Below are 243,793 nucleotides of genomic sequence, written 5' to 3' on the forward strand. Positions count from 1 at the left end.
TGGTGGCGTCTTGGTGTTACTGAATTCTTAAGACAAACATTCATCTAGTCTGGCGATGTATCTAGCCACATGTTATTACTTAAGGTAAAATCACTAAGAGAAGGTGCACTATTCCTCGTAAAACCAGTGTTGGTTAGCCATTCCAAAGAGATATTATTTGGTCGCGAATACTACGTGATTTTGAATATTTAGTCAAGGTTTTCTTGTACGGACAGTATCCTCATGATAGTCTGTCCTGACAAACGCCTGTACAGAAGGATCTTAGACGCTCTAAGATAGTGTCTACTAGTAGTCATTCACGTTTTCGCCATCCATATAGGTAGACATATGCAGACAAATTGTTTCCGAACAGAATTTACATTTTAATGCGATGTATTTTTTTTTATTTGATTGTTATGAAAACTTCTTTATTGATTTTTCGGCATATACAGGGTGTCCCAGAAGTCGCGCACCATATATTTATATTTATATTTATATTTTTTTGTTTCAGATTTTATTCGATATGGGCGAAAAATTAACAATGCAAGAATGAGTTAAATTGATTTTTATGTTTTGAAGAGATGGGGCTACATACCGCTCGGTAGCTAAAGAATTCAACCGCACTCATCCCGAGCGAGAAAAACCATTGAGCCATATCACTATTGTTATTTTGATTAATAAAATTGATATTCATATATATATATATATATATATATATATATATATATATATATATGGCGTTTTTTTTTTAGAGTTGTCGAACTTTAAATTTACAACTATATTTTCTTATCGTAAAGTTAGCAACTATCGGCTATTTCGAGTTCAGCTTGGTTTGGCAATGCATCATATAGTTTTTATCAGGACGGGACCACATGCCAAAAAACGCACGACAATATCAATTTTCTGAGATAAACAGATAAACCGATCACGAAATTGACCTGTTAACTGTAATTGTTTTAAGTCGAAAGAAATAATTCTGTTTCTTTGCTTCATCTATTTTATTCATAATTCTTTCTTCAGTCTGTTTTCTTTTTTTTTTTTTAATTCTACATATGTTTTCGTTATTTCCGATTTTATTTCCATATTTTTTTCTTTTTCTTCTACTTTACTTAAAACGTTCTATTATTAATCCTATCATGGTTTTTTTTATGCATCTATGCAAATGCTATTTTTGCGAAAGGTGATTTTATGCGAAAATCTTTAGATGGGCTTAATTAGGTGAGAAAAGGGGAAATAAAAGTAAAAATTCAGTTGAATAGAGTTTAATAAAGAATACATTTTGGTATCCGTTTGAGAGATATCTAATCAATTTACAGAATAATTATAAAGCGCCTTTCTCTCGGTTCCAAAGCCACCAGAGTCTAGTATATTGTTGAGATGACTCGTTATCTGTTGGTTGAGATGTATGGTCATGTGTCCTGTTGTGGTTTACCTGGTCCAATTACTCAGACTCTACTTTCTTGCTCCTTAGAAAGGGATTACTTTATTGCTTAGTTTATTGCTATCTAGAAATGCCGATTAGGCTGTCCGCATTTTGTAGGCCTTAGTGCTCTTCAACTTTCCCGACCTTGTCACATCTTCCAGGTGTGAAGGGAGATAAATACACTGAAAAGCGACTTTGAGGAGGGTTAGTATCAGATGGGAATCCCAGGCGCTGTACATGGTATGAGGACAAGACCTCCTTGCAAAATAATGTAACGTCATAATTCGTTGCTTTCGAACAGGATTGACATGATTCCAGCCTAGCATTAATCTTGTGCCAATAATTTAATACGACCATTTCTTCCATCTCTCGTTTTTACCTGTGTATCTTCATAATAATCTTCCATAATCAATGTGAACACAAAGTTGCTTTTCTTCTTGTTTTGTATATTTACATAAGCTATGAAGTATAACAAAAAAAATTCATATAACGCGTGCTTAAATATTAAATTAACTATTCTGTACTTTATACAACATAATCACATTGTCACACCGGTTCCCGTCAGATCCTCGAAAACAATCAACGTTGAGTTTGGTCAGTACTAAAATGTGTTATCATTTGAAAATTTCCCGGTGCTGTATGTGCTCTCCGTTTATCTCGGAATTGTTTCCAGTCAGTCTTGGACCTCTCTTTGTCACTGGACTCAAGCAGTACCGATTCAGGAGAGGTGTGGTTAAAGATTGTGCAACTCTTGCCTCACAATTATACGCGCAGTTACCCTTACAGGGGTGCCCATTGTCTTTTAAGACTGAACGGAGGCATCGCATTATGTGCTTTTATTTAACTATTTTTGTGATTAAGTCTGTCACACTGTGTAACATTGCAATAACAATGAGTATGTTCAATGATGTTGACGTGCAAAAGTTAACGAAAGAAATGAAAGATTCATGGAATCACCTGAGGACACGTGTGTTTCGACAAGGCGTCCTCGTGCGTTATCATCGGCATGCAATTATAATAAAATCTTTCTGCATACATATCTGGCTGATCTTCGTTCTTTCAACCGTCGCCTCCCCCTGTTGGTCTGTATCGCCGGATCATCCAGTAATTTTGATCTTCTGTTAACGGGAAATGAACAAACTTCCTTTCAATAGACAAAGGGTGCTTTCAAAAGCGGGGAGAAACAAGATACATGCATCAAATATGTTACCAAGATCGCTGATGAAATGGTTGACTTACTCTATCGCTCCAGTAAGTGTATCGCTGCTGGTGCAATCCTCTATCTATATAAGAGCCAGATGCGCCCTACAATAAAGTACTGTTGCCACATCTGAGTAGTAGCTTCTCGGCACTTCCTATCCTGTCTTGATATAGTTCAAAACCGGCCTCAAAACCTAATAGGCGATGCCCTTTTCGCTTCCCTGCAACCTCTTTTCCACAGAAGAGACGCCACGAGCCTGTCTCTGCTCTATAGCTATTTTCATGTCAAGTGCTCGACAGAACTCTAATCTATGGTCTCTCCTTGCCAAACATTCACAAAAACTCGGCTAGCTACAACCATTATATATGATCTTCCCCATTCTCTATCTTTTCCTAAATGTAAACGCAGATCCCATGAACAAAGTTTCTTTCCCAGAACTGGCGCCTTTGAAACACTGTTCCGCTGGTCTGGTTCCCAGTTGAATGCAATAGGGCGGTTTTCACGTCTAATGTAAACAAGTTCCTGTTAAACCGTCCTCATAAATAATCAAATTTTACCCAATTTACACCATAAGTGATTACTACACCACCACTTTACATTCATTAACCCTTAGTATAAAAGGTGTTTTCCGTTACTATTAGTGACATACTATCAAATTATAACGTTACACACGTTTAATAACGTAGGCCCAACACGTTGTAGCAGAGTGCATCGCAAGGAATATAGGACACGTAATGTCTCGACTCTTTTTAGCAACGGCATTTTTTTCGTCGGTCTGTGCGCACGTTCTATTTAAAGTCCTTTTCTTCCGCACACGGTTCTGTATTTTCATATCCGTTCTGTTACAAACTATCCTACTTTAAAATTAACTTACTGTTTTGAGACTAAATATATTTGAAATATTGGCGATTAAAACCAATTTTTTTTACAGAAATTTTTTTTTTTAAGAAGTTTTTTTTTCTAGAAAGAAATCCATTTCATGTAATTGTCAGTAAAATAACATTATAAGCTGAAATTTTTATTTTTTACAAATGCTGCTTTCAAATTTACTGCAGAGGTAATGATTTTGCTTAATCTGCACAGAAAAGTGAAACTTTTTTTTTTTAATAAGAACTGTTTTCAAAATTATGTTTTATTGAAATTTTTATGTATAATATTTTCGTTTGCTTTTCTGATTTCATTACTGGTCTCATGTGTCCGTTAATGGGGATACTTGTTATCTCCTACATCTCATATAAACGATCACTGTCGTCCCTTTCATAACACTCACTATTCTTAACATATGCAAACCAGCAACTCGATTTACTGAAACTAGTTAGGGAATTACTCTTTCGTGTGCAACACATCAACCATCAACGTGCAAATAAGAGTATTTGTTTAGCGCCGTGAATAAAGTTGGTTTAAAACATTTAACAAAAAGCTGATCACTTCTGGGAATTGTAAAGCAATTTGAAATCGAGATGGAGACATATATCCTCTTTGATGCCTCGTATGTCTTAATGTATCGAGGAACGAGTTCAGATTGTTTTTATAAGACTAGATCGTTTTCACATACATTGTGAGTGTGTCCGCTTGCTACTTTGGGGTTATTAAACCCAAGAACATGAAATTCGGTTTTTTATGTAAGTAAGGTTATATAATGTATCACTCAATAATTCCCGGACTTGATACATTGTTGGCACAATTGATAAAATACCCAAATGATATTTTTCTAAATTACTGATCTTTATATGTCATCGCTGAAAATTTGAGCTCAACGGATTTTTTGTTTACAAATTACAATTATTTAAGTGAAGGTAGTTTTGTAAACTTTTTAAATATGTGATTGTCTGCATTTACTACTTTTTACGCTAATTTACCTAATATTGGGAATTGTTGTAATTAACGTAGTACCTTAAATAATAGAGTATACTAAGATTATATGCATCTATCTATCTACTTATAAAAGACGTTAGTAAAAAGATTAAACCGTCAAGTTACTTTTGTGTTAAGATTTTAAACCATAGCTAAATTCTAAAAAGATTCGACAGATTCTGTAAATTTGGGAACATTGTAGAATTTTAATAAGTAAATGATTTAAGTCATTTATGCTCTTTTTTTACGCAGTTTGCACATTAGCAATAAAATTTTTATTGTTTTGAACTATTTTATGGCGCGACTTAATTACATCTATTAAACTGTGTAAGTGTATCGCAGTGTTTCGAACCTTAGTGGAACAGAATCTGGATATCTAATACATTAAGAGATTCTCAGAGGTTCTCATCGATAGCTTTTGTTTTGTATTATCCATATTTGATTTGAACAGACAACGTTGTTCAGATGAATCGTATAAAACTCGGGAATCTTTAAGTCAACTTCGAAAAACGAGATTCAATGGATGAAGATGTTAATTACAAATCAGTTTTATTAGAAAGTCTTCTGTGAGTTAAAACTTTAATAGTCACTGTGGATGATACTAAGAATTTTTAATTATTTAAATCTCCAACCTGTTATGTCTGATAGAATGAACACAATCTATCTATTAGAATAAAAAGGGTTGAGTACAAAATTCATTATAGATTTCGAAAATCGACATAGAGAATCCAGCGGTATATTATAGTCGATTCTTGTATTATGTAGTAGAGCCATCTATTCAATGTAGCCGCTTTCAGCTTATATCGCCGTCAAGATACAGGTTCGTAACTGGAAGCATGCCTTTTCCACAAGCGTCGGCAGGAGTTCGGCGAATACTCGGCGCATGGCTGCGATCAGGCTGGCTTTGGTGTTGTGGGAAGTTATGTTGATGATGTTCTCGACGTATGACTAAACGAAGTAGTCCAGTGGGTTTCAGGTTAGGGGAGGAGGTAGGCCAGTGAAAGAAAGGTACAAAGTTATAGCACTTCTTCTGAAGCCAAGCCTGGGTCTCTTTATACTTGTGGGCCGGCGCCGAGTCCTGCTGCCACACCCAGGGTCTGCCAGCAGCCACCTGATCGTATCAGGGGATTATGACACTCTTCAGCACGACCACGTACATTTTGTATTGACTTTCAAGCCGACTTCGAAGATATGAAGTGACATGATGTGGCCCTCATTGAAACCACACCAAAGACCATAACCGTCGTTGGAAACTTTGTAATATCACTCTGGACATGCCATCAACCGTTTGGATTTGCATTTTAAGGGTGCTTGCAATGGTCCTGTTGTCATAACTTGGATCGGTAGAGAGCATGAGTTGTTCAGCATCGTGTCTCCGATCTCACTCGGTGAACATTTGTTCACTTTCAGACATGTTAGAATGCTTCTATTGCTTTTGAAATTTGTACACAACTGGCCAACTAGTAGATGATAGAATGCTAAGGCGAAAGCGTAAGTTTTTACGAGAGTAAAAAGCTTTATATAGCATCAACAGAAAGAAAAGAAAGTTGTATTTCTATAACTTGGAACACTTCTGTTCATTAATATTTCATGAGGTTCTTCAAGCTATCCCAAGGAATTTGTAAGTGCCCCTATCTATCAGGGCCTTACATAACGATTTTTTCGAGTGTATTCTAAACTCAATTCCTTCTATGTCACATGGTTAAATCAACCAATCAGATGTTGTTAGGTGCGAAAGGTTCTTATCTATTATGCCTAATATCTTAAAACATTCTTCAGAAAGGACTCCGTGTACATAGCTATCGGGAATTTAGATCATGAATTTTTCTTACGTAATTATGAGCTAAAACTTATGATATTTGAACATACGAATAGAAACATCAGAATCGGCGAACACATTTTGTGTCAGTATTTTTAATAAATTGTCAATATATATATATATATATATATATATATATATATATATATATATATATATATACTAGCAGGGAAAGCCGACGTTGTTCGGGATCGGATTAGGATCAACAAATGTTCCACCGTCCCATATTTTATTATCGACGAAATCGACCATTTATTAATTAAATCGATTGATTGTCTGTTCTAGTTAGGAGCCGCTGTGTACTGGAAGGACGCTTCACGTACATCCCCGCAGTAACTTAGTCTACAGTACGTTATAGTTTACATTGTACTGCAAAAAAAAATACTGTTGATTTTATAAAATTATCTCTAAAGAATGTCTTCACTTAAAATTTAAAATGCAAAAGTTAAATGGCATGATTCAGTTGTGCTCTAAACAGAAACATTCATTTCGAACGCACACCTGTCTTATCAATAAACGAATTGTTGATTTTATGAAATTATTTTTACATTCTTACTTGAATTAAAGTTAAACGTACAAAAGTCAAGTATCATGGTTTAATTGTGTATTCCCAAAGTGTCCTTATTTTATAAAATAATCTACAGTGAGGTGATAAAACGTCTTAACTGCACTTGTGATGTTAGGTTGTATAAAGGTGTTAACTGTAGTCAAAATCGGATTGCCTTCTTCAATCGGACTGTTTCGATTATCGATTTTCGATACTTATCATACACATTCCAATACAAAACCTACGTAAGAACACTTCCAGACACATCAAGTACCTTTCGTGTGAAAATTTAAAAAATTAGCCCTACTGTTTTCGAATCTATAGGAAACTCACATGCATATACAAAGTGACAAAGTTCCTTTTGTATGATAGTTGATATATATGCATCTATATATATATATAAATATTTATATATATATACAGATATATATCTACTATTGCATAAAAGGAACTTTGTGTGTGTATATACATATATATATATATATAAAGGTTTTTATTGGTACATAATTGTATAACACTTTTTAAGAACACCGAAACATAAACCATTAAAAACAAACTTTCGAAAAGACCAAAATGCACTTTTAAAGTATATTTCTCCTAGGCATAAATTAGATAAACATGATAAATAAGGGGTGAGGAAGAAAAAGAACCCTATCACGATGTCTTTCAGCCAACGCTTTTCAAGATTAACGTTGGCAACGTGGTCAATAGACGATAAATTAATAGCGAGGGTAAAAAAAATGAGTTTTGAACAACTTTTTAATGGTTTGTGTTTAAACCATAAAAAAGACCTAAACCCTCAGCAATTAATTATGGCACTACGTTCGGTGTTCTTTAAAAGTGATATATATATATATATATATATATATATATATATATATATATATATATATATATATATATATATATATAACTACTTCATTTACTCACATAAAATTAATATACGAAAGTATAGATTTATGCGTAAACTTTAAGTATTTACTTCAAAAGTGCTCAATACGTAGGTAGAACTAGTTAGTAATTTATAAAATAGATATGGCGATTAAGCTACACTGAATATTCTGCGTTTCATCCACTATAGGATTCGTCAGGCTTATGCGCGAATTCTGTGGTTGTTTCTTGTTTCCTATCATAGGAAGAGGCGCGGTGGATACTAGAAAGCTGATTGGCTAACTAAAATCCTAAACATATATAAAAACAAGAAACAACCACAGAATTCGCGCATAAGCCTGACGAATCCTATAGTGGATGAAACGCAGAATATTCAGTGTAGCTTAATCGCCATATATATTTTATAAATTACTATATATATATATATATATATATATATATATATATATATATATCGTTTCATCAGATACAGACACACATTTTTATGTTTATTTAAAAATACAGTTTTATTAGAAATATACGCGTACAATTATTTTGGCCTAATTAATATATAATATTTCTCAATTATCATCATAGCAGTTGGTCATGAGTTTTGACCAACTCCTCAGCGCAAAAAGATGCATAAACCAAAGTGTGTATGAGTCTCAACAACCTATGGACAGTCGTTCAACATCAGCAATCCGATACATTTACAATCTTTGTGTTACTTTCATATATATTTAAATAGTAAATTGGAAAACTTTTATTTCAACAATTAACAAATATATATAAACATGTATGTGTATACCATTGCATATGTTTAAACATGTATATATGTTTTTTTCCATGTTCGTCTTATCTACTTATCTGTCTATGGATTCGTTATCATCTAAATATTTCTAAACACGATGATCGTTTCAATAGTAAAGCCTCCTATTTTTTAACTCAAAATGTTGAAAGCTACGAACACGGGAATGATATTATAAACGCAAGTGACATCTTATGCTCCAGTTATTATCCTTCTACATAAGCACCACCATTCTCAATGCACGTTTGCCATGAATTCAATGACGCATCTCTGCTTTTGACACACGTCAAAATCTTACACTGTCAATATCTGCAACTGTGAGATGAAACTGTAAGGTCATATATACATAAGTTCAGGCATCATAACAAAGTAATTTGCAATCCTCTTTGATCCATTCGGTTTGAAAAAATAGGAAGCATTACTTGTGGAATGAATGCCTTTCGTATCTGCGTTTTTCTCTATCTTTCATCCTGATTTCTATTTCAGTTTCCATTTCTTCTAGGTTTTTCATTCAACTTGAAGAGTTCGCAATATATAAATTTATGTCGCAAAATACTGAGCACACAAATTACATTAGGGACCTTTTTTAAAGAAAAAAAAATTACATTATTTTTTCGAAGAAAATTTTCTCATGAAATGCATTATAGTGTCTACACCTTTTTCAACATGGTTACATCATTTTAGTTTATTTTAATTCATAATAGTTTTATTTTTGCATCTATTTTTTTTTTGTTACATATTACACTATTAAATATTTTAGAACCTAACAACAGTTATGAAATTGGGAGGGGGCGGGATGAGTGCTTTTACAGTTTTCAATTTTATTTACCTTTTAATTTACATTTTTTTACTACGGGGTCATCACTTAATAAGACTAAAAGTCACTCGAGAGTAAGGGTTAATTAGATAATTAAACGATTTCGTGTGGGAAATGCGCTGCAGTGTCCAACCAATGTTTCAAAATGGCGAGATCGTTTTTCTTTATTTTTAATTGTTTTACTTTTTTTTTAATTTCCACACATTACATAAGAATATGGTTTGAAACAAAAACGAATAATAAAAACGTTATAAAATTTTTAAAAAAATTTTCGATTCAAAAACATTTCTTAATTTATGCAGAAAATCTAACAACGTTAACGATTTATTTCCGCTGTTTTGCGTAATTGTTAATCAAGAATCGCAGTCGGAGTTTCACCAAATGAAGCAGGAGAAAAATCCGTATTTAACATTTGGCTGCGATTTTCCAATGGTCGTCTCAGATCCTTCCATTCAATCATCTGAGAATGCATCACTCGTGGAGAGAACGTGTGTCACTTATTAAGTTTATATCAAATGAGTAATGAATTCGTTGGGATTCCCTTTCCTGTTTCAAACCGGTGAGAAATCTTCCCCGTTGTCAATCGAACACGGAAACATTTCAATTGAAAGCAAAATTGTTTAAATGTTTAATTGAATTCATTAACTTTTTATTCCTTTATTCATTCGTTTTGCCAAAGTTTCGTGAACACCGCGAGATAATCATTCAAAATTCAATTGGTAGTCTTCGTCGTGTGCGTTTATTTTAAAAGGTGAGATGCCAAACTTGAAAGGATTGAAACCGATCGACACGCATCCACCGACACGCACATGCAAACACGGAATAACACGACGATCATACATACACAGTTACAAGCGTAAATTCTCACTTAAAGTCGCTTGTTGACACATCAAAATAGACATATATACACAGATAGAAAGATACATACACAGAAGAAGCAACAAGACGTGTACAAATGAAACCCCTATATCTAAAAAGCATAAATGTCTAATATTTTTACATAGAGTCATCATGAGAGAAAAGAGCAGGAATTCGCCGTAATATTATTAGATACTGCCTCTTTATTTATTCCTCTATCAATGCTGGTGTTCTGTTTTTCACTCATAGACGTGTCCCTTTCCTTTCAAAGATTCTTATGAATAGCTGTGTTCTCGATGGGAAATCGAATCTAAAACTTATTGGCCTGTTTTCCCCATAAATCTTTCTTGTACTTCATATATTAGATTCATTGCCTTTTCTGCTTCTCGTAAAATCGGTTCCATATAGCGCTCTAAACATTTCTTCGCACCTGGGGCTATTCTCTATCGCTAGAAATCTACTATCAGGAAAATCTACTATCAGATCACGTATACTGTTATTTGGATTGGTAAATCTCTGTCCTATTTGATGGTTCTTGATTAGGTGCAAAACTTAAATTTATTACAAATTCAAACTTACTCATGGCCTACAGGAAACACATCAACCTGTACTGGGATTCAGAAGATCGATATCCAGTATTTTTAAAATATCGAGCAGACTGGAAAAGTTTTCCAAAGTGATGAGAAACATTTTTCCTTAAAGCAATGATTTAACATGTAAAAATAAGGGCCATTTCTTGCTGCAACTTTAGGGAGGGGGTCTGATATGTAAATGTTACTTAGAGGTTTTATTTTAGTAATTTTTATGCAACATGAGTCGTTTTATCAGCTGCTAAGTAAATCATCTCTGATGATGGTCTGAAAAGAAGTCATATATATTCATAATCCTATTTGTTATCCGAAAAAAACTCGTGGGAACCAAGCCTCTGTTCAGCCACACTAGATTTAATGGATTGTGCACAGGACCCTCTCGCTATAGGCAAGATAACTTTATTACGTTTATAGGGTTGAATTTAAAAATTTAACGTAAAATTGAATGTGTGACCTATTAAAACTACTTGTCTTGAAGAAATGATGCTGAGATCAGTCATTCATAGGAAAGATGACGTGATAATCACTGAAACCGAAGTAATGAGACATATAAAGTGTTGAAAACATTTCGATGCTTTCGATCAGTGTCAAGAGACTATGGATAGCCCCTGTAAGGATAGCTGAGCAAATAATTGTGAGGCAAGAGTTGCGCAATATCCAACAACACCTCACCTGAATCAGCACTGCGTCAGTCCAGTGGCAATAAGAAGTGCTAGATGACTGGAAACACTGATGAGATGAGCGGAAAGCACATACAGCACTTGGAATTTCCAAATATATATATATATATATATATATATATATATATATATATATATATATATCAGTCTCAACATTGCTTAACCGGTGATCTAACGGAAACCGGTGTTTCAACGTGATTATGCCGTATATACATTTAAATTAGATATTTAATGCACAACAAATCGTTTCTACAGAAAAAGTTTCTTGTATTAAAGAAGTAAAGAGGCCGTTGACAACGGAATTTTCTGTTTTCTAAAGATGTTCAAGTTCAAAATAGCGTGATAATTCAATTCAATCCAATAATAGCAACAGCGGGAAAACATAGGAATACAAAGCAGATAAATAAAATTGGAAGCTAATGCACCAAATGCACCAATAGTTGATTAGCAATATATCAATGCAATAGGTTCTGACATTGGTGAAGTTAGAAAAGAATTAATAGCCTGCAAAAGGCGGCAATAGCCCTAATAATATATTCACTAAAGCCGAAGAAATATATCATCTATGCACACTTGTCTCTAAGGCAGCTGCAAAGATAAATGAATTGAACTCCAATCCTAATGGATTTTTCCATAGTAGTAGTTTTGTTGTTGTTGTTGTTGTTGTTGTTGTTGCATTGCCATTTTAGTATTTTCTTTATTATTACATTTTTACCCCAAACAAGGCATAGTGCTACTATAGGGGGATACTATCAGGGACGTAAGTTGCAAGGACACTACGCAGGGAGTTGAGCAGCTAAATGTCTGTTCACATTACATTTGAACAGTACAGTTGGGAAAGCAGGAACCTGGAAGGGAGTTCGGAAGTCTAGCAGTTCTGTCGAAGAAACTATTAGAGTAAATGGCTTCTTACATCTAGGGATCTCCATTGTGTAGGGGTGGCTGATTGTCGGGTTTAATGGGAGTATTATGTTGAAGGGATACAAGGGCTTGTAGTTCATCGGAGCATCCACCATTAAAATACTTGCAAAACAGGCAGAGGTTGAAGCTTAAATGACAGTTCAGGACCTATCAGATTGGCGACTCTCTTTTGAACCCTGTCCAGGAGTGAGAGATTAATAGCAGATGCACTGGCCCAAGTAACTTTCAAGCACGGTAGAGAGAGCCCAGCTTCTTCGCAGCAATTCATGTTCCCTGTGAACGTCAAGTGGAGGGGTTTGAACTAAGTACTTTCAGATAATGTATCTTTAGCCATAGTAGTTGAGAAGGTATCTTGTAATTATTAAAGGAAACGAGCTTAGTCTTCGTAGCATTCAACGTTACCATTCATTTTTATCATATTCCACTACAGACTGGGGGTCTTGTCTAGAGTTTTGCCATTGTCTTGGATGTACATGCATTCGTTTCCCCTCGTGCCTGTTATAGAGCGTGGTGTCGTCAAGCAAATATACCCATCTCAGAGACTATTTTATCAGGGAGGTCATTTATGAATATTAGGAATAATAAAGGTCTAGTGGTCGATCCTTGAGGTACATCAACATTTATATTGTTTAGATGCGCGGCCATCAAGGACAACTTGGATTCTTCTCTTATTTAAGAAATATTTAATTATCTTAAGTATTTGTCCAGTAATACCATAGGAATTGATTCTCATGAGAAGAACATCGTGACATACCCTTTCAAAAGCCATTAGATAGATCTAAGGCTACTTTTCTCCCCTTCCCTGCCTTATCCAGTGATTTCACAGATTACAGTTAGAATATCAGCAGTAGAACGGGCTTGCCTAAATCCATATTGATAGTCGGACAGAAGTTTAGCAAATGTAAGGTGGTGGACTACTGCTTGATTAATTATGAACTCAAATATTTTGGCGAAAAAAAAAGGAGGAGGCTAATGGGGCGATAATTTCCTGGGTCAGTACTTTCATCAGAATTCTTGTAAACTGGTATCATAGAAGCAATTTCCCAGCAGTCAAGAAAGCAGGATTCGTTAAGGCATTTTTTGAAGTGTGTGGAGAAAATTGGAGCAACCCGAGCGGAGCATATTTTTAATAGTACAGCCGGGATGGGATCAGGTCCACATGCCTTTGAGGTGTCTAGTGTTTTTATGATATCATATACTTGAAAATGTGTGATTTTCGGATCATCTAGTGTGGTTTCTGTCCGCGAAGTAAAATCAAGGAGGGGTGATTTGCTGGGTCTAAAGTAGAGTTTGAGGCAAACTGACGGGCAAGCATGTAAGCTTTCTCGGTTGCCGTGCAAACAACCTCACGACTGTTGGATGATCGGGAAATTGTTGATTGCCTATTATTTATTACACTGTTGTAGTATCCTTATGTCAGATATCCCTGAGATAACATTAATTTGCTTGTGTGAAGAAACTTGGGAATATTTACTATGAATACTAAGTAGTTTGATAAGAGGAAAAAATAGAAAACAAAGAATGTAAGTATCGCGCTTTCTTGTATTATTTTTTATTCTTTTTTAATATTATAAAGTATTACTATTATGCTTAATATTAAATATCATGTACTTTGTTTAATTGTTTGAATGCTTCTGTATAAACGATATTTATTATTTGTTGGAAAAAAATCATATAACTGAGAGTAGCTAACCTGAAGTGAGGTTGCTAAAAAAATACAATCTTCTTCGCGACCTTCTTCTCAGGTCTTGTAACCACAGTAACATAAAATAAAAGAATGAAGTTACTCTTCATAAAGGAGGAAGGGTTTTATAACAATTACCTTACTCTATTAGTATAAATAACCACAAAGCTATTGTTCTTGGCTGTTGGAAGAGCATCTTCGCCTCCGGCAGTTACACCCAGGTAAGTTAAGTATTATTCACTACATATTCTAACAGCAATGACAAATCCTAACTTTAACTTTAACTGATTAACTCGATAGAAATTTTATTCTGATAAATTAAGGATTAAAGCAAAAAAAATGATTATAATATTTACTTAAATGTCGGCTTCTAGTTTCACTACTATCTTGCTAATCTACCAATGTTTTTAAATAAATGGTTGGGTTCTTTAAATACAATTTTTTAAGGATTCTAAGCGCAATAACAACAGCAGCTACCCTTAAATTGCACTTCTTTCCCACTGTGTAAGCGTATTATGTCAGGGCTACACGATTAACATGGCTCTAGCAAAAATCCAGGAAGTGTATGCATCAAAATTTGGTGTCTCCTGGTCATCTCGACCTCTGCATATAGTAAGAAAAATATCCCAAGCGCAGAATCATACGTTAATAGGATTGGAGTGGCAAGGTTGCTTCTACACAATTGTTTGCGTGTGTTCTGAACAAAAACTTTTCGCATGGAACTTATGAGTCTAACTGTTTTCGATGTTGTAATCCTGCTCTTTAACGAATAGCTGTAACTTACGAGAAGTGCAGATCAGACAATCTTGAGGCATGATAATTGTGAGATATTGCCTGATGCAGACAATAGTAGCACAATGCTGATGGTCAATTTTAGAGAGACCCATACATTCTGCTCATCTAAACAAATACAGCCTAGGCAAACACTGAACGTAAGTTTGAAACCAACAGAACTAGGGCATGCTATACCGTCGATTCTGTTCTAAATTGAGTGCAGATTCCAGAGTTTGACAGAAAGATTCCTGATTTCGACTGAAAGATTCCTGATTTCGACTGAAAGATTCCAGAGTTTGACAAGATACACATAAAAAAGGTGAGAGATTACACCCACCGAAACGTTGTGATAGCACTCAAGATGATAACAGTAGTCCGAAATATTCAAATAATACGAATAATTTAGTAAAGTCCTCCACAGAACGAGTATTTAGCTAGTTCGCGTCATTTCCCTTTTCGTCTGATTCTAACTTCAAGATTTACTTCCTTTTAGAGAAATTACAATTCTAAAAATGAACTTATCAAAAAAAAACCTGGACTCGATTCTCAGCGACACTCTTCGCTCTAACCAGGTTCCATCGGTTCTCGAGAACTCAACGGCTCGACTCTCCCAAACATCTTAACTCCCGGCCTTATATTATCTCAATTATGCAAATTAATGCGCAATCGAACCTGCTGATTCGTCGCCTTCTCGTGTTCCATCGCTCGGGTTTCGAGTTCGCACATGCAGTCCACCTCCGTGATTGCAGTCACACTCAATTTTCACTACACGACCCCCTGATCTCATGATCATAAACTGGGCAGGGAAGTAGTATCCGTCTTTGCTAGACACAGCTAGCGCTCGCCACTCCGCTAGACATAGCTAGCCTTCACTACTCCGTTAGACACAGCTAGCGCTCGACACTCCGCTAGACACAGCTAGCGCTCAACACCCCGCTAGACACAGCTAGCTCTAATTACTTCGCTAGACACAGCTAGCGCTCAACACTCCACTAGACACAGCTAGCCCTCACTACTCCGCTAGAGACAGCTAGCGCTCACTAATCTCCGACAAAGAGATACTATTTAGCAAAAGTGGGGCTACATGGCTAAACACAGAAATTAATTTTTAAATTTCTCATTTAAAAACGACTTTACATACAAGTCGACTAAATCGCATTGTAATTCTTTTTAACAGCGACTACTTTTCTTCAAAAACAAAATCGACTTCAATTGTATTCTCACCAAAATAACTATCGTTCAAAAACGACACCTTTTTGTCCTTTTCAGCACGACACGATTTCATGTTAAATTCCGTATTTAAAAATAACTTTTAAATACATACAAGTCGTCCGAAACACATTTTAAGTTCTTTTAACAGCGATGACTTTTTCAAACAATAAAATCCGACTCGAATTGTACTCGAGTAAAATATGTATCGTTTAAAAACGATAATTTTTTCTTTTCAACACAACAGGATTTCCCTCTAAATTCCTCGTTGAAAAACGACGACTTTAATGCACGCAGATAGTCCGAATCGAATCTTTAAGTTCTGTTAACAGCGACGAATTTTTTTAACAAATATAAGCGAATTTCATTCCAAATTCCACGTTTAAAAACGACGACTTTAATACAAGCAAGTAGACCGAACTGCATTGCAACACGTTCATTTGACGACGATAGTTAAAGAAATACAACGAATCCCACTGGGATTAACAAACAAAAAGACAAAAAAGTCCGACTCACTTCATATCTTCAACCTTCGCACTTTGACACGACACATTCAATTCTCTCTTCGACAACGCTTTTCAATTTTTAACGCGACTTTTAAATTTTCTCAGGTTCGACGCGAATCATTTAAAATTTCCCATTTCATTTCGGCCGCATTGGTTCCATATTTAACGCCGAAATAGCTTCTAATCGAAAAAAAAACCTAGAATCGATTCTCAGCGACACTTATCGCTCTAACCAGGCTCCATCCGGTTCTCGAGAACTCAACGGCTCGACTCTCCCAAACATCTTAACTCCTGGCCTTATATTATCTCATTTATGCAAATTAATGCGCGATCGAACCTGCTGATTCGTCGCTTACTCGTCTCCCATCGCTCGGGTTTGGAGTTCGCACATGCAGCCCACCTCCGTGACTGCAGTCACACTCAATTTTCACTACAATGAATTAGTTTGTATGAATAGTGCAGATTCTTATAGATTGTATATCGTTCCGCTTTTTAAATAATTATTTGGTAGATTCCCATGATCTTCGTTTTTTCCGTTGAATGATTACTTTTACTCCATCCGGGAACTTCTCACAGTTTTACAAGAATGCACATTATTTCATGAAGCGGATCATCTTTTCTACTAAGTAAAGTTTAATTTATTTATTGCGAACTATTATCCTCATCTTTTCTTAGTTGCTGTTTCACGACGTTTCGGCCAACTATTCCTCTGACCTTCGTCAGGTGGTAACTGCGACGGAATAGGAACTCCGAATCTCCTAACTGCATTCTCATCAATTACTGCCATCATTGTTGTTGTCGTCTCACCAGCAAGAAAAGATGAAGACAATAATCCGCAATAAATAAATTAATAAACAATACTCATCTCCATAATGAATTCCAACTAAATAATATATATATAATTAAAGTTTGTTTGATTCAAATCAAGATGAAAGCTGTGTTTGATAAGAGAATTTGGATACAAACATTTCAACCGTCAAGAAGGAAGGTAAATGGAATCTCTAGTGGGGCAATTGGATCCATGTAATCAGAGCTTTTCGGATTCTGGTCTAGATTCAATATAGATTTGCATATAGACGGTTAGAGTCAACCCATACCATTCAATAATATATAGATAGGGGTGAGTATAAGGGGTTCCTTTTGAAAAAGAGATAAGATCTTTGTCTATCCCAACCACCTATGATGTTCTAAAATTACCCCAGAAGGGAGCGAATGAGATCTGAATTAGATCCTAGGGTACCAGCAGATGATCTTGCTGGTTAAAACCGGTTTTATTGCTGATGCAAAATACATGAAGGAATAAACAATGTCGGAACATGGTTTTGTGAAGAGGATTGTTACGTGTTATCGAATAATGTTTTCTCTTTGAAGTGACTTTAAGGTCAAGGCCGTGAATTAGCCGGTATGAGAAAACGGATAATGGAAGATTTTGGTTTCTGTCAAAGGAATCACTTAATTAATAGATACAGGTGATGAGTCCAATTAGTTCATGAAGGGGAATCAGAGTATGGCGTAAATGAACAGGGATTGGTTAAATAAGAACCCCAAATTGGCCAAACCTTACCCAACCCTACCTTTAAAAGGCGCCGCAGAGCGATTTTGGAGGCAGTCGAGCAGTCGTAATTGCCAGTCACCAGTCAAAATTCAACAGTTAGGTCTGTTTACCACCCCGCAACTCCCCCCCATTCACTGACTGTCCGATAAAGAAAGAAGAGAAATCGGTTGTTGAAAAAAACGTCCCGTTTGAGTTACTATTTAAGTAGACTGCTGGTGAAAGAAAATATATTGCATATATTTTTATTTTTATTTCCTCCTGTTTATCATTGTACGAAACATTTTTTGTAGTCTGAATTATTTTACCAATTAATCCATACAAACGAACCCCAGCTTGCGTCTGGAGTCGGTTATTCGTAGCTTACGGAACTTGTGATTAACTTGCAGGTGAATGATACCAAATTGAAGTAATCTCTTTCAGCGAACAGCAAGCAAGTAGAGAGAATATTCAACCTAACGCCCTGCATCCGGCCCGCAGCGCATATCCTCCCTAGAGACTTCGAGTTAGATAAGTTGGATTTCTTTAATTTTTCTTTATTTTTTTTTCTTGTCCTTCACCTTCGAGCCCCTATTGGCAAGAACTACAGAAATCTCACACTAACCCCGTCATAATAAAAGCGGCCGAGATCGCGCTATTAGACTTCCGTAGGTGCTCGAATCAGAACCACCTAGAACTGCACCTATGTACTAGTGAACGCTACGATTTTTCTTGTGTTATATGTTTAACTGGAGGAGGCCAGGTCTTCGCCGCGTTATATTCGAAATATTGAAGACTTTTACCATTCCGGTTATCTCAAACAGTAAGTCCATATTTACTGATTTGTATTTGTGATGATTTGGGAAAATAAATTTCATAGATTTGAAATATTTCCAAATTACACCTATCGTTGGTTAGCTATTAACCATGAAGTGATATTTTTAGCTTATACATTAAGTAGCTACACGCTTTGTCTGGTGCAACTTCCACAAACAATACTATATGCATATCGGGTACCTGAATACATACAGCGCCTAGTATTTCCAAATGGTCACGCATCTGGTACTGGCCAGGTTCAACGTGGCTTAACTTCGATGATATAACAAAAACTGGTGTGCCAACATGATTATGACGTATATTGAATTATCAATGTGTTCAATTAGATGTAAGTATTGCGAAACAGTCGGTTAATTCAGTTAAAGAGGCACAAAGCTAGTAGACAGTTGATTATGTTAAACGCCCTTTGCCCCAGAACACATTAAGACGAAGTAAAAAAAAAAAAAAAAAAACAAGCCCCTAGAAATTTATGAGCAATTCATAAACACTCAAAATAGTTTTTTAATAAATGAAATAATATTTTACAGCCTCTACGACATTCGTAGTCATTATTCAATGCAGTACTGGGTGAGGCTGAGCGAGTTGCAACTGTATTCACTACAATGCCGAAGAGAACGATTTATTATCATCTACATATGGAAAATCTTGGAAGAAAGCGTCCCAAACGCAACAATAGTAGAGATAACCAATCAGCGACGAGAAAGGCTCTGCTATATAAAAAACACACCTGGGGCTACACAGAGGATCAAGTCTCTCATCCACCACAGCTTCACCTACAGTGGTACAACATTCAACTCTATTGCAGCTGCAATAAATTAAAAAAACTATAAGGAGAGTGTCCACCGAAACTTTCGAAAGCAGCTGGACATCTGGCTTAAAAACATACTTGACCAGCCACCAACACCAGGTTAGCCTAGTCCCAACCTCAATCGTCTAGTGGAGTGAACCTCTTTATGAAGTGCACAACCTGGGTGCAGTGGAGCTCCAGCTCAGCTGTGTCAATAACCGACGGAATAACACAAACTACAAACTACAACTAGTACAGAAACTAAGGTGAACAAGATCCAAGATGGGTGCGATACTATCGGCGTTCCCCGCCCCCAAGTGTAAAGAAATAGAATGTGAAAAAGAAATATGATAGAAAAAATACAACAATGAAAAAGAAGTTGTTTACAAAAGCACATAAGGTGTGACACATGACTGAAACAAATGATCGGATATAGAGGTCGATGAATTTTGCGACAGTTTTACGACAGTTAGGGATAATTGCAAAAGTTGACGACAGTTAGATTTGAGGAGTTTTGAGTTGGACACAGTCGATGGCAAGTCGTGGTCAGTCTTACACAGTCGGACATAAGTTGTTGCTCGGAGCAAACCAAAATGAGCTGACAGCAACTAATGAATACGGCCTCGGTAGAAGAGGTAAATGTAGTCCCTAGCATTCAGAGGATCGATGGTTTCACACACACACACACACACACACACACACACACACACAAACAGTGTGTGTGTGTGCGTGTGTGTGTGTGTGTGTGTGTGTGTGTGTGTGTGTGTGTGTGTGTGTGTGTGTGTGTGTGTGTGTGTGTGTGTGAGTTGTTTTTTGTTTTTTATTTTTTGTTTTTAGCTTGCATATCCACCTCGGTAGTCGTCAATATAAAAGCGGATGGCCACACAAATAGAAGAGAAATTGGAAGAAGACAATGTCACACAACGTTGGGGGTCACTGATCGTCGGGCGGGGAAGGGCAGGCATTTAGTTATGTTACATGGCTAAAAGTTGTTTTATCTTACTTCAAACCACATGATAACACTATATGATGTTCGCAACTTTCTCCCTGTCCGATACAATGTCTCACAACAGATCTGAAAACACTTCTTTCTGTATATAATCTTCCGTTATGTTGATGACAATTTTTTTTACATGGAGGTCACCACTTATCAAGGCCCAGTTGCAGTATTCATTAGTATTGGAGATTTGATAAAGTGTCATTACTTAAGGGGGCGGTTCATCAGGAACTTTTTTATGTTTGACTTGAAGACATCCATGTTGAAGTCAGGAGGGAAACAGGCAAGCAGTAGAGAGTTCCACAGGCATGCAGTTCTAAGAAATAACTTCATGGTATCTACGTTTTGATTTAGGCACAGATAAAGAGTGAAGAAAATCTTGGGGTCAGATTTAGATGTTAAGTTAGAGTATCCTTTAATTATGAACTCATCTAGGGAAGTGGTCGGCCATATTCCAGTTTCGCTTAGAAAGAATATGCCCGGTTTCGTCTCCTGTAATTGGGTTTCAACCTCTGGGAGGTTGGAACGTAAACCCCTGATGTTGGAGAAGGGGACATGGTAGTAAGGGTCTAGACATAGAAACATAAAAATTTCCGACATATTAGACTACTGTTCACGAAGTACTACCGACCTGGAAAGCAGCTTTTTCTTCACCCTTTGTCAGAAAAATCACTCATTTGAATGAGGACTGAGGGATAAAAAGGAGAAGCGAGAGTTACTGGAGCTGCTGATAACACATCCACTGCATTATCTACTCTCCATTTAAAAAAAAATAGGTACGACGGACTTAGTAATATCTACTTAGTATAAGTCCGGTGCTCAATTACCAATTTAGGACGCTGTTTGAAGATAGTCTCCCCTCCCATATTAATGCGTGGATGTTTTTGGCGTTATCTATGTCGAGTTTGAATCTTCGAGCTTCACCTTATAATTAAAATCCAATAATGAACTTTTATCAATTTGTGAAGTCGGGTTATTTTGTATTAATTTACATTTGAAGAACTCATTTAAAAACTGTTTGGGTTACGTATTAAGTTTACACTGGTTAAAAATAATGCTTACTGCAGAGAACAAACCGCGTTTGGAGTTTAGATAATAGTTCAAGGTTTTAATTTGGAAGGTTCTCGTTTTCAGGGGTGATTTTTTTCTTTTCGTTTTAAATGTAAGAAAATGTAAGACAAATGCTCGTCTGAGCTTTGATCTATTCCCCCTTGCAAAACTCACAAAAATTACTCATTTAGCTACAACCACTAACAACAATTTTACTCACTCTCAATCTACACCTAAATCTAAACACAAATTCCATGAACAAAGCTTCTTTCATAGAACTGCCCGCCTGTGGAACTCTATTCAACTAATATGCTTCCAAGATGACTTCAATATGATCTTCTGAAATTCCAATATAAACAAGTTTCTGTTCAACCGCCCCTTAAATAATGAAATTCTACCCATTTCCACCACTAAACATTAAAACGGTATTGTCTTAGTAACCACCATACATTCATTAACGCTTATATTTTTGTGATAAGTTGTGAAGAAATACACTTGTAAAAATACAACACGTGCAAAAAATGTGGGTTTTAATCGATATACAAATAATCATCAGATAATCATAAAAATAGACAGTCAACATAGGTGCTGTGTTACTTAACTTTTGAAAAGTGCCACTGTTTAAGAGATAGATTATTGTAGTTATCAGAAAACAAAAGGTTAAAAAAGACTATTCTTTTTTAGTTTTCTTTTGTTTTTGTCTTGTAAAAAATAGAAAGAACAAATGTAAACTGTATCATAAAAATAAAAAGAAACAAATACAAACTATATTATAAAATAAAAAGAAACAACTGCAAACTGTATTACAAAAATAAAAAGAAACACATGCAAACTCTATTATAAAAATAAAAAGAAACAAGTGAAAACTATATTATACAAATAAAAAATGCAGACTGTATTATACAAATAAAAAGTAACAAATCTAAACTGTATTACAAAAATAAAACGAAACAAATTTAAACTATATTATACAAATAAAAAGAAACAAATGTAAACTGTATTATAAAAATAAAAGCATATGCAAACTGTATTATAATAAAAAGAAACAAATGCAAACCGTATTATAAAAATAAAAAGATACAAATGTTAATTGTATTACAAAAATAAAAAAATACAAATATAAACTGTATTATAAAAATAAAAAGAAATAAATGCAAACTCTATTATAAAAATAAAAAGAAATAAATGCAAACTAGATTATAAAATAAAAAGAAACAAATACAAACTGAATTATAAAAATAAAAACAAACAAATACAAACTGCATTATAAAAATAAAAAGAAACCAATTTAAACTGCATTAGAAAAATTAAAAGAAACAAATACAAACTATATTATAAAAATAAAAAGAAACAAATACAAACAGTATTATAAAAATAAAAAACAGAAATGTAAACTGTATTATAAAAAAAGAAACAAATGTGCAATGTATTATAAAACAAAAAACAAACAAATACAAACTGAATTATAAAAATAAAAACAAACGAATACAAATTGAATTATGAAAATAAGAACAAATACAAACTGTATTATAAAAATAAAAAGAAACAAATACAAACAGTATTATACAAAAAAAATAAAAACTGTATTATAAAAATAAAACATTCAAATGTAAACTGTATTATAAAAATAAAAAGAAACAAATGCCAACTCAATTAAAAAATAAAATATAACAAATCTAAACTGTATTATGAAATAAAATAAACAAATATGAATTGACAATTATGAAATAAAATTAACCACATACAAACCAAAATGAAATAAAATTAACCAAATACAAACTGTATTATAAAAATAAAAAGAAACAAATGCAAGCACTATTATAAAATAAAAACGAATGCAAACTGTATTGTAAAAATAAAAAGAAACAAATGTAAACTGTATTATAAAAATAAAAACAAACGCAAACTCTATTATAAATTTAAAAAAATAAAAACTCTATTATAAAAATAAAAACAAGTGCAAACTGTATTATAAAAATACAAACAAATGCAAACTCTATTATAAAAATAAAAATAAATGCAAACTGTATTATAAAAATAAAAACATATGCAAAATGTATTATAAAAATAAAAAGAAACAAATGTGAACTGTATTATAAAATAAAAGCAAATACAAACTGCATTATAAAAATACAAACAAATGCAAACTGTATTATAAAATAAAAACAAATTCAAACTGTATTTTAAAAATTAAAAGATACAAATGCAAACTATATTATAAAAATAAAAAGAAACAACTGCAAACTGTATTTTAAAAATGAAAAGACACAAATGCAAACTGTATTATAAAAATAAAAAGAAACAAATTCAAACTGTATTATAAAAATAAAAACAAATTCAAACTTATAAAAATAAAAAGGAATGTAAAATGTGTTATAAAAATTAACACAAATCCAAACTGTATTATAAAAATAAAAGGAAAAAAATGCAAACTGTATTATAAAAATAAAAACGAATGCAAACTTTATTATAAAAATAAAAAGAAACAACTGTAAACTGTATTATAAAAATAAAAAGATACAAATGCAAACCATATTATACAAATAAAAAGAAACAAATGCAAACTGTATTATAAAAATAAAAAGAAACAACTGTAAACTGTATTATAAAAATAAAAACAAATGCAAACTGTATTATAAAATAAAAAGAAACAACTGCAAACTGTAATTATAAAAATAAAAAGAAACAAATGCAAACTGTATTATTAAAAAAAAAACCAAATGCAAACTATAATTATAAATTTGTCACATTTTTCATTGATTCATCGCCACTGGACCTTGAAGATAATAAATGTCTAGCGCGTTATCGACATCCAGTTTTTACTCGGTTCCAACAATCTTCGAAAAATAAATCTCTTTTTTAATGGACAATACTTTTCCAGTTGCATCCAATGTTAGTTGCATAACATTGTGCACCATTGAAATGTGAAAGAAAATCCTAATCCTTATTTCTCTATGTTACACGCGCCACTAAATGTTATAATCATACACATTCAAATCCGCTTTTCCAACAGACTTTAAAAAAAGTGTCTTCTTGTGGAATAATAAGATTGTTGATTACAACAGAAGAATTTATAAATTTTTCAGTAAGTAAATATCTGTTAGAGAAAATTGGTTGTTTGGTTGGTTGATTGGTTGGCTGTTTTATGGCATATCAATCCTTTTCAGGTTATTCAATGCCGAATCGAATGCATTTGAAGAAAAATTTAATGGAATTTTTTTTCTCAAGTCGGTTTATATTTAACCCATAGTTGGGACCCTAGCGGGTACTACCACTATAGTAGACCTGGGTAAAATGGCAATTAAAGGCTGGCTCCACACTCTCCAAAGCCCGCAAGCTGTGGCCTCACCATCGGATATAGTTTAAGGTCATATCCAGGACCTTTAGAGAAATTAATAACATATTTAATATATGACTCTCAGCGAATAATAATAATAATAATAATAATAATAATAATAATAATGATAATAATAATAATGATGATGATGATGATGATGATGATGATGATGATGATGATGATGATAATAATAATAATAATATTAATAATAATAATAATAATAATAATAATAACAACAACAACAACAACAATAATAATAATAATAATAATAATAATAATAATAATAATATGCATGTATATATGTAATGTGTAAATTTGCATGTTAATTCATGTATGCTTCTAGAGAAGTATTTTCAAAGTTCTGGGATGAGTACAACGCTTAAAACGATGTTGTTTTTAATTTATTATATTTCATTCTGATGGTTCGAGCAGCCATCTGGTCTTTATTAAAAAAAAAATGTAGTGAAAATAGAAAAATAAATCAAAATGAGAAACGTTAAGAATATTGAAAATTTTATCTTTTGACTGCGTTCATTCCTTCGAAATTGTTCACTTGAATTCTAGTAACCGTTGTTTTTAATTGTTAAAACCTGTATGTTCGGCTCCATCGGCATCAACATCAACAGAAACTGATTTCATTTCAATATATATATATATATATATATATATATATATATATATACACACACACACACATATATATATATATATGACTACATCATTTACTCACATAAATTTATACTTTCCTATATTAATTTATGTGTAAAATTTAAGTATTTACTTCAACAGTGCTCAATACGTAGGTGGAGCTAGTTAGTAAGTTATAAAATATATATGGCGATTAAGCTACACTGAATATTCCGCGTTTCATCCACTCTGAAGAATCCTAGAGTGGATGAAACGCGGAATATTCAGTGTAGCTTAATCGCCATATATATTTTATAACATTATATATATATATATATATATATATATATATATATATATATATATATATATATATATATATATATATGAAGGGTTAGGATTAAGTTTACAAAGTAAATCCAAACTGTCAAAGACAAAATATAATAAATATTAAAGACTTAATATTTATATAGTAAAACCAGATGTAAAATCTCAATAAAAGACAAATAGGAAACAGAGTTTGTAAGAAGTACAAGGATTTAATAAAATGTTTTGAAAAAGACTTTAAAAGGACTTTAAAACACATTTAGTTTTAGGAAAGGAAACACAAATAAAGTGCGCTGTCCTTAATCCGCGGCGTTTCGAAAGAAATACTTTTCTTCTCATCAGAAAACAACAAACCACTGAAAATATAGTTTTAAACTAAAACTATATAGATCGACCAAAATTCTGTTTTGTAGAATTCTATTCTAGCTGAAAATAATATTTAAAACTTATTTTGGCAGACCAACCAACAATGTCTGAACGCATATAGAATATGATACATTCACGCAATATGTGCAGATGCAAATTCTTTTTAAAATTGCAACAAAATAGAGGGACCATCCGACAGATAGACGGACATAACATCTTATTATAATGCGTGGACACTTCTGAAACAACCAAACAACATTGTGATATTTTTCATGGAAATGAAATCTGCCCGTTCAGTCTTGAAGGCAGAAGTAGATCAGATGACATCTGAAGAAAGATCAAATCTAGACAGCCTATAGATACATGCTTAGAATGGAAGATTTCGACATTGTGGTAACGTTGAGTATGGGGTGAAAGTTTTTGGCATAATAGAAGTAGAACAGTCTAGGTGGCCTGTTAAGGTCATAGAGAAATGTCAAGAAAACAGTGGGGGGAAGTGATAAGAATGGCTTTAATAGAACGAAGAGATAAATAAATACCAGGATAAAGATAGGTTTGTTTGGAAGCCAATTTGTAAAAACCATCCAACGAATGCCAGCATGTAAAACGGAAGTTAAGCAGATGACGATGATGATGGTGATTATTGTGATGATTAGGTGGCCGTGATTATGATGACGATGATGATAATGATGAAGATGATGTAGTAAACCTTATAATTAATATTGTGATCTTGACGAACCGGTAATAATTAAAGCAACACGGTGATATATTTAAAAGAGTACAGAAATAGTACGAGCGAAGGCCGTTCCAAAAGTAATGCCTCCTATTTTTATTCCATCTGAATGTCTTGAATTGTAAGCCATATTTAATTTCAGACCCGTTTCTGATGGATAGCTATTTGGTACAAGACCTTGAGATGAAGAATTTTCAACTGTCCTATACAGGCCCTGGACCTTATAATTTTGCAGACAAAGAGCGAAAGCTCCTTCTTATGTCGACACGAAAAAATTATGTGCTGGAATCCTCAAAGATTCAATATTTTCATAGAGCAATTCTGGTTTTTGATTGGTTGCTAGCAGAACGTAACTTAATTTGATTCGTCAGTTCCTATCGGCAGCATTTATAAGTAGAATCTAACAACTTTCAGGGATCATAGCCTCCTTGTATATCAAAAATATTGCAACATAATGGATTAGAGAGGATTGCAAATTACATTGTTATGATGACTGAACTTATGCATTCATAACGTAGAGATGCGTCATTGAATTCCTTCATGCAGAAAACAATTTAACCAATCAACATTCACCAGTGCTTATTGAACGTTAACAAAGTCGATACAATTGATGTCAGTACATTTAAGAGATGAGTTCGTCGATTTCAGAGTAGTGACAGAGATGTGAGCAACAAAGAGCGCTCCGGAATTTTACGGTCGAGGCATCAAAAGAAGCTGGCAAAAGTGCATTGAGAATGATGGTGATTATATAAAAAAATAAATTATGACGCTCGTTTTAACTATACTACTCCTGTCTTCGTTGCTCTTCAAAGTTTAAAAAAAATGGGAGGCTATACATTTGGAACGACCCTCGTATGTTACAGAAAGTATGCTTCCGATACTATCGCTATGACTGCCACCAATAACTGACACGACACTTACTCGTCATAGTCTCTGGGATAATCCATATACATCCGAAATATGGTCGATCAATATTATACCATAATACTAACCGATTCATTTACTACCTCCTGCTTATAAACACTGGGTTACAGGTATAAACATTTGGTATTCAATTGGAGGTAAATGATTGATTCATTGATTGGTAAATGCCGATGAGGAAGCATTGATGAATTCGTTGGTTCGATATCAAGGAAATATAATCGACTTTCTAGAGATTCTTTTACCATTGGTTCAGAGTGAATTCCAATAAAATTGTGATGAAGAGGCTATCATCTGTCACTGCCAGGATGACGCACAAGTGTTTAGTCAAGAAGCTCGTAGTTGGCGATACGGATTCAGTTGTGTTTATCGAAGGTGTGTTGACATAATGCTATCGCAAACATTACATCTGAATAATTTGATAAGAAAAAAACAAAAAATAACTCTTTTTTATTCATGTTGATAGCTGAATAGATGTTACAAAATGCATGCAGCGAGGAGAGCGAACGAAACTTTAGGTCCTTATGTCAGGTTAGGGCGAAACAGAAATAGAACAATGATTAATTGAAATATCTGTCCGAAAACGGATACTGAAAATATTAGACTGTTAAATTACATACCTTTCCCACACATCCATAAACATATTTTTTACTACCTGGTCACCGTTTTTAAAGGCTCGATGGCCTCTCAAGGATAAGGGCTAATGAGTGTCAGTTGACCAGTAAGACAACACCGTGATTATCGCATAATGATTGAATTCGGATCGTGTTTGCTTATTTACGGCTCAATAGGAAGTTGTTTACTTTTGAATTGAAACGGTTATATAATAATCAGCTAATAAGCAGACCGTAGTATTATGTTCTACGGAAAATAATTCAATTATGACGCTCGTTTTAATTGTGCTACTCCCGTCTTGCTTGCTCTTCAACGTTTTAGTTTTTTAGTTAGAAAATAGGAGGCTACACGGTTAGAACGAGCCTCGTATGTTATAGAAAGTCTGCTTCCGATACTATCGCTATGGCTGCCACCAATGACTGACACGCCACTTAATCGTAACTATTCATATTATATATTGAATATATTTATTCATAATAATGGAAATTGTTATCAGTTGTTGCAGTTAGACGAGTTTCCACTACGAATGCTCTGAGGGAGTAGATATAGAAGCTCAGTTGAGCACCTACCATGAAAATAATGACACAGCAGAAATGGGCTCGCTACGTCTCTTTTGTGAGAAAGAGGAAGTAGGGTAAAGAAAAGGGCTTCGTCCATTAGAGTCGGGAGAGAGAAAGTACTCTGAGCAGCGCCTCCCCGGATCTGGCAACAGTACTACATCTAAAGATGTATTTAGCTCTTATACAGGTGCATGATTGCGTCAGGAATGAGATACCTTCTTATACAATCATTTTACCAGCAACATTGGCAACAGATCTGATGTGAATCTTCCATTTCAGGTTAGGAGTAAATGCCAAACCAAAAAGCTTGTCACAATTTAATGCTTCTTTCAAACTAGAGCCAGCCATTTTCCCCCATTGTACCATGCGCTCAAGGTCAAAAAAGGAAAAATCAAAAAGATATTGGTCCTTGCCGGGCCTTGAAGTGCTGACGTGGTTGTGTCGTCTGCATAAATGTCTAAAATTGATGTTAGAATATGCTTTTGGTGATCGTTGATGATGAGTTTTTAACGTCTGTCTATCGACGAATACGTTAATAAATCTATCAGAGTGAAAAGATTTGATGATTAAGGGGGCCTGTCCAGCTAATCTGTAGCTGGAAATTTAATAACGTTAACGTTTTTGCAAAATGCCTACGATATAGCAAGAGATATTACTCTAGACATGAAGCCCTGTTCAATTGATTCACTGATCCTGTACGATATTATAGTCAGTACATCAGTTGTAGATCTCGTAAAATGAAACCATATTGCTGGTTACCGAGTAGGCTGTTTTTTTCTTGGGTGTTTGACAACTTCTTCATTTATCACTGATTTGAGTAACTTACTCATGACGTATAGCGGACTGGTTGGTCTGTCCTGGGATGCAGATGAGTCTCCAGTATATATATATATATATATATATATATATATATATATATATATATATATATATATATATATATATTATTCCAGCGTTCAAAAGTTGTCTTAGTCAGTCTTTCAGATATAATATACAATGGAGAGGGACGTCTGGGGTTTTCTTTGGGATCAAAGAGAAGGAAAACAAAACAAATACTTGCCAGTGAACTGGAAGCCATATGGGAGATTGAATAAATAACTTAGGGGCTCTATTAACAACAGAATCCTAAGAGAAATTGGAATAAAAGGGAAGGTTAAAAACTCGCAACATCAACGAACGCACATTCTAATTTATAGACATGGGCCTTGATTTGCACCACATAAAAACTGTCGTGAAGGTTCAAGGAAGATGAAAAGACTAAGAAAAGAGAAAATACAAACAAGAACTTAACAGAGATGTGTAAAAACACTAGAATCTTGGGGAGGCAGATTGTAATTCCAATTTTAGCGATAACTATAAAGTGTGCTGAAACTGTGGAAGATATGTTGTCACTCAGACTCCACTTAATTTCAGTGAGTTATCGCTGACACCGACTCATGCAGAAAATTTGTATGGACTACTAGAAAACAGCCTGAAAATCCTAGAAAAAGATTATGAGAAATTATAATCAAAGGGAAGATTGAGAGCATACAGTTCACGTCATTGATGAAAACTAAAAATCCCCTAATACGAAAACTAACCTACATAGTAAACACTAATCAGCCATAAGTAATCTGAAACAAAAATAGAAGACCGAATATAGAAAAAAAAACATCATGAAACCAAGGTAACTGAAACTATTAAAAATCTCGTACCCTCTGTCACGCTCATGTTTGAAATAACATTTGCATGGTCTGTAAGGCAGATTGAATCTACGCATCTGATCTTATATACGTCCAATCATGTTTATAAACGTCTTGGATACTTGGTCGACCTTCCATGTCTTTGAAATAGTATTTTCAGCGATAATCACACAAATTGAATAGACGTGTCTTACTAATATCCTCTATTATTTATTCGATTGATTGGCTTAAAGCAGTCGCGTTTGTAAAATATTTACTACCTTTTGTTTACTGATTGATGTAGCGTTTTACAATGTCTCATCACGTCCCTCCTAATTTTTTTTCCTTTTACTCTTTACTTTTCTTTATTTCTTTACGCAGAGAGCATGACAAGGTCTGGTGCCTTAGCCCATTTACCATTTTTATTAACTCTTTATTTCTCTCCTACTTACTCTGGGGTCCTAACCTGACGCCGGGCGCCGACATTTCCCATCTTTAAACAATGATATTTGATAATAAATCGTCTGAACTTTTCTTTTGATAAAAATCCAAGAGAAAGAAAAATATTTTTGAAATGTTTTTACTACGTTATTATTCTATCATATTCTAGGACATATATATATATATATATATATATATATATATATATATATATATATATATATATATATAAGAGGTTAATGAATGTTGGGGCAATGCACCAGTTCACAACTCCATCCTTGTCACAGACATTTTGACCAAGATGGGCATCAAGACAGTTCCTCATCCTCCCTATAGTCCATGTGACTTTTGGTTATTCCTTAAGCTCAAGGAACCCCTTAGAGGCTAACATTATGAGACAATTGATAAGATTAAGGAGGCCGTAACGAGGGTCATTGACATGCTCACACACAAGAGGACTTTTATGGAGATTTCCACAAGTCGTTGGAACGGTATAACAAGTGCATTGCAACCAGAGGAGATTACAGAGACTATAGTTTCATGTATGTATTATCAATAAAAGTGCCCATACAAAAACGTCTGGAAACTTATTGAAAGCACCTCGTACATTGTATCCTACCTAGTTATTGATATGATCGTTTATATATTTGACTAGCAGGGAGAACTGACGTTGTCCGGGATTGAATAAGGATCAAGGAATGTTCCACCCTCCTATACTTTTATTGTCATCGAAATCGGTGAAATCGTCCATTTTTTTTTTTTTTTTCATCAAATGGACTGATTGCCTGCTATCGTATACCGGGAAGAAGATTCACAAGCCTCCCCGCATTGACTTAGTTCAAAATACATTGTCAGTGTACTTTTACCAGCCTCTCTTGATGTCTAAATTGTAAATATCCAGAGCTTTTTTTGTTACTCTGAAATCAACGAACCTATCCCATAACTGTGCTGACATCAAGTAAATCAGCTTCGTAATCGTTTTACAGGCGCCGTGAATGTTGATCGGTTCACGTTTGTCTGCGTAGAGAAATTCAATGACACACGTTCATGACAGAGGTTGCTTTCTTAGAGTCCAACATCGTCAATATCTGCAACAGAGAGACGAAACTTTCAAGTAATGAATGCATAAGTTCAGCTGTCATAACAAAATTATTTGCAATCGCCTTTGATCCATTCGGGCGGAATAAAAATAGAAGGCAACACTTTTGGAACGTTCCTTCGTAAAAACAAAACAATAGAATCGACTGGGTTCGAAATCAGCACACTCAGGTTACCAGTCTGCGTTGGTATTCACTTTGCCGCTATAACTTCCTTTGTCGTTATTAATCATAGGTGTAAAGTGTTGACTTGCGTTCAAGAAAACAGTAGATAAAAAGTGGTAGAGGTGTTATATGATAAAGAAGTCGAAAGGAAGAATCGAAAAGAGAAAAGGTGAAAAACGGATAATTTCTCGCAACTTGTACAATGCGTCCACTCATCAGCATAAGAGGCTCCGTCAGTCGGTTTTCGGTCTGTTACGGCGAAATGGTCCTGTTTTCCCATCATTTGTTTACTCCTCTAAATTATCGATCGGTTTTATTAAATCGATGGGTGTGATCGGTAAGTTGTCTCTGAAATAGATTTTATGTGGGTTGGTCGATGATTCCGTGTCTGGCAGACATATCGATAAGAAAATATATCGATCAACAACGTTTCAATAAATCCGCTCACGTTTTGCTTATTTCGAAAACTGATATCTTTTCACCCTTTTGTAGAAAAATTCCACCAAAAAATGCCCCCGCAAAAAAAAAAAAAAAAAAGAAAACGCCACACAATAAAATGACAGACGGTTTTATTTCTACTCAACGAGACTAAATCTATTTTCTCGTGCTACCGGATCAGGCTGCGTGTAGATACTAGCTTTCTGATTTATAATGAACGAAACATTGTTGTAGTTTTTCTTTCACTTTGCAACACTCAATCATGTTTTGCAACGCCAAAAACAAAAGCAAAACTTTCTTCTACAAAACAACCAAATCAAACACCATGAAACAGTTTTTTTTTATTTGAAGATAATTTGAAGCATAAAAACTTTTATTAAAATGACTGGATTCAGCATTCGAAAACGGTTGATATGCCATCAAATAAACAACAAAAATAAATATATTCATTTCATTTTTTTTCTCGAAATTGCAAACAAGATATAAAGCCACTTGATGTAAAATGCTTAAAATAATACTTCAATTTCAGAAACCAGCAACCAGCTTTTTAACGAGGAAAAGTGGGTTCGCAAGGCAAGTAAATTAAGAAAGTGAACAGATCAAATTCTAAAATAGTCTGTTTGTCATATTTCACTCTTCATTTTTTTCTCTTTTCAGTTTCCCTCTCACACACTCCCTATCCACACCCTCACACACACACACAAACACACACGCACACGCAGACACACACGCGCACACACATGAACACAGTTCAACATGACGCGAAAGCTTTTTACAGACACACCCTTATTCTGTAATCTCTGCATAACCATTTTTCATTTTATCTATATTTAAATTATTTTTCTATCTTTCTCTTTCCTTATCCTTTTATTATCTTTCCCGTTGCCTTCCACTTCCTCTACTCCCATTTTCTTATATATTTACTTCCTGTCTCATTATTGTTTTTTTTTAAGTACTTTATAATCATTATTATTATTATTATTATTATTATTATTGGTGGTACTGCTGCTGTTGTTGTTGTTGTTGTTGTTGTTGTTGTTGTTGTTGTTACTGTTCCTATTATTATCATCATTTATTTTTATTTTGTACTTTATTTTATTTTCTTTAATATTTTTATGCTCTTACTATTTTTTAATTCTTAAACTCCGTTGATAGTTATTATATCCCACTTTAATCAACAATATTCTTTTATCCCATCATCTTATAATATCATCTTATCATTAATTATTACTTCATTTTACCTCTACTTCTATTAGTTTACTTTATTTGTAATGATATTCCTATAGTATTGTGGCATGCCCTCTAATCCGTGCTAATAACTTCCATTCTATTCTAGCTTAACTACAATTCCACCATCATCTCAATATTCTATCGGCAATCTTCCCACCTTCTATTTTATAACATCTAGAAAGAATTTCCTAATATTTCATTTCAAAATTGCATAGAAGCCGCATTCCTTATTTGATTTGATATTTATCATCTTTCTCCTTTTCCGACGACAAGCATTAGGCTTCGAAATTCTTAGATATAAAAAGCGTTAATAACCCTTAACTTTCTTGATATATCTCTCTTACTTAATTGATAATTAAATCTATATGCACCAGTATATACTTTTGTATTATCGATGGTTTCCTTTATATATATATATATGAAAGTGAACGTGTCTGTGTGTCTGTGTGTGTGTCTGTGTACATTTTCCTTCGTAATAACTCTGTTAATTTTCAGTTTACAGACTCGACATTTGATATACAGGGTACTGAGATTTTGGAAAATCGATGTGATTGGTTTTCGGCCAGATATTTGGCTGTTAAGGGGTCAAAGTTCAACGATTTGACCTTTGAGAACTCTACCAAACTCCTCTGACAATTTTGGGTCTAAAAACTTGAAATTTTATATATAGGTTCCTTGGACATGGATCTAACTTAATAACTTGATTTGAGCCCAAAACAATAAATTTTAAGGGGTCATAATAGGGGTCAAAGTTTAAAAAAATTGACCGTTTTTTTTCTCTCAGCATACACCTCCAAACACCGGGCAACGCCGGGCACCCATGCTACCTTGAATTATGTAGCATTAATAGTGCTGTTGAATTCTGTATATTATAAACACTTCAATCTTTTGATGTCATATCTCACTCTTTTACATTCTCTCTTCTTACTTTCTCTCACTCATTCTATCTCGCTATATATTGGAGTTAAGTAGTAGTATTAATATTGTTGTGGAATTCCATAGTGCTTATAATGGAATACTTAAATCTAATCTTTTGACACACACACACACACACACACACACACACATATATATATATATATATATATATATATATATATATATATATATATATATATATATTCTTTAAAGGTACCACGTTTATAGTAATACCCAAAAGCTATTCCCTCATTGTTCGAAAGTTTTTCTTTTACTGGGAAAACTTTGAGTACAATTATTCCAGCTCCCGGTGTTGGCATATAAGAATATAACTTTTCATCAAATTATAATTTGCACACCATTGGGCTTCATCGGCGCATAGAAAAAATATTTGAAAAGTTTCATAGCCCATGAATAGGGCCGTTTCAGTTAATATAGCAGATATTCATTTTTTATCGACAAGATATATATATATAAAGTTTCAAGCGGACTTTATCTGAAATTTTTTATTAAACACACTAGTCTTGCAATGCAATAATCACTCGAATTCTGTAGTACTTTGTAGCTAATCTGTTTCCATCTATTGAACGTAGTTTTTTTTACATTTTCACCCTAAACAAGGCACATTGCCACTTTGTTGTAGGGGGCTACTATCAGGGACATAAGCATCAGGAGTAATGTGTAGGGAGTCGGTTCACGTTACACTTGAACTTCTGCATGTCATTACAGTTGGGGAAGCAGGGATCCGGAAGGGAATTCCAAAGTCTAGCTGTTCTGGGGAAGAAACTACTTGAGTATAAGGCTCTTTTACATCTAGGGATCTCTACTGTGTGGGGAGATTTAGCTGCTTGTCGGGTTTGTCAGGGGGTATTTACGTCGAGGGAGTACAAGTGCTTACAGTTCGTCAGAGCATTCACCGTTAAATTACTTGTAGAACAGGCAGAGATATGCAACATTTCGTCGATGGGACAGAGGCTGAAGTTTAGATCACAGTTCAGGGCCTATCAGACTCTCTTTTGAACCTTGTCTAGAAGCGAGAGACTAGTGGCAGATACACCAACCCAAATATGACAACAATACTCTCCATACATGTGCGAATGGTGGCCTTATAGACGTATAGGATACTTTCGGGCGTTAGTAGCTTTCTAGCACAGTAGAGAGAACCTACCTTATTCGCAGCGGTCCTGGCAATACTCTCAATGTAATTGTTCCAACTCATGTTTCCTGTGAACGTTAGACCGAGGAGTTTAAAAGATGTACTTTCAGATAAAGCGTCATTGGCTATTGTTATTGGTGGTTGGGAGGGTTTCTTGTAATTATTGAAGGAAACAAGTTTGATCTTGGCAGTATTGAATGTTTCCTTTTTATATATTTTTTATTTCCAGTTGTTTCGGCTTTAGTTGTTAGCTTCCCAGCAAGTGTCATTATAATTCAGTTTATTATTATAACTTTAGTATTTATTAAGCACCCTCGTCTAATTTTAAACTTATAAGTCTAACGTTAACTTCTTTATGCTAAAGTCAGTTTAATTTCTCATTTAACATCAAAACTACTTCTATTTCTTCTAGTTAGGTTATGATTATTTTGTTTCCTATAAGTTAAGTTGAAGATTTACTAATTTATTTAGTTATTTCGACATTTTAAATCTTAGTAAGATCATTAAGAATTCGCTTTACACACTTACATTTCACCCTCAGTATATTGTAATTTTTCATTTCTAAATTTATTTCCATCAGGTTTAAGGCTCGATAACAAGTTTATTTCAGTGAAGACAATTTTGTATAGCATCTAACCATTTTTTTCTTAGATTTACTCTTTAGAATTCACTATGTGGTATGCTTCAAGTTAGAACAGATTACACCTTTCTGATTTACTCGGTTTATACTTTCTAGCCTCATCTACTATTGACCATCTTAATTCAAACTCTTTTTTACATATACTGTTTATCAAATTATTAACGAGTTTACATTTTTTAAATATTTAAGGAACGCGTGAATAAAAATCCATGAAACTTTAAGAAAGTGCTTTCAATGCTATTCAGCTACTCCAGTAAGAAAATAAAAGTATTTAAAGCAGTATTAGCGAAACTATAGCAGAAGATAGGAATATCTGTTGATTTCAGTGTGTCAAGTTATTAACGAGGTTCAGAGAAAAAAACACAATATACCCATAACTTGTTTATTGAAATAATTTTCAAACATTAAATAAACTAGAAAAAATACTTAGAACACAATAACTACATAGCAATTTCTACGTTGACATAATTAGTAGGGGGTATGCGATTCTTTTTTATGAATGACTTGTAAAAGACGTTGGTCCACTGAATTAATCAAATTTGTGATTTCGTCAATAATTATTCCTCGCGATACCTCTTGGAGAGCATCCCACAACTCATCTTTGCTCTTAAATTGGCGTCCACTTGCATAGAAACGTCGTTTCATGATACTCCAAAGGTTCTCAGTTGGGTTCAAATCTGGTGAATTCGCAGGCCATTCCATTTACCGTAGCCTAGTGAATGTCAGTTGTTGCAAATACTCTTTGCTTTTCTTCGCTGCATGCGGGGGAGCATTATCTTGCATAAAAATAATGGCTCTTCTGAACGTCAACCTTTGCTTTTTAATCCATGGTTCAAAGTGCTCCTTCAGAAAAACTATGTAAGCATTTGAGGTCATTTTTACGCCTTCTGGGACTCTCCATGGGACAACTAAATTACTTCCGATAATCCCAGCCCAAATCATTCTCCCACCACAACCTTGTTGGCGCCTGAAACGCTGATGACAATGTCGTCCATCTAGGACCCATTCCTTGCTCCAACCATCTGGGCCATCAAGAGTGACATGCAGTTAATCCGTAAACGAAACTTTGGAAAAATCCGTTTTCAAGTTGTCCTCTGCCCATTTCAATCAGTTTTGTATGTGATGTTGCTTTAATGCAGGCTTTGTCACAGGCTTAACAGACTTTGCCCCTTCTTCAGAAGACGACATCGAGTACTTTTTGAGGCATTCTTCAATCCGGCTTGGTCAAAGACTTCTCGACTTGTCTGGCCAGGGTTCTTAACAACTTCACGTTAAATTTGAAGTAGAGAACGGCGTGAAACAACTCTAGATTTACCTTTATCAGCTCTCTTATGTACCTTTGTAGGGTCCTTGACAAAGTTCTTCACAGTTTGATGGTACCTTCCTATCATTTTCGATATTTCAAGGGTAGTTTTACTTTTTCTAGCTGTTTTGTAATAGTACTCTTTTCAGAACTACTCAAACCACCTTTACGACCCATTTTATTGACAAAGCAAACTGCTTTGCTAATAATTTGACACACCTCAAATACTGTGGATTCAGCAATTACGATTGCAAGTTGTTTACATTCACGCGGAAAAGTATGAAAATTTCACAATACGCGCAGCTCAGCATTGCCAACGTTTCCAAAGCTTTTGATACGAAACTACCGGTAAATTTCTGAAACTGGAAAAAAATGTTATCTCGTCAATAATTTGACACGCAGTGTAGTTATGTAACCCAATCACCCAATGCCGTTGTTCCTCTTCTTATATCTAATACTCATTTTTGTTCTATCTTCATTTCTTTCATTATACACATCCCTATTTTTTTCATTTTCAGGTCCAATTTTAAAGTAGTTTAATGTTTTAAAAGAAACACCCATCTTCCGTAGGTATTTTTTTTTTACTATTATTCACCTTAACTTCGCATTTGTACACAATTTCATAAATTAAACAATTGCCCTCCAATGGACATTTGTTATGTATTCTACAGTTACATTTTCTCTCTAGATTGATTTGACCGTATTCAATCCTATTATTATTCACTATTTTTCTTATTTTACTATTATTAGTCATTAGCAAAATATAAATTCTGGTTTGATACAATATGTACCAATCTGCAACCAATCTGGAACCTAATAATATCATCTTATTCTATTCAAGGATCAATATTCTATTTGAATACCAAAATCTTATATCCTTTGTTTGTATAAATCCTTATTTTCTTTCTCTATGTCGCTTAAACGGATTTAATCTTTAAAATATATTTTCTATGTATGTGCTGAATAGCAAAATTATATCAAATAAGATTTAATATTTTGCTAATGACTTTTGCTCTGGGGAGATGAGCCTAAATTATATTTATTTTCTGGACGAAATTTAAATATAAAAGCTATAAATTTTAATTTGGTCTATCTAGTATATTGAGCAATTTTATTTGGCTGGTATTGTCTTATTTAAAAATATTGCCTCACAAAAGTATTTTGTAAGATTTGAAACCACAAGATGCATTTATGTTTGATCTAATTGATCTCATTATTCGGATAGCTATATATATAAATTCCTATTTCTGTCCGTTTGTTTGTTTGATTGTTCAGAATTTGATAAATATATACAAAATATCCATTCCGTAAATATTTCATTTATTTCTATATATAGTATGGTTCTTTCAAAATATACGATTAATAGGTCACGGCATTTGCATAATATAATAAATTATGTAGGTTATATCTCATAGAATTAGTGAATCTCTAGACAGAGGCTCCCTTTCTAGGGCAATTGCTACCTTTTATATGGTATGGCATAAAGGTCTACTTCATAAGATATCCAGCTATGGTATAGCTGGAAATGTTTTCTCAATTATTAAACCATTTCTGTCGGATAGATTCATAAGAGTAGTAGTTGATGAACAGAAATCAGAAGCTCACAGTATTAATGCTGAAGTCCTTCAGGGGTCGATTCTGGGCCCCCACTCTCTTCCTGATCTACATTAATGATCTTCCAAATAAAATCCTAAAATCATTCGTTGACATTTATGCTGACGACACTACCATCTATGGCAACACATCAAAGGCCGTAAATTACAAAGTTCTCTCTGACTCTTTCTTCTCTGATCTTGAGTGCGTGTTACAAAGGGGAAAGCGGTTGCTGGTTACTTTTAATGCATCTAAAACTAAGCTCCTATCTTTACATCATCACTGCTCTGATCCTCATCTGGTATCAATTGAAATGAATGGCTCTCATCTTAGGGAGGTTGCATGTTTTGATAAGCTTCTTGGCTTGACCTTTACTCCTGATCTTAAATGGAACACGTACATCAAATATGTGGCCAAGGCCACTGGAAAAATGGTAGGATCCTTATACACTCCAGTAAATATCTCACTCCTGATGCAATTCTTTACCTATATAAAAGTCAGGTACGGCCAATAATGGAGTACTGTTGCCACATCTGGGCAGGAGCTGCTAGAAGCAGCTTATCCTGCCTTGACAGAGTTCAAAATATACTTCGTAGCTTAGTATGGGATACGCTTTTCTCTTCCCTACTACCTCTTCTCAGAAGAGATGTTGCGAGCCTGTCTCTGCTTTATCGTTATTTTCATGGCAAGTGGTCGTCGGAGCTTCAATCTATGGTCCCCCCTCGTCAAACTTTCACGAAAAACACTCGTCTAGCCGAAACCACTATCAATGATTTCCCGCCCTCTTTATCTGTGCTTAAACCTAAACGTAGATTCCATGAACAAATAAATAAAACACCGACGAATAAATGAAAAGATCTCATTTGTTTATTTTTATTATTCTTGAAACGACTATACAGAATCTTTGAACGTTCCGGGAATTGACCACCACTCCCCACCCACAAAACAAGAAACAAATCAAAAACTTCTTTTATTTACGAAAAAAAGAGGCAGTTAAAAAAATAAAAACAAAAAACAAGCCAATAAAAGGAATTTCATTTTGTTCTTAAACTTTTCAAACGCATTAATGTTTATTAGGTATCTTCAACGCGCGCCACAGTTTTTCACCTCCCCTCCCTGTGTGTAACACGATGTAAATGTAATTTAATTTACTGGTATCATCATAAGTTTTTACCATTTAAAAGAAGAAGCTTCAAATAAACTGCTAATATTTTTTAAACTTTTACAGCATATAAAAATAATGAAAATGCGAGACAAAGATCGTGTTTACATTATCGACGATTTAAAATAACGTTCCTATCTAGTAATAGCAAAAATTAAATAATAGTCATATTTTCCTGAATTTTTCGATATTTATTCATTATTAAATAAACTTACATAATAAAAGTACGTTTGTTAAATATATTAGAGGAAATATATTTTAGGTGTTCTAACTCCCTATATTTCATGTTACGAAAATTAAAAAAAAATGTAGGTCAATAAAAATTTCAACATTTTTTTAAAGCTGAAAAGATCAAATAATTTTATCAAATTAATCAAATATTTTTGTATGCTGTAAAAGTTTTTAAAATATTAGCAGTTTATTTCTCACAGAAGAAATGTTGCGAGTTTGTCACTGCTTCATCGTTATTTTCATGGCAAGTGCTCGGCTGAGCTCCAATCTATGGTTTCTCCGCCCCCTCCAAACTTTCACAAGAAACAGCTGTCTAGCAGAAAACACTATCAATAATTTTCCCCACTTTGTATCTGTGCCTAAACCTAAACGTAGATTCCATGAACAAAGCTTCTTTATTAGAACTGCACGCCTATGGAATTGTCTTCCGTTTTCCTGCTTTCCAGCTGATTAAAATAAGCCTAACGTAAACAAGTTTTTGATTAGCCGTTTCATATAAGTTAACAAATTCACCAAATTTCCATTACTAACGATTACTATATTGTCCAATTTCTACTGTACACTCTTTAACTCTTATCCTTGAGTGGCTTCAAGGCCTTGATAAGTCATGATGCCTATGTAAAAAAAATTTTTATAGTTATTTTTATATATATATATATATATATATAAAATCTTGTTATTTTTTTCATTTAGCTTAAAGTTATAAATAAAATTGGACATAAAATCAATATTATTATGTTAAAAAAATAAAATAAATCATTTTTCTTGATTTTTTCGGTAATATAATTATTTGAATTCAACATAAAAACAGAATTCTAAAAAATTATTCTTTTTAAAAAGCTTTAAATGATATAAAATTCAAATATTACACGATATGAAGTTTAAACAGATTTTTTGTTATATATATAACAGGTTTCCAATGATGAAAAATATATTCATATAATAGAATATAAAACTCTTGAGATAATAAAAATTACAAAAGCAAAATCGACTAAAAAAATTCGTTTGAATTTGATTATTTAAAATGACAGAGGTGATAATCAAAATTTGCGCTTCCCCACCCACCCCAAAAAAATACGGAGGTCTGTAGCGACATCATCTTTAGATACATGTATCAACAGAACAGGTCAAAATTAATTTTATAGTCTCTGTAGTTCGTTATTAAAAATCTATTTGTTTTATAAAAGGTAAGTCTTATATTGTTTTTTATTATACTGTACATTTTATTTATTCATAAATTTCTGCATAAATGATCTTCCATAGAAATTGACCCAACCTATAGTAAACACACGAAATGATCACGTTCTACACAACACTTTGGACATGCCTAATGTTTATAAACGTTATTATTTCTACAGTGGATAAATAAGCTTTTCCCTTTATTCACGTTTCATGTTGTAGTCTGCCTACATGGCTACTTTTTATTTTTAATCGCTCCGGCATTCGCTGCTATTTTTATTGAAACAAAAGTTGTTTTCATTTATTTATTATTTATTTTATTTCAATTTTGGCGGGGATGAGGTTCAGCGCACGAACAACAAAAAGTGTTCAATATCCGGAGAATAGCTTCTTCTCCTTGTATCCATTCTGCCTAAATATTTGGTTGAGAGGGTATCATGTATTTCTTTGTGGGGGGGGGGCGATTACATTTACATGATTTATCAGTTCTTTTATTTTTGAAATTGTTATCGACGTTGCCCACGGTGAAAATGATTAATATCCTTAGTGTAGCAGGTTTGTGCCAAACGGAACTTCATGCGAACCGGGCATCGTCGGGTAACCAGTGTTCTGGAATCCGGAATCGGGTCTCGAAAAAATCGAAACTTCCAGAGGTATTAGAATCGGAAAAATTAATACGTATTTTCCGATGCCAAAAACGATTTTTAATTGTCTTTTTTCATTTAATTTTGTTAAAAGCAAATTCTTCCATGCTCGTAGGAATGATAAAATAATAAATATTTATTGAATTATCTGCACCTTTAACATGTGTTTTTACGATTATTGAGGAAATATAACTACTGCATGGTTAAATATTTAGGGATTTATAAAGAAACTCTTTTCCTGATCTACATTAATGATCTTTTCCAAATCACATCCTTACATCATTTGTAGACATTTATGCTGACGACACTACCATTTATGGTAGCACATCTAAGACAATAAACGACCAAGTTCTCTCCAATTCTCTCTCCTCTGATCTTGAGCATGTGGTACAATGGGGAAAGGAGTGGCTGGTTACTTTTAATGCATCTAAAACGAAGCTTCTCTCTTTACATCATCAACATTCTGATCCCCATCTGGCATCAATTGAAATGAATGGCTCTCGTCTTCAGGAGGCCTCAAGTTTTGACAAGCTTCTGGGCTTGACCATTACTCCTGATCTTAAATGGAACACGTACATCAAATCTGTTGCCAAGGCCGCTGGAAAAATGGTGGGATCTTTCTATCGATCCGGTGGATATCTCACTGCTGATGCAATTCTCTATCTATATAAGAGCCAGGTACGTCCAAGGATGGAATACTGTTGCCACATCTGGGCAGGAGCTGCTGGAAAGGACTTGTCCTGCCTTGATAGAGTTCAAAATAGACTTCGTAGCCTCGTAGGAGATGTCCTTTTCTCTTCCTTGCAACCTCTATCTCACAGAAGAGATGTTGCGAGTTTGTCTCTGATGTATCGTTATTTTCATGGAAAGTGTTCGACTGAGCTTCAATCTATGGTCCCCCCTCGCCAAACTTTCACAAGAAACACTCGTCTAGCTGTAAACACTATCAATAATTCCCCCCACTCTTTATCTGTGCCTAAACCTAATCGTAGATTCCATGAACAAAGCTTTTTTATTAGAACTGCACGCCTATGGAATTGTCTTCCGTTTTCCTGCTTTCCGGCTGACTACAATATGGTTGTGTTCAAGTCTAAAGTAAATAAGTTCTTGATGAGCCGTTCCATATAAGTTATCAAATTTAACAAATTTTCATTACTAATGATTATTATATTGTCCAATTTCTACTGTACACTCTTTAACCCTTATCCTTAAGTGGCCTCTTGGCCTTGATAATGCGTTGATACCTAGGAAAAAAAAAAGAAAAAGTCCAATGTGAACAAGTTCTAATTGAATCGTCTCCCTAAGTAATCCAAGTTACAAAATGCCCACTGTTTACTATGCTAAAATCACAATGACTAATGTATACCTATTAACCCTTATCTTCGAGTGGCCTCTGGGCCTTGATAAGTGGTGACACCCATGTAAAAAAAAAGTGAAATTGGAATCGGTATTTATATCAGAATCGGGAAAAATACTGAAATTGTCTCATATGAATACAGTGTATGTGTGTTTTATATTATTTAACAAAACATGTCAACACACATTTTAACTGATATTTTTGCTTCTCTCAGATTTTTATCAAAGTGCAATGCTAGAAAATTTATTGCAGAATATCATTGTTCAAAGATGGAAAATGATTTGGCGCCAGGCGTCCTTTAAGGCCTCGGGGGAAAAGTAGGAGAGAAAGAAACATGTAATAAAAAAGAAAAAGCGGTTAGACACCAGGCACCATCACAAAGTCGTCTTTATGACGGAAGGAAGAAGGAAAAAGGGAAAAGAAAAAGAGAGAAATAAAAAGAGAGAATGTGACGTGATATTGTATAGCGTCAAATCAATCAGCGAATACACAGGAGGAGAAATATTACAAATACAACGCTTTAGGCAACGTTCCTCAATCATATTCTTAATGTGCTTCCACTTGATGTCCGCGTTTTTCGATACAAATGATATTTCAAACAAAATCGTGACAGGTCGACATACAAAAGACATTGTATTCATGATTGGACGCGTGTAAGATCAGATTCGTACATTCAATTTACGAAAATACTATTTCATACGAAAGCGCGACAGATCAACAAAAATACTACATTTCAAACGGAATGTGAGAGACTAGCAAAAATTTTATTTCATCGAATGCGTGACAGACCAACAAAAATACCTTTTAGAATAAAACGTGACAAACCAACGAAAGTACTATTTGAAACGAACGCATGGCAGACCAACGAAAATATTATTAAAAAGGGAAACTGGCAGACCAACGAAATATTATTTTAAACAACAGCGTGCGGACCAACGAAAATACCATTTCAAATGAAAAATGGCAGACCAACAAAAATACTATTTAACACGAAAGCATGATAGAGTAACAAACATATTATTTAGAATGAAAGCGTTACAGACCAACAATAATACTGTTTCAAGCGCAAGGTAACAGACCAACGAAACATAATTTCAAACGAAAGTTTGAAAGAGCAACAAAAATACTATTTCACACAAAAGTAAGGCAGACCAAGAAAAATATACTTTAAAACGAAAGCGTGATATCCCAACGTTGGTCTGTCACGTTTACGTTTGGAATAGTAAAAATACTATTCCAAACGTGAAATCTACAGAACTTTGTTTAATGTGATAATATAAAATTCAGAGGTGTGACTAGAAGTACACAGGATTCCTAGTGAATTACTGGACAACGCCGTATAGTCCTATTAATAAAATTAAGTTGGTTAGCTGCAATTGAATGTCGAAAACAACTTTTATACGCAGAAATCCGAATTTACTATTGGGATCATATTTTCACGAACCTTTTTCTTAGGAGTGTTTAGAAATTGTTTTTTTAAACACTAATCTATCTAAAACGCTTATCTTCATTATTATTATATAGAGATAAATCTTTATCCATATGACACTAATCCATTTTAAACTATAAGTAGATAAGCACAACTGAACAAGCAATTCGCTCACGAAACTCAAACAAACATCTTAGCTGTCTTCGAGATTTCAGTAATTAATGTTGGAAACGGCCAAAGGCTCCAAATTTAGAGATACCACAAATAAAACTGACGTCATTATTATTTCAATCAGAAAAAAAAACGGAAAAAAAGAAGTGAAATCAAGTTTCTTCATTCGAACTGCGAGACTTTGGAATTTCCTCCCGAGTCCCTGCTTCCTTGACTACTGAAATGTAGAAGTTTAAGTGCAATGTGAACAGACATCTTACTGCTTAACTCCCTATATAGTATCCCTGCAAATGTTGTCCCAAATAGTAGTCCTTTCCATACAAGTGGCATTGTACCTTGTTTGGGGTGAAAAAGCAGGTAAAAAAAAAACGGCCTTGAAACCTGGTAGGTGATGCCTTTTTCTTTTTCCTGCAGAAGAGTTGTAAGCTTGTCTCTGATCTATCGTTATTTTCATGGTAAGTACTCGTCTGCATTCCAATCTAAAAGAAAGGGAAAGCCCCCTTTCTTTTAACGACCAACTGACACCACAATAAAATGACATGTTTACGGAAGAAAGAACAATAAGCAAAGGGTTATGTTCACTACGTTCCCTGGATCTGTCATTTTGTGATTTTTTTATCATTGGGGGTCTTTAAAACAAAAAGTTTATGCAAATAATCCTCACAATCTAGACCAACTAAAGAAGAGCATTACCAACGTTATCAAGAGAATCACCAGAGTAGATCTACAGGCAGTATCTGCAAACATTGTTAAACGTGCCCAGAAATGCATAGATGTCAACGGGGAGCACTTCCAGCATCTTTTATAACATCATAGGTAATTTAAACACTAACAGATTTTTTTCTCTTCTACTACATTTTCTTGGCTATTTTTAAGTGGGCCATTCTTGTGTGTGTGTATGTGTGTGTGTGTGTGTCTATAAATATATATATATATATATATATATATATATATATATATATATATATATACTAGCAGAAGAACCCGTCGTTGACTGGGTTCAAAAACAGCCTACAGAAAAAAAGACTGTGGTTGATGAAAGTATGATAGGTTATGAAAAGGAGGTGGTTGTAAAGAGATAGGTTTTGATGCTCAAAAATTTTACCCTAAGCAAAATATGATGAAAGTAAAGATAATTTTCGCGAAAATATATTTTTTATACCAACTTTGTTTCCATTCCTAGCCAAGAGTGACCAACAAAATTATGTTTCTTTACAAAGAGAAAATGTTATATATATTATAATATAAATATACAAGAAATAAATGTTACCTTAGTCAATAAAAGTTACTTTTATGGTAGAAATGTTCATTGGTTTTTATTTTTAAGTAGTTTGTAAAAAATATTTTTTTAAATTCACGAACCGGTTTTTAAAAAAATCAAAATGGCAGCGACGTTGAAATGGAGAGCCCCGTTTTAAATTTGAAGGAGGAGTACCTGAGCATTCTGTGTTAACAATTTAAGAGAGTTCCGTCAACGTAAGGAATATTTATAAACATATTTGAATGTTTTCCGCTATTTTGTGCTTGAGGAATATTTGATTATGGCATGTGTAGTTTATATAAAAATTCATTTAAGTGGTTATCGTCTCAAATCTCGTTTTAATTTTGGTTTGCTGAAAATATTTCAAATAAAGAGCATTAAAAACTATTTCAAAACAAAAAAAAACATGAACTGAACTTTTATTGACTATGGTAACATTTATTCCTTGTATATTTATTTTTTGTGTAGTCGTTTGTTGGCTTTTCTTTAAGAGTATTTAGCAGAAAAGCCAACAAACCACTACCCAAAACATTTTTCAAAACTATTTTTGTTTCTTTGTTTTTCGATATTTCGTCGATATCAAAGAAACAAAAATAGTTTTGAAAAATAATGAAGCTTTACTTGCTTTAGTAAAATAATCCGAAACCGCAAAATGGGATATTAAAACACGTAATTACTTTAGTTATTTAAAGCAAAGAATCGATATCAATATGAATAAGAAGAAAATGGCGCCCTTTTCAAGCAGAACAGCTTCGTTTCAGTTTTACAGTATTGAACGGTGTAGTATTGCGCCGTCGGATTCAGGGTTGTACTATTGTAATGTAAAGAACACGCAGAAAGGGTTGTAATCAATTGAATTCCTTCTAGTACACTGACATAAAAAAGCTTAAACAGATATATAAATAAAAATAAAAAGGTTATGTAAATATTTTTAAAAAGACACGTAATCACTTGAGCAGGATTTTCCTTCTTTTGACACGATAACAAGTAACGTTCTTATTTTTTATTATTTATCTATTTTCGAAAGAGTGGCACGTGCAATTGGAGAAGGAAAAAAACAGAGTTATGCAAAATTTGTGTCGAGAATTGTCTAAAGTTCCGACTTTTTTTTTTTTGCTTTCACTTTAATAAGAACGTGAATTTATTAGGTGAATTTATTCGACACAATATGATTCAACTCACAAAAATAAATAAAAGTAACGTGAATTAAGATTAAAGTTAAGGTGTTATTGTGGGCCCTAACCCTTTTAAAAACCCTTGTTAAACTTTGTGACATATTTACATTCTATGGAGGTCAGGCGCGAACGAACACCCAATAATTTTTGTATACCATATTTCTTTAAACTGAAACATAATTATCAAAGTATACTTACGCAAATAGGTATGAAAAGTCTTTGTTAAATTTGTGCTATATTTCCATGTAGTACAGCGCGAACGCAGACCCCACAATTTTAATATACCATCCCTATTTAAGTTGAAACATACTTATCAAAGTATTCTTATGTACATCTATATCAAAAACCCTTGTAAACGTTTTTTTTTTTCATTTATTATTTCCATACTTTGGGGACCAGGCGCGAACGCACACCCCACAAATTTTATGAACAACCGTTCTGCCAGATAAAACATACCCATTTCTGTGTCTCGCTACATCTTCTATCAGTATATGTAATCAGTTTTTTTTTTAAATAGTCAACCATATAGGAGCCTATTCGTGACCGGACAAACACACACCACACACACACACACAGACGTTCAGCTTTATATTGTAGATATAATGTAATATAATTTTTTTTCAAATTCCAAATATAAAATTTCCCCAGTTGGTCATTTATTACTTTTTAAAACATAGCCATTACAATATGTTTTCGGCTTGCGACTTACAAGTCTGAAAAATTATATTATTGCTGCATATTTACTCATCAGATGTTTACCTTAAAAAACACCACTATAGACAACTTAATTGGTTCATGCAACCGACATGCCCTGCCGTTCCTTCTTGTTTCCATATAAAATAATAATAATAATAATAATAATAATAATAATAATATATTATAAAAACATATTATAACCTGACATCTCCAAAACAAATCTACAGTGTAATCAACATTAGTTAGTATTGTAACAGAGCGCGTATATGCGCATGTGAAAATATCAGCAGCAGACACAGGATAGCTGGCTAGAAAAATATTAGCAACAAAATCCCTTAAGGCACTTATGCAAATAAGCAAGTGTGCGCGAGTTTTCCTCACAAAAAAAAGGAAAGAAAAATACACCTCGGATCGAGGGGAGAAGCAAAGTGCGGTCCAAGGAAGACAGGCGTGTAAACACGAGGGCGGGAAAGTTCTGGTTGGCTCCAGCGTCAGATGGCGGGGAGACAGATAATTTTTTAAAAAACACATATGTGTGTGCGAAAGGACTTGAGAAATATAATGAAGTGCTTTGTGTTGAATAAATGCATTTCATTTACATTTTAAAAAATGTTTTGTTTATTTCTATTTATGTTTTATTTGTTTGTTCCTTTGCGACGGTCCCAGACAGCGTGGGGTTCCGAGAGGCATTATCAGTATCAGAGAAAAGGCTGCATAAAGCCTGTGAGAATAAAAAGATTTAGAAGAAATAGTACCACCCAGACCTTCACTGGAATATTAAAAAGTATTATTGTTATTTAAAGAGTACAAAATTATATATTATTGTTATTTTACAGAGTACAAAATAGACTTCGTGGTTTAGTGGGGGATGCCCTTTTCTCTACCCTGCAACCCCTCTCTCACAGAAGAGACGTTGCGAGCCTATCCTTGTTTTATCGTTATTTTCATGGCAGGTGCTCGTCTGAACTCCAATCCCTGCTCCCCCCTCGCCAAACGTTCACGAAAATCACCCGTCTAGCTGAATCCACTGTGAAAAATTTCCCCCACTCTATATCTGTGCCTAAATCAAAACGCGGATTTCATGAGCAAAGCTTCTTTCTTAGAACTGCACGCCTGTGGAACTCTGTTCCGTCTGCCTGCTTCCCTCCGGACTACAACTTGGATGTCTTCAAGTTTAATGTTAACAAATTCCTAATGAACCGCCCCCCTAATTAAACACTTCATAAAATCTCCTCACTAACGTGATGTACTTGCAATAACCCTTATCCCTGAGTGGCTTCCGGGCCTTGATAAGTGGTGATCACTGTGTAAAAAAAAAAAAAAAAAAAAAAAATTTAAGACTAAACCACAATTATCAGCAAGGAATCGTCGGTAACCTCTCACAATAGAACACGAAATAAGTTAATGAATTGGAATCGAAAATGGTGGTAACATGGGTAAACCTCCTGTTAGTTAGATTCCAGTGAAAACCGCCCGTTTTAATTTAGCCATAAATCGTTTGCAACATGTCAAAATACCAAGTAATATTAACTTTGTTTTAGCACATATCTCATTCTTATCGTTTTTCCTCGCTTCACTTCCAACAGAAACTTAAGAGCCAGAAATACTATAATCCTGAGTACTTACAGGGCTCGATATTTCACTTGTTTCACCGAAATAGATGCTTTGAGATTCTGGTTTGAAAGGTAGTTCCAATAAAATTGTGTGATCATTTCCGCCTGTGGTTTTTCTAAAGAATTTAAGCAGGCTGCTGCACGTGTCCGTCTCTGCAACACGATTTCCTCCAACTCAACCTCCCCGCTCACTTCACAGTTTCTTTTATACATCTGGTATAGTCTCGGCGAGAGTCTGCGTTACTCACGTGTGATCATCAAGTACAAAAGCAACTGCGAGTCGTCATTATTTTCTTGTCACGCGACCTAACGGCAAATTCTACCCTGTGTGACGAAGGCCATCAACTCCCCATATTCCCTCCTATAACAGACAACACGCTATGCAACATACAAATATCTGTGCGTGAGCTCGCCAAGCTAATAAAGAACCTTGACTCCAGTAAAGCAACTGGTCCCGACAGTATTCCAATTATAGTGTTAAAAAAATTACAACCCGAACTTGCCCCCATACTTTCCAAACTGTTTAAGCGTTGCCTTAAGGAGAAGTGCTTTCCAACACCCTGGAAAACTTCATCAGTATGCCCTGTATTTAAGAATTCAGGTGATAAGTCATCCCCCTCTCAGTACAGACCAATAAGCCTCTTGCGTGTCATGAGTAAGTTGCTGGAATCCACAATAAATAGTCAACCACCTCAGCAGAAATAACCTTCTTGGCGACACGCAATATGGTTTCCGCTCTGCTTGATCTACAGCAGATATGCTAACGGTTATATCTCATAGGATTAGCGAATCTCTCGACAAAAGCTTCATTTCTAGGGCAATTGCTCTCGACATATGAAAGGCCTTCGATAAGGTTTGGCATAAAGGCCTACTACACAAGATTTCCAGCTACGGTATAGCTGGAAATGTTTTCTCTATCATTAAGTTATTTCTCTCAGATAGGCTCATAAGAGTAGTTGTTGATGGGCAGAAATCAAAGGCCCACAGTATTAATGCTGGAGTCACTCCGGGGTCCATACTGGGCCCAACTCTCTTCCTAATCTACATCAATGATCTCCCAAAACACGTACTAAAATATTTCGTTGACATCTGTGCTGATGACACGACTATCTACGGCAACAAATCAAAGGCCGTAAATGATGATGTTCTCTCTGATTCTCTCTCCTCTGATCTTGAGCGCGTGGTACAGTGGGGAAAGAGGTGGCTGGTTACCTTTAATGCATCTAAGACCAAGCTCCTATCTCTACATCATAAACGCTCTGATCCCCATCTGGCATCAATTGAAATGGATGGCTCTCGTCTAAGGGAGGCCTCAGGATTTGATAAGCTCCTGGGTTTGACCTTTACTCCTGATCTTAAACGGAACACATACATCAAGTCTGTGGCCAAGGTCGCTGGGAAAATGGTGGGATCCTTCTACCGCTCCAGAAGATATCTCACTAATGATGCAATTCTCTATCTATATAAGGGCTAAATACGTCCAAAGATGGAGTACTGCTGCCACATCTGGGCGGGGGCTGCAAAAAACAGCCTATCCTGCTTTGACGGAGTACAAAATAGACTCCGTGGCTTGGTGGGGAATGCCCTTTTCTCTACCCTGCAACCTCTTTTCCACCGAAGAGACGTAGCGAGCCTGTCATTGTTCTATCGTTATTTCCATGGTAGGTGCTCGTCTGAGCTCCATTCTCTGGTCCCCCCCTCACCAATCTTTCTCACAAAACACCCGACTAGCTGAAACCACCGTCAATAATTTTCCCCACTCCCTATATGTGCCTAAATCAAAACGTAGATACCATGAACAAAGCTTCTTTCTTAGAACTGCACGCCTGTGGAACTGTTCCGCTTGCCTGTTTCCCTCCCGACTTCAGCCTGAATATCTTCAAGTCCAACACAAACAAATTCCTGATGAACCGCCCCCCTAAGTAATGGCACCTTACCAATTCTCCAATACTATCGCTACACTATCCCTTTGATTACTGTACACACAATAACCCTTATCCCTGAGTGGCCATTGGGCCTTGATAAGTGGTGAACTCCATGTAAAAAAAAAACTCTACACAAACATACGCTATTCAGGTAAGTTACGATTTTCCCTACAGAGAAAAAGTGGCCTTTAAAACTGCCCTCAACTACTTCAAAAGTATTATAGAAAACACGACAAAATCCTATAGCCAACACATTAAAAATAGTCTTGTTTTTCTAATGGATTATCGCTTATCAAGGCCCAAAGAGACAGCATCGTGATGATCGCTAATGATGAAACTTGTGTAGGGTTTTATTATTTAAGAGGTCGAATCAGCAAGAACTTAATTACATTAAATTTGAAAATAGCCATGTTATAGTCAGCTGGAAAGAAACTCCATGGTATTATTTTTAACACTTCCTGAATGACTGAGAAAGACTTGGTCCCCATGTGTTTTGTAGAATGTACGTGGTTCTGAGTAGACATAAAACTTCTTTTTCAACCATCATTAACGAACCAACCATCATTAATGTATCATCTGTGATCTCTTCTGCACTTTGTGAGGCCAAGCTATTTTTTTTTTTTATTATTACATTTTCACCCCAAACAAGGCACATTACCACTTTGGTGTAGGGGGCTACTATCAGGGGAAACATCTACTGGGGAACTATGTAGGGATTAGGGCAGCGAGATGTTGGTTCACGTTGCACTTGAACTTATTCATGTCAGTACAGTTGGGGTAGCAGTGACCTGGAATGGAATTCCAAAGTCTAGCAGTTCTGGGGAAGAAACTACTGGAGTAGAAATATATTTTACATCTAGGGATCTCTACAGTGTGGGGGTGGGATTTTGCAGCTTGTCGGGTCCGTCGAGGGTGTTCACGTCGTGGGGGCACAAGTGCTTGCAGTTCATCAGAGCATTCAACATTATAATACTTGTAGAACAGGCAGAGGAATGCAACGTTTCGACGATGGGACAGAGGCTGAAGCTTAAATGCCAGTTTAGGGCCTATCAGATTTACGACTCTCTTTTGAACCCTGTCAAGGAGCGAGAGACTAGTAGCCGATGCACTAGCCCAAATATGACAGCAATACTCCATACATGGGCGAATAGTGGCCTTATAGAGGTACAGGATACTTTCGGGTGTTAGAAGTTTTCTAGCACGGTAGAGAGAGCCCACCTTCCTCGCAGCAGCCCTGGCAATGCTCTCGATGTAATTGTTCCAACTCATGTTTCCTGTGAACGTTAGACCAAGGAGCTTGAGAGACGTACTCTCAGATAAAGAGTCGTTGGCCATTGCTATAGGTGGTAGAGAAGGTTTCTTGTAATTATTGAATGAAACCAGTTTTTTCTTGGCGGCATTGAACGTGACCATCCATTTTTGTCCCCATTCCACTACTGATTGGAGGTCATCCTCTAGTGTATCTGCCATTATTTTAGATATATGTTCATTTGTTTTCCTGTCGTGCCTGCTATAGAGTGTGGTGTCATCAGCATATATACCCATCTCAGAGGCAATTTTGTCGGGGAGGTCATTTATGAATATCAGGAACAGCAGAGGTCAAAGGATAGATCCCTGGGGCACTCCCGCATTTATATCATATTGTTTAGATGTACGACCGTCGAGGACAACCTGGATTTTTCTCTTATCTAAGAAGGATTTAATTATGTTAAGTATTCTACCAGTGATACCGTATGATCTAATCTTCCTGGGGAGACCCTCATACCATACCCTGTCAAAAGCCTTAGATATATCTAGAGCTACCGCTCTGCCCTTTCCCGCTTTGTCCAGTGAATGGTATATGCGTTCAGTGATTACAGTGAGGATGTCTGCCGTGGAACGGGCTTGTCTAAATCCATATTGCTGGTCGGTCAGAAGTTTAGCATCTGTAAGGTGCTGGACTAGAGCATGGTTAATTAAGGTCTCAAATATTTTGGCAAAAAGTGGGAGGATGCTAATAGGGCGATAATTTAATGAGTCAGTTCTTTCGCCAGAATTCTTGAATACTGGTACCACAGAAGCAGTTTTCCAACAGCCCGGAAAGCAAGATTCATTAAGGCATTTGTTGTAGAGTTTGGAGAGAACTGGAGCTACTTCGGCTGAGCACTTTTTTAATAGTGCAGCTGGGATGAGATCGGCTCCACATGCTTTTGAAGTGTCAAGGTTTGTTTATGATAGCATGCACCTGAGCAGGGGTGATTATTAGATCGTCTAGCGTGGCGTCTGTCCGCATAGGAAATTGAGGTAGGGGGTGGTTTAGAGGGTCCTGTGTAGAGTTTGAGGCAAACCGACTGGCAAGCATGTTAGCCTTCTCGATTGCTGAGCAAAGAACCTCGCGATTGTTGGTTAGTGGGGGAATTGTTGATTGCCCATTATTTACTACACTGTTGTAGATTTTCCAGAAGTCACGAGTTCCTAGTTTTTGTGCTTCGATGAGTTTTTTAGTGGTTTCCGTAAATTCCCTCTTAACTGTCGCTATTTCTTTCTGAACGTTACTTCTAGCTTCTATGTACTTCTATCTGTTTGAACTATACTTATGTCGGTTAAACCTGCGGAATGCATGCTGCCTTTGGGCAATGGCAGTTGCGCAAGTCGAAGTAAACCATTGGGGAGAGTGGGGCTTGCTATAGAATTTCCGCATGGGAACATGCGCTTCGATTGCAGTTTTGAACCATTCAGTGGTCTTGGTTGCACACTGTTCAGCAGGAAGAGAAAAAATATTTCCCCATGGGGCGTCTCTGATAAGATCTCTGATGGCTTCCCAGTCAGCCTTTTTATAATATCTCGTTGTTTTGAGCACTGGCTCTTCAATTTTGGGTCTAGAGTTTAGGGCGATTTCAACCATTATCACCGCATGATCAGCGTTCCCAAGTGGGCTGTCGGCTTTCGTTACACAATCATCAGGAACTGTGGTCAAAAACAGATCTAATAGTGATGCGTGTTGTTCTTCCTGATCAGGGAAACGGGTTGGAAAAGTAACAATTTGCGATAGGGAGTGAGATATAGAGAAGCTATGAGTTGCGCTGCCTGCTGCATCTGTGTAAGTAGAGAATCCAAGCCAGTTTTTGTGATGGACATTAAAGTCACCAAATACATGTACTTGGGCGCTAGTGTCGAAGGAGAGTGCTGTGTCTATACTGTCAGATACTTTGTTTATTATGGTGCAGTCTATTAACAAACTACTTTGCATCAAATTTCACCTATTGCTCCTATATCATCTAAGCGACATTCATATAACCGTTTAAAGTAACTAGTCCCGACAACATTCCAGTGATTGTATTTCTAATTTTTTTTTAGATTAAAACTGATTATTTGAATTATCCGGATTTTTTGTAGTACTTTTCTCAACTTGAGTGTTATGTGAACAATGTTTCGGTCGATGTAACCTCCGACCTTCCCCAGATGTAACTGTCGAACTCGGAAATCTTTCTGTCGAACTTGGGAAACTTTCAGTCGTCTTAGGAAATGCGCAAGCACTCGTGACGTAGTGGATAAGGTACTTGGTTAAATTCAGTTACAATCTTATAGAAGCTGAAACTTCAATTTTCATTGTGGACGAAATTAAAAACACAATTGCGAATTATTTATGGCTTCTACACAATCATGGCTAACGAAAGGAAAGCTTGCTAATCCATGGATTATATAAAGAGTATGGTTCGAAATTTCGTGCAGATTTCAGAGTTTGACAGAAATATACACCTAAAGAAGATGGTTACATCGATCAAAACCTTGTGAAAATAAAACTTAAGATGAGAACTGTAGTCCTAAGAATCTAAATAATTCAAACATCTCAATGATGTTTCTTATAAATCTGCAACAGGAAGGAAGTAACTCCTCTGCTCACAAAGCTATCCAATCGTTGCCTAAAGAAATAATGCATCTCAGTTTTCTCTAATAAAATTGTTTTTATCTGTGATAAATTTATTTAGTGACCAACAATAGGAATTTCGTCCTACAGGATAAACGGCTGGCGTGCTGACATTAATGTTGTACAATATCTGTGAATCTATTTATGAGAGGTTCGTTTCAAGAACGATAGCTTTTGACATATCAAATGCTTTGGATAGGGTTTCTTCAGATTTCTACCCATCGAATATATGGAAATTTCTTCTCAACCATCGAACCTAAACTACACAGTGAGTCTATAAACGTAGTTTTTGATGTGGCAGGAGTCTGAAACACATGATATAAATGTCAACGTCTCCCAAGGATTCATTCTGGGCCCAATTTTGTTTCTGATTTTCATCAACGATCTTCTTAATCAGATTCTGAGATCATCAGTTGCTATCTCTGCAGAAGGTCCAAACATCTATGGCAGCACTTCGAAGAGCATCGTTGTTAAAGATTTTGCTGATTCTCTCCCGTCAAATCTGGGGCATGTGGTGCAATAGGGAAAAGTGGTTTCTTACCTTTTCTCGTTGTACCACTAAGGATTCGATCTTGGTTTTGCCCCAGTTGAATTGAATGACTCCCTCTTCCAGGAAGCTTGTTGCTTTAGATAAGCCCTTATGATAAACTTTTACTCTAAACTTGAAATGGAAGATTCACATAAAAGGTCGTTGAATAAAATCGTCGTTCCAGCAAATATCTGATTCTTAATGCAATCGTTTATCTGTGTTAGAATCAGATAGAAGTGATATATTTGATATAGTTAAATTTTCAAATGAGACGTTCTGCGCATATTATGCTATCTAAAACGTTTTACAACAAAACAAACTCAAATTTGCGGAATAATTGATCTCTGATATCTATTGTTATAATTTCATGAAAGTCGAGGGTATCTGAATTTTCACGGAAGGCCACAAACACCTTTATACCGTCTTTAAATGAAACTATATTAAACTAAATATAGACCATATAACGAATCTAACATCTAACAGCAAAATACATAAAGACTGTTTAATTAGTTTAAGGGTAAATTATGTACATATAAAACTTTAAATATATACATATACCTAATTTTATAAAGATAGATAACTATTTCTCTATACGACACTAATCTACCGTGTTAAGAGAGTTTAGAATTTTTTCTTATAAACACTAGTTTATAAAAACGCTTACCTTCATTCTTATGCATAGAAAAATCTTTATCCATACGACACTAATCCACCAAATGTCATAAGTAGATTAGGTTTAGTTGAACAGGTAATTTCTGTATGAAACTTAAAAACGCCTTCTTAACCGTCTTTGAAATTTCAGTAATAAATATTGGAAATGACTAAAGACTCCAAATTCCAGGCGAACCACAAATGAAATGACGTTATTAATTTTATTTCAACCAGGAAAACAAAAACAAAATTAATCATGTATAATGTACAGCAATTTACTTATGTTCCATTTTACTTCAGTCGAAGTTCTCAGAAATTACTGGAGCTGACAACTGATATTTATATGAAATACATAGATATTCGAATAGTCCATAAAAGTTCTGTTTTTTCTCTCAAACACTTAGTAAAGAAGTTTATATAATATAACCTTCCTCTTCCGAATTGAAATATGTTATAGTATATCCTTCTTTTAGTCTCTTGGTTTTACTGGATTCTATGGCAAGATTTATCTAGTCTGGTGGAGTATCCAGCTTCGTGCTGTTACCTGAGATAACATCACTTGGAGTAGGTGTACCATTCTTCATAAAAGCCAGCGAATACTATGTGATTTGGAACATTTGATCAGGGTTTACTTGTAGGGAAAATATTCTCATGCCAAGTTATTCTGACAAACCTCTGTAGAGAAAACCCTTAGAAACTCGAGGATAATGTTTACTAGTAGACATTTAAGTTTCTCTCCCATGTGCTCATATTATGTTACTCTAGATGTTGACATAATTAAAACATTTACCTTGCTTTAATGGCTTTAAATATCCTTATATGTCTTTACAATGCTAAAGGAAAGTAGTAGTAGTAGTAGTAGTAGTAGTAGTAGTAGCAGTAGTAGTAGTAGTAGTAGGTGAAAATCATCCGGGTAATGTCGAGTTGTAACATTTTCAATTAGAAAATTAATTATGTATACATACGTGTGGGGGGGGTATACGAGGTCACTTTTTTACTTCTGTTATAGTTACCTCATTTCGTCGTACCTTTTATGTATAGTGCTTTTTTTTATAGAAATAAGATTCTTTTTATGAAGAAAGTTGGCACAGGGAGCCGTTCACTGTGTTTTCTTGAAGGTTTTTATTTAGAGACTTGTCAGGTTGTATATGATATATTTGAATATTTTTCCTCGTACATTATAATAAAATAGATTAAACATAAATTCATAATGCTGAATACATGTTTTGCTTGTTGTTGTTGTTGTTTTTGTTGTTGTTATGAAAATCATATTCACGGAAATTAACTATGCTACTGTAACCGAACGGTCGTTTTAAAAATAATGGGAAATAGAACTGAGAATTAGACCCCTGTCGTTCAAGATTTTCTTAAAAGTATGGACTGTATTTGTATTCGGTCGTGATGGCTTTCATTCTTTTATTCATTACAATGAATTTTGAACTTTGTTACGAAAACTGCAAAATGCGAAGAAAGGAATTTTACTCAAAATCTAATCATTATTTATAATTTATAAGTTACAAAAAATTCTATTTTGTATGAAAATAAACGCCTATTTTGTGTTATAATTGTCTAAAAGTATCTGAATCCAGTAAATGGTTTAGGAAAATTTTCTTAAAAAAACAACAATACAGAACCACGTATGCGAAAATTTGTAAGGAACTTTTTATCAGAAAATACAAAATAATAAAAACGCAAGCATTCGGAAAATTTACATTTTTGTTTGAAATGAATATTTGTTTATCTAACCGATAAATGAATAACATATAAATAGGCATGTTTTCGTATGCGTAATATAACGTCCGAAATTCTTATTTCTGAAAAAAAAAACGCAGGTATTCGGAAGCGTTAGAATTTTTGTATGAAACTAATATTTGTTTATATAACGAGTTGAAGAATAAAGATGTGTATATATATGTGTGTGTGTGTGTGTGTGTGTGTGTGTGTGTGTGTGTGTGTGTGTGTGTGTGTGTGTGTGTGTGTGTGTGTGCATTCGTATATTTGAGTTAACGTCTAAAATTCTTATGTCTTTATGAATACGGTAGTTTTTTTAAATCTCGGAACAGTGCGTGAATCCCGCGTGACCTAACGCACCGTTCCGAGATTTAAAAAAACTACCGTAAAAACAACAAACGGACTTTTACTTTCTGATCCTCTGTCCCAACAACACCATGGCAAAAAAAAAGAAAGACATACTGATGATGAGGCTTTGCCTCGAAATATATTTATGAATTTCAACATAATTTTCAAACAAAACAAATGTCTGTTTATTTTGTAATGATGCGTTGTTTTTTGGTTTCAAACGTATATAATACATATTTATTTTATTCAAACTCAACCAGCGCCTCTAAGGAACATAAAAAATCTTAACATATATATATATATATATATATATATATATATATATATATATATATATATATATATATATATATATGGATGAGGGGTTGTTTTTCGAATCCTCTCATCGCTTGTTGAATTATAGCAAGCCCGCTTATATGGCTTCATAAGTAACTTCATTAACATTTAATTTCCTAGTGGCTGAAGAGAAGAGCACTAGCCTGTAAAGCAAAGATTGATTTGTTGACTGTGTTCAAGTCCTGTGACCTGCAGTAATTATAATTTCCTGCGCTGGTGATTGCATATGCCTAAAACACTAGTGTCTGTGGGTATAAAAAATTATTAATATTCATTGAAAAATACTACTATATTACACATATGAGAATATATTTTTGGCAATTAAGTTACACAAAGTCATATCTAAAAGGGAATCGTCAGATTAAGTTAATCAAGCATCAAGTATTAATCCCGGTCGCCATAGTATAGCTAAGTTAACATGCATGTATTTTCATACTTTACTACTAGGTTTTATTCACGTATTGGTCACTGTTGATGTAAATACTAAAAATCTATATACAATATATTATATTACTTCATGAAATTATATGTGCATCCATGAAAGAATATATACGTGTTCGTGTGTTACAGAAGAGCATAACAAAATCGGTACCGTCGGTTTCAAATCCAAATAAAGGGGACTGATAGTTTGTTGCCTATGTCCGACTCTGTGTAATATTTTGTTGTATTTCGTCGTGTTTATACATATAATATTTATAACTCGTTACATTTTCTTACAGAACACAACCGTAATCGCCACGTGTCATTCAATCGCGTAACACATCTCGTTAATAAGCTGTTTACTGTTTCTCTGTTGTTCATTAATTGTTTCTAGGGTTATAGCTGTTTCTTAGTCAGTTCGCTTCATAAAAGGGAATTGTATCTTGTTACCTAATTGCTTCTATGTTTTCTGTTAGAGCACATCAACAATCGGAGATATATAAAAGTGTCCTTACATGAAAAAGACGTCTACGATATTTTTTTACATAGGCATCACCACTTATTAAGGTCAAGAGGCCACTCGAGGATAAGGGTTAAAGAGTGTACAGTAGAAATTGGACAATATAGTAATCGTATAGTAAATTTGTTAACTTATATGGAACGGCTCATCAAAAACTTGTTTACGTTAGACTTGAAGACAATCATATTGTAGTATGCTGGAAATCAGAAAAACGGAAGACAATTCCATAGGCGTGCAGTTCTAAGAAAGAATCATGGAATCTACGTTTAGGTTTAGGCACAGATAAAGAGTGGGGGGAACTAGTGATAGTGTTTTCTGCTAGATAGGTGTTTCTTGTGAAAGTTTCGCAAGGGGGACCATGGAATGGAGCTCAGCCGAGCACCTGCCATGAAAATAACGATAAAGCAGAGACAAACTCGCAACATCTATTCTGTGAGAAAGAGTTTGCAAGGAAGAGAAAAGGACATCCCCCACAAGGCTACGAAGTCTATTTTTCACTCTATCAAGGCAGGATAAGTCCTTTTTAGCAGCTTCTACTCAGATGTGGCAACAGTACTCCATCCTTCGACGTACCTGGCTCTTATATAGATAAAGAATTGCATCAGCAGTAAGATATCTACTGGATCGATCCCACCATTTTTCCAGCGGCCTTGGCAACGGATTTAATGCATGTGTTACATTTAAGATCATGAGTAAAGGTCAAGCCCAGAAGCTTGTCAAAACATGAGGCCTCCACAAGAGGAGAGCCATTCATTTCAATTCATGCCAGATGGGGATCAGAGCGTTGATGATGTAAAGATAAAAGCTTGGTTTTAGTTTTTAGATTTGAACCGAATGTAGTGTTCAGTGCAATAAAATCGAACGTATGTTATATTTTGTTCGTGTGTTTGTTCTCTGCTCCTCGACTCTGAGACACCTTTATCAACACAAATAATAGATGCAAGTCACTATGTTTTTTTCTTCGCGACGAATGAGTTTTTATTTAGTCATTGATGTTACCATATCGAACCTGCGTCGCCAATTCACTAAATTAAGGACGAGCTCTTTATCTCAATCTCCATGTGGTTTTTCTCGCTGCCTTCATGAGAAATCTGTTCATCCATCTTCTCTGAGACCCAGAGACCGGCTTTCCGATTCACTGTCTCTGCCACCCAATAAATAATAATCAAACGATTATGTAACCTTGCAATACAACAACATCGCCCATGTCAACGTATACCCTGCACTAATCAAATCATCTCACTATTTTGTGGTGATCATTTTACTACACGATCAATTTCGGTCTTATCGCAGTCATTCCTAGCTATTAACATTAGTAGCCTATGTCTCGCTTCTATCAACTTTCTCTTGATGACTTATCGTCTTATTGGTTATCCGACCCTTCTTCTCCACATATGCTGACAACACCCTGTCATACCAATCACACCCATATACATCCAGTGCCACGTTCCCTTGAAGATCAAATAATGTATATTACTAAAATGAACACAATAGGTTACCTCGTATGGCGTTGATCTTCAAGTATTTACTTTCTAGGCTTAAATATGCATTAAAGAAACCGCAGTTCATTCTGGAATATACCAATATTCATTGCTATGGATTTTACAAGTGTTTCGCTATCCTTATTCAACCATATACTATACTTTTTACACTCATTTCAAATTTAATTTTAAATTTATGGGCCAATCAGTAAAATAATTAATTACCCATATCTATTTTGCTTTAATATTTTCTCCGATGAGATGAACCATTTATTGAAAATGCATGGATTAAGGAAAAAAAACTTTTAAAATTATATGTACTCCTTGTCAAACAAAAATGTTTGTTTTGTTGTAATTCCACATAATTTAATTCAGAATTTCCATATATATTATTGTTCTAATTCGTTTATGGAATTTTCTTTATCTGGTTAGGATTATCTTATAAATATTAATACTAATTTATTACAGTATCATACAATCTGCAATTCTGCGGCACCTCAGTACTTCATTTAACATTTATATATATATATATATATATATATATATATATATATATATATATATATATATATATAGTAATTTATAAAATATATATGGCGATTAAGCTACACTGAATATTCTGCGTTTCATCCAACTATAGGATTCGTCAGGCTTATATATTCGTCAGGCTTATATATATATAATAAACTATACCTCATTTGATTCGCCTTTTATTCTTCTATAATTTTATCTGTTCATATTTGACTTTTAATTGAAATATTCTAGTGTTAACGTAAATTTTAAAAAAATAACTTCAAATTGAGGAGGCAAAGAGAAAGTCCGCAAAATGGAAAATTGTTATTTAAATGTATTTTAGGACATTAATGCAACACAAATACAACAGGAACACAATGCACTAGTTCATATTTAGTAGCATAGCCCGTCTGCAATTTGACAGCCTGTAATCTTTTGGGAATTCCCTGAATTAAATAGCAGTAATACTCTGGGGAAAGAGCATCCCACTTTTCTTTAATTTTTGTCCCAAGTTCTACCACATTTGAAATTTTATCATTGCATAACTGTTGCTTGATGCAATGCCATACGTTTTCGATAGGATCGAGGTCTGGAGATTTTGCAGGCCAATCCAAACACGGAAAATCATGCTCTTCCAGGAACCTCTTGACATTGCTTGCTGTGTGAATGGGAGCATTATCCTGCATGAAGATGGGATTATCATTCAAATTCCGACCAAAATCGAGTAGAAAATGGTCAGTCAACATAATGTACTTGGTCGAATTAATTCGACCTTGCAAGCGAACTATAGGTCTTGGACCATTGGTACTAATAATACCCACACCAAAACTGAACCTCCACCACCTTGCAGCGTTGAAACTGAGCACCTAGGATTAAATTCTTCGCCTTTCCTCCGACGGACGTACTGACTACCATCACTGACTAGCCAATTGAACTTGCTTTCGGCGCTAAAAAGCACCTTTGACCAATATGAAGAGTCATGACCTTCATTGCATCTGGCGAAGTCCAGACGGCGCTTTCTGTTCTTTACAGAAATCATTGGCTTGCGTCTTGCAACATATCCTCGCAAATTAAATTCCTTAAGCTGTTCTTTAGAGTAGAAAGAGAGCACTTTTTAACAAGATTGCACTGTTGTTGGATTTGGGGTTACGTTTCAAATCTGTTTCTTAGACTGCGGATTTTGATAGCATTGTCTTGCCTGTTAGAAGTAATTTTAGTACGACCAAATTTAGGAGCATCACGAACACTGTCGGTGTTTTGGTGCTTTTGCACAGTCTTTCGTACCATTTTGTCGTCACATTTCAATCTGCGGCCGATTTCTTGATTGGATAAACCAGAAAGGTGGGGATTAATGAGCTCCTGATGATCTTTAAGAGAAAGTCGTGGCATATGGACTAAACAGGAGATAATTTAAGCTGGTTTTAAGCGAATTTGTTGCTGCGGACTTTCTTTTTGCCTCCTCAATTTGAAGTCATTTTTTAAATTGACGTGAACACTAGAATATTTCAATTAAAAGTCAAATATGAACAGGTAAAATTATAGAGGAATAAAAGACGAATCAAACGAGGTATAGGTTGTTTAAACAGTTACATTAAATTTAGCTTAAATTTGCAGTTTGTGAAAAAAATTACAAGTGCGGACTTTCTTTTTGCCGGCACTACATATATGTGTGTGTGTGTGTGTGTGTGTGTGTGTGTGTGTGTGTGTGTGTGTGTGTGTGTGTGTGTGCTAACATGCCGGTCGTAAAATACACTTAAATACGAAATTTTAACTCATGCAGAATTCGTATTTATTTTTATAGAGCCACTTCTCTATAGAATATTATATTGTATGCAATATACAGCAACGTAATCCGGTTGTAAAGTACGCTTAAATATGATATTTTCAATCATGCAAATTTCGTATTTATCAATTATCTATTGGTTATTATTTTGTATCTAATATATAGTAATGATTTCAAAAGTTTTTAAAAAAATAATGACTTTCGTGCAATCATCTAATAGAATCAAAAGTCTAAATATTCACGATTTAGCTATGGAAAGATGGATAAAAAGACAGTCATAAATCAACCACGTAAATTCATGACTGTTTAGTTGCGCACGCGTACAAGTAACGGGTTGTCGACTTACTCCTGAAAATATAATTTTTCTTCAGTTTTGTCCCCTTAACGGCTATTTTTACTGGCTTAAAACCAAATCGAATTTGTTCTACAGGTCTCAATTCCCGATGTATCAAGTTTCAAGTCGAAAAATTGAGGGGAGCTTTGTAAATTTATACATATTAAAATGGAAGATCACGAACATAGGTTGTTTCTTATTAGATGCCTGTATGCAGAAATAAAAACAAACAGTCTGAAACGTTTGTGTCCTCGCATTTTAAATATATATAATTTTCTCATGTTGACTGTACAATAATCTCTCTCTTACTCTCTTTCTTTCTCTACCCCTCCTTCGACATATATATATATATATATATATATATATATATATATATATATATATTTATATATATATATATATATATGCATTATCATTCTGACTTTTATGATGAAATTCTCAAATAAAACGTTTACTTACTAAAAATGTCCTTTTTATTAATTTTATAACCCATTCATTAAATATGCCAATGATTCCGCAAAGAATCCATTGGGAATCGACTTTTAAACATGTATGATTATAAAATCCAATGGAGCGTACAACAAAGAAAATTATAGTTAGGCATAATTTCGCAGTGCAGTGGTGCACACTGTTATACAAATAACATTGGATGCGAGTGAAAATGTGTTGTCCAATAAGATTTATTTTGTGTAGATTGTTGCAACCGGATGGAAAACGGATGTCGATAACGTGCTAGACATTTATTATCTTCAACGTTCACTGGAGATGAATCAATGAAAAATGTGCAAACTTTATGATATATATACTTTTATTTTACAAAACCATTATTCTTTTCTTAACCTCTTTTACTGGTTATAACTTTATTTTATTTATGCAATACTAGCGGGAGCACTTGGTGTTGCCCGGTCGTAAAAAAGGTGTGACAACTGTGATGGGGGGGCTAAAAAGCAGTTGTGGCAGCAGTGGGGGGTCAAAGAAATTGTGACAACCCGGCTGGGGGCCGCGTTGCCTTGTTGTAGAAAAAGAATTTCTGACAGCGATGAGGGCTGGCGTTGCCCGGTCGTAAAATCCGCTTAAATATGTTAAATTGTGACAAGTGGGGGGAGCGGGTTGTCAGGTCGTAAAATAAACTTAAATATGATATTTTAATTTATTCAGTAAAACAAATTGTGACTGCGCGAAGGGATTTTTTTGTTTCTTTTTAATAAAAATTTAATCATCAGTTGATTTAATCCGCTTATAAAAAATATCGAAATAAGGAACTTTTTTTTTTGTTTTAATATAATTGGACGCCAGTAAAATAATTCCCATTAAATGTACAAATTATCAAACAACCTTCTTTAAATGCAGAAAAAACCCACGGGTAGGCATACACGAACCTTAAAACTAACGGTTATGAGATAACCTTCAAATCCATTCGTTCACTGCGCTGATTACGACATCACGTCCAAAATTCTTCTATTAAAGCTAATTCAGAGAACAATGGTTGATGTATGCGCAAATGTTGAAATCGTTTAGAAAAATACGATTTTAAGTGACTCTTCCTTGAAATAAAACGTAATTTCTACACGAAATAATTGTTCATTTTTTTCTAATTTCTGGATATTATTTGTCCGAGAGATCGCTCATTCTAATGAATTGGTGCGTGTACGAAGGGTATAAGAATATTTTAAGCGGACATACAAACGTACACACACATCTTTATAATAAAGTACGTCTGAGCATGGTCAGTATAATGTTGTCCGGGAATCAACACGTTTACACACAGAATCTACAAAACGCGTTGTAGTCTCAGTTGCAAAGTACACAAACAATAAAAAAGAACTTCAACTCCCTTTTTTGTACAACAACATTTATTTGCTTTATTTGTTACGGTCTCATGTCCCGAACGTGATCCCCGCCTCCAACGAGATATCGAACGTTATTGGAGTAGGTTAACAGAACAAAATCTATCAGGTTGACGATTCTTTTTTTAACCCTGTCAATGAGGGAAAGATGCACCAGCCCAAATATGGTAACAATACTCCGTACATGAGTGGATGGTGACTTTGTAGAGGTACAATATACTCGCAGGTGTAAGTAACCCTTTAGCACAATAGAGAGAGTCCACCTTCTTTTCAGCAGCCTTGGCAATGTCCTCAGTGTATTTGTTCCGATTCATGTTCCCTGTAGAACGTTAAGTCTGGAAGTTTGAACGAATAGTTTTCAGGTAGAGTATCATTAGCCAAAGCTATCGGTGGTTAAGAAGGTGTCTCGTAATTAATCAAGGAATGAAGCTTAGTCTTGGCGGAATCGAATATTACCATTCATGTATGTCCCCATTCCACTACAGACTGGAGGTCTTCATCTGATGTTTCAGCCATTTTCTTAGGAATGTGTTCATTCGTGTCCATCATGTTTGTTATAAAGCGTTGTATCATCATCAAATATACCCATCTTGGTGATAATTTTACCAGGGAGGTAATTTATAAATAAGTGGAATAATAAAGCTCATACGCACATTCACATTTATATCATATTGTTTTGACGTACAACTATCAAGGACAACCTGGATGTTTTTTTTATTTAAAAAAGATTTGATTATGTTAAATATTCGTCTAGTAATACCGTATGATTTAGTTTTCATGAAAAGACCATCATGCCATACTCTATTGAATACCTTAGATATATCTAGGGCTACTGCCCTAGTCACCCCTGTCTTATCCAGAGCAATATATATATATATATATATATATATATATATATATATATATATATATATGTATATATATATGTATATATATATATGTATATATATATGTATATATATATATATACGTTCAGAGATTACAGTTAAGATATCTGTAGTAGAACGGGCTTGCCTAAATCAGTACGTGGTGAATTAGTGTTTGATTAATTAAGAGCTCAAAGATTTGTGCAAAGAGAGGGATGAGACTAATAGAGTTTGGAGAGAGAGAGAACTGAGGCAACCTCAGCAGAGAATTTTTTATAGTATAGCCAGAGTGAGATCAGGTTCACATACTTTTGAAGTATCTTGACTTTTTGTAATATCACGAACTTAAGAAAGGGTGATGTTTAGATCATCGAATGTGGTTTCTGTCTGCAAAGGAAAATTTGAGATGGAGTGGTTTGCTGGGTCCAAAGTAGAATTGGAGGCAAATCGTTGGGCAAGCTGGTAGCCTCCTCGGTTTCCGTGCAAACAACCCTATTCTTGCTATATAGTGAGGAAATTGTTGATTTATTACACTGTTATAAATTTCCAGTTGATAATTTCTGCATTTCAATGCATTTTCTGATGTTTGGGGCATGTTTCGCTCTCACGATTATTTCTAGCTTCTATAAATATTTGTCTAATTGTACTGGACTTATGTCGGATGAATCTGCGGTATGCATGCTGCCTTTGAGCAATGACAACTGCGAAAGAAGGAGTGAATCATTGGGGTAAAGTTACGTTTGCTATAAAGTTTCGATATTAGAATCTGCGCTTCGATTGCCGCTTTGAACCATTCATTGGTTTCATTTGCGCACTGTTTCGCAGGAAGAGAAAATATATTTCCCCATGGAGCATCTCTGATGTGATCTTTGATGTGGCTAGAAATAAGTCTAGAAGTGAGGCTTTCTGATCCTGATGATCTAGGAGGTGGGCCGGGAACGTTACTGTCCGGTTCAGGGAATGGGATATAGAAAAGCTGTGTGATGCTACCAACTGCTTTAGTATAACTAGAGAAACGAAGCCAATTATTATATTGGACATTAAAGTCACCAAATAGGAGGGAGAGTGCTGCATCTATGTGATCAGAGATGTAATTGATTAGAGTACAGATGGGATGGCGGCAGATTGGATTTCTTAGTCAGGAGGAGGATGTTGCGAATATAGACTCCGAGTCCGTGCATATGTCTGTCCGGATCCTTACGGAAAAGTAAGAGATAACCAGACATGTTAAAGTGGTAAGAGGGGATGGAGGAGTCTAGGTTAGTTTCACTTAGCGCTCAGATATCCAGGGAGTTTGCTAGGAGAAATGCTTCTACATCGTTTGAATTAGTTCTAAGCCCACGGATATTTGTAAATGCGAGCCTCAAGGGAGGAGGCGAATTGGTGTTTGAGTGTGCGTCCGGTTTGTTAGTCCGACATTTGTTAAGATTAACACTAGTTGATATAATCGCTATATGACATGGGGTGATGCATTATGTAATAATACACCACTCGCTTCTAAAAGAAGATAACGTAATTACAGTAATTTCAATAGGATGTTATTAGGAATATTATTATTATATTATATTATTATATAATATTATTACAATAGAATTATGATATCATAAAAGGCTCATTATTATATTTCTGAAGTTTTTAGATGAGGATTGATAACCTGTATTATTTCGATTATTTGGACGATTATTCTCATTTTCAGTCTCCCAAAATTCACGCTAGAATCGTCCGCAACGACCTGTAGCGCAGTGTATAAAGTAATTGATAAACTCAGTTGTAAGCTGCACTCTTCTCGTAGTTGAAGATTCAATCCTTAGTATGGGTGACATTGAAAAATACAATTGCGAATTATTTACCTGGTCATAACCGAAGCATGCTACCATAGTAGATTAAATAAAGGGTCGCGCTCGAAATTCCGATTAGATTCCTGAGTACGACTAGATACACATGAAGAAAGTCGACCGAAACGTAGTGCGAATAACAATCAATATAAGAACAGTGGTCCGAACAATCCAAATAATCCGAACGTCAATTGGAAGTTGAGAATAAAATCAACGTATTTATTTTCATAAACTGTTGTTTAGGTGTTGTCGGGTGATTTATTTTATTGTAGGTTAGAAGCAGGATTCAACACCAGTTAGCCATCTTGGATCTAATTGATTGATGTATATCTAGGAACGCTGTAGAACGTTCAAACAATTCACCCCTTTATTAATTAAACAATGACCATCATTGGCGTGTTTGCGAGTTACTGGGGATCTTAACTCATTATTTCTTTCTCCAGAACTACAAAGAATGAGCGTTTCAGATGGCCACCTGTTGATTAGCTTGGTATACCTGTAACTGGATTAATTAGCCAATTGTTATAAATCCTCATCTGTAACAAATCGCGTGATTTTGTTCGAGCAGTTTTAGATACATTATTCTTTATGGTCTTTCCGTTACGTGTTATAAGTAAAAACAATTGCCTAATGTTGATAAATGGCTATCAACTTAGAGTTGAAACTAACGGTAGAATCGTGTCCTCTCACAGAGATACATGCATGGTTAAGTACTTGGTTAATGCTTGACTAGTCAAGGATTTCAAACCAGGTTATCTCTTGTAAATTAATTCTTTACTTAATTTTATTACTTAGTCTTAAAATGACGTTCTGTCAGAGTCTCGGAGCAATACTTTTTCTCTGCATGTCGTCTAGAAATTCTGTTCTGTTCCTTGAACACGTGATGCCATGTCCATGTAATATCATTCGACACCTGCATTTCTAGTGCGTTCTGTCTATAGAACTATCCTTTGAACCCACGCTTCAATCACGCTTGCTGCATTGGGTTATCCTGACATGTACTTATGTAACCCTAACACGAAATCCATACTAATTAACATAATCACTAATTACTGGCGTATGGTCACAATACATAACAAGAGCTTGAAATGGAACTTCTCCACATAACATAAAACATGAAAAGAACTGACAGAAACTGTTGAGTTTTTACAAAACGGAAAATCCATATCAAAAATTATTATCTAGCAGCAAAATGTCACACCTTAAAGGTAAAGATCCTCATGTGACGGAAAAATCTTATGTTTAAATAAGTTCGTTCCTCAAGCACTGGTTTTTGAAATTCCGGCCTTTGTTTCATATTTTCCCCCTAGTCTTCCCTGCAGCCTATTTCTCACAGAAGAGACGTTGTGGGCCTGTCTCTTCTCTATCGTTATTTTCATGATAAGTGCTCGTCTGAGCTTCTATCTAAAGTCCTACTTACAAAACTTTCACAAAAATCCCTCGTCTAGCTATAACTACTATCATCAACAATTTCCTTCACTCTCTATCTGTGCCTTAATTTAAACATAAATTTTTCCACGAACAAAACTTATTTCTTAGAACTGCCCACCTGTGGAACACCGTCCGCTGATCTGCTTTCCAGCTAACTACAATATTGTCGTCTTCAAATCCAATGTAAACAAGTTATTGTTGAACCGCCCCCCTAAATAATCTATTCATACTCAATTTCTACCACTAACTATCACTACGCTGTTATCTTGGTGATCACCTTACATTCATTAACCATTGTTCTTATCAGCATTCAGGCCTTCATAAGCGGAGACTTCTTTGTAAAAAAGTACCGAAATTAAATGTAATTTAAACAAAGAACTTGTTGTTCCACACCCCACTTGGTTTACCACCATATATTATACCCTAAGTGCAGTAATACTTTACATATTGTTTGGGGTAAAAAAAAAAAACTGCAAAAAAATATGTATGTTATTGAATATGATCGTCTTCAAGTCCAATGTAAACAAGTTCTTGTTCAGCGGTCCTACTAATTAATTCATTTCTACCCTATTTCCACTACTAACTATTGCTACTATTGCTACTAACTATTGCTACGCTGTTGTCCCGGTGACCACTCTACATTCATTAACCCTTATTCTCGAGCGCCGTTCGGGTCTTAATAAGCGGCGATTCCTTTGTAAAAAAAAACTCCCTAAATTTAAATGTAATGTAAACAAATTGCTACTTCACTCCCCACTTTGTTTACCACCATATATCAGTTCCTAGCTGCAGCAATACCTTTCATCTTCTTTGAGATGAAGAACGGTAATATATATATATATATATATATATATATATATATATCACAGAATGATATGTTTTAATCTAAAAATCTATGTTCAAATCTAGATTTAAAGTATACTAGAATCTGAAGAAACATTTCAAATGAACATTGCGATATAGAAATTGTTAATGTTAGTTGATAACCCTGAAAACAACATTTTATACACTTTCTACCAGAACTTTTTTCTTTTAATATATTTCTTTTAAAGTCATTTATAGTTAATTAAACAGGGATTGTTAGCAATCATGTGACACCAATCACAGTGTCATGGTTTTGTACGTCGACAGAAATTCTGGAATTACCGTTAAATATACAAACCAAACTAAATTAAATGCTATATTCTTGTAGCAAAATCGCAACTCTTCATTATAGAGATTCTCAGATGTTGAAAAAATATCTACCCAAATGCCTGTTTTTCTGAAATCGTTTGCCTTATGTGCTCATTGTTTCCTGGATTGTGCCAATATGCAAACATTTTAATGCAATGGGAAGAAACGTATTTCTGCAGAACTTCCACTTAGAATTCGAACCATAAATCAGGCCCATAATATAATATAATATAATAACTTACATCTAAATGGAAATATGCCTTGCTGGGATTAATAGAAGGTAAAAGAAATTTATTTTATTGAATGGTAAGGTTTGACTCTAACAATCTATATGCAAATCTATATTGAATCTGGACCAGAATCCGATGAATTAAATACTCAATCCTTAAGGGGAAACTCTGATTACATGGATCCAGTTGCCCCACTAGAGATTCCATTTACCATTCCTTGTTTGGCGGTCGAAATTTTCGTGTCCAAATTCTCTTATCAAACACAGCTTTCATCTTGATTTGAATTAAGCAAACTTTAATCAGTAGAAATGATGATTCGCTTCTGGAAATAAAGTGCATTCTTGTTAAACTATGAGAAATCCCCGGATGGAGTAAAAGTAATCATTCAACGGAAACAAACGAAGATCTTGGGAATCTCCCAAATAATTATTTGAAAAGCGGAAAGATATACAATCAATAAGAATCTACACTATTCGTACAAACTAACTCACTTTTAGAATTATTACTCCTCTAAAAGAAACCGAATTGTGTAGCCAGAATTTAAGGCAAATGGGATTATTCGAACTAGCTGCATATCTGTCATGCGAAGGACATTGTTAGATTACTAAAAAAAAGTAAGTTCCATCTATTCAATATATGCGTTTTGCTATGAAAATTAAATTGCAAACTTAAGCGCGACAGAACAAGGAAAATGCAAAATTCTGACCGCCAATATTTTTCCTCTTTTAAAATAAATTGTACCAAAATCGAATAAGTGTTTTCAACGAAATAGATGTTCTGAAATTAAAGCTGTCTTTAAAACTGCCAGCAACCACTGCAAAAGAGTAATACAAAACGCGAGACAATCATATTCTTAGTGTAGCAAGTCTAAATGTAGCTGAACATAAGCTTGGTTTTTACGGGTTCTTGCGTATAACACACACGATCCTGAACAAATGCATGCCTCTATCCCAACCATTATCAACAGACCTGAGGTAATTTCGTCAGCATCCGACAAAAATAAACTATTTGTTAAGAACTTTGCTTTGAACTTTGCGAATTTTCTGTTATGACTGAAAATACGTTGAGCGACATTAATATATCTGACCGTGGTGTTGCCAAACTTAGCAAGTCATTGATTTCAATAAACTGACGCTGACGCTGACAACATTCCAATGATAGTGCTCAAAACATTTCACCGGAACAAGCTCACATTCTTATAAAGCTTGAGGAGAAATGCCTTCCAACACTTTGGAAAACGTCGTCAGTCTGCCCTGTATTTAAAAATACTGGATATCGGTAATCTTTCCTTTAGGACAAACCGACTGGTCTCCTGTGCGTCACGAGTAAGTTGCTTCAATGTAATAAAAAGAGACGTTGTCAACCACTCCAGTAAAAAGAACTACTTATAGGGACATGCAATATTGTTTCGTTATGTGCTAACTGTAATATAACACAAGCTCTGCGAATCTTTTAACAACAATGGCCCTTACTTACTTTACAAGACTTCCAACTGCAGAACATATCCTCCACACCATGAGATACTTTCGATATGATAGGTTTATAAATAGCCAGAAGTCTGAAGATCATAGTATACACACTTGCGTCCCTCACAGTTCCATCGTAGACCCAACTCGATAAATTCTAGTCTCTCTCTTCTGCGTCAATTCTATCCAAAAAGAAAACCTTAAAGAACCTTCAGCGAATGAGTCGCTGTATTATTTTTAGCAATGGAAGAAAAGAAAAAAACCGTAAAAAAGAGATGACTATAAAAGAAGTGAGAATAATAGAAGTTCGTATTTTATTTCCTATTAATCAAATGTATATTGGAATCCAAAAAAGTAAAATACAATAAATAAGCCTCTTCAAGGCATCAGTCATTTTTTTAACTCTTTCAGTGAAGGTTCGATTAGTGCACTTTCTCCTCGGTCATTCCATTCTTCTTGATAGTTCACAGCTATTTTATGTTGCATCAGTCAAGACTGGTGTCTTTTTAATATATATATATATATACATACATATATATATATATATATATATACTTTTTATTTGTTTTACATAAGCGTTTATATGTCGCTACACATTCATGAGCATGAAAATGAATGTGTAGCGACATATAATTTTACCAGCAATGCTTCAAGCAAACTACCTTTCTCTATTATACATAATTATAATTTATTCATATATATATATAATTAAACAATCATTATTTCGTATATCAACAGACACTACTGCTTCATGCTTACGCAATCATCAGTGTAAGGGTAATAATCTACCGGTCATGTGATACGAACCCAGCCACGAAGTGACGTTTTGCTCTAGGAATGTTAACATAGAAATGTTAAAATAAACAAGAATGTTAGAACATAAACAATGGAGATGATTTCAGTGATGGCATCAGGTGATCTTAATTTTATGTGAGTTAATGACATAATGATATAGATTTTGAGACACTGGCAGTTTAGTTTATAGTTTTAGAATAATGCCGAAGATTACAACGTCTTACAGCTCCAATGGAAAGTCAAGAATGTAGTTATATTTAATATACTATCTATTGTTGTTTGGTTTCCTTCGGGGTGAGATGAACTTGAATAATGAGAAGAGACGAGGACACAACTGAGAGATATATGTACTTTGCTTGTGTGCTACACAGACTAAATGATCATAAACAGCTTTATATGTGAAACACCTGCAGATACATACAATAATAGAACATTTTAACCACTAGACGTCAAACACTGTATATATTACAATGTTAAAGAAACATCAGTTATATAGACGCTGTTTATATACCGCCCAACCATATAATATTGGTTTGAAAAATAGCTTACACCCATACAAATACGACCTCCTACCGAAGGTTCCCCGCCATTTCAGAAATGCAGTCGAGGTATAGAAACCGAATCTAATTATCGTAGTACTGGATTTGATTGCGAAGATATTCTTGAATTATGAGCCATGCAGAAAAATTACATAACTGAACCATTAGATGAGGATTGATATTTTGTATTATTTCGATTATTTGGTCTACTGTCCTCATCTTGATTGTTATTTTCATTGTAGAACTTTGGAATTTGTACGGAATTTTGAATGAACCCCTTTATTTAATTATTTAATTATTTTAATTCGTTACTTGAATTAGTTTAATTCTTGTTCTAACATCCATTTAAGTAATTAGCATATATTTTGAGAATTGAACCATTACTTTCAGAAGACTGTAGCTTACAATAGAATTTTACAACGTACTTATTTCTCTCTCAAAATAACATAAGACTTACCAAATCATGGCTGATGGAATGAAAGCATGCTACTCCCGTAGATTAAATAAAGGATTCAGTTAAAAAGACTATGCAGACTCACGAATTTGACAGGAAGATTCCCGAGTTTGACAAAATACAGTTGAAAAAGTCGGAGGTTACATCGATCAAAATCTTGTGAAACTAACTCGCAAGACGAAAGCAGTAGTCCGAACAATCCAATTAATACGACTTTAATGGACTATTTTTTAATCTATAACTATTATTATTGTTAACGTTTGCTTTAATCTCTGTTCATAAAATCAATGGATTATAAATTAATACATGAGAATATTAAAAAGCTATTCTTCGGGAAATAATTTGTATTAATTCTCTGATTATAAAATAACTACTCGAATTTTTTTTTTTTTTTACTCAGAAGGAAAGTGACGTGAAATAAAATACATTTCCAATAGCATACCGAAAGAAAGAAACGAAAGACTGGGCTAGTTTGAATCTAGTATCGATTTGTCATATGTATTTATACTTTAAGCTTACTTCGAAAATTCCACAGGATAACTATGTATTAGATTGGCAGAAGCGTGCATGGCAAAATTAGGACTTAGGACACGTAATTTCTTTCCCTTGTCCAACCAAAAGATGGAGTACCGCTGTTTCTGCAGAATTTTGAAATGTTCAACCTAAAACGATTTCCCTCAAACGAAATCTTAGTTGTAATTAGAAAGGAGTCGCCCTTCTCCTTGCCAAAACTTTGCTAATGATGAGGAAGGCGTAGCCAATTACTTGCTCCTACTTCTCTTCATTAAACCAGTATTGTGGCAATCTTACTCCCACCTCTTAAGGAGACAAGTAATTATCGAACTGAAAGACAATGAACCGGCATGATAGAAATGTTATATGCTCCTTTAATGAAATAAGGTGAATATATTGTTCCATTCCCTCAGTCAAGGATCATATCGTTTTCACTTTTCATCTTTCGAATATTTGCAACATGTTCATGCACGAACAGTGAAATGTCGACAATTTCATCACAAAAGAATATACTTTGTGATTTTAACTATGAATGAATGTTCTTTAACTTTTCACAGGAACCTTCCCTTGGAAAGTCTATACGAGCATTTGATTTGTCCAGATTTGACATCTTCTATAATATAAATCTCACCTGTCTGTTTTATGTATGTATGTATGTATGTATGTATGTATGTCTGCCTAAAATTACGCATTTTCACAAGATCGGTATCGTTTTGAAGCGCGACGCTTCGGGCGACAAATATCGAAAAATTGGCTAAAGACATTAATTCCTTCACCCTAAACAGGGCGCTTTTCTACAGGGAGGGGTCGCTTAAAAGAATATAATTTATAAAAAACATGTTAACTTATTTTATACAGCGTTCAATTCCCACACCAAAGATGAGTTCAGATAATGAGAGTATTAATGACCATGAAAGCTCTGCCAGTAATGACGCTGACAACTCGCACAAAACCATTAGGCAGACTACATATCAACCTCTTGACCTGAAAGGGATGTGCGTTTCGTTTTATCGTGTTTCCCCTTTCTCACTCTGTTCTATCGTTATTTTCATGGCAAGTGCTCGACTGAGCTTCATTGTATGCCCCTCTTCAAAACAGTCACAACAAACATTTGTCTCTCTACAACCACTGTAAACAATTTATCCCCACTTTCTATTTGTGCCTAAATATAAACGCAGATTCTATTAACAAAGCTTTTTTTCTTATAACTGCCAGCCTGTGCACCTCGGAGCTGCCTTCTAGCTGACTACAACAGGATTTTCTTCTAGTCTAATGTCGCAAGTTCTTGTTAAGCCGTCCTCTTAATCAAATTCTACCCAATTTTTATTATAAACGCTCACTAGACTGTTTTTCACTAACCATCTTACACGCATAAGGATCTTAATAAGTGGTGACACCTCTGTAAAACACACACCAGGAGAGCTAGTTGCCGTACCAGAACATAAAAGCCGTCCTATAAACGTCCTCACAGTGCGGGCAAACCAAGTCATCCTCCTAGCAAACGATCATAGCATAAGTATTACTATAACAAAGAGTGTTCACATTAATTCAATAAGTAACCAGCCTGATGCTTATTTAATCGATATTTTTTAACACTCCCAAAACCACCATCGATTTCCATCGGGACATCCCGAGTCAAAGAAAGAGAGAATGAATAAATCCAGTAGATCAAAAGATTTTCGAAGAAAACTATCTTGGCATCGACAATTTCACTTATGAATTCTAATTAAAAATTATCCCGAATCTTCATCATTTTGCAGTTTCTTTTAGTTTCAATATGTTCCTTATTTCTTTTTTTCATGCCAAAAAGTTGAACATATTTTTACACATTCCTTCAAAATGTTGGGTCGAATATTTATAAAAAAAAAAATAACGAACATGATTCTATTAAAGAAAACGTTTTATACGAAGATCGTTCCAAAAGTGGAGCCTCCTTTTTAACTCCAAAAGTTGAAGATCTACAAAAACGGGAGTGGTACGATTAAAACGAGCGACCTTTGTGCTCCAGAATTTATTTTTCTCCATAGTAATGGCTATTCTCAATACATTTTTGCAAGCGATTAAAGCGGCTGGTGTACGTTTTGTCATACGAGGGTTGTTCCAAAACTAAAGCCGTCCATGTTTTTTAACTTAAAAAGTTGAAGAGCTACGAAGACGAGAATATTACAATTAAAATCAGCGAATTTTGTGCTCTAGAATTTATTTTTCTACATAGTCACTACATTCCCAATACATTTTTTCAGAAATGCAATGTGCCATTTCTGCTTCTGGCGCATGTCCAATATCTGCAACAGAGAGGTAAAATTTTAGGTCATGAATGTATAAGTTCAATCATTGTAACAATGCAATTTGCAATCCCTCTGATCCATTCGGGTGGATTAAACAAAAATAGGAGGCACAACTTTTGGAACGACTCTCGTATATTTCTCAAGCGAATATCAATTTTCTTAATTAAAAGTAGCCTAACGGTTATCTAAATAAGGCGCACAATTGGTTTAAACGCTCCTATCTATAAGCATCTTACATCACGTTTTCGGAACATTTGAACAGCAACTGAAACTCAACATCAAATATTTCTTATATCACATGACTAAAAAAACCAATCAGCTATCAATTTAGACAGGAATTATCTGTTAAGCACACCAAAAACCTAAAAAAATAAAAGCCGCTCGCACCTATGAAATCATGCTAATGCATAACTGTAGTGATGTAGCTCTGACTATATGACTTCCAGCCACCTGAAGATATAAAAAAAAACAGTTTCGCGGAGCAAGCAGAAGAGTGTGTATTCCATTTACATGGACTTGTTGGTACCACTATTTTAAACATGTCTTATTTTTGTTCCACTATTTAATAAAGTTATCGACATTTTCTCTGTCCTATCATTTTTGTGCGATACAGCCGATCGGCGGCATGATTCGAATTTATTACAAGCTAATAACAGATTGGCGTCAGAAAGATTAGATTTTTTTACGGCCCAACAAAAAAGAATCTAAAGTGTCATTCATGACTTAAAACGAGAAAAAAATAATGGAGGGTTTCAAAGGCTGTTTTTGATGGAATTCCTTAAACAACAGTAGAAATTGCACCAGGTCTAAGCAGAAAAGTTGCAGAAACAACGCGTTCCAGATTTGAGAAGTCATCAAGAAAATATCGAACGACAGTAAAAAAAATTCAGTGAGATCAGTAAAATATTGAACGAACAAAATAAGGTTTGAGTAACTGCTACAGCAATTGTGCAAAATGGAAATAATTCAGAAAACTCTAATACGTTTTCAGGATAGTCAATAATAAATTCAATCGGTAATTTTATTTACAAACCCGAAGAAGAATTTATATTTGAAGCATGCTTTCGCAGATACTGAGAAATTTTCGCAAACGAATGTAAAAACTGGGTCGGTCAGAAGGAAATAAGATTGCTATTAGGAAACTTCGAACCAGAACACAAAAAATATGCGACCTTTATCCTGTCAGGACTCTTCAGTGAAGTGGCGTTCCAATAAACTATACAAATATTGACGAAAATATTTAGGGGACTAAGCTCCTATTTAATAATTGTTACCGATGCTTAGACTTGGCGAAAAAAGATTCAGGGAATTACACAACGTATGCAAGTTCAGTAAATAGACTCTGAAAAGTTCCGGTTAAACGAGATAGCGTCCGACATATTTAAATGACTAATATTCAAACAAGGCTTAACCTAAGCATCATAAAATGAAATGAAGACCCGGTTACTAACAAAGATGGAGCTGAATAAAAATATTACAAAAGAATGCAAAAGAATCCTAAACTTGAGAATGGATAACTTTTGTGGTGACGTACACCCCCTTATAACCGCTAAGATGGACTTGTCCATTAGGCATATAATCAGCAAGTCTAGACCACTCAATGAGAGCTATCCGGATGTCGTACCGAGACGACTTCCCACGGACTTACTAACCTTTTCTGTACCACTAACCCTTGCTTGATATAAATGTTCTTCTTATTCTCACCAAGTCGTCGTGTTCATACTTTCATCTTTTCCGACTCCATTAACACGGCGACAAGGATGTAAAAAAAAAATTTTTAAGAACTCACGTGCAAAGACTTAAACTCTACAGCCGTACGAAATAGTCAATTGCAAACTCTCTAAGTTACAACACAAAACAACAAAAGTTCAACAATGGTGGAAAATTGCAGCATAAAAAACGCCTACGCTTAAATTTATCTACTCAAAGAAATTGTAAGTAGAATTTCTTTTTTTTTTTTTTCATGCTTGCTAAAAAGGAAAGAAACATATGGACTTTATATTGAAGATTTTTCTTCTGTTACTGAAATTTCGGGAAATGAATTCTTGTTTTATGACAAAGTGGTTATTGTGTACCGACTCGTTGTTTATTTGAATTATACCGAGAGAAGAAAAGGAGAAGAGACAGTGTGATAAAAAGGCAAATATTCTTTTTACGTGCTGGGAAGCCATTTTTATGACTTAAAAAAAAGTTTTCTTTCTTCTTCCTCCCCTTTTTTTTTTTGCAACGGCACGCACGCACACTGAAAGGAAATAATACCTTCTATTTTTTTCCTTTATTTTTACCTGTCAATTTTTTAAAGCACTTTTAAAATAAAGAGTTTTTTTCGGTTGGTTAAACTTTTGCTCGCCAGCGGAGTGAGAAAAAATACTGCTCGCGCAATATCTATTACAGGAAACAGAAACCCGGAACAATTTTTTTTAAACCGTAACTTTGCTGAACACAAATTGACTTGTATATTTTACATTGTGTGTGTGTTATAGCGTATATTTTACATCGTGTATGTAATATTGTATATTTTATATTGCATATTTTATATTGTATTGTATATTTTATGTTGTATATTGCATAATATATTTTGTATGTTGTATATTGTACTGTTTTTTCTCTACGGCAAAACAAATCTGTCTCCATTTCCGAACTATTGGAATATCTGAGACAAAAGGGACACGTGTCAACCAGTAAATAAGTGTATGCAAAATTAATCTATAATTTTTGCATTTCTGCTACAGCTACTGAAGAGTATACTATTCCATAAATTATAAAAGTTTTTCCTTGCTGTGACTTCTGGTTAAGTTACAAATTATAGAATTTTCTTTTGCGAGAAAATAAAAAGAGACACAATGGAAGATGTGAAAGAGACGATAACCCGTCTAATTGAATTTCAAATGGACCAGCAAAGAAGAGCTGACGATAGACTACAGCAGAAGAAAGAATGATCCAAATGCAAAAGAGAGCTGTTGACAGACTCATTGCATTACAAACAGAACAGAAAGAGAGAACTGAAGCACTACTCCAGGTTTTAATGAATAGGAATCAAGCTACAGAGAGCGATACAGCGTTTACTCGGTACTAAGTACAATAAATAATTTCACCTACTGTCATTAAGAAAATCAAACATTTGAAATGTATTTCAGACGGTATGAAGATCTGTACAATATCGATATTGGAAATTGGGCAGACCAAAAAATGTTCGTTTGCTACTCAGCAAATTAGGGGCTACGGAACACGACAAATTCGTCGACTATATCTTGCCACAAAAGACTAGCGATCTGACGTTTACGGAAACCGTTAAACGACTAACGGAACAATATAGTTCGAAAACGTCGCTGTTCCATAGAGGTGGAAATGCTTGAACCTTACAAAAAAAACGATGTGGAGTACTTGACTTTCGCCTCGATTGTTAACAAACGCCGTGACAATTTTAAATTGTCAGAATTGAGTGCCGATGATTTCAAGTGCCTCATATTCGTCCAGGGCTTAACTTTGGCTAGAGACTCTGAGATCCGTCGAAGAGTTTTGTCAAAACTGGAAAGTGAACCAGGCTTAACTGTACAAAAGCTGGCGGAAGATTGCTAAAGGATCATTAGTATCAAGAAGGACTCAAAGAACATCGAAGAATCTGGTATTGCACACATAAAGAACATACAGAGAAGAACTAAGGGGTACTCTCCAAAAAGCAAAACGGAAACTGGACGCTATCTTCCACTTAAGCACGAAAGACAAGTTACCCAAAGCCTTCAACCACTTGTTTTCGCTGCGGAAACTTGCATTGGTCAAAGGATTTCCCTTTTCGCACCAAAGAATGCTTTAATTGCAAAAAACTAGGACACAAAAGCTCACACTGCAAACGGCAGAGGAAAAGTAAAATTCGGGTTTAACAGACGAGAATGAATAAGACGAAAATAACAGCTGAAAATACGTCTTAGTTCGAATTTTAAACAAGGAAGTTAAATCACAGATAGACTCAGGATCGGACTTATCGATAATAAATTTACAGACGTGGAGAAATGTAAATAGGCTGACTATGCATAAAACTGGCAAGTCATCAAAAACGGTAACTGGAGAAAAAATAAATTTCGAAGGAGAACTAACTACAAATGTCAATTTTAATGGTACAACGAAAAAATCTGAAATTATTTGTGCTCAAAAACACAGAAAATTTGTTTGGTACCGATTGGTTTCAGGAATTTAATCTGTGGAATGTACCGATCAGCATTTTTTGCCAAAAAAGTAGAATCGTTTTCTACAGAAAAACAAGAACTTAAAGCGGATCTAAAAAGGCTTTTTCCTGAATTTTTTTCAGCGGGCCTCGGTAAATGTAGGAAAGCAACAGCCAAATTTGAACTGAAACCCAATGCAGAACCAGTTTTTAGGAAAAAAGGGACGTACCATTCGCTTCGCTAGAGAAAATCAATGAGGAACTTGACAGACTAGTCAAGACCGGCATCTTATCAAAAGTGGAATTCAGCCAATAGCCAGCTCCTACCGTGTACGTCAAAAAGAAATCGAAGGAAATCCGCGTTTGCGCTGATTTTTCGACTGGGCTAGACGCTGTCTTGAAAGACTACCATTACCCATTACCTAGTCCCGAGGAAATCTTCGCAAAAGTGAACGGAGGTAAGATCTTCTCTAAGGTCTATCTCAGTGAGGATTATCTTCAGATTCCGGTTGAGGAAAATAGCTCAAAGCAAATTTGTGAGATTAGCATTTGGAATCAAGATCGCTCCGGCGATTTTCAAGAAATAATGGATACTATACTAGAAGGACTCGATTTCGCAACTGCATACTTGGACGATATAATTATCATCAGCAAATCCAAGGAACATACAAAAGGTATTTTCACGGATACAGGATTTCGGTTTCAAAGTTAAGGAAGGAAAGTGCGAATTATTCCTAGAAGAAATTAAATACCTAGGATACGCAATTGGCAAAGAAGGAAGGAGATCAGATCCTGACAGGACAACTGCAATAAAGAACATGCCAACTCCCGGGAACGTCACCGAACTACAAAGCTTTCTAGGACTGGCCAACTATTACCAGTTATTTATTCCCAACATGCATAATCTTCGGGCCCTACTTAACAACCTTTTGAAGAAAGACCGTACTTGTGAATGGATATCTGAATGCCAGGAGGTATTCAACAAAATAAAAACTTACGTCCGACCTATCTCTTACACATTACAATCCAGAATTAGATATCATAGTTGCCAGCGACGCAAGCTTTCATGGTATAGGCGCTTGCATACTACACAGAATGTCGGATGGAAGCAAGAAACCAGTGGCACATGCATCACGCACGTTATTACCTTCGAAAAAACATTACTCGCAGATCGAGAAGGAACCCTTCGCAATAATATTCGCAGTAAGAAAGTACTATCGTTATTTGCATGTAAGATTTTTCAATTTGCAAACTGGCCATAAACCGCTCCTTACTATCCTGGATCGAAGAAAGGACTACCTGTGTATACAGCAAACAGATTGCTGAGATGAATTACGATCTTACTTAACTATAATTTTAAGTTAGAATACCTCCCCTCACAAAAACTTGGTCATGCTGACGGATTGTCAGTGCTAATCCCAAGTCAAAGCGAACCACTAGAAAACACTGTGATCGTTTCTTTAAAAAACGACAGTGAGATCAAGAATCCGATGCTTAACGTGATTAAAGAACTACCAGTTACCCCACAGGAAATAAAATGCGAATCTCAAGAAGACGAATTCATTTGCTCCACAAAACAGAAGATCATGGAAAAACATCGACAGATAGCGGACATGTTCTCCTTGTGTGACAATGTACTAGTATATAGTGAAAGGGTGGTTATACCTAAGACTTTACAGAAACGAATACTAAGATATTTTCCCACAGATCATCCAGGAAATAATAGGATCAAGAGCCTTATGCGGAGTTATGTATACTGGTCAAATATGGATTTAGACATTTCAAATTTAGTGGATTCTTGCAAGGGTTGGTCTCTAGCAGCTAAAGCACCACCAATCACCTACAAACAATGGCCAAAGACAGACCAGCCTTGGTCGAGAATACATGTGGATTTAACAGGACCAGTGGAGGATATCTACTACTTGATTGTAGTAGATAGCTATTCAAAATGGACAGAAGTACTCAGGTGTAAGAGACCCACCAGAGGGTCACTATCTCTTTCCTCCATGAATTTTAAGGAATTCTGCGACAGTTTTCTAATAAAACACATCACTATAGATCAAATGGACAGGCAGAACGTTTCGTAGACACTTTGAAAAGAACATTACAGAAAGCTTCGGGAACACCTTCAGATAATGCCTTACAACAGTTCTTACAGGTTTACAGGATCACACTGAACCCGAATACCCCTGAAGCAGCATCTCCTGCAGAGACCATGCTTGCACGAAAAATACGACCAGTATGAAAAAACTACTGCCAAAACAAGCAAATTCAAGTAGGACCACTACCGTTCCCATAAAAATGTATAACCCAGGAGAAAAAGTTTTCTTTAGAGTATACGGAAACAATACATCCTTTTGGGAAGAGGGAACAACCGACAAAAGAATTGGAAACACAACCTACATCGTTCTAGGCTCTACTACCACTCACAAGAGACACCTAAATAAAATTAGACGTCGTCGTGACGATGGCAGAGACACACCTTAAGTCGAGGAAGAAGCTAGCGATACATTATATATGTTCGATATCGAGCCTCCCCAAGCAAACTTAAAACAGCGCCGATCGACAAGGAAGAGAAAGATTACTGAACCTTTTATCATCGATCCAAAAAGGAAGAAATATTAACGCCTTTTTCTGAACAAAAAAGCGTGGGAGGAGGGTGTTGTGGTGACGTACACCCCCTTATAACCACTAAGATGGAATTGTCCATTAGACATATAACCAGCAAGTCTAGACCGCTGACTGAGAGCTATCCGGATGTCGAATCGAGACGACTCCCCACGGACTTACAAACCTTTTCTGTACCACTAACGCTTGCTTGATATAAATGTTCTTATTCTCACCAAGTCGTTGTGTTCCTACTTTCACCTTTTCCGACTCCACTACAATAACGAAAAACACAAGAACGTGATATAGCAAATATTCATGCGATGAAAACAAGGCATAAGCTAACAAAGCATATGTTAAAATTGTTAAGTGTTGAGACATTATGTTGAACAAATATGGCGGTCGTAAATCAAACTGGCGAAGAACCAATGCAGTCACGATCTCGAGTATTGAGTCTTATTAGTAACAAAGATGGCGGCGAAGAATCAATGCAGTCACGATTCAGTCGTTTCAAGACATAGGTTGACAGCAACTGAAATGAATCCAAAATTCGATATTTTTATAATAGATTTTAAGGCTTCTGATTGGGTGTATTGTTCTAACCGTAAATTATAAGTAAGATCGTCCGAATCATTGGGATCATACCCTTAACAGTAATCAAAAAATATTTTAACAAAAATAAATCAAGAGAATTACATTTATATCAAGATTCTATTTCAAAACAAAAAAATGATATGCTTTTCAATTCGAAGAACATAATTTATTCCATATTCTATAAGTTTTGTGTCGTCCTCTCTTCGGTTTGAATTCTTTGGCATTTTTCTGTTAAATTTTGGAGTGTAATGTTTTGATAAAAAATTTCTGTAATACAATAGATGGTATTACGACAAATTCAGATTAGCTAAAAAAAAAGAAATTAAACGAAAAGTTGCCAGTTTTTCGACTCAAACGACCAGTGCCCTGTTCGTGTATAGAAATCATCAATAAGGAGCTAGGACTGCTAAAAAAGCAAGGCACGATTTTTAAAAAAACACACTACGTACGGCCTTTGGACAGAATCTACAGTGCATGTAAAGAAAAATGTAATAAAATCAGAATTTGCGCTGATTATTCTACCGATCTTAATGATTGTTTGGACATAATAAATGATCTCCTCGCAACAGCGGAAGAGTTTGCTTCACAAAATTAAATGGTGGACGAATATTTTCTAAATTTTGTCTAAGGCATATTTGCAAATCCCAGTAGAAGGAACGTGTTCTGAATTATTAACTACTGTTACACAATATGGAATAAAGGTAACACCTCTTATCTTCAAATAAACAATGGATACAATATTAACGGACCTGGGTTTCGCAACAGCTTATGAAGATAATATTCTAATAACAGGCGAAAATCGCGAAGAGCAAGCAAAACATGTACTAGACGTGTTCAAAAGATGAACAAATATTTTAAACTTGAGTACGGGAAAGTGGTGATTTTTCTACAAAACATCAAATATCTTAAACAGATAATTGATGAAAACCGTAAGACACCGGATCCAAAACAGACATGCCGCACCGACTAACGTCACATTATTATAATCATTTTGAGGTTTCGCAAATTACTACAATATTTATATGCCGAATATTCATATTTTAATAGCCCCGTTGAACCGTTTACTAAAAAATGTGAAGTGGACAACTATTAAAAGGCATTCGTTAAACTAAAAACAGTGTTAATATCAAACTTTGTTTTGACTCATTACAACCCTAATAAGAAAATACCCTTGCAAGTAATTTTGCTTTGAGAGCAGTTTTGTTACACAAAAAAAAATGACGGTAAACTAAACCGATCAAACATGTTGCAAAAACGCTACCTCTGCCGCAAAAACATATTCACAAATAGAGAAGGAAGGATTATCCAAAATATTTGTGAATAAAAACATTAGACCATCCACTATTATCAGCAATGTTTGGTTGAGAAAAACGAGTACCAACGCACACTGCGAATTGTTTACAGAGATAAGTAACGATGTTGAAATGGAATTTTTACCGTCAAAACATCGCCCATTCAAACGGTTAATCGGAATTAATACCAAAAACGATTAAACCGCTAGAAAAGACAACCATTGCTTCCTTAAGGTCCAAGATAAGCGTAAAATATGTTCTCTATAATACAGTAAAAGAAATGCCAGTTACTCTTTAGGAGGTAAAATTTAAAACAAAATTTGATGAGTTCATAAATGAAAGACAAAACAGTTAAGGTATCAGAAAAAATAAAGCGACAATAAAATATCATATGAATGTACGGAATCCAAATGATCGTATTCGTAGTTCTAACAAAGAAATTTATGGAGATTTTACACCGGACATTCGTTAATTTGTAGAATGGAAGCACATGTGGAATTTCGTATAATGGAGAAGGGCGGATAAGGATACTGAAAATATGGCGAAAACATACAAAAGTTGTCCGTCTGTAACAAACGCACCACAAAAAAAAATATTTTGGGGGCTAAGACAGATAAACCGTTGTCCCGTCTATACATTGACTAAGTCGAACCAATAAAAGAAACATACTTTTTTAATAGACAGTTTTACTAAATGACCAGACAAGTATACAAATGAAAGACAAGTAAAAGCACAATAAACCGGACACTATCGTATCTGAGAATGACGCGCAATTTTTACGAAAAGAATTCGAAAAGATTTGTAAAATACTTCCGATGAATCACGTAAAGTTTGCACTTTTTCACCAAAGACCGAACGGACTGGTTGAGAAATTTATCGACGTATTCTAAAATGCGATCACAAAAGCAAATGGAGCTGAAGCAGAAAATGAAAAATTACAAAAATTATCTGTTTATCGAATAACATTGAATTTTAACGCGAACATGTTCCCTAGAAATTTAATGTTTGCTAGGAAAGTGCGTTCAGTTACTGATATATTGATTCCTTCAAAAACGGAATGTAAGGAAAAAATCATGTCTTAAATAAAATCAATAGTCCATGCGAAAACATTATTTCTTACATTATTTAGGTAAAGCAATATTGATAAAGTATACAGAAGTATACAAATGAAATTGTAAAAAGAAAGGATGGGAATGTATATTATAAAACATGCAAAATGGAAAATACGAAGACATAGTAATAAAATAAGATTTAAATATATATATATATATATATATATATATATATATATATATATATATATATATACACCCCAGACACAAATGAATGACGAGAAAAACATGTTTGTCATTTATATGTTTGAGGTACCCATGCCAACGAAAACATACCTCGACGGTAACTATAGAAATAGATATCAAAAGATATTATGTCCAACGAAGATAAAGGGTATGTCGTGACGTAGCACGTACTATATGACTTTCGATCACCTGGAGAAAAAAATGTTAGCGGAACCCGCAGCAGAGTGTGTATTCCATTAACTTGTAGCTATCACATACTATTGTAAATGCGCCCTGTTTTTGCTCCACAACTTATAAAAGTACGTATCTACATTATTCTGCCTGATCATTTTCGTGCGTGATATATCAATAACTTTAAAAGTTTATAACTTACAAGTGATATTTCTTGGGTTTTGTTTTTAGATAAGGATTGATAATTTATATTATTTAGATTGTTTGAACTACTGTTCTGATATTGGGTGTTAATTTCACAATGTTCCGGCCGATATAACCTCCAGCCTTCTTCAGGTGTATCTTAACAATGTCTCTTATTAACGAAAAAGGGCGGCAATATTATTTCCACCACTCATCAATAAATATTTTGTGTCTTCTTGCCGCTAAAAATTAATTGTCAGTTTTTTGGGGGTGAGGGGGTCCAAATCAATAAAATGAACGTCATCTTTTGAAATGTATTATTTAAAGTTGTATAATCTGATTTTAGAATAATTCATTTTACAATGAATAACGTCGAAATTGTTTATCCAAACAACAATAAGTTGATGATTAATCACTACATCAAAGGAGCTCATTTTCTGAAGTATATGATGGAACGATAATATTGTTTGCCCTAGAAAAGACATGATTCCATTTCCGTTGGATGAAAACCGATTTTTTATTTTTGTTGCAGACTATCTACTAGTTGGCTAGTTGTTTACAAATCCCAATAGCGATATTAATCTGAAAGTGAGACAATTTCAACGAGCAAGATCGGTGATGCACCGCTATACAACTCGTGCTCTCTGCTGTTATGACAACAGGACTATTTCCAACGTCCTCAAAATACAAATCCGGGCAGTTCAACGCTTGAGGGCACAGTTCAACGAAGTTTCCGACCACGGTTATGGTTTCTGGTATAGTTTCAAGTGAAGTCCATATCACGCCACCTCACATCTTCAAAGTCAGCTTGAAAGTCGACACGAAAATGTACCTGGATGTGCTGAAGAGTGTGGTGATCTACTTGTGCAATCAGGTGGCCGCCGACAGACTCTGGGTGTGGCAGCAAGAGTCGGCGCCGGCCCACAAGTCCAAAGAGACCCAGACTTGGCTTCAGAAGGAGTGCTACAACTTTGTACCCTTCTCTCACTGGACCCTCTCCCCCCCTCCCCCCTGACCTGAACCCGCTGGACTACTTTGTTTAGTCATACGTCGAGAACATCCCTAACATGACTTTCCACAACAGCAAAGTCAGCCTGATCACTGCCATCCGCCGAATATTCGCCTAACTTCCGCCGGCGCTTGTGGAAAAGGCATACTCCCAGTTCCGGGCCCGTATCGAGTCTGTCATTGAGACTCAAGGCGGCTACGTTTAATAGATATCACATCTACTACATAATTAAGTTACCTGAATTGATTTTAAAAATAAAGCCGTAGTATTGTTTGCTTTAGGGTAATACTTTTAGCGTTCCAACCTTTATGTGATAACTTACGTGTGAACATGAAGAATTCTCAACTATTTCCTTAGTGCACTCTTTCCAATATAGTTGCCCCTTCCGCTTTATGTATTTCTCTATTCATCCACTACTCCCCACAAGGAAACAATTCATAACCATCATAAAGTGACAGAAAAACAAAAAGGTCAAAAAGAAGCTTTTTATCGTTTAGGACTTTAGCTTTTGTATTAAAATAGTATTATCCATTTGTATTACAAAAATAAAGAAAATCAAATCTTTTCAAAATAAAATATTATAAAGTTAATTTATATTATGTCTTAAATAGTTATTTATAAATTATCAGATAGTTCAATTATTTGCCCCCCGACTATTTCATCTTTATCCACTAGGTGGTAAATTTGCCCCCGGTTCAGAATCTCTGCCTTGGTATATTATTGTATGATAAAGGTAATATAAAAATCCATTACGATAGAAGCTCAATCGATTTACTTATGCAGCTGTCTTGAACATAAGTTAAGATATACGATTTACTTCTGAGACTTTGAGATATTTTTTTTTACAATGGAGTCACCATTTATCAAGATCTGAAGGTCACTTGAGGATCAGGGTTAATGAGTGTACGGATGTAAATTGGAAAATATTGTAATCGTTAGTAGTGGAAATTTAGGAAATTAGATCACTTAAGAACGTGATTACGTTGGACTTGAAGACGACCGTATTGTAGTCAGCTGGAAATCAAGGAAACGGAAGAGAGTTCCACAGGCGTGAAGTTCTGAGAAAGAAGCTTTGTTCATGAAATCTATCTTTAGATTTAGTTACAGATAAAGAGTGGGGGAAATTATTGATTTCAGTTAGATGAGTGTTTTCCTGAAAGTTTAGCAAGGGGAAAACCATTGATTGGCGGTCAGATGAGCACTCGCCGTGAAAATTAGGATAGAACAGAGACAGGTTTGCAACGTCTCTTCTGTCGGAAAAAGATTGCAGGGAAAAGAAGTCTATTTTGAACTCTGTCAATGCAAGATAAGTGCTTCTAGCAGTTCCTGACCAGATATGGCAACAGTACTCCATGCTCGAACGTACTGTCATGTTCGAACGTACGTCATGTTTGGCTGTTTCTGAAGTTTAGCAGAACTGCGACTGATATGTCCATTGTCAAATGGATTGAAAACGTGGAACTTGTGTGTGCACTTTGCGTCATGAAGCGTGCTGAGCGCATGCTGCTATTGAGATTGCGAGCTAATGTTTTGGCCATATGCAGGCAACAGTTAGGAACAGAGTACAAGTAGCAAAAACTGGTGCATGAGTGGTAAAGAAATTACAGACTGGAAGCGAATGAGACTGTGTTTGGCTACTTCAAACTAATGATGCTCAACACAATTATTTAGCTGAGCTCGACGCGGCACTCAAGGATTTAATTTTGCTCTTGAATGGGTTGCTACAGTGTTATACTTGGTCACTAATTCGGCGTTCGTGCACAAGTGGGTTTCCGACACATTAACTGGAAAGGTACGTGTGAACATGAGTGCAGTTGGCATGATGATAGTCGACGGTTTGAAAACTTGCAGTCGCTGGCGAAATGTTATGGATTTATCATATAAGTAAAACTCGTGAAGTCCTATCAGAACCGCGCATATGGCCTCATCAGAGTGCTAGATAAGTTGATGGATCTGCTCAAAGAAGGAAAAGAACCGTGCTTGTTGGTTGTGCAATAGTAGGCAGACGGCTGGGCGATGATCAGGTAGCTGACATCCATCATCAAAATGGACATCTGAGTGTGGAGCGGACCTTATATTTCGCCATGTCGGTTGACCCGCAAGTATCCAAAGGAATTGCTAATCAGTTGTGAAAGCCTGTTAAACCTGTCGATTGATAGATTCGGCACCTGTTCAGTTGGAAAAAAAAACTCAGCGTGAAGAAACACTGGAGCAGGTTGGCGATGGACATAATCCACCATAATAGTGAGAATTTTCTATCATCGATTGTTATTCCTCTGGATTTGCAATATGGCAACCACTGCTCCGACAAGATGCGACCACTATTATCCGTCAGTTGGAGAATTTTTTCCTTAAGCAATGCCCGCTGACTGAGAACGGCTTTGAATTCACTAGTAAACACTTTGGTTAATCTGCAAAGAATTGGAATATGCATATCCGGTTTCTCTGTGACTACTCGCCAAGTGGAAATAGAATTGTAAAATGATACCGTATGACCGTTAAGATGATCGCGGCCAAAAAGAATTGTATAATATTGGAGGCGGTCTACTGGCACAACATCACCCTGAATGATGAGGTTTCAACTTTCACTGCGCCGGCAGTTCTTTCTAGAATACGATTTATTATGCACAAGCAATGCTACCCGGCGTTGCTAAGGCCTATGAAAATAGACAGAAGTTAAATAATGTGTATGACATCTTTAGACTGAAACTTATTATTATTATTATTATTATTATTATTATTATTATTATTATTATTATTATTATTATCTCTCCCTCCCGCTCTCCTTCTCTCTCTTTCTCTGGTTGTCACTTTATTATTTCTCTTTTTTCTGTCCACATTTTTCAGTCCTTTTCTGTAACTTTTTCTTTATCCCGCAACCAACCATTTCTTTCTTTTTTTTTTAATGTGTCGAAAAAAGTAATAATGTAATTCATTTATTATTTAAATATTCTTTTCTAAATTTTTGATATTGTACATCCGGGGTAGCGCCGATCCAGAAAATATAAACTTTATGGTCTTTGGTTAATAGTTTGAGCCTTTTAGCAGGACATACACACATGCAAGCATACAAAATACAGACAACTACGTTGTATATAACTGCCCTATGTAGAGCACGATACCATGGGGCTGCTTCCTAACTGACTCATAGCCATTTTCAAGTCTAATGTGAACAAGTTGGCGTTGGGCCGCCATCCTAAATAAGCAAACACTACCGAGTGCTACCATTACCGATTATTAAGGTGTTGTTTCAACTGACACGTATTAACCTTTATACGCAAGTGACCTTCACGCTTTGATAAGCGATGACCCATCTAGTAAAAAATGGATTAAATGCCTTCAATATATTTATCTCTCACACTGTTTATAAGTGATTAATAAGCAAAAACTGATAAAAAAAGCTTGTCCTATATCTGAATACCCTTTATGTAAAATTTCAAATGTTCTGACAAAAAATTTTGACACCAATTTTGACCCCTTAACATTTATTGTTTTAGGCTGAAATCGAATAAAAAGTTTGATCCATGTCCAAGTAATCTACTCATCTAAAATTTCCAGTGTTTAAACCCAAAATTGGCGGATGAATTTGGTAGAGTTTTGAAAAATGAAATCGTTGAACTTTAACCACTTGAAAGCAAAATTACTGGCTGAATAACCAATTAAACAGATTTTCCAAATTTCAATACCCCTTATGTCAAATACCGAGTCTGTAGACTGAAAATTGGCAGAGTAGTTTGGTAGGGAAATATACACACACAAACAGACACAGATAATTTAACTTTTGCATAGATCAACTGGTTTGTTTTCAATTTTGTCTCCTTAGCAGCAAGTTTGGCCGATTAAAAACCAAATCGAAAGTGGATTGCAGTTGCAAATATTCTGTATATCAAATTTCAACTCTGTAGACCAAATATTCAGAGAGGAGTTTGGTAGAGACTTTTCGCGCACAACGACAAGATCACTATATATATATATATATATATATATATATATATATATATATATATATATATATTCGTGTGCTATAACGTTTTTATCTCAAATTCTGCAAAATCATGCAGAATCTATAAACTACGTCAGTCTACTATTGAAATTAAAATAATGTTTGAACAAGAAACCATAAAAAAGTAATAATTAATTAATTAACGAGTGTTTTTCAAAAGAATGTGCGAATTAGTTAACCTTCATATAATGGCTCGCATATCCATAAGTGAGTATATTAAGAAGTTCGTTTTAATAATTTCTAAATAAATTAGACTTTCAATATTAATGTCAGAGGGAGAAATTTATAGGTATATGGATAGATGCACAGTAATCTATATAGTAATAATACGTAGTAATAAATACTGATATTTGCATCTAGAAATAAAATGAGATTTAAGGCTCTTAAAATTTGTACTAGAATTGTCCGCAAGCGTCTGTAGTGCAGTGGTTGTGTTATATATAGCTTTTCTTATTAATAGTGAGAGTCTTATTAGAAGCACAGTCTTAGAGTCTTATTGAGTGCTTGTCGTTGAGAGAGAGATGTTGTTGAGAGATTGTTCGTTTTATAAAGATATTCATATATATTAAAATTCATACTTAAAAGTGTAGATATGAGATGTAGAGTTAACATTGTAGATATGAGATGTGTATGTCAAGACATTTTATAACACAGATATATAGACAGATAACAATTTTCACTTTACCTTTCGGTAGAATCACAACACAAAGACGACGTTTATACAAACATATGATGGGTTTATTTCTTCTCACGACCGGCCGTGGTTTTCTCATCAAGAATTCAAAGCTTCACATATTAAGTTTCAAAGTGACCGTCTCGCTTCTAGACGTTTGAATTCCAAACTGCAGACTATCGTCTGTCGTTCTCAAACTCCCTCTGACTCTCCCCCAGTTTCTCCCAAGTTTCTAACTATCTCTAGAACTTTCTATTTTCCATGACGTCATACACATGTTAAAACATGTGTCTTCTTTCACGTGTTCTGGACATGCGTGTCCAAAACTTTTCCTTTTTTTACAAAAGGAATTTTAACCTATATTCTCAGTAACCTATATTTCCAATATGTTAAAAACATGTTTATTAAATTATCTTGTAGCTGCATTCTTTCAATTGAATTTTCATAACAAAATTGACAGTGCACATTCTTTTCTTGAAACTATTTTATCTCTAAGCTAAACAATCGTTTGTTTTGCATTCCATTTTCTAATTCTCACACATAATCTATTTCTAAACCTAAATTACGAGGTTCGAATTTCGTCTATGCTATTTCATTTTCATTTTAATTAAATCTCTCTATTTTTATACTTACATGAAAAGGGGACAGCCCTTATCATGTAACAGTTGGAGTACTTTGAATAAAATAATTGTGAAGTGATATTTTCATGAGGATTGAAGGGTACAATTCTTGGCGTGGGCGATCGAAAAATACAATTGCAAATTGTTAAGAACCTTATTCAGTAATGTCTGACGAGACAAGTGCATGCTACCTTCATGAAGTATATAAAGAATTATGTACGAAATTGCGTGAAGATTCCCAAGTTCTACGGAAATATTCCCGAGTTTGACAAAATACACTTAAAGAAGGTCGTAGGTTACATCGACTGAAACATTTTGAAAATCACACTCAAGATGAAAACATTAGTCCGAATAATACGAATAACTATTCTCCATCTAAAAAAAAATTTAGAAAGTTGTTTGATTTGTGTTTTAAGGCAGATCTTTTGTGTTTTTTCTAAACTCTAAAATATAACAAATTTAATGAAGAATTCTCTAATTTATTTGTATTACAGCATGTCAACACTTTTTTTTACAAAGGAGCCATCACTTATCAAGGCCCGGATGCTACTCGAGGATAAGGGTTAATGAGTCTACAGTGGTCAAGGGGAACGTGTCAGTCATCGTTAGTAGTAGAACTTTGGTAAATTGGATTACTTAAGGGGATGGCTCATCAAGAATTTGTTCACGTTGGACTTGAAGACAACTATATTGTAGTCAGTTGGAAAACAGGCAAACTGAACACAATTCCACAGGCGTGCAGTTCTAAGAAAGAAGCTTTGTTCATGGAATCTGCGTTTAGGTTTAGGCACAGATACAGAGTGGGGGAAATTATTGATAATGATTCCAGCTAGACGAGGGTTTTTTGTGAAAGTCAGGCCAGGGGGAACCATAGATTGGAGCTCAGACGAGCACTTGCCATGAAAACAGCGATAAAGCAGAGACAGGCTCGCGACGTCTCTTCTGTGGGAAAGGGGATGCAGGGATGAGAAAAAGGCATCCCTCACTAGGTTACAAAGTCTATTCTGAACTCTGTCAAGACAGGATAAGCTGCTTCTAGCAGCTCTTGGAGGTTATTTAATTTCGAAACATCATATCTATTGGAAATGATTCAGTGTGTGAGTTATTTTCCATTTTATAGTTGTTGGAGGTTATTTAATTCCGATGACATACCTATTAGAAATTATTATTTAGAATTTGTTGAAACGATTTTGATACCTATATTTTAGCACAGGCGGATGTGCAGGTTCATATGTAATACACTACTAGATTCTAAAAGATTCAAACACAGCATAGCTGATTCCTTAGTCCGAGACGATATTTTACTGCATTGATAGCTTTATTATTATAATACCTGCATATACGACAAAATTACGCTGACAAACGGTTCACGTTAGATTACCAAAATTACGTATCGTTGAACCTGGTCGGTACTTAATAGATGATCATTTGGGTATACCAGGTGCTGTATGTGCTCTCTGCTGATCTCGGCAATGTTTCCAATCGCCCTGGACTTTTTCTTGTCACTGGAATCAGGCACTGCCAACTCAAGAGAAGTGTGGTTGGGATTTGCGCAATCCTTGCTTTCCAATTACACGCACAGGCACTTTTACATGGGGTTTTCATTGTCTCTCGAGACATAACAGAGGCCATTTGTTATAAGACTATTACTCTTACAACAATATACTAACTAAACAATATCTAGTAAGTGGGGCGAAATCCTAATTATTCTCAGATTAGTCAGCCTTGGTGAATAAGCTCACCTTATCAAAACTTTAAGCAATTAAAGTGGCAGCCGAGTGGATCAATTATTCTTATTATCATCGAACTGCGAAAGTAATTAACACAGTTCTCAGCTTCAATTGGAAATATCTACATTGGATGACGATTATTGATATTATAATTTTCCTGTTAAGCAAAGTAAATGACGATTGTTTTAGCCCTAGAAATTAGCAATCATTTTCTTTGACTTCTCTAAACATGCGCTGCCGGAAGTGAAAAAGTAGCCATGTTGATAATGATCAAAATAAACAACCTGTTCAGTTTATTTTTTATATATGTGTTTGTTTATTTTATATATATTTCTATATCATTCATATTTCTCAGGAAGATATGAAAGTGATGTCGACACTTATATTGCCCTACCACAACAAATGCAATAATGGCGGTACATAAATACAAAATCTAACAACAATTATTTTTTTTCTTTCTTTTCAGAATCACGCATCGCGTAGACGACAATGAATAGAGTTTCGCATGAAACGTATTACCGGAGAAGATTCGATGTTGTGTGTATAATTTTGAGAACCTACTACTGAATAGCGGCATACCAAACCGATGTCTGTTGTGTAGAGAGGTTTCCATAACGCGGACGAGACATATAATGGGGACGAGATGTCGTTTATATAACGAGTTACACGGTGACGACGATGACATAATATGAGTTACACAGTTCATATTTATAATATAATATAAATGAAGTGATGTGTAATAGACAGTTCTTTTAAACACAGATGGGAGATACATTATTGATGGGTACAGACAGTGAACACTTAGGTAGGGGATTATTATTAAGTTAAGACAAAGACACATTACCTTGCGGTAAAAATGACGACGAAGACAAAAGCTTACAAATAACATGAACACATTTATTCAAGCCGGTGATGAGAATGATCAGGTATTCGATGCCGCGTTAGGTTATTACGTTTTGTTCTCCCCTCTCTGCTTCGCTTCCGAAAGCTTAGCCTTACTCTCCTCCGATGACTCCTTTCTCCAACTACACTCTGAACTCTTCTCATTGAAACTAACTTCGAACCCTAACTTAACTGAATATATTAAATCTACCTTTCTTTGTGACGTTAGAACATGCTCAAACATGTGAGTGTTTTTCACGTGGATTTTGCATATTACATTCCTTAATTTACATTGTTCGATTCTACCTATCTGGCCTTACTGGTTTTTTAGTTATTTCTAATATCATAGAAAATTCTTCACCTTCCTAGAATTGCCTCTAAATAGCAATATGTATTCTTTTTAACTTTTGATCACTGAGTTCGATTCTAGCATTCTCTTTTAGTAAATATTATTTTCGTGTGTCTAATTATCGGGAGCTGTCTCCTTCCATATACAACACTACTGTAACATTACTCAACATGTTGTAGCTTCAGTCGCAAGTATACAGAATAAAACTTCAATTCATTTTTGTTGTTGTTGTTGTTGTTTTTTGTTGTACAAGGACATTAATTTCCTTATTCTCCCGCTATGCGTGACTCGTTACGGCTGTGACGTCTTCCACGTGATAGTCTTCTTGAACGTGCTCTCGAACGTCATCCACGTCTTTAACGTGATCTCGTCTTTTATAGTCTTCTTTTTTCTTACCGTTACGTCATTTCGCTCACGACTTCGGTATTTGCATATAGACGTCGACGCTATGTTACACTACATTTAAGTAAGTAATAGAGAAGGAATTAGCACTAGTTTGGAACATTTAAATAAGAAACTGCATTCAGAAATAATGGTAAGTAATAAAGTTACACGAGAATTGTACAAGAACGACATCCATATTAACGAATATCCAGTAAATGAGGCGGAACCCCAATTAATCTCGAATAAATGTATCGCCAATAGGCGTTGGTGAATAAGCTCATCTTATCAAAACTTTAAGCAATTACAGTAGCAACTGATTAGAATGATTATTCTTATTATCATTGAACTGCGAAAGCAATTAACACAGTTGTCAGCTTCAACTGGAAATATCTACATTGGATAATGATCATCGATATTATAATTATAGCAACAAGTCTTTCTCAGTTAGACAAAGTAAATGACGATTGTTTCAATCATAGAAATTAGCTTATTTCAATTGACGTCTCGGGGAATGCGCGAATGAAAGTGGAAGAGAGTTCTTGTTATTTTATTCATAATAAGTTGTGTTCAGTCTTTTAATTAGTTTTTGTTTTTTACGCACCAATCATATTTCTCACATAGGCATTAAAGATGTGTTGAGTCCATAATTAACCAACCTCTAGTCGCTCACCTTACAGCTTCTAAACTTCTGACTGACCAACAATATGGATTTAGACAAGCCCGTTCTACAGTAGATATCCTGACTGTAATCTCTGGACGTATGTACCATGCACTGCACAAAGCAGGTGAGTGTAGAGCGGTAGCACTAGACTTTTAACGGAGTATGGCACGATTGTCTTCTCAGGAAAATCAGGTCATATGGTATCACTGGACGAATACTTAACATAATTAAATCTTTCTTAAATAAGAGAATAATCCAGGTTGTCCTCGACAGTCGTACATCCAAACAATATGATATAAATGCGGGTGTACCTTAGGGGTCTATCTTTGGATCTTTGTTATTCCTAACATTCATAAATGACCTCCCTGATAATATTGTTTCTGAGATGGGTATACTTGCTGATGACACTAAGCTCTATAACAGGCACGAGATGAAAACAAATGAACACATATCTAAGAAAATGGCAAAGACACTAGAGGGTGATCTCCAATCTATAGTGGAATGGGGACAAAAATGGATGGTCACATTCAATGTTGCCGAGACTAAGCTTGTTTCCTACAATAATTACAAGAAATCTTCTATGCCACAAATAGCTACCACTAAATGCATATTATCTGAACGTATTTCTTTCAAATTCCTTGACTTAATGTTCACAGGGAACATGAGCTGGAACAGATACATTGATAGGATTGCCAAGACTGCTGCGAAGAAGGTGGGTTCTCTCTTCACCGTGTTAAAAAGCTACTTACGCCTGAAAGTATCCTTTATCTCTACAAGGCCATCATGTATGGAGTACTATTGTCATATTTTGGTTGGTGGATTTGCTACTAGTCTCTCGCTCCTGGACAGCGTTCAAAAGAGAGTCACCAACCTGATAGGTGCTAAACTGTCATCAAAGCTTCAACCTCTGTCCCATCGAAGAAATGTTGCATCCCTCTGCCTGTTCTACAAGTATTTTAATGGTGAATGTTCCGACGAACTACAAGCCGTTGTACCTCTTCGACAAATACATCAAGCAGCAAAATCCCACCCCCACACAATAGAGATCCCTAGATGTAAGAAAGCTTTCTACTCTAACAGTTTCTTCTGCAAGAATTTGGAACTCTCTTCTGGGTTCCTGCTTTCCCAACTGAACTGACATGCAGAAGTTCAAGTGTAATGTGAACAGACATCTTGCTGCTAAACTCCCTGCATAATATCCCTTCAACTTATGCCCCCGATAGTTGTCCGCTACATCAGAGTGACCACTATGTCTTGTTTGAGGTGAAAATGGAATAATATATATATATATATATAGATATAGATATATATATGTATATATATGTATGTATATATATATGTATATATATGTATATATATATATATATATAGTCTACCAAACCAAATACAATGACTAAAGTAACAATAGCTGAATACTAAATCTAATATTAACTATATTTTACTTGAAATTATTAACTGATCAAATTAGAATAGTGAAGAAAATTTTGATAATAAACTGCATTAAAATAATAGTAAAAATATTAACTTCAAAGCTTTATTGTATGGAATATTTAATAGAATGTGATGTGCATAATTTTATTATATATCAGATAATATCTATATAAAGTTATATATATATATATATATATATATATATATATATATATATATATATATATATATATAGGGTGTTTCAAAAGTATTATCCACGTTACAAGTTCTCATATCTGCTTAACTATGAATGATAGTAAGATCAAAGTGGTGCGATTTTAAGGCTAAACGCAAGTTTTTGGAAAGGCTATTGATTTTTTCAGTTATTTTCAAATCCAGTAATGAATTTCACTCAACCAGAAAAGTCGTTTTGTGTGCTTGAATTTGCAAAGACTGAATCATGGACACTGGGCATTTCGCAAAAAGTTTTTGTGGGGATTTGTGAAAGGACTTATTTATGGGTTTCCTCTTCTTAGAGACGTGGATGAGCTGATGGCCCGAATAACAGAAGCTGTTGCAACCATTGACAACACAATGCTGGGACGCGTTTGGCAAGAATTGGACTACCGGTTAGATGTGTGTCCTGTGACTAATGGTGTTCACATTGAACATCTGTGAACATGCCATGAAAAACTTTAGATTACAAGCTTTCTGAATGCCGCGTTTTTATATTCTGAAAGACGCGTTTTTATATTCTTTATATTTCTTGAGATATCCAATGTTAAAATGTGCACTAGACTTTTGAAATACTCTGTATATATGCACATTATTTATTTAACAACTACACATCACACGTTTCAGACAGGTACTATGGTTTTATTGTAGTTGATAACCGTATTAAAGACATTTAAAAATAAAATTTAATGTGTGTACTCCTATTAAATATCAGATAATATATATTTATATATATGTGTGTGCGCGTGTGTCTGTATATATATATATATATATATATATATATATGTGTGTGTGTGTGTGTGTGTGTGTGTGTGTGTGTGTGTGTGTGTGTGTGTGTATAATGAAAAGGAAGAACTAAATTTATTTATCTATCAAATTTCTTTTTACCCAACTTGATAAATAAAATACAAATACGATGGTAATATTGTATTGCTTTATTATTTCCTCAAATAAATCTACTTGAAAAATTTTAAATAAAGTGGGAAATTAATAAAAAAAAATAATAAATTATTTTGTGCCTTTTACATTTTGCATAACTTTGGAATATTATGACTCAATTTTCATCATGTATGTGTATGTGTGTGTGCATGTATGTGTGTAGGTAAATGCATGTGCATGTATGTGTGCATGTGCATATGTATATGTGTGTATGTGTAGGTGGATGTGTATGCATGTATGTATTTGCTTATGTGTGTATGTGTGTATATGTGTGTATGTGCGTAGGTGTATTATGTATGTATGTATGCATGTATGTATGTATGTATGTATGTAGTCAGGTCATGTCATATGCTACTGGTACCATGTAACTACCTGCCTCGTGGTCGGGTCACCAGCCCAGCGACTAAACTGGTCCTCCCACCAGACGTGTTTGGTGAGGAGGGTGGCTAGTCTCCCTGAAGGATTAAAAACAGGACCTTCTAAAGGGCAAAGGGCAAATGAACCCTTTTTCGGGGTCAACGGCCAAATAGCACCGTGTGTGTTTGTGTGTATGTATATGTGTGTTGGGGTGGAGAGGGCTCCCATAAGCCGTGATGGAGGCAATCTTTCTAGGAGAAGCAAATCTCTGATTTAAAAAAACACAAAGCGGGAGACCAGTACTCGGATTAAGCTAGTCTGCAGTTTAACTTGTTGCTGGATATCTTGCTCTTGCTTGTTGCTGGATCTCAACATTTTGAACCGAGAGAGACTTAGCTGTCGTACAAAGCTAAGACTCTGTAACATCATCTGTGTATAGATACTCCCTCAGGCATTTGTCTATAAAAATGGTCCTGTGGCGATGGAAGTCATGGACTTTAAGTGTCTGAGGGAGTGGCACTCGCCTGACAAGACGTTGCAATCATCATTATGTATGTATTTATGTATATATGTATGTGTGTGTAGTTGTATGGGTGTACATGATTAAATTCATTACTCGATTATTATCATGAATTTTTTATTATACATTTTCTGGTACATAGATGTCTTTTTTGTAATTTTTTATAGCATATACTCTGTGTTTTTTAATCTCGATACACTATAGTTCTAGTTTGGCTATTTTATTCTACGACATACTTACCCTTTTTGTGTTATTTAATACTGAAATACAAAACACTATAGGAAACGATACAGTAAGTGGGTGCGATTTTCTATTTTATGGCATATCAATTCTTTTGAGCGTTATTTAATTCCAAAACAACACCTATTGGGAATTATTAATTATTTACGATTATTTAAAACTAGACTGATATAATATATATTATTCTGGTGCAGATTCATGGCTTGTCTAGTAACCGATTTCCAAAGAAATCGAACTCGGGACGGTATTTTAATGCTATGTCGCCACATTACGTTGGTAACATCATTAGTATAACACCATTATAATATCTACAACAGCAAACACAATAACATTTCTAGGTATGACGCAACCTTAATTTATTATTTGTCTTGTTGAATAAGTTTACCATATCAAAATCTTAAGCAGTTAGAATATTAATTGCTTGGAAGAGGGGTCCTTATTATCTTCCGAAGGCAATTAGCACAATTTTCTGAAAAGTAACACTGACGATGGAAATATCTACAGTAGATGACGATTATCGACATTACAATTATAGTAGCAAATCATTTTTCTCTTATATAAGCAAAACAAATTACGACTTACATCCATAGAATATAGCAAACCTTGATGTTTATGAGCATGTGCGGACAGAAGTTGAAGAGCGACCATCTTGATTTTGCTTTTAATATACTGCGTGTTAACCTTTTTGTTCAATTTATAATTGTGTTTCATTTATATTTCTCACGAAAGCATAAAAATGATGTTGATGCTAGTATTGTGCTACAAAATAAATGCGATGGTGAAAATACAATTATATGAATACTAATTTCGATATTAACTATATTTTTACTAATAGGGAACGAATTAATTAATATCCTCCACTCAATAATAAATATATATATATATATCAAGTTGTTGCATAAGTTCCCGCCGTTTCATAAAAAATTGTTTTAAAACATGATATTTGACAAAGAGTTATATGTTATTAGAAAGCACGTATTCTGTTCTACAAGATAATGATCATCGTTTTTCTCGTTTTTCCGAACCATCAAATAGATTGTCAAGTAGATAAAAAAAATCACATTTCCTACACCTCTATCTTTTAGCCGTTAATTGAGGTCAAAAATCGGGTGAAGTGAACAATAATATTTGTGTCGTATATGGAGAAAACGCTATAGCTGAGTGAACTGTTCGAGATTGGTTTCCCAGATTCAAACACAATAAATCGGAAGACCAATCAAGATAGACGAAGAACAACTCATGGTTCTTTTGAAGGAAGACGGCCATCAGACATGCAGAGAATTGGGTAAAAAGATGAATTGTGTGAGTTTGCGACAATTTCACGTCATCTTCAGTCGATGGGATTCACACAAAAACTTAGAGCTTGAGTCCCACACGAATTTACTTTTGTGGTTAAAATTCTTTGATTTTCTCATAAAAAAAACGGAGGGTACTTACGCAACAACCTGATATATTTCAATAAAAGCAGTCACATTCTTAGATGTCTTTAAAAGTGGTATAAATAATTAATGTATTTAATAAAATGTGATTTACTAATGAGAAAAACACTTCTGTAAGCATGTTACTGAGCACACACACACACACACTCTCTCTCTCTCTCTCTCTCTCTCTCTCTCACACACACACACTTATGTAAATAACCTAAAATATGTTTTATTAATTATCCCTGATGAAGGGTCCTGAAGTACTCAGGTTAAAAGTGACTATGATTGCTACAGAAGAAATCCTTACCATAATAAAAAAGAAGAAAATTAGAAAAGAAAATTACCCAAAATAAATAATGCTGCTTAAACATATATACATACACACACATACACACACATACACACACACACACATGCACACGACAAAGTACCGTAGGTTTGCAACAACAGATGTCACATACAAATTTATTATGTCTAGGCTATCAACCCTATCTTATGTAACTTTAGAACACCATTTTATATACAGTTAGTCGTTACAATAAAGTCTTACATTTCCCAATAGCACCAACATCATCACAATCGCAAACATCTTTAGAGGAAGTAGTTCGTATTTTTCCCTCTAAACAACAAGTCCTCCTACCGCCCCCAGTAATCACTGAGAGGATTTCTACACTTTCGGCATATATAGGGTTCCACTCTTACCAACTAGGTCATATACTTATAGACATAACATAATCTTTCCATTTCCCAATTCAAAAATAATAAATTCTCCCTTCTTACATTCCGCCAAATCTCATTGGCTAAGAGCTAACAATTCGTTCATTCCATAATTTAAATTTTATTACAAAAGTGAACGCCCCAGAAATTTTAAATATGGCGTCACTCCCTACAAGAGGCAATCTTTTTAAATAAAATAAACCAAATACAAACATAATAACCAACTGCAACACATGGAGACATGTTAATAAGCCAAGCATTCTTTGATTTTTACATTAAATATACCGTAGATGTTATCCCACCGTGGTAAATCTTTTGTGTTTACATAAATCATACATTTTGTTAATAAATACTCTTTTTCGACACATCGGCACGTGTTTATAAGTTATTATTTCTTCTTTTTTTCTGCTACCCTGCTAAATCGTTAGTGTTTACATAAATCGTACATGTTAATAAATACTGTTTTTCGACACATCAGCACATGCCGATGAGCCATTATTTCTTCTTTTTTAAGCTATTTTGCCGAAACCTTACACAGTGAATTATATTGCTTGCCTCTAACATTTAATCATAACCAGAAATTGACAGTTTATATACTTTAAAATTCCAATTACGTGTGATTTTAAAGCCTATAAACTGTTTATTCCTGACTATTTGTAAAGTGTATGCGTATGTGTGCATGTGTGTGCGCGTGTGTGTTTGTGTGTGTGCGCGCGCCCGTGTGTGTTCGGATGTGTGTGCCTGTATGCGTGTGTGGGTATTTTTTTATATTAGATCAACCGCCACAATTTATCTTTAAAATGGCGATTTCGTGGGTTTTCGACTATGCTGAATACAAATATCTCATTTTAACTGCAACTTTTCCGAAGAAAATTAAATATATATAAATAGATATTCGGTAAACTTACAATATATTTACATTTTAAAAAAATTTAATATTTCTCGCCCGTTACTTTGTTTACATATACATGTGTTCCTGCGTGCTTTTGTTCCCGTCAGCATGTGTTACCAAAGAAAAACACAACTTTTGCTTTACAAAACATTTATTAGATGTTAATAAACATTACAAACTACAAATTCTTTTTACATAATTAAATATCTATCTAATCTAAATTTTCAGTATTTTTTTTTAACTTTCTGTCTTACTATTCTTTTCCCGTTACTTTCCGTTTAAATTATATGGGGTGTTCATTGTACGGGTTGGCCGATACTAATGGATGCTTCTTCGTTATTGTAGTGATATCATACAGCCGAAAGGTTGATTATATTTAAAAACACAATTATGCCTATTTTTGGTCTATTTAAGTCTTGACCCAATACAAGACTGTGCTTCCTCGTAATTGTAAAAATTTGATTTTCATTTAGAAACACCATTATAACAAGTTACAGCTTTTGTCAATTTATGCATTCCATGATTCAACAAGACAAATGCTTTCATGGCCATTTCTGTTCTGTCACGTGACATTAGCCGTAAATAAATAGCTGAATAATGGCCTATCATCATGTGCTGATGTGTCGAAAAACAGTATTTATTAAATTTATTATTAAATGAGAAATAGCTTAAATATCTATTTCCTACGAAAACTATTCCCTGTAATTATTAACTTGTACATTAGCGTTTTGTGTGCATTTTGAATATTTTCGGTACTACGGCAAAAGCAATATCCACTGGCATTGAGAACATGAACATAAGAATCATACATTTTGCCTGGTTTCTGTTTGTTTTTATCTACAGCAGCGCACGGGTAGTGTATATATATATATATATATATATATATATATATATATATATATATATATATATGTATAAAGATAGATACAATATGATCTGTCGCATAGGTGGGGTCTTTTTAGAGCTGAGACGGGGTACATCTTGATGAGGGGGAGAAGAGACATTTATACAGTTCTGTAAATTCTTATAACATATACTTTTAGAGATGAGGATTTATCACAAAAGGGAACAGTCATTACTTATGATAGAGAGGGGGACACATTTTTTAAGATGGAGAGACACATTACTTAAGGATGGGGTTTATACACAAAGTTCATTATAAAGATGTGGGAGACAACGTTCGTATGAATAATTCACATTACTTTTGGTTGTTGAAGAATGAAAAACACAAAGACGCAAAATATGATGTTTCTTTTATTACATTCGGCCGGTTGCAATGTTCTAACACTTCGCTCCTAAAGAGGGATCCGTCCGACTTCACTATCGACCCTGTTTCGATCCGACTCTGACGGTGTCTGTCTGTCCGACCTCTTGACTGTCTCTGTCTCTCCAGCTAGCAACTATATTGAGAATTCGTTTCCTGCCATGACGTTATACGAATAGCCAAAAACGTGCTCGATCCCATAGTCTGAACATGCGTGATATTCACATGTCTGCAGACAAGAATACTTACTAACCTATTTTTTTATCTAAATTATTTTCAATATGTTTTTAATTTTTTATTGTTCGCTTTCCATAAGACCTTATTTTAATTCCGTTTTCATAAAAAGAATTGAATAATTAAATTCCTTTCCAAACATCATATCTAAACTATTTTATGTGAAAACTAAACAATGGGTAAATTCCATTTCTGACCCTATTCCTGAACCTTGCTTACGAGGTTCGAATCTCGTCTATCCTATTTCATTTTTCTTATTTAATGTCTTTCTTATTTACAAGAAAAGGTGACCTTTTCTTGCAACATCCGTCTTCTTCTCATTTTCAAAAACATGTACGCATTTTTAAATTCTAGTACATTTTTCTCTATATCTTCACAACTACTACTCGGCTAAAAAAGAGCGGGCCCCTCCAAAAAATACTCCTTTAGTCAGCCCTTTCCAACTGACTTCACAATCTTATTTATGTATTTATTTATTTTTTTATTAGATCAAACTCCCTCCGATCTTCTTGGCATTTACTTTTTGGGTGTAGGGTATTCCTCCCCTGATCCACGTCAGCTGCTTCATCCAGCCACCCTTATACCGGAAACTGAGGTCTTACTTTACTTCTCTCGAAATCGACGACTTCTTTCGTCCAAAAGTGTCCTGATCGTATCTTTCGCCTGGTTATCCTACTAATTATGGCTTTTTTTCATTTTGTAACTATCTTATCTTTTTCGAGACATACCCAAAGCTCATTTACTTACATCTTTGTGGTTGGCTTCCAATTAATAAGATATACCTTTTCATCACACTGATTCACTTGGATTTCCTTGCTTGGACTCTTGTAACCTGATGAAGATTTAGAAAATATCACCCTTAACTAATTAACACACGTCCCTTCCGCCACAATTCCTATTTGCGCGGTAAATTCTAACTATCGCCCGATTTCCGTGATTTTTCTTTTTTTCTCATCAGAGCTTCCAAGATCCAGCAGAGATATCCCGCATTATCTAAAAAAATATTAGGCTATATCTTCCTACGTACTTATGGTATATTTTACTTTTCTTTCACCTCATTATGCTATATGTGATTTGCCTGTGGTACTGACTCTCATAGTCCTTTTGGTACCCTAAGGATTCTTGTATCTTTCACCGCCTGCCTTTAATTTATTGAGCCAAGACTTACTACCGTGTTTGGAGTCGTCACTTGCGACCAGCTTATAAGCACCCAATTTTCACAGGATCCATTATTTTTTCGAACGGAGCATTTCTGATACTTACCCGACAAGCTACACATCTTGCGAAAAAAATGTTTATGGACTTTTAAAAAAAATACAAAAAGCAAATATTAAAAAAGAAAATCTCTCTTTCGGTTTATCATATCTGAAAAAAAAAACTCTCAAAAATACCCGTTTACGTAATTTTCTATTTTGTCCCTCTCTAAAATTCTAACTTATTTCTAGGCCAACCATCTGTCTCAAATTAAAAAAAAGACATGTTTCTTTAACCCGATGAGCTACGGTATGCTTGCTCTATGTTAGCTAATAGATGGCCTTGCATGTGGCACGGTGGTCTAGGGGGCATGGTACTCACCTCGTATGTAAGTTACTCGGGTTTCGAATCCCGAGTTTGGATATGTTCTACTAATCAGCCCAAATGAAGACAAAACTCGCGTCTTGAACTTCCTGTTTGTGTCTTTCATGGCTTGTGTAAGCTGCGACGTTGTTTGATTGGGAAAATAATTATTGCTGTGGGGTACAAATCACCTCTATTTTAGAACTAAGTGGAATCAACCAATCCTACGAATACCACTGGTTTTATAAAAGCAATATATTATATTGTACAACATCGCATGTATATATATATATATATGTACGTGTACACGCCATATATTACATAATAAATATATATATATACATACTAGATTTTTTAGCCAAATTAAACAGGCAAACCCTCTAGAATGTTGACTTATATTTAGTGCTTATATGTACACTTGATGGTTGAATATGGTTACATGTGTGCTTATTTTTGCATTAAATCTCTACCTTAACAAATTATATTTAGTTTGTTACACATCATAACACATGTCCATACCAAATATTCCAATATATCTAATGATAATTCTCATCCTCTTCTCTCATGATGTCACTATGAAGAGATATTTGATAAACATTTTATGCTCGTTAGATATAGAATTTTTATGTGTATACGTGCATGTCATGTTGCTTCTGTGTATTTGTGTAGCTTTCTATCTGTGTGTATATGCCTATTTTGGTGTGTCAACAAGCGACTTTAGGTGAGAATTTAAGCTTGTGGCTGTGTATGTATGATCGTCGTATTATTCCGTGTTTGCAGATGCGTGTCGGTGGATGCGTGTCGATCAGTTTCAATCCTTTCAAGTTTGGCATCTCATCTTTTAAAGAAACACAAAACGAAGACAACCAATTGAATTTTGAATGATTATCTCGCGGTGTTCACGAATCATTGACAAAAAGAATTAACAAAGGAATAAAAAGTTAATAAATTCAATTAAACATTTAAACAATTTTGCTTTCCATTGAAATGTTTCCGTGTTCGATTGACAACGGGGAAGATTTCTCACCGGTTTGAAACAGGAAAGGGAATCCCAACGAATTCATTACTCATTTGATATAAACTTAATAAGTGACACACGTTCTCTCCACGGGTGATGCATTCTCAGATGATTGAATGGAAGGATCCGAGACGACCATCGGAAAATCACAGCCAAATGTTAAATACGGAATTGTTTATTTGATGAAAGGCCGATTCTTTATTCACAATTATCCAAAACAATGGAAATAAATCGTTTACGTTGTTGGATTTTTCCGCATAAATTCAGAAATATTTTGAGTTGATAAAACATTATTTAATTGTATGACTTTTTTATTATTATTTATTCGTTTAGATTTTCAAATATTTTTTTTTGCGTAATGTGTGATTTTTTTTTCAAATAAAAAAATTAAAATAAAGAAAATCGATGTCGCAATTATTTTACAAAATGTTGTGGACAATGCAATTTCCCACGCCAAACTGCCATAAAAAAAATAATGTTAAATATATTATCCTTCGTTAAAAATGTCTCTAAAATGATTTGCGTCTGAAATATGTGTACTCAGAATGTTGCGACATAAATTTATATAAGGAGTCTTCACGATTAATAAAAAAAGAAGCCTAAAAGTAATGCATTGTGATTAATAGAAATGGAAACTGCGATAGAAATTAAGATAGAAAATTGCTAAGATGGAGAAAAATGCAGAGACATGCGGGTGTTCCATAAGTAATGGCTCCTATTTTTATTTCGCCAAAATGCATCAGAGAGGATTGTAAATTGCATTGCTATGACGACTGGACTTATGCATTCATTGTCCAGAATTTTGTGACATAAATTGCAAACATTTTTATGCATATTTTTTTTAATTACATTTTTACCCAAACACGTCACATCGCCACTTTGATGTAAGGGGCTACTATCAGGAACATAAGCTACAGGTGTACTATGTAGGGAGTTGGGCAGCAAGATGTCGCTTCACGTTACACTTGAACTTCTGCATGTCAGTGCAGTTGGGGAAGCAGGGTCCCGCAAGGGAATTCCAATATCTAGCGGTTCTGGGGAATAAACTACTGGAGTAGAATGCTCTCTTAAATCTAGGGATCTCTACTGTGAAAGGGTGGGATTTAGCTGCTTGTCAGGTCTGTCGGAGGTATTTACGTCGAGGAGGTACAAGTGCTTGCAGTTTGTCAGAGCATTCACCGTTAACATACTTGTAGAACAGGCAGAGGAATGCAACATTTCGTCCATGGGACAGAGGCTGAAGCTTAGATGACAGTTCAGAACCTATTAGGTTGGGGACTCTCTTTTGAACATTGTCTAGGAGCGATAGACTAGTAGCAAATGCACCAGCCCAAATATGACAACAATACTCCATACATGGGCGAATGGTGGCCTTATAGAGGTACAGGATACTTTCGGGCGTTAGTAGCTTTCTAGCACGGTAGAGATAACCTGCCTTCTTCGCAGCGATCCTGCCAATACTCTAAATGTAATTGTTCCAACTCATGTTTCCTGTGAACGTTAGGCCGAGGAGTTTAAAAGAAGTACTTTCAGATAGTCTTTGGTCATTGCTATTGGTGATAGAGAAGGTTTCTTGTAATTATTGAAGGAAACAATTTAGTCTTGCCAACATTGAATGTGACCATCCATTTTTGTCCCCATTCCATTACAGAACAGAGGTCATCCTCTAGTGTTCCTGCCATTGCCTTAGATATGTGTTCATTTGTTTTCCTGTCGTGTCTGTTATAGAGCGTACTGTCATCAGCATATATACCCATCTCACAAACAATTTTGTCAGGGAGGTCATTTATGAATATTAAGAATAATAGAGATCCAAGGAGGCACTCCCGCATTTATATCATATTGTTTAGATGTACGACCGTCGAGGACAACCTAGATTTTTCTCTCATCTAAGAAGAATTTAATTATGTTAAGTATTTTTCAAGTGATACCGTATGATCTGATTTTCCTGAGAAGATCTTCATGCTACACCCTGTCAAAAGCCTTAGATATATCTAGAGCTACCGCTCTACCCTCCCCTGCTTTGTCCAGTGAATGGTATATATGTTCAGAGATTACAGTTAGGATGTCTACTGTGGAACGGGCCTGCTTAAGTCCATATTGTTGGTCAGTCAGAAGTTTAGCATCTCTAAGGTGATAGAGTAGAGATTGGTTAATTATGGACTCAAATATTTTGGCAAAACGTGGGAGGAGGCTAATAGGGTGATAATTTACTGGGTCAGTTCTTTCGCCAGACTTCTTGAAAACTGGTACCACATAAGCAGTTTTTAAGCAGGCAGAAAAGCAAGATTCATTAAGGCATTTGTTGTCAAGTTTGGAGAGAATTGGAGCTACTTCGGCGGAGCATTTTTTTAATAGCACAGCCGGGATGAGATCAGGTCCACATGCTTTTGAAGTGTAAGAGATTTATTATAATAGCATGCACCTGAAATGATTTTCGTCTAGTTTAGCGTCTGTCCGCAAAGGAAAGTCATGGAGGGGGTGGTTGGAAGGGTCCAGTGTGGAGTTGGAGGCAAACCGACTGGCAAACATGTTAGCCTTCTCAGTTGCTGAGCAAACAACCTCATGAGTGGGGGGAATAGTTGATTGCCCATTATTTACTACACTGCTGTAGATTTTCCAGAAGTTACGGGTTCCTAATTTCAGTGCTTCCGTGCGTTTTTTGGTGGTTTCAGTAAATTCTCTATAAGCTGTCTCTATTTCTTTCTTACAGTTACTTCTGGATTCTATATACTTCTGTCTGTTTGAACTGGACTTATGTCAGTTAAATCTGCGGTATGCATTCTGCCTTTGCGCAATGGCAGCTGTACAAGTAGAAGAGGAGAGTGGGGCTCGCTATAAAATTTCCGCGCAGGAATATGTGCTTCAATTGCCGTTTTAAACCATTCAGTGGTCTCATTGGCGCACTATTTAGCAGGAAGTGAAAAGATACTTCGCCATGGGGCGTCTCTGATGATATCCCTGTCAGCCTTTTTTATAATATCTCGTTGTTTTGAGCAATGTCTGTTCGGTTTGGACTCTAGAGTTTAGGGCGGTTTCAATCATTATCACTGCATGATCCGCGTTCCGGGGTGGGCTGTGGATATTTGTAACACAATCATCGGGAATTGTGGTCAGAAACAGATCTAGAAGTGAAACTTGCTGGTCTGGGAAACGGGTTCAAAACGTTACCATTTTTGATAGGGAATGAAATATAGAGAAGCTATGTGTTGTGCTACCAGCTGCGTCTGTGTAAATAGAAAATCCAAGCCAGTTGCTGTGATGGACATTGAAGTCACCAAATACATGCACTTGTGCGCTAGTGTCGAGGGATAGTGTTGTATCTATGCTGTCAGGGATTTTGTTTATTAGGGTCCAGTCCTGGGTCGAGAGGGAAAGCGGTAGAGAAAATAAAAGTAACTAATGTTATGTTGCATGTTAAGTCTAAAACATATAAAGACTTGATCGTCCGATTCTAGTTTTGTTTCTCTAGTAAAGGGGAGGGTGTTATGAATATAGCTTCCAAGCCCATGCATATGTCTGGCAGAATCATTACGGCAGAGTAGGAGATATCCGGGCCTGTTAAAGTAGTTAGGGGGATAGAGGAGTGTAGGTTAGTTTCACTTAGTGCTAAGATATCCGGGGTGTTTGTTAGGCTTCAATAGCATTTAAATTAGTTCTAAGCCCACGGATGTTCGTAAATGCAAGCCTCAAGGGAGGAGGCAAATTGGTTTTCTTTGAGTTTTCGCCTGGTTTAAGCGTAATTTTTTATTGTACTGTAATTTTTTAAGAGTTTCAGTTTAGGTAAGGGGGGCTGAACAAGTGGTTATGCAGAATACCAGACATGCAATACAAGTAGACCATCAGTTGACCTTCCATCTACTAGGATTGTGGCCTCAGGAAAGCTCACCGGGGATGAGTGAAGGGTTCTTTTCCATGCGCGACATGGCAGTACAAACATCTCGATATTATTCAACTGTTGAAGCAGCCGCTCTAAGCGCTACCAAAGAGTTAGGGTCCCTGTACTACCAGTCGGGAACAGCAGCCAGGAACTGTCAACCCGGTACCTTCAACCCATCAGACGATGGTCAACCCCATGTACTTGAACTGGCATTACGGCATTCACGCACTTCCAAGTGCCCAGTTTAAAGGGATGGGATGTGTTTGGAGTGGGGAAAACCGCTTTCTTTGCCCTAGTCAGGAAACAAGATCGATTACTGAGAGTTTATGTCGAAGTTTTATGATTCCACCTCTACGCCTGGCAAATAGATAAAGAAGAAGTATGGAAACCGGGCAATAGACAGTGCCTATCTACTCCTTAAGCAGTTTAGGTTTGCAGACCGGCAATTTTTTTGAGTCACCAGCTCTAGGAAGGTTGTCATCCAAGACTGAAGAGGCCTCCCTCCCCTCAGGTTTAGTTTCAGAGTTTTCTTTCTCCTAGACGGATGACCTGGGAAGATCTACGGGTCCATCAACACCGAGAGTGTTTGCCCCGCGCCTGGGTCTTAATCCAGGTATTTCTGGATTAGGGCCTCGCGAGGATAGTTAATGTTACTGGGTTAGTTTGTAAAGGTTATATATCTGCTGAAAAATAATACGACTCAAAGTGATTAAGGGACATTGCTATTGGAGTGAGCAAGAGTTCATGCAGGAGAAGCAGCTACATTTATGGCTTAGGAATAGGATTACGCGTTACAGAATGCTTTATATTAAGAAAACTAAAAATTGTGTTGCCCAAGCTCTGGATATTTCAGATGACAGGAGGGTTAAGATGTATCTTCAATGTAGATACAAGTAACGACATTTATGATATGAAGTACAATACCGTACAGGTGTAATTGGAAGTAAATTATAAGCTATGGCGTATTCAGTATGTATAATAAAGTAAATAGATATATGGGCAGATTTCCAGTAGATGCGAATATATAGAAGATAGGTATTAAGTATGTTTCCTCTTCTAATGAAAATATCTTCAGCTTTCGTTTAAAAATCGGGGAGTTGTATTTTGCATTACACAGTATTAGTTCAGTTTTTGTATTTAACATTGCAAAGCGACAGCTATTGCTATATAAGGTAGATAGCCGTAAATCTAAGTACAGACTGTAGCTAGTAAGTATCTACCTGGATAAGGATAAGCTAATGCATGCCATAGAAGTAGAAATGTATAGATGCTTAGTGATAATGACTTCCAATCAGTCAGCATGCGAAGGTTAAGGGCTGAAAGCTAAGGATTCTCCAAGGCGTGAGTAATGTACGAGTGTTAGTGACAGCTTGGAGAGTAGAACTGATTGTTGGTTTTCAGGAGAGGATTAAGCTGACAGAATACAGTAGAATTAAGTGTTCAAATTTAGAGTGTAAAGTAAAGTTTAGTTAAAGAGAAAGAAAACATTTTTTAACATGCAAATCAGACAGAGGCAGTCGTCTTGGAGGAAAAGTGTACATTGAATATACATAGCAAGCCAGCAGGGTTGTTTGTACCGTAATGAGAGAAACTTAGTACATGGCGTGTCATATTTCATAGTTAAAGACAGTCAATTAGGTAAGGCTCTAAACATTGTGTATCTATTCAGAAATAGTCCTAGTGGTGTAGCTAAGGACACTGAATTTCAGTTACAGAAATAATTGAAAATAAGACAGACTATATTCAGTGGTTTGGTATAGCTAGCAAAAACGCCACATTTTCAATACAAACGAGCTAGTAATTGTAGATATTAAGTATATTGCTTAAATAAAGTCCTATCTTCTTCTAATGTATGGGGGGGGGAATCCCGGCTTGTGGTAGATTCTGAAATTCATTTTGCCAGGCGTTTTCATCGCTAGTTTACTTGGAGTATAGCAGGGGTGCAGCTGTTTTACTCTTACGAGGGGGGTGGGGGGTAACGAACTTAAGACTAGATGAAGTTTGCAAAAACAAGAAAAATAAGAAATAATAAATAAATATAAATACATAAAACAAAGAGAAAAACAAGAGAAAAACAAAATTTAGCGAGGTAGCATGTATACTTTTCAGGAATTAAGATGAATTTTAAAAATTAGTACTTATCGTTCGTTTTAGTCACTGTTTCTGCGTCCGTTTTGCTTGGCCGAATGAGAATTTGACCTTCAAGATTTAACGGTGAATGCGAAGAAAAAATGTTTCATTATAAAAAGAAAGGAAAACTGCCATTTTTATTTCCTAACCGTTGGGTAGGGATGTCGATGTTATCATAAAAGAAAATAAGACGCAGAAGCACGAAATGATGTAGTATGATAATAACAAATACAAGGTCAGATAAGTAAATAATACGTATAGATAAATAGATGCGTACAGTTCTGAATATATAGAACGATATATAGATATAAACAATAGATAAAGGCACCTATATATCTAATATATAAATGGCTATATGTCTGTCTATGTGTCTCCATATTTTCAAACTCTATCTCTTCCGAAACTAAAAGTCGCAGATCGGCGCTAGGGGCCTGAAATGATTGGATTTTTTATGAGCCGTCATTTTATGGTCTTTAGCCGGTTAAAATAGTTTTTAAGCTGTTAAATGGGGGTTAAATTTTAAAATATTGTTGTACATTTTGTACATTAATTTTAGTTTATTTTTAATTAGGTCCTATGCATGTCACGTTGGTATAGTGATAACGTCACCAGCTTAGAATGCTGCAGTTTTCCTTTCGGTTTTGATTCTAACTGATGGCACCCAAATACCTTTTTTTATTATTTTTTGAAACCACGACTCGATAATAAGAAATACGAAATCTGGGAAGCTAAAATATAATATTTAAGCGTATTATATGACAGGACAAAGCCGGCGCCCCCCCGGCTCTCTCTCTCTCTCTCTCTCTCTCTCTCTCTATATATATATATATATATATATATATATATATATATGTTGAATATGAAAACTAGTGGCTATACGTATGCAAATATGCTTCAGTGACCACCTTGCTAGGGAAAAATCACATCATCAGGCCAAGAATATCTCACGCTCAGGGAGATATGCTTGGCCTGATGATGTGATTTTCCCTAGCAGAGTGGTCACTGAAACATATTTGCATATGTGTAGCCACTGGTTTTCATATTCAACATATTCATATTTCTCTGTCTAAACATTGATCACTCTTTGGTAGACATATTGTGTTTTTTTTTTGTTTTTGTTTAAATAACTAAACAATACTACCAATAATATATATATATATATATATATATATATATATATATAGTGCGAAGTTTTGTTGAAAATTCAAAGACTCGCGTTTTCTTTTTTATAACCTTCTTTTATTTCCTGGATTTTTCCATTACAGCTGTTTAATTAATGAGTAGAAATTTTACGATTTGTTTCCGTAAAAATATCCTGTCCGCACCAACTTCTTCAGATGTTTATCCAATAGATTTTTACAACAAATGGTATATTTTTAACATGCTGGACATCGTATTCGGGTAAAAAGATTTACACAGCCATGCTTCCTCACTTCCTCCATCTTTTTAAACGAAAACGGTATACATTGAAAGTAACGACATTTCAAAAACAAACTTTTAAAAAAAAATTATATATATATATATATATATATATATATATATATATATGCTAGCAGGTCGCACGGCATTGCCCGATCGTAAAATACGCTTAAATATGATATTTTGATTAATGCAGATTTTGTATTAATTATGATATTATAGTGGCTCCAATAAATGCAAATGATTTAAAAGGTTAAAACAATATGACTCATGCACCACCACCGAGAATCGAAACTAAAACGTTTAGCTTACGATTTATGTTTTCTTTGACATTAATGCTTGAGCTACGAAGGCAAGTTTGCTGCAAGGCTAAAAATTAAACCATGTACCAATAGCTATTCCGTTTTGCATGCATATTCGTAATGTCGTCGTTCGACCTACACCTGGCAAATTCCATTTTTTTTTAATTTTCACATTTTTGCACCGATTTTCCCCGGCTAAAACCCAAATATAAAACTTCGTATGGGTCCAAACACCCTATATACTAAGTTTCATGTCTGTAGGCCAAAAACTTACAGAAGAGTTTGGTGCGCAACATTTTTTAAATTAATATATTATTTTAAACTATATGTTATCTATATATTGTAAATATATATATAAAAAGACGCTTGTGTTTACTATAACCTTTTTACGCAAATATTTCGCAAGTATAAATCATGTAGAATATCTGCATGAATATAATTACACGTAATAGTTTACTAAAGATAATGATCCCATACGAAAACCGAAAAAACTAATATGGAATTAATTAAAAATGAATGTTTAAAAGAATATACAAATTAGCTAGAGTTTTTGCAAATGAATGGAATTCCACGACCCACATATAATACAATTGTATTTTATCTTTAAATAACTAGAAGAAAGAGTTTTAATATGAATATCAATACATCAATACACAAAAAAATTATATATATATATATATATATGAGGAGGCCGCCCGCCGTTGCCCTGTCGCAAAATATGCATAAATATTATATTTCAGTTCATACAGAGTTTTTACCTATTATTATAGAACCAATTCTCTATTAATTATTATCACATATATATTATGATTTCAAAAGTTAGAAAACAAATGTGACTTGGGTATCATCTGGTAAAACTGAAACCAGAACGCTTATCCCTCCAGCATCGTTATCGTCTGAGCTACGGACAGGAGATGTGAAAGGTTTAAATTAGCGACTTTGAGTAAGAAAAATAGCAGGTGTAACGTTTTATTCGACTTACCCTGCCATGGTCAACTGTTTTGTTTTCAATTTTTGAAAAATTAGCAGCAATGCTAAAAAACATCGAAAATGTGTTATAGGTCCAAATACCCTAACCCTATATATATCAAGTTTCAACTTTGTAGACCAAATATTCAGAGAGGAGTTTGGTAGAGACTTTTCACACACAAAGAAAAGTTCATTTATATATATATATATGTGTGTGTGTGTGTGTATATATATGTATATATATATATATATATAATTATTTCCGAGTTCTAGAACGTCTTCATCTTAAATTCTACGCAATTATGCAGAATGTAGAAACTATTCATAAAAAGAATTCAGCATAATAGTGAAAGAGAACTAATCATCTAATAGAAAAACCATAAAAAATATTAAGTAATTATTAACTCTCGTTTTTCAAAGGAATATGCAAATTAGTTAAGCTTCAGGAAATAGTTCGCATATCCATGACTGAGTATATTAAGAAGTCTGTTTTAATAATTTCTAAATAGAAAGTAGGCTTTGAATATCTATGTCAGAGCGAGACAAAAACTCAACTTTATATGTATACTAGATGTATTATTATAAAATCAATCCTGAATTGATTATTATGCCATGAAAAAGTCACTTCTGATTAATGTTTGGTTTTAAAATATTCAAACGAAGAAATGATTTGCGGCGATTTTAAATATTACATCTTCTTATATCGAAAATTGAAGTCATTAATCAGAAAAAAATAAAATAAATTAGGGAGGTACACCAGGTCTTGAATAGAGGATAATTTGACCCGTTGTCGTATGCTCTACCACTGAGCTATATATCCAGATGACAACAAATCTGTTTCTTAAAAAAAAAAAAAATATTTGCTCGTATTTTATTATTTCCCTTTGCCGGTGTAATGTAAAATATTCCCTTGTAAAAATTCTTTTTATCCATAAGAGAGAAAGACTATTTTAAGATCGGATTTTTTCGATCTTCGATGCTTATCGGATGAATTTCTGTACATACAAATTAGCTTTGTATGAAATTTGCCATGGATAGGAACCGATAAAGAAGGAAATCACACACACAAAGTGATTTTTATATTATATTATATTATATATATATATATATACCTTTATTAAACATTTCAGAATCACAGCAATATACACTTACTTCACATCTATATTGTTTAAATTACTATGTGAATTAAGTGTATATTCCTGTGATTTTGAAATATCTAATAAAGTTACATATGCTCTGAAAATGTAAGTCCATTTTCATTGAGCTTAAAAAACAGTTGCAATTTTTAGATAACCTTATTGAATATATACATTATATACGTTGTCTCTGTAACTCAATCTTTAATTCACAAATTCTAATGGAATTGAAGGTGCCTATAAATTTCGAGAAAATTCTTAACTTTTTTTAAAAAATTTCAACGGTTTCTATAGTAAATAACACATTTCATGCAATTATTTTGAGTTAGGTTTAGAAGAGACGAGAGCAATGGTTTCACACAAAATGGTGGTATCAATCCAGAGAAACCTCGAATTGTAAAAGCTTGCAGAAGACGTCGAGTTCCTTACCGCGTGGAAAGTCATGTGCAGGAATTAGAGATTCAGTATGTTTTTGGAGTGATTTCGGTTTCTGTTTGATTGGTATTAGAGCGTGGTTCCATCTGATTGGTCAATGATGACTCATAATTATAAATAGAATCTTCCAACATTTTGTAACAATACCCTCCTAGTTACATCAAAATATTGCAATAGACGAAACTACAAGCATAGATCGAAATTCACATCTGAGAATTTTAGGTATAAATAAATCCGCACTAATAATTGTCAACCTCAGTACATTTTGATTAAGATTAATAATATTCTCGGGAATAATTAAAGAATATCAGCATACCATAAACAAATTATAACAACGTTATAATAAAAATAAGTTAAACATATACTTGTTAGTATAAAGTATTGAATAGAAATAATTCCAATTTGCAAATCATATGGTATAACTGGACGAATACTAAATATAATTAGATCTTTCATATACAACAGGACCATCAAGGTTGTCATTGATGGACGTTCATCCAAGCAGCATAACATTAATGCAGAAGTGCCTCTTGGGTTGATCCTTGAGCTACTATTATTCCTGACATCTATCAATGACCTCCTCGATAATATTGAGTCCGAGATGGGTATATTTGCTGATGAGTCAGCACTATAACATGCATGAGAAAAGAACGGGTGTACACAAATCCAAGACAATGGCTGAATGATTAGAAAATGACCTCCACACCGTAGTTGAATGGGAATTTAAATGGATGGTAACATTTAATGATAGTAGAACTAAACTGCTCACTTTTAACAATTACAAGAAACCTCTTCAACCATTGATATCCATGACAAATAGCACTCTACCTGAGAATTTTTCTTGAAACTCGTCGACTTAACATTCACAGGAAATATAAACTGGAATAAATACATTGAGGACATTGCTGCAAGGAAGATGGGCTTTCTCTATCGTGCTAGAAAACTGCTCATATTTAAGAGTATCTTGTACCTCTATAAGGCCACCATTCACCAATTATTGTTGCTTGGCTGGTGCATCTACTCTCTCTCTCTCTTTCTTTCTCTCTCTCTCTCTCTCTCTCTCTCTATCTATCTATCTATCTATCTATATCTATCTCTATCTCTTGTTGTGGTCCAAAAAGTGTCTCCAATTGAATAGGTCCAACTTTGTCAACTAACTCCAACACCTGTTTCATCGCCGCAATGTTGCATCCCTGTGCCTATTTTACTAGTATTTTAATGGAATGTGCTCTGATGAACTCTTTGCATTTGTGCTTCCTCGGCGTACATATCCCCAACAAACCTGCTTAGCAATAAAATCACACCCTTTCACTGTTGACGCCCCTGAATCTTAAAAAGTTTTCTACTCAAATAGCTTCTACCCTGGAACAGTTAGACTTTGGAATTCTCTTCATGCTGCCTGCTGTCCAAACTGTACTGATATGCAGAAGTTCAAATGTAACGAAAACCAACATCTTGTTAATCTTTTTTAGGCATGGTCCCAATTAGTAGCCCTTTATGTCCAAGTGGCAATATGCCTTGTTCGGGGTGGAGGTGAGTAAAATTAAATAGCATCATAAACGTTACTTAGTTGAATAGTATTATTTTAAAAGAAACTAAATAAAAAATTAAAAAATTTAATTATATTATCTAAATAGATTGCATTTACATGTGTGTATGTGTGTTCATGTGTATAGTTGTGTATATATATATAAATTTATATATGTACATATATATATGTGCATGCGCGTGCATGCATGTGTGTATGTAGCATATGTACATGTATATGTATGTATAGTTGGATATGTGTATATGCATACGCAAGTACATGTATATGAGAGTGTGCCTACGCGTATATATATATATATATATATATATATATATATATATATATACGCATTTATAAGCATGTATTCATGTTCGTATGCATGTGTATGTGCGCGCGTCTGTATGAAAAAATACTGTGAGTTGCTTTCCTTATATTTACTTAAATTTTATTTTTTATCAAGAATTTTTTTTTCTTTCTTATTTTGTGGGGGGGGGATTAAAATAGAAACATCAATCCGAGATTTACATTTTGCTTAAAAAAAGCATGTCGCAAAGACTTAATGTAAATGCTTTCTAGAATCTTCAGATAATATAGAGAGTACGACTTGGGGAGAATGGAGAATAATTCGACACTGAAATTAGAGGCGCCACAAAAAAAACGTTATTTATTCGATATTCAGCAATATTAGAACCGTGTGTATAATTCAGAACATCTGATGTCAAATAATCTGCATAGTGAATTTTTTAGGGCATTTTTTAGTCAGGTGTTTAATCTTTGCGACGTTCTCCCCATGTAGTTATCTACTAGAGATGGTTCAATGTTTTATTTCAAATGAAATTTTATTTTTTTATAAAACTAAAAAAAGTATCTATTGAGGTGCTTCGCCTTGCTGATACTAATCTTTATTTATCACTATTAATCTATGACTGTGCACTATATGCATAATACTTCGTTCACTTCATTTTATCATAACAAAGCTTTATATAAAATTCCAGCCATACCAGTCCAGTAATTTCCAAGAAAAAGTGGAACTAAAATACTAACCCCTATTAACTCCTATTAATCCCTAACTGTGCAGCAAATGGATGCTATAATACTTAGTTCGCTGCACCTTATAATAAAGATCCATACAAAATTTCAGCCATATCGGCCAGCTGTTTCCAGGAATAAGTGAAACAAACAGACAAACAGACAGACAGACTAAAGAAAATATAATATAGTTAATTGATGAAAGCAAATAAATCAATTTTAAATCGATATTTCAATAAATGGGAAATAGAAGAGATTATAAGGAGATCGAAGTTTAATTGTGATCAACATTTATTAAAACTGAACAAAATAAATTCACTGATAAAAACTTATCAGAATCGGTTGATCATTTCGTTCTCAGATTTTAAATTGATCCCTTCCGTACTGTATATTCTGGCAGGAATGGTAATTTACCGAATAAAAAACATTTTCGGATGTTCTTTGGTAAGAATTCAAGGGAGTAAATTGCTTTTTTCTCTGCGAAATCGGCTTTGTTGTTCATTTCTTCAGATTGATTGATTTCCGGGATCCATGTCGTAATGCCACGTTCTTCAAGGGTACCTAAGAATTAAAAAAAAGAAAGTGAATCTTATTGAAATTTAAGAACTGATTTTTAAAAAATATCTTCATTACTGAAGAGTGAATCTAACCCAACTTTAGGGATATTACCCCAATGGACCCATTAATTTACATAGAATTTGTATGTGTAATCTGTACAGTTTTTTGTGGGGGGGAGATTATGCAGAATAAGAACCGTGCTATCGTCGGAATTTTCCGAGCAGTTTATGTAAAACTGAAATGCGTGTGTATGAGAGAAAGAGAGAGAGAAAGAGAGAGAGAAATATTTGAAGAGAGACTGATAACATGCAAAAAACAGACCGATTTTCAGCTACCGTGTCCGACCCTTTCCGGGATAACGATATCTCGTATCTTTTCTCACCCTTAACCAGTGGCTGATGGAGTGAACCGCTCTTCTGGGCTGGTCACATAATTTCCGACTTCCGCTTTTAGGCAACGCCCTCTTTAAGGGCCCCCTTCCCCCTATCCTAATTCGCTATCTAACACAAAGATAGAACAATAGAACAAATCACACAGCAATAAAAAACTGTGATGGATTCAATTTATTTACTTGCATTGACACTACCAAATATTAGTAAGATTTGTATCTACTTAGAATAAGTAATATCCAAATGAGCATCCATTACCTATCAGGCTCAACGTTGCTTAACTTCGTGAATTATTCCGTATATATGATATTATACGATATTATAAAATACCACCACGTTCAATATACAATACATGCTATAAATATTCGGTGATAATATGTGTTGTATTAAATGATTTCTACAGCCTGCGCCTCCATCTCTAGTTAAATGGACTGTTCCTGTGAAAGTTTTTAAAAAAACTAAGCAAAAATTAATCTTTTGTTTTGTGTACTTCGAATTAATGTTGAATAAAACTTTTCTGAAGTTTAATCGAGCTTCGATCTTTCATTAGTATATGATTTAAATAAACGAATATATAACTATGAATATAAAGTAATAAACACCAATAAAAGAAAATATAAAACTCGAAAGAAACAACAGGTTTTGCGTTTCAAAAGTTAAACATTCCAAGTGTTGATCCAGAACATGATCCAAGGTTGCGTTGGGATCTTTCGACAGTTTATGGTAAACTGTCGGGAAAGCAGTCAGCAAAAGCCGATAAGGTTAGCCAATTAGGTATGAGCTATCAGCAGATGATACTTTTTTTAATATTATTTTTGAATGAAAAATGTTTTCGTCCACAGTCATTTTCATGGAATAAGCTTTCTTCGTTACAAATAAAATCAATAAAATACTTATTAAATTTTTTCTTGCAAAAAAATTCTTAATTATTTTACATGAAAAAAGAGTTGATTTGTTGTCTACAAAAAATATTTTATTAGAAAACTAAATTGATATTTGTAGTGGAACCAGATGAGAGGATAAATGAGGTTTAAAAGCAATAATCACTGCATTTTAATTTTAAGTATTATTATTTTATTGTAAAAACAGTGCAAATATGATATGATACATTTTCTTTCTGAATGAAGTGTATAGTTTGTAGATGTTTCAATGTAAAACTTGATCCTATTGTTAATTGCCTCAGCTAGTACAATTACGACCCGTTGACCTTGGAGAAGACAACAGTGGTGAGATGCCCAAGGCATAGATAGAATAGCCTGAGCTTAAAAACCTATTTTTGCAATGAGAGTGTTTTCTTTTTTAATGAGTTGGGAAAACGGAAGTTATTCGCGCCACAAAAGTATTAGTAGCCGTTATAAGAACACATATAATGTGCAAGTAACTAAGGACGACAACTCGCCATCGTAAAACAGTCAATAAATAAAAAGTAAGCTTAATATACATGAAATAACTTGCAAAAGCGCATTAAAATTTTGTTTTCTACCGACCTGTATAGTTTTAAAGTTTTGAAACTGTAAGTTTTGTTATTTCCAATTTTTTTGTGTTCATAAATTTCATTCCAGACACTAGATATATTAAGAGCTCATCCAGTACATTGTATGCGTTTAAGAAAAACGATGTAATGTCCTTTTGGTAGTCAATATAGGGTGGGTTAAAAAAAATAATGTCGTTTTTATCAGATATATATATATATATATATATATATATATATATATATATATATATATACACGTCAAAGAACGACATTATTTTTGCACCAACCTAATAACAATTTTAAATAAATTACAATAATTAAATGGTTATTAGTGAACGTCGAATGGCTTTTACTAGTACGTAGCCTTGAATAAATATGAAGTTATTAAAACGCACAATATAATTTACTTATGGGTCAGCAATTTTCCCGGACGAGTATGTCATCGTAAAAGTGACTACTACGATTTTCCTTGTATCCTTCTCTGCTCAGTTGGACATAATGTTAAAGGTTCATAAGGTTTCTCTATAACACACAGATTGACACAAACTTCTACTTAATTCTGGCCTTTTCAAACAGGTATAACCTCTTGATCTGTGTCAACCGATCAATAACTCTTGGATCTTTCACACTCTTTCATTATATATTAAAATAAAAAAGGGGTCGTAAGAAGAAGTGTTATACCTGGGATTGTATTGTCTAAGAAAAGAGCTAACATTCCTCCGACAAAAGATGGGTTGCTAAGAACCATTTTCAAAGCAGAGGTTATTTGTTGTTTTCCTGTGGAAAAAAAAACAAAAATAAAATGTTTCTAATTAGAACAACGCATGTAAATTCAATGGAATGAGACATATATTTAACAAATATGTTTTGATAAAGTCAATATTTTATGGATAACGCAAAAAAATTGGTTTTTGGACAGAAAAAAACAATAACACGCAGCAAATATGAATTTAATAACATTTCTATTGAAGTAGCGTACATTGTACTTTTATTATAGAACAGACCCAAATGAGATAAATTAATAAATACTAGTAACTACTCAGAAAGTATTATTGTGCTACATAGTTCAATACAAATAAAAAAAGCATTACAAAAGACATACTTTAGTTTACTCCTTCAGTTCACCACCTCTTGTGGAACAATGTTCTTTTTTGCCCTGTTTCTTTCGAATCTTCTCTCTTTTGCACAATGTTTCACTGATTTGATTTTTCTGTGGAGAACCGTTGCACATCGTAATTATTACGATTTGTATCCTCACGCCATTACAACAATGATCATATAATATTATAATGATATTTGAAAACAAGTCTACATTAAATGAAGATTGCTTTCATATTCTTGTCGAGTGTTACTAGATTGGCATTTTTAAAGCCAAATTACGCTAATTTGGCCTTTTTAAGCAGTTTGGCCTTCAAAAATTGAATGTCGTCTATGAATTAACTGAGGAAAGAACAAATAGAATATTATACAGGGTGTCCACAAAGTCTGGCTACATTATGTAGCCAGACTTTGTGGAAGCATCCTGTAGATTATGTAGCCAGACTTTGTTGGCACCCTGTATATATATATATATATATATATATATATATATATATATATATATATATATATATATACAGGGTGCCAACAAAGTCTGGCTACATAATCTACAGGATGCTTCCACAAAGTCTGGCTACATAATGTAGCCAGACTTTGTGGACACCCTGTATAAACATATTTAATAACTGAAAAGAAAACAAACAAATTCCATGTCATTTCATATTCAAGTTGGATAATCAAGACGCGATTACACCTGTTGTTTTCTTTTAGACGCATCTCAATCGATCTTTTATTGTCCGTATGTCTGTCACGCTTATGTTTTAAATTGCATTCGTTAAATAAAATCATCTTATTTTAGAAGTGTCACAATGACTAGCGACACTGTTTGCCAATCAGTACTTTAGAACTAATTTAAATAGCATTTTAGTTTGTCCGTCACGTTTATGTTTCAAATAAGATAACGGTCGCTAAATCCTATTTTACGCATCATATTTTACAATTGGTGTTTAATACATAATGCTCCTAGTACCATTTCTCATAGCAGTAGGGCAACAAAACTTGGCACAACTATTATTCTTTCTTTAGATAGGAATCACCCAGACTTACACATTTCTCCCATTGTTTAATACAGGTCTGCATACAGCTTTTGTAGAACACCGCCAGATCGGTCATATAACCACGACGTGATTTCAGAAATCAAGAGTGTATCATTTAAGAAATGCTTTCCTTTCAAAAACAACTTCGTAGCTGGGAAGAAGTGAATGACAGAGAATGCAAGGCCAGGAGAATAGATGATGGATGATGGAGAGGATTTCATAGCAACACGTTCATGCTTATTATCTGGCGACGTGCAGTTTGTGGATCGAAGTGTTATCTTGCAGAAGGAGGATACTGTTGCTGATTTTGCCCCGTCTTTTGGTTTTGATAGTTTATCTTAATTTCCTCAAAAGTGAACCACAAATTTCGTTTCTTTGTGACGGTTTGAAATGGAGAGTAGATAATACAGTGGATGTGTTATCGGCAGCTCCAGTAACTCTCGCTTCTCCTATTTTGTCATTCAGTCCTCATTCAATGAGTGATTTTTCTGACAAAGGGTGAAGAAAAAGCTGCTTAAAGGTCGGTACTACTTGGTGACCAGTAGTCTGAGATGTCGGAAATTCTTCTGTCTCTGTCTGTCCTTGTGGCCATGTCACTAGTAAGGGTGCTGGAGGTAAACGTTTTGTCTGGGCTGACGTTATCCGCCTGATAGTCAGGGACCCGAACCTTGGATTAACCACTAAGGAGGCTGTCCTATCAGCAGGCGCAAAGTACTGGGACTGCTGTATTGCCATTTGGTGAGTGGATCTAGACCATGCAGTAGTCTCTGGTGGGGCCTCTCGATGCCATACTAGTGGGTAATTGTTACGGCTTTACCTTTTCGTGTGCTACAAATAAAAAAATTTTCCTGTCTTTTTCTCTCTTACTTTCCCTCTCTGTACTGCTCTAACCAAGTATGCCGACCTATTCCACAAATCCCAAAACCTCAACATGAAATATCTCCAGAATAAAAACTCGATTAAACCTAGAACCCCATCTTCCAGCGTAGACCCCTACTACCAGGTCTCCTTCTCCAATATCAGGGGTCTACGTTCCAACCTTCCAGAGGTTGAAACCCAATTACAGGAGACGAAACCGGACATATTATTTCTAAGTGAAACTGGAATAGGGCCGACCACTTTCCTAGATGAGTTCATAATTAATGGATACTCCAATTTAACAGCTAAATCTGACACCCAAGATCGCCATGGGCATGGAATATGTGCCTACATTAAGGATGGCTTCCCGTGTGGCATGGATATCTCTAGAGAAGATCCTAATTTACCCTATATGTGCTTCAGGGTTGCAGTTGCTAACACCACTGCATTTATATTTGCCCTCTATCGGCCCCACAACAGCGGAGTTACTATCTTTAAGAGCATATCTGAGAAAATAGACCACATACTGTCTTCACATCCCTCGGCTAACATCCACATCTGTAGTGACTTCAACGTCCATAACGTGGAATGGCTGACCCATTCAAATAAGACAGATGATGAGGGGAGGTTTTGTCATGATTTTGCCATTGCTTATGACCTCACTCAGATAGTTCGCGAACCCACCCGTGTGCCCGATACACCCAATCAATATGCAAGCCTCTTAGACCTTTTTCTCTCAACTTCCCCTGAGCTATGTTCATGTACCGTTCATTCTCCTCTAGGATCCTCCGACCACTCCGTCGTATCAGTTAAGATGAAAACGAAATGTAAGAAGCCCCTAGACGTACCCCTCCACCGTACTGTATACGGATACTCTATGGCTGACTGGGATAGCTTCCGTACATTCATATCTGATTTACCTCTGCACTCCATGTTTAAAAAGGAAGTGTCCTCTATAGTATCAGATCTGACCGAATGGTTAATTGTAGGCATTGACCAATTCATACCATCTAAAAAATTCCAACAAAAACCTAAAAGCCAGCCATGGTTCTCCCCAGAATGTGCTGCTGCTATCGCGCACAGAAATCACTTTTTCCATAGCTACCAACGTAATAGATGCACTGAGACTAAAGCTGCTTTCAGGACTGCCAGCAACCACTGTAAAAGAGTAATAAAAAATGCAAGAGAGCTATATGCCCAGTCTGTTAAATCCAAGGTAGCTGATCAGCGGTTTGGTTCCCACCAGTTTTGGCAAATAACAAACAGGATCCTGAACAGAAGTGTGCGTTCTATCCCAACCATTATCAATGGACCAGAGGTCATCTCGTCAGCGTCAGACAAGGCCAAACTATTTGCAAAGAACTTTGCAGCTAATTCTACCCTATGCGACGAAGGCCATCAACTCCCCATATTTCCTCCTATAACACAGACCAAGCTAGGTAACCTACAAATATCTGTGCATGAGGTCGCCAAGCTAATAAAAAACCAAGATTCCAGTAAAGCAACTGGCCCTGATGGCATCCCAATTATAGTGTTAAAAAAGCTTCAACCAGAACTTGCTCCCATACTTACGAAACTATTTAAGCGCTGCCTTAAGGAGAAGTGCTTTCCGACCCCCTGGAAGACCTCATCAGTTTGCCCTGTATTTAAGAATTCAGGTGATAAGTCATCTCCCTCTCAGTACAGACCAATAAGTCTCCTCTGTGTTATGAGTAAGTTGCTGGAATCAATATTAAATAGAGAAATAGTCAACCACCTCAGCAGGAATAACCTTCTTAGTGACACACAATATGGTTTCCGCTCTGCAAGATATACCGCTGATCTACATCAATGACCTCCCTAAACACATACTTAAATCATTTGTTGACATCTATGCTGATGACACGACCATCTACAGCAACACATCAAAGGCTGTAAATGACAAAGTTCTCTCTGATTCTCTCTCCTCTGATCTCGAGCGCGTGGTTCAGTGGGGGAAGATGTGGCTAGTTACCTTTAATGCATCCAAAACCAAACTCCTATCCTTACATCATCAACGCTCTGATCCCCAGCTGGCATCAATTGTGATGGATGGCTCTCGTCTGGGTGAGGCCCCGTGTTTTGACAAGCTTCTGGGTTTGACCTTTACTCCTGATCTGAAATAGAACACGTACATCAAGTCTGTTGCCAAGGTCGCTGGAAAGATGGTGGGATCCTTCTACCGCTCCAGAAGATATCTCACTACTGATGCAATTCTCTATCTATATAAAAGCCAAGTACGTCCAAGGATGGAATACTGTTGCCATATCTGGGCAGAAGCTGCCAAAAACAGCCTATCATACCTTGACAGAGTACAAAATAGACTTCGTGGCTTAGTGGGGGATGCCCTTTTCTCTACCCTGCAACCCCTCTCTCACAGAAGAGACGTTGCGAGCCTATCCTTGTTTTATCGTTATTTTCATGGCAGGTGCTCGTCTGAACTCCAATCCCTGGTCCCCCCTCGCCAATCTTTCACGAAAAACACCCGTCTAGCTGAATCCACTGTGAAAAATTTCCCCCACTCTATATTTGTGCCTAAATCAAAACGCGGATTCCATGAACAAAGCTTCTTTCTTAGAACTGCACGCCTGTGGAACTCTGTTCCGTCTGCCTGCTTCCCTCCGGACTACAACTTGGATGTCTTCAAGTCTAATGTTAACAAATTCCTAATGAACCGCCCCCTTAAGTAAACACTCCATCAAATCTCCACACTAACGTAATGTACTTGCAATAACCCTTATCCCTGAGTGGCTTCCGGGCCTTGATAAGTGGTGATCACTGTGTAAAAAAATAAATAAATAAATAAATATTAAAGAAGAAATACACTAATTCGATCGTCCATTGATACATGGACACGTTCGAACCAGGTAGTATGGCTAAAGTTTCGAATTTTTATAAGTTTTCAGTCGATTGTCACACTTGTTAACACTTGTTAACTTTAGCTAAGTTTTCAATGGTTACTTAATGGACGATCAAAGGAAGATATAGTGTACTTCAAAATAATAAATGGATCATCTTACATACGTAATTAAGACATCTAGTCATGCATCCTATATAAAAACTCATTACACTCTATATACCTATATATGTGTGTGTGTGTGTGTGTGTGTGTGTGTGTGTGTGTGTGTGTGTGTGTGTGTGTGAATTTAAAAAGGAAAACCAAAATACACTGCGTGTCAAATTATTAACGAGATAATATTTTTTTTTACTAGTTTCCGAAACTTACCTGTAGTTTCGTATCAAAAGCTTCGGAAACGTTGGCAATGCTGAGCTTCGCGTACAGTGAAATTTTCGTACTGTTCCGCGCAATGTAAACAACTTGTCATCGTAATTGCTTGAATCCATGGTAGTTGGGGTGTGTCAAATTATTAACAAGGCAGTTTGTTTCGTCAATAAAATAAGTCGTAAAGGTGGACTGTGTAGTTCTGAAAATAGTACTATTACAGAACAGCTATCAAAAGGTAAAACTACCATCGAAATATCGAAAATGGTAGGAAGGTACCATCACACTGTGAATAACTTTGTCAAGGACCCTACAAAGTTACGTAAGAGGCCTGATAAAGATAAATCTAGAGTTGTTTCATGCCGTTCTCTACTCCAAATTAAACGTGAAGTCGTTAAGAACCCTGGGCAGACAAGTCGAGAAGTCTTTGGCCAAGCCGAATTGAAGAATGCCTCAAAAAGCGCTCGATGTCGTCTTCTGAAATAAGTGGCAAAGTCTGTTAAGCCTGTGACAAAGCCTCCATTAAAGCAACATCACATGCAAAACCGATATAAATGGGCAGAGGACAACATGAAAACAGATTTTTCCAAAGTTTTGCTCTCGGATGAAGTGCGTGTCACTCTTGATGGCCCAGATGTCTGGAACATGGGTCCTAGATAGACGACATCGTCATCAGCGTTTAAGGCGCCAACAAAGTGGTGGTAGAATAATGATTTAGGCTGGGTTATTGGGAGTACTTAAGTTGGCCCATGGAGAGTCCTATAAGGCGTAAAAATGATGTCAAATGCTTACATAGCTTTTCTGAAGGAACACTTTGAACCAAAAGTTGACGTTCAGAATAACCATTATTTTTATGCAGGATAATGCTCCCTCACATGCAGCGAAGAAAAGCAAAGAGTATTTGCAACAACTGAGGTTCACTAGGCTACGGTAGATGGAGTGGCCTGCGAATACACCATATTTTAACCCAATTGAGAACCTTTGGAGTATCATGAAGCGACGCCTTTATGCAAGTGGACGCCAATTTAAGAGCAAAGATGAGTTGTGGGATGCTCTCCAAGAAGTATCGCGAGGAATAACTGTTGACGAAATCACAAATTTGACTAATTCTGTGGACCAACGTCTTTTACAAATCATTCATAAAAAGGATCGCATATTCCCTACTAATTATGTCAACGTAGAAATTGCTATGTAGTTATTGTGGTCTAAGTATTTTCCCTAGTTTATTTAATGTTTGAAAATTATTTCAATAAAAATTTATGGGTATATTGTGTTTTTCTCAACCTCGTTAATAACTTGAAACACTGAAATCAACAGATAATCCTATCTTCTGCCATAGTTTCGCTAATACTGCTTTAAATACTTTTATTTTCGGACTGGAGTAGCTGAATATTATTGTAAGCACTTTCTCAAAGTTTCATAGATTTTTATTCATTCATTCCTTAAACATTTAAAAAATGTAAATTCGTTAATAATTTGATAAGCAGTGTAATTTAGATATTCATCAACGTTTCGTCGATATTGCAAGACTTTTTCAAGACGATTGATTTAATAAAAATAGCATACAATTAAAAAAAATTGTAGTAGTTGGTGCGTCTTTGATATGATTAGATTTGTTTCTTTCAAACAAAACATAGTTGTTCGCATTGAAAAAATGTGTAATCAGATATATGTAGGTGAAACTCAACACGAATTAGAGAAAAGGCTTGATGAACATGAAAGTGATTTAAAAAAATAACTATTCCCTAAACATGCATTACAACATGATCATTCATTTAACTTTTTTAAAAATCGAGACATTATATTCATTTTAAATAAATCTCATCGATAACTTCTGGAATTAGTCCTCATTATCAACCCTAACACAAATGAACAACGTGGTGGCTTCTACTATTTATCAACTTCGGTAAGCTAACTTCCTGAGACTGCTATTTTGCCGACTACGGCATGGTCATTTTTTAATTTTGTGCAAATAAATTCCTGGTGAGTTGTCCTCTTAAATAATAAAACCATACCCAAGTTCCACCTTTACTGATCATGTTGCCTCACCATTTACCTAACATTTATTGATCCTTATCTCAGAGTTGTTTCCGGTCCTTTATATATATTAATTGAACAGAACTTGACTTGAAATTCAAGTTAGCTATTTTATATCGCATTGCATAGGCGGACTCCCACTACCGTACTAGAAAATTACTTACACCAGAGACTATCCTATATCTTTACAAAGCCACCATTCGCCCAAGCATGGAGTAGTATTGTCACATCTGGTCTGGTGTATTTATCACTAGGGCTATGACAACAGAATATTCTCATCATTGTTTTGATTCTCGAGTATATATCCGGCACAGTTAGACAAAGTTAAACAACCGAGAACCGCATCACGCTATATAAAAGCATACAAGATACCAACAGACACAATCTGTCGTTGAAAATTACAAACTTACATTTCGACATATTTTTATAACTAGCGGCGTGTGTTTTTCTATTTTCACCAGTGTTTAAGTCAAAGAAATAACATTTTTTGAATAGACTTAAATACATTTAACGATTCAGCCATCAGAGTGAAATATAACACCTGAGATTATTACTTATTTCGAGGATTACAAAACCATTTAAATGGTCTTAGATTAATATTTACATTACGAGAAGTGTTTAACACGAGTTAGATTCTAACGAAGAATTTTACAAGCGCGGTATTAATAATTGTCAGCATCAGACAAAGCAAAACTCTTTGCCAAGAACTTTGCAGCTAATTCTACCCTTTGCGACCAAGGCCGCCAACCCCCAATATTTCCTCCTGTATCAGAAAACACGCTATGTGATATACAAATATCTGTACGTGATATTGCCAAGCTAATGAAAAAACCTTGATTCCAGTAAAGCAACTGGCCCTGACGGTATTCCAATTATAGTACTCAAAAAACTTCAACCAGAACTAGCGCCCATACTTACGAAACTGTTTAAACGTTGTCTTAAGGAGAATTGCTTCCCAACACCCTGGTAAACCTCATCAGTATGCCCGGTATTTAAGAATTCAGGTGATCGTTCATCCCCCTCTCAGTACAGGCCAATAAGTCTCCTGTGCGTCATGACTAAGTTGCTGAAATCTGTGTTAAATAGAGAAGTAATCAACCATCTCAGCAAAAATAACCTTCTTAGTGACACACAATATGGTTTCCGTTCTGCAAGATCTACAGCGGATGTGCTTACAGTTATATCTCATAAGATTAATAACTGAAATTAAATTGACAGAGGCAATCTTTCTAGGAAAATTGCTCTTGATATATCGAAGGCCTTTGATAGGGTATCGCATAAAGGTTTACTTCACAAGATCTCCAGCTATGGTATAGGTGGAAATGTATTCTCAATTATTAAATCATTTCTCTCTGATAGGTTCATAAGAGTAGTAGTTGATGGGCAAAAATCAGAAGCTCACAGTATTAATGCTGGAGTTCCTCAGGGGTCCGTTCTGGGCCCAACTCTTTTCCTGATCTACATTAATGATCTTCCAAATCACATCCTTACATCATTCGTAGACATTTTTGCTGATGACACTACCATCTGTGGTAGCACATCTAAGACAGTAAACGACAAAGTTCTCTCCGATTCTCTCTCCTCTGATCTTGATCACGTTATACAATGGAGAAAGGAGTAGCTGGTTACTTTTAATGCATCTCTAAAACCAAGCTCCTATCTTTACATCATCAACATTCTAATCCCCATCTGGCATCAATTAACATGAATGGCTCTCGTCTTGGTGAGGCCTCAAGTTTTGACAAGCGTCTGGCTTGACCTTTACATCCATCAAATCTTGCCAAGGCTGCTGGAAAAATGGTTGGTTCCTTCTATCGATCCAGTAGATATTTCACTACTGATTCAATTCTCTATCTATATAAGAGCCAGGTACGTCCAAAGATGGAATACTGTTGCCACATTTGGGCAGCAGCTGCTAGAAAGGACTTGTCCTGCCTTGATAAAGTTCAGAATAGACTTCGTGGTCTCGTGGGGGGTGTCCTATTCTCTTCCCTGCAACCTCTATCTCACAGAAGATATGTAGCGAGTTTGTCTCTGCTTTATCGTTATTTTCATGGAAAGTGTTCGACTGAGCTTCAATCTATGGTCCCCCCTCGCTAAATTTTCACAAGAAACACTCGTCTAGCTGAAAACACTATCAATAATTCCACCCACTCTTTATCTGTGCCGAAACCTAAACGTAGATTCCATGAACAAAGCTTCTTTCTTAGAACTGCGCGCCTGTGGAATTGTCTTCTGTTTTATTGCTTTGCAGCTGTCTATAATATGGTTATCTTCAAGTCCAACGTAAACAAGTTTCTGATGGGCCGTTCCATTTAAGTTAACAAATTTACCGAACTTACATTACTATCGATTACTATATTATCCTTTTGACTACTGTACACTCTTTAACCCTTATCCTTGAGTGGCCTCTTGGCCTTGATAAGTCGTGACGTCTATGTAAAAAAAATAAAAATAAACTCGTGGACAAATGGAATCAAGTTATAGCGAGCAATGTTCGTTATTGTTATGAATAAAAATTTTCAAAGACACAGAAAGATGAAATTCTAAATCGGTAAAATCTTTCGCACCGACTTAACATACACTATGCACAATTCTTCAAACAAATTACAACATTCTCTTAAAAAATAATTACGTAAAATTACATACCGACGTCAAGGGCATTTGGGTTCCTCTGGACAAAATAAGGTATCATGAGGCCGATAAGTAGAGACATACCAATGATAGCCAAGTTCCTTGTCGAATTGAGATCGATGTATTGCAGATTCGATAAAACAATGCCAATGAAGATTCCAAAAGAAAGAAGCTGAACGCCACCCAACACTGGATATGGCAAAGTAATAAATAACGCCCCAATTTTTCCAATTATTCCAAAAAACATGAAGATCAAGCCAAGAATTTGAAAGACACGTCGACTTGCAACCTGCAGCATGGAAAATATAAGAAATCGATGTTTTAATCTGACTAACAATATATCAGGTGTTTATGTGTTTCTCGCCTGTACGTAACTTTGATAAATGCAGATTGAATATTTTTTTTATTTGCTATTAATCGAATTATATTATAATAAAAGTAAACGTTAAAGATCGTGGTATAGCAGAATCCGAGAAAACTGCTAGTTTTATACTTTTTTTAATTATTAATAAATGCCTACTCATTGTAATTTGGAAAATAAATTTTGTCGCCATTTTCTTTTGATTTCGCTTAATCATATAATGGTGATACATTTCAAGTGTGTTTTTCTCAAGTTAAATGTGTAATACTAACTGGATTTTAACTCGAAATGATTCGTGTATTATTAATATTTAACAAACACAAACCACGTGAAGCCATTTTTAATACCTATATATGGTTTCTTCTCTCATTCTGCTCTGTCGGCGATTTTAACGTTTATTAGAAATAAATATAAGGTTAAAACTAAAACGAATGTTTAAAAATCACTTTTGAAAATATTTAATCCTTAACACTAACCATGACTAATATAGATTGTTTTTCTTTAGGTTTTACTATTGGCAATATGTTTGTAGTCAGGTGACGTTGGGTTGGTACAACTAGATTCTCATATGGTTGTAAGTCATACCAATGAGGGGATGTTTTATTTAAGTTCTCAGATCTTTTTTCAAATTAGTGTTACTCATTTTTCAAGTATTACTTTGTTAATATGTTTGAAGCGTACATGCTTGTACCCACTTCAAAGAGTAATTTTAATGCACACACACACATACAGGAGAGAACTTGAATGCCTACTGGAGAGAACTTGAATGCTAAAAACTATCCTCACGTGTCTAAGGTCTCTCTGTATAGGGGTTTGCCAGAAAATTCTGGCATGAGGATACTTTTCCCTAGAAGTAAACCCTGACCAAATATTTAAAATCACATAGTATTACATTAACTTTTTCGATGAATGTTGCACCGTCTCAAAGTGATCTTACCTCAAGTAATAACACTAAGCTGGATACCCCACCAGACTAGATAAATTCTAGTCCTGGAATCTAGTAAGACCAAGAGACCAAAACGAAAGATATACTACAACATATGAAAATGGTTAAATGGGAAGAGGGAAATAATGTTCTTAATTTCTTTACAAACTCAGTGTTTGAGAAATAAAAAAAACTTTAATTGAACATTCAAATAACTACAGAGTTAAAGCGTTAGCCTCAGGTAATGGGCCCTTTGATTTCTGAGAACTTCGACTGAATTTAAATTTTTAAAAAAGAAAACACACACATCTTTGTTGTTTTGTGTATAGTGGAATACTGAAGAGGGTTGTATTAAAATAACTAAACTCGTATACAATGAACTTGATGTATGTTAGTACAGACCGAAACAATTGCTTGCTCTTATCTTCTTCTATCTACCTTCTATATAAATAAAATGAAGTCATTTTTCCCCTCTGAGTTTGACCTTAATAGTATTAAAACTCAAGACATTTCATGCAAATGTAATGTGCACAGACTGCAGCATATTATCTGAGGTGTGCTATAGGCCTATTACCTTTACACTTCCTCGATAACCGTACATTCCTATATTTTTTCTGGTGAGAGTTCACTGCCACAACCTGTAAGAATCAATGGAAATGGTAAAATCTTATCTCTCTATTACATTCATACTCCCCCCGCGACCAATTAACACCGTTGCGGATACGTCCACAGGTGAATTTACGAGAAAACACCGGTTTGAGTTCTTAGTTGCTTAAAAAAATGGAATGGCATTTTATCGCCGAGTGAAACGCAACTTTCGATTTCATCTATCCTATGGGTTACTTATACAATTTCTTTTATTTCTTCTTTTTTACTTTTTTTACATTTTCACCCTTTTGGGTGGGGGCTGCGAGTCGAAGAGTTACTTAAACGAAACGAACTAACCTTGGATTCCAGGTTTTACAACAAACTATAACAGTCAGCGGCTAGCGTTCTTCAAATGTTCAAACGATTACTCGATTTATATATTTTATTTACTGTATTTTCCTTCTATTATGTTTTCAGTGATTTTATACGTGATACTGGGGGGGAGAGCTGACTTCTTATTTTCGGATTAGTTACTCATTCATTATTTATTTCTATACATTGAATTTCTGGTAGTTTCATAAGCCCAATTACTATTACGCTATCGATATGGAAACAGACGACATTTCATTTGGTAAAAAGCAACAACAAAGAAAACAAAACACATAACAAACCGTTATACTTACACCTAACAATTATACGGTTAAAAAATACTTTTTTGCATAAAACAAACAAACAATAAAAAAAAATAAGACTAAAATCTATTAAACATATTTTCATTATACACGGTCAGTTTTCTGCTTTTATTTATTTCTTCCCCCCCATTTGTATTTTTTCCTATTTGTTTTGTTTCTTTGATTTTATTGCAGAAACAAACCAACAATAAAAATAAAAATAAAATAAAATAAATATAATTGCATTTTACACGGTAAGTTTTCTGGGAGTTTTTCTCCCCATTTGTATTCATTCCAGTTCGTTTTGTTTGTTTGTTTGTTTGTTTGTTTGTTTTGTTTTTTCCTGTACTCTGCGGCTGGCGCCGATGACTGCCGGCTTAGCCCGATTAATGCTTGGCGGGAATTCACGAGCATTCGGGTCAAATTATGCAGGACTATCTTCATTTTTTTCTTTTTTTCTCACTTTTTCTTGGGCCCTAAACACCTAAAAAATAATTGCTTAACACCCTTTCTTACATTTTCCCCAGTTTTGCCATTAATTCTTTCAATTTTACGCACATAAAATTTATTAGCTAAACCAGGGGCGGGCATCTATAAATATAAAAGCGAAAATGTGTGTGTGTGTGTGTGTGTGTGTGTGTGTGTGTGTGTGTGTGTGTGTGTGTGTGTGTGCGTGTGTGTGTGTGTGCGTGTGTGTGTGTGTGTGTGAGCGTGTGTGTGTGTGTGTGTGTGTGTGTGTGTGTGTGTGTGTGTGTGTGTGTGTGTGTGTGTGTGTGTGTTCGCTTCTTCTTGTGCATGTCCACGAATTATTTGACTTGCAGCGCAAAAATAGGTTAGATTCATAAACCTTCATATAACACCCTTGTCAGTTCCTCTCCCTCGTGGCGCAGATGGTTAGGTGAATGGCTTTTCCCCCTATTGTTTCCACCTTCGCGACAAGGCTTCGGGGTTTAATCCGACCTATTTTTAACACACACACCTCCAAACACCCGGGGAACGCCGGGTACCCCCGCTAGCAATCAATTATTGGAATTTTTTACAAACATGCTGAGTTTTATTCCATATATATATATATATATATATATATATATATATATATATATATATATATTGGTATATTTGGGCAGTATTTTTTCATTCAAACAAACATTATTAAATACAATGGAGACACTTTGCTTTATGATTCTTTTTTAATTTTTCGATTCCCCCTATGATCTTTTTATATCAAAAGCAAAAAATATCATTTTCATTGTGGAAAATGATTATAAAATATGAAAACGTTGTATTTTTTCTTTTAATAAGAAATTGAAAACTAAACGACGCTCATTTTTAGTATTTTAAATTATTCTTTGAAACTGAAACTCTTCATGGCGCAGCACTTTTCATTACCACTGTGGAAGAAAGATAAACCTTTGGGGTGCTTACAGTCCTCGGTTATAAAGATGGAGGATGTAAATAGCTATGAATGTTTTTTTTTCTGTAGACAATCCGAACTTTGTCGACAGAATTTGGGAAATGGATCAAATTTCCAAGATATGCAAATTTAATGTTTGGACTTTGATGTGTCAGTTTTCGAATAAAGAACTTAGAGGATAGCGAAAATTATAGGGTAGTGAGTGAAGAAATAGTGCTCGCATTAGATAGATCTGCCAATGGTTAATAATAAGGTTAAACTGTATTGTGATATGAAAAGGGAAAAATGCAATAATTGTTGTATAATTTTGATATCTGATTAAGTCGAGGGCGTGGATAATGCCTCTGGCCCGTTGGGTCAGGTATCAACCGTAATTCTCGAATAATGTCGTTAAAAGTGACTGAGCACTAAAGAGACAAAATAAGCCGAAATGGTCTTGAATAATCTCGTCAAACAGGAGCTGAACCGTTAAGAAAAATGGGATCGGGAACTAAACAAAAAATAATAAAAATGCAACACGTGCTTGCGGGAGAAACGAAAGTGGGCATCAAAGAAAATGGATATGTAAAGAGAAATGGCTGACTACGGCCGGCGTGAGAGAAGAGAAAGAAAGACGACGTAGAAAGAAATGGACGTGTGAAGTCGCAGGCGAGAATTTTTTTTTTTTTACACAGTGGTCACCACTTATCAAGGCCCAGAAGCCACTCAGGGATAAGGGTTATTGCAAGTACATTACTTTAGTGTGGAGATTTGATGAAGTCTTTACTTAAGGGGGCGGTTCATTAGGAATTTGTTAACGTTGGACTTGAAGACATCCAAGTTGTAGTCAGGTGGGAAGCGGGCAGACGGAACAGAGTTCCACAGGCGTGCAGTTCTAAGAAAGAAGCTTTGTTCATGGAATCCACGTTTTGATTTAGGCACAGATACAGAGTGGGGGAAATTTTTCACCGTGGATTCAGCTAGACGCGTGTTTTTCGTGAAAGATTGGCGGGGAGGGATCAGAGATTGGAGGTCAGGCGAGCACCTGCCATGGAAATAACGATAAAACAAGGATAGCATCGCAACGTCTCTTCTGTGGGAGAGAGGTTGCAGGGTAGAGAAAAGGGCATCCCCCACTAAGCCACGAAGTATTTTGTACTATGTCAAGGCAGGATAGGTTGTTTTTAGCAGCTCCTGGCCAGATATGGAAGCAGTATTCCATCCTTGGACGTACTTGGCTTTTATATAGATAGAGAATTGCATCAGTAGTGAGATATCTTCTGGAGCGGTAGAAGGATCCCACCATCTTTCCAGCGACCTTGGCAACAGACGATGTACGTGTTCCATTTCAGATCAGGAGTAAAGGTCAAACCCAGAAGCTTGTCAAAACACGGGGCTTCTCCCAGACGAGAGCCATCCATCCCAATTGGTGCCAGATGGGGATCAGAGCGTTGGTGATGTAAGGATAGGAGTCTGGTTTTAGATGCATTAAAGGTAACCAGCCACGTCTTCCCCCACTAAACCACGCGCTCGAGATCAGAGGAGAGAGAATCAGAGAGAACTTTGTCGTTTACAGCCTTTGATGTGTTGCCGTAGATGGTCGTGTCATCAGCATAGATGTCAACGAATGATTTAAGTATGCGTTTAGGGAGGTCATTGATGTAGAGCAGGAAGAGAGTCGGGCCAAGGATTGACCCTTGAGGGACTCCAGCATTAATACTGCAGGCCTCCGATTTTTGTCCATCGACCACTACTCTTATGAGCCTATCGGAGAGAAATGATTTAATGATTGAGAAAACATTTCCAGTTATACCGTAGCTGGAAATCTTGTGAAGTAGACCCTTATGCCATACCTCGTCGAAGGCCTTTGATATGTCAATAGCAATTGCCCTAGAAAGGAAGCCTTTGTCAAGAGATTCACTAATCCTGTGAGATATAACCGTCAGCACATCTTCGGTAGATCTTGCAGAGCGGAAACCATATTGTGTGTCACTAAGAAGGTTGTTTCTGCTGAGGTGGTTTACTATTTCTCTATTTAATATGGATTCCAGCAACTTACTCATAACACACAGGAGACTTATTGGTCTGTACTGAGAGGGAGATGACTTATCACCTGAATTCTTAAATACAGGGCAAACTGATGAGGTCTTCCAGGGAGTCAGAAAGCACTTCTCCTGAAGGCAGCGCTTAAACAGTTTCGTAAGTATGGGGGCAAGTTCTGATTGAAGCTTTTTTAACACTATAATTGGGATGCCGTCAGGGCCAGTTGCTTTACTGGAATCAAGGTTCTTGATTAGCTTGGCGACCTCATGCACGGATATTTGTATGTTACCAAGCGTGTTCTGTGTTATAGAAGGAAATATGGGGAGTTGATGGCCTTCGTCGCATAGGGTAGAATTAGCTGCAAAGTTCTTTGCAAATAGTTTGGCCTTGTCTGATGCTGACGAGATGACCTCTGGTCCACTGATAATGGTTGGGATACAACGCACACAAATAGCTGGTTAATGTCAGCGTGGGGATGGGGAGAGAAAAGCAGTCGGCGTCAAAGAAAATGGACGTGTAAATAGCACAGACGAGAATTGGTTGGCTGTTCCCGGCATGCAGTGGGAAGAAGGAGAAATGCGAGGGACGTTTTTTTAAGTGGTGCCGTAAATAACGGCGATAAAAACGTTTTGTGAAAAAAGAAAAAAATGCCGACCTGAAGTTTTACTTATTTATTTATTTTTGTCTTCGTTTGTTTATATTTTTTATGGCATTTTAACATTTTCGAGTTATTGTATGCCAAAGTAAGAAAGGGAAAGACTTTTATGCTTCAAGTTCTTTTTATTTTAAAATATTTATTCATAGTGTTTGGGTTAATTGTTTTGTTTTATAGCATATGAACTTTTGTCTGATTTTTTAATGCTGAATTGCTGAATTCAGTAATATTTTTTTAAAATTTATGCTTCAAGTTCTCAGTATATATATATATATATATATATATATATATATATATATATATATATATATATATATATATGAGAAAGAAGTGAGCCATAATGGAATGTTAAAAAATAATACATAAATCGATTTTTAAAAAAACTCAAGACGTGTAATACAACCCAAGAAAAAAGTGAACACTATTCGGAATGTTATAAAATAAATAAGTCGATTAAGAAAAAAAATCACGAAAAGCAAAAAGAACGAAACCCAAAGCGCTTTTCGTACAGACGGAGTTTTTCAAGGATATACGTCTGCAAAGACGAATAGATTTTTTTTTTAAATTCCGAATAGTGTTCAATATTTTCTTGGGTTGTATTACACTTCGTGATTTTTTTTAATCGACTTATGTATTATTTTTTAACATTCGATTATGGTTCACTTCTTTCTCATTATTTTAAAATTTTGCTATTCGAATAAAGTTATGTCCTATACACACACACACACACACACACACATACATACATACATATATATATATATATATATATATATATATATATATATATTCAGAATGTTTTGTTTTGGTGTTTGGTAGAAAAATTGTTATTTTTGTTTTTGGCATTCCAGAACATGATTGCGTTTTGCAAAATGAAAAAAAAAAGAACATCAACTTTTAGTGTATTTAACTCAGGAAGCCAACATTTTCAGATGTCCTTACCTGGTATTTACAGTTGAGAAGAAGGCCGTAGATTACATCGACAGAAACAATGTGAGAATAGCATCTAAGGTGAGGACAATAGTCTAAATATCCAAATATTATAGAAGTGTTATATTACATAATCAAGTAAACACACCGGTAACCCTTAGATCATCGAAATTAAACAACCGTAACTTGGTCAGTAGTAGATTGATCACTAGAAAATACCAAGTTTAGTATACTTTAATTTGAAAATGAGTTTTTTTAATTTGAAATTAAGTTTTTTAAAGTAGAAGTTGGGTATATGATGACGGAAAAAAATTAACACTATGCAAGTGTGTTGATTAATTTTACAGGTTTTAAGAAACTATGTATTTGTAAAAAGCAAAGTAAGTCAACTAAAGAAAATGAAAAGCTCGTGTTTTAATTATTATGACGACAGATGTTAAGAGAGAAGAAAAATAACTACTATTAAACAGCTGACAACATCACGAGATTAAAAGCAAGAGAGATGCGCACTGCCACTAGTACATGAACTAGGAGAGAGACGTCACAACTGAATGTTACTAATATTTCGCGTCAAAAGACGCACCTTTTAATTGGTTACAAAAGATTGATTGCGAGAAAAAAAATTGGTACTTGGGCATTTTACGGACTGTGCTGAAATAATAACCATTTTAACATAGGGAGTGAACGTTTTAACTAGCTTCTACTTTCAACTAACAATTTAATAACCAAAAATACCATAAAAATTGAATTTAATTGGAAAATTCGATCAAAAATACTAGCACGCTCCTTACATTGCACAAGCATCGAATAATCAGCAATAACGGTACCTATTTTTATATATTCTTCGAGACTTGTTAACTTTAATAAATCTTGAGACTATTTTATCCCACTATTTTACTCATATCTAGGAGGGTTAAAGATGGGTTCATACCTTTCTCAGTAATATTAAAAAGAGTGATTTTATAGGTACTTCTATTTCTAAAGAAACGGCATTAGATATTCCAGAACAGACATCCATACATGTATTGACCAATGACCATACCCAACGTTGTTTAACTTCAGTTGTCCAACGGTAACCGGTGTTTCACTGCGATGTAATCATTAAGTTAATTCAAATATGAATAATGCACGTTACATTTACTTGTCTAAAAAAATCTTTACTTACTTTGGACATACCAATGACACCAATATTTCCGCCGTAGGTCGTCGTTGCATGGCCAGTCCCCATGAATCCACCAAGGATGGAACAAAATCCCTCGGTGAAAATTCCTCTGTTAACCGCCTGAATGGGTGGAGAAGGAGCACGACAGATTTTGGCGCACGCATAATAATCACCGATTGAATCGAGGATGGAAATAATCGTAGCGAGGAAATAGTTGGCAAAAACACCAATGCTAAATGTCGGCAGACCGAACTGAACTGAAAAGTGAAAGTTAAGTAAATGTTTAAAAATTAGGTATACGTTGAAAAAAATATGAAAAGCTTAGAATCTGTATCTTTTTTTTTATTATTCAATAACACTAATTAACATTTTTACTGTCTACAAAAAGTAGTTGAATTCAAATATAAAGTCAGTTTTGCACAATCAGGTCATGGTTTCTCGCTTTTATAAAAGTTATATCTTTCATGTTTTGTATAATAACCGATTCACTTAAGAGGGCTGTGTCATATGTTTTGAAAAAGGTTTTCACTGTTTCCAACAGAATCGTTTATATTTTTGGTCCCCCGACAAAAGGAAGGTGGACCTGTAAATTCACCCTTGTCCGTTCGTCCGTTCATCTGTCCGCACTTTTTTCAATAACTACGCCTTGGAATTTTTTGAAATTTTGCACAAACATTAAACATGATATGAGTAAAAAAGTAACAGAACGGATTTTCCGGGAAAACTCTGGTTGCCCTCCCTAGGGTGCTTTTCGGGTTAAAATGGCTAAAATTGACACTTTTGTGCCTATTTAAAAAAATGATGCTTTGGATTTTTATAAAATTTTCTGAAAAGTTGTAATTAACTGATTTCTATACAAGTTTTTTTGCCTATACTTCACGATAACTCTTGGGTGTGCCCCAGGGGCTCTTTTAGGGCTAATAAAAACACACCATTTTTGGGGCTATTTTACAATATTTGTCTAAAAATCTTTATCTATGTCTATTTAGCAGTTTTGCATGGTGCTGCACTCAAATTTAAATATGGTAAGGTCTTGAGCACTTTGGGGGCTAAATGAGGGGGGTGATGATGGACTTAGTCATTTCTTTTTTTTTTTTTTTTTTGCATGGTGCAGAACTCAAATTTACATATGTTAAGGCCTAAAACTGCACCGTTAGTTCATTTTCACCAGGAATTGGCGTCCCCTGGGGACTTTTGGGGCTAAATGGGGGGGGGGTAATGCTGAACTTAGTAATTTTTTAGGCCTCGTTCACTGTGCAATCACGGTGGATCATGCATGCTTCACTTGTTTTACTCTTATTTACCCTAGACAAGGTATATTACCATTCGAAACGTAACGGGTCACTATTTGGGATCGTGTCTATCAGGGAACTGTGGGGATTTAAGCATCAAAATGTCTGTTCACATTACATTTAAATCTCTGCATTTTAATACTGTCAGGGAAGCAACAAATGAAGAGGGAATTCCAAAGGCTTACAGTATGAGGAAAGAAATAGGCTTTGCGCACATCCAGGGACAACAGTGAAAGAGTGGTATATTGCTGCTTGTCGAATGAGTTCGTCAGATCACATTCCATTAAAGTACTTGTAAAACATGCACAGTGATGCAACACTGAGAGTAGTTGAAGCTTGGCCGATAGTGTGGGAACTATTAGATTTGAAATTTTTGTTAGGGGGGTGGGGATCTTGTCTAAAAATGAGACTAGTCAGAGATGCACCAGCTTGGATGTGACAACAATACTGGGCGGATAATGAGTTTATAAAAACATAGGATATTGTCTGATGGGGATTGGAATCTGTCTCTTTCTTATTCAATTACAAATCATTGTCATTTTTCTTTGCTCTTGGGGAAAAAAAACGCAGATGATTCTACGTAACTTCAAGCCACTGAATTCAAATTTAAGGTCGGTTTTGCTCAATCAGGTCAAAGACACTTGTATATTTTTTATGTCTTGGTTTACTGTACGATACTCGATTTGTTTATTGGGATTGTATAATGTGCTTTTAAGAAAGTTTTCACAGTTTCCAATAAAGCATACAACTTTCATATGAATCATATTAAGTTAAATTGTTTCTGTGATACAATGTTTAAGAATACTGATAAAAGAACTGAATTAACAAATTATTGTCTGTCAGTATTCCCATGTTCTTTGCTAAAATCTTTAAACCATTAATCAATCTAACGCTAAAAAACCGCTTCGTTAATGCTACACTTCTTTCTAAATTTATGGATTTACGCAAGCGCGTTCTACGGTGAATATCCTTATGGTCATCCTTGATTACATTGAAGCTACAGCATAATTCCTGTAGATATTTTCATTAGAATATTGTATTAGTATTAATACAATAATTAATATATAGTATAATTAATTCTCGCACTTGAGGCGCATTTGTCATATGATTTCCCTGTTATGTAAAGAAAGAAATAGTTAATATAATTATTTCAGCTTTGAGTACATTTCCTTTGGTAAATTATTTTATTCTATAAATTCCTTTGAATTCTTAACCAAATTATACAGTGAATAGTGAAACATCAAATGCTTGACTACATCTGTTAGATTTGTGGTGAATTTACTTTTCTGGAAAAAAACTTTAAAAATTGACAATTAAGCAAAATGTTTTTATTTTGCTTAGTTTAAAGTGATACTTAGAGATAAGAACAAATCATTACGCACATTTACAGCTATATAAATAAAACAGTAGATTATGTTTGTGTGCCTACCTGTGTGTGAAAATATTTAACCGATTAACTCTGATCACAGAGCAATGAAATTAACAGGAAATAGTAAGGATGGTTTTTCTAATTAATAAAACTCACTATGTCTGTCTGTCTGTCTGTCTGTCTGTCTGTCTGTCTCCATATTTTTAAACTCTATCTCTTCTGAAACTAAAATTCACAGAGCGGCGCTAGGGGCCTCAAATTATTGGATTTTTATGGACCGTTCTTTTCTGGTTTTTAGACGGTTAAAATAGTTTTAAGAAGTTAAAATGGGTTAAAATTAAAAGAATCGTTATAAATTTCGTACATTCATCTTAGTTGATTTTTAATCTAGTCATGCGTGTCACGTTGGTACAGTGGTAAGTTACCAGCTTTGAATGCTACAGTTTCGGTTTCGATTCTAGCTGATAGCACCCAAATACTTTTTTTTTTACTTTTGAAATCACGACTGTATAATAATATATACGAAATCTGGACAAATGAAAATATCATATTTAAGCGTATTTTACGACCGGGCAAAGCCGGGGCCCGCATCCCGCTAGTAACGAGTAAAATCTTTGTTTGGATGGATGAATAGCGCACACAGAAATATATTGGCAAGTTAAAATGCAAAGTGTTCATTTCAATTTGCCGACATATGTTTACTTCTTTCTGCGCATGCCCAAATTCAATTAATTTCTCCAAGTCGTTTAATATTGTATTTCTTACCTATATCTCGATAGGTACATCGGTAAGAGATACACCTGGCGAGCTAAATGCTTTAGTTTTGATTCTAGCTGATGGCATCCAAGTAATTTTTTAGCTTTAGAAATCACTGCTATATATAAGGTAAAATATAATATTCAATAGAGAATTTGTCTTTGTAAGAATAAATACGAAATCTGCATGAATTAAAATATATTTAAGCTTAGTTTATGATCCAGTAAGACCGGGTGTTCCCCGCTAATTGTAAAGAGGGACTGAAACAATAGGTAAAAACTTCAACATTTGGTTTGAAGAAAAAAAAACATTATGATGACACTTAGTTTTGTTACGTCAGTTGGAAAGATATAAATCGTAAGAATAAAAAATTAATATCCTTTCCAGGCCAACTAGAAGTGACAATGCCGCACAGTGACGACATACCAAAATTCATGTCACAGCTTTGGCTAATCTCCTCACTACAGAACTGGATGATCAAAAAAAATCAATTGATCATAATTTTCATGCCGGTATAATTAATTTAATGCCCAAGTTATTCAATCATGAAGAGCGATGGGACTTGATAAAAGACATGAATCTTTCTACGAGATCGTCAGATATTATAGCATCTAATCTGAAAGAAAAAAATATTGCAGAAGGACAAGAAAATAACTTTTTATCAGAAGCAAGAGCAAAGTTTTTTTTTTACATAAGAGTAACCACTTATCAAAGCTTGAAGGTCATTCGAGGATAAATAGTTAATAAGTGTAAGATGGTCAGTGAGATAACAGCGTATCGATCTGAAATGGATGGAAATTGGGTATAATTTGATTATTTACGGAATCGGCTCAAGAACTGGTTTCCATTGGACTTAAAAACAATCATGTTGCAGCCAGCTGGAAAGCAGATTCGTGGCATAGATTTACACAGGTGCGCAGTCTTAAGAAAGGAAAACTATGTTCATAGATTTTGCGAGAATAGTGGTCAAAATTTCCTTGGGAACCACAAACCTGACAACTATGAAGTATTAGTTGGCATGTCCTGCAAATGGGATATATTCGTTTGAAGTAGCTGAGCTATCTTGGTCACTATATTCGAGTAATAATTTAATAAGTAACCTTATTCAACGGACGTTCTTGGTCTGAGCTGATTAAATTATTAAGCGTGAAGCTTTCGGCGTATCTTTTGACGTCTCTCTAAACTTGTCGATATTTATGGCTTAAGCAGTCAGTCATATTTTTGTTAGGAGAAACCATGGAATTATTAGGCACCATTCTCAATGAGTTCAGAAAATTCAGAGCTTATACGTATCAATATAAAAACTCCTTAGTCGTTTCCGGGAAAACTTGGTGAGCAAAGTCAGAACGGTTTCACTAGGATATAAGAGTGATGGAGAAGTACCACGGGTGGGGGTAAGATAGCCACATGATAGCTGATTATTTTTAATGTTTACAACGTGATTGGGGAAAGGTGTATGGATTTTAATTTGGGCTTGCACAGAACATTTACCACATTTCTATATTGATTTATGTTAAGAGTGCTATTTTAGTTACTGTTTGTTTTTTGTTTGTTTTTTGTTTTTGTTCTTTTTTTTGTTTTGTTTTTTTTTTTTGCAAGCATTCACACTTGTAGATATGAAAGGTCGGTGTTTAAGAAATACAGAAACACAACTGACGGCATGTGTCGTGTTCAAGACTAGTTCTCCCTTATGTTCAGCAGTCCCACGTGCAAACCAGGATAATGATTTCCTGAGACTTTTAGTTGGTCATTTGTGAATACCAGGCGCTGTATGTAGGAGGACGTCGACACCGCCTTACAAGAAACTTCAATTGGCTCTCCTTCCTTTCAAGTAAGTTTTGTCACACTCCATTACACAATACATAGAAACAAAATGCCCACCACTATGATAGAAAAGCAGGAAGAAAGAACGCTTTAAACCAAACGAATTAAATTAGCTATGAATAGAATTTGTTAGTGTAATTCTTTGCTCTTGTTTTGTGTTTGATTAGTTTTGGTTGGTTGGTTTTTGTTTTGTTTTTTTTGTTTCTTTTTTCTTTAATTTCTTCTTTTTTTTTTTCTTTGCTTCTGTCTAAATTCAAACACAGGTTTAATACACACCCGGTGCAACCCAAAATCGATTCAACTCTCTTCGATCAGTGAAGGAGAAATTCCTCTAGACTTATGACATTTTTATTTTTGTTCCTACCTGGAATTCTTTGAAAGAGCTGAATTTTATCCACATTAACAAGCGACGCTGTGTTTAACTCTGCCCTTGTGGGGATGGAAGGGAATATAAGGTTGAGTTGTTTAATTTTACTTTATGGCATATTAACCCTTCTTTTAATGTCTGATTCAGTTATTTTTTCAAAGGTTTCTAAATTCTTAAAAGTACATAACATCTTCACATAATTATAGAAGCATTAGTTTTGTAGAAATCGTTTGTTTTCCAGGTATATACTCACGCATGACAAAGGTAAATATCTGGTCGATGCAAAAGTTTTGCGGTTTGTAGAACGGACATTTTAAACAATTGTAATTTATTTTGGGCATATTTTTTATTACTTAAATATATCACAATGATTAATTTATGAGTTTTTCGTTCAGATTATTAAAGCATCATTAATATTTTTATGCAATATTCTCACTCATATAAACGACCTTTTTTAGTCAATAGAAACGGAATCGCCTTCTATAATGATGAATGTTCGTCCTCACACAGCACTACTGATTCAAGATCTAGGAAAATTTGGCAAAGAAATCTTGCTCCAGCCTAGATATTTACCTCTCCCTTACATTATCATTTATTTCGAGGATTACAAAACCATTTAATTGGCCTTGGGTTAACATTATGAAAGGAGATTGAACAAGAGTCGTATTCATATTTTACATCAAAACTATATGTTAACAAACGATGTATTTATACACTTGTTGACGGGTGAAAGCAAGTTATAGAGAGCAAGCATAGTTATCGTTATTTTCCATTTTCAAGATGAAATGGGAAATCAGCAAAACCATTTTTTACCTGATAATAATTACATAAACGTGCAGTAGGTAGGTTAGTACTACTAGACAAATATTTTCTTGAAACGTACTTACATGGGTATGGAAAGAAAAACCAGTTAAAATTTTGCAAGACGTCAATTCTGGCATCTGTTCTGGCTTGGAACTGTTTGCTCGTTGGATCGTTCGGAAAAACGTCAGTGGTAGTGAGAATGGCACAAAGACTCCAACCGAAAAGGATGCTGATTAAAATCTGGTAAGACCGGTGAGAAAAAAATGATTAGATGAGATGAATGGCTAAATGAATGAGATGAACTTTATATGATTGTTTATGTAAGCTTGTTATTACAGGTTGATTAGTTTTAATGTGAATTCAATGTAAATATGAATTACCTACGAGGAACGTTCCAAAAGTTATACCTTCTATTTTTATTTCACCCGAATGGATCTGAGGGGATTGCAAAATTGCATTGTTAAGATGATTGAGCTTATCCATTTATGACCTGAAAATTTCATGTCTATGCTGCGGATATTGACGGTGGGTGACTCTAAAAAATCAACCCCCTGTCATGGACGTGCGTCAGAAACAGAGATGCGTCATTGAATTCCTGACAAAACTGTATTAAGAATGATTGGGAATATGTAGAAAAATAGATTATGGAGTACAAAATGTCGCTCGTTTTAATAGTACCCATCTCATTTCCGTGCTCCTTCAACTTTTTTTAGTTAAAAAGGGAGGCTTTACATTTTTTAACTATCCTTGTATGGCAAAGCCCGCTCTAGACGCCCATACACAGCCATTGTTCATTGCTGGCAAAAGTGTATTGAAAATGGTAGTGACTTTGTAAAAAAATGTATTCTGGGGCATTAAATGTCGGTCGTTTTTATGATACTACTCTCGTCTTCGTAGCTCTTCAAGTTTTTGAGTAAAAAGGAGAGCTTTACTTTTGGAACGACCCTCGTACTTCGAACATTAATGTCGATTCAAATGATGAACAATCAATAATAACGGAAATATATTTTCGTATTAGGTGGCTTTCAAGAGATTGCTATGAAATACTGTGCTGCACGAAATCATATATTCTTCGTGTAAGGGAAATAACTCAGTTCATACTTTTTCGGTGCTTGCTCAGAATTACCCTATCTTAAAAAATAAAGAGAGAAAGAATCGAAAGTAGAATGAAAATAGTGTTTTGATTAAAAAATCATTATCTTATTATTTCCTTCCAGGGAGGATAACTCTGCCAGCGGGAGAAAGAAGTGGGACTAGACCAGAATTCCAGCTATATTAAGAAAACAAAACCAAAAAGAAATATGTATGATGTACGTACTCCTGACGGAAAGAAAATATCGCATTCAATATAAAGAACAAGTAGCTTTATTTTTAAATAAGAAAATCACATTTTATGGCAACCGAAGAGCGACTACTTCTCGAGGCCATTTTGCAAAGAATTTCAAGAAACAAGGAAGATAAATCCAAATAATTCAAACTTGTGAGATATTTTAAATAGTACAGTATAATTTCGCAAGCACAACATTATTTAAAGTCATTAAAACTCTTGTGGTATATATATGTGTATGTATATATGTTACGTAGCGCCAGTATAAGATAGCGGGAATTATATATATATATATATATATATATATACTCTGTGTATATAATGTACGTGGGTTTATAATGGGTTTTTTGTGTTTAGTGTTTCATAATATTCTTTGTAGATATGTGTAAAACTATTTACATGTATATATATTACACAGACACACACAGACACACACAGACACACACACACACACACATATATATATATATATATATATATATATATATATATATATATATATATATATATATATATATATATATATATTGCTTTAACAGAACATAAAATTTTATAAATAAACAGTTCTTTACAACAAAGGGACGAAACATCTTTCTTGGGGGGGTACATTTTGCCAAACAGGAAAACATTACCCTCATTCATCTGGGTCTTGGTTGACGAATTTGAAAAAACTGCAAGAAGATTCCTTCCAAAGAAACGAGCAGGATTATATTTTCAGACAACTTTATTCTAAATGATTTCCCATTAAAAGATTGCACGCGACTTAGATTCTGCTTTCCCCGATGTAAGCCATAATGCCCTGTCTCAAATGCTCCAACTCTCTTCTTCTGTCTGTCTTATTGACCACTAACTAACTCTGTATATATCTCTACTATTCGGTTACTATTACGTCATTCAACTCACATCTTTTAACATGTGATTTTTAATCACGTTTTCTCTATTTAAACCTGTTATTTTGAAACCTACTTGCTTGTGTATTTCTGGCATTCTTATTTCCTGCTTATCTTGTTTATTGTCCTACTAACCTGTTCCAAATTCTAAAACTTATAAGCATATTTCCTTTTGTACATAAACAGATTTTGCATACTAACAAAGCATAATGTTCTTTTAACTAACATTTTAACTTTGAATAATAATAGTTGATTTTCCTAAATCGACCATTTATTATACCCCGACATAATCCAATATATATATATATATATATATATATATATATATATATATATATATATATATAGTAATGTGATTGATAATTCAAAAATCAAATTATAATTAAATTAAAAATCCGTTTCATAAGAAGGAACAACAACAAAATCAATTATTTGTACGATCGTTTCGGAAAACGGTGTTTTCATAAGCTGAAAAGCCACAGCAAACATCTATATGAGTACTTTAACCATAGTTCCTGATTTCAAAAGGCGAAAAATTACAAGATACATCTGCCTTACTTTAATGCTAGGTTTATTTATGGTGCCTTTTACATTTAATAAAAACCCTTTACATTTAATAAAAACCCTTCACAATATTTGCTGACGAGGAAACCTTGTTTATTAAAAAACTATATGTAATAATTATTGTCCGTAACTTGATGTCTACCACAATAAAAACACCGTTTTCTGAAACAATCGTACAAATAATTGATTTTGTTGTTGTTCCTTCTTATGAAACGGATTTTAATTTAATTATAATTTGATTTTTAAATTATCAATCACATTACTAAATATTAAATTATCTCTAGGATATTTACCTATCGAGCTTATTATATATCTAAATTACAACGAGCACTTTTTCTTTCCTGTATTTTAATTAAACTAGTAATTTCACTATTACATTAAAATACACTCTGCTCTTTAGACTATTGTTCTAATCTCCTTTAAATTATATATATATATATATATATATATATATATATATATATATATATATATATATATATAACGCTAAAGTAGCGGAATTCTTTTATAATAATAAATAACGGTGTTTCAAAGCTGTTAATATCGCTAAAAACAACAAATCTTAATTTTAAAAGTGATAAAAAACGTGCATTCAAGTGGCATGAGTTCAATTCTTGCTATAACCCATGCTGATGACGGCTGGAAGCTAGAAACATGTATGCCCATGGGTATACTTCTATGCACGTAATAATATTTAATAATAAAAAATAAATAAAAATTCATCCCATGAAAAACATAAGGAGCGACTTAGTCACATATATATATGTGTGTGTATATATATATATGAATAACAAAAAAAGAGCTTAAAGCTCTTTAAAAAACATTAAGGTAGCGTAAGAAAGTTAATAACAATAATAATAATAATAATAATAATAATAATAATAATAATAATAATAATAATAATAAATAAATAAATAACAACATTTTAAAGCTGTTAATATCGCTAATAATAACAACAAATCTTAAATTTAAAAGCGACATAAAAATGTGCATTCAATGGCGAGCCATCGTAGAGCGTCAGACTGCAGATGCTGGTATCATGAGTTCTATCCTTGCTATAAACCATGCTGATGATGGCTGGATGCTAGAAACGAGCATGTCCATGGATATACCTTTATGCACCTAATAAAATTTAATAATAATAATAATAATAATAATAATAATAATAATAATAATAATAATAATAATAATAATATTTAATAATAATAATAATAATAATAATAATAATAATAATAATAATAATGATAATAATAATAATAATAATAATAAATACAGAATATTTTAATAAACTAATATAAAAAAGGATCATTTTAGGAAATACCTTATTCAAAATTTAAAAACTTTAGAAATGTCCATACAAGATTTAAACCAGATCGACTCATTAGTTTCTGAGAAAAATGGGACTTAAATATTATTCCTGTTAATCCATGTTAATTTCTAACTGTGTATCGAACGAATATCATAGTACTTAGTTTGCTGAACCTTATCATAACAAAGTTCAATACGAAACATTCAGCTAGATCGACCCACTTGTTTCTAAGAATAAAGTGGAACAGATAGAAAGACTAAAAGAAATATAATATAGATGAATTAAATATAACCGGGGAGAATCCAATGGGAAGTTTTTTTCGACTGTAGTAGAAGGGGTGTTTTTGCTATGAATATTTTAGGGGGAGGAACTAGTGGAAATAGTGATAAAGTAGAGAAAGAGAAGCAACATCTGTTTAAAAAAATTATCCCCACTGTATTTCTAATTCGATTTTGTGCTCAGTCAACGACAACACAAGGTGATTTGAGTGACATGTTCCTAGATGTATCAGTAGTACTCCATCTTGTGGCGTATTTGTAAAAACAATTCAAAAGAAATTCACCTTCAGATTGTAGTGGAATTGGAACGAAAATAAATGGTAAGATTTCATGTTACTAAAACTAAGCTTCTTTCCTTTAAAACTTAGAATAACACTCTAGATGAGAGCCCATCGTTCAAACTCCTCAGATTAACATTCACAGGCAAAATAAATTGAAAACATTGCCAAGACTGCTGCAAAAGGTAAGCTTCCTCTCTCTCTCTCTCTCTCTCTCTCTCTCTCTCTCTCTCTCTCTCTCTCTCTCTCTCTCTCTCTCTGTGTGTGATGCTAGAAACTAATCCCACCCGACAGTATCTCTACAATGGAGCCATTCGCTCATATCACATCTGTGCTAGTGCATCTACCACTTGCCTCTCCCTCGAAGACAGTCTCAAATCTAATACGCTCTGCACTCTCGGTCAAGCTCGAACCCATGTCCGACGGCCGCAATATATCATCTCTGTTTGCTTTACAAGAATTTTAATGGAATGTACTCTGACATACACACAATAATTGTTTCCTCTCGACGTAGATACCCTAGACCACACTGACAAGCAGCAAAATTACATCCTTTCACTCTAGATGTTTTTTGAATGCTGGAATACTTTCTATTCTAATAATTTTTCTTCAAACAGCTAGATTTTGAATTTTCTCCGTGTTTCCTACTTCCTTGAATATAATAGCACGCAGAAAATTAAATGTTATGTGAACAGACATATCACTGCTCACCTCCTTACATAGTATCCCAGTAGATATAATCACATATAGTAGCACGTGACGTTTCAGGTGGCAATATGTCTTGTTTGGGACGAGTAAGGAGTTTTAGTAAGAAATTACAGTTTAATTCTTGATTTTAATTTAATTTCTTATTTTGTGCTTTTCCGCTGGTTATCCTTCTTTTGTTTAAATATTCGATTTTAAAGATAAAAGTAAACAAAAGAACTTACAGCAAATGATTTGTGAATTTTTGTGCGTACAATCCGAAATCCTTTATTCCTTGACCAGGCCGGAAATGGAGACTCCCAATTGGCTAGATAAAGTGACAGGATTAAACCAAGACTTAACACTCTGGAAGAAAAATAAAGAACAACGATTAAAGTTCTTAAATAACAACATAAATATAATAGATGCTATCGTGACCCGTAGGGTCACAATCACTATCACTATTTATTCTGTTTTGATTTAATTCAAACATTTATAAGCTGTAGCATATATGTAAAAAGAATTATTCTTGCTTACCTACAAAATATTGATTATTATTATTGATAATATCAAGATGAAAAACAAATGTATCAAAATAATGACTAATTCTTTACTTGTTTTATACGGTCGTGAGAAACGCTGGGTAGCCCTGCTAGTATCAAAATAACGTAATGCATCATCTTGCTATCTAATTTACATGCGTATTTACGGTGTATAGGAATACAAGATGTAAATTGGCTGAAAAGAGAGGGCTACTCTTTCTATAAATGTCCACAGAGTCATTAACAAATATTATTGAGTAGTTGAATCAGCATACTGAGTGTCAAAAGAAATGCATGGATAAGTAAATAAGAGCTGGATTACTTCTTCGGTTAATTACAATTTATGGTTAATTAAAAAGATAAGAACTTCCATAAAAAAGAAGATGTGGCGAACGGAGGAACAGCCTCTAGCATAAGAAATACTTCAAGACGTTATTTAATGTTGTTGGGGGTCTGTATAAGATGGGGGATATAAATCGTGTATATATTTATGAGTTTCTATTATCGTCTAGTGTATATATTGTATGCGTTTGTATATACATGTCTATATACGTGTGATCGTCTATCTAAAGTTTGTTGTGTGTATGTACATTTAAATGCAGTTCATGGTTGGTTGGTTGGTTGGTTGGTTGGTTGGTTGGTTGGTTGGTTTTGTTTTACGGCATATCAACTCTTTTCAAGCCAAATCCAGTTATTTTGTGAGAAAAATTTTTAATAGAATATATTTTTTGTTTCAACTCGGTTTCTATTTAACCCATAGTTACGACCTTAACAGGTATTATCACTCCAGGTCAGAGTGGACCTTGGATCTATGACGATTAAAGGGTGGCTCCACACTCCCCAAAAGCCGAAAGCTGGGGCCTCACCATCGGATATAGTTTAACGTCATATACAGTACCAAAATACAGTTCATAACGGGTTAATATTATACATAAATACCTTTACATCAAAGAGGTCGAATAATACTTATTTGGAGTTTCAACATCTGGTCAATCGGGAAACATATACAGTCAATGAAAATTCTCCCCAAGAACGACAGAGCATCGGATTTTATTTTCAGCAACTGTTTATTTTAGAGTGTGTTTTCTCTGCGTGAAAGATGTGGCGCTGGTTAATCGTTTCTTACATTTGATAGGCGTTGGATCTCTCAATTCCTCGGGTGCTTCGAGTCATTACGACCGGTTCGCTCGACTCTCTGTTTGTCTCCTTTGAACTCTAAGCACAAACCATTTTCCACGTATCTCAAAAAGACCACCTCCATCTAAATGGCGTTATTAGTATACGTTACTAAAATAATCACCTGATGTTTTTACGTGTCATTATTTCTAAGTTGTCAACTAAATTGTTATGATAACATTTTTAATATATATTATTTTAATTGGAATTCATTATTGAGATGAGTATTATTTATATTAATTTATTTTATTGCGGACTATTATTCTCATCTTTATTGGTTGTTGTTTCACGAGGTTTCGGCCAACTATTCCTCCGACCTTCGTCAGGTGGTAACCGCGACGGATAGGAACTTCGAATCTCCTAACTGCATTCCCAGCAATCACTGCCATCCGTAGTTGTTGTCGTCTCACCACGTTTTTTGGCCAAGTAAGCCTCTGACCGGTTTTGGGTAGGATTGAAACCGCAGTGGCGCAGTTGATAGAAACGTTGAATCTCTACGGTTCCAGATGATGATTGTCTGAAGATAGCGGTTTCAATCCTACCCAAAGCCGGGCAGAGGCTTACTTGGCCAAAAACGTGGTGAGACGATAACAACTACGGATGGCAGTGATTGCTGAGAATGCCGTTAGGAGATTCGAAGTTCCTATCCGTAGCGGTTACCACCTGACGAATGCCAGAGGAATAGTTGGCCGAAACGTCGTGAAACAACAACCAATAAAGATGAAAATAATAGTCCGCAATAAATTAATATAACATTTTTAAGTTAATATTCTTAAATTAATGGAAATAAATATTTATTCGAAATATTTTGATTATTCTAAAACATATTTTAGCTGACAAAACTTGAATAATCATAATAATCACCGACCAGCACACCTTTTAGCGTTGCCTGGTCAATATCCAACAGTTATACATAGTTAACAGTGATATATTTATAGATGAATTGTTGTTGCTGAATTGGTGTAGATGTGAATTGTGTAGAAAAGCTGTGGTCGATGCATTGTTGTAGACAAATAGCTGTGAATGAATTGATGTAAAGGGTGATATATAGAGATATAAATTACTGTAGACGAATTTTGCCGATTAACTATTGTATACAAGGTTTTGTAAATTAATTGATGTACATGCATTATTGTAGACAAATTAGTATAAATTTATTGTTGCAAATTATTTATTGTATTTTGATTTTGTAGACAAATTGCTATACATAGATATTTATCAATGAATCCTTGTATATTAATTGTTGAAGATAAATTTTTGTAGATTAGTTATTATGGAAGAATTATTGTTAGATTAATTGTTGTAAATGAATTGTTATAGGTAAATTTTTGTATACTATTGTTGTATATTAATTGCAGAAGATGAAGTAGCGTGGGTTAATTATTATAAATGAATTGTAGATAAATTGTTGTAGATTAATAGTTACAGATTACTTGTACACAAATTATTGCAGATGCACTGTTGTTGATGAATTTTGTGGATAATTTTTTGTAAATAAATTTTTGCAGGTAAAATGCAAGGACACCATAAATAAAATGCTTCTATCAAATTTCAGTCTATGCAAATGAAGGTTGTTTAATTTTCCTTTTCCTCACAATTTCCCAAGTTTTGATCTAAATTTGTGTTTTCAATAAATTCAATTCATTATTTTCTTAAATATCTATTGATAGATATACTGTAATATATCTTCTCTGTTTATGTTTCTAGCATAACTGTAACTTTAATAAATACACACAGACTTTTGTAATTTCTTCAAATTTACAGAATTTGTAGAATTTTGTTGCAAATACGTATGGTTTCCAACAGATATAAAATCTGAATTTAACAATTAAATTATATTAATTTGGCGGTATCGTTCCCCAACCCAACTCTACTAACAAAACAACAAGTTTTAGGTAAAATTCTATTGCTTTTCAACCGAGTCTCCTGTTAGAATAATACACTAGTGCCATCACTTTTCTAAAAATTCGATATTTTTCTGTAGAACGATTCGTCTTGAACTTCAAGATATGCATTAGTTTCCGATATTATTTTTTATTAAAGTCAAATCTCTTTCAATGAAGCATTCTTTTGGGATCTGGAAAATGTCATGCGTGTGGAAGAAAATACGAAATACTATTCATTTAATTTTGCGACACGGTTCATTGTCATGGTGGAAGGGCAGTTTTTACTTCCTCCTTTTTTTAGTGCTTTTTATCATTTCAGCCTTAAAATATATCAACAATGCCATATAATAATCGCTATTGTTGTTTCTTTTTTATAGTAACTGACAAACAGAATACCTTGCGAATCTCAAGATACAAAAACTAAAACCTTGTCTGCTGATTTTTTTAGTCTTTGGTTGCTTTGGGCGATCTTCCACTTACTTTTGTCTGTTCAATTGACTGCCTATTTGACTTCGAAAGCAAGATGTGAATCTGCATTTCATCTATTGTGGCTTATTGAGCTAAAAACAAACGCTCTGCATTGTCTCCCTGTTATTGTTTTGCATTGGCTGTAAGAAAATATGGCACTCACTTCAAATGTAGTTTTCTAATTTATAAATATTTATAAAAATGGAGAATTAACCATCTTTCTCGTATCTTCAACTTCTTTGTAAATTTACGATCAGGAAGACAATTTTGTTGACTTTTTATGTTTTTCGAGACAACTGCCGAATTTTGGCGATTTGTTTGCTCAGCTTCATTTGTGTCTGTATAGCCAATAAGTCGTTAGAAAAGAGTCCGAATAATACTTATCAAGCCATTTTTTGTTTGAACAGTATTTCTTCCATCAGAAAGCAATGCTTCATAACAACATGAAATTAAAATTTTCCATTAGTTTGAAAGTTTTCAAGAATTGATTTACTTATATGACTGTAATTTGTAAACTAATAATTACATCGAGCTCCAATTTCGACAGGTACCATTCGAAGGTCAGTCTTTTATAAAAAGCATACATGTTTTTTTTTATTTGTTGTGCCATCAATATGTCAAGCCTGGGAAGTATTGGGTGATATGTTATATAGCTTTGGGATAATCAACTTGTATGGGATATATAAACTGACAAATTTTATGTACTTGGGTTCAATAGCCCAAAACATAGCAAGCGGAAACACACACAAAACACTGTATGTAAAAAACGATATAATGGTTCATAAACAAACTGAACTAGTTCCTCGATACATTAAGATATATTGGGCATCAAAGGGGATATGTGTCTGCATTTCGATTTCATATTGCTTTGCGATTCCCAGAAGTAATCAGCTTTTTTTAAAATGTTTCAAATCGATTTTATTCATTGGACTAAACAAATAAAGTCATATGTACACGTAAATGGTTGATTTGTTACTTACGAAAGGGCGATTCCCCAACTGGTTTCAGAAAATCGAGTTGCTGGTTTGTATATGTACAGACCAATAAGTGTTATAGAAGGGACAACAGTGACTGGTCCTATGAGACGTAGGAGATAACCAATGATTCCGAATGCCCCCATTAACGTATGGATGAGACCAGCGATGGCGAGGCTTCCAGAAAGCTAAAAAAGATATTAAATAAATATATAAAGCGAGGTTATTCGACTATGTCATAAACAATGACTAGGAAGTATATTTTTATGTGAAAATGGTTTATTTACTCTATATGAAGTTTCGGATTGCTTTATATCGACTGCAAAAACTAGGTGAAATAAAAATGTATATCCATATCGAAAATGGTATTACAAAATCGGATAAGGAAGATTGTTAAAAAAAAACATTTTATGAAAATTTTGAGAACAAAATGGAAAATTAATGTTTTATGATCTGTAGCCAGGATTTAAAATTATTTTTATTAAACTAGCTTAAAGTTATGGAGAGCGTTTCAAAAGTAATACTTCCTATGTTATTCCGCCCGAATGGATCAAAGGGAATTGCAAATTAGATTGTTATGATGATTGAACGTATGCATTTATGACATGACGGTTTCATCTCTCTGTTGTAAATATTAACGATCGGAGACTCCAAGACAACAGGCCCTGTCATGAACGTGGGTCAAATGAAGAGGTGCGTCATTGATTTCCTGGTAAAAGTGCATTGAGAATGCCGGGACTATGTAGAAAAATATATTCTGAATCACAAAATGGCGCTCGCTTTAATGGTATCGTTCCCGTCTTCATAGCTTGTCAACTTCTTAGTTAAAAGCATAGGACACTTTACATTTGGAACGACCCTTGTAATATGTAGTATTATCTCGGATATGAAAAAATTTCTATTTTATTTGATTTTTATATATCTGCAGAAGATATAAAGTTTACCGAAACGTTATATTAAATATAAAAGTGAATTTACTATAGTAATTGTCTGTATTTTTGAGATGAAGAGTTTTCATTGATTGAGATTGTCGGACTGACTTCCTCATCTTGATTGTTTTAGTCACAACGTTTCGACCGTTTTGCCCTCCGGCCTTCATCAGGTGTTTTGTAACGAACTAGGGAACCGTTTGTTAGGAGTCTCGTACCCAACACTCGGCCATGTGTCACTAGTGACATATGGCCGAGTGGCCCTAGATGTTGTATTGACATATGGTCGAGTGGGCCTAGACGTTGTATCAAAGTTTACAGTTACCCAAAGATGCTGAGTTCAATCCTGAACGAAGGCAGTGAAAAGTAACATTCAAAAAAGAGAATCAGCAACTATGTCCCAGAGCCTAGCTGGAGTCCGAACACGGTAGCCCCGTAATAATAATAAAGGGTTGAGTTCGAGACTCCTAACAAACGGTTCCCCAGTTCGTTACAAAACACATGATGAAGGCCGGAGGGCAAAACGGCCGAAACGTTGTGACTATAACAACCAAGATGAGGAAGCCAGACCGACAATCTCAATCAATGAATTTACTATGTTTCAATTTTTTATTTGAGAATTGATGTTGTATTATTTAGTTTATTTCGATTCAGCTTCTCATATTAAGTGTTATTCTTACAACGTTTCAATCTATGTAAACTCTGACCTTCTTTGGGTGTCTCATGTCAAACTACGGAATCTTTCTGTTGAACTCCGGGACTGCATTGAATTTCGAACGGAATCGTTTATTTAATCTACGGTGGCGGTGTGCTTTTGGTTCTTCAACCATCACGCAAATAAATTTCGACGAAGACTTCTTGAATCAGAGCACTTATCGCAAACCCAAACACAGTTAAAAGGCGTGGAGGTTGCTACAATTTATGGCTTTTAATAAGTATGTTCATATTAAAAGAACAAAATTTACATTTAGACACAGGTTAACTCACTTTCACAATAAAAATATACAAGTCAACAAATAACAAAACAAAGATATACTCATTTCATTTCAATTACACATCCATATTTGAATTATAACGGCTATATTTATTTCAAAAGGAACATAAATTTCATAATCTCTTTTGAAATATCTGAACAGCTATAATATGTTTAAAAAATTGGACTTCGACAGCTTTCTACACTTTGAAATTCCAACGACTTTTTTGTTCTAAAATAGAATAAAGACATTTTTTACATTTCACCCCAAACAAGGCACTTTGATATAAGGGGCTACTATCAGGGACATCAGCTACAGGGGTACTATGTAAGGAGTTGGGCAGCAAGACGCCGGTTCACGTTACACTTGAACTTCCGCATGTCAGGGTTGGATTTAGCTGCTTGTCGGGTTTGTCGTGGGTATTTACGTCGAGGGGGTACAAGTGTTTGCAGTTTGTCGGAGCATTCACTGTTAAAGTACTTTTAGAACAGGCAGAGGGATGCAACATATCGTCGATGGGACAGAGGCTGAAGCTTAGATGACAGTTCAGGACCTATCAGGTTGGTGACTCTCTTTTGAACATTTTCTAGGAGCGATAGACTAGTAGCAGATGCACCAGCCCAAATATGACAACAATACTCCATACATGGGCGAATGGTAGCCTTATAGAGGTACAGGATACTTTCGGGCGTTAGTAGCTTTCTAGCACGGTAGAGAGAAACTACCTTTTTCGCAGCGGTCCTGGTAATGCTCTCAATGTAATTGTTCCAACTCATGTTTCCTGTGAACGTTAGGCCGAGGAGTTTAAAAGAAGAACTTTCAGATAAAGAATCTTTGGTAATTGTTATTGGTGGTAGAGAAGGTTTCTTGTAATTATTAAAGGAAACAAGTTTAGTCTTGGCAACATTGAATGTGACCATACATTTTTGTCCCCATTCCACTAAAGATTGGAGGTCATCCTCTAGTGTTTCTGACATTTATTTAGATATGTGTTCATTTGTTTTCCTGTCGTGTCTGTTATAGAGCGTAGCGTCATCAGCATATACATCCATCTCAGAGACAATTTTGTCAGGGAGGTCATTTATGATTATTAGGAATAATAGAGGTCCAAGGGTAGACCCTTGAGGCACTCCCGCATTTATATCATATTGTTTAGATGTACGACCGTTGAGGACAACCTGGATTTTTCTCTAATCTGAGAAGGATTTATTTATGTTAAGATACCATATGATCTGATTTTCCTGAGAAGACCTTCATGCCATACCCTGTCAAAAGCCTTAGACATATCTAGAGCTACCGCTCTATCCTCCCCTGCTTTGTCCAGTGAATGGTATATACGTTCAGAGATTACAGTTAGGGTGTCTGCTGTAGAACAGGCTTGCCTAAATCCATATTGTTAGTCGGTCAGAAGTTTAGCATCTGTAAGGTGATGGACTAGAGCTTGGTTGATTATGGACTCAAATATTTTGGCGAAAAAGTGGGAGGAGGCTAATAGGGCGATAATTTACTGGGTCAGTTCTTTCGCAAGAATTCTTGAAAGCTGGTACTACAGAAGCAGTTTTCCAGCAGGCAGAAAAGCAATATTAATTAAGGCATTAGTTGTAAAGTTTGGAAAGAACTGAAGCTACTTCGGCTCCACATGCTTTGGAAGTGTCAAGATTTTTTATGATAGCATGCACCTGAGACTTTCAGATCGTCTAGTGTGGCGTCTGTCCGCAAAGGAAAGTCAGGGAGCGGGTGGTTAGCAGGGTCCAGTGTGGAGTTGGAGACAAACCGACTGGCAAGCATGTTAGTCTTCTCGGTTGCTGAGCAAATAACCTCATGATTGTTAGATAGTGGGGAATTGTTGGTTGCCCATTATTTACTACACTGTTGTAGATTTTTCAGAAGTCACGGGTTCCTAATTTCTGTGCTTCGATGCTTTTTCTAGTGGTTTCAGTAAATTATCCCTTAGCTGTCTCTATTTCTTTCTTGCAGTTACTTCTGGCTTCTATATACTTCTGTCTGTTTGAACTGGACTTATGTCGATTAAATTTGCTGTACGCATGCTGCCTTTGCCCAATTGCAGCTGCACAAGTAGAAGTAAACCATTCGGGAGAGTGCGGCTTGCTATAAAGTTTCCACGTGGGAACATGGGCTTCAATTACCGTTTTGAACCATTCGGTGGTCTTATTTTCACATTGTGCATGAAGTGAAAAGATATTTCGCCATGGGGCGTCTCTGATGAGATCCTTGATGGCTTCTAAGTCAGCCTTTTTATAATACCTCGTTATTTTTAGCAATAGCTCTGCAGTTTTGGCTCTAGAGTTTAGGGCGATTTCAACCATTATCACTGCATGGCCCGCGTTCCCAAGTGGGCTGTGGCCATTCGTAACACAATACTCGGGAACTGTGGTCAGAAACAGATCTAGACGTGATGCGTGTTATTCTTGCTGGTCTGGAAAACGGGTTAAAAAACGTAACCATCCGTGATAGGGAATGAGATATAGAGAAGCTATGTGTTGTGCTACCAGCTGCGTCTGTGTAAGTAGAAAATCCAAGCCAGTTGTTGTGGTGGACATTGAAGTTACCAAATACATGCATTTGTGCGCTAGTGTCGAGGGATAGTGCTGTATCTATACTGCCAGAGATTTTGTTTATTAGGGTCCAGTCCTGGGTCGAGGGAGAGCGGTAAAGAAAATAAAAGTAGCTAATGTTATGTTGCATGTTTAGTCTAAAGCACATAAAGGCTTGATCGTCCGATTCTAGTTTTGTTTCCCTAGTCGGGGAGGGTGTTTCGAATATAGACTCCAAGCCCGTGCATATGTCTGTCAGAGTCCTTACGGCAGAGTGGGAGAGAACCGGGCATGTTAAAGTAGTTAGAAAGGATGGAGGAGTGTAGGTTAGTCTCACTTAGTGCTAAGATATTCGGGATGTTTGTTAGGAGAAATGCTTCAACATCATTTAAATTAGTTCTAAGCCCACGGAAGGGAGGAGGCAATTTGTTATTGTTTGTGTTTTGTTCTGGTTTAAACGTAATTTTAGATTGTACTGTAATTTTGTTTCAGTTTAGGTAAGGGGTGCTGAACAAGTGGTTATGCAGAATACCAGATATGCAACACAAGTAGACCATCAGTTGGCCGTCCATCTACTAGGATTGTGGCCTCAGGAAAGCCCACCGGGGACGAGTGAAGGGTCCTTTTCCATGCGCGACATGGCACTACAAACATCCCGATATTATTCAACTGTTGATGGAGCAGCCGCTCTAAGCGCTACCAAAGAGTTAGGGCCGCTGTACTACCAGTCGGTAACAGCAGCCAGAAACAGTCAATCCGGTATCCTCAACCAATTAGATGATGGTCAACCCAATGAACTTGCACTGGCATTATATATTCAAGCACTCTCAAGTGCCCAGTTTAGAGGGATGGGATGTTTCGGGAGTGGGAAAAAAGGGTGTTTATTGCCCTAGTCAGGAAACAAGATAGACCACGTGTTTCTGTCGAATCCCTGTGATTCGACCTCTACGCCTGGCTAATAGGCAAAGAAGGAGTATGAAAGCCAGGCGATAGACAGTGCTTATCTATTCCTTAAGCAATTTAGGTTTGCAGACCGGTAATTTGTTTGAGTCACCAGCTCTAGGAAGGTTGTCATTCAAGACTGAAGAGGCCTCCGTCCCCTTAGGTTTAGCTTCAGAGTCTTCCTTCTCCTAGATGGATGACCTGGGGAGATCTACGGGTCCATCAGCACCGAGGGGGTTTTCCCCGCGCCTGGGTCCTAATCCAAGTATTTCTGCAACTCCGCGTGGGTTTCCAGTCCGTTTTGCTTGGCCGAAAGATAATTTGACCATATTTTTAGAGGTGGAATGGTAATTTCTATTAACCGGATATTTTCACAACAAGTATATTTTCATATATTGTACTGATATTTTATTTTCTTCAGTTTAATCATCCCGGTGAAGTCTTGAAATAACGATGAAACGTTGATGAACTTGATTTGTTCGGATTCATCTCTCCGTCTCGTCGGAATATTATTTCTTTTATTCTCATCTTATGTTTAAAAAAATCTCGTTCAATCTACAAGGTTATACACTTTAAAGTGCCAACGACCTTTAGTTCTGAAATAGAACAAAGATATCCTTTTCACTGCAAAACCTATTAGGTTGGCGTCTCTAATGAACCCTGTATAAGTGTGAGAGACTAGTAGCAAATGCCAAGCTTGCACAAAACATATGAAACATACGTTGTAATTTAAACCATGCATATGGAAATAACAATAGATAACAAAAGCTAAGGACACAAATATATAAGTATATATGAAAAGGGTTTTGTTTGAAGCAATTTCTGCATTCATTCCTTCGCGAACTATTGTCCTCATCTTAGTATACGTCGCGGTTAATCATTTGAAGAAGGCCAGAGGATGAGTTGGCCGAAACATGGTAAAACAACAACTATGAAGATGATAACAACATATCGTATAAGAATGAATATGCATAGTTACTTACTAACACGGTGTGTCATATAGGATGTTAACTGTGTGAATTCCCAAAACCGATGGCAATTAAGCTTACTGAAACCGTTAAAATACATAAATTCAACTTTCCCATTCGACCTATCACAAGTCGCCACTCTAAAATATTCCTTAACCACAATCTTAAATATCCGACCATATTTACCAAGTAAATACAGTGTTAAATCAAATCTTTAAAACGAAGCAATTTGACAATAAAATTATTGTCTCGCTCAACGTAGAAAGTTTATTTACCGATATACCTGTCAAAAGAAAACGATAGATAAAACCCTAAACAATATTTACAACAACTTGTCTCTCCATGAAAATCAATAAAAAAAACATACTTAAAACGTTATTATTAATCGGAAGTTCCTTTTTATAACTACAAAGGCAACATTTACACCTAAATCGATGCAGTTATTATGCGTTCGGTTCGTTGACCGATTTTCAGTAAATTCTGCATGAATGACGTTGAAAATAAAATATTTCATATCACTATAAACCTTCTATTCATGTACCATATGTTGACGATGTGCTTATTGTAAGCCAAAAGAACGAACTAATACAAATACTTAACGACCTTTTCCAAAATAACTCTATACTCAAATTAACTGTAGAACTAAACGTTAATAAAAACAAACTTTCATTCCTCAATATTTTCATAGACACCTTTAACAATGCATTCAGCAACTCCAACTACGAAAAACAAAAGGCATAAATTCTTGCATTCTAAACGTTTGGTGCGAATTGCTTCACTGTTACAAAACATCCATCGTCAAAAACTTACTTAACCGCGCAAAATTAATCTCCTCCACTAACTCCTACTCCTCAAACTAACATATTAGCACTTGTTAAAATAGATTTCTTAGTTATATTGTCGACAAACAAATTAAATTAATGCTTCAAAACTTAAAAAATACCACCACAAATAGTAATATCATGCAGAGTCACAATCCGAATTTTATTAACATATTCTACTGCAATCAGATGCAACCAGACTTTAGATTTTAAAAAAAAATGGTCATTTAAATATCACAAATAGATACGTATTCCCAACTGACAACAATAATAAAATTAGACTTTTTATTTACTATTTAAAAAAATGTAAGACCTAAAACCTTGCAGTAAACACAATGCCTACTCAACCCTAAAATCATTGGAAAGAACCAACGTCATCTATAAATTTAATTGATTTTGTAGAGAGTGTAGCCTATAACAACTTTGAAACTGATAGTTACAGTGGTTACACAACTGCCACCCTATCCTGTCAGCTTATCATGCGTAATATAGATTCTAATGCAATTTTTCGACAGCAATAAATATAGCATACGCTCTCTGTTTATCTCAGCATTGTTTCCAGTCGTCCTTGATTTCACCTTATCACTGCACTGGAATCAAGCAGTGCCGATTCAGTTTGAGCTTGGCCGATAGTATGGGACTTATCATTAGGACAGATCCTAAATTTCCATAATTCATTTAAAGCAAACCTCGGCTTGTATGACAGCTGACCGGAACCTAATTTTAATCATCTATCACAAGTTTCTCTACCGCATCCGCATACTCTAATCTCCCTGAGAAAATTATACATATACCATACGGGTGTGCAATTAAGACTGGCTTGTCAAACCTTTATAGTATATGTTTTTGGCGGCCATTGAATAACATAACTTGTAATAACACGTGTTATCGTGGAACGAAAATAAAACATTTTGAGCACATGAAGCAAGAAAAGGTCGGCAACAATAGGAACACCGCTTTGCGTTCCATGGTTTTAATTTTGGTTTTGCAATATATCATTCCTTCGAAGAATCTGACAATGGCATATTGTCTTCTAAAAGAAAAAAATATCGGTTTGAAATATTTGCGGGCATAATTATGCTAGACTTAACGAAGCGTTCTTTTTCAAAGAATTTAATTCAATAATCAGGTGCATATGCTAAAGCGGTTCACACAAGAAATATTTATTCCAGATGAAAATTGCGGACATGTTTTTTTTTTATTCTTTGATAATAAAGGATTTAAGTGTGATAAATATTTTAAATTATTTTTAAAAAAAAATAGGATCACCATTGGAAAGTGGAAGCCGGAAGAGAGTGAGAAAGAAACTAGGTAGAAGAGACCAAAAGAGAGTCAGGGAAGATAAAACGAGAAGAACAAAGACCGAGAGAGGGAGAGAAAATAGATAATGGGCGAATGAGAGAAAGGGAGGTAAACAGATATAAGGGTGTGTAAAAAGAAAGGGGAGAGTGAAAGATGCAATGATACATTCATAAAAATAACAATTAAGGACAGATTGTTTTTATTGCTGTGTTTTACGGCATATCAACCAATTTCCGGTTATTTAAAGGCAAAACATGTTAAACGTCATGTTGCTCATATCTTTAAATATTTATTCATGGTGTTTGATAAAATCTTTTTTTACGGCATATCAATGCTTTCCAGGTTATATAATGCCGAATCCAATCTTTTGCCAACGTTTTTATGCTTCAAATTCTTTGTATATTCAAATATTTATTCATGGTCTTTGATTTAGTTGTTTTGCAGGAGAAACCAGTAGTTTTTTTTTTGGGGGGGGGTGAATTTGAAGAATATGGTTGAGTTTTGCGAACGTAAAAAAAAACGATAACATCAATTATTGTGCATTTTAGGTCAAGCAAAAAAGGTTTAGTGTATATATATATATATATATATATTATTTTTAAAATGTAATTATCCACTGAAACGTGTTCCGTCGTCTACGACTCATCAGAATGGCTGAATATAGCGAGATTCGAAATTGGGACCCCACGGTAATGAGCCTAAACCCTTTACCGCTGACCCATCTCATCAACTGTCTGGATATATCGCGATTTACTTAGATGTTGTTTGTTTTGGTTTTAGCGATATGTTTTTGAATTAATTCAATTATTTACGAAAGTGCATTTTTACCTAAATGCGAGTTGAGAATAATTTTCCCTTTAACCAATTTGGTACCCCACATGGGGAGCGGTATATATATATTATTTTTAAAATGTAATTATCCACTGATACGTGTTTCGTCGTCTACGACTCATCAGAGTGGCTAAATATAGTGAGATTCGAAATCGGGACCCCAGGGTAATGAGCCTAAACCCCTTGTGGCGGTTACCATAGATTTAACGACGTTGGAAAAAGGGTCACTATTTCGGTCGAACCCCTTTTTGGGGAACCTTCGAAATTAGAGAGAGAACAACAGTGCTGAAAAAGAAAGGTTGTGGAAAAGAAAACATCCGGTTATAATTAAGTGCGACGAGACTTTAGGATTGATGATGTTTTATAAAGGTTTCCAAGATTAAGGGGTGCAAGAGGATGGTACATTTTCTTCGATAAAAGTCTTTACCCAGGGAAACTGGTCCGTTGTGTGTTGATGCTTCTATCGTTTCCACATGTCTGAGACAGATTTCTTCTTTGTATCTCTCTCCAAGATAATCCTCTGTTCCGATTGGCTGAAAACTCTGGTGACGTTGAGAGAAGGAAGGAAGGGAAAAGTAGAAGAGTAGGGAGAAAGAGAGAAATAAGGGAAGTATACCGTAGCAGCATCATAGTAGTGGTTCACTACACCCTTACCTTTCGTAATTAATTGAATTCATTCAAAAACATATCGCTAAAACCAAAACAAACAACATCTAAGTAAATCGCGATATATCCAGACAGTTGGCGAGATGGGTCAGAGGTAAGGGGTTTAGGTTCATTACCCTGGGATCCCGATTTCGAATCTCGCTATATTCAGCCACTCTAATGAGTTGTAGACAACGAAACACGTGTCAGTTGATAATTACATTTTAAAAATTATATATATATATATATATATATATATATATATATATATATATATATATATATATATATATACCACTCCCCATGTGGGGGTACCAAATTGGTTAAAGGGAAAAGTATTCCCAAGTAACATTTAGGTAAAAATGCACTTTCGTAAATAATTGAATTCATTCAAAAACATATCGCTAAAACCAAAACAAATATATATATATACATATATATATATGTATATATATATATACCCTGAAAATAAATTAAGCAAAAAAATAAATATAAACTCTGTAAAATTATCTTTCTCAACGTCCAGAAACTTAACTAACACTATAATCAGCTCCAACAATAGAAAAATCAGCAAAATAAGGAACAACAACGAACTAGCATCAAACGCAAGTATCCTAAATAGAAATTGTAACTGCAGAATACCTGAAAATTGTCCGTTTGATGGGAAATGTCTAACCTCAGAAATAGTATATAAATGCGAGATAAAACCCGACAACACTAAAAATTTATTATTAATAATTATTAAATTAATTATTAAATCATAGACGCCTTCTAGCAATCAATGAACCAAAAACACCAAACTACCTGAATTACCTCCCTTTGGCCATTATAGGATACAAATCGACCCAATTTCAAACAAAATTAACTAACAATACTTAACAATATAATTGGATTATCTCCCTTCATTTTATACTACTTAACGATATGAAAACATTTTTCAAGTAGAATAACAATGAATCTTAAAACATTAAATAAAAATAGATTAGAATACCGTAATATTATACAAGGATTTATATATATATATATATATATATATATATATCTTTAATACACCCATTTTATTTACTCTCGTATTCAATTAAACTTTGAAACTAAAAGGGTCTTAAATCCGAGCACAAATATAATGATAATCTATAAACATTACCTGCCACTAATACGAAACTAAAACTAACCGTAACATTTTTTTTGCAAGGCTGTCACGGCCATAATATCGAAACAAAAATTTAAAAAATTAAGTATTGGGTAACAAAGAAATAACAAGATCTAATTTAGGAACCCAACGAATGGGATATATATTTTTAAAAATTTTAAATGGCTTGGGGCTCTCTGTAGCAACTTGTCATGAATCTGCTCTTAAATAAGGATACGAAAATTAGGCGATATAGTAATATTTAAATGGGATTTTCCGTAACCACAACAAAGGTAGATGTTTCTCGCATGCCTTCCTAGCTAGGAATTTCCCCTTCCTTCCTTCTCTTCAAAAAATGATCCATTGCCAAAAGTGTGCTTATTCATAAAGTCTGAAGAAATGCTGGTTTTGAAAATTTTCAAACCACATAATGCTTGAAATTGTCGAACTGGACATGGAAACAATTGTAACGTAAATTGAAATATACTTTTTGTTGCCACCAACACCTTGTTTTCAAATCTTGTTTTTGCTTACACAGTATATTAATGCTCAATTATAAAATTTCGCTCAAAGAAAGCGGACATTCGCCGGTAGTCGAATGGAAAATAATAAGACAAGCTACTACGTGTAGGGACCTAGACGACCCATGTAGATTATGCCTTCATGAAAAATTTTCAATCTTGTACTTTAAAGAACCCCAACATCTATTAAACTGTAGAAGAGAAATAGCAAACAACTGTGTTCACAAGATAAAATTTACTCTAGGATAGCGATACAAAATAGTTTTAAAACTAACAAAAACAATAGAAAATAAACAAATAAATAAATTAAATAAACATGGATATACATAAACGATCACACATATATGTATGCATGTATATGTGTATATATATGTGCATATATGTATGTACACACACACACATATATATATATAAACTAACGTAAAAAAAAAAAACAAAAAAAAACATTAACCTAGTTTTAAAAAGATAAAGAAACTAAATAGAGCACACATAAAGGAACAGGTCAACGAGAGGTCAAATAGGCCTTTGTCCGATAAATGCATACTCATTGGCTGATAGGAAGGGCGCGGTGGGTACTAGAAGGCTGATTGGCTAACTAAAATCTCAATAGAAGATGAGCATATAAAAACGACAAACAACCACAGAATTCGCGCATAAGCCTGAAGAGTCCTAGAGTGGATGAAACGCGGAATATTCAGTATAGCTTAATTGCCATATATATTTTATAAATTACTATATATATATATATATATATATATATATATATATATATATATATATATATAACGATGGAGAAAGATAGGGTGTGGAAGATAAAAGTGGGCCAGATATAAAAACGGAAGAAATATAGAAAGAAGCTGAAAGGGATGCAGATAGAAATATTACAGAAAAGGAAGTAGAGAGAAAGAGAGGGAGAATTGCAAAATATGTGATAGCGCTGGAAGAAGAAAAATAGACAGGAGGGTGGGGTGAAAGAGAAGGTGGTGGAGAAATAAAGAGAGGGTAGGCGTAGTGACGGGTGTGTCAAAGGCAATAGGAAACGGATTGTCTTTTCCCTACAATTTCGTTCATATTTTGCTCTCTTTTCTATCGCACTAATTCCAAGGGAATCGCTTAAAAAGGAACTCGCATTAAAGGGCGGTAATCTACTCTATATTTTGAGAGCGTCTTTAGTTTGAAGCTTTTTGTATCCATTGGTTTATTTATTGGCTTTTGGTGTTTTATGAGTGTTTTTATAATGTTTTCTTTTTTTATTATTTTATTGTACCCATTTTTGCTTCGCTTTCAATTATCTATTTAATCAGATTTCTTTATCGCCTTTTTTGTTGTCTTGCTTTCATCGATCTTCTCGTCTCTTCGTATAATTTAGCATCAAATAAGAAGAAAAAGAGTCAATGGGGATAGAAAAATAACAACATGCAATAAATTAGAAAGGAATTAAAGAAACTCAGTGAAAATCTAAGAAATAAAGAATGATATTAAAAGAAGGAATTTAAAAAAGAAAAACTAATAATAATAATAAGAAGAAGAAGAAGAAGAAGAAGAAGAAGAAGAAGAAGAAGAAGAAGAAGATAGGTGGAGGAGGATCGTTGGAGGAGGGGAGGACAAAACAATAACAACAGAATAACAAAAATAGCATCATATAATTTATTTGAAAAGAAATTGAAGGAGTAAAAACATCAAATCCTAGCTAGCACCAAAAAAGAAGAAGGAATTGAAAATGGAAGAAAAAAAATAGAAGAATAATGAGAAAAAAATAAACTCAGGAATATTGAATTAAAATGTAAAAATAAATTAAAAGGAGATGCGGAAAACAATACTGATTAATATAAAACCAAAATGGTTGTATTTATTTTTTCTTTCTTCCATTTTTTTTTTTTTTTTTTTTTGCAGACCATCTACTAGGTTGCTAGTTGCGTAAAAATCCCACCTATCATGTCTGAAAATGACACAATGTTTAACGAGTGAGATCGGAGACTGGCCGCTGTACAACTCATGCTCTCTACCAATCCAAGTTATGACAACAGAACCGTTGCTAACACCCTAAAATGCAACTCCGGCCGGTTTAACGTTGAGAGGGCACACCTTAACGAAGTTTCCAGTCATGGTTATAATCTTTGATGTAGGTTTAATAGAGGGCCGCATCATGCTACCTCAGATTTTCGATATGGCTTGAAAGTCAACACCAAAGTGTGCTTGGATGTGCTGAAGAGTGTGGTGATTCCCTAGTGCAATCAGATAGACGCTGGCAACCCTGGGTGTGGCAGCCGGACTCGGCGCCGTCCCACAAGTCCAAAGAGACACAGGCTTTGCTTCAGAAAGAGTTCTATAACTTTGTACCCTTTTCTCACTGGCCCCCTTCTACGCCGACCTGAACCCACTGGACTACTTCGTTTAGTCATACGCCGAGAATATCACCAACATGATCTCCCGCAACACCAAAGCCAGCCTGATCGCCGCCATCCGCCGAGTATTCGCCGAGCTCCCACCGGCGATTGTGGAAAAAGCATGCTCTCAGTTCCGGACCCGTATCGCGGCAGTGATTGAAGCTGAAGGCGGAAACAATGAATAGATGTCAGCTCTACTATATAATCAGCTTAATTGATTTTTTCAATAAAAGTTTTAAAATAAAGCTGTGGTGTTGTTTTCTTTATGGCAACACTTTTATCGTTCCATCCTATGGAACAACAAAACTAAGAAGGCAAAAAAGTAAGAATAAAATAATAAATAAGGAATTTAAAATACAAAAATGAAGAAAAGAAGAAAAAACATAAAAAGTAATTACAGGAGAACGAATAATTAAAAAAAACGAATAAAAATATAAAAAAATAGAAGACAATAAAAAGGAAAACGAATATTGAACAAATGTTTTTTTTAAATTAAAAAAGAATTAAAAATTGATGAAGGACAAAACGAAAAGGAAAAACAATTAAAAATGGATGAGAAAAAAAAAAGATTTTTATAAACGAATAGGAAAAAGAATTGAAAATTGATGACAGAAAAAGATTTAAAAGATCGAAGAGGAAAAACAATTAAAAATGGATGAAAAGGAAAACGAAGAGGAAAACATAATTTAAAAATGGATGAAAAAATAAACTTTAAAAAAAAACGAAAAGGAAAACAATTAAAAATGGATAAAGAAAAAGGTTTTTAAAACAACGAAGAGCATGAAAGAATTAAAAATAAGGAGAGTAAATAAACAAACAAGCGAAGATAACCTAAATAACAAGATAAATAACACACAAACGCATTTCTTTAAATTTTTTATCAAATGTGATGGCTTATCTTGTTTTATTTGTATTAATCGGACTACTTTTCTCATCTTGATTTTTAGTTTTTACAACCTGTCAACCGTTATGAAAATAACACTCAAGATGAGAAACAGTTGTCCATCTCAAAATTTCAGACACATGTTTATATCTCGTCATTGTATTTGCATTCTCTCCAGAAAGTTAAACACAACGTCAAGCCTAGGTTTGATAAAAATGTTTCGGGGGAACAAATTGCATTCGAACTTGAAACACCCAGGATTTAAGTCTGTGTTGTCAACCACTTAGCCACCGGTGTTCTCAATCTTAGATCTTCTTATTACTATATTATTCTGACAACAGAATATTCTTTTCATTGTTTTGATTCTTAAGCATATATCCGACACAGTAAGATACACTTAATCAATAGAAGATTACATCAGTCTATATAAAAACATATAAGATATTAACGGATATATACTCAAGAGTCAAAACAATAAAAAGAATATGCTGTTGTCACAGCCAACAACTTCAGAGTAACTAGATTTTAATGAACTGAAGGGGTAACTATATTTTTCACATAACCTGACATGAAGATATACTTTTTCCCCTACAAATAAACCCTGACTAAATATTCAAAATCAGCCCAAATCAGATCTCGTCGATATGGTTAACCTACACTGGCTTTTACGAAGAATATCGCACCTTTTCCAAGTGAGTTTGTCTCAAGTAACAGCAAGAAGCTAGATACTCCATCATACTATATTAATTCTTGTCCTGGTAGTCAGTAAAATCAAGTGACCACAAGAAAGATATGATATAACATATTTTAATGGTCGATTCAAGAGAGAAAATTATATTCTCAACTATTTTACCAACTCAGTGTTTGAAGACAACTTTAACGGGACATTCGAAAATCTATGCATCTCATATAATCAGGTGTTAGTGCTAGAAAGGGGGCTCTTGATTTCTGAAGATTTCGAATGAAATAAAATCAAACAAACAAAGGTGCTAACAAAAGCAAAGAAAATGAATTTATTCATGTAAGTACGAGGGGCGTGCAATAAGTAATGCCCCTGGCCCACTTCCAGTTGTCTGATCTAGCTAAAATTTTGCATGTGCAATGATTTATATCTCTACGGTTCTGTGGAAAATTACAGCTCTGAACTAATTGTGGTTTCTATTTTACAGGTGTTTGAACTGAGTCAGGTGTGAAATGGAGCCTGTTGAATGTCGAACAGTGATCCGGTTTTTGTATTTGAAAGGACGCACACCACGGGAGACTTTTGATGAAATGAAAGAAACTTATGATGATAATGCCCCATCATAGGACCTTGTAAAACGCTGGCATCGTGAATTCAAACATGGCCGGAAGTCAGTGAAAACAGCTCCCAGACCTGGTCGCCCACCTTCTGCCATTGATGAGGCGTCTGTCCGTCAAGTTGAGGCTGCTATTTTGGAAGATCGGCGTATTACTATTCGCCAAATAGCCAAAGATGTCAAGATTAGTACAGGTTCTGTGGAAACTATCCTTCATGACCATTTGCATATGCATAAGGTGTCTGCCAGATAGATTCCCAGGTTGCTTACACCATTCCTGAAGCGAGAACGCGTCGAGTGCTCGAAAATGAATTTGGAGATGTGCCTAGAAGATGAGTCAAAGCTTTTCAAAAGATTGATTACACAGGATGAAACCTGGATCCATCACTATGACCCAGATGCCAACTCCCAGTCAATGCAGTGGAAGTACTTGGACTCACCACCTCCAAAGACGGCAAGGGTGCAGCCCTTCGCTGGCAAGGTCATGCTCACAGTCTTCTGGTACCAGGACGGAATAGTGATGACAGATTTCCTGGCAAAGGGTACCACAATTACAGGAGCCTATTATGCTTCACTTTTGAGGAAATTAAGGGAAACTATCAAAATCAAGAGGCGGAGCAAGATCAGCAAAGGTAACCTCCTCCTGCAGGACAACACTCCGTTCCACAACTCGCATGTCGCCAGATCAGAAGCATCAATTTCAATTGATGCCAGATGGGCATCAGAGCGTTGATGATGTAAAGATAGAAGCTTGGTTTTTAATGAATTAAAAGTAACCAGCCACTTCTTTCCCCATTGTACCACGTGCTCCAGATCAGAGGAGAGAGAATCAGAGAGAAATTGGTCTTTTATGTGCTACCATAGATGGTAATGTCGTCAGCATTGTGTGATTGGTTATTCAGATCTCGTTATTTTCTTTACCTCCTTTCAAGTAGGTTAGGCACAAGGTCAGGTGTGAGTGCAATGAAAGTGTTTCTGTGATACAAACTGGATTCGAACTCGACACTGTTAAGGTTTCAGTCTGTGTCGTTAACCACTTAGACACTGTCATCTTCAATGTTCAAAGCTTGTTATTACCTTTATAGCAATTAGGTTTTAATGGGTCGGGTCTAACTATATGTTGTCATAACCATAAACAACAAGAAATTTGGAGAGGTGACATAAATCAAGCACAGGAAAGATGTCAAAGTCCTAACCCGGATATAAGACACCCGAATATAAGAAAACGATATAAAAAAGGTTTTCTCTGGTGCCAAATTAGAGCCTGTATTAATGTACAGTGTAACCCGGATCTAAGAACCCATATATACGTGTAACCCGGATATAAGATAAGGTGAGTACGCGAAGATTTCTCTTATATCCGGGTTATATTGTATAAGCTGTTGTCATAACAATCAGATCAGAAATTAATATAAATTCTATTCGGAACCAGTTAATTCGCACATGTCTATATGTATGCTAATGTTCGACACAAATATAAATGGAAATGTTAGTATTTATATGAAATAATTTTCTGTGGAGTAAAAATGCAGATTCCTCTATATGCATCTCTCATCTAAAACAAGCGATCATATTTAAAATCTTTAGGGATTTTTATTATATATTATTAACACTTTTTGTTAGTATCGTTTCACATTCAAATGGCTTTTACGATCGTAAGTTGTAAACTGATACTTCGATATGAGAGTTGATTCAATCTCCGATCCTAACGAAAATTTGTTAAACATTTTTCTCATTATAATGTTTACGTGGTGTCATTTTGAAGGTAAACGACTTTATGTGAATTTTCGTGCTTCCTTACCCATAGATTTCATTCCTCGTCTTATCCAAATCAATATGTTAGGATAACATTTAGTCTAAGTTGTTTTCACCCGAATGTGGCCGACTTCAATATTAACAGGCGTAAGACAACTATTATGACTATAGTGAGACGGAGAATAATAAAAGATCAACAAATACTCGTCTACCTACAACAGCTGCCAACAATTTCACTTACTCTCTATCTGCGCCTAAAACTAAACAAAATGCCAGTGGAACACAATACAAAGTAATGATAAACTGATTTTAATTTTAAATTAGAATTCTACTTGATATGATTTTCTAATTTTGATAATTATGTTTGCATGATATAAAAAGGTTTTCCTGTTAATTTATTTAGAACTGTGTTTTCTACTTCTGCCTTATCTATATATCTATGAATATAAGAATGCGTGTGAGGAGAATTCTCAACCTCTATACTCAACAAATGTTTCATCTGCAGACTTGAATTTTGGTATATAAGAGATTCAGATAAATGAACAACTTTTTAATTGGTTTCCATCCTAAAAAAATGGCTGCTAAGTGGTTAAAATTGAAAAATTGGTACGTGGGGGGAGGGTCATCAGATGTTTATCTGTTTGTCAACTTCTTCATGAATGCGCATGCGTGATTCGTTAACGTGACATATTCCTTATGCTAAGAATAAGTAAGTTCGAAAACACTTAAAAGCCGTGTCAGTCTGGCCTAACGGTTATCGTAGTTGACCCACTGTCTTTAGGTTTTGGTTTCAATCTCAGCTCGAATATGTTTTTACTTACATAATGTGAACTGTTTTTTTTTTTTTAAAAAAACATAATACGCGCATGCACATGTCTCCGTTTCTTTCCTTTTTTATTTTACTTCATTTTTTTAAGGAATTTAATGTTACGTTTAATACTTACGGTATTTGTGTTTATAAAAAATAAGAAATTTACATTAATAAAATACTAATGGGTATTTTACGACCGGGCAACGCCAGAGGGCTGCTAGTATATCTATAAAAGTAGGAATGTTTGTAAGAGGACAATTTACAACCTATAAACTCAACGAATTTTTAAGGCTAAGAGTATGTGTATATTCATCTCCCAGTCCTGGATATGACCTTAAACTATATCCGATGGTGAGGCCCCAGCTTGCGGGCTTTGGGGAGTGTGGAGCCACCCTTCAATTGTCATTGATCCCAGGTCCATTCTGACCCGGAGTGGTAGTACCTGTTAGGGTCTTAACTATGGGCTGAATAGAAATCCTGGCGCAGAGGGAGTAGGCTAGGACCAGCGTGCAATATTTCAACAAAGAAACATGGTGAATTTTTTTTTTTTACACGATGGTCACCACTTATCAAGGCCCAGAAGCCACTCAGGGATAAGGGTTATTGCAAGTACAGTACGTTAGTGTGGAGATTTGATGAAGTGTTTAATTAGGGGGCGCTTCATTGGGAATTTGTTAACCTTAGACTTGAAGACATCCAAGTTGTAGTCAGGTGGGCAGCAGGCACACGGAACAGAGTTCCACAGGCGTGCAGTTCTAAGAAAGAAGCTTTGTTCGTGGAATCCATGTTTTGATATAGGCACAGATAAAGAGTGGGGAAATTTTCACAGTGGATTCAGCTAGACGAGTGTTTTTCGTGAAAGAGTGGCGAGAGGAGACCAGAGATTGGAGTTCAGTCGAGCAACGTCTCTTCTGTGGGAGAGAGGTTGCAGGGTAGAGAAAAGAGCATCCCCCACTACGCCACGAAGTCTATTTTGTACTCTGCCAAGGCAGGATAGGCTGTTTTTAGCAGCTCCTGCCCAGATATGGCAACAGTATTCCATCCTTGGACGTACTTGGCTTTTATATAGATAGATAATTGCATCAGTAGTGAGATATCTTCTGGAGCGGTAGAAGGATCCCACCATCTTTCCAGCGTCCTTGGCTACAGACTTGATGTACGTGTTCCATTTCAGATCAGGAGTAAAGGACAAACCCAGAAGCTTGTCAAAACACGGGGCTTCTCCTAGACGAGAGCCATCCATTTCGATTGATGACAGATGGGGATCAGAGCGTTGATGATGTAAGGATAGGAGTTTGGTTTTAGATGCATTAAAGGTAACCAGCCATGTCTTCCCCCACTGAACCACGCGCTCGAGATCAGAGGAGAGAAAATCAGAGAGAACTTTGTCATTTACAGCCTTTGATGTGTTGCCGTAGATGGTCGTGTCATCAGCATAGATGTCAACGAATGATTTAACTATGTGTTTAGGGAGGTCATTGATATAGATCAGGAAGAGAGTTGGGCTCAAGATTGACCCCTGAGAGACTCCTGCATTAATACTGCAAGCCTCTGATTTTTGTCCATCGACCACTTCTCTTATGAGCCTATCGGAGAGAAATGATTTAATGATTGAGAAAACATTTCCAGTTATACCGTAGCTGGAAATCTTGTGAAGTAGGCCTTATGCCATACCTTGTCGAAGGCCTTTGATATGTCAAGAGCAATAGCCCTAGAAAGGAAGCCTTTGTCAAGAGATTCACTTAGACGATTTTTTCTGCTGAGGTGGTTTACTATTTCTCTATTTAATATGGATTCCAGCAACTTACTCATAACACACAGGAGGCGTATTGGTCTGTACTGAGAGGGAGATGACTTATCACCTGAATTCTTAAATATGGGGCATATTGATGAGGTTTTCAAGGGAGTCGGAAAGCACTTCTTAAGGCAATGCTTAAACAGTTTCGTAAGTATGGGAGCAAGTTCTGGTTGATGCTTTTTTAACACTATAATTGGGATGCCGTCGGGGCCAGTTGCTTTACTAGAATCAAGGTTCTTGATTAGCTTGGCGACCTCATGCACAGATATTTGTATGTTACCTAGCGTGTTCTGTATTATAGGAGGAAATATGGGGAGTTGATGGCCTTCGTCGCATGGGGTAGAATTAGCTGCAAAGTTCTTGGCAAATAGTTTGGCCTTGTCTGATGCTGACGAGATGACCTCTGGTCCATTGATAATGGTTGGAATAGAACGCACACTTCCGTTCAGGATCCTATTTGTTATTTGCCAAAACTGGTGGGAACCAAACCGCTGATCAGCTACTTTTGATTTAACAGACTGGGCATATAGCTCTCTTGCATTTTTATTACTCTTTTACGGTGGTTGCTGGCGTTCCTGAAAGCAGCTTTAGTCTCAGTGCATCTATTACGTTGGTAGTTATGGAAAAAGTGATTTCTGTGCGCGATGGCAGCAGCACATTCTGGGGAGAACCATGGCTGACTGTTAAGTTTTTGTTGGAATATTTTAGATGGTATGAATTGGTCTATGCCTACAATTAACCATTCGGTCAGATCTGATACTATAGAGCACACATCCTTTTTAAACATGGAATGCAGAGGTAAATCAGATATGAATGTACGGAAGCTGTCCCAGTCAGCCATAGAGTATCGGTATACAGTACGGTGGAGGGGTACGTCTACGAACTTATTATAGATCATTTTTATCTTAACTGATACGACGGAGTGGTCGGAGGATCCTAGAGGAGAATGAATGGAACATGAACATAGCTCAGCGGAAGTTGAGAGAAAAAGGTCTAGGAGGCTTGCATATTAACCAGTAGTATCGGGCACACGGGTGGGTTCGCGAACAATCTGAGTGACGTCATAAGCAATGGCAAAATCATGACAAAACCTCCCTTCGTCGTCTGTCTTATGTGAATGGGCCAGCCATTCCACGTTATGGACGTTGAAGTCACCACAGATGTGGATGTTAGCCGAGGGATATGCAGACAGGATGTGGTCTAAGAAAAATAAAAGATATCAGAAATATAACCGAAGATTACTGATAGTTTTTTGGAGGAGAAATGTTCATTTCATCTTTTGGCACCTTCATCAACCAAGATTGGATTTAACAAGTATTATTTCTTTGTTGGCAGAATAATAACCCTTAGATAATGTCGTGTCCCCATTTGTATATTAAATGTTATATGTTGAACTGTATTGTATGTCACACACACACACACACACACATACACACATACCCACACACACAAACAAACACAAATACACACACACACACATACAAGGAACAATTAGGAACAATATCGTGAAGTATCTTATCTAGTCTTGGGGAAGTACCATTTCTTGACAAGCTTCTGGGACTGACCTTTACTCCTGATCTGAAATGGAACACATCCATCAAATCTGTCCTCAAGATCGCTGGGAAAATGGTTGGATCACTCGACCGCTTCAGTAAATATCTCACTGTCGATGTAATCCTCTATTTGTCTAAGAGCCAGGTACGCCTTAAAATTGAGTAATGCCGTCACGTCTGGGTAGGAGCTACTCGGCGCACCCTCTTCCTCCCTGATAGAGTTCTTATAAGCCTAGTAGGTGATGCTTGTATTTGATCTATCGTTATTTTCATGGCAAGTGCTCGACTAAAATCCAATCTATGGTCCCCTTTCCAAACTTTCACAGGAACACTCGACTAGCTACAACCACTATATATGATATCCCCCACTCTCTAACGGTATCTTAATCTAAACGCAGATTCCATGAACAAAGCTTCTTTCCCAGAACTGTCCGCCTGTGAAACACTGTTCTGCTGGCCTGCTTCCCGGTTGAATACAACATAGCAGCCTTCAAATCCAATGTAAGCAAGTTTTCGTTGAGCCGTCCATATAAATAATCAAATTCTACCCAATTTGCACGAATAACGATTACTGCACTACCACCTCACATTCATTAACCCTTATCCTCGAGTGGCATTCGGGCCTTGATTAGTGGTGTCTCCCCAGTAAAAAAAAAACAAAAACGACTTTATTTGCGCAGGACGTCCTTAAATAGCAATGTTGACGTCATACTATATTTTATCTTATTCTTACATTGAAAATTATAAACAATCAGAAAAGAAAATGATAATATGAAATTCAGTGCATGAAAAAGAGCACATCCATTTCCGTGCAACGTTATATATGAACCTAATAACATTAAAATGTATATCATTTGATTAAGCATGACATATTTTGTGATGAAATTAATTTTTATTGAAGTCTACTGGATAAACGATTATTGAATCAGTCAGCCATTGTGTTTATACAGAAACAAAAATTATTGATTTTAAACATAAATGTTAGTATTAATTTTATCAGAGTTGATTTATAAAACTGAGGCTAAATTTTATCTGATCTTGGAAAATATTGTGACGTTGATGCCAAACTGTAACTTGCGAAACGGTAAAATAAACGATATCTTTTCCTTTTTGTACTACGACATGAAATTTCAAATACATTTCGGTAAATTCATTGATCCAGATCCAAACTGTGAACCTCTTATTAAGATTTCAATATTCTTTGTTCATGCCTAAAATTTTCAGGTAGATTCTATTTTTTTTTAATTAGACCTAAATAACAATGCATTTCATAAATCGATATTTGTTTCTGCCTAGTGTTGTTATTATTATTATTATTATTATTATTATTATTATTATTATTATTATTATTATTATTATTAGTGTCCTTTGCAATAAAAAGAATACTTATTCCAGCACGGGGGGGGGGTGAATTGGTAAAATGGAGATATTTTTCAGTTATGACATAAAAACAATTTATGTTATGCTGTATAGAATAGATCTTTCTTGCCCAGGATCAATATCTGTTTGTACTAATAGATAATGGGAGATCATGATTGCTAACATTAGTAAAAGTTCGAATACTGATACTACTATTGCTGCTGCTGCTGCTGCTGCTGATGATGATGATGATGATGATGATGATGATGATGATGATGATGATGATGATGATGATTGACTTATTGTTTTTTTGCTGTTGTTACAATACATTTATGTGGGTGACTTAACTAGTGTGGATAGCATTTATTTTTAATTCGGTTATATTTCGAAAATTCGCAAGATCACACTGTCTGGGGTGTCATTGATTAATCAGCCCATTGTAGGCATGGTAAAAACAGCAAACTGAAATCGGATGTAGGCTTACGTCATTAAAAGAAGAAGATGAGATTTATTAAAATAATAATCAGTAACTAGTGAGAGGCCACGTTTAACAGATACGATATGGGACAAAACAAATAAGAGCAGTCGACCTTACTATCGAATCCGATGTTAATATATATCTGACCTCTGATGAAAGACAATACGTTTAAAACACTAAAATAATAAAGTTGAACTTTTATTCAACGAGAAAAATGTTGTCAGCTATCAGAGAAGTCGATACTACACGCCACCATCACTAGACAGTTCCAATCACGACTAGACGGTATGGAATTGATGGAAGTTCAGAATCAGTGAAGAATCACCACTGTTCTGCAAAGTCATAAAAAAACGGATAATTTTTTGTTTAATAATGAAAATTTTTATTATGTTTTCAAGGAGAAGCTTCCTCAGCCATGTCAAACCACTAAGAACATCTCAGACAAAGAGATAAAAGTACAGCTGTAGATCTGACGGCTAGAGAATGTCCTTTTTTCCTACTGACATAAGCCTCTCCCTCTTCTGGAGCCTTACCTACGGGTTTAGCAACATTCTGATTCTAGTAGAAAACACTCAACCGCCGTCTAAACTAACCTAACCATCCATTATTTCTTCGGTAGAATACTGTACAAGTACTTTATTTCTAATTTAAAATGAATATACTCTATGATTTTATGTAGTTTACTGTTGTGCTAACTTTTCTGGATGTCACGCGTAAGAGTTCGTTTGCTTTTTTTTTTTTCATCTGGGTGCTATACTGAAGAAGTACCTTATTTCTTATTTAAAAGTCATACTACCCGAATATATTACGTGATTTTCGGATTTAATAAGTTTTGAGGACGTTACAAGTTAGATTTTCTTTGGGGCTTTTTTCAGTGAGTTCTTGCAAGTACCTTATTTCTTGGGTAGAATTAGAGAGGAAGACCATAACGTAGCACTGTCCAACTGGTACAGCTTGAAAGGAGTCTTGCATAATACAACGATAATGCAAAGGACTGCATATAAAAATGGGCATGTCCCGTTTGCACCTAACCTTTGCGTCGTTTTCTTTTTGTCCAATGTCTGTCTCCTTCAACGAAACATCTCACTTTTTACTTGTTTAATATTTAAATAAAAGAGTATAATAATCTCTCACGTTACCTACGCTATGTACTCGTCTCGTTTTGACAAACACCTCATTTTACCTCATATGAGTTAGAATTCAAGTGGATCCGTCAACCACAAAATGTATTTTGAATCAGATCGCTCCGTATTTACCTCGCTGCTATCGCTGAAAAATATGGTACAAGACTAGATAGATGGAAAGAATAAACCAGCAGACCTGGGGTGTCGCACTTTGGTCTCTTAAGTTTTGTCCGAACAACCATCGTCAGAATTCCTCAATGAGAGCGCCTCAAGCGGCAAGTTGTCAACTCTTTCCCGGGACGAGAAAGTGTGGCCTGGGATGGTGAACCACCTCCTAAAGATGAATAGAATAAATACTGCAGCCCGACGGATAAAAAGTCACCACGGTCACGATGACCCTGCTTTTCCTAATTCTTGACTAGTATGGTCATTTATCTCCCCCCATCCCACCCCCACTGCGGCAAGATGTGAAACAAGATCGGTAAAGGGAGATTTGAGAAGCCAGCGCTGCAGACGAGCAGCACTGGTCTGGTTAATCCTATCGGCATTCCCCTATAGGGACGTCTCAATAAACTAACTCCTTCTTAAAGATAGAAGGTAAAGCCTGGGATGGTGGACCCCCTAGAACTGCACAGAACTAGCAACATACAGGCGTCAAAGGGAAGAGGTTATGTTTAAAATGGTATATACTCTGTGGCCTTTGGCACCGAGATAATGAAAAACATTCTCTCTCGATTGACCTGATTGGGGTAAGAAAAGAGACAGACATGCACGCAGACAATATTCAAACATTACGCGATCAAATTTCTTTATTAACGTCTGAACTATTCACCTGTCAAGAATTCGTTTTGTAGATTAGAGTTAATAACATGAACATGAAATCCAGAAGCGTTATATAAAATCAGTACTGGCTTAGAAGCGGTTGGACTCTCTTTTCATGTCATAAAGGCATCACATGTTTTGAATTCTAACGACTTTATTTTGTTGAAATAAAAATGAATAAAAACATTATTTGAACCATTCACCAATAAAAACCATGTCATGACATACTTGAAGAACGTCGACGGTTACATTTTTTTTACATGGGGGTCACTACTTATCAAGGCCCGAAGGCCACTCAGGGATAAGAGTTATTGCGTGTACAGTAATCAATGAGATAGTATTGTAGTTATCATTAGTATTGGGGGTTTTGATAGAGTGTCTTACTTAAGGGGGCGGTTTGTCAGGAGTTTGTTTATGTTGGACTTCAAGACATCCAAGTTGTAGTCAGGTGGGAAACAGGCAAGCGGTAGAGAGTTCCACTGGCGTGCAGTTCTAAGAAAGAAGCTTTGCTCATGGAATTTAAGTTTGGATTTAGGCATAGATAAGGAATGGGGAAAATTATTGACAGTAGTTTCAGACAGTTGGGTGTTTATCGTGAAAGATTGGCGAAGGGGAATGAGAGATTGGAGTTCAGACGAGCACCTTCCATGGAAATAACGATAGAACAAAGACAAGCTCGCAACGTCTCTTCTGTGGGAGAGAGGTTGCAGGATAGAGAAAAGGGCATCCCCCACTAAGCCACGAAGTCTATTTTGTACTTTGTCAATGCAGGATAGGCTGTTTTTAGCAGCTCCTTCCCAGATGTAGCAGCAGTATTCCATCCTTGGACGTACTTGGCTTTTATATAGGTAGAGAATTGCATCAGGGGTTAGATATCTTCTGGAGCGGTAGAAGGATCCTACCATTTTCCCAGCGTCCTTGGCAACAGACCTGATGTACGTGTTTCATTTCAGATCAGGAGTAAAGGACAAACCCAGAAGCTTGTCAAAACACGGGGCTTCACCCAGACGAGAGCCATCCATTTCAATTGATGCCAGATGGGGATCAGAGCGTTAATGATGTAAAGATAGGAGTTTGGTTTTAGATGCATTAAAGGTAACCAGCCACAACTTCCCCCACTGTACCACGCGCTCAAGATCAGAGGAGAGAGAATCAGAGAGAACTTTGTCATTTACGGTCTTTGATGTGTTGCCGTAGATGGTCGTGTCATCAGCATAGATATCAACGAATGATTTAAGTATGTGTTTTGGGAGATCATTTATGTAGCTCAGGAAGAGAGTTGGGCCCAGGATGGACCCCTGAGGGACTCCAGCATTAACACTGGGCTTCTAATTTCTGCCCATCAACCACTACTCTTATGAACCTATCGGAGAGAAATGATTTAATGATTGAGAAAACATTTCCAGTTATACCGTAGCTGGAAATCTTGTGAAATAGGCGCTTATGCCATACCTTGTCGAAGGCCTTTGATATGTCAAGAGCAATTGCCCTAGAAAGGAAGCCTTTGTCAAGAGATTCACTAATCCTATGAGATATAACCGTTAGAACATCTGCTGTAGATCTTGCAGAGCGGAAACCATATTGCATGTCACTAAGAAGGTTGTTTCTCTTGAGGTGGTTGACTACTTCTTTATTTAATATGGATTCTAACAACTTACCCATGACACAGAGGAGACTTATTGGTCTGTACTGAGAGGGAGATGACTTTTCACTTGAATTCTTAAATATGGGGCATACTGATGAGGTTTTCCAGAGTGTTGGAAAGCACTTCTGTTTAAGGCAACGCTTAAACATTTTTGTAAGTATGGGGGCAAGTTCTGGTTGGAGCTTTTTCAGCACCCTAACTGGAATGCCGTCAGGGCCAGTTGCTTTACTGGAATCAAGGTTCTTGATTAGCTTGGCGACCTCGTGCACAGATATTTGTATGTTGCATGGTGTGTTGTCTGTTATAGGGGAAGATACGGGGAGTTGATGGCCTATGTCGCATAGAGTAGAATTGACTGCAAAGTTCTTGGCAAATAATCTGGCCTTGTCTGATGCTGACAAGATGACCTCAGGTCCATTGATGATGGTTGGGATAGAACGCACGTTTCTGTTTAGGATCCTGTTTGCTATTTGCCAAAACTGGTGAGGACCAAGCCGCTGCTCAGCTACTTTGGATTTAACGGACTGAGCATAGAGCTCTCTTGCATTTTTATTACTCTTTTACAGTGGTTGCTGACGTTCCTGAAAGCAGCGTTAGTTTCAGTACATCTATTACGTTGGTAGTTTTGGAAAAAGTGATTTCTGTGTGCGATGGCAGCAGCACATTCTGGGGAGAACCATGGCTGGCTGTTATGTTTTTGTTGGAAGTTTTTTGATGGTATGAATCTGTCTATGCCTACAATTAACCATTCGGTCAGGTCTGATACTATGGAGGACACGTCCTTTTTAAACATAGAATGTAAATGTAGAGCAGATATGAATGTACGGAAGCTATCCCAGTCAGCCTTAAATATATTAGATATACAGTACGGTGGAGAGGTACGTCTGAAGACTTATTACATTTCATTTTTATCTTAACTACTACAACAGAGTGGTCGGCGGATCCCAGAGGAGAATGAACGGAACATGAGCATAGCTCAGCGGAAGTTGTGATGAAAAGGTCTATAAGGCGTGCATACTGACCGTTAGTATCGGGCACACGGGTGGGTTCGTGAACAATCTGAGTGAGGTCATAGGCAGTGGCAAAATCATGACAGAACCTCCCCTCGTCATCGGTTTTATTTGAGTGGGTCAGCCATTCCACATTATGGACATTGAAGTCACCGACAACGTGAATGTTAGCCGAAGGATGAGCAGATAGGATGTTGTCAATTTTCTCAGATATGCTCCTAAAGATAGTAAGGGGGGGTCGATAGATGGCAAATATCAATGCAGTGGTGTAAGCTAGTGCAACCCGGAAAGCACATATAAGGTAAATTAGGGTCTTCTCTGGAGATATCCCTACCACATGGAAAGTTATCTTTGATGTAGGCACATATTCCATGCCCATGGTGATTTTGGGGGTCAGATTTAGATGTTAAGTTAGAGTATCCTTTAATTATGAATTCGTCTAGGGAAGTGATTGGCCCTATGCCAGTTTCACTTAGAAAGAATATGTGCGGTTTCGTCTCCTGTAATTGTTTTTCAACCTCTGGAAGGTTGGAACGTAGACTCCTGATGTTGGAGAAGGAGACCTCGTACTAGGGGTCTACGTTGAAGGAAGGGGTTCTAGGTTTATTAGTGTTTTTTTTTTTTTAGATTTGTCATGTTGAGGTTTTGGGATTTGTGGAGCAGGTCGGTAGACTTGGTTGGAGCAGGACAGAGAGAGAAAGTAGGAGAGAAAAAGCACATAATAAGGTAAAGCCGTAACAATTACTCACTATTATGGCATCGAGAGGCCCTACCAGAAACTACTGTATGGTCCAGAATCCATTCACCAAATGGCAATACAGCAGCCCGGGTACTTTTCACCTGCTGATAGGGCAGCCTCCTTAATAGTTAATCAAAGGTTCGGTCCCTGACTATCAGGCGGTTAACGTCAGCCCAGATGAAACGTTTACCTCCAGCACCCTTACTAGTGACATGACCACAAGGATAGACATAGAAACAGAAATTTTCCGACATCTCAGACTACTGTTTACAAAGTACTACCCACCTGGAAAGCAGCTTTTTCTTCACCCTTTGTCAGAAAAATCACTCATTGGAAATGAGAACTGAATGACAAAATAGGAGAAGCAAGAGTTACTGGAGCTGCCGATAACACATCAACATGCATTATCTACTCTCCATTTTAAAAAAGGGGGGAGGAAAGGTGAGAAGGACTTATTAATGTCTACTTAGTATAAGTCCGTTGCCCCATTCCCAGCTTAGGGTAGTACTTGAAGATAATTTCCCCTCCCATGTTAATGCATAGATACTGTTTGCCTTTATCTCATACGAGAATGTTGGACCATTCTAGCTACACCCCTTAATAAATAAGCTATAATGGAATTTTATCAAATTGAAAAAGTCTGGTTATTTTTAACTCGTTTAAAAATCTGTTTAAGAAGTAATACCTTTAGGGTTACGTATTAACTTTAGACTAGCTAGAAGTAATGCATACTTTACAGAAAAAAAGCCGCGTGTTTTTGAATTCAGATGATATGCAAATATAATCGATCGAAACGTTGTGATAACAAATAAGATGGAAACAGTAGTCCGAAGAATATATTATTTAAAAATGTACTGTTCATTGTTTTCCTATATTTGCAGTCGCAATCGTTGTTTTTGCTAAAATCGTACCTTTAGTTGTAATATTCTCTGGGAGTATCTTATTACTCGTAGAAAACGACACGTTTTTGTTTTTGATTTTTTTGTTTTTGTTTTGTTTTATTTTTGTTGTTTTTGTTTTTGTTTTTCTTTTTTTCTTTTTTGTTTTGTTTTTGTTGTTTTTTTGCTTTTTGTTTTTGTCTTGTTTTGTTTTTGTCTTAATTTTTCAAGATTTCTACTTCATATATTTGAACGGTGTTCTATATCGTTGTGTACGTCTGAAATATTTCTGTCTTTAATTTTAAAAAGTGATATGACGAGGCAGACAATTAAAATATTTTTCAATATTTCCGCTTAATTTATTTGAATATATAAATAAATAGACCTTATGTATGCGTGCTTGCGGCTTGTGTGATTAGGTTTATGTGTATGGTGCGTGCCTGCTTTTAAGTGTGTATTCCTTTTATTTACATCTTTGCGCGTGTGTATGGTTGCGTGTGTGCGTATGTGTGCGTTTGTGTGTTATGCGAATATGAATATGTTTGGAATGGATTTTTACGTACCATTTGCAAATTCTGTAGTTGTTTTTCTTCCAATCTCATTTGATACGTACTGTTGCTCGTGCCATTCAAGAAAAGTCCCGCATCTAAAATATATCAACATATTATAGCGTATATATTGAATTCGTGAAAAGTAATATGTCTTGTACAGCAAAGATGGTGACAAACTTCCGTTTATTTTTCTGCTATTTTGGTTAAATTGCCCTAAACGCTGCGTAGTTTATATGTGCAATGAAAAATATATGAGTTATGTATGAATGAACATCAAATCTTCTTAAAAGTATTTAAAAAAAAAAAGATACCAAGAAAATATGACATCAACAGAGCATAAAGAAATCATTAAAAACGAGATCTGAACGTAAGTTACGAATCTCTCGTTTTTTCTTCCCCCTCTCTATCTCCTCTCTCTCTCTCTCTCTCTCTCTATATATATATATATATATATATGTGTGTGTGTGTGTGTGTGTGTGTGTGTGTGCGTGCGTGCGTGCGTGCGTGTGTGTGTGTGTGTGTGTGTGTGTGTGTGTGTGTGTGTGTGTGTGTGTGTGTGTGTGTGTGTGTGTACAGGGTGGCGCAAAACTCACGCATTGGTTTGTTCAGGTGATAAAAACTCCAACATTTAAAGTAATTTACTACTATTTAATTGGAATTCATTATTGAGATGAGTATTATTTATTAATTTTTATTTTGTTCCGGACTAAGAAAAAGATGCGGATAATAGTCCGCAATAAAATAAAAATTAAAAAAATTAATTTATTAATGTTTACTTATAAATAATACATTTACTTAGTCATATTTTACATTAGTTTTTAAAAATCATATCCTCTAAATGGCCACCATTTTCGGCTTCACAAAGGTGGGCTGTAGTTATGGCATTTTCCATTACACTTTTAAAAAAAAAACAGGTTCTAGTTATTGGATTTTATGTCTGATGTTGTTTTTAAGTTCTTGAATTGTTCTTGGATTCTTCACGTATACCTTTTCTTTAAGATAACTTCAAAGGAAAAGGTCAGGGGCTGTCAAAATCGGTGGATGTGAAGGTCAATTAAAATCAGAAAATTTGCTAATTAAACGCAAGCCAAACAACCCTTTAGGAGCGCCATACTTTGATGGGTTGTGTCGGCAGTCGCTCCATCTTGCTGGAACCACATATCCGGATTGTCCTGAGTTGCTGGCTTTAAACAATGTTCAATCATTTGTGTATAGAACTGTGCAATCACCATCACAACAACACCTTCTTCATCTTCGAAGGACCTATCACTCTTTCCGGTAAATGGACAGTTCTTGGATTTTCAATTGCCCATATTCAGCAGTTTTGCCTATTCATGAACCCGTTCAGATGAAAATGGGTTTCGTCGCTCATTATTTTGTTCTCTGGCTAATTGCTGAATAGCATAAGAAAAGTAAGACTGCAAATCTGTGGTGGCAATGCCTATACTATTTGAATTTTGTAAGAAAACAAATGCAATTCTCTGAGAATTCTTTGAAGTGATCTTCCGGACATCCCAATCTGAGTGGTCCGTTTTCCAATGGAAGTGTGTGTTTTCAGCAATACTATCCTCGATAAGTGCCACATTTTAAGCTGTACGTACTGAACGTGGTGCGCCAGTTCGTGAAAGACCAGTGACTGAACCCTACTGCCGAAACCGTTTTACAAGACGATCAATTGTGCTCTTGTAACGTGATCGTCTTGAAGGAGCGATTTGCTCCTCATTGGGGAGGTTGAGACACCCCTGGGATCTGAGGAAAACTGGGTAAATACGCTAAGATTGTCTAATTGAATCCCGGCGAATGACAGATATCAAAAATACTTGAATACTTTTATTGTTAAAGCCAAATATATATTTTATTGTTTGAAAACAAATGACAGGAAATGTTAGAATAAGGGACAATGACATTCGTCTGGCCTCGAGAACACCAACCCAGGTGTCCTGGGTTCTAATCAAGGAAGGTCGTGTGAAATGATTTCATTTTTGGTCCGAGATTTATAAAACTCTAGACTATTGATGAACTGCACACGCAATTTGGGTCTGGAATTCCCCAGGAAACGTATCGCTAATTGGTTGGGTGGATCGCCAAACCCCAACCTGTGACATTACTATAAAAAGCCAATACCTGCTTGAATCAGACAGATTTTGCGCCGAAATCTCAGAAGAGACAGCTCCTGACGCCTGACGACCCCCTCCGCCATCCTGACTGGCAATTCAGTGAGCAGAAGAAAGAGAATTGTGAGCTTTAATGTTTTGTTGACTAAACGATGTACATATGTAAAAAAAAGAAATGAGATTTTTGTGAAATTAATTTTTAGTAGATAGAACCCTGATTTGTCTGTCTTTCTTTCTGACGCATGCAAGCTTGTTTTTGTTTTTCAGCAGAATTCTACACAGAGGCGGGAAGAATTCAATGTGGGAGTCTCCCAGTCGACTAGACATCACGAGCCACAGTTTCCGAAAGAAGTCAGAGGTCAGTTACTTGACCTGAGCACGGGAATCCGACCACACTCTGATTGGGAACTTGTCTGACATTATAATGCTGACGATAGGCTCTTGGAGTCAAGATTATGGAACGACTATTTTCGCAATAAAGCTCAATAATTTAGGTTTGTTGCTCAATGCTAAATTTTTCCATGATCATACATACATACATACACATACATATATATATATATATATATATATATATATATATATATATATATATACTCACATAAAATTAATATACGAAGGTATAAATTTATGCGTAAACTTTAAGTATTTACTTCAAAAGTGCTCAATACGTAGGTAGAGTTAGTTAGTAATTTATAAAATATATATGGCGATTAAGCTACACTGAATATTTCGCGTTTCATCCACTCTAGGATTTTTCAGGCGCATAAGCCTGAAGAATCCTAGAGTGTAGCTTAATCGCCATATATTTTTTATAAATTACTATATATATATATATATATATATATATATATATATATATATATATATAGGTGGCGTTTTAAAACTTTCCTCATATATATATATATATATATATATATATATATATATATATAAGAAGAGTTTAAAAACTACTGCCTCCTATTTTTATTCCACTCGAATAGATCAAAAGGGGTTGCAAATTGCATATTGCATTGTAATGATAACTGAACTTATGCATCCATGATCTGGAAGTGTTTCATATTTATTTTGCAGATATTGACGGTGTGAGACGATAAGAAAGCAAATCATGTCATACATGTGCGTCAGAAGCAAAGCTGCATCATTTAATTCATCCGTGTACAAACTATTGAGTCAATCAACATTCACTGGCGCATGTTGAACGTTTCCGAAGGTGAGAAACTTGATCTCATGTCATTTAAGTAGGCATACAGTGATCAAATAATTTTAACATCACGATCCATACACGTGGACTAAGTGACCGATTTTTGTATTTCAACATACAGTGTTCAACGATAAGAGCCCAGCACTTAAACAGGCGTTTCTCTACAAATGGAGTATTTTGATTTTCATCATCATAAATGCAGGTTTACAAATGTGTCCATCATAGCGATACGATGTTAAATACTCCCTGAAATAAAGGAATATATAATTATATCTAAGGTTTAGAGAAGCCAGATTGGTCGATTTAGCATCATGAAGAGTACGATATCAGGGGAGATAATGAAGATATCAGTAATTATAGAATTACTTTCTTAAATGCAATCTACCCTAACCGAGACATACTGCCGAAATTTAAGAACCGAGTTTCCTTTTTATCTATTTCTTTATGTGTAAAGGACTTAATCTTTAAAAATCATTTCGTTCTGAAGAATCTGCTTCATTTTCTATTTCAAATTAATTATTTAATAGCTCTAATTAATATTATTATGCCGACACATCACACGCATGACGGCATATGATTCTTTAAACAAAATAATTGAAACATTGTCCATCAAAGGGGCGTTTCTCCTATTTTTTATTCATCTCGAATTATTGATCTAAGGCGATTACAAATTGAATTCATAACTGAACTTCTGCATTCATGATCTGAAAATTTCATCTTTCTGTTGCAGATATTGACGGTGTGAGACTCTAAGAGAGCAAGTCCTGTCATGGGAGTGCGTAAAAGGCGGAGACGCCTCATTGAATTCCTAGTAAAAATGCATTGAGAATGGTGGTGACTATGTATAAAAATAAATGCTATAGCACAAAAGGCCGCTCGTTTTAATGATCCCACTGCTGCGTCGTAGTTCTACATTTTGAGTTAGAAATAGTTTTTACTTTTGGAACGACTCTAGTATGGCAAAGCCTGGGCGTCCGTGCACGGACATCGCTCCTCTCTGGTAAAACTGTATTGGTGATGACTAGATAAAAGGCTTTATTTTTTAAAAGATTCTCGTATAAAATTTATGAAAGGTAATATGCCTTGTGCAAGGTGGAACGATAAATTTGTCGCCTTAAAGAAAACAACAATACAGCTTTTAAAACTTTTATTGAAAAAATCAATCCAGTTACTTGATGATGTAGTAGAGCTGACATCTATTTAATGTAGCCGCCTTCAGCCTCAATCACCGCCTCGATACGGGTCCGAAACTGAGAGAATGCCTTTTCCACAAGCCCCGACAGGACCTTATTAATATTCGCCTGATTGTAGCAATCAAGCTGGCTTTGTTGTTGTGGGAGGTCATGTTGGTGATGTTCTCAACGTATGACTAAACGAAGCAGTCCATCGGGTTCAGGTAGGGGAAAGACCAGTGAAAGAATGGTGCAAAGTCGTAGCATTCCTTTTGAAGCCAAGTCTAGATGTCTTTTGACTTGTGGGTCGGCACCGAGTTCTGCTGCCACATCCAACGGCCACCTAATTGCACTAGGGAATCACCACACTCTTCAGCACATCCAGGTACACTTTCGTGTTGATTTTCAAGTCGACTTTGAAAATGTGAGGTGGCATAATATAACCCTCACTTGAAATTATACCAAATACCATAACCGTGGCCGAAAACTTTGTTGAGCTCTGTCCTCAAGCGTTAAACCGTCCGGGTTTGCATGTTGATGGTGATGGTAATGTTTTTTTTTTTTTGTCATTGGATTGGTAGAGAGCATGAGTTGTACAGCGGCGTACCTCCAATCTCGCTCGTTAAACATTGAATCACTTTCAGACATGATAAAAGGTTGCTACCACTATTAGGATTTATACACAACTGACCAACTAGTAGATGGCCTGCAATAAAAAAGAAAACCGGTTTTCATCAAATGGAAATGGAATCATGTCGTCTTTTCTCGTTCGACAATTTTATCGTTTCACCCTGTACAACAAAGATGGTGTCGAACATTCGTTGGGTGCCGTTTGGGTTCAATTGCCTTACGCAGTTTATATGAGAAAATAAATATATATGAAAAATGCCTGAATTAACATCAAACTCTCTTCAAAGTAAACAAAAAAAAATAATAATTCCACAGAAGAACATAACATCAACAAGCGGGGATATAATAGGATAAAAAGATATACCTTAATATCTTTTCCTTCTTTTGAAGATTAGTTGAAGCATATTAAAAATATCTAATGGCGATACAACACCGGAAGACATTCAGAAGCAGTCCGAATGTAAAATGATTTTTTTCTAATGGACAAAGGCATTACCAAAACTGTATTCCACTTCTTTCATTGAATAAAATTATGAATCGATTTATCACTTTAATGAAAATGTAATTCTTGATGATAAAGAGATAGGATTCTCAGCAGATAAAGCTAGCCATAATTGCGAAAGACACTTTAGAATAAGATGTTTGAAACGGCCCAAACATATATATATGTATGTATATATATATATATATATATATATATATATATATATATATATGCTATCCTGTACTTTAAAGAACCCCAACAGAAGAGAAATAGCAAACAACTGTGTTCGCAAGATAAAATTTACTCTAGGATAGCGATACAAAATAGTTTTAAAACTAACAAAAACAATAGAAAATAAACAAATGAATAAATTAAATAAACATGAATATACATAAACAATCACACATATATGCATGTATATATATATATGTATATATATGTGCATATATATATGTGTGTACACATATATATATTTATATATAAACTAACATTAAAAAAAACACTAACCTAGATTTAAAACAGATCAAGAAGCTAAATATCCAGGCTAAATAGAGTACACACAAAGGAACAGGTCAACCAGAGGTCAAATAGGCCTTTGTCCGATAAATGCATTCTCATTGGCTGATAGGAAGGGCGCGGTGGATATTAGAAAGCTGATTGGTTAACTAAAATTTCAATAGAAGATGAGCATATAAAAACGACAAACAACCACAGAATTCACGCATAAGCCTGAAGAATCCTAGAGTGGATGAAACGCGGAATATTCAGTGTAGCTTAATCGCCATATACATTTTATAACTTACTATATATATATATATATATATATATATATATATATATATATATATATATATATATATATATATATATATATATATATAGGTATTTAATAATTATTATATTAAATAATTATGTCAGCCCCTTTAAAAAAAACTCGTTTCGAATTAAAGTCGGTCAATTTAGCTTTTATGAGCAGATCATCATATAATGATTAGATCACTCTGACAGATGTTAAAAAGCATTTTAAAAAATAAATGATTAAATCCAACAGCATTTCTAGCGGTTAACGGTAGCCGAATGGATTAGATCCTTGCTAATTAAGCCAGGGATGGCTTCTGTTGCTGAGTTTGAATCTATCGACTGGTTTTAATTGTGACACCCTGCACTAATGATTCTCGAAAGGATCAAACACTAGTGTCTGTAGGTATTTAATAATTATTATAGTAAATAATTGTGTATATATATATAGAGAGAGAGAGAGAGAAAGAGATAGATAGATAGATAGATAGATAGATAGATAGATAGATAGATAGATAGATAGATAGATAGATAAGGCTGTCTGTCTCCATATTTTCAAACTCTAGCTTGTTGAAACTAAAAGTTGCCGACCGACGCTAAGGGCATCAAATTGTTGGATTAATTAATGCTACAGTTTTGGTTTCCATTTTATCTCATTTGTCTTTAAACTTTTGAAATCACGACTTTGTAATAAAACTAGCAGCCCAGCTTTGCTTGGACACTATGTACTGTTTATGTGTGCATATGTATATATATATATATATATATATATATATATATATATATATATATATATATATTAAAAAGTTTGACTTATGTCCAGCTAACCGACATCTAAAATTTCAAGTGGTTGGATCCAAACATGACGGAGGAATTTGATAGTCTTCAAAGGTCAACTCTTTCAACTTTGACCTCTTGGTAGATAAATTTTCGCCTAGAAACTGATTAAAAAGCTAACTGCATGTCTAAATACCCTTCATGTAAAATTTCAAATGTTTACACCAAACATTGGCTGAATAGTTTGCTAGAGACCGCAAAAGTCTAATCTTTTGTACTTTGACTCTAAGGCAGCAAAATTTTCGGCCAAAAACTGATTAAAATGGTTGCCTTATGTCTGAATACACTTTATGTAAAATTTCAAATGTTTAGACCAGAAATTAGCTGAAAGTTAAAATTGTTTTTAACTTTGACCAAAATTTTGACCCCTAAACATTTATTGTTTTGGGCTCAAATCAAATTAAAATGTTTGATCCATGTCCAAGGAACCTACATCTAAAATATCAAGTGTTTAGACCCAAAAGTAGCGGACGAGTTTGGTAGAGTTTTCACAGGTCAAATCGTTGAATCTTGACCTTTTGAAAGCCAAATTTCTGGCCGAAAACTGATTAAAAGATTTTCCCAAAACTTAATACCCCTTATGTCAAATCTCGTGTCTGTAGACTGAAAATTTACAGAGTTATTTGGTAGGGAAATGTACACAGACACAAATATTTTTTACCTTTATAGATATACTAGCATGGGTGCCCGGCGTTGCTCGGGTGTTTGGAGGTGTATGCTGTGCAAAAAAAGCAAAAAAAAAACAAAAAAAATGGTTAATTTTTTAAAACTTTGACCCCTATTATGACCCCTTAAAATTTATAGTTTCGGGCTCAAATCACTTTATTAAGTTAGATCCAGGTTCAAGGAACCTATATCTAAAATTTCAAGTGTCTAGACCCAAAATTGTCGGAGGAGTTTGGTAGAGTTCTTAAAGGTCAAATCGTTGAAATTTGACCCCTTAACAACCAAATTTCTGGCTGACACCCGTCACATCGATTTTCCCAAATCTCAGTACCCGGTATTTCAAATTTCGAGTCTATAGACTAAAAATTGACAGAGTTATTGCGTAGGGAAATGTACACAGACAGACAGACACACAGACACACAGACACGTTCACTTTTATAGATAGATAGATAGATAGATAGATAGATAGATAGATAGATAGACGAAATCTGGACAAATTAAAACCTTAGTCAATTTTACGCCGTGGCAAAGCCGGACTCCTCCCCTCCCCAGTATATCTATCTTCTATACTCCTACAAATTCGTTTTTCTTTTGTGTGTATTGATATTCATATTAAAACCCCTCTTTTTTATTTATTTAAAAAGAAAATACAATTTTTTTTTTTTTTTTTTTTTTTAATATATATATGGCTTGTGGAATTGCATTCACTAACAAACGATCTAGCAAATTTGCATATTCTTTTAAACATTCATTTTAATTAATTCCCTATTAGTTTTTTTCGGTTTTCTCATGGGATGATCATCTTTTGTTAACTATTACGTGTAATTATATTTATGCAAATATTCTACATGATTTATACTTGCATAATATTTGCGTAAAAAGTTTACAGGGAACACAAAATTGTTTCCATATATATTATGTATGCGTATGTATTTTTGTTTAATCTATCTCTCTATCTATCTATCAATCTATCTATCTATCTATCTATCTATAAAAGTGAACGTGTCTGTGTGTGTGTCTGTGTGCCTGTGTGTGTGTCTGTGTACATTTCCCTACGCAATAACTCTGTCAATTTTTAGTCTACAGACTCGAAATTTGATATACAGGGCACTAAGATTTGGGAAAATCGATGTGATCGGTTTTTGGCCAGAAATTTGGCGATTAAGGGGTCAAACTTCAACGATTTGACCTTTGAGAACTCTACCAAACTCCTCCGACAATTTTGGATCTAAACACTTTAAATCTATGATATAGGTTTCTTGGACATGGATCTAACTTAATAACTTGATTTGAGCCCAAAACAATAAATGTTAAGGGGTCAAAAAAGGTGTCAAAGTTTTAAAAAATGACCTCTGTGGTCTCTACCAAATTACTGGTCTAAACATTTGAAATTTTACATAAAGGGTATTCAGAGATAGGGCAAGCTTTTTCATCAGTTTGGGTTGAAAATTTTTAGTTACCAATATATAAATGTATGTATGTATGTATGTTTGCATGTCTGCCTAAAACTTTCGACAGAGGCGACGGATTTTACCAAGATCAGTATCGTTTTAAAGTTCGATCTTTCATACGATAAATATCGAAAAATTGGCTAAAAACATTAATATCTTCACCTTCAACTAGGCACTTTTCTTCAGGGGGAGGGTCACTTTTTTACCAATATTTTTTAAAGTTATCCTCTCCATTAGATTGCCTAGCCTTAATTTTTAAAAATATCGCTTCCAGTTTGGTGGTGGTCGTAACAGCATACACGTCAGGTTTTTACCCCGTTCTTTTCCTCCTTCGCGGTACGGGTTCGAGCTTGTCTTACTACTACCACTTTTTTTTTTTTTTTGCTATTTTTTTGTTCAACAGACACATCCAAACTCTCGGGCAACGTCGGGCATCCATGCTAGTATGTATATATTTTTGTTGCAACTATAAAAGTGAATGTGTATGTGTACCTGTGTGTCTGTGTACATTTCCCTACGCAATAACTCTGTCAATTTTCAGTCTACAGACACAAGATTTGACATACAGGGTATGGAGATTAGGGAAAATCTATGTAATCCGTGTTCGGCCAGAAATTTGGCAGTTAAGGGGTCAAAGTTCAACGATTTGACCTTTGTGAACTCTACCAAACTCCTCCGACAATTTTGGGTCTAAACACATGAAATTTTAGATATAGGTTCCTTAGACATGGATCTAACTTAATAACTTTATTTGAGCCCTAAACAATAAATTTTAAAGGGTCATAATAGGGGTCAAAGTTTAAAAAATTTACCTTTTTTTTTTTTGCTCAGCATACATCTCAAAACACCCGAGCAACGCCGGACACCCATGCTAGTATATATATATATATATATGTGTGTGTGTGTGTGTGTGTGTGTGTGTGTGTGTGTGTGTGAGGATAAAATATAATATCAAAAAATGAAATATCGTGGAGAGGGTATGTATAGAAAAGAAAGAAATATAAACGCATTAAGCATAGTCAGAAATTATCAAAATCAAGCGATAAATCGGTTTAATCCTGATCATCTTTAGAAAAAGTGAAGTTTTTAATTTATTGAATATAAGCCAATACATAGGAAAAAAAGAACGCACAATGAGATATTTTTGAGAGAGCAAGTTCTGTCATGCACGTGCGTTAAAAGCAGGGATGTGTCATTGAATATACAATATGTTTGCCTTCATTTTAACATTGGAAATAATACTTACCGATATCACAACTCCACTCCTTTATCCCCTTCATTGCAATTAGAGGGACGATGTAAGCACTCGACGGCCCTTGGTAAAGAGGCAATCTGGATGACAGGGAAAAGAAAGTCAGGGTAAACTTTTACAATATCAATATTTTCATTCCCAAACGGATCAGTTTGTGTCGATTGAACTGAAATAAAATTATTGGTTGAAAGTGCGATGTATTTTATTGAAAGCAATTTGAAACACTTCGCCGCAATAAAAAAAAAACATAATGCTAGGATAGCAAACTCTATGATTAGAGATTACGGGACTTACGTTATGTGTATAGAAAATTGAACATTTTAGATTTAAGTGTGCATTGATAACTGTGATCATGCAATTGTTCTGTGGATCCTGAGATGTTAATCATTCCGATCGGGACACATGTAGGATGATTCTGTAGCAAAGGTGCTGACTACTTTATCTTTTGCAATATCACATTTCCTCTTGCATTCGTCAATACGTGCAAATTCAGCAGTTTTAGTCCCTTTGTAAATTGCCGTATACAAGAAACATCTGTTTTGAGTGAGTTGGAATGCAATCTGATTTTTTGAGAGAAGGGGGGGAGAGAGACCTTCAATCTGTCCTTAAACCGTTTCCACTGTGCTCCTATAGTTCTTTTCCCTTTAGACAGCTCACCGTAAATGAGCTATTTTGGGAGTCTTGGCTCTAACATGCGGCATGTATGACCCGCCTTACGAACCTGATACTGCTACAGTATGGTGTGTGTTGGAGAGAGGCGTGAACAGATTAAAACCTCTGTGCCTAGTATATTGTCTTGCAACTTGATTTTCATTAATCTACGAAAATAAGTCGATTGGAAATGAGAGTGCATTAAAATGATTGAAATATTCACAAATTTTCATATTTTGTATAATTTTCTGTTATTTAAGAATATTTTAAATGTAGTGAAAATCAGAACGTAACAATTTTATCTGTTGGCTACGATTATACGAAACATCCTTTATGAGAAAACCGATACATTTATAGCATAGGGTAATTTGTATTGCGAGAAGCTAACTACTTTCGCAGGTTTACATGTCTAGCCTGTAAGTACTCAGCAAGCATTAATGTACATTTCTCTAGTTTCCCTTTATAAAAATCACAATTTCATAGTTAACGTCCAAATTTTCCTCTTCACAAATTACACCTAAGCAACAATAATAAATGCAGGTTCTGTAGCACTGAGGTTGAGAGTGTGGGCCACCTGATTTCTGGTTGCAAAGTCCTACTTGGAGACGGTTATTATACAGATCGCCATAACGGAGTGCAAATACCTTCACTGGAAGATATGTAAGAAACTCAACATTCAGTGTAGTAAAAACTCCTGGGAACATATACCCGAACGAACAGTTGGGAATGACAACTACACTATTCACTATGACTACATAATCCCTACTGCTACATATCTTGAAAATGCAGCTGTTAAACCAGATATAGTGATTTGGGACAGAGCAAACAAAAAAGCGACCGTAATAGAGGTCAGTGTACCCAATGATACAGGGCTTAACAGAGTTGAGAGGGAAAAGATGACAAAGTATCAAGGACTTATGTATGATATGAAACGAAATTGGAAATTAAAAGACGTTTCAATTATACCAGTCATCATAGGAGCAACTGGGCTTATGAAAAAGAACTTTAAAAAGTACATAGCAAGCATACCCGGTGAACCAAGTGCAAGTGAAATACAAACGATTGCACTGAAAGGGACGGCTAGAATCCTGAAAAGATCTCTTGGTTGGACTCACTAAAATAGGGGTAAATGTCAGACATCTGGTTGGATGTCCCATCCCCTAGAAGAAAAAGTTTAAGAAAAATGAAAAAAAAAAAGAGAGAAACCATATATCAATAATAAATAAACAGCAGTAACAATGGCTGCGTAAGCGTAGAATATAATAATGTGAATAAGTGGCGATACATCTGACTTTTTTAAATACGTCAGACAGAAACACAAAAATTTTTAACATCAAAATCGTAAAAATGGCACTTAGTTGATGTCATAAACGCATTACACATTTTGAATTCTAATGACCAAATAAAGAACAGAAGCATTCTTTTCACATCACAAATGTATCAAATATTTTCAAATATTGTAATTGTATTTTAATTCTTCAAATAAATTGTCCCGAAGAATTCTTGAATTGTTTATAATTAGATAAGTAAGTTTGATTTTTCCTTTTTCATTTTCCATATAAATATAATTTTATATAATTAATTAAACTCTAAATCTATTACAAATCTAAGCAAACATAACCAATCTTTTGCACAAGATTTCTAATAAAAAATAAATTAAAACTGCAATATAATTACTGCGAATAATTAGAGATGGTAATTAAAAACACGTAATAATAAAATATTAAATGGGTATAGTAGAGAAAGGAATTGCATAAAAAGAACATTAAAAAGAACAAAAATATAACAATTAGAAATAACAGTAAACAAAACTGAATAGCAAAAACTCTAAGAAATAAACATCTGCCATGGACGTGCGTCAGAAGCAGAGATGCGTCATTGAATTACTAAATGATGAAAAAATTGAACCGCTCATCATTCATTGATGCCTGTTGGACGTTTATGAAAGTGATGCAGTTGATGTCAGCAAAGTTAAGAGATGGATTAATCGATTTCAGATTGGCGACAGAGATGTGAGGAACAAAACGTGCTTCGGACGCCCATACACAACCACCACCCCATCGCTGGTAAAACTGCATTAGAAATGGTGACTGTGTAAATTCTGAAACACAAAAGGTTTGTCGTTTTAGTAATACCTCTCCCATCCTCGTATCTGTTCGACTTAATTTAGTTAAATATTAAGATATATTACTTTTAGAATGATCCCTTTCTATATATTTGTAATACTTTTGTAAGATCTAATGAAAGTTGTGTATGATGTAATATTTCGGGAATATTTCCCATCATCAGATATGTGTTCAACTTTACTTAAAACGCACTTATACACACATACACACACACATATATATACATATATGTGTGCGTTAACTCTTTATGCTCTGGTTGAACTAATTCGTTAAGTCATGAATAATTAAATATAACGGCATAAATAAAGTTGGAATTGATTTAAACACGCCTGGTACGTATTAATTCAGTATCAGGGTAGATATCAGATACTTTCTGATTGCAACCGTCCATTGATTACATTCACATTACATGCCGCCATCTGTCTCAGAGAGTGGGGGGTCATTAGTTGTCACAAACACACTCTTTTTTAAATAAAATGTAAGAGGTGGAACATGGCTACTTATCGAGCTTGTCGGGGGTATTTACATCGAGGGGATACAAGGGCTTGTAGTTCGTCAGAGCGTCCACCATTAAAATACTTGTAAAACATGCAGAGGAATGGATGCAACATTTCGTCGATAAGACAGTGGTTGAAGCGTGGATGACAGTTCAGGACTAATCAGGTTGGCGACTATTTTGAACCCTGTCCAAGAGCGAAAGAGGTAAAAGTAGCAGGTGCACTAGCCTAAATGTGACGACAATACTCCATACATGGGCAAATGGTGGCCTTGTTGAGGTACAAGATACTTTCAGGCATAAGTAACTTTCTAGCGTGATATAGAGAGCGACCCTTCCTCGCAATGGCCCTGGCAATTTTCTAAATATTGGTTGGCTGTTTTTGTTTTACAGCATATCAACCCTTTTCGGGTTATTTAATGCTGAATCCAAAGATTTTGAAGAAAATTTTTTTAATAGAATATATTTGTTGTTTTCAAGTCGATTTCTATTTAACCCATAGTTGGGACCCTAACAGGTACTACCACTCAGGTCAGAGTGGACCTGGGAGCAATGGCAATTAAAGGGTGGCTCCACACTCCCCAAAGCCCACAAGCTGGGGCCTCACCACTGGATATAGTTTAAGGTCATATCCAGGACCTGTTCTCAATGTATCTGATCCAACTCATGTTCCATGTGAACGTTAAGCCGAGAAGTTTGAAAGAAGTACTTTCGGATAATGTATATTAAGCCATAGCTCTTGGTGGTAAAGAAGGTTTCTTGTAATTACTGAAGGAGATAAACTTAGTTTTGGCAGCATTGAACGTGATCATCCATTTTTGTCCCCATTCCACTGCAGATTGGAGGTCTTCATCTAGTGTTTCTGCCATTTTCTTAGATATGTGTTCATTTGTTTTCCATTCGTGCCTGTTATAGAGCATAGTGTCATCAGCAAATATACCCCTCTCACAGACAATTTTATCAGGGTGTTCATTTATGAATATTAGGAATAATAAAGGTACACCCGTATTTATATCATATTGTTTAGATGTACGACCGTCGAGAGCAACCTGAATTTTTCTCTTATTTAAGAACGATTTAATTATGTTAAGTATTCGTCCGCTGATATCGTATGATCTGATTTTCCTGAGAAAACCATCATTCTATACCCGGTCAAAAGACTTAGATATATCTAGGGCTACCGCTTTACCTTAACCTGCTTTGTTCAGTGAATGGTATATACGTTGAGAGATAACAGTTAGGACATTTGCTGTAGAACGGGCTTACCTAAATCCATATTGTTGGTCGGTCAAACGTTTAGCAGCTGTAAGGTGATGAACTGGAGCTTGATTAATTATGGACTCAAATATTTTGGCGAAAAGTCGGAGGACGCTAATAGAGCGATAATCTAATGGGTCAGTTCTTTCGCCCAAATTCTTGGGAACTAGTACCATAGAAGCAGTTTTCCAGTAGTCAGGAAAACAAGATTCGTCAAGGCATTTGTTGTAAAGTTGTGAGAGGAATTGAGTAACCTCAGCGGTACATTTTTTTAATATCACAGCCGGGATGAGATCGGGTCCACGTGCTTTTGAGGTGATTGTTGAATAGTGGAGTAGTTGTTGATGTCCCATTATTTACTACACTGTTGTAGATTTTCCAGAAATCACGGGTTCCTAATTTCTGTGCTTCGATGCGTTTTCTGGCGGTTTCGGTATATTCTCTCTTATCTCTCGCTATTTCTTTCTTATAATTACTTCTAGTATATGTATACTTTTGTCTGTTTGTACTGCACTTATGTCGGTAAATCTGCGGTACGCATGCTGTCTTTGCGCAATGGCTGCTGCACAAGTAGAAGTAAACCATTGGGAAGAGTGGGGCTTGCTATAGAATTTCCGCGTGGGAAGATGTGCTTCAATTACCGTTTCGAACCATTCAGTGGCCTCATTTTGGCACTGTTCCGCGGGAAAAGAAAAGATATTTACCCCATGGGGTATCTCTGACGTGATCTTTGATAGCATCCCAGTCAGCCTTCTTATAATACATTGTCGTTCTGAGCAATGGCTCTTCAGTTTTGGGACGAGAATTAAGAGAGATTTCTACTATTATCACAAGGTCCTAATCTAAATATCTATAAGAGTGAACGTGTCTGCGTGTGTGTGTCTGTGTGTCTGTCTGTGTACATTTCCCTACGCAATAAATCTGTGATCAGTTTTCGGCCAGAAATTTGGTTGTTAAGGGGTTAAAGTTCAACGATTTGACCTTTGTGAACTCTACCAAACTCCTCCGACAAGTTTGGGTCTAAACACTTAAAATTTTAGATATAGGTTCCTTGGAGATGGATCTAACTTAATAAATGGATTTGAGCCTAAAACAATAAATGTTAAGGGGTCGTAATAGGTGTCAAAGTTTTAAAAAAAATTACCGCTTTTGATTTTCTTTTTTTATTTGCTCAGCATACACCTCCAAACACCCGAGCAACGCCGGGCTGAAATGCTAGTTAACACATAAAAGACATCTTAATCAAATAAGAAAGTATCTGTTGAATAAGAAGGAAAAAGAAGAGGCATTTAAACGATATATGATGCTTTCAACATCAGACCACGATCTGGAAGGAAAAGGGAGTTCACGGATCGATCTAAAGATGAAATGGTACTTATACTCATCAATAAAATCTTTAGGTCACCTTAAAAAAATTTTCTGTTAAATGATTTTAACTTTTTGTTTATGGAAATTTTCTGTGTTTAAATTTTATGTCTAACGATTAGAAATCTTTGATTATTCATGTGCCATTCTTTTTTAATTTTTCTCGAGATTGCTTTTTAATGTTTTCCTTTAGACTGTGATGAAGGGAGTCGGAGTAAGCAGTTTGGACTTTCTGACTCTTCTAGAAACATGTGTAAATGTTAGTTTTCCCACATTCTTATTGAATCCTAGAATTAATTCAAGAATTTACAGGCTGTCTCAAAAAATTGTATTGTAATGACTCGTTTCGTGATGTTTGCGAACTCTTTGAGACGCGTTATCAGCGTTGTCCGGACAATAATGGTTATCAATTTGAACTTTTCATATCTTCTGCAATCGCAGCTATTCTAGTTTACTCTTTGTTCATAAACAAAGCATCTATTATCATTTGAAGTGTGAGTACATTTTTGTGACAGCCTATGGTTATAGAACAAATACAGGTCCTGACAGATCGATATCAAATTAGCTACTATATATGTATACCTAATCGTATCTACCGACCAAACTATCTATTTAACTTGATACGCATCACTTTGCATCATATAACTGCGCGATGAAATTTTTCTGCCTGTTTGAGGCCGCTTATATATTTACATTTTTCTTTTAAAAAAAAAGTTTGGCTTTATTTGAGTAAATGATCAGGCGATGATCCTTCTCGTACGGACACTTTTGCATTCCTAAACAAACACAGATTTCTTGAGGAAAGATTTCAGCTAAGTGAACGCATCTTCAGACTTGAGATGATATTGCAATTCGTCGATGTAGAAATATTCCTAAGGATTCAATGGCTTCATGATGTGGAAGAAAAGATAGGAGAACCGTCGTATACCCACACGTTACACATGCACAGGTACAAGAACGCTCCCATCGATATATATATATATATATATATATATATATATATATATATATATATATATATATATATACTAGCGGTTCAGCCCGGCTGTGCTCGGGCCCTATTTACTGTTCATAACCTTATGTGCATATGTATATATATATTAAAAGTTTGACAAACATCTAAAATTTCAAGTGTTTAGACCCAAAATTTGCAGAGGAGTTTGGTAGAGTCTGCAAAGGTCAACTCTTGGCAGCCAAATTTTCGCCCAAAAACTGATTAAAGAAGCTTGCTGCATGTCTGTATACCCTTTATGTAAATTTTCAAATGTTTAGACCAAAAATTGGCTGAGTAATTTAGTGGAGACCGCAGAGGTAAAATTTGTTTTAACTTTGACCCCACTTTTGACCCCTTAACATTTATTGTTTTGGGCTCAAATCAAATTAAAAAGTTTTATCCATGTCCAAGTAACCTATATCTAAAATTTAAATTGTTTAGACCCAAAATTGGCGGAGGAGTTTGTGTAGAGTTTTCAAAGGCCAAATCGTTGAAATTTTACCCTTTATTAGAAACATTTCTGTCCGAAAATCGATTTAAAAGATTTTCCCACAACTCTATACCACTTATGTCAAATTTCGAGTCTGTAGATTGAAAATTAACAGAGTAGTTTGGTAGGGAAATGTACACACAGAGACAATTTCACTTATATATATATATATATATATATAGAGAGAGAGAGAGAGAGAAAGAGAGAGAGAAATAGAGAGAGAGATTGATAAATAGATATTTAAGAAGTCTGCGCAGATCGACCAACGTCCTGGCATTTCCATTTGGCCGCAAGAGTTCCACATGGATCTCAGTCATAACATAACTCTTTATATAATTTCATTGGTAAATCCCTACACACGCGTTAAATACTTTTGAAAAGAACATTGATTATTTGTTCATATTATTAATACACTTGAACATAATTACTCAACTATGTACCTTGCTGTCTCTCTTCATATATATATGTGTATGTTTCATGACAAACAAACAGGATATCTTGTACACACAAAGAACGTGATATAATTTTTATGAGCACCCACTGTGCATGATGCGTGCGTGATTGTTTTTCTAAAGAATGTTATGCAACAGTGTGCTGTTAATTCTCTGTCTTCAAACTCAAACTTAAATTTACATATGCTCTATCTTGGTATTTAGGACTCAACCCATATATAATTATTTTCACAGCCAGACAACATCGCAGCTCACAAGATATATGTATACAGAAAGAGAGAGAGAGGGGAAGAAAGAGAGAGAGAGAGGGGGGAGAGAAAGACTGTTTGAGGCTGATCTACCTTTTTTCAGTAAGCAATATACTTATCCTTACAGAATAAATGTAGTTTTACTACTAAAGTTTGTGAAAGTTATTGGTGGTAATTATAGCAGCGATCTGTGGCATTTATGGTTCCTCAAATCATGACGCATACTCCTGTAGCATACTTTTAGAGGACAGTTTTGTTCCATATACTACTCTGCTTGTCTTCATCATTACTGTCCATGCTAGGCCAATATATATATATATATATATATATATATATATATATATATAACTTACTACCGAGTTCTACCTATGAATTTAGCATTGTTGAAGTAAATACTGAAATTTTACGCATAAAATTATATCTTCGTATATTAATTTATGTAGTTAAATGAAGTAATCATACCTATAGTGACTTATCAAAGTGTAAGAAGATCAATATTCGAAGGTGGAGCATACCAAAATATAAAAAATAAGAGAAATATATGTATATAGATGTATTAATCAGTCTAATAGAGAAAACCTCATATAAAAACGCCATATCTCCCTACTAGTGCATAATATAACTCAAAATTTTATGCTGAGCAATTTTTTCTTTGTTAAGTTTTTGTATCTAACTTATTTTAAAGAGATTGGTGCGAATGCGACTTTGAGTGGGAGCACCTTTTAAATGGTAAAGTTTATTAAAAATAATATGCCCATATTACCCATCGTGTTGCCGAAAATATATATCCCAAAATTCATAATTGTTGGTTTATAAGATTATACTGCGTATACCAATTTGAATGAGGAGCTTGAAATTCTAAACTTTAAAAACCGCAAAACCTGTTGAACTGTAGAAATGAAATAGCAGGCAACTGTATACATGGAATACATTTTACTTTAGGATAACATTACGAATAGTAAAAAAAATACAATCAAATCATTAAACAACAAATTGAACTACGGACATAAAATATGAATAGAAAAAGTTGCTCCAAGCACACCTATGTTAAAATAAGGTCGCCTATTAATTCAACATATTCACAAGACAAAAACAGGGGAAGTTAAAATCCGATGAACGTTTGTTTGTTGAGAAACCCTGACACTAATGGGAATATTAACCTGTTGGAAAGTAAAAGCAATGAATCTGATTGATTAACTAGCTAGAATAAACAAAGCATATCAATCGGGTTTGACGTCGCTTCGGTTTTTGAAGCATTTTTCACGCAGAAAGTCAGGAGAGATACTTGAAAAAGTGGTAGTCGGTAGGTGAGAGATCTGGAGAGTATAGTGTATAAAGCAGAGTTTCGAAGCCTAATTCGTTCATAATCTGCAGGGTCGTTTAGCAACGTTATCTCAGGAATTGTCATGGAGGAAAATTTTGCCGCTTCTGCTTACTAATGCTGAGTGTTGTTGTCGAAGTTTCTGATGCATTTCATCCGTTTGTTGACAGTATTTTTCCATAATAATAGTTTCGCCTTCATTCAGAAAACTGTAATAGATGAGACCGGTCCGATATCACCAAACAATCGGCATGACCTTCTTTTGGTGCAACTCTGGCTTTGGGAAGTGTCGTGGAGCTTCGTCGGTGTCTAACCACTGAGCTGAGCGTCACCGATTGTCGTAAAGAACCCACTTTTCATTGCAAGCCACAACCCAGTCGAGAAACGGGTCGTTCTTGTTGCGTAAAAGAAGAGATGACATTTTAATCTCTCTCAAGTGGTTGGAAATCATCGCATACATTACATCTAATTCATAAGCAAGTTCTCAAACAGTTGTACGTGGATTGGCTTCGACTAAGGTTCATATTTGATCGTTGTCAACATTTGATGACCAACCACTACGCTCATCATCTTCAAGACTCTTAAGTTTATAATGGAAACTTATTTGAAAATACATCATTGGAAATCAAAATTAATAATTCCGAAAGAACTTTCTTGTCACCCTAATAATAAGAAAGGTGTGATTATATTAAATATGTGTCCACTAATACTGTACGAGTTGATTTTCCAGAATTTTTCTTTATGCACGAGCTTATCAAAGGCTTTGGACATATTAAGTTTTATTGCCTCGGCTTCATCTGCCTTATCAAACGTGTGGTATATGCGATCAAGATCAGAGATCAGACATCAACGGTACATCCTGAATCAATATTGTTTATCACAGAGTTTCCATTGATAAATTGAATAATGAAAATGTTAGCGAAGGGTTGTAATAACTGTTCATATTAGTGTGTGAGATAGACAGGGTATATATATATATATATATATATATATATATATATATATATATATATATATAAAGAGAGACAGTTCTGTGTATATATATATATATATATATATATATATATATATATATAAGGAGACAAAGTACAAGTTAATACAGGAGACAACGGCATGTAATACACAATGAGAGGTGATTGATATATCGATAGATAGATAGATAGATAGATAGATAGATAGATAGATTGATAGTTAGAGGAGATAGTTTGGCATTTATACATTTTGACAGTTCTGTGAATGAGAGTGTTTCTATAACATTGACACATATATTTCTTTACCTATTTTTGAGATGATGATTTTCACAAAGTTCTTATAATATAAATTCACAATACCTTTCTGTTGACTAACATAACACGAAGACGTAGATACAAAATTATGATGATATTCGTTTATTCCATTTTCGACCGGTCAATGGCTTTGCATCAAGGAATTCAAGTCTTTACGTGATTCTGTCTTCTCCCCTTCGCTTCCAAGGTTCCATGTCAGCTTTGTCTCTGACTCACTGACTTCTCTCTTCTCTCCTGACTTACTGACTAACTTACCCTTTGCCAAGCTCCAACTATATTGAAAACTCATGACGCCATTGCATAACCAACACGTGCATATCAGACACGCGGCCTGACATTCATTGTTCCTCACGTGTCTACAAAGCCGACTCTCTAACCTAATTTTTGATTAATCCACTTTACAAACATTTTCCATTGTCCGTTTTTAAATTCCTTATTTTAATTCCATTTCTTTAACAGAAACAAAATTACATCATTGCATTCCTTTTTCAATAAACAGATATATAACTATTTTATGTGAACTAAACAATGATAATTCTACATTCCATTTTCAATAACATTCCTGTATTATTTATTTTGACTTATGATCAGAATTCTGAATTCCAAATTTAGCTTCACAAGTTCGAATCCTCGGCTATACTATCTCATATTTACTCACTTACAAGAACAGGCGACTTGATCTTGTAACAGGGGGAGACACGGGGCGATGATTTTGCAGGACACTTTTTTCGTCAGGGTTTGGAGAAGACAATAAATAGCTGGCTCGGCGGAACAGTTCTTTATCATTAAAGCAGGGATAAGATGCTTTGGACGTGTCGGAAAATAATAATAATCAGATCATCTAATTTCCGTTCACAGCAAAACATTAGGAGGAATTTGTTTGCAGAGTCCAATGTGAAGTTTACGGTGGGAAAGCAGTTTAGCCTTATATTGGAACATTTTTCTGCGGTATATAAATTATTACGACGGTGTAGCTGATAATGGATTTCCTTGTGGCATGTCAGTTATAATTGACTGTTTCGTGTCCTATCGCTTCGATAGACAATAGATCCTTTCTTGAACGATGAGTTCATAGAGAAACAAGAGTTTTACATACGACAACGATGATGATCTTACGGGATGAAACTCAAAGACATTGAAAGACTTGTTTAGCTGAATCATGTAGCACCGTGGTGAAACAATTCTTTGATTTAAGACCGCACTTTCTGTTCAGCGTCTTCTACTACACGATTAATTCTTCCAATGAAGCTGTTGCTGTGTGTAGTGGGGTCCCCTCTCTCTCCCCACCTCTCTCTCTCTTTCTCTGGCTCTCTCTATCTCCCACTTTCTCTCTCTTACTTTCTCTCTCTCCCCCACTCTCCCTCTCTCTATCTCTCTCTCTCTCTTTCTGGTTGTGTCTCTTTCCTTTATTCTTGTTGCAGTCGTTTTCTTTTTCTTAGTAACAAAGATAACAGGGACAGTAAAAAATCTACAGCATAAGTTGATTGAGGTCTTATAATACTTTGGTTTTATTTCTATTTTCCAGTATATATATATATATATATATATATATATATATATATATATATATATATAAATATATATATATATATATATATTCTTTTTCCCATTCTTCTGGATATCTTTTCCATTCGCCGAGCGGTCTTTTTATTTCAGCGGGCAGCCGGCATGTTATATAAAATGGCGTCCAAAAATTGTTATTCAGCCATATTTTTCTCAGACGCTTTATATATATATATATATATATATATATATATATATATATATATATATATATATATATAGCAACAATTCTATGTAACAGATGGGTTCCTACGGTAGCGAGCGAGTAAGTGAACTAGTTAAATATGCAAGTTACATAGCTCAGCTTAAGTAATTGTATAATATACAGTTGTGAAACAAATAGATATTGTAATATATTGGACAGGATTATCTCCCTTGCATTTCAATGAAATACGGATTATCTCCCTTGCACTTCAATGAACTACCACTAGAGGGCGCGACAGTCTTGAAATCTTTTTCTTTAGTAAATAAAAGGACCGGGAGACGATCTTTTCCTACGAGACGTACCGTCTGCCGATCTATCTATAATATTATTTTGTCTTGTGCATTTTTATTCATTATGCATTGTTAATGTTGATATACTTCGATTGGCGACGAAGAACGAATAATGCGGAGGAGTAACAAGACAATTTAAAATTAAAAGCGAACACCCACAACAAATCGAATGAGGAAAAGTTGCCGAGTAGCGGATAAAAATGGCTTTATTACGCACCATTGGAGAATGGAATAGTGCGGAAGAAGAATGGTCGCACTATATTGAGAGAGTAAAGTTTTTTTTACTGCCAATGATGTGTTGAATGAAGGTAAGAAACGTGCTATATTTTTGTCGGTTATTGGGGCAAAAAATTATGCTATTCTCAGGGGTTTAGCCGAAAACAGGCCAGAGCAGAAAACATTTTAAGAACTATGTATTCTGATGGAGAGGCACATCAGGCCGGCCCCCAACGAGATACATGAACGTTTCTTATTCAACACGAGAGACAAACAAGAAGGTGAGTCCATTAGTGAATATGTGGCCACACTGAGAAAAATGTCGGAACATTGCAACTTTGAAGAAAAAGTAAATGAACACATACGTGATCGTTTGGTTGTGGGAGTGAAAGATGAGAAGATACAGGAGCGCTTGCTGGGCGAAAGAATGCTAACTTTGCACAAGGCCATTGAAATAGCAGTGTCTATGGAATCGGCAAGGAAATATTCCAAGTTGATGTTGGGAGCACAGACGAGTGGAAGTGAAACGTCCGTACACAGGTTACCATTAAAACGAGAGTGTTATCGTTGTGGAAGCACTGGCCACCAAGCGGACAAGTGCCAGTTTAAAAACAAGGATTGTTTTAAATGCAGGCGAATAGGGCATACTCGTCAGAAGTGTAGGCAAGAAGAGAGCAGGCCTCCTAACTCCGAAAAACGAGGTAAGGAAAGCAGGATGGTGAACAATGTGGAGGAAAATTGTTGTGAAGAAATGGAAATAAATATGGAAAGGCTAGACTTGCACACAGTTGCTAACCTGCGGACACCGCCAGTATTAGTGGAACTGCTAATTAATCAAGAGAAAGTGGTCATGGAAGTGGACACTGGAGCTGCATGCACAGTAATGAGCCTAGAAAAATTCAATAAAATTGGCCAAGTTCGTGATCTAAAGGAAAGCCATGTCAAGTTGAGAACGTACACTGGTGAATTAGTGAAACCACATGGGACCACAGACGTGGAAGTAATCCAGGAAGGGCTAAAGCATCGACTACCTTTGCTGGTGGTGAAAGGTAATGTACCGACACTTCTTGGCCGAAACTGGTTGAATAAGGTAAAGCTGGATTGGAGAAGCATGTTTCCTTTATACCAGGAAGATTCCCCTTCGAGGTTGGAAAGGCTTTTAAAAGAATTTGATTCGCTGTTCAGTGAAGAAATGGGGTGTTTAAAGGATTTTAAGGTCAAAATACCCATTGATAAAACGGTGAGTCCCAAATTTTGTCGGGCAAGACCAGTACCTTATGCCATAAAAGCGGATGTGGAAAAGGAGCTAGATCGCCTGGAAAACCAGGGAATTTACAAAAGAGTGGAATACTCTAGGTGGGCTGCCCCCATTGTACCGGTTGCCAAAAATAATAATGAAGGCATCCGGATCTGTGGAGATTACAAACAAACAATAAACCGGGCATCATCATGTGACTATTACCCTCTTCCTCGGATAGAAGATATATTTGCTACTTTGAAAGGGGGTCAAAAATTAAGCAAGCTCGACTTGAGCCATGCCTATCAGCAGCTGGAATTGGATGCAGAAACCCAGGAACTGCTAACAGTAAACACTCACCAAGGATTATACCAGCCCACCAGACTACAATTTGGGGTACACAGTGCTACAGGGATTTTTCAAAGGGAGATGGACAAAAGATTGAAGAACATTCCTTTTTGCAAGGTGCGTGTGGATGACATCCTGGTTTCAGGTAGTGATGACAGTAGTCATCTGAAGAATTTATACAGTGTATTTGCTACTCTAGATAAGGCCGGATTAAAATTAAAGAGAAGTAAGTGCAAGTTTCTCCTTCCTGAAGTGACATATCTGGGTTTCAGAATTAGTAAGGAAGGCATAGCGCCTCTTCCAGGCAAAGTAGCCGCCATGACGGAGGCACCTCGACCGCAAAACATCACAGAATTAAGAGCCTACCTAGGGGCACTTAACTATTATCATAGTCATTTGCTAATCTTATCAACTATACTTGAACCGCTTCACAACTTAATGAGGAAGGGTGCTCCCTGGGTATGGGGTGCTGGACAAACCAGGGCTTTTGAAGAAACAAAGAAAATGCTGTGTTCTGCACCTCTTTTAACTCATTTTGATCCATCTAGACCGATTCTGGTGCAAGTAGATGCTTCTCCCTATGGACTGGGAGCTGTAATGGCTCACAAAATGGAAGATGGAAGGGAGAAACCAGTATGCTACGTATCACGAACGCTGTCTGAGGCAGAACGGAATTATGCGCACATTGAGAAGGAGGGGCTGGCCCTAGTCTTTGCGGTAAAAAAGTTGCACCAATATCTGTATGGGAATAATTTTACGTTGTTCACTGACCACAAACCTTTATTGGGGTTGTTTGCTGAAAACAAGCCGATCCCTTCTCTTGCTGCTTCCAGAGTTCAACGCTGGGCCATATTTCTGGCTGCCTATAATTACAGGTTGGAGTATCGTGCCGGGTCCCTTAATGGAAATGCAGATTGCCTCAGTCGTCTTCCAATCAGTGTGCAGGAGCAAGATGTCACACCTAATTCTAACAGGAGACACATGATGAACTTGGTTGATGCTCCAGTGACTGTGGCGGCAGTAAGATTGGAGACAAGAAGAGACCCTACTTTGAGTCGGGTGTACGAATACATCCTGAATGGCTGGAGTAGGTGTATTCCAGACACGGCAATGAAGCCCTACTTCAACAAACGGACAGAGTTGACATGTGAAGATGGTACCGTATTATGGGGGAGTAGAGTAGTAATTCCGGCTATACTCAGAACAAAAGTGTTGCAGCAATTACATCAGACACACATAGGGATCGTGCGAATGAAGGCCCTTGCTCGCAGCTATGTGTGGTGGCCAAATCTTGATGCAGATATTGAGAGAGCCGGTAAAGCTTGTGGAACCTGCATACATTATCAAAGCAATCCCGGCAAGGCTCCCATTCATTACTGGGAATATCCAAGTTCACCATGGGAGAGAGTCCACTTAGATTATGCGGGTCCATTTTTGGGGCACATGTTTTTGATAGTAGTGGATGCTCATTCAAAGTGGACTGAAGTTTGCATTACAAAATCATCTTCTGCTATGACCACAATTGAAAAATTGAGAGGGATCTTCGCAACTCATGGACTACCGGTATTAATTGTGAGCGACAACGGTCCCTGTTTTACAAGTGAAGAATTCAAAGCATTCATGAATTCTAATGGAATTCGGCACATTTTCACAGCTCCTTACCATCCTTCCTCGAATGGGCTAGCAGAATGCAGTGTACGCACCTTCAAGGAAGCGCTTAAAAGGATGAATACAGACGGCAAGGCAACACTTGAAACCAAGGTGAACCGATTTTTATTCACATAGGATAACTCCAAACTCATCAACTGGGTTTCTCCTGCCGAGCTGATGTTCAAACGGCAGTTACGAACAGCGTTTCATTTGGCAAAGCCAGACACGTACAAGGCTATGGATGTAAAAAATAAAATGGAAAGGGGGAGCAAGGTAATGGTGCCGCTCCGTGAATTTAAAGTAGCCGATCCTGTGCTTGTGCGTAACTATGGATCTACTCAGCGATGGATTGAAGGTACCATTACCAGACAGTTGGGAGCAGTGAATTTTGAAGTGGAAACCAGTAGAGGGCTAGTAAGGAGGCATGTGGACCAGCTTGTGAAACTCTCATCACCAGTAGCAGTGGAACTTACGCCTGAGATACAAGCAGATAATGCTGCAAAGAATCTTGAGAGTTTCGGCACACCTGAAGTTTCCAGCACACCCGACAGTCCTGAGGAAAGTTTAATACCTGAGAGCAGGCATATGGAAGAGGTTGCAGAGACTCCAGCAGTGGTAGAAAAATCGGCATCACCACCCTCTCGCAAGTCAGGGCGTATTCGGAGACCACCAAAAAAATTTGAAGACTATGTTCGTGATCCAGAGTAAGATTGAAGGGATGTAATATATTGGACAGGATTATCTCCCTTGCATTTCAATGAACTACGGATTATCTCTCTTGCACTTCAATGAACTACCACTACAGGGCGCGACAGTCTTGAAATCTTTTTCTTTAGTAAATAAAAGGACCGGGAGACGATCTTTCCCTACGAGACGTACCGTCTGCCGATCTATCTATAATGTTATTTTGTCTTGTGCATTTTTATTCATTATGCATTGTTAATGTTGATATACTTCAGATATAAAGTAAATAAATGTAATCCTAACCCTAAACCTTAGAATCCAATTCGTGTACATTTGTAAACTTTAAATGGAAATTCCCACTTTTCTGCTTAACTTTTAAACCTTGTGTTACACACCTGCTTCTAATTTTGCTACAAATGATGATCTTTTTCTGACTATTTAGTCAGATGCATCATTGTTAATTGAATTTAATTAAGCAGCTTGGTCACGATTTTATATAAACCATTTCGTTCCATAGTACTTTTCCGTCTGAACACAATTGTTGCGAGAAAGAAAGACATTCTAGCCTTTTGTGTATAATCTTTTAATATCTCTTTTTTATTGATCCACGCTGTTCTCTGAAAGGCATATATCTGTTAATCTTTTGTTTATCCGCCGATGAAATTCTCATAGATCGAATTTAATGTCGTAACTTTTGACAGTTATTTTATTTCTTAAATAGATCCGCGATTACCCAATAGATAGAAGACTACACAATCGGTCACAATTCTTTAAATCCGGCTATAATTAAGTCCAGTCGCAAAAAGAAATCCAAAACAGCTGGAAATAATGTGATAAGCGGAGTTTTCTCCCTTGGATGATTGGCTCTATCGAGGCTTTAGTCTTCTCTACTATTTAACCTAGTAGTTTTAGTGAAAGCACTTTGACAGCTACACTTCTACTTACTTTCTAATACTTCTACTTACCGTACCTGATATTATCGTTACTTGCGCAAAATACAAATCGCGTTTTTATTTGATACGATTTTCAAGTTAAATCAATTTTTACGATATATGTTGCTTATTAAATTATTAAGTGAAAGTATTAGTAGCTTCCTTCAGTCTTGACAAACTACGGATATCGACTGTAAGAATTTTGTGCGTGGAATTTTGTGGCAAGAGTTGTGCAATCTCCAACCGCACTTCTCTTGAATCGATGTTGGTAAATACCAGTGGCAAATAGAGGTTCATGACGACTAGAAATTCATAAATGGTCACCCATCTGGTACTAGCCAGGCTCTGGGTTGCTTAACTTCGGTGATCTGACGAGAACTAGTGTGAGAAAATGGTTATGCCGTAAGTGAAAATACAGTATCCTCATGTTAATTTGGTTTCGTTATTTTGTTTCACAGAATACAAAGCCTTTTCAGGTTATTTCAGGAATTTTGAAAAAAAGTTTGTATGTTTCAATTTCTATATATCTTCGAATATCAATTCATAGAGTTTGGTTTCGTTGTTTTGTGGTGGATTCTCTTGTTTTTGATTTTGCCGAATATGATTAAGTTTTGCAAAGGAAAAGAGCTCTAACATTAATGTCTAGTGCGTTTTAAATCAGGAAGTCAGTAGGAAAGTAGGGGGTAGAAAGAAAAATGAGGGTTGGTTGTTGTTTTTGGCTTTGGGGAACTGATCAAATTTTGCAAAGAGATTAAAAAAGCAAAAACATAATGTACTGGGTCACGATAGCCCCATGTTATGAACGGGTTTCTAAATAATAACTTTATCGCTTCAGCACTGTCAATATTCTGCATAAGTACCATATTGCCAAAAGGTTACTCATGTAAGTACTGATCACCGTTGCTTAACTTCGGTGATCCAATAATAATCAATGTTTGAACGTGATGAAACCATATGTTTGTTATTTACATTTGGTTGAGAAACGATTGTGAGGCAAAATTGATTATAAATGTGTTACGAGGTGCCTTTAATAAATTTCCAGACTTTTTGTACAAGCATTTAAAATTGTTGTAGACTCTTGAAAAATCAGTATGTTATTGCTATACATTTTATGAGATGGCTGATCAATTTTTATGATTGTAGGTTCAAATAAACAGCTACAGCAGGAATTGGAATACACCCTGCTAAAACCTTATTGTCACAGCTGGTGAATTTCAAAATCCAAGCTGGACACTATACAAAGAACGATATGCAATAAAATGCTGTTTTAGAAAATGCCACAAAAACGCATGTAATGCCTCAGATAACTGTTGGACTATCTTGTATGAATCAAGCATAAGTTTTGGGGTAGCATAAGAGATTCAAGGAAGGCAGGGAGTCTGTGAGAGATGATGAAAGGTGTAGGAGGAGTAAATAAGTCAGAACACCAGAGTTGCTTGGTTAAATAAAGAATTTCGTGGATAAGGATCGTCGTGTGTCTGTAGATACAATAAGTGCACAGTTGTCAGTGTGGGAACTGTATACGTAATTATTCGCGAGAACTGAAGATGTGGAAGATATGCAAGAGTGCTACATCCTTGTCACAGACTATTTGACCAAGATGGGCATCAAGACAGTTCCTCTCTCTCTCTCTCTCTCTCTCTCTCTCTCTCTCTCTCTCTCTCTCTCTCTCTCTCTCTCTCTCTCTCCCTATAGTCCAGATCTTGCTCCCTGTGACTTTTGGTTCCTATCTAAGCTAAAGGAAAACCTTAGAGGTTTTCGTTATGAGACAATTAAGGAGATGAAAGAGGCTGCGACGAAGGTCATTAACATGCTCACACAAGAGAATTTCATGGGATATTCCAGAAGTTGTTGGAACGATATGGCAAGTGCATTGAAATGGAGATTATTTCGAAGAGGACTAGAGTTCCATGTGCATGCTATCAATAAAAGTGGTCATACGAAAAAAGTTTGGATATATTTAAGGCAACTCTTAAATACAATTATAGAATTTGGAATGGCCCACTTACCCGATTCCTATGGAAGATTGCAGTAGCGTACAAAGGCCGCCCATGAACATGGTGGTACACATCAGTTTCGCTTTCATTAATTCGTCGTTAGAGGCGCACACGAACTCGGCTACCAAAATGGAAACTGTAAGGTTTCCAGCAACTGGCGTTAAAACTTGCTGCACACCAAATTCACATCATGAAATTTAAAAAAATGAAAAGTGCATATTATATATTAGGTCAGTGCAAAACGTTTTATCCATTCAAAATTTCATCTTGAAAACGAAAACTTTTTGAAAATCAGAGCAACTAACGAGTGGCGCCCAGCCTTACCGGGTCGTAAAATATGCTTTAATTCGTGCGGATTTCGTATTTATTATTACAGAGCCAATTCTTTATTGAATATTATAGTATACCTATTATATAGTAATAATTTCAAAATTTTAAAGAGAAATGGGTTGTGTGCCATCAGCTAGAATCGAAACCAAAACATTTGGTGCTCCAGCCGTCATCCATACCGATGTAGCTATTGAGGAATGTGTAGGAAAGATTTCATATTAAACGAGTTGAATAAATGAATTGAATTTGAGCATGCGCAGAAAGTAATAGAAATATGTCGGCAAGTTAAAATAAACATTTTTGCATTTCAACTTGAAAATATATTTCTGTACGCGTTATTTATGTATCCAAACAAAGATTTTACTCGTAATAAATTATCCTTTGTGTATGATTACTATTTGCTGTTAATTTCAGTAGTTTAAGATTTTATCGGTTAAATATTGACACAAAAACAAACACACATGCACACATCTAGTGTTTTATATATATAACTATTTCTCTATAGCTTGATTCCCTCTGTCAACTCGCTTATAAAATTCTTAAAGCTTTAATGTGAAATATGAATATAACTGATGTTTAATCTCCTCGTGGGATTTCAACCTACGATCATCTAAATGGTTTTGTAATCCTCGAAATAAGTGACAATTCGGGGGATGTAGGATATGAGAAAATACAGGATGAAGTAAGATTTCCAACCAATTTTTCTTAGATTTTTGGTCAGCAGTGCTGTGGAGACAAGCATTAACACGATGCTCCTATCTACTGGACACAAAAATTGATGATATTCCCGTCGGTTTCGATGTATGAGGTTTTCCACAACTAAGTTATTTAAAAGTCCAGACAGATGATTTGTTTATAGAAGTGAAGGCTTAGTTCAGAACCAATCGCACTTTTTGGTGTAACTGCTAATCTCAGTTGGTACAATGGTTGCCACAAGATAGAGCAGACAGTAGACCTCAGATTTACATCAGAGTGCTCCTTCACCTTAACGAAGACTGAGGGTGCATCTCTCCCAGTGGATTAAACGCGCGCCAGATACCAACCTGGAAATTTCTACATCCTGGTCACCCATGTGGTACTGGCCAAGTTCATCGTTGCTTAACTTCAGTAATCTGGCGAGAACCGGTGTTTCAATGATATTATGCGGTATATATATAACAAAAAACTGCAAACAAACATAACAAACTCGGGAAATAACGTGGACAGATAAGAACTTACTGCGATGCCCATCTCTTTTAAAATGGATATTTACTTCCCTTCCCATATTCTGTCGTTTATTTACATTCCATGAGCGATGTTTCTAACAAAAGAGAAAGAATTATTGTTTTGGGGTTGAAATCTATCCATATCACACTTATCGTTGACTAGTTTTTGACCTTGAAGTAGTATTTTAGCTCCTTACATCAAGTGGTTTCATGTTTCGTTTCGTGCCGATTTCCGTTTTCGACAGAAAGATTTCCGAGTTCGATAAACAAATTTCCGAGTTCGAGAGAAAGATTTCCGAGTTCGACAGAAAGATTTTTGAATTCGACAAGATTCCTGAGTTCGACAAGAAACAGCTGAAAATGGTCGGAGGTTACATCGACCGATATGTAACGAAATTAGCACCCAGGATGAGAACAGCAGTCCGAAAATCAAAATAATAATTCTTAAGCAAGTTTAATATAAACAAAAATTAAAAAGAAATGTTTTTCAATTCAGCTGAAATGTAATATATTATATTGTACTTTTACTGTTTAGCTATATATTTTACGTCAGTGGACGATTTTCTTTTTTTAAGTACAAGTGTACCGAACAACTAACTTCTAAAATGTATATATATTACTTTTAAAATCAATACTATGTCACATGACAAAACTGACCAATGAAATTCACACGTTGAACACGTCAATCATATATAATAATTGCTGACTGAAAATGACACACGTCATATCCTTGCACGCACTCATCAATACCGCGCACACATTTCAAACACTCACACAATGCCACCCAAAAACGGATGCTGACATATGCTCATCACCACAAAACTCATAATCTTCGTTCGTGATGAGAAAAATATCTAATGTATTTTTGGAAAACTTAATGACAACTTTTCCATTAATACATTTTCATGTATATTTTCAACGATACAACGAGAAACCTATTGACATACCGGTTCTCGTAAGATCAAGAAAACTTATGCTGAGCCCGGTCATTACTTAGATGGGTGAACATATGGAAATAATTGATGCTTATGTAAAATCCCTTTCTAACGATCTCTACAGATCCGTAGCGCAGATATGTGCTTAGTTCATTAGTTATAAGTGACAGCATTCTGGAGGTTGAAGGTTTAATTTTAGTACACGCAATACTATGAATAAAATAATGAATTACTTACGACTTATATGCAACTTATAACTGAATTTTACCTCTTATTTTATTCGTTAAACCACGGGTCATTGCGTTATTAGCCGGTGAGGACTGACAGAACAAAAGTAAGCTACCCCAGTTTATTAAATAAATAATTCCGTTCGAATTTTCCTTTAGATTACTGACTCTAACGTACTGATTCCTGTATTCAACGATACGCATTAAGAGAAGGTCGTAGGCTACAGCGGCTGAAACGTTGCGTCAATTACATCCAAGATGAGAATAGTAGTCCGATTATACAAATCATACAATTATACAAATTATTAATTCTCATCCAAAAAAATTTCGAAAATGAAAGGTCAGTTCTGAAAACCCCGGAGAAACCATTATAAATTGGAAGGAAATGGGTCAACACCATAAAAAAACTTTACTATAAAAAAATGCTATATCAAGATATAATATTGAGGGCGTGGAAATTGATGGAAACGGATATGACGTCGCATGGCTCAGAGAGAGAGAAAGAGAGAGAGAGAGAAAGAAGTCAGCAGTGTGTTTGTGAAATTATATCGTTCTGTCTTCTCCACTACACTGGCTAGTGATTTGGAAGGAAGCGAATAAACCTTTATTTTCAACAGTATTTGTCTTAGTATCTTTTTTAAGGTCTTAGAGAACTTATTTGCAGACGTCGTTCCGTCAGTCTGGAAGGAGAACAAGCAATTAACCCAGGTATGATTATGAACTTTTATTCATGTACGGTAAAAAGTTAACAGCCAATACGACATTTCGTTCTATTTCGTTCAGGTTTTACTTTGTTTGGAAAGTAATTGAACAATTAGACCAGTTTGATTAGAGTCAAAACTCAAATAGTTAATGAAATGTAACAGTAATGCTACAAACAACTTAAAAAAGCAAACGGTGTGATCTCTCTGCTGCCAGCACGGGGAAATCAGGAGAAAAAGAAGATCCAAGAGGTGTGATGTGTTTTGTGGAAGAGATGAAAGAAGCCGCGTGAAATGGTGAGAGTAGCAGAATATAAATGGCCAAGCCTTGAGGAAAATGAATTCGTTTGTCGGTCAAGCTTGATGAGTAAACCTCCGGGTGCCAGCACAAAAGGGGATGACACAATCTCACCCCCAGCAAAAAAAAATTTAACCAGGTGCTAAAAATAGCCTGAAACACAGGGTTTCGCAGGAGAGCATATGACACCACCCACCCCACTGAGAAATAATTTATGACACGCCACCACCCCAGTTTTGTTTCCCCATCAGAATTTTTTAATAAATTGTAAAATTTATGAGTAGGAAAAATAGCAATGTTTTCAGCTTTCGTGTGTTTCAGTTGCTACAATGTTGGTTATAATATTTTATCGGATTATTTTCTGTTTTAACTCTGCATCATTATTTACAAAAAAGCGAATACGAAGCCAAAAATGCAGCAATTTCAGCATTGTCTGTGTATTAATTTGCTGAGATACAATTTTCCATTGAGTGATATACTTTTGAATATATCTATTAGTGTTGGGACAATTAATCGGAATCATAAATTGAAAAAATCGGAACTTTGTGGGGATCGGAATAGAGATAAATTTGTGCCTACCTTTCGATCCCAAAAATGATTCTTTACTTACTTTCAATTGTTTACTTTTACATTATTGGTACTAATGATGAATATTTATTGTTTTTAAATTATCAGTAAATCTAAAATCCACGAATATAAAAATACAATGTAAATGTAGAAAAACAGAAATTTTCTAGATAACCTTTAAAAGAATGTAGTTGATTTACAATGTTTGGAAATATGCTTAAAAATTAAATAGAACAGTTTTGTCAAGAAAAGCACTTTAAAACATCATTGATAATTAAATGGTATTTAATAATTAAATGATGCAACGGAAAATTGGACACCAGAAAATTAGAAACAGAAAATTATGTAATTTTGGGATTATAGTAACATTAAGCAAGTATGGAATAAATATCGATTGAAAATAGGTTTTAAGATCTTTCTATACGCGTATATAATTTCAAATAGAGTTCATTTCTCTCTTGCAACATACGTGAATGAAAAACTCGTTTCTAACGTCAAAAGTGCAAAATACTTTGGCCTAGTTTTTGATAGTACACGTGACATTTATTATGAAGATTAAATGCCAAAAGTAATTCGATATGTTTACATTAGTAGTGGTACAATTGAAGTGTGGGAGCTATTTCTTGGAGTTTTTTTTCATTTGAAGGGTAAAACAGCTATTGTATTAACTGGCGATATCCTCGAGAAACTAGAAAACAAAGCACTGGATATTCAATTGTATCGTGATCAAGAGTACAATAATACGGCAATCATGGTTGGAATCTACGGTGGTGTGCAACAAAAGATCAAAGACATAAATCCGACGGCCATTTTTTACTTTGTACCAATCATCCTTTGAACCTTTGTGGGAAACATTCGTTTGCTAACAATCCGTCTTGTGTAACATTTTTTTTTTAAGTCTTGAGGTGTCGTGCACTTTTTTGCTCTGTCGATCCATCGCTGGGACATGCTCGTGGAATACACAGGTTTAACAATGAAGTCACTGTTTACAACTCGGTGGAGTACACATGCTGACGTTGTGAAGCCAGTGATACAAAAGTTTAATCGGATTGTGGATGCCATTGAGGTCTTATGTGGTGTCGAAGTGACGAGACATGATGCACTGCGCACAGTTTGTTGCTAATTATTTGCGTCTTTTCTTTCATTTCTTTCTTGTTTTTGTTTATGTTTTATTTTGTTTTTTTTTTGTTTTTTTGTTTTGTTTTGTGTTTTGTTTTATTTTTTGTGGGGCTGACGTTTTATAGTAATTCTATTTATTCCAGAAGCATATGCAAACGCCGGATATTACTCTGGACATGGATACTACCAAATTAAGGGCTTTTAAGGTCTTTTGCGAAGAGCAGTGTACAAATGTTGTTGACGTTGTTGCCCAGAAAGTACTTACTAAATGTAAAAACAAATTTATATTCCCACAAAGAGAATCAGAAGAAAAAGAAAAATACCAGGATAGAAGCCAATAAATGCTGGGTTGTCATTGCAGCACGAGACTAAGAGAGCAATGTTAGAGTGCCTGGACCGTTTTCATATCGTGTTGGATACCAGACATTTTACTGGCATTTTGTACCGTTCAGTCAGACTATAATATTTGTGCCAAAGACGAAGGAAAACAATTTCCTGTTGTCAAGCTTGTATGATGAGCTGCCTTAATAAAGGTTTTGTTTAGAAATTCCACGTTTAATGAGACACCTACCAGAAGCCGAAATAAACTTCGAAAAAAAGCCAAGCACTGGACTGTAATGCAGTTTCTGCAGTTTGTCATAAAGTGGATTTTTTTTAGTCAGTGCCATATCTTCCGCTGACTCTTTCTGATATGTTTTTCTGTGGTATAGTGTTAAAGAAGTTTCTCCAAAACGAAACTTATAAAAATTACCTCCGGTTAACCATGAATCAGTCAAGACTGTCGGATCTGGCTGTGCTGTCGATTGAAAACCAACTTACTAGACAACTAGATTTTTACGACAATGAAAACAAGAAAACATTCATTCTAAGATCATAGTATCAAATGTCATTCTTTTGTGTATTGTCGTGTTTTGCATTTAATTGTTCTGAAAGTGAACAATTGTATGTTAACTAATTATTTTGATTTTAACTAATTATTTTGATTTTAACTAATAATTTTGTGGCATTGAAGTTTATCTTAGATCATATATGTAAATAGTAACGTGTCGATCTGTAGAGTAAAGTAGACGAAGAGCATGTATGAAAATTTAGCAACAGGATGAATCAGTCATTACGGTGACACTTGAGGAGGGCCGCCTCAGATGACGTTTCTTTTTTTTCTTTTTTTTCAATTTTCAATATATTTTGGGATCATAGCAACAACTATGGAATAAATATCGATTGAAAATAGATTTTAAGATCTTTCTGTACGCGTATATAATTTCAAATCGAGTTCATTTCTCTCTCTTTCAACATACGTGAATGGAAAACACGTTTCTGACGTCAAAAGTGCAAAATACTTTGTCCTATTTTTTGATAGCACATTAATATATTAAAGGTTTAATACTCAGATTACGTAGGTTCTTTCGACCGAAACGTTGTGTGAATAACACTTAAGATAAAAACAGTAGTCTGAATAATAATAAAAAGTTATTTTTATTTTGTTTTGTTCTTTTGTTGTTTTAGTTTTTATATTTTTTATCGTATTTTCTTTATTTGCTTTTATGTTTAATCATTTTTTTTCAACAACAACATACGAACACGTATTTACAACGATGACAATTGATAACATCTGCAAGGATGAAATGGTGTTTTGCGTGTAGATTTTTTTAAGAACTCTTTGATGTCCCACAATGCAACAGTACAAAAAGAAAAATTTTCAACTCGAACTGGCATCTCATTTTTTCCTCCTCATCTTACGTCATTCACAGGCGCCATTTTATTGATTTAGTCACAAAAAGACAAACAGTATTTTTTTATTTATTTCATATTCGTTGTTTCTAGTTTTTATCGCAAGTGAATAATAAAACATGGTCGAAACGACATATGAAAAAAGCACAAATGCAAAATGAAACCAAAACATCAAAATGATGATTTAACATAGGTGCTATTCCCATTACATGCGTTAAATCCCGCATGGATTATTAGTAAGATCCATACCATTGTGGTCTAATTTTGGCGTACTATCGTTTCTCATACGATTGGCAATTTACTCAATGCATTTTTTTCTAATTCATGTTGTTTGTGAATGTTAAACCTAGAAGCTTGAGGGAAATGCTTTCAATTAGTGTATCATTAGCCATGGCAATCAGTGGTAGGGAAGCTTTCTTGTAATTATTCAAGGAAATAAGCTTAGTCTTAGCAGCATTGAACTTTACGATCCAGTTTTATGCCCTATTCCACCACAAAAGTTTTAACCATTTCCTTAGATATGTATTTATTCGTTTTTCCCTCGAGTCTGTGATAAAGCGTAGTATCATCAGCTCTCAGAGATAATTTCATCAGGGAGGTCGTTTATGAATATCAGGAATAATAAAGGTCCGAAAATTGCCCCCTGTTGTACACCCGCATTTAATATCATGTTGTTCAAATGTACGCCCATCAAAAACAACTTGGAGTTTTCTCTTATCTGAGAAGGATTTCGTTATGTTAAATATACCTCCAGTATTATCTTATGGTTTAATTTTGATTAGATCATCGCGCCAAACCCTGTGAAACGCCTTAAATATTCTAGAGCTGATGATACTGACCTTTATTCGCCTTCAAATTGTGATCTTAATCAATCACTGCTGAAGAACAGACGAATGAGATTTTAATAAATGTCTTAGAAACGATCGTATGTCAAAATAATAATGATAATAGATGATAATGCTAATATTTTGTTTATTTTAATTGACTATATAATAGCTCTGTTTGATTTAACTATTCAAACACTGAACTTAGTATATATCTACAATATTTCACACTAGGCGCAATGCTTAAAGCAAACTAGAACATACTTCTCGTTTCAAAGTGTATTTACAATGAGCTTGACTTAACCGCTCTTATTTCTCAACGTAAAGTTAAATCTCAGCCTATTGTATACAAGACAACTCTCTACATTTGGTTAATCTATTCATAATTAAGGATCCGTCTAGCTGAACTTTTTAAAATAATAACTGCCATGTAGAGAAAAGCATTCGAATACCAACTGAAGACTCTTAGAGGAAAAGTTTTATATGAAGCGTCAACACCCGGGAGGTGTCGATGAATGAAAAACTCGTTTTTTACGATCCAGAAACACGGTTAGCAACACGGACCGAAAATAGTAGTGTTCCAAGTACGTTCCCTAGAAACAATTTCACTTAGAGACACGAGGTGCCTTCAATAAATCTCTATAATGTTTTGTACAAGCATTTCAAATTGTGGTAAACTCTTGAAAATTCAATATGTTATTACTAGACATCTTAAGAGATGACTGACCAATTTGTATGATTTCAGAAAACCTTAAAAGCTATTATTATGAGACAATTGAGGGGATGAATGCGACGGTGACGAGATTAATTGACATACTTACACCAGAGGATTCCATGGGGTCTCCGAGAAGTTGGAACTGTACAACAAGTGCATTGCATGGGGAGGAAGATTACTTCAAAAGGGACTAGAATTTCATGTGTAGCATCAACAAAAGTCCCCATACGAAAAAGGTATGAAAACATATTGAAGGCACCTTGTATTTGCAACTTTCACGTGGTCTCTTCTGTAAATACCTTATGTCTTTCTAGAAAGAATTCTAACCAGAAATATATTGGGGAACGAATGGCAACAATAATCATCTGATTCATTCGAAATGAATGAATGATATTCAGCAACCAGCAACATCGTGACGTGGTCACGCCACCAAATCGTGATTGTTATATAGTTCATTATTATTATTATTATTATTATTATTATTATTATTATTATTATTATTATTATTATTATTATTATTATTATTCATTTCTTGTTGTTATTATTATTGTTCGTTGTTAAGTCTTATTAAAAGTGATGCTTAGAGAGAGAGTCTTATTAAGAGTTTGTCTTAGAGAGAGATAGATGTTGTAACAAGAGATTGATTGTTGTAGACAGACATTCATATATTAAAATGTTTGTACTTAGACGTGTAGATATGAGATGTAGAGTTCACATTGTAGATATGAGATGTGTATGTCAAGACATTTTAAATCACATGATATACAAGACATATAATAACAATTTTCACTTTACCTTTTGGTAGAATTACAACACAAAGACGACGTTTATAAAAACACATGATGAGTTTATGTCTTCTCACGACCGGTCGTGGTTTTCTGAGTCAAGAATTCAAAGCTTCACATTCTAGTTTCAAAAGTGACCGTCTCGCTTCTAGACGTTCGAATGTCCATGTCTGGACTGTCGTCTGTCGTCCTCAGACTCTCTCTCCGTCTCTCTCTCATTTCTCTAAAGTTTCTAACTATATCTAGAACTTCCCATTTTCCATGACGTCATACACATGTTAAAACATGTGTCTTCTTTCGCGTGTTCTGGACATGCGTGTCCAAAACTTTTTCCTTTGTTTACAAAAGGAATCTTAACCTATATTCCGTGTAACCTATTTTTCCAATATGCTAAAAACATATTTATTAAATTATTCTATAGTTGCATTCTTCACTTGAATTTTTCATAACAGAATTGACAACGCACATTCTTTTCTGAAAACTATTTTATCTCTAAGCTAAACAATGGTTTGTTTTACATTCCATTTTCTAATTCTCTCTCGTAATCTATTTCTAAACCTAATTTACGAGGTTCGAATTTCGTCTATTCTATTTCATTTTCATTTTAACTAAATCTCTCTATTTTTATACTTACATGAAAAGGAGACAGCCCTTATCATGAAACACAATGATTTACTTCTACTTGCGCAACTGCCATTGCTCAAAGGCAGCATGCATACCGCAGATTTAACCGATATAAGTCCAGTTGAAACAGACAGAAGTATATAGAAGCTAGAAGTAACTTTAAGAAAGAAATAGCGACAGCTAAGAGAGAATTTACGGAAACTACTAAAAAGCGCATCGAAGCAAAAAAATTAGGAACTCGTGACTTCTGGAAAATCTATATATAATAGGCAATCAACAATTCCCCCACTAACCAACAATCACGAGGTTGTTTGCTCAGCAACTGACAAGGCTAATATGCTTGCCAGTCGGTTTGCCTCGAACTCCACACTGGATCCTTCCAACCACCCTTGCATGACTTTCCTTTGTGGAGAGACACCACGCTAGACCATCTAAAAATTACCCCTGCTCAGATGCATGCTATCATAAAAAACCCTTGATACTTCAAAAGCATGTGGACCCGATCTCATTCCAGCTGTGCTATTAAAAAAATGCTCAGCCGAAGTAGCTCCAGTTCTCTCCAAACTCTACAACAAATGCCTTAATGAATCTTGCTTTCCGGGCTGTTGGAAAACTGCTTCTGTGGTACCAGTATTCAAGAATTCTGGCGAAAGAACTGACCCATCAAATTATCACCCCATTAGCCTCCTCCCACTTTTCGCCACAATATTAGAGACCATAATTAACCATGCTCTAGTCCGTCACCTTACAGATGCTAAACTTCTGACTGACAAACAATATGGATTTAGACAAGCCCGTTCCACAGCAGATATCCTCACTGTAATCTCTGAATGTATATACCATTCACTGGACAAAGCGGGTGAAGGCAGAGTGGTAGCTCTAGATATATCCAAGGCTTTTGACAGGGTATGGCATGATGGTCTCCTCAGGAACATTAGATCATACGGAATCACCGGTAGAATACTTAACATAATTAAATCCTTTTTAGATGAGAGAAAAATCCAGGTTGTCTTCGACGGTCGTACATCTAAACAATATGATATAAATGCGGGAGTGCCTCAGGGGTCTATTCTTGGGTCTCTATTGTTCCTAATATTCATATGACCTCCTCGACAAAATTGCCTCTGAGATGGGTATATATGCTGATCACATCACACTCTATAACAGGCATGACAGGAAAACAAATGCACACATATCTAAAGAAATGGCAAAAACACTAGAGGATGACCTCCAATCTGTAGTGGAATGGAGACATAAATGGATGGTCACATTCAATCCTGCCAAGACTAAACTGCTTTCCTTCAATAATTACAAGAAACCTTCTCTGCCACCAATAGCAATGGCCAGTGACTCTTTATCTGAGATTACATCTTTCAAACTGCTTGACCTAATGTTCACAGGAAACATGAGTTGGAACAATTACATTGAAAGTATTGCCAGGGCCGCCGCTGCGAAGAAGGTAGGCTCTCTCTACTGTGCTAGAAAACTATTAACACCCGAAAGTATCCTGTACCTCTATAAGGCTACCATTCACCCCTGTATGGAGTACTGCTGTCACATTTGGGCTGGTGCATCTGCTACTAGTCTCTCACTCCAAGACAAGGTTCAAAAGAGAGTCGCCAATCTGATAGGCCCTGAACTGGCATCTAAGCTTCAGCCTCTGTCCCATCGACGAAACGTTGCATCCCTCTGCCTGTTCTACAAGTATTTTAATGGTGAATGCTCTGGCGAACTGCAGACACTTGTGCCCCCCCACAACGTAGACACCCTCGACATACCCGACAGACAGTTAAATCCCACCCCACACAGTAGAGATCCCTAGATGTAAAAGATCTTTCTACTCCAGTAGTTTCTTCCCCAGAACCACTAGACTCTGAAAGTTCATTCCAGGTCCCTGCTTCCCCAACATGCAGAAGTTCAAGTGTAACGTGAACCGACATCTTGTTGCTCAAATCCCAGCATAGTGCCCCAGTAGTTGCTGCCCTGATACTAGCCCCCTACACCAAAGTGGCAATGTGCCTTGTTTGGGGTGAAATGTAATTAAAAAATAAAAAGTACACATTGTATTTTGTCCGTAAATACTCTAACCTTCCAAGATCTGTAATAAATTATATTGTCCTGAAATTCGCTAGAAGCATCATCAAAATTTCATCGAAACCCCCCCCCTTATATTTCATCATCATCATCATTATCATCCCGTACGAATCTGCAGATTCTGTTGTTGGCATTAGTCAGAATTTATTCTAGAAAGACATCGGGGGTTACGGGAGAGAACCAGTGAAGGTTGCCAACCTCATGAATGATAGTGCTTTTTGGGGAACGACTGGATTCGAACTTGAGACATCCAGGTTATCAGTCGATGTCATTAAATACTGCACCACCGTCACCTGCCTTATATATGATGAACATGTCCACTCTTTTAACAATGTATTAAATGAATCCGATTATTATCAAAATATTAGCTAAATGAAGAGCTTGGGTCATTATATAATAGAGAAAGAAATGGTGTAAAATTTGGGAGAGTTCTAGTATTCATGCATAACAAGGCGGTGAAAAATAAACCTAAGTATGAATAATTCAAATGGCGAGTCTCATTGTCGATGCCAACCTCTTTCTGTATAAAAGCCAGTCACGCCCTAAAATGGAGTACTGTTGCCACATCTGGGCAGGAGCTGCTCGGCATATATCCTATCTTGCCTTGATAGAGTTCAAAACCGGCTTCGAAACCTAGTAGGTCATGCCTCTTTCTTTTCTGAAACTTTTTTCCCACATGAAAGACGTTGCGAGCCTGTCTCTGCTCTATCGCTATTTTCATAGCAAGTGCTCGGCTGAACTCCAATCTATGGTCCACTCTTGCAAAACTTTCACAAAATCACTCTACTAGCTACAACCACTATATATGATTTCCCCTACTCTCTATTTGTGCTTAAAACTAAACGTAGATTCTATGAACAAAGCTTTATTCCCAGAACTGTCTGAATGTGGAGCACTGTTCCACTTGCCCGTTTCCTGGTTGAATACAACATGTTAACTTTCAAATCCAATGTAAATAAGTTACTGCTAAGCCGTCCTCATAAATAATCAAATTCTGTCCAATTTACATCATTGGTAATTACTACACTACCACTTTACATTCATTAGCCCTTATTCTTGAGTGACCTTCAGGCCTTGATAAGTGGTGGCTCTTAAGTAAAAAAAAAACATAATAAAACCGTATATCAGAAATATGCAAAAATAAATACCCATAAACCATGTAACTCTGCCTTTAAATATCTAAGAAATGTATTAGCTGAAAGTCAATATAATCGTTCTGGCTTTATCTTGAACTCACCTTGACAAGTTCATTATTCGTATCTATAACCATTATTCGTGTCTATAATAAAAATATAAAATGGATCGACCGTAGCCAATGGCGACTTGATTGGCTACTACACCAAGATGTAGGGTAGAAAGTTATGTCTTTCCCTGTATTGCTTCACTGACTCTTTATCTTAATAATGCCGAGTGTTTAAAGAGTATGTACAATATTTTAGTCTTTTCTATGATTCGACCGTGCATTGAACCTCTGTTTCTAGGTCTATTAGAAAACAATGTCAACATTATGCCAAATGAATGAATTTTTCTTTAAATAATCCGATATTCGTATCAGCCTAATTTGGCATGATGCCTATAAATGGGTTACCTTAAAGTCAGCCTGGGTCGCGGCTTAGATAGGTGTGTAGGTAGTAGATTGTTGTATTATTTGACAGATCAGTTGCTCCGTGTAGCTGGGGCTTACCATCTCTGGAAAGCATCTAAGGGAAAAACTTAGTTTCAAACCTTGCTTTGGATCTATTAGCGCTTCCCTGCTTTGCTTTTCGCCAAAAACGCTTCGGAAATACGTCCTCCATATGACATCGACAAGGCTAGCTTCAAAGATTTTGTCACCCATGGGCGACCCTAACTGACGTAGGCCTACTGTTACTGTTACTACTACTATCACTACTACTATCACTACTACTGCTGCTATTACTACTACTATTACTACTACTACTACTACTACTACTAATAATAATAATAATAATAATAATAATAATACCGCAAGTACAACTAGTAATAATCAGATTAAATAAAAAGTGGAAACGTGTTCTTACCTGGAAGGCATACATGAGACTTAGGTGAAATGGGGGTGTATCCATGACTTTATAAAGCATTTCATCTTCCTCTTGTTCAATAATGATTTCCGACACATTTCCATCGTTCTCTATTTCCAATCGGGAATTGATTTCATCTTTTCCATTCAACACGTTATTCGTTAAGAAAGTATCCTTCTCACTAGCTTCCAACTTTTCCACAATGCTATGCGGATGCACCGGATGTTTCAGTTCGAACTTAGTATTGTCCGTTGCTGATTCCACGTTATCCGGCGAAGTGTTCCGTGGTAACGCGTTTAATTCAGCATCTTCTATTTCTATTTCTGGCTCTTTTATATTCTCAAATTCATCTCCATCAACGGCTTTGTCATTTTTTTCTTCCTTTTCTCCACTCATTGTTCTTTTCTTTTTAGATTAACAAAAGTTTAGAAATTCTCAAAAAAAAGGAATTCTTGTGTAATTTATTTGAGAAATGAAAATAATTTTAGCATTTCTTTAATAATTTCGTTCACGTTTGTGTTGAATTTAACAAGTTCTTTTATGGAATCTTGACTTTATGTAAAAATTTAATTTTTTTTATGAATCTTGAGTTTTTGTAAAAAAAAAATATTTCACAAATTTTCTAAACTTTTTTTACATTCAGAAATAAACGCGACGTTTGACCTTTTCTACAATAAGTTAACTCTTATTCTCATACCGTTGCAATTGAATGCTATTAACTTTGCAAATGACAAATTTGCGATCTGTTTTTAAATCCTTACCTGCCAATGACTTTGAAGATTTATCGAATTTATAAAATATGGCTCAAATAAAAAAGTAGTTAATTTTCTTTTTCAAGATATATTTTTCTTCGGCCATGTTAAATTTTTCTGATGTAAAAGTCGATAAAATCCCGATAAAATTATAAATAATCAGTGGAAGTATTCCGTGCAGAGTTAGAAAATAAATAAGTGGGTTCCTTTCATTTAAGTGAGGAGTGTATTGAGAAGTTTGTTCTTTTCCTTGCCAGCTCGTCTTTCGATTTTTAACGACTGTTTTTCATTTCTCCACCCGAAATTTTCACACTGAAGAATTTCATGACGAATAAGATTTTCAGCAATTTAAATCGTTTCACTTTTAATTTTCAAATGACACAAATGAATCTGAGAATGCATTTGATTAGCGGGAAATGAATGCAAATTATATTCAGTGGAAAGATTACGAAACTGATTCCTTTAAAGAGTACACACGCTACGATATTTGGTTAATATATTCTATTTCTATCCCTCTCTTTTTTCTGTCTGTCGCTCTTTCTTTCTTTTTCTCTTTCTCTTTCTTTCTTATCTCTCTTTTTCTTTCTTTTTATCTATCCCCCAAAACGAGATAAAGCATCCTCAATGGCTACCGACATATTCATTGGCATTCGTCGTTAAGAGTTGACCTACCTTTGATATTTTTATATATTTATTTATCAGACATGCTGTGAGTAAAGACTATTTAGCGATTTCACCAATTAGATGAAGTCTGGCACAAGATTAATATTTTGAGGTTTATTTAAGTGTGAATGCAAACGGACATAGAGCTACATCCTTGTGCATCTATGCACATACATGTGAGTGTCCACTGCACAAACCATGATCGTCCAACCGATTGTGCCAGTTAGAAACCGTTGTTCTATTCAGTCATTGCTGCAATAAAGGAATTTTCCCTCTAAATAAATCCATAACTCTATATCAAGAAAAAACAATAAACGGAGATTTATTTTTTTGATGTTACGAATGGTCCTGGTTTTCTGAATAAAAGAACTTGCAGCTGGAATACTTTTACCCAACAAAATGAAAACATAAGTTCAATGAACATAGTCCTTTAGTTAAGAACCACAAAAGCTCATCTGGCTTGGAAAGGCACACAGATTCAAGTGACTCAAGCGTTCATCTCTAACTGCCTTCCGTCCGGGGGTCGGTTCTAACTACTGCCCATAGACTCTATCGTTATGCTCATAGTAAATGCTCGACTGAGCTGAATTCCTCACTGTAAAACATTGCCAATAACTAGTTTGGCTGTCACTATAATAAAGAACTTCTCCCCATCTCTCTCTCTCTCTCTCTCTCTCTCTCTCTCTCTCTCTCTCTTTCTATTTCTCTGTCAAGAACCAGACGAAGCTTCCACAGAGATAGAACATTCTATCTGTGGAACAAGATACCACGAGTCTGATTTCCCACTGGCTACAACATGGCCGCTTTCAAGTCTAATGTAATGTACTTGTTGGGCCGTTCTCCTGGAAAACCAAGTCCTCTTAAGAATGGTCCTGGATATGACCTTAAACTATATCCAACGGTGAGGCCCCAGCTTGTGGGCTTTGGGGAGTGTGGAGCCACCCCTTAATTGCCATTGCTCCAAGGTCCACTGTAAGGGTTCCAACTATGGGTTAAATAGAAACCGACTTGAAAAAAACAAAGGTTTTATTAAAAAGTTTTTCTTCAAAATTACTGGATTCGGCATTAAATAACCTGAAAAAGGTTGATATGCTGTAAAACAGAAATAATCAACCAACCTCTTAAGAAATCTTCTGCCCACTCACCTAATTGCTTCCAATACATTGGTAACGATCACCAACAGCAGACCAACAACTCTTGTAATATTTTATTTTCGAGTGGCCTACAGGGCTTTCTAAACGGTGATTCCTCAGTAAGATTATAGTTACCATGTTGTTATTATCGAGCGGTAGTTCTTTAAATATTCCAAACAAAAACTTTTTCAGAGAGCCTTTGATTACTAAATAAAATTCCGAGTCTTCTCAGAGGCGGGAACAATTCGGAAGAGATAATACTAATGTCGAAATACGAATTACTGATACTGTAAAAACAGTGTATTTTTGGTCGCCCATACCGAGGATTGAACGTTCAACCTTCAGAAGAACAGTAGTCCGAAGACTCTAAATAATACAAATTATCTATCTTCATCTCAAAATTTCAGAAATGTGACACAATCTGAACTTCCATAAAAAGTAGATGATGGTTATTTCGCCGCATATTTTTAATTCAAAATGTTCGATATTTCATTTTGGGCTGATTACTTTAGAGGTAATTACTTCTCTCCAAGTCGACTAATTTCAAGAAATTTGGCATAATTTTGTAGGTTTATGATGACTGTAAAATTTAAGTAATAAACTACGATACATTCCTCCCCACCTTTTTTTTTTTTGGTAGTGCTTGTATAAAATAGTCTATCTCGAGCACGCCTCAAGCTCCTAGACTTACCATTCACAAACAACGTAAACTGCAACAAATACATTGAGGTAATTGCAAGGCTAATGCGAAGAAGGTTGACTCTCTCTACCGTGCTAGAAGATTACTCACACTTGAGAGTATCCTGTATCTCTACAAAGCCACTATTCGCCCATATGTGGAATACTGTTGCATCCGCCACTATTCTTTCGCTCTTAGATAGGCTTTTAAAAATTCGCCAACCTGTCACAATGTCGCAATGTCAGCTAAACTCTAATATCTGTCCCCTCGCCGAAATATCTCTCTATGCCTGTTCTACAAATACTTTAATGGCAAATGCTCGCAAGAGCTTAAAAGACTAGTTTCCTCTCAACGTAAATACTCCCGACAAACCAGACAATCAGCAAAATCCCACCCCTATACTATAGATATCCCTATATGCCGTAAAGCTTTCTACTCAAATAGCTCCTTCCCTCGACTTTGGAATTCTTTCACAGATCCCTACTTCCCTGACTGCATTGACATGAAAAAGTTCAAGTGCAATTTGAACAGACATCTCGCTGTCCAATTCCCTACATAGTATCCCTGCAAATTTGGTCCAAAATAATAGTCCCTTACGACTTAGTGGCACTGTGTTTTATTTGGAGTAAAAGAAAAGCAGTAAAAAAAACAAGACTAACTGGGTTGACTTATTTTTGACACCCATACAAATTTACAAGTCTCATTTTCGCCTTTCCTCATCATAGTATACAGATTATTACTATTATTGTATATTTATTGATCAGGCAAAAATAGAATTTATATTTAATAAAAAAAAAAAAAATCATCGTTTAATCCTTACATAGTTCTTATTAATGACGTTAGTTCCGTGGGATTCAGGGGTGAGAGCAGTAGTTTCTTGAGTACTTCACTTTTCTCAGAAACCACATATGCATTGATCTTGTTAGTCTGCAGTAAAATACAATGGCAGTGACGGTGGATAAACGACACGGACTGATAACCTGGGTTACCAAGTTCGAATCTAGTTAGGTTTACGGGTCTTCAAACCCAAACTTGACCTTGTGTCTAATCTCCCAGAAAGAATGGTAAATAAAAGTAAAACACAGGTCATTCTTCCTTATATAGCTATTATTTATGTTCTTAGTTCAGTAATCTGTTGTGCTCCAACAGCAGGTGAAGGTGAAGTTCTGTGGAGTTGAGAAATCTAAGGAGAGATTTTCGACTTTTCAATTTTCCGGATAACGGTCGTCGGATGGAACAGCATCTGGATAATAGGCGGGATGCAGTAGAAGTTCTTGTTAAGGCAAAAATAGAATTTTTCAACCGGCTTATCGTAGACACGATCAAGTAGCTCGCAGTAAAGTTCAGCGGCAGTTGCGTGATCATTCGTTTCGAGCTGAAAATGCAAGATTATTTCGAAGTTCTACCAAACGAAAATCATGATCTTCTTTCAAAGTTATTTTAACATGGCACATCAGCATTTACCTCAACCTTGTAATTTGATATTGATTCGCTATTTTTGTCTCATTTTACTTCCGTCGAAGTTCTCAGAAATCAAGTGCTATCCCCCATAGATTGGGCTAACAGTTGATCTCTACATGAGATGCATAGATATTCGAATATCCCATTAATGTTCTTCTTTACATCTATAACAGTGAGTTAGTAAAGAAGTTGAGAAAATAGTTTTTCTTTCCCAAAGTAATCATTTAAATATGTTATATTAATCCTTTCTTGTTGTCTCCTCGTTTTACTGGATTCCAAGACAAGAATTCATCTAGTCTGGTGGAATATCCAGCCTTGTCTTGTTACTTGATGTAACATCCTTCATAAAAGCCAGTGTGGACATAATGAGTAGATCTTATTTTTGCTGCGAATACTATGTGATTTTGAATATTTGGTCAGGGTTTACTTATACCTTGATGATGATGATTTTTGTTGTTGTTGTTGTTGTTGAGGAGGAGGAGGAGGAGGAGGAGGAGGAAGAGCAGGAGGAGGTGCAGGTGGAGGAGCAGGAGGAGCAGGAGGAGGAGTTTTACGGGTTGTCAATCCTTTGGGTAATTTTATGCCGAGTACTTATACCTTCTGGAGATGCCACTTTTTGCTACATCATTTCCATATTTATTTTGATTGCGGAAATTTCCCTTTGAACCAAAGTATCGTAGGTTTGCAACAACAGATGCCAAATAAAATTTATTATGTCTAGACTATTAACCACTGGCTTATGTATCTTTAAGGCGCCATTTTAGACAGTTAGTCGTTATAATAAAATCCTACATTTCATCCTAGGAGCAACAGCATCAAAATGCAACCATGTTTAAAGGAAATAGTTCCTATTTCCCCCTTTAAATAGCAAGTCCTCCTACCGCCCCCAGTCACCACCGGGAGGAATTCTGCACTTCCGACAGATATTGAATTTCACACTTCGTAACTGGATCGTAAACTTATTGCTATGACATAATTTATCCCTTTTCCGTTACAAAAATAATAGTCTCCCCAGACCAATTCCGGTCTTTCTGATTGAATGAGCTCTGTCCATTCCTAAATTCCGGATTAACGGTTTTCGCATGCTAAACGAACGCATATATGGCGTCGCAATGATACCTACTTTTTCCCTTTAAGTAATTTGTTATAAAATTCCTTTTGTTTTATTTACTGTACGAATATTGTTTCTGTCAAAACAGCCTACTGTACCACTGTTTCTGTTTATTTCTTTTCATTGCCAACTGTTACTTTCTGTTTATATATATATGTGTGTGTGTGTGTGTGTGTGTGTGTGTGTGTGTGTGTGTGTGTGTGTGTGTATTAGTCTCCGCATTCAAGTTTTTTTTTCAATATTTCAGCTGTTTTTATTATTGTTATTCGTTGTATCTTTCCAGCCATTCCTTTGATTCCAATTTCCCTCATTCTTTTCTCAAAGATTTTCGGAATTGTTCCTGGCTGCTATTATAGATATTATCCTCATTTTCTTCATCTTCCCTGTCCCTTTCAGCTCTCTGCTCGGTTTTTCTTTTTCTTTGATATTCACCCTGTGGTCAGCTGCAACAAAACGTCTACGAGTTGACAGGACCTTTCTTTCTTGTTAATTATTACGACACCCGGTCTTCTTGCTTGGATGGGTTTATATGTTTTGATAGATGCAGTTGTTTGCATAATTCCCAGTGTATTGCCCTCCCCACTTGGTGGTGACTATTCTTGTATTCATTTTTGGTCAGTTTGCTGCATTCGCTTACTATATGGTTTATCGCTTCATTCCTTTGTCCACAGAGTCTGCATTCGTTTTTGTTTTTTTACAAATATATTCTTAATGTTTCTCTTTATAGGAGGGGCGTTCGAAAAGCAATGTATCCTATTTTTATTCTGGGCCAGAGGGGATTGGAAATTGTATTGTTATAATGACTGAACTTATGTATTCGTGACCTGAAAGTTTTATCTCTCTGTTGCCGATATTGACGATGTGAGACTAAAAAAGTC

General features: G+C 35.4%; 1 protein-coding gene across 1 annotated transcript; it reads right to left on the reverse strand.

Moving 5' to 3' along the window:
* Positions 1-123,319: 123,319 nt before the first annotated feature.
* LOC145283867 (solute carrier family 23 member 1-like) lies at positions 123,320-237,589 on the reverse strand. Its single transcript, XM_080132976.1, has 11 exons — positions 237,117-237,589; positions 222,935-223,092; positions 203,109-203,194; positions 192,518-192,600; positions 161,804-161,985; positions 156,997-157,117; positions 151,505-151,661; positions 145,013-145,266; positions 136,297-136,570; positions 126,058-126,153; positions 123,320-123,516 (listed from the first exon to the last, which is right to left on the reverse strand). Exons 1-11 carry the CDS (start codon positions 237,510-237,512, stop codon positions 123,320-123,322), a joined length of 2,004 nt encoding a protein of 667 aa, XP_079989102.1. The 5' UTR covers positions 237,513-237,589.
* Positions 237,590-243,793: the final 6,204 nt, after the last annotated feature.

Source organism: Euprymna scolopes, chromosome 8, assembly GCF_053919585.1.
Source record: "Euprymna scolopes isolate OS-2025 chromosome 8, ASM5391958v1, whole genome shotgun sequence".
NCBI lineage: Eukaryota > Metazoa > Mollusca > Cephalopoda > Sepiida > Sepiolidae > Euprymna > Euprymna scolopes.

Coding starts and splice junctions, on each gene's coding strand:
- LOC145283867 (XM_080132976.1), bottom strand. CDS start 237,512: ATGAGTGGAGAAAAGGAAGAAAAAAATGACAAAGCCGTTGATGGAGAT. Junction 157,118..161,803: donor AGTTGGGGAATCGCCCTTTC/GTAAGTAACAAA, acceptor TTTTTCTTCCAG/AGTGTTAAGTCTTGGTTTAA. Junction 126,154..136,296: donor CCCAAATGCCCTTGACGTCG/GTATGTAATTTT, acceptor TTTTTTCCACAG/GAAAACAACAAATAACCTCT.